Below are 288,358 nucleotides of genomic sequence, written 5' to 3'. Positions count from 1 at the left end.
TGCATCAGGTCCACAGCCTAGACTAACACACTTCCAGGGCTTTGCTGCACTCCTTCACTTACCCCATCAACTCAAGACTTGTTGCCATAATCTTGAAGTCAATCCCAAACCAGGTGACACCTTTGAAGGAAGTACCTAGCTGGGGTGGGAGAAGAGGCAGCTGACCTTGGTAATTGGCTATTTGGAGTTATACCAGGTCAGTGGTTCTCAGACTTTGGTCCCTGAACTAACATCACCTGGAAACTCTTAGAATTACCAATTCTCAGGTCCTACCCTGGACTTACTGAATTGGAAACTCCTGGAGTAGAGCCAGGCAATGGTTTAACAAGCCCTCCAGGTGATCCGAATGTGTACTAGTGTGACATTATGAACAGAACACCAAAACCCTGCAGTTTTGGCCTTTGTCAAAGGCCTGAGTTGTTTTTTTTTTTTTTAAGTGCTAGTTGAGAGGTTTGCTGGAAAGCTAAAGCATTCCTTTGGCTTCTAGATTAGTGCTTTTCAAACTTAGTATTAAGACACACTCTTGTGTGAAGACATGCCTGGTGTTGGTTGTAATGATTATTGCCAATAATTTGCAACTAATTCATTCTACAAATTGATTCAGGAACTAGTTATAGTGCACCTGTTATGTGTCAGATACTGCTCCAGGTTCCACTCATGAAGTAAACCTTCTTAAATGAACAATCATGGCCAGTAATTGGCTAATCAAAACTCTTGGTTGAAGAGAGGAATCTTAAAAAATGGTGTATACAAATATTTTTAACATAAAACATTTCAATGGATATTTGCCCGTCTTTTGACCTAGCACCCAACTTTTTTTTTGAGTTGCAGTTTTGCATCTTATCACATCAGTAACACATTGTTTATCATTTTCAGTTTGGGTTTCTTTAAATTGGAAAGAAAGTTAAAAGATACTTGGAAAGCAGTCTGAATGCAGAATCCTTCCAGATTTGTCAGACTTTTCCCCTATTTTAAAGTTATCTGGCTCACATTCCTTCAACAAGAATTTGGTTTTAATTACATTTATTCTCTTCAAGTTATATTTACCTTATTTCCTATTGAAGTGATATCTTTTAGCACTCACATTCCACCAGTTTAGGTAATATTGAATTAAATGATGTAATTTCAGTAATAAGTACAACTGGCATATACAGGTTTGGTAACCCACCCAGCCGACTATTCAAAGTATAACACCTCCCTGACTTTGGAGAACCGCCCACATATATTAGAACTTGGCCCATTAGCTGTGGAAATCTTCAAGCCAGGGGTAGCAGCCAGTACTTACTAAAGTGAGGGGAACAGTGGTTAGCTCAGTGATGAGGCTAATTAGAAGTTGTTTAACAGAGTCTCTATCACAATAGGTTTAGGAAGAGTCTGCAAATTACCTAAGATCATTTGGAGAAGACTCAGATTATTCCTATAAGAATGCTACTTACACTCACATACCAGCTTGCTTTCTCAAGTGGAGGCAGTTGAGTTAAAGCTGATCAGTCCAGCCTGTACTTAGCTCACAGAAGCTTACTAGTAACAATTACCACTCACTGAATGCTTTTGAGCTGGCCTTCTATGTCTCGGTTTTCTTGACAATGTCATCCACGGATGCTGTATCAGTCATCTATTGCCACAATAGGGCTGCATAACAAACCAGGCCCCAAACGTACTGATTTAAAAGGCCCAATTGTTATTTCTCAGAAGTCTATGGGTTGGCTGGGTAGTTCTGCTGATCTCAGCTGGGCTTCCTCGTGTGTCTGCAATTAGCTGAGGGGGCAGAAGGAGCCGACTGGTCTAGGATCACCTGAGCAAGGGCTACACAGTTCTCCACATCATCCCTCTTCTTCCAGGAGGTCATCCCCACTGGTCTCATGGCAAGGGCAGAGTCTTGTAGCAAGAGAAAGAATACAAATGTGCACAATTTCTTGAGGTCCAGGCTCAGTCCTGGCTCGACACCACTTCTGCCTCATTCTTTCGGCCAAAGCAAGCCATGAGGCTAGCCCAGATTAAAGAGGTGCGGAAGTCAATGCCACCTGTTGGTGGGAGGAACTGCAAACTCACGTTGTCAAGGGGTCTGGACAGGAGGCATAAATAATCGGGTCATTTTCTCAATTAATCAACCATAAATGCATTTCTAATTATGGAAGCAGGCAAGGATATGAAGAAAGCATGAAAAGTAAATCTAAATTCTCTGAACCTAAGCATGTAACCTTATTACTATTATCTATAGCATAGAGGTCTGGAAAAACTCAAACCATTAAAAAAAAAAAAAGTCCAGTAGTCTAGTATCTTTTGATAGAGATTAGCTATATTATCACTTCTTACAAAATTTACAATTTGAGACAGCTAAAATGACTGATTTCACTAATATGCTTATAAAAGACTTTTTACATGAACCCTACTCCATTCATTTTACTTCCCAGTAAAAGTTTAGTGCGTTCCATCAGAATCTGCACATCTGAGAGTAGATCTCAATTGAAAATAAAATGGAAATACATTGTGCTGCTGTGCTAAGTAACCACAACCACTCAAGTTATAGCCACTTGATGGGAGGGTGATGGGTCAGAAAAGTTGTGTTGGTAGAGCCTCTATTATGCCAATATTTTTTTCTCCCTCATCTTGATCTTTCATCTTTAGCTCTATATTTCCAGGTTCTCATTTATTTACCTATATTTTCCTCTTGGCTTATATGTTTTCCCTGAAAGATGTCTGAAATCTCTCTCCTCCCACACTCTGTAAGAATATGTTGGTATATAAATATTTAGATAAATAACTGAGAAATTTATGACACAGCTGGTGACAGGACGATCAAAACAGGAATTTGACTAACCAGTACTTTTACCCAATAATCCAGTATTTCAAACATTTGGGGGAAAGACCATTTGACAACAAATTCTTCCTAACTTTAGAATATTTTTGTCTTCAGTGTGGGCTAGATGGAGCCCTCTCAACCCTTAGCGTGCCAACAAAGCACCTGGGTATCTTGTTAAATTGCAGCTCCTGAGCCAGAAGTTCTGGGGTGAGAGGCCTGAGTGCTACCATTCCCAGGTGATGCCAATGGCACTGGTCCTTGGCCCTGTTGAGAATAGCAGGGTCAGAGTTCAGTGAAGAAACCATGGCAAGGAGGGCCCCTCTGCTGAGATTTGACTTAATTGCCGCCACATTTGGTAATTATGCACAATTGATCCTTGAGGAGTCCCTTTAGAAAGCAGATGGTTCCATGCAAAGTATTCAAGCCACCCTCCTACCCACACCCCCACCCCCTGCCTACACACATACCAGGCTACCTAATCCTCCATCAATGGCATCGACATCGTAATTGTCTCAAATCTGATCCTTGATTTTCTTTGGGGGTAGAGTCCTCAGTTCTCGTTCCTCTCCATTAATTTTGTAATGGCCTCACCGAGTTGGAATTTCCTACCTGGCGAGGAAAACCACCTGGTTCAACCTCCCACCCAGGGCTGGGAATCTCCCTCTTGCCCGTGCAGCTACCCAAAGGTCTAGAGCAGCCTCTGCTTAATTACCTTCCGTGGCAGGGCGCTCACTGTCTCCAAGGGAGCCTGTTACATCAAGGAGCAGCGCCTATGAAAACAAAGTCTGTCTTTCTGCTGAGTCAAGATCAACTTCCTTGTAACCTCCACCCACTGTGCCTGGTTCTGCCAATTACAGCATTTCAAGTCTGCTCCCTCTTACTCATATCAGCCATTCCAATATCTGCAGACAGTCCTATACCTTTTCCTCTCTTTTCCACGTTTGACACGTCCAAGTTCTTTAACTGCTCTGTCTTCTTACACCTTTCACCACTTTATCACCCTCTTCTACGAGTAGCCTATTTGGTCAATATTTCTCTTAAAAATGATGCCCAGAGCTGGACAGAACCTTCCAGGTGTGTTAAAGCCAGAGCATGATATGGTGGAGCTATACTTTTTCCTTGATTCTCACCCACAGTTCTAGCAAGGCAGCCTCAAACTGTAGGCTCCATTCTTCTTAATAGCCTGAGTGCACTTTTAGAGCATGTTACATTTGTGGTCTATTAAAATCTCCAGCTCCTTTTCACATGAATGACTGACAAACTATCCGGCAGTAACTGGCAGCTCTTGTTTTTCCCTTTTAAAAAATATTATCACTTCAATTAATTAACCATCTTTTGGAAATTAAACTTCCTTCTTTACAGTCATTCTGAATTTTCTATGTCTTAGTTTTATTCCAAAAAAATTTTTTTTCTTTCCTATTGCTCTGAAACCATTTCCTAATGATGCTTTGAAAATCCGCATCAGTAAACCTATGTTATGGCTGGTATCTATGGATCTGGAGATTTCTAAATAGTACTTATGCCAGCATTCTTGAGCTCTATCTAATCTGTCTTTAGCCATTCTTGAGCACTCTTTTAATGACAATAAAAACAATTTACCTTCCAAATGAAAATTTAAATAAGCATTATGATCATCTACTTTTGATGTTAATAGCTTCTAATTTAGAGAAAGCCATCAGTTAAAGAACCTATTAATTACCCTTGTAATTCACTGAGGAGCTTTAGCCCAAACACGAAATACTGTGATTCGAACCCTGTTGCTTTCATGCAGATAGCAGGTGTAATCAACTTTGATTCTCATGGTTAGGTATGTTTTGAAATTTTCTCAGATAAATGAATATATTTAGCTCTCCTTTTCTCGAGTTCCAACAACTACTTTGTTGTTTTTTTTTTCTTTTTTTTAAATCTAGAGGCAGATTTGGGTTTGCATTTGTTTGGAAAACCCAAGTGCAAGAGAGATGAATAGCTCAGAGTGAATTGTTTTGTGGTCATTTCCAAACGCTACCTGCTTCCGGAAGTGTAATTTCCAGGGCCTTTTAGTTGATGAAAAAGCCTTGGAAGAGCTCAGTCACACTTTACAATTACAGAAAATAGTTGCATTTAGATCAGTCCATTGTACAAACGGACAAATTAAAAAAAAAATGCTATTCCAGGATATCTGGTAAGTCATTCAGGTGCCATTCACAGAACAGACAGTTCCCAGCACCACAGAAAGCAGGGTCAGTGACTCATCTGTATCTTTTTGAGAATGCCAGTTTATTAGCAACTTACACGCAGGATTTTTTTTTTCAAAGAAGACTCTCAATTCTAAGAGTGCATTTTTTAAATGGGATTTTTTTTTCCAGTTCCAATAAAACAATAACATTGAGAAGGCTGGGTTTCAATTTGAGGAGTAAAATGTGTTCCTGGAGTTTGCATCTTGGGTTTTTGGTGATACCTTCTGTGATGTGGACATGCAAATCTGTGGTCTGGTAGGTTTCCACGTAAGGACTGTGAAACAGGATTGGGGCAGGGTGGGAAAAATCAGAAATAATTGAGCTCAAAGAAAACTGAAATATTACTTGAAACTAGTAATAAAATTACTGTTGATAATGCAAGAAATTCATAGTTCCGTTTTCCAAAGAAAATGAATTGGGATCTCTTGTGTGTGTAAATTGAAGCTTTGAAAAAAAAAAAAAAAAAAAAGGCCGGATCCACTAAATTTAAGCTTGAATATATAAATGTGAGGCCTGGTTCTGGTTGCTATGGGAGCTATAACCTCCTCCTGATGTTTTAACGTCTAATCTTCTGCTCATAGTTTGGTTTTGCAGTTTTCTTCCCTCATGCGAGTTTCTTGTGCTAAGGCAGGACCGAAACAGTACCCAGGGGCTCACTGTGTGCATCCGGTGCTTGGGAAGTGACGTGGGCAGGCTTTCCAGGTGGCTCAGCCAAGTAGATGGTGGAACAAGGGAAGAGCTTGTAGGGCATGTAAGCAGCCTGTGGTTCCACTGGAAAAGGACAGAAAATATCACATCCACCTTTCTGTGAAACATTTATTGTCATGGGCTTGTGCACTGGTGGTAACTTCTCCACAATGTTTAAAAAAAAAGGGTGGGGGGCGCCGTTAAAGGGTTTTTTACAGGTCCTTCTCAAGAAGTTAAACTGTTCTAAGTTACTGGAATGAAGAAAGGAATTAGGAAAGGAATGGGGGAGAGGCACTACCTTCCTTTTGTTCACGATTACCACCTAGACTGTCATCAACCATCAGAAATGCACATCCCACTCTAGAGCACTTCCCTTCAATATTTTGGCATTTTCCATCTTATTCTTGGCACCCTGCACAAAACCCAGCACACACAGGACCTACTTCAATAACTGTTTTCCCCAATATTTTCTAATGAAAAAAAATTCAAATATACAGAAATTGGTAAACTCACCACCTAGGCTCCTTCGTTCACCCTTCACTATTCTTGCTTTAGCCCATCCCTCCGTTTTCTGCATTTGAAAGTTGCAGATATGATTTCACTTCCCCCTAAATATTTCAGCACCCAGATAATGAACTCAAGTTGAATAGGTATTTAAAGTTGTTTTTCTCTTTTGGACATATAAAGAAATACACCCAGCTGAAGTATACTGCTCAATACACTTCGCCTAATGCCTACCCGCGTCAGCCAAACCTGTCGAGAGGGAACACCATTCTCCCTCTGAAGAAATCACGACCCTCCTTCCAGACTTCGTCACCTCCCTGTCTAAGCAACCACTCTTCCAAGTGTTTCTCCCCGGGGTTTTAGACTGTTCTAGAACTTCGTATACATGGATTCATACAGGATGCAGTATGTTGTGTGTGACTTTCATGCTATATTTTTTAGATCATCCACATTGTTAACAGTGGTTCTCAATAAGTACTGATCAGCTGCTTTTTACCAGTGTCATACTAACAGGGATTCCAGTTAACCAAGCATTTAAACACAGCTAATGCTGCTTGAGTGTCTCTTAGTAAGCTTTTTGGGGGTTCAGGGCTGCTGTTTGTTGATGACTCAGAACAGGTAGGGCAAGTTTTGTGGAAAAAAAAAGAAAAACGAGGCTTTCTCCTTTTAAAATTAAAGGCAAAACCTATCCAAGGAAGGTTAGGATTTGAGCCCAGGGGACAGGCCAGGCGGGAGCTAAGCTCAAGCCTGGCTGCTTTTCCTCAGGTGTGAAGGCTAAATGCAGCATTTTTCACAGGAACTTTCCTGGGCCTTCATTTACCCTTGTAGTCAAGGCCCTGAAGAGAAAACAGCAGGGCCCACGGGTGCTTTGAGTTCTTTCAGCTGTAGGTCCCCATTCTTGAGAGAGGGAGGCTCGAGCGTCCCCTCACAGCTGAGGTAAACACGACTGGCTTTTGAGGAGACTACCAGTTCACCTTCCGGAAGAGCCTGCACTGACAATTTTCAAAAAATCCCCTCTAGCCCACAACTGTTCTCTATGAGAGTGGGCCCCCAAGTTCAGGAAGGGGTGAGGGTCACCTGGCTATTTGGCACGAGAGTTTTGTGGTGTTTATTAGCCATTTCTTGGGCATTCCTGCTAGTGTTGATCAAGAAGTTGAAACCCCTCAGAAATCTGTGGTGTTTCTTACTAGTCAGAGGCCAGGTTCACCCAGGGCCTGGAAACATGCCCCGCGTCCCTGCAGTCCACCCCTACCTGGAGGCAGCTGCAAGCCCAGGTATCTTTCTGCAGTGAAGCCAGGGAGCAGGATCCTCAACTGAAGAACCAGAGTCTCCTTCCGGAGGGGGTGTGGGGACCAGGACTGAAACAGGCTGGGGCAGGGGGAGCCCAAGGAATGTGCACTTCAAGACCACACCAAGCATCGTGAATTGTGCTTTATTTCAGCACCAGCGCCTTGCTTTTCAACCATTGCTTGGCACCACAATTTAGGGAGATTTGAGGGTGGAGGCAGGGAGGGGGGGGGTGCAAAGAGGGATACTGGTTTGTATGGAAACTGGTGAGGAAAGCCTGGGTGGGATTTCAGTGGACAAGTGGATGCACCGCAATCAGGAGCACTGCGGGGAGGGGTACGGGGCTCCTTAAGAGGAACTACTGCCTGCACCAGCTGCCAAGGGGACCCATTGTAAACTTGTTCTGCTCCTGGAAGTGTCCCTCCCAACGTGCGCAGGCTTAATTCACCCCCCAGTGATCATCCCAATAGCACAAATGACCACGAAGAAGGCGCCTTTCCTCGAGCATTTCTTGGGCTGTGCAAGTGCCCAAATTCCTAAATCATCCCTGGTGGCTCTGAACGCATTTAAAGAACTGCCTCGTTTGATCCCCCAGCACGATGGGAGCTAGCACTGGAAATATGGTTCCTACTGAGCCCTCCTCCAAAGTGGGTAATAACCACAAACACCCACCCTTTTTCGCGCTCATAACTCAACCCACTGGAAACTTTTTTCTGACCCACTGCTGCCCATCATGCCTCCCAGCCGATCCCTCGGCAGTCGTGCTCTTCCACAGGACGTGTCCCATGGAAGCACCGAGAAGGTCCGCCCTTCCATGGAAGCTCATGGCTCCCTAAAGGTGTCCCCTCAACTAGCGCAAGCGGGCCCCCGGGAGAGGAGCTGGGAAAGGCTTCGCAGGTTTCCTGCGGCCCGGGTTAGGAGTAGGGGCGTCGCTGGTCGTCGCGAGGCTGGCCGAGCCTCGGTTTCCCCCGCCACCCCAGAGAGGCGGCGGCTAGACGACCCGTGGCAGGCGCTGCCTCCTGCCACCCAGCTCGCTGCTCGGAGGCCGCCTACAGGTGCCAGCCCGGCACTGCGCCCCCCGGCGAGCACGGCGGAGGGTACGCGCCCGAGCTCCCCCGCCGCGCGGCCCGCGCCCGGAGCCCGCGTGGGGCGCCCCGCCGCCGCGCCCCCGCCGCCCTGCCCTCGCGCGGTCTGGAAAGGAAGCTGGGGGCCCTCGGAGACGCCGCAGACTCGGGCTGGGGGGGGGGGCGGGGAGCGCGGCCAAGGCTTCCCCTCGCCTCTGCGGCCAGCCTGGCTCCGGGAAAGTTCTGCAGAGTTCCCAGCAGTGCCCGCCGGGTCGCCTCCGCCGGGCGAGCCGCCGCGGCCCGCGCGCCAGCCCCGACACCCCCGCCGCGCGCGTTCGGGGCGCGCGGGGAACGGGCCGTCCCCCCGGGGCGCCGGGCGCGGGCGGGAGCGGCCCCGCTCCGGCGCTCCAGCCGCCCCGCGCCGCCTGCACCCGGGACCCCGGCGGGCCGGCAGAAGCCCCGGGCGCCCACGTGGCCCCCGCGAGCCACCGGCTGCTCCCCAGCTCCTCCCCCGGCTCCCCCTCCCCGGCCGCGACCCCCCAGTCGCGTCGGGCTCGGGGGCCCCCAGCCATCTGCCCCGCCCCGCGCGTCCCTCCGCACCCAGCCCGAGCCAAGTTCCTCCCCCGCGCCCGGCCCCCCCTCCCCCCGGCACCCCCTCCCCCCGGCACCCCAGGGAGGGGAAGGGGCGAGCCCCGGGCCGGACCGCCCCTCATGAATATTAATAGACGCGCATGCGCCCTGTCCGGCGCGCTGGGTAGAGGTGGCCAGCCCGGGCTGCGGCTCCCAGACGGGCTCTCCGGGTCCCTCTCCGAGAGCCGGGTGGGAGCGCGTCATTGTGTTACCTGCGCTCGGCCCGCCAGCCGCGCTCGGGGGGGGGTACTTTGGTTTTTTTTCCTCCCTTCCCTCCCCCCCTTTCCATGCAGCCGCTCTGAAAGGGAATAAAAGGCTGCGCGTAATCATAATAATAAAAGGGGAGCGCGAGCGAGGGGGAGAAAGCCGGGAGGTGGACGAGGAGGGGGACGCCCCGCAGCCGCGATCGGAATAATAAAAGGAGGCCCCGCCGCCCGCGAAAGGGCTTTCGAGAAGTGGCGTGGCGCGCCGGTCGTGCATGCTCCAGGCGGCGGAGGGGAGCAGAGCCGGGACGCGGCGGCAGCACCAGCGCGAGCAGCAGCGGCGGCGGCGGCCCGAGTGCCCGCGGCGCGGCGATGCGGTCCCCACGGGCGCGCGGCCGGCCCGGGCGCCCCCTGAGCCTCCTGCTTGCCCTGCTCTGCGCCCTGCGAGCCAAGGTAGGAGCCCGCCGGGCCTCCCTCCCCCTCCCCTCGCGGCGCCGGGGACGCCAAGCCGGTTAAGCGCCGGGGGCTCCGGGCGTGCTCGGGGACCCTCGGGTGCCCGGCTGCCCGCCCCCGCGCGCCCGCACCTGGGTCGAGCTCGGCCGCCTTCCCCCTGGGGAGCCCCGGGCCGCCCCAGCGTGGCCGTTGAGACCGGGCAGGGGGTGCCGCGTCCGCGCCGCCCTTGCACCCCCCGGAACCAGGCGGACTTTCTCCCGCACTCGTGCCTCCCGTGCGTTGAAATCCCGCAGAGCCCTCGCACCGGTTCTGCCCAATCACGCTCGCTCGGCGCTGGGGTCCGCCGGGGCGGGCGGGCGGGGAGGGAGGCGCCCCGTCCACCCGCGGAGCCGCCACCCGGGCCGGCGCTGACCCGCCTCCCTCTCGCCGTCGCCGGCAGGTGTGCGGGGCCTCGGGGCAGTTCGAGTTGGAGATCCTGTCCATGCAGAACGTGAACGGGGAGCTGCAGAACGGCAACTGCTGCGGCGGTGGCCGCAACCCGGGGGACCGCAAGTGCGCCCGCGACGAGTGTGACACGTACTTCAAAGTCTGCCTCAAGGAGTACCAGTCCCGCGTCACGGCCGGGGGGCCCTGCAGCTTCGGCTCCGGGTCCACGCCTGTCATAGGGGGCAATACTTTCAACCTCAAGTCCGGCCGCGGCAACGACCGCAACCGCATCGTGCTGCCTTTCAGCTTCGCCTGGCCGGTGAGTGACGCGTGCGGGCCCAGGGTTGCTCTCCCGCGGGGCCGAGTTCGGCCGGCCCCTGCGGGGCCGATCTGAAGGGTCTGGACTGGCGTGGCGATGCCAACCGGGGCGGGGGGCTTAGAGCCGAGGCGCTCTGCGGGCCCTCCCCCCCACCCCGCTTGTTAGGAGCGCAAAAGTAGGGACCCCAGAGGGCGTTGCGAGTCAACGAGCGTCCCAGAGAGGTGGATTTAAACTTGGGGCTTGAAGGCCCCGCAGTAGGCGCCCGAGCCGGAGGTCGTTAGAGGTGGCCCCTTGGCCTGACCGATTAAACCTGGGGCGCCGGGGAGGGCGACGCCGCGCGGCCCAGGCCTGCGAACGCCGGCCCAATTGGCACCCTCCCCTTCCCCGCCAGCGGCCGGGAGGGCGGGTGTGTCCTTCCTGAAGCTGGGGGAGCCGCTTCCCGCTTCTCCCTGGGAGTTTTTTGGTGCGTGCGTGGGCGCGCGCTGGGCCCGGCGCTCCCGCCCCGGAGAGGCCAAGGTGGGCTGGGGGGTCCCCGGGTCCTGGCCGCGGCGGTCGGGCCGCGAGCCCCCGCCCCCTGCCGGCCCCCGCCTGGTGCAGCCCTTTGGGCCTACCCCTTACAGCGGTCCCCGGGCTCTGGAACAGCTGCGTTTGCGAACCGCCCTGGGAAGGGCCGGGCATGCGGGGGTGCGGACGGCACGCGGTCCCGCAGGCCTCCAGGGGCGTGCCGAGGGGCCGCAAGGGGGCGGCGGGCGGGAAGCGGCACCCGCGACTGCGCGGCCCCTCGCCCCCTTCTCCGCCCGCGTCCTGGGCACAGCTGGCAGGCCCCGTGGGCGACGCCGTTGCAACATCCAAAATGGGTGGAAGGAAGATGGGTGCGATTGCAGAACGGGAGGAAAGGGAAATGTTGGCGCCCTCGGCCTGGCTCCTGCTCTCCAGGAGGCGTGACTCACTGCCAGGCCCGGGGCTTGGGCTGGGGGGTGGGGGGGCGCTCGGTGCCCCAGAGGAATGTTTGCCGCCACGTGCTCTGGTGGGACGCGCTCTGCTGCCTCCTGCCGTGGATTCGGCTGTGATCCTGAGCCTCGGGAGGGGAGGGGGCAGGGCGAGCGTGCCAGGAGGGGGCGGCGAGCTTCGGGGGCTCTTGGCGCCCTGTTACGGCAGCTGGCCCTGGGAATGACCTCTGCAGTGCCAGATAAGGCCGCTATCAAAATTATGCCATTAAAGGGGAAAGGGCTTATAAAAGCCTGTGGTGTGTGGACTTCTCTGAGGTTGGAGGGGCAGCTTCTGTGGCAGGACTGAACTTTTCCGGGGCGTACTTATCTTGTTTGCTAATCCCTATTAGGGAGAATTTTTAAGCTAGAGAGGTGGCAGCTTTTGAGTCAGGCTGGGCCCGGGTTGGACTGCGCACCGCCTGCGCTCGGGGTGTGCTTTGGAGTTTAGGGGAAGGGGCTGCAGGGAGTTCCGCCCGCCCGGCTCAGCCGAGCCCCTTGCTTTTCACAAGACCATAAAAGGAGTCTTATTAGTGATGTGGACAAGCAGCAGGCCTGGCCGAGGCCCATTGTGGAGGGTAGGGTCAGGGGCGGGCCTGGATGAAAACTGGGAGCTTTGCTTCCTTGGCTTGCTCCGGGAAAGTGACCGAGAAGGTGTGTCTGTCTGCTTTTGACACTTGGCAGGGACGGAACGGAAGCAGCGTGCAGGGGCAGCGGAAACGTTGCATCTGCTGGTGCCCTTCTGTGGTTCCAGGCCCCAGCCACCGGCCATGAAATGGACTGTCAGCTTTTCTAGGATGGGGGAACTACGGGGGAGGCACTGAGTGTGGCTCTTCTGAACTTGGGTCAAATGCGTGTATCGCTCATCAACAAGTCTCTTCCCTGCTTCTCCAAAAAGGTCTCCTTTCTCTTCTTGTGTTTTCCTAAAGCTTCCCAGGAGAAACTGGAGTTTAGGTGTATTGCTTTAGTTTATTTTCCTGAGCATGGGTAGAACACCACCACAGTACGTGACTTCGGGGTGAATGTATACTTCAGTGACAGCAGCACTGAGTAGACAGTACAGCTTCATTCCATGTGTCAGCGATAGATGACCAAGTTTGTCTTTTAAAAAGTGATGACTTTGAATAGGCAACAAGTACCAAACTTGGTACCCGCGCTCAAGAGATGACCAAAGGGGGCTCTGGGGTGAAAAAATCCCTGAGCCCCCTTGGACTGCAGCCACCTGAAGCCCAGGGGGCAAATCACCCTCTGCCCGTGGCCTCCCAGATTGGCCCCCCAGCGGGAGGGTTTGTGGTCCAGGTCGGGAGATGAGCTTCGGAGCCAGAGCCACCGTGTCTCATGTGGAGCTCTGACTCTGGTCTAGCTGCTCCATGCCCTGGAGGATGAGGCCAGGCCACGCTCCGGTGTCCCGTGAAGCTCCGTAGAGGTGGGCTGCCCGCCGGGTCCCCCCTTGGCGCCCGCCGCCCCAGCCCCGTGGCGGTTGGCTTCCCATCACCATTCCAGCGCTGCTCCGGGGGCCTGGCCAGAGGCGGCCAGGCTGATCCTGGACCTTAGATGGGGATCAAGTGGAAGGACACTGTCGTGAGGGGTAATTGGACTCCACGGGAAGTGCCTGGGGAATAACCGTTTATAAATCACCTCCCCAAACCAGTGCTCCATCTCAGTGGTGCCTGCTTATTAAAAACGCACTAGTGTAATTACCGCCACCCAGCCCCAGCGCCTTTAGGAAGCTCGGCTGGCTGTGCCGACACGCTGCCCGCCCTGCGAGGGATGCGCACAAGGGAAGCCTTGGCGGAAGGGATAGAGATGGCTGGTCTCTGGCCTTTTTGGTAGTCTGGACCCTGTTAAAATGTTTGCTGATATCAACTTAATTTTTGAAGGAAAATGCAATGAAATGCGACTCTTACATACCAGAGATGGACCGGGTTTGACCCCCGCCCCTTCTCACCTAAGTGCTGGATGAGCCAGCGGGCAGGGGCTTGGCTAAATCGGTGGCCATGATGTTCATCAGAACGAGTGTGTCCTTGACAGGTCCTTGCCTTTCGGCGTCTGCTGTCTTTCCCTGACCCTGAGCCTCCATCAGTGCGTGGTGGACACTGGGAGGGCAGAGGGCCGGGTCCTCCCTTGAGCTGGCAGTTTTCTGCAGCCGTTGGCATGTGTGCAAGCAGCAGTGCATGTGCCCAGGACAAGAGAGTGTCTGTGGCTCGAGAAAACCCCCTTTGCCCTAAGAAACCTACCCAGAGCCAAGCAGTGAATGACTCCTGCCTTGCACAGCTGGCCTTGGGGGAGCCTGGCGCTGTGTTTGTCTGGAAAGGGCTGCACCGGTGTCCACGGGATGGCTCTTCCCAGAAGAGAACCCCTGTTCGAGGTGCTTGCTTTCCGCTCTGTTCTTCTCTTGCAGGTATAACCTCCTGTGTTTTCTTCCTTCTTGTTGTCTTGTTTCTTAGCAACTCCTTCAAGCCTCCAGTACTGACATGCGTTTGCAACCCACCCCCTCCACTCCCATAATTCTAATGGACTCCCAGCGTTTTTAGGAAGCTGAGAAGACCTTGCGGGGGGCGGGGGGGGGCAGTTGGGATAGTTGGGTGGGTAAGGAGGAGAGGCGGCAGCTGGTGACAGTGACTTGCAGGAACTCCCAGGAAAGCAGCAGCCTGAGGGCTGCCTGAAGTTTTAAACTCATGAGGTCTTAAGGGACCTTCAGGACAGAAAGCATGTGGTAGGTTTAGCACGGAGAAAAAGGTTCACGGAAACACAGAACCGAGGCGACAAGGAGCCTTCGTGCTCCAGGTGCGAATCGGGAATGCAGAGGCCTGGGCTGGATTCAGAGACTGCCACTGCCATTCTGCAGAACTCAGTTCCGGTATGGGGCTTTCGAGTTTAGTTATAATACAAGAATGCATAAGCTGTCGATGTGCAAACAGTGAGCATACTGGTCCACAGAGGCAAACAAATATTCCAGAAAGTCCCCGTTGGTAAACTTCTAGAGGTGTGTCCCTCCCTCGCTCCCCTACCAACACACACATACACACACACACACACACACACACACACGCACACGTTAGGTCTTGAGTTTGGAGCTGCTGCCAGAGGTGGCACTTGGCTCTAGCTTTTAAGAAAACAAAAGTGCAAACAAACTGATGCCCACCCCAAATCCAGGAAGATGCATCAGGGCGCGTGGGAGGTGATGATGCCTGGCTTTTTCTGAAGTGGTGCTGAGGGCTCTGGGTTCAGAAGCGGCCAGCCTTGTTTTGGCACCGCGGCCGTGTCGTGGCCCCCTCGCTGGCTCCCCATCCCTGCGTGGACCACAGCTGCCGTGTGGCCTCTGCTTTTGTGGCGGGGATGACAGTCCTCCCAAGTGCCGTGTGCACACAGGGAGGAAGTTTCCCCCTGTGGCTCCCGGTGGCAAAAAGTGGCGTGCTTGTAGTCAACCATTCAGAGTCCCCTTCCAGCTCAGCCCAGTTTTTATGCGCTTTGGTAAATCAGTAGAAAGGCCTCTTGTTTGGGCTTGCTCTGTGTGAACCGTCCGCTGTGCTTGGCCGGCTCCTTGGTATTCTATTAACTCGCCACCCTTTTGTAACTGGCGCATTTAATTATCAGGGGGATGCTTTTCAAGCAGGTAAGGGTAATGATGGGAATGGGGTGGGGGCAGCTCATGGGGGCCTCAAATTTGGATTTGAGCTTTGGGGCCGCTGGGCTGCTCTTTGAGGTAGGCTTTCATGAGAAAATCGCCCTTTGTAACCAGATCGGACTCTATTGAAATGTCACCAATGCAGACTGAAGCGCTTTCTGCAGCTAAGGTCGTCTTAGCTGGGGAGTTCGTTCTCCTGGCCTTACCTTGCCCAGACCCTCCGAAACGCGGCTCTGGTGTGCTTGCGGGTGGCTACGTGCCCGCGTGTGAAATCGGAGTTTTTTTTTTTTTTTTTTTAAACGTTTTGTGGCTGGAAACACATTCTGCTCTGGCCACCCAGACACAGGCAGGACAATAGTGTGGCTGGACTGCCTGAAAGGAGGATTAGCAAAGAATGGGGCCTCTCCAAAAATAATGCTAATACGGGACAAGCAACAGGAAGCAGCAGTTGAGTCAGCAGAGCGGGGGCCCCGGACACACGCGGCGCCAACTGAGGGCGCCCAGGGGCGGCGGGCACGCGGGCCTTCCCAGGAGGCGCCCCTGCAAGGCCTGTCCCCACGCGGGCGCGGCCGGGGCTCTCTGGGTGCTGGGCGCGGGCGGCCGCTTGGCTGGCGGGGTGCTTGGTGTCCCTCCGCTTGGCAGGAGGGGAGGCGGCTGCCACGGTTGCCAGGAAAAGGAAGCGCCCAGCTGCCAACACAATTACCTTTGTTTCTCACATCCCCTCTTCTTAATGTGGCAATTAAGCGCCTACCCCTCCGCCTGGTGCCAGGGTAACCACCGTCAAGTGGAACGGGGCACAGCCCGGGTGCCGGTGGGGTACCAGCTGCCTCGGGGGTGCCCCTGCTGGCTGCGGAGAAGGGGACCCAGCGGCGGCGTGGCCGGGGTGCCGGGGCAGGGTGGGGGGCAGCCTTGGCTCCGCACACCCGGCCCCGAGGCCCTGCCAGCCAGCCCGCCCCTGCTCTGCGCCCGGCTGCGGTACCCACCACCCCCGGGCTCTGGCCGTGGGTTTGGCTTTTGTAGTTTACACCCAGCAGGGCAGCTGGGCATCGGCTGGGGTTTGGCTTCGGGGACGAACTTGCCAAGCCCAAAGCCTCGCCCGTCGTCCTTTCCCGAGCTTTCTCGAGCCCTCAGGACGGGCCCGCGCGGGCAGGGGCTGCACGGGGCGACTCGGTCCCAGCGGCCTGCGGCGCGCTCCGAGGTGTGCGTGACCTGGGACTTCGGCCCCTGGACAGGGATGTACAGAGGTCAGGCGTGGGCCTGGGAAAAATTAGAGTTCCCTAGCAACCGGGACTCGTTGCTGAATTATCTCGATTGTTGATCTCGGGTGTGGGGACGGGGGTGGGAGGGGTAGAGAATCCTTTTCTCCCAGGACTCGGCTAATCCTGCCCCAGGAGGCGTGTCCCAGAACCATCATTCATTCTCTGAGCCACGGGGGAGAGGCGACACGGGGGCTTTGCGGCTGCCCCCTGCCCGCCCCCAGCTCTACCCCTGAAACAGTGTGACAACAGCCGAACCGGCCCGTGCCCCTTCCCTGCAGTGGGGTGGTGGTGGCAGCAGCTTCCCAGGTCTCCCGGGCTGGCGGGGGCCGGGGAGACAGCTGGGGCATCCAAGTTCTTGTGCAAGGCCCATGGCTGCCCTCCTCCTCGGCCTTCCACCGCAGGGAATGCCAGCCTTCCCGGCCGGGTTCGTGGGTATTAGGTGCTCAGTGCTTGTGCAAGTCTGTCAAAAGGCTCACTATCGATGTATTTAATCGGAGGATTAATTACAACAATATTGTTGAAGCGAGGGACGTGGGACCCGGTGTTGCCAGCCAACGACGGGCTTAATTATATACAATCGGCCCCACATCTGGCCTCGTTTGGACTTGGCTCTTGCCTCAGATCAGTGGAGAAATATTATTTCTTACTGCTCTTGGGGAAGAGTCCTGTAATTTGCAGGAAGTCCTAGGAAACTGAAAGAGGCTGTAAGTAAGGTGTCACTTTCACTAATAAAATATTAACGACGATAACAGTGGCTTTAGACCGGTGGCCCTACCAGCAGCGGGCAGGGCATGTGCCCCGGCTTGCCCGGTTTTGCTTGCTCTTCTGAGCATTTTCCACAGTTATCAGTGAACGAAATGGAATCCTCGTCCTGCCCGAGCATGAGACATATTTGGGCTGAATTCCAAGGCAGGGTCTATTGCAAGATATTTTTATATTTGGAGTCGACCTGCTGTGTCACAGCACAGCCGGCTTGCTCCGAGTTATGAATGAAGTTCCTTTCACTTGTGTATTTATTTAGCCTTCCCCTGTAGGTGCCTTCTCTTCTCTTGGTGGCAGTGTCTTTCTGGTGGTACGTTTCCCATGCATTCCTGTCTGACAATGGCAAAGCAAGGATGCATAACAGAGATCCAAGTCCTTTTCTCTGCTGTCCCCTCTCCCCAGTATATATATATTTCTCAGGTGGTCAAGATAGCAGAAGGTTTATTTAAACCCTGTCTCTTCTGGGGCTGACCTCGTTCTGAATTACCATGAAGATTTGAGTAAAGTCTGGAATTTGTTAATGGCTTGGATTTTTTTTCTTTTTCCTTTCTGGTTGTTGGGGGGGGGGGGGCGGAATGGAATTCTGCTGTAAAGCTGGAAGATAAAAGGTGCCTTCGATAGAGTGGTTGGGAAGGGCCCAGATCCAGGGCATCTGTGTAGTCATGGATTTGTGTAGATCTCATTGACAGATACGGTCATCAATAAGTACCACCCGTGGGTGTGCAGGTATCCCCCCCCCTTTGTCCTCCCCCTCCTCTTCCACATCGGCTGCCTCTTTGTTTCGCAGCCCTTTGCACCTACCCCCTCCTGCTTCCTAGGGTCACCTGATACTTGTGGGAGCTGGGATGGTCTCACACAGACAGGGCTTTCAAAGGGGTTTTGGAGAGGAAAAGGGGGCCTCCCTGGGGACAGCCCCACCAGGGGCCAAAATGTAACCTTAGCAGTGCCCGGCCCTCCTCGGGACGGGGATCCCCCTGCCCCCCTCCCCGCTCCCGTACAGAATACCTAGCCAGCTTAGAAGCCATTATTTGTGTTAGACTCTGGAAAGTTCTGGAAAACTATATGCTTAGTGCCCACGTATAGGGAGGTGGCATTTCCTGATGAAGCCTGGGAGCTGCCCGAATGATGCCATTTGGGGGGGGGGGCGTGCCAGGGGAAAGGGGTCACTTAGCCTGGGGAGGGCGCTTTAGAGGTGAGGGAGCTGGTCTGGTTTCAAACCCACCTCGCGTCGATGGCAGGCAGGACTTTGGGGTTGGCGCTGTGCGTTCGCGTGGGCGGTCCGGGGGGGGCCTGGAAAGCGTGGGTGTGAAGGGGGAACCCCCCGTTTTGGAGGTGCTAACCTGTGGCTTCTCTGTCTCGCAGAGGTCCTACACTTTGCTCGTGGAGGCGTGGGACTCCAGTAACGACACTGTCCGTAAGTATCGCGACAGTGGTGGTCTGTCCCCCGGGCGCGCGTGGAACTGCGTGACTGCTGCACCTGTCGAAGACTCCCGGGGCCCCGGGAACTTCTCCCGGCCCCTCTGCCGGCCCCGCTCCCCCAGGGCAGGCCTCCTGGGGGCTTCTTTCTTAACGTCCCCCCAGAAGCGTAGCTGGGAATATTAAGTGGCCAGGACAGCGCTCCTGCTCGCTGGGGGTCTGCGGGGCCTAGATTAGCTCCAGGATAGGGATCTTAATGGTTTTTACAACTTTAAAACCTTGTAGGCTGCTAAAGGATCAAAGTAGTGACTTTTTAAAAGTCCTTTTAAACTTTGAGTGTTTAATCTCTCATCAGAGATAAAGCCCATATAGCTCTGGGCTCTAAAGACGGACCTTAAATTTCACTTGGGGGGTGGGGGGCGCCCGCAGGCCCTCCTGGGGTTCCCACACGGCGCTCCACAGACCTGCCATTGAAGCGGAATTCCAAAGCTCGGCCATTGCCCGCCTCGTCCCTTTCTGAAAGGTGGCTCCATTTTCAGGGCAGGTTGCTTTTCAGAACCACCCGGGGAGTCAGTTTTGGTGGGCACGCAGGGAGAGCGCGGATTGGAATGGCAGCCCCTGGCTTATAACTTGTAGTTTAAACATACGTCCTTTCCCCCATGAGCTGCACCGGCCAGCGCGCTCTTCTCAGGACAGGCCTGGGGTATTGTCCTTGGAAAACCTGGTTCAAGGTGAAACTCCTGGGCGTGGCGTGAGGGGGGCTGGCCCAGCACCTCTCTTTGTCCCTCATCTTCCGTGTACCCTGCCCTTCCTTTCTCCTCCACCTTGCTGACTCTTTCTTTGCCGTTTTACCATTGCTGACCCTGTTTCCCGCTTTCGCCGCTTGCCCTCTGATGTGAGTCTAGCGTGGCCAGTGCCCTGAGTGGGCACAGAGAGGACCTGCCACAGGCCACGTGGACGTCCGGGCTCACGGCCGGCTGCTTGGCCCCTGTACCCCAAGCCACCGGGCCCCTCCTCTTGCTTTGGTGCCTTAAGTCCAGGTCCTTTGGGGTCATCTGCATCTGGCTGTGCCCGGGACGGGACTCGTGAGGGCCCAGGGGCCACCCTGCCGTCCCCCGAGGGCACCCTGCCCCGCTGTGTGTGTGGTCGTGGCGATGCCGGCCAGCTCCCAGGTGCCTGTTGGTGTCCCCTTCCCCCTCCTCTGCCACAGACGTTGGGCCAGTGTGAGCCTCATGTCACCACGCCCTGCGTGCACAGTAACCAAGCGTCGGGCAGGGGAGGGTGCAGGCTCTGCAAGCCCTCGCGGCTTCCCCCCCCCCGCGGACTGCTAAGGCCACCCGTCACCCGCCCACCTGGCAGAGGGGACCTGGCTGAGCCTGTCTCCATCGCTCCGTGTGGCGCCCGTCGGGAAAGTGCTGGGGACCCCTTGCCCCCGTGCGGCATTTCCTGGGCCTTCCGCAGGTGCAGATGGCCCGTCACTGGGCGGGGACAGGGAGGAGGTGCCTTCGGGCCCCCCGAAAGGACTTGCCCACCATGTGGGACTGAACCAGGTGACAAGGGACGGCGGTTTGAGCCACGTGCCCGTTCCAGCCTCTTGTGGTACTTCCGAGGCATGGTGGACTCCCATCCCAGGGCTGAGTATGGGGCCTCCCTGCCCCCAGAGCAGCCCTGCCGCGGGCCCTTGCTGAAGACGGGCCCTGGCACTCCGGCCGGGCACCACCCGTGGTGATCGGGACGGCTGTCCTACCCTCCGTCCCTCGCAGCGTCCTCATCCACCCACCCCCAGCGCTCAAGGCGGTGTCCCCAGCACTTCGCTCAGCTCTGGTCTGCCCGGGTCTCCCCACATCCGCCGCCAACGCTGCCTCCAGTCTGCTGCCACTGTAGCCTTTTCCGAGCTATGCTCGCGTGTCACCTCTTCTACTTAAAACCGACCACGCCGTGGCTTGCTTGTGTTCTTGGGGTGGGTCTTCTGGTGGCCTGCGAGGCCCTGCATGGCCCGGCCTTGTCCCCTGCCAGCTTTATCTTACGTGCCATACCCCAACAGTCCCTTCCTGTCCTCAGATGCATGACATCCTGCCCTGGGGCCTTTGCACCTGCCGTCTGCGCTGCCTGGACTGCTCCTCTCCCTCCCTCCACCTGCTGACCCTCCCAAAGGACCGCACTCCACGAGGGCAGACTTAGGGATGCAGAGGAGCCCAGGTGGAATTAACTGCTGCCGCCCGGAGCCCAGAGCAAGCAGCAGACGTCCTGCTGTTTGGGGCCAAGGTCTCCCTCCAACAGGGGCTCCGGGATGAACTCTCATATGAGTTTAGGAGGGTTCAACACATCCTGGCTTAAACAAATCCAGGTGCTGTTCACGTGCAGAAAGTATTTCCTAAGCCTGTCCCCTCCTGTCATCAGTCCTCCAGGGTCATGTCTGTCACACTGCAGGACAGCTGGCTGGGAAGGGCCATATCACCCACTTCCCCAGGAAAGGTTCCTCTTTATCCTGATGCCTCGTCCACAGGTGGGCGTCGGCATCCTATGACCAGGTCCTCGTCACCTAGGCTTCTGGGCTCGGGCCCCCGCCAGTTTGTGGGGTCCTGGGATTACACTGGGGCTCGCCTCCAGTTACCTCCTCCTCGCGCTGCGGGGCCGCGGGGGGGGGGGGGGGGGTTGGTGACTGGGCTTCATGCACTTGCAGGGAGGCACGGTGAGGCTGGTGACAGGGAATTGAGCCGGATGTTTCTGGAAGGTCCCAAGCTGGGCCAGGAACCGTGACTTAGGTGGTTGCTGGAAGCAGGCACCAAACTTGGTCTCAGTCGCCGGGATACCAGAGAGCGCGTCAGAGCCACAGAACTCCCTGCCTTGGCTCCATTAGGAAAAATGCATCACGTGGGTGTGAAGTTATTTATACAGACCCGTTAGCCCCGTTGAGGATTCTGGAGCGATCCTCACAGCATTTCCTGGAAATAAGCAGAAAGTGCTGTGAGCCTGCTGCAAGTCCAGCCTCGGTCTACATGATCAGGATGGCCCTGGACCCTCCTGGGCGCAGTTTGTTGTTGACACCTGCCTGAGAGAAGCTGCGAGCCTTTGAGGCATGGCTCTTGTGTTTAAATAACTCCTTTATTACCATCTCAAGAGGCCTGATGCCTTTCTCATAACCACGGGGCAGCAGCCACTGCACTTAATTGAACTAGCAGAGCAAACACACGTTTAATGGAGGGACATTTTTGTCATTCCCTGGCCCCTGTTTGTTTGCAAAACTTAGGGTAGTGCTGTGTTATCTGCAAGTGGCTCTGGTGCAGGGCTGCAGGTACGCGGGCTAGTTACTCCTTGCCCACGGGGCAGTTAAAGAAGCCCAGAAGGGAATACTAGAGTGTGGAGGCGGCCACGGGAAGCTTCTCTTCCCCTGGCCACCTTCAGGGCGTGCTGAGCCAGGGAAGCGGGCCCAGGGCCTAGAAAGACAGGGGCGTGGGGTGAGTAAGAATCACAAAGGCAATGAAAGCATGTCCTAACTCTGTGTCTCCAAGGTGGCCTTGAATTTGACAAGGTGCTTAAGAAAACAAACACGGCCAGGCTGGGGTGCTTTCACAGAGGCGTGTGGGCTTTGCGTGGCCCTCCGTCAGCTCCTGGCACCTGGCCTTTAGAGCTATTTTTGTACCTGCCTCTTCCCCCAGACTCGGTTGTACACTGACCTTGGTCACGGACCCCCTTCTCCTTGCTCTCGAGAGCTGCTTGTGCGCCAGGCATTTCTTTTCCCTGGTGGGCGCTTTCAAAGGGCACGCCTCGGCTCCCAGATGCTCGAGCTACCTGTTTCTAAACGGGGTGCATTCTTCTCCCCTCTGCCTTCTGGGCAAAGGGAGAGGGCAAAACACACTCGGCCCATGGTGGGTGCTGTTCATGTCAGCTGAAAAGCAGCGATGTTTACAATTTTTATAAAACCGATGTTGAAGGAACTCGGTCTATTATGTTGGCTTCCACTAGAGAGAATAACCTTGAAGTAGACAAAGCTTTTCTAAGCAAGACCCAGAACTCTAAAACCGAGGGAGAAAAGCTTGCTAACCTTTACACGGAATCACACAATTTCTTCAAGAGCAATGTTCAATAAAGGGCTATCTTCTACGATATGTAAAGAGCATTTGCAAATCAGTAGGCCTCACGGCAAAGTAGAAAAGTTGGCAAAGGGGAGAGAGAGGTTGCAGTTCAGAGGAACAACTAGAAATGGTTTTATAAACACATGAAAGAATATCCAGCTTCACTCAATTAAATGCTAATTAAAACAAGACCTACCTCTTACCTATCAGGCAAAGATCAGAAAGTTTGATAACATACAGCATTTGGCACTGCTTTCGGGAAGCGCAGTTTCCTGTGTTGGTGGGTGCTTTGGGAAGCTCTCTGGGCAGAAGTGGAAGGTTTTGCTCTGACTTGGCACTTCTTTGGGAGATTTTCTTCCGGTTGGAGCCGTGCGAGGGCCAGTCGGCTCGATGTTCACAGGGCGTTGCTGTATAAATAGCAAACGGCCAAAACTGAGTGAAGCGCGCCGAGGTGGGAACCGGGAGAGTTCGTTAATGCTTTTCCCAGACAAGGACAGAGCAGGTGCCTGTTAAAGAGTCCATAAGCAGTAACTTACTGCCTCATGGGAGGGGGCACGTTTTCCTTCTCTGCTCTTTTGTATTGCTTGAATCTTACACTGCGGGCCCCCGTCTTTGTTTTTAAAAATTGCAGCGTGGTCAGGGAAGGAGGGCGTGACTGTTCATGCGGTTCATAGGTACATGTGTTTTGCTTCTAGAACCCGACAGCATTATCGAAAAGGCGTCCCACTCGGGCATGATCAACCCCAGCCGCCAGTGGCAGACGCTGAAGCAGAACACGGGGCTGGCTCACTTTGAGTACCAGATCCGTGTTACCTGCGACGACCACTACTACGGCTTTGGCTGCAACAAGTTCTGCCGACCCCGAGATGACTTCTTTGGCCATTATGCCTGCGACCAGAACGGCAACAAGACTTGCATGGAAGGCTGGATGGGCCCCGAATGTAACAAAGGTACAGCCCAGGGGGCTGCCCCTCGCTCCGCCAGCGGCCAGGGGGCCCGGTGGCGCGGTCGAGGCCCGCAGCGTGAAGGTGCAGAAGGCAGAGGCTGCCTGTGGTGCCCTGTCAGGAGCCCCTCTTCCTGGCAGGTGCACCTGCCCCGGCTGCTGGGCGTGGTGGCTGCGAGTTGTCCTTGGCCAAGCAGGAGCTCACTCCATGGGCCCGTCTCTCCCGCTCAGTGAATAGCTGACGTCAGGGCCGCAGAGGCCAGCACCCCCTGCTCTTGACGCTGATACAGCTCCCAGTGCAGAGCCTCCGTGGGTCCAGCAGACCCACTGGCTTGCTCGGCTCCTCGCTCTTCCCCCACCAGAGTGACGTCCCGCCATCCTTTCCTCCTGTCCCCGAATGCCTCTCTCAGGCTCTGCTTCCAAGGAACCCGACCCGGAGCACATGCCAGGTGGCACTGGCTTAGCCCAGTCCAGCCTGCACAGCCTGTAGGGACGGCAGCGCCTGAGATCGGGGCCACCTGGTGGCAAGCTTTCGCTGAGCCTCTTTGGGGGCCTGGTATGGGGGATGTGGCATGGGCGGCAGGCCTGGGCTGTCCACGCGTGCCGGCTAGAGTGCATCCAGCGCGGTAGAAGTTTCCAGATGCTCTGTCCACTCTCCCAGCCCCCTCGGCTGGAACTGGGTGATTCCGTTTCCTAGTGACTTCCTGGGTAACTAGTTAACCCTGTGATAGCCTCTCACGAACATCCTCTGTCAAGTTCACGTCGTTAGGCAAGTCCTTTCAAGATAAACGTGAAATCAAACACAGATTTGTTCTGAAACATGACTGAGGGTGGGAGGAGGGAGGAGCTTGCAAGTCTCCTGGGCAGTCCTGCTCTTAAGTACCTGGAAACAAAAGTTTAAAAACCATGGCTTTTTTGGAATGCAGAGGAAAGAAGGAATTGCTGTGTTAAATGTTTTAAGTTGGCATTTCTGAAATCAGTAATAATTACTTAAACTCTCTGCGTAGAATTCTTATTCTCGCTCTCTCTTCAATGAAAGTGGAATCACTTTGCGAGGAAAGCTCTGCAGATGGGCCCCGGGTCTCCCACTGCCCCCACCCCATTAGCTGCCCCAGGCAGCGGCCTGACTGGCTCTGGAGCTCCTGTGGGTTTAGAAGCCCAGGGCTCTTCTGAATGAGCCTGGATGGGGCAGTGAGGATGGAGAAGGACTGGCCAGACCTTTCTTTTGGCGAGATGGGCAGGGTGGGAATTGACGGGGCAGCAAAGCCTCTATTGTTTCAGTGTCGGGGTGAGGCCCCCCCCCCACAACTTGCCTGCATCCTATCCCCAAACAATATCATGTTTTGAGGGTTTGCTAATGTAGCCCTGAAGTCCAAAGCGGCATTTGTCATTTGGGCAGCTCCCATCTTCCTCTCTCTGTGGTGGACCTGAGATGAGGTCTCTCAAAATCGTGAATTTTGTCAGCTTAAGGTACTAGACCGTTCTAGCAGTGGTGACTGTACAAGAAACAGGTCATGGGCTGACAAGTCTACTCTCTCTTTTTTACAGCTATTTGCCGACAGGGCTGCAGTCTCAATCATGGGTCCTGCAAACTCCCAGGTGACTGCAGGTAAACAGCGATGTTTTGTTTTTTTTTTTTTCTTTTAATGTTTTCCTTTAATGCAAGTGGGAAAATGACTTTACTCTGGATTTTTTTTTTTGAGGACAAAGTTTTTTTTAAAAAAAATTCAAATAGCAACATCCGAAGCTTATTAAATTATACCAGCTGTTTGGTGGAATGCACACACTTCTCTCTTGGAAAAACGGGAGGGGGAAAAAACCTCTTATGGGCATAGTCGGTGACTTCATGTATTATTAACCGCTCTGTAAATTGATAACACGTTTGTAAAGTCTTCAGCTTAAAGTGCTAATGGAGCAGATGGCGGCTGTGGGTGAGGCGCTCTGGCTCTCTGCTCCCCTGCCCTCCCTGCCTTTTCCCATCAGCCGGGAAAGTGGGGCGTTTTTTAGGATGGGATTAGGAGGCTCTCCGCTCTCGGGCCCTTGGCAGTGGGGGCCGGCCCGGCGAGAGGCTAGTGGCTGCGCTGGAGTCTCTGTGGGTGAGCCTGACGAATGGAGACTTCAGCTGCTGGCCTTTGAAGTCTGCTCTTTATGGTCCAGGAACAATGCAGAAGCCAAGCCGAGGCTCCGCCTGCCCGACCCCTTCTTGATGAGTTTTGGGAACTTACTGAGATACACCTGACGCCAACCTGGGAAAGGCTCGTTTCCTGAGACGTTGCCGGTGTCTGCAGCATTTTGACTCAGTCTCACACTTTCTGCTCCCTCCTCCCAAATTGTTAGGCTTAACAGATTTACTCAGACCCCCGCTTGGGTCCCCTGGGCCTGCTGCTTTTGCCCCCAGAGTGACTCTAGTTTGGGCCGTGGGAAATTTAGGAAATGGAGTCTAGACCAGTGCGACTTAAGCTGGGGTGCTAGTTAAACCAGTGCAACTTAACCTGGGGTGCTAGTTAAACCAGTGCAACTTAACCTGGGGTGCTAGTTAAACCAGTACAACTTAACCTGGGGTGCTAGTTAAACCAGTGCGACTTAACCTGGGGTGCTAGTTAAACCAGTACGACTTAACCTGGGGTACTAGTTAAACCAGTGTGACTTAACCTGGGGTGCTAGTTCAAATGCACGTGCGGGTTCCACAGGTCCCAGGTGGGCTCGAGAGTGCATTCTTCCACGTGCCTGAGTGACCCTGAACGTTGCTGGTGGTCCACACCTTGGGAAAGGTGCCCCCAAATCTCGGTGCTCCAGGTGTGATTCCCAGAGCTAGCCAGGGAGCTGGGGACATGCAGATTCCTCAGCTCCAGCCCAAACCGGGGGAATCTCCGTTTCTTGGGCCCAGACATCTGCATTGGGACCAGCTCACCTAGTAATTTTGCTGCTCAATGAGTTTTGAGGGCCACTGCTTGGGAGAGAATTACCTGTGGCTTCTCCCTGTAAGACTCCGCCTCCCTCTCTCCATCTCCCTTGCCATGGGGCACGTGGAACCTGAGGCTGCCGTGGGATTCAGGGCGGGTGGAGGTAGAGTAGAAACAGGTTGTCCTGAAGTCGCCCCTTCTGCACTTGGAGTGTGTGTGTAGTTAACACTTACCCCACGGGCAGCAGCTGAACAGCACTTACCAGCATGGCTGGGGAGGGGTGAGCGGGCGTCCACCCACCTTAACTCTTCCTAATTAAGGGTGTTTGGAGAAAGTCAGATCTGAAGAGCTGCTAATGATCCTGAGCCTGCTCGGAGCCCAGATGAGTATCAGCCAGAGGCAGCCGAGCGCAATTTGTGCTGCTGTCATCAGAACAAGCCCAGGGCTGAGGTGGGGGGGTCCTCCCAGCCAGAACAACAGGCTTTGTTTCCCGAGTTGAGCCCTTTCTCTTTCCACGTCTCACCTCCCACTCCTGCCCAGGCACGCACCGGTGCCCTTATTTACTTAAGGTGCGACTTTCCCACACGTCATTTGCATAGCCTTCCAGCCTGCCCTGCTCTCCTTCCCTTGAAAGAAAGGTAAAACAGAACCTTCTGGCTCGGGAAGTTTACGTGGCGCTCTGCTCCCAAAATAGTTGAATGGCAAGTTACCTTTTAAGTCGTCTTCTGGATTAGGTGTTGCCTGCGTGTATGTTTTTTTTCCTGCACACGAGTGAACTTCATTCCCAGGTAGGCTTGGCCTCCCTCCCCGGGCGCGCGTGCTGGCTGCACTGCGAGCCTTTCGACTGTGAATCGTGCTAGGAGGAAAGTCGCTTCGATTTCTCATGAGAACCTTAGTCGTGTATTATTAAACCAGGGTAACCCTGTGGCTGTCTCTTCTAGGGTCAGTCTTTGTATTTGTTTTCTTTTGAAGTCACCCATGGCCTCTTGTGGCTCCTCTTTTATGCTTGGGGACTGAGCTCTTGTTAATTAGGTGAGGCTGGGTCCTCAGCTGCCTCTTCCTGCTTTTATTTGGCAAAATGAAGAGGAGCAGTGATCCTTCATTTGGAAGGGAATAAGGGAAGACGACAAGAATATTGCTATTTCCACATGAGTTCCAGCTTGTTCTCTTTCGAGCTGAGAATATCTGTATGGCATGGGCCCCTCCCTCCCCCACCTCCACTCACTTGGGTGCCCTCTTTATTTCTACCAGACGACCCATTTTGTTCTTTCTGGACTCGTTTACGTAGCCACTCATCCTTCAGACTGACGGTCCCTTCTCCAATCACCAGGATGAGCCTGTGTTTCGTCTTAGGCCGCCCGTTCTGCGGTTCTTTGCTTTGGGTGTGGACGGCTTGGTTTTAGAAGTTAGGAAGTGGTTAGTCCGCATCCTCAGGGGTTAAGTCTGTTCTCTGCTGTGGGTGATTAGCCTTTAGTGAGATGCCTAGAATTTTCCCATGACGAGGATTTACTAGCCTGACCCAGCGTGCTGGAAACGGAAAGCTGTCCCTTCTCCGGGGGGGGCTGCTTTTCCAGCTTGGGGGATCCTTGCTTCTGACCGTGGTTTTCCCAGATCTTTTTATGGAGCTATTTGGCCCATCCCCGTTTTCCACCGCTCACCTCACCTCCATCCCTGCGAGGCCATTTGGGGTCCCCCCCGAACCCCCTTTCTTAGTCAAAGCTTGGTTTTTGAGAAGGCAGTTAAGCTTGAAGTTTGAGGGGCGAGTGGTTTTGAGACCCTGCCCTCTCTCCCACCCAGGTGAAGGCTTGTGTTTTGGAGATCAGAGGCACCCTTTGGCCTGTGCAGAGTTCCCATGAACAGGGGGCTTATAAAGGCAACTCGATTCCTTCCCCAGTACTAGATAAACTCAGCTGACCTCTTGGCGATTGAGACATAACTATAAAATAAATGAGTATAAATCTCAAGTTGGGTAATGGGTCATCAATTATCTGTTGAATTGGTTCCAAGAGCCGCCCCGGCCCTCCAGCTCCTGCAGAAGGGGGTTTAGCAGCTGGGCCTCGCCCCGGCAGCAGGCGGGGCTCCCCTTCCCGCGACGCTGGTTTGATTGGAATGGAGCAGAGGGAGTTTCCTGCCACACTTGGGGTCTCTCTGCATTTGTGTGTGCCGGGGTCGTGACTTGCTGTTGGGACGAAGAGGCAAGGCGAGCTGCCATATAGAAATGGCCGCTGGCAAAGACGCTCGCACGGCCCCCGTTGTCACCAGGGAGTCTTGTCCTTCTCCCGCTGGCGTCCGTCCCGACAAAGTCCTGGGGTTGATTTATGCGCCGCCCCCACCTTTGTGCGGCCTGAGAAGAGAGTGGCGTTGTGATGGCCACGTCCCATGGGCTCGCCCCCGATGAGCCTCCTTTTGTCGGGGTCTGCCCGGAGGGGCCCTTGGCCCAACCGTGAGAATGTTTGCTTATCAGACAAAACCTTGGAAACTCACCATTCTGTCACCAAAAAAACAAAACCCGCCAAGGCCTGAGCTGGGCAGGCTTTTGTTTCCCGGAGCAGAGCATCCCCAACCCCGGGCGGGAGGACTGACACGCTGTGCCTCCTGCAGGTGCCAGTACGGCTGGCAGGGGCCGTACTGTGACAAGTGCATCCCGCACCCCGGCTGCGTCCACGGCACCTGCAACGAGCCGTGGCAGTGCCTCTGCGAGACCAACTGGGGCGGCCAGCTCTGCGACAAAGGTACGTGCCCGGGGGTGGAGCCAAGGGGGGGGGTGCAGTGGGGACCTCGAAGGCGCACGAGGTCCCAGATGGGGACCGGAGGTAACTTGTGTTTTAGGCTTCCCCCTCCCCCCCGTTTTATTTTTAAAAGAGGGGTGGGCTAGAAACAGCCGTCTTCTGGTGCTAACTCGGGCTTGGGGTCTTGCTGGCAGATCTCAACTACTGCGGGACCCGCCAGCCGTGCCTCAATGGGGGAACCTGCAGCAACACGGGGCCTGACAAGTACCAGTGCTCCTGCCCGGAGGGCTACTCGGGGCCCAACTGTGAGATTGGTAAGTGGTCCAGGCTGGCGAGACCCTCTCTAATCCTGTCTATGCGCAGCTGGAAAAGTCAGTCTTGGTGAAAAGACCGAAATATCCCCCGAGGTGAGCCTCGCCATCCCGCGGCTCCTCGGGTCTCTGGAACTTCCTTTGGAGTCCCTGACATTTTGGGGTGACGCCAGTTAGCATGCGGCCCGGGGATGCTCCAAAATGCCCTGGAATGGGGCTGGAGACAGCTCGGTGGGACAGGGGCCCCTTCGTCCCTGGACGCAGCGGGGTCCTCGTGCGTGCGTGCTTTTAAGTTGTGGAAGCACGCCGGAGCTGGTGGCCCAAGAGTTTGGGATGGGCGGGCGTCGGTGGCTAAAGGCAGGCGTCTCTCGCTGACTGCACCCCTGGCCTTTGCAGCAGAGCACGCCTGCCTCTCTGATCCCTGCCACAACGGAGGGGGCTGCAAGGAGACCTCCCTGGGCTTTGAGTGCAAGTGTGCTCCCGGCTGGACCGGCCCCACGTGCTCCACAAGTAAGGAGGGTTCTGGCCCGTGTCCTTCCAGGAGATGGTTGTGTCTGGACGCAGGGTGGGGGCCAGCGTCCACATCCCGGTGACGTGTGTGTCCCTGGGAGGGGCTGGTTACGGCCAGCATCCTGGCAGAGCCCCCAGGGGCTTGCGTTTCCACCTGAGCATTTGGGCCTCCCAGCGGCGCCCTCCTGCCCGCTAAGCTGGTGTCTCCTTGGAAGAAACTTTTTCCTGGAATAGCTCCTTCCGTTGCACGTGCTTCATGGAGCGATGCCCTGTTGGAATTGTGCTGCTCCTTGTGGACAGGCCGCCCGCAGGGGACGCTGGCACCACTGACTTCTGTCTTGGGGATGGGTGGCACCAAAAGAGGAATCTGGCAAACGTGCCTACTGCCTGCGGAGCCACATGGCGTGACGCTGGGCTGCCCCACGGGGCACACCTGCCCCTAGAACTGGGAAGCCCGTGTTCTTTCACCGGCTCCTGGAATTCCGAGGTGCAGCCAGGCCCACGCCCCGCTGCCGCACAGCAGCCTGGGAACAGCCTGCGCTGCAGATAAGGGCATGAGTTCTGGGGTCAGGCCGCCAGGCTGCCTACTGCTCGTGGGACCCTGGGCAGTGTTTTTTCCTTCCCTCTTAGCTACCCCCGGGGTCATGGTGAGGATTTTCTTTAGAGACATCTGACAAGGCAGGTGCTGGATGGCCAAGCTTGGTGGGCGATCCAGCCTTCCTCTCCCCCGGGGCTTAGGGTGGCGATTAAATGAACTGGGGCAGTGGGGGATTTGCAGCCAGGATAGAGGCTTCCAGCCCGCCTGCCTGTTGCTGCCGCCGTCCTCCTTGTCCTCCTCGTCCTCCGTGGCTCTGCCTGTAGCAGCTGCCGGGCTCCTTGGCGAAGCGGCCTCGTGTGCGGGGCGGCGTTAAAGCTAATGTCCAAACGGACTGCGATTTAATTACCTGCCTCTCCCCGCTTCTTTGAACAGACGTTGACGACTGTACTCCGAATAACTGTTCCCACGGCGGGACCTGCCAGGACTTGGTTAACGGGTTCAAGTGCATCTGCCCCCCCCAGTGGGCTGGCAAGACGTGCCAGCTGGGTAAGAGCTGCCCCCGACCGCCGTTTCTCGGCAGAGGTGGGCATGGTGCGTCGGGGCCGTGAGCGGGAGCGTGCGGCCGGCGGAGGAGGCATTTATGACCCAGAGGCTCACAGGCCTGGGAGAAAGAGCTGGAAGGCAAATGGGTCCTTGCCCCCCGCCGGGGAGGAGGGTTCAGCTGGCTTCCCAGCGAGGGTCGCCCCACACTGGCTGCGTCCTTCCCGCCACGTTGAAGTCCTGGCAGCAAGGCTGCCCGGAGGTGCCCGGCGGCTTGCTGCTGGGATTGCTGATGTGGAGCTGGGAGGTTATCGACCCATGTTACAGGCTGGGTCCTGGCTGGGGCAGCGTGCCAAACGGAGCGAACCCCACGTCTCCTAGCCATACTCTGGGGGCTTCCTGGGGGCTTGGGGGGACACCCCTGCCTTCCTCACTGCTCTCGCTTTTCTTTCAGACACCAACGAGTGCGAGGCCAAGCCTTGCGTCAATGCCAAGTCCTCCTGCAAGAACCTGATCGGGAGCTACTTCTGTGAATGCCTGCCGGGCTGGACGGGCCAGAACTGTGACATAAGTGAGTGACTCGCCGTCGATTTCGGTTTTCACGAGCCTGGGGTCCCTCCCTGGTCTGACTCGGGTGCTGGAAGGAAAGCGGTTGTAGGAGCTTTGCTCTGGGGAGAGCGCGGTGAGCACAGCTCCTCGGCTGGTACTGGCCCGCCCTGATAAGATGGCTGGGGGGCTGCCTGCACCCCTTCCCCTGGGGGAGCCTCGCCTCAGGGGCAGCACAGCTGTCCTGAGCCGAGAAGAGTTTTCCCTGAAACCCAGTGTCCGTCCAGCTGGCCTCTAACCGGCCTGTTTACGTTGCAGACATTGACGATTGCCTTGGCCAGTGTCAGAACGAGGCTTCCTGTCAGGTAGGCGGGCCCCTGCTGAAACCAGAACCTTGACGGCTGACGGCCCCATAGGGCATCTGGGACTGGGGGGCAGAGGTACCACCCCGCCTTGTGGGGGCGACTTTGAGGGCGTGCAGTCGGCAGTTCCTCAGACGCATTTCTAGGGGGTTGGTGTCTGCGCTGTGTCGGTGAATCGGCCGAGCTGCAGCAGCCACTCTGAGCCGCCGCGGCACTGTAGGATCCACGGGGCAGAGGGGACACTCACCACCAACAAACACCCCCCCCCCCACCTGCAGGATTTGGTCAATGGTTATCGTTGCATCTGCCCCCCTGGCTACGCCGGCGAGCACTGTGAGCAGGACGTGGACGAATGCGCCAGCAACCCCTGTCTGAACGGGGGTCACTGCCAGGACGAGGTCAACCGATTCCAGTGCCTGTGTCCCACTGGCTTCTCCGGAAACCTCTGCCAGGTGAGTGAAGCCGCAGGTGGCCCACTTTTTGCAGGAGAGCTGCCCCTTCTTGTTCCCTGCTCGTCTCCCTCCTGACTCGGGTCTCTGAAATCTGTCCCCTTCCTGTTGACCACCGTTAGTGGAGAGAGCAGTGGATGGCAACTCTGTCCCCACGGACCCAGCACTCCCCTCCTTTGCCCGTTTTCTTTCAACGCTGATCTGGCATGTGGCTGTCCCTGGGGTGTCACCATCCACAGCATGTGCCCCTAAGAGAAACCGACGAAGGGGTGGTTGCCTGGCTGCTGCCTCCCAACAGGGACGTCACCAGCGCACCTTGGTCTTACTTTGGCTCTCCCGCTCCCTCGTTCCTCCTCCTTGCAGCTGGACATAGACTACTGTGAGCCCAATCCCTGCCAGAACGGCGCCCAGTGCTACAACCGGGCCAGTGACTACTTTTGCAAGTGCCCCGAGGACTACGAGGGCAAGAACTGCTCGCACCTGAAAGACCACTGCCGCACGAGCCCCTGCGAAGGTGCCCCCCCCACCCCGCAACCTCGCGCCTCAGTTTTCCCACTTGCCGCTACCCTCCCCACACTCGGAAGCAGTCAGGCGTGGGGCGCCTCTGCTGAAAGCCCCTTCCTGGACCGCCCCGGACAGCCAGGACACCAGGCAGCGGTCCCGGCAGGCGCTGGGGGAGACCCGGGCCCTTGGGAAGGCTGGGGAGGAAACGTGCAGGGCGCTGTTGTTGCCGGGCTGCAGGGTGGTGCTGCTCTCAGTGGAGATGGGTCTCCCGGCGGCACGGCCTGCGGCCCCCCGAGCTCTGAGGGCGCAGCTGGGAGGCTGGCGCTGCGACTTTAGCTGCTGTGTGGCCCTTGGCGGTCCTCTGAGCTTGTCCTTGGAGCCTCACCCGGGATTCAAGCTGGGGACTTTTCCTTAGCAAGCTTCAGCCCAGCGGGGAAATGGCTGAGGTGACCGGGGGCCTCCTGGCTACGTGTGGAGGATGTCCACCTGCAGCCTCGGCTCCAGGGCAGCCCCCGGGCTTCCTAAGCGCAGGGGCACGGCGTGGGCCCCTGGCTGGGGACGTGGGCGCTGGGACGCTGCCTCTGACCCCCGCCCTGTCGTGCAGTGATCGACAGCTGCACGGTGGCCATGGCCTCCAACGACACGCCCGAGGGAGTGCGGTACATTTCCTCGAACGTCTGCGGCCCCCACGGGAAGTGCAAGAGCCAGTCGGGAGGCAAATTCACCTGCGACTGTAACAAGGGCTTCACGGGAACGTACTGCCATGAGAGTAAGACCCCCGGGGGCCGGGCGCCTGCGTCCCACCCTGTCGCGCCACCTCGCGCTCCCCCGAGTTTAGCCGTTAAGAAGGCGGGAGGCAAGAAAAGGCTCGTTGTTACCCGGGGTTTAAGACAGAGGCCGCGTTGACTCTAGAATGTTCCGAAGCCTTCCTGGGGTGGGTGGGCCCTCTTTCTGCGTGAGTCTCTTCCCCACTCACCTAGTAGCTTGGTGGGGAGGGCGTTGGGTAAGATGAGGCGGCTCTGGAGCCACCCAGCTGACTTGAGAACCAGCCTTACGATGAGGTCACATGAGGTGCCAGGTGCGTTCTCTCGGGTGGCGGCCGTGCACAGCGTGGAGCACGGAACTGGGCTCTGCGTGGCTCGTCCTTCAACGCCACCCCCTGCTTTTCCTTTCCTTCTTCTCAGACATTAACGACTGTGAGAGCAACCCCTGTAGCAACGGCGGCACTTGCATCGACGGGGTCAATTCCTACAAGTGCATCTGCGGCGACGGCTGGGAGGGGACCTACTGTGAAACCAGTGAGTCTGCTGGTTTGGGGTAGCTCCAGCGTGGGGCGGGTGCGGGCGGGACCCCAGCTGGTCCGGGAGGCCCCTTTCTACCGGAAGTTGGAGCTCAGTAGAGCAGCCTTGCTGCATCCTGTGTGCGTTTTTACCCTGCTGGTGGCCGGGGACCTTCTGTGAGGAGCTGTGGGATTAGGCTGATACGTGTGCCCCCTGCACCCGTCTGTCCGTGTCGATTTCCATTTCCATGGGAGTTCCCGAGGTCTGCCCCCTGCCTGGCCCAACGTGGGGCCTTAAAAGTAACCCAGCACGGGCTTCCTTTACGCCTGGTGGTCCCGGTTAGGTCAGGGGCTGTGTGTCTGTCCTTGGACCTCGGGGCTGATGAGCAGGGGCTGCCGTGCGGTGGGCTTGGGCCGCTCAACGCGTGCCCTGTGTCCCCCCAGACATCAACGACTGCAGCCAGGGCCCCTGCCACAATGGAGGCGCCTGCCGCGACCTGGTCAACGACTTCTTCTGTGACTGCAAAAACGGCTGGAAGGGCAAGACCTGCCACTCGCGTAAGTGGGAGCCACTGGGGCTCGTACGCGCCGCTGCGTCCTGCACTGCCGCTCACCTCGGGGTGTTCCTGCTGCAGGTGACAGCCAGTGCGACGAAGCCACGTGCAACAACGGTGGCACCTGCTACGACGAGGGCGACGCTTTCAAGTGCATGTGTCCTGGAGGTTGGGAGGGGACCACCTGTAACATAGGTAACCGCTGCCCCTGCCTGCCACCCACAACTGCGGATGGCTTTCTGGGTCTAGCCCTCCCCCCCTCCCCCAGGCCCCCTTCCCTGGGCCACCCACCCTCCCCAGGGCCCCCAGGCCCCTCCCCCAGGCCCCTTTCTCCAACCCGCCCTCCCCAGCCCCCCTCCCCCAGGTCCCCCTCCCCAGGCCACCTCCCTCCCCGGATACTCTCCCCCACCCCCCTTCCCCGCCAGTCTTGGTGCTTAGCCTCGTGCTCTCGTCTGCTCTGCCTTATAGCCCGGAACAGTAGCTGCCTGCCCAGCCCCTGCCACAACGGGGGCACCTGTGTGGTCAACGGCGAGTCCTTCACGTGTGTCTGCAAAGAAGGCTGGGAAGGGCCCGTCTGCACACAGAGTAAGTGCCGCCCTTGACCTCCTGAGGCCCTGGGGAGCCCCTGACGTCCTGGCCTCACCAGGATCTCCCCTGAGGGGCGATGGGCTGCAGCCCTGGCCTGGCACGGGGAAGGCGCAGAGTGCAGTGGACACAGAAGGGGGTCTCCCTCCCTGCCCAGTGCCCAGCAGCCCATCCCTTCCCTCCTCATCCCCCTCTGTGGACACACGTCCAGGGCAGGAGGGGTTCCGATTTAGGGGGACTTCATGCATTGTGCTGGTGCTCGGGGCTCATGGGGCCGGGTGCTGGGGCAGCAGGAGGTGCCCTCCCGTAGGCCGAGGCGCCTCCCGGGCCGGCCTCCTGTTGAACCGTCTTTCTTTGCAGATACCAACGACTGCAGTCCGCATCCCTGGTAAGCCTGCCCACCTCGCAAACCCGCGCTTTTCTCAGGCTGCGTGCCCGTGACTCCCCGGGGCCCGGTTTAAGTGCAGGCTCTGATCCAGCAGGTCTGGGGGACCCCCGAGACCCTGCCTTTCCATCACGCTCCCAGGTGGCACTGGTCCTGCCTGCACAGACCCCATTTAATGAGCAAGGTCACGGCTGTGTTTCGAGCAGCGCCCCTCTACCTTGGCGGTGCTCGAAGCGCACGGGGAGCTTGCCGGAGCGCCAGAATCGGGGGTGGGTGGGACCCAGGTGTTGGCATGGGAGATGCTGACGGTGCCTTTGCTTGCCTCTTAGCTACAACAGCGGGACGTGCGTGGACGGAGACAACTGGTACCGCTGCGAGTGCGCGCCCGGCTTCGCGGGGCCCGACTGCAGGATAAGTAAGGACGGCCGCCCGCCGGCCCGCCCCACCCCATGCCCGGGACCGTGCCGCTTCCAAGGGCGAAGGCCGGCTGTCCCCTTTACGAGGCGCTGACGGAGCGTCCTCGCCCGCCCCTAGTGAGACAAAGGTGCCCCTCTATGCGGGATCCTCCCAGCTGGAAGCCACTGGGTGGCGCGGCCCTGGCTCCAGGGGAGAGGGCGCCGGCCACAGGGTCTGAGGGAGGCATGTGGCCCTGCCCAGGACTCGCGTCACCTTACGGGCAAGCGGCCGGTGGCCCGTCACGGGATCTGCCAGGTGGGGCAGAGCTAGTGCACAGGCTGCGGGTTATCACAGGCCCTGGGAAGAGCATTAAAACAGAAAAGCTTTTTAAAAATTTTTTATTTTTCGAGGCTTCCCCCACATGCCCCTTGTTTTATAGAAAAAGACAGCAAAGTAGTTGTATTGGTTTTTCTCTGGGTCCTTGCCCCAAGTCATTTGAAATCCCCAAGCCTGGCGTTGACCTGGACGGAGGCGCCACGTGGGGCTGGTTGTGCGTGTCTTGCTCCTAAATCGCTTGGCAAACTGCAGCCTGGCGGCACCTCTCGCCCGTGGTCTCATCAGCCACGTCACGTCGGAGCACGGTCACGCTCGCTTGATGCCGTCACAGCTGCTTTCGAGTTCCGACAGTGCTGGGTAGATGTGACAGATGCCATGTGGCCTGAGAGCCCAGAGTATCCCCTCCAGCCCTTGCTGGGGAAGCATGTGGCCCCTTGTTCAAAACCATACTGCAAAAGAGAAGAACTTAAAAGCTGTGATTCTTGAAGCTTTTGGGGGCCCGATGATCTCTGCTGGGTTCTGTGGGTGCACATTCAGCGCTCTTCTATCGTAATTGTTGGCTTTTCTCTCCGCCTTGTGTCAAAAACTTCAACGCTGCTGCCTCTCCTTGAGCCTGAACGTGTTCCTTTCTCCTAGACATCAACGAGTGCCAGTCCTCTCCTTGTGTCCTCGGGGCCACCTGTGTGGATGAGATCAATGGCTACCAGTGTGTGTGCCCCCCTGGGCACAGCGGGGCCCAGTGCCAGGAAGGTATGTGACCCGGCGCCCTGCATGCCTTCGGGGGTCACTTCAGGAGTTGGGTGTTCTCAGGGAGGGAACGACCTGGGGCGGGCAGCGGGAAAAGGGAGAGATGGCGGGGTCCTGACAACAGGGTTAGCTGGGCTACTGGTTTAGTCAGCAACTGCTGCTACAGGCTGTGTGACAAACATCCCCAACCTCAGTCACTGGCAACCAGCATTTGTTAATCGGGTATGCGGGGTGGGCAGGGAGTTGTGCCGGGATCGTGGGTGGGTGCGGTCTGTTCTGTGTGCTTCCCACGTCTTGCCTGGGCCAGCATTATCTCTGGGCTGCATTCTTTTCCTGGTACATGGCAGGCGTGCAGGATGCCAAGCTCAAGTGTGAAAGCCCAGCAGTGACTCTGCTCACGTCCCATCTGCTGACATGGTCGGGCACAAAGTTAGCTGGGGAGGGACCCCCACTAGCCTCTGGTGACAGCCAGGGTGATCATTTCGCCCCGGCGAGGGGGTGCAGACCTGGCACCAGGGCTCTTGCCTCTGGAAGAGTGAACTTTCCCTCTCCACGTCTCCACCTTAGTTTCGGGGAGACCTTGCATCACCATGGGGAGCGTGATACCAGACGGGGCCAAGTGGGACGACGACTGCAATGCTTGCCAGTGCCTGAACGGCAGGATCGCCTGCTCGAAGGTATGGCGGGAGGGCCGCCCAGCTCCCGTGGGTGCTGGCGGCATGGCCGGATGCCCCCCTCAGCGGCCGGCTCTGGTGCTCTCCCCCCAGGTGTGGTGCGGTCCTCGGCCTTGCCTGCTGCACAGAGGGCACAGCGAGTGCCCCGGCGGGCAGAGCTGCCTGCCCATCCTGGACGACCAGTGCTTCGTCCGCCCCTGCACGGGCGTGGGCGAGTGCAGGTCTTCCAGCCTGCAGCCCGTGAAGACCAAGTGCGTCTCGGACTCCTACTACCAGGATAACTGCGCGAACATCACCTTCACCTTCAACAAAGAGATGATGTCACCGGTACGTGCTGACTTCTCTCGCGATTTGTGGAGCGACGCGTCTGCGCGTTTTAAAGCAGGAGTGTCACGAGCTGGGGGTCTGGTTTTCCTTGGCTCCGGTTCCTGTCGTGTATGTCAGAGCAAGGCTTACATTTAGCCTCATTTCAAAGAGAGTATCTGGTTTTTTTTTGGCGTTGCTATCCTTACATGTGTGTGAATTCTTAAAAAATCGTTTCAGGGTCTCACCACCGAGCACATCTGCAGCGAGCTGAGGAATCTGAACATTCTGAAGAATGTTTCTGCGGAATATTCCATCTACATAGCTTGTGAGCCTTCTGCCTCGGCGAACAACGAAATCCACGTGGCCATCGTAAGTGCATGACCCGCCCCCCCTGGCTGCTGCACGTGAGGCAGTCACCTGCTTTAAGTCAGCCGGGATGGGGACAGGTGGTGGTGGGCGACGTGGGGCAGGAGAGCTCCAGCTGCCGTGTCAGGTGATGGTGACAAAAAGCTGCTGTCGAGGGTTCTGGCCGGAAGTCTGACGCCTCTCCTTTTTCCAGTCTGCCGAGGACACCCGGGATGACGGGAATCCAATCAAGGAGATCACCGACAAGCTTGTTGACCTCGTCAGTAGGCGGGAGGGCAACAGCTCGCTTATTGCTGCTGTGGCAGAAGTACGAGTTCAGAGGCGTCCTATGAAGAACAAAACAGGTAGGTGTCCGCGTGGATCCCGTCCCTTTCTTTCAAACCCATTTATTTCCTCACATTGTTGGATGAAACTTTCCCCCCAGAAGCCCCTGGTTTATGGGTGAGAAAACTGGGTGGTCAGAAGGCTCACAAGCTAGGTAGATGGACTATTCCACAGAAACATTCTTCAAACAGTGGGGGTGGAAGTCGTCCGTCTTTTTCTCCTGGCCAGCGAGCTTTGTCCTCGTGCACCCAGGCCCCTTTGTAGAAAGTGAGTTGTTTCTGGACCCACGGCAGAGCCCGCGGGCTCAGCACCGCTGTGCCTGGAGCCGGAGGTCCTACAGGTGCCTGCCTTGGCGTCTGGGGACAGCCCAGCAGGAGCCGCTGGCTTAGCAGACACCTTGACGGCCCTGTGGGCCCGCCAGCCTCCTCCACTGGCCATCCCGATCGTTGTTCCCGCTCGGTGAGAAATCCGAGGGAGCACAGGGTGTGCGCGCTGTGCCCGCTTGGATCCGGTTTCTGGCCGTTCTCAAAACCTGATCCCGTAATGAGCCGCCTAAGGAGCCTGGCTCGGCTCCCCGTGCCGAGAGCCTGCGGAGCGGCTGCTCTACCTGGTGTCTCCAGGGACAGGTGTCTCGGTCTCCGAGGACCCTGGCCCCAGCACTTGCTTACCGAGCTGTGAATTGATGACAGGGTTATGGAAAGAGACTTGTCCCCAGGCATCCCTTTGAGAGCCTGAGGACCAGAGAGAGCTATGGGTGTTCTTTGGGCCCTCGGTCTTCTTGATGATGGGTGGCTGGGTGTCTTGGGAGTTCACTGGGTCTGTGCCTGCCTTGCAGACTTCCTGGTTCCCCTGCTGAGCTCCGTCTTAACTGTGGCTTGGATCTGTTGCCTGGTGACGGCCTTCTACTGGTGCGTGCGGAGGCGGCGGAAGCCGAGCAGCCACGCGCCCTCGGCCTCTGAGGACGGCACCACCAACAACGTGCGTGAGCAGCTCAACCAGATCAAGAACCCCATCGAGAAGCTGGGGGCCGGCGCTGTCCCCGTCAAGGATTACGAGAGCAAAAACTCCAAGATGTCCAAAATAAGGACCCACAACTCGGAGGTGGAGGAGGACGACATGGCCAAGCACCAGAAGGGCCGGTTCGCCAAGCAGCCGGCGTACACGCTGGTCGCCAGAGAGGAGAAGCCCCCCAACGGCACGCCGCCCAGACCCCCGAACTGGACAGACAAGCAGGACAACAGGGACCTGGAGAGCGCGCAGAGCTTAAACCGCATGGAGTACATCGTATAGCAGCCAGCGGGCGCCGTCCCCGTGGCTTGTCGTCCTTGAAACAGTCGTGTCGCGGGAGGCCGAGGCGGCCGTCGGCCTGGCGTCCCCGTGTTAATTTAAGTTTTGACAAGCTGGCTTACACTGGCAATGGTAGTTTTCTGTGGTTGGCTGGAGAACCAAGCGCTGCGTGTCCCATCTCTGCAAAACGAGTCGAAGGGGCCCCCCGCGGCCCTCGCCTGGTGGACCAGGCTCGCCGGGAGACTGTCTCGCCCTCGGTCCTCGAGTGTCCGCCTTGGCCAGATGTCCTGGTGGTGATGCAGTCCCAGAATAATAGGTTTATTTATATTTATTGACTCTTGAGTTGTTTTTGTATATTGGTTTTATGACGACGTACAAGTAGTTCTGTCTTTGAAAGTGCCTTTGCAGCTCAGAACCACAGCAACTATCACAAATGAGTTTATTATTTATTTTTTTTATTGTATTTTTTTTTTGTCATTGGGGGAGGGGGGACTATGTCAGCGGTTGCTGGTAAAATGAAGAATTTAAAGAGGAAAAAAGTGTCAAAAGTAGATTTTTTGTATAGTTCTGTAAATAATTCTTTTTTTATTAATCACTGTGTATATTTGATTTATTAACTTAATAATCAAGAGCCTTAAAACAGCATTCCTTTTTATTTATGTGTTATGTGTTTAGAGTTGAACGTTTCTGATAGCATTGTAAGTGTATGGCTTTTTTTTTTTTTTTGAACTTATTTTCTTATTACGTGTTGCCTATAAGCCAAAATTAAGGTGTTTGAAAATAGTTTATTTTATAAACAATAGAATGGGCTTCTGTGCCTGGAATACTGATGGATTTTTTTTGTATGACATCAGATGTTGAAAACACCTTCTATAGCATCACTTTAAAACACATTTTAAAGACTGACTGGGGCAGTTTGAGTGTTAGTCTAGAACAGGTTTGTTTTTTTTTTTTTCTTTTCCCCTACTTTAGACTTGAAAAAGACAGGCAGGTGATCTGCTACAAAGCAGTTTAAGGGAACAAGTTGAGCTATGACTTAACGTAGCCAAAATGAGTGGTTGCATAAAAATACCAAATTAACTGTGTGAAGTTGGAAGCACACCAATCTTACTTTGTAAATTCTGATTTCTTTTCACCATTCGTATGTAATACTGAACCACCTGTAGATTTGACTTTTTTTGTTATCTACTGCATTTAGGGAGTATTCTAATAAGCTAGTTAAAAACTTGAACCATAAAATGTCCAGTAAGATCACTGTTTAGGTTTACCATAGATTACACTGCCCGCCTTAAGTGAGGAAATCAAAGTGCTATTATGAGGTATAAGATCAAAAAGGCTTATAAAACAGAGTAATCTCGTTGGTTCACCATTGAGACCGTGAAGATACTTTGTCCTATTAGTGTTACACGAACATAAAAATGCATCTTTGATGTGTTGTTCCTGGCAATAAATTTTGAAAAGTAATATTTATTAAATTTTTTGTATGAAAACATGGAACAGTGTGGACTCTTCTGAGCTTCAGCAGAGGACTGCCCGGTTCTACTGTGTGACTTTGGCACCCCACGGAGTCTTTGGATAATCTGTGAATAATAGGCTGGGGCTTGACAGGGAGACTGAGAAGTAGGTGAAAGGGAAAGCCCTTTACGTCACGAAATTCATCTGAAGTTCTCCAACTGGGGGGCTGCCAGGGCCCTCGATTCCCTTGTGTGGCCATTTGTTGTACAGCTCGAAGGAGTGGTCTAACAGCAGGTGTGCATGCCTCTTGAATAACCCCCACTGGCTCAGCGGCTTATAGCACGGAGGGAGATGGTTTGCAGGCACCCACGAGAAATGCCCACTGCACTCAGTTTTAAAGAGTTAGGGACCGTCGTTGGGGAGGCAGAGGGCATTTCATCTTTTCTTCCCGTCCTTGGCCACTTGGATTAACAGGAGCATCTGCCCCTCGCGGCTTTTGTGCGCACCTACCCCAGCAGGGCCACCTCGCAGGGCGGGAGGGAGTCTTGCCAGCCCCTGGAGTTAGGGCCCAGCTATTCCTCGCTTTATTCCCAGGGAGTGATGCTCAGGCGCTCTTCCCTTGCGGACTTCAGGAAGTCCTCGAGTTGGACTGTCCCCACTGTAGAAGGCAGGAGAGCTGGGGTTCATTCCTTGGGGCTGCCGGGCACCAGAGGCCCACGTGGCACCAGGCGGGTGTGCCGAGCCTGGCCCATCTGTGGGCAGCTTGCAGCGGTTGCAAGGGCAGGCGCCGGGGGCTGGCTCGCTGGTCAGCAAGGTCAAGTTTGCTCCTCCGAGCTGTTGTCCAGCACGGCACATCCAGGCCCGGCCGCACACCCAGTCTTCATAGCCTGGCTCCAATTGGCTCTGTCGACGCTTGGGGTGGAGGAAGAATGGACAGGGCTACGGCCCTGCTTCTGTTCTTGGAAAGACATTCTTCCCACCGGGCTGGGAGCCGTGTTCTGACATTCTGTTTAAGACAGGAGGGTGGCTTCCAGGGTCCCCGGCTCCTATGGCCTAAGCCGAGGCCAGCTGGGAGTGGATTTGGTCAGTGGTGGCCTGAAGAGTGACCACAGAGGAGGTGTGGCTCGTAGGGGAGGCGGCCCAGCGAGGCTGTACTCCTACGACCTCTCTCTGCTAGAGTGGAGTAGTCCTGGCATCACCAGAGTCCACAAGTAGACGGGTGGTTTCTTCCAGGTGGTTTCCAGGAAGGAGGCTGTTCTACTGGGACAGACCCAAGAGCAGCCCGGTTTAGCACTGTTGGTTTCCAAAGCCATCCTGCAAGCAACACCTTATCCAGAGGTCTGTAAACTTGGATTCTGCAGGACCCCGGAATTCCTTGGGTAGCTGCCAAATGTTTTTGTGCCAAAAAAGTTTTTTGTTGTTGCCTCTGCAATTCATTCCAGGAGGGAGGTGATCTTGAGATTCACACGTGCTGACCTAACGGGCCTTAAGGCCGGGAAACTTGGCTCATCTGGGCACAGCTCAAAGCTGGGACCTGGAGCATACAGTTGTCTCCTCTCTCCAAAGAGAAACAAACAGGCAACAGAGCCCGGGGACCCTGGGGTTGGGGGCGTGCTAAGGAAGGGACTCAATGCCATTCCTGTTTCCCTTGAATCAGGTGGTCTGGGCCACGGTAAAAGGGTCTTGGATGATAATTTTCAGTCTAGAAAGTTGGCCAACTAGAAATCTAGCATTAAAATGTACCATGAGAGCAGATGTAGCTTAAGTGGTTGAGTGCCTCCTTCTCATGCATGAGGTCCTGGGTTCAATCTCTGATACCTCCTAAAAATACAACACACACCAGGAAGCTCCAGGAAAGGGTTAACTGGAAGCTGGTGGTTTCAGGATGGGAAACTGCCCTGAGATTCTGGACTTGTACATTGTAGAAGTGTAACAGGAAAGGGGAGAATCTCAGCTAAAAGCCACATACGTGGCTGTGGGCAGCCGAGATGTCACCTGGGATGGGGCGGTGGGCAGAAGCATAACGTGCATGTGGCTTTCAAATGCAGATTCCCAGGCCCAGCCCACGACCTGCTGGACCAAACTCGCCAGGGGTGGGGCCCGGGGAGCTGCAGTGCTCCTCCTGCTACATTCAGTGACGCTTGAGACTAACTCCACACAAGTGCAAGTACTTCCCTAATGACCGTGTTTCTCCTTGTAAAGCTGAACTCAGCAGTCTGGAAGCCAGGTCGTTGCTAACCTGCCACCCGACATCATTTTTAAGTAAAATAATTACTCTGCCCCTTGAGCAAGATGTGTTGTAGATGCTTTGTGTTTACTGGCTGATGTGGGGCGGGGGAGTCGAGGCTAGCTTATTTAGCATTCCTCAGGTAGCCGGGAACCACTGGGCCAAGGCGGGTCTTTAAGCAATCACACCTGTCTGTCCAAGAGTGGGCAAGTTTGTGGCGGAAAACCAGTTGCCTTTAAAGAAAACAAGGTCCTCCAGGCGTCCATCCAAACGGAGTTTTGAAACTCGGGCCGAGGCATGCTCCGTCATTTCCGTCTCGACTGCGGGTCTCCTCCCGGCCCCTACTGGGACTGGGAAGCAGGAGCTCGGAGGTTCCTGGTTTGGGAAGACACACAAGCACATGGGTTATGGGAAGCCTCCTCCTGCTAATGTGTATTTACACTTCGTGAGCGCTGATTCATCTATCACTGGAACAGAAATCTGCTTCCTGAGGTTCTGTTTTTAAATAGATAGTTTGCAAAAACAACAATTATTTTTCCTAACCTTGTTTTTCCACCCCACAAGCAGCTAACCATCCCGGCTCAGGCTGTGTCAGCCTCCAACAATGCCAGCGAACAGCGTGGGTGTCGGAGCAGGAAGGGGGGCCCTGCGGCTCCTGACGGTCCTGGCCCCAGACAGCTTCGCAGCAAAGTTGAGGCCCCATTAGGCATTCTTCGTGCATCACTTGAAATCCATGAGATACTTCCAGGTCTCTTAAACACAACGAGCTTCCCTTTGTGGACCACTGCCTTCCCGTGGTCACTAAAAGAGAGCGAGGAGTGGGTGACGCTCGCAGGGGAGCAGTGGCCTGGCAGCGAGGGGTCTAAGCACCTGCTGGGCACTCTCTGAAATCCTGTCCTAAGGGCGTGTCCCCTGGCTCTGGACTGGCATTGCAGCTGTGTCACGTGCTCCTGCATGCCGGGCATGACCCTCCTGGGATGGTAGTGTTTTTCAGGTCCAAGGCAGCCTGACAAGTCTCAATCATGTATCATTACACGGGGGTCCAGTATTCGCCTCTGCTACCAGCCAGGAAAAGTCACTTGCAGAGGAGAGGTGCTCAATCCAACGAGCACCTTGAATGGGGAGGTGTGCCCACTGGCCCCCCACAAATACCCACAAGGGGCACTGAGTGGAATTACCCAGAGAGCAAACGCAGAGGCCAGCAACGTGGAGGTAGCAGCCTTGTTTTAAAGGTCCCTCTAGGGCAGGGCCTGTGGGTTCTGTGGTGATGCCCAGGAGAAGGAAGAGTGTGGGCAGCCTGGGACAACTGCTCAGGCGAGCCCGGGGCTGGCCCTGCCTGCGTCACTCCTGAAGAGGGACAAGCCGCTTTCCTTCCCCTGGCCGAGGACTGTGAGGTTGAAAAGCCTTCACCTTAGGCTCAGTGGGAGTTAACACTATCAGGGCCTTGAGGGGCATTCTTTACCCAGGAGGGGAAACCGAGGCCCGGTGAGGTTCCAGGCCTGGCCCAAGGTTCACACGGATGGTTAGCAAGGGCCAGGGCCGCTTGCAGGACCCCTGCTTCCCGGCTGGCTTCCTCCTCGGGGAATTGCTGCTGGCAGCCTGGATCCTGCCCTTGGGGTGCTTTGCAGCGGTGCCGCGGGGGGCCAGCACCGCACAGGGGGCTGCAGAGGCCCAGGCCGGGTCCCGGGGAGGGCGGCCCTCGCCTGGCTCGGCCCTCCCCAGGTCTACAGCCCGCAGGAGGCGGTGTGCACACCGAGGCCGGGAACCTGCCCTGGGCAGCGGCCCGGTTCTCGGGCAGGCGCAGCTTTCCTTCTCGGTTTGCGCCGCCGAGAACTGGAACATGAATCGCAGGAAGAGAAGTTCAGGAAGGAAAGGGACAGGCCCGCCTGCCACTCCTCGCGGCGCCCACGCGCCCGGGGCTCCCGGCGAGGCCGGGGCTGGGAGCAGCCTCCTCCCACGGCCCTCCCAGTCCCCGTCCCCTCCTGGCACCCGCGGACAGCCCCCGTGTTCTTAAACCTACTATGTGCCCGTTGCTCAGGGTGATGGCGCGCTCCCCTTCCTCAGGTGCTGGGACGGCACAGGCCTATCTGGAACTTTCTGCAACTGCCTATAAGTAGCTTGGCTGCCTCCACCCAGCGCCGATGGACTGGAAAGGGCCCCCACGAGCCATCGCTGACCTGCTCACCGCCTCAGGGTAGCCAGACCTAACTTGGGCAAAGCCTTCCTATGTGCTGAGGCACCACGCGTGCTGAACTACTTGGGTCCCAGAAACCTACACTTTCGGGGCTCAAGCCACCCCCAGGGGCATCTCTGGCTTCGCAAGATGTGTTGTGGATGTTTGAAAGAATTTAAGGCACAAAACAGAAAGGAATCATGCGAATGTGAAACAGCAAGCAGGTTTGCACAAAACCGAGGTACAAGTGGAGGGGGCGGTCGGGGAGGAGGGAAGGCCCCTCCACACCCCCCACCTGTCAGCCAACTTCCTGAGTGTTCTCAGCCCCACCGGTGCTGGCCACCGCACAGTTAGCACAAGAGGCCCTGGCCGTTTCCTCCGGAGCTGCCCCTGCAGCCCACCGGCTGCTTGGCTGTTACTTTCACCTATTTTGCGTGCAAAGTGGGGTCGCAGGCAAAGCCGTCAGGGCATGCACTGTGGAGCCAGACTTCCTTGATTCCAATCACAGCTCTTCCTTCCAGTTCCTGGCATGGAACTTTCTGCCTGAGCAGTGCTGGGCTCACAGGAGTGCAGCACAGCAGAACTGCTGGGCTCGGGGGTTGGACAAACCTGGATTCCAAGCTCAGCTCTCCAATACAAACGTGGGGACATTTCTGAACTTATGTGTGCCTCCGTTTCCTCATTTGTTAAACGAGGATAATAAATGTGTGCCACTATCAGTCTTCATGAAAAGGGCTGTGGGAAGAAGAAAGAATGCTGCTCTCAGAATTTCTCTAAGCATCCTGTGACGCGATGTAGGGTCCCTTAAAAGATCAAGAAATCCAGCTAGTTCCAGTGACAGTCTCTGTTATCACCATAAAACTGGGGCCTTGCAGAGAAGAGCTAGGAGCTGTACCAGGGAGAATTCTAAGATGACCTCCAAGGATTCTCAGGCACTGGTTATTCAATCAAACGCTATTCTATGTGCAGGCACAACTTGGAGATGTTGCAGGTTTGGTTCCAGACTACTACAACACAGCGAATATTGCAATAAAGCGAGTCACGTGAGTTTAGTTTCCCAGTGCATATAAAAGCTATATTTACACTATACTGTAGTCTATTAAGTGTGCAATAGCAGTATGTCTAAAAAATGTTCATACCTTAATTAAATTCATTAAATTCTTGATAAAAATGCTAACCATCATTTCAGCCTTCAGCCAATTGCTATCTTTTTGTTGGTGGAGGGTCTTGTCTCGATACTGATGAGGATGGTGGTTGCTGAAGATTAAGGTGACCGTGACAATTTCTAAAATAAGATGACATTTGCTGCATCGATTGACTCTTCCTCTCACCAAAGATCTCTTTATAGCATGTAATGCCATTTGATAGCATTTCACCCACAGTAGAATTTCTTTCAAAATTGGAGTCAATCTTTTCAAACCCTGCTGCTGCTTAATCAACTAAGTTGATGTCATATTCTAAACCCTTTGTTGTTCTTTCGGTGTTCACAGCATCTTCACCTTCGAAGTACATTTCATCTTGAGCAACTACTTTCTCTGCACGTCCATAAGAAGCATCTCATCTGTTCGAGTTTTATCCTGAGATGGCAGCCATTCAGTCCCATCTTCAGGCTCTGCTTCTAGTTCTAGTTCTTTTGCTATTTCCATCACATCTGCAGTTACTTCCTCCACCAGAGTCTTGAACCCTTCAAAGGCATCCATGAGGGGTAGAATCAAGTTCCAAACTCCTGTGAATGTTGATATTTTGACTTTCTCCAATGAATCACAAGTGCTCTTAATGGTATCTAGAAGAGTGAATCTTTTCCAGAAGGTTAATTTATTTTTCCCAGATCCATCAGAGGAATCACTATCTATGGCAGCTATAGCCTTACAAAATGGATTTGTTAAATAATAAGACCTAAAAGTCAAAATAGCTCCTTGATCCATGGGCAGCAGAATGGATATTGTGCCAGGAGGCATGAAAATATTCCTCCTGTTGTGCAGCTCCGTCAACACTCTTGGGTGGCCAGAATACATTGTCAATGAGCACTAATATTTTAAAAGGAATCTTGTTTTGAGCAGGTATCAACAGTGGGCTTAAAAATTTAATAAACCATGCCGTTAGCAGGTGTGCTGCCATCGAGACTCTGTTATTCCATTTATAGAGCAGAGGCAGAGGAGATTTAATATCATTCTAAAGGGCCCTAGGATTTTCAGGAATGGTAAATGGGTCATTGGCTTCAAAGTCAAGTCACCAGCTGCATTAGCCCTGAACAAGTCAGTATGTACTTCGAAGCTCTGAAGCCAAGCATTGCCTTCTTTTCTCCAGCTATGAAAAGTCCTGGATGTATCTTCTTCCAGTAGAAGACTATTTCATCTACATTGAAAATCTTTTGTTTAGGGCAGCTACCTTCATTAATTATCTTGGCTATGTCTTCTGGAAACCCTTCTACATTAGCACTTGCTGCTTCACCTTGCACATTTATATTATGGAAATGGCTTCTTCCCTTAAATCTCATTAGCCAATCTCTCCTAGCTTCAAACTTTTCTTCTGCAGCTTTCTCACTTCTCTCAGCCTTCATAGAACTAGGGAGAGTTAGGGACTAGGCTTTGTCTCCTTATAAGGGAATGTTGTGGCTTGTGTGATCTTCTCCCTGACCAATAAAACTTTCTCCATTATCGGCAATAAGGCTACTTCCCTCTTTTATCATTTTATGTTCACTGGAGTAGCACTTATAATTTCCTTCAAAATCTTTTCTTTTACATTCACAACTTTTGGCACACCTTGGTGCAAGAGGCCTAGCTTTTGACCTGTCTCCACCTTCGACATGCCTTCCTTGCTAAACTTAACCACTTCTAGCTTTTGATATTGAGAGATGTATGACTCTTCTTTTCACTTGAACTCTTAAGAGGCCATTGTAGGGAATTAATTGGCCTAATTTCAATATTGTTGTGTCTCAGGTAATAGGGGGGCCTGAGGAGAGGGAGTGACAGGGGACCAGCCAGTTGGAGCAGTCAGAACATTTCTCAGTTAAGTTCACCATCTTATATGATTGTGGTTTATGGCATCCCAAAACAATTACAATAGTAACATCAAAGGTTACTATAAGAGATATAATAAGAAAAAGCCGGAAATATTGCAAGAATTATCAAAATATGACAGAGACATGAAGTGAGCACATGCTGCTGGAAAAATGGTACCAACAGACTTTCTCCATGGAGAATGGCCACAAAATGTCAATTTGTAAAAAATGCAATAGCAGCAAAAAACAACAAAGTAAGCCTGCACTGTTCTGAAAGATGCCCCAAATGTAATTAAAGACCCAAATCCATTAAACTTAGGATGCAGATAATCCAGGTGGGCTTGACCCAATCATAGCAGCCCTTTAAAAGCAGTGAGTTTTCTCTGGCTGGTTACAGAAGCAGAAGTCAGAGAGATTCAAAACTTGAAGGAGCTGCAAGGAAGGGTCTCCATGAATGAGATGGAGGGGACATGTGGCAAGGACCCGAGAATGGTCCCCAGCCAGCAAGACAACGAGGAGCTCAGTCCTGCAACCACAAGGAACTGACTGCTGTCACACCAGAGGGGGCCTGGAAGCAGATCTTTGCCTAGTCAAGCCTCCAGCTGGGGATGCAGCTGGTCAACAAAATGTTGCCTTAGGGCATCCTGAGCAGAGGACCTGGCTAAAAGGTGTCAGAAACTGAGAGGACACATTTGTGCTATTTTAAGCCTCTAAGTTTGTGGTCATTTGTTATGCAGCAAGAGAAAACATACAGGCCTCTACGTTTTGAAGGAGGTCAGACCAGGCTATGCCGTGTGCAGGTGCCGTACTTGGTGACTACAAGTCAGCTCCTTTCCTCATCAACTCAGTGCCTGCTACGAGTATAGCAGGAAGGAAAGCTCACTCAAGGCAAGAGTGACCCACCAGACAGCAAAAACCCAGTGCTCCGTTAATTCTGCGACAGTGTGTGGCTTGAGTCTGGAGATGGCTGTCTATGGCCTGCCCTTGACAAAAACAGAACACAGTTCCTTCCTCTATGCACCCCCAGTTTTAGAAAAAAAGGGCCAAATGAAGTAAGCTCAGGTGCCTGGTCTTGAAGGACGCCAGGACACATGGTCTTGGGTCAGTCTTCTCTCTTTAGGGAACAGGGTAAAACGTTTGACTGATTTCTTGGCAAGGCTGGCTTGTGCAGAGTGGGCATTTCAGAAATACTCTGAACTGGTCCTCCCCCCTGCCCACCCAATAAAACAGCCTTTCCCTAAAAGGAAGTGCCCTTAGGTAGCTGAGGTGGCATAAGAGAATGATCGCCTCTCCCCCACTCCAAAAGTTCCCAGGATCAGTTCCTGGAGCTGCCTAGTGAGAATTCAGGCAGACACAGAAGAACAAAACAGTGAATGGACACAGTAAGCAGACGGGGTCAGAGAGAAATAAATAAATCTTTAATAAATAAATAAAAGGAAGCATCCCCTGGGCTATCCCCATGGCACAAGGGCTGTTTCCTCTGATCACCCGAGAAGTGGAAAGATGTCCCACCCAACTCTCTCTCCCCCAGTCTCCTTTCTCCTAAGTTCTCCCTCATAGATGGGCAGCTGGCCCATGCAGGCCATGCATAGCTGGGGGCAGAAAGTTAGGGTTTCTCAGGTGTGGAAGCTTTCCTAAAATATTATCAGGACCTGGAATTAGACCTGACAAACATGCAAAGCAAGAGCCCAAATCATTCCTAAAACCAGGGTCCTAAGGAACACACGGTTTGAGAAGCAGTACTGAGAAACATTGTCTTCAGGGCCAGTTTGCTGTGGACAACTCAAAGAGGGAGAGTCTGAGTCTATCTAGAGCTTCCAGGTAAGATCTGGAAGGTTCTTCCAGCTGGAGATTTCCTATTAGCATCAAAACAAGAGCCCAAGCAGCAACCCAGATCCCCGGCGTCCCCCCCACAGTGCGTCCAGATGGGCTCTTCCCTTGACGGCCTCCTGCGAGTGTTTCTCGGGATGCCCAGTCCTCTGCTCCTGCCCGAGTACTCTGTCCTGGGTGGTCACCGTGCCGAGCAGAATGGCAGCGGGAGGAGGCTCACAGGGAAGAACTTGAAGAACACACAGATCCAGCCGGCGACGCAGCTTCACACGCTCCCCATCGCTCCCGCGTCCTCAGGAGTAGGTCCTCCCAGTCTCCTCCCACTGGGATGGATCCCAAAGGCTGCAACCCAGTTTCCCACATCCTGGCTGGAGGTTGCCCTAATTTACAATTCCACCTTCTCTCTCTGACAACAGGAAAGAATGGTCTTGTATTCAGCCTCCCAGGCACCCACAGTGGGTCTGGGAAAGCGCCTTCTGCAGTCCTCTCAGCCGTCGAGCCTTTTGAGGAGGAACTGTGAAGGCCTTGCAAGCCACTGGGCCTAGAATTCCCAGTCAATCCATCACCTGCGTCCTCTGGAGAGGGTCTGCCATCCACTCCCAGGTCCAGGGGCAGGGAGAACCACAGGGACGAGGCAGAGATGGGCGAAGAGCTGCGGTATGCGCCTGTGTGCTGAGTGTGCCCTTGTGTGTGTGTGTCTCCGTGCAGATAATACCAGTCAGAGAAGAGCCAGCGAGAGGGCGTGGGAGTCTGCAGACTCGGTTTATAAATCCTTGTCTGCCCTACGGCAAGTCTGACTCCCTGCTGAGGAGGGGCTTTTCTTCCTCGCTTTGGAGGCCTGCACGCTGAGCTGACCTCTCCCGGCAGAGGTCAGCACTCTGCTCACCCTGCACACTCTCAGCCTTCTGGGGGTCGATGGTCTCAGAAGCCTCAAGAGGAGAGATTTCTTCACCTCGAATTTCCGAGTGAAAAGCTGCAGTAAATCTCACAAAGTAGCTGGTCGTCGTCGTCTTTTTTTTTTTAAGAATACATACAGATTATGTTAAAAAAATCTTTGGGGACTGTGCAGAAAACTAAAAGCAAACATAAAAACTGTATATCATTCCAGAACCCCCTCACAGGGCATACTTCACCCCCTAAAATAAATCAGGCTGGGTAATGAATGGGGTTTTAAGAACGGGAACTGAACTTAAGAATTCAAGGTCAGTGTCTCATCCTAGGTAAGCCTTTGCAGGATGAGAAATTCTCCCCATTTTCCCACAGGGATGTTTCAGATGCACTTTCTGAGCCAAAATATTTTAAAAGCGTTCATTTTTCCACTGCCCTGCCAAATACTAAGCTTGAAATTCACACACGCTTTTAGAGAGCCTATTAATGATATTAATGATCATGGATCAAAGGCAAACCCCAGAGGTTTATATAAAAATCAGACCATCATTTAAGTGGTTTAAAAAGTCATCTTCTGTGTGAGCATAACAACTTCTCAGTGTTGGCAAAGATGGGATTCTGAGGCACAGGGCCTAAAGCAGCAGAATGAAAGTAGATGGGCCTTAGGAAAACAAAACATCTGCGTGATTAAAATGCATGCCCAAATAAAAATAAATAAAATGAAATAAAATGTATGTCATGGACACCTTGTCCCCAAAGCCTTTCCTTCTCATTTCAGTTCGAAAGTTGGTACACTTTTGATTTCTACAGGCTACTTGGCTCTTAGAAGACCCTGCCTCGTTTACTATCCAGTATATAATCATGCACACATTTTAAAGCAGTTGTTCTCAACAATGGCATCTCATGAGAGTCATTTGAGGAGTTTTAAAAAATGCCAATGCCCAGGTCCCAAATCTCAAGGATTCTGATTTAACTAGAAGCTACCCGGGTGACTCCCAGGTGTAAAACCCGTTTTAAACGGATGGAGGAATTAGCAGATGGAAGTGGTAGGTCTACCTCAGGATGCTGCATTATTACAACCACATATTGAAATGCTTCTAGAAACAATGTATGAGACTCAAGGAGAAACATTTATAAGCAGAGAGAGAAGCCTGAGACACTAATAAAAGGCAGAGTGGAGAAACAGTCAGCCCAGGGCTCATCAGGGTAAGGACTGGGTCCACTTTGGAAATGAAAATGAATCCACGTGGGAAATGTCAAGATTCTCTGGGAAGGAGTCACAAGAGGTCTGTTAGTTCACAATTGTGAGTAGGAGGAGGAACACATCCACATTTTAAGAAGCACCCCAGAATCCTAAGGGGGCAACTAAGCATATGCTATCCACTGGTTTTCCATACCTTTATTTTTTGATTCAATGGTTCAAATGCAAAGCTCTTTTGATTATTTTAGCAAAGAATTCAAAACCTCAGAATTCCTTAAGGAGGAAAGCATTTCTAATTACATAATTTTAAACAGCAAAGGGCTTTTGGGATGATGTTCCTTGGGGTTAGTTCACTTGTTTTGAAGAACAAAAGTGATACACATTAATTTTTTAAAACAAGTTTGGTTTTATCCATAAAACAGGATCATTTCCATTACATAATAGTTTCATACCCTAGGCATGTGGGACTAAAGTATTTAGAGTTAAAAAGAAAAAAAGAAACAAAAAAACACACAACAACAGTAAGGTAAGGCCAATGGGGGACACAAAAGAGCTCTTCTGGGGATTACCGCAATATTTGACTTCTAACTTCATTGAACAAAGTTATTCGGGGGATCTGTCAAATTCACATGTGATGTTGCCTGACCAGATGCTTTTAGGTCAGATGTATGGTTTTATTGATTTTTGTTTATGAATCAAGACTTCTAATAAGAACTGTAACAGCAATTATAAAGTAGTACACGGTAACAGTATGCTGCCTAATGAAACTTATTTGAATGTGATTAAATTCAGCCCAGTGCTTAGTAGTTGCAAAGATAATTTCATCCATTCTATTCAGCTACATATTGACATGTATTTGCTCCTTGCTTTGTTAAATAAATATAGAAACCAAATTAAAGGGAGTTTTGCAGATTTCTGAAAATTCTACCCTTAAATAATAATATCCAATGATATATATTGTTAGGCTTCTGTATTTAGTAATTACCTGAATTAACTTCATTTTACATTGCTTAATTTATTTTACACTAAGGAAGACTATTTGAAAGAAACCAGCTTAATTTTGAGTTTTTACTTGCTCCAACGTGTTTCAATTCATTAGTGTTTCAACAAGGAATGAACTCTCTTGTCTTGACAAACCAAGCATGAAAATTTCCTCATAAGAGAAAAGAAATCAAAATGATTTCCATATTCAAGTCAAAGCATGTTGGAGAGAGACTTTTTTTGCTCCCAGGAAAGCCACGTTTTACCTCAAAGGGAAATGTCATGGAAACATTTTTGTGGGCCCTGCCAAGAAGGAATTCGAAGGAATTGGGAATCGTGACACTGGGATCCCAGGCCCTTCTCTTGGGCATGGAGGTTTCCTTCCCTTTATATGCTCTGCCCTCACCAAGTTCTTTCTGAAATCAAACGCCATCAATCTATAGAACAACCCATACTATTAAGAAAATCCAAATCTGACACCAAAAGCAAACGATTCAAATGTGATCCCATTGTTGTCCAAGATATACCTTGAGATATTTCATTCATAGAGAAGTTATATTCTTTAGAAAACAAAATACAAAAGGTTTTTATGACTCTTGCCTTTTATGAAAGTTTCTGTATTTCTTTAGCATTAAAATAAATGAATAAGAATCTGTACACTCATCCCAATTTCTCCGACCAAATTTTGCTCTTTTGCAGTGAACAATTCATAGACATATCTAAATGACAGTTAACCTCCAGTGGCAAAGAAAAGAAAATGCTTAAGAAAAATCACACAGATATTCTCAGACATTTTTCATTTGTGGATTTAAAAAAAAAATCATCATTAATCTATTTAAAAGTCAGTTGAAAGCCCATGCAGGTGGCTTGGAAACCATGACACTGAGAAAGTTAGAGAGTCCGACATTCCATCGGTGGAATCAGCTCAACATGTCCTCCGGGCTTGATAATTAAATTTGGGGTAATAAGTGGCTGGAGAACTTGCTCTATTTGCCCAAGAATACCAACACAGTCTCAGATTTTCAGATGCCAAATTATTAAGTTTATTAAGAGCATCAAATCACATACCTTTCTCAAAAGCATAGAGCCCTTCGTTTCCCAACTAATAAGTAACAACAACAACAAAAACAACTGGCATTCATTTCCCCCTTCCGAATATCCAAAAAATCACACAACCACTCTAGAAACATGGGATCCAGGGGTGCTTCTGACAGGCATAAGGAAAATGCTTGAAGGTGAAATTCTTCAAATGCGTTCCACCAAGGGGAAACTGAAAGCTGGTGCCCAACGTTCACCTTGTTTAAAATCACACACACATCATCTGTGCAAAAGAACGCATCTCTCTCACAGCCAAAGCAATAACAGGAGTTGCTATTTCCCCAAATAAACCAAAATTCTAAAGCCAAGACTTCCTTGAAAGAAAATCATTAAAAGCACTGGTATTGGCCCAGGCAAACTAATGAACGGGAAAGATGTGCTGATTACTCCTCTCCTTTTCTCTTTTCCTTCTCAACGAAAACTTTCTCCGGGGCTTCCCCTTCAAACACCTCCACCGAGTTCTGGGGCAGGCAGCAGCTAGCATTCTGGTATGGAAGTCTTTCTGATTCTAGAGTCTTCCAGGGAACTTAAGTGTTTCTTGGCCTATCCCCAGGGTTACTATCCGTGCCCTCCCTATTGAAACTGCTCTAAGAGCTGTTTCTGTTTAAGGAGTTCTGCCGACACACGTGGTCCTGTCTTTGGTGATTAGCACACCTAATGAGGGGCCCACAATGGGCCTTGGAGATGAGTGTTCTACGGCTCTTTCAGGAGGTTTCCCACCCCTACCGCAGGAAGGAGATGGGTTTTCAGGTAGGGCTTGGAACATGAAAGTAATAGCACCTTCAGCCTTGGCCAGGCTGGGTGAGCACAAGTGAATTTCATAATCCAAAATGGTACCATGAAAGGTGGTTTCTCCTGAGTCTTACCCTATAGCACAAGTGGGGAATGGAGACATGAGGGAGGCTGCACAGAAGCAGGGAGAGAAACCCTAATTAGTCTTAAGCATGAACCTATGCTGCAGCACCTGTTTCTATACTCTTTTATTTTGTTGGGCTTTTGGGGGGATTATTTTTCTGCACACTCCAACACTTTTAGAAATATATCTGAGTTCCCTTTTTACTAGGAGAGGTGCTACTCAAAAGACCACCCACTGTTGAGCAGGAAAAAAAAAAGATACAGTTGATGGGTGGCCTTTGAAAATAGTTTCCTATTTTAGGATGAAATTAGGTTAAGAAAGTCTTAAGTAGTTGTCCACCCAAAATAAGTCATTGCTATGATTCACTATATGGCATTTTAGCAAGCCCACTGGAGACATGAGCGGGTGACAATGCAAATGGAAATCTCCTGTTTTGAAATTTAAACTGCCTGTGAAATCTTCCAAATAAGAAACTTGAGCTCTGGACAATTCTGAATCTTACCAAAACCTTGGAGGTGGGGACAAGGGCAGGGACACAGATATGCCTGATCTACAAGCAAGAGTAGGGACCCAGCCCTTCCCTTGTCTTCCCCTAATGCTGGGCCCGATTATCCACCAACTTTCACAGTCCTTGGGTTAAGTAACAGCCCCCTGGGTGCTGGGGCTTCCTCGCTGTAGAAACTGGGGACAGAGTGGCTCTCATGCTGAACCCCAGGTGTTTTAGAAATCTGAGGGAGTCTGAGGGTGCACACAGCTATACATAGGCCCCGCTAATGAGCTGGAGGCAGTAAACTCGAGAGTCTCCAGCTAGCCCAGGGCTTCTTAAACTTGAGTATGCACGAGAATCGCTCAGTTCTCCCCTTTGGTAGGTCTAGGGTGGAGCCTGAGGATCTTTATTTCCAAGTTCCCAGATGACGACACTGGTCCCAGAACCACCTGCCTGTTCCTTCGCTGCTCCCCTCCAGAGGTGAACTGAAGCCCCAGAACTGAACTGCAGCACTGTGGCCCTGTCCTTCCTGTGGACCACCTGTGGTCCTGTGGACCACCACAGGGTCTGGGCAGAGAAGTGCCGAGGAGACACCCACTGGCTTCTTCATACAAGTGGACAGAACCACCAACGGGGTCAACGGCTCTTTACTATTAAGACAATTTTCTGAAGACAGTGATGAAGCAGGACGAGAAAGTAGCAGGAAGCACACAGCCACCACAGGGGACCACTTTGAGAGCTAACCCTAATACAGATATACCTTTCTCTTTTTAAAATAATTATGCTAATTCCCTTTCAACCGCATCACCTATACAGGCTGCTCTCCGGTCACAGGTCAGGCCCCTGTGTCCTTCGCCATGACTTTCCACTTCTCTTCAGTGTTAGTGGCCTCTTTTGTGTTTCTTTTCTTGGTTGGGCTGCCCTGAAGTCTGCAGTTCCCTTCCGAGTGAGTGGGTAGAGGAATTGCAGATAAGCTTTTACTGTTTGTGGCTGAGCTGCTTTGCCATGCCTGCCCTGAGTTATTTTCTTTCATAAGTTGTCTGGAGGAGAGATTTTCCAAAACATGCAACTCTTCATTAGGCGTGGTTTTTATTGCCAAATCTTGTTTCAAAAGTAACCCCGGATCTGACAGCTCTAAGGCTGGCCAAACCCTGGCAGCTCTGCTTTTTTCCCCCACTATTACTTCTCTTGGGACTAATTGATTACTTCCAAGAGAAACTCTCTTGTGGTGGTCGGAGTCTTCTGCAGAGTCGCAGTTCCTGGGTTTCTGTTGTGCTTTGGCCACTCGCGGACTTTGTTTTGGACCTGGTGATGCTGACTCACAGCCACAGACAGGGCTCCCGCTTAGAAGCTCTGTCTTGAACTGCTCCCCGGGATGAGGTTTTTGCTGGCTGCTGGTATCTTCTGGCTGGGCCTGATGAACATTTTCCAGCTTTTGAACAGGAAGCCAGCCCCTGGTGGCTCTCGGCTGCCTTTATGTAACCCTTTGCTTGTCCCGTGGATTCCAATGAGGGACAGGATGAAACTTCGTCACCATCCCTCCTCCTTGCTAGCTCTGCAGTCAGTAAATCACCAGATGTTCCCACAATGTCCCTGCTGGTCTGTGATTTGCTCACAACGCTGCTTTTCTGTTTCTGTTCTTTTCACTCTAAAACAAAAAGGATTTTACAATCTGTAAAGTTGTAATGGAATGATTTCCTCCAAATGCCACTCAATTCATTTTCTATACCTGAAAAAAAGGGCTTACCCTCTCCCTACCCCAGCACCCTCCAAATCTGGAACAATCCCCCAATGTTTGTTTAAATGCAGACAGGATAACCAATAGGTCTCACATTCTCCAATATGCTAGGATATAGCTTATTGATCAATCACTGGGTTATCAATGGAGTTAAGATGGAGTTCACATTTTAACTAAGACAGAGAAGTATTCATTTGAGATGCTAAGGGTCAATACCACCTACATGTGATTTATTGATTTTTTTTCCCCAGGATTAGATGCTTAAATACATACAAAGGACATACATGTACAATTTCTATTTGTGAGTAAAGAATAATCCTCTGGAACTTCTCTCAGACCATTTCAGGGGATTACTCAATTGTAATCACCATTTAGCTGGTGATTACAAGCACATATATAAACACCTTTTCTACAGTACACGTAACAAACAATGCAAACCTCACTTTGATGGTAAAATCAACTTCGAGGGACAGAATGGAAGCTACATCTAGAGAATTTAGAGACTAAAGACCAAGGCCTTGACTTCAGTAAGCTTGTGAATGGCAAGAAATTTTTTAAATCACCAAACTCAAAATATTGAGGTTGAAATATTTATTTTGGCTAAGCTTCTGTCTGGAAACAAATGTATATTCCTTTTCTTATTGTTGCTATCAGGGATATGGGAATTATAATTACATTACGATCAGAATAAGCTTCTTTGGAAAGGACTGTATTATTATTATTGTTAATATTATTTTTATTATTTTAGATCCTCTGCAGTCACTTGGAAAGTTAAATGAAAATATACTACCAAAAGGTGTTTTTCATCTTCAGAAAGCTTATAATTAATTGCCCCTTGCAACACACCTGTGAAGCAAGGACTCTATCCCATTGTACAGAGAGCGAGGGAGAGAGTCAGAAAGATGGAAAAGAGCAAGTACGTGACTTAGGGTAGAGGTAGGGTCAGTGCCAGGTGGTGGATTTGGTGATTACATTCTGGGGACTCTCATTTAATTCTAGACTTCATATGATCCATCCGTTAACGTACAAAGTCAAAAATGGGACAGAAAACGTGTTAAACTTACATTTCTTTCAGAGCATTTCTTTTGCGCTTTGCACTGGGAGGAAGAGGACTCTCTGCACACTCAGCAAAGTAATCAGATATTCCGTGGAAAGGCCTTTCTGTCTACTCCAAAAGATAACAAAGGTGCAGTTAGCAATCTGTGAGCTGAACAGGAGAAGCAGTTAGCCTTTGAATGTCCCAACAAACAGATCCATTTTTTTAAAGACTGAATGAAATGGCTTAGTGTTAGGCTATTACATATATTTTTTAATATACAGAGCTTTTTGGTAACTTGTTGCTTCGCTTAGACTCCCAGCCCACACTTTTCATACATTAACATGTACCACAAACAAGACTATAATGTAAAGGATGCTGATTCCAAACCATGTGGGACTCTCTTGGCCAATATTTGACATCTCTGTGCCAGATGGCAGCCTGTTTGTAAGCTTTTTGCTTCCACAGAGGCTTGGTGGCACAGTGGTCCCAACCCTTATTATCCAAAGAATTCCCAAAATTTTCTCTACTGACAAAAATACACAATATGGCCTTTGTGATACTTAAGACTACATCAAAAGTAAAGCCGTTTAATACTGATATTCTCAAAACTGGAATTTGTGATCCTTGGCTGTTAAAGAACTAGGAGATTTTTCCTTAAACTAACAGTACTACCATGGTTTTCCAGAAGTCTTAGATAATCTATCTATCTTTGCACGTTCCCATGCAAGCTTCATAAGGAAGTAATGGAAAAATGTAGAAATCTCCCAACCATTACCAACATTGACCCTTTCACGCTTTAGGACTCTTTTCCTTCTTGTTAGCAAGCAGACAATCCAGGCAAGGAGTTAACATTTCTTATTTTCTGTAGCACTAAGTACCCCTTCACATCAACTTTTGGTAAAATGTTGCAACAGTTGGGTCAATTTATCAGTAAATCCTTGGTTTAGAATTACAGTGGAACTACCGAGGACGGCCTCAGAGAGCCCGGTAGAGGACAGTGGTCAGCAGGAGGCGGCGTCCTGCAGGCTGACGCCAGGAGCTTTACCCCATCACTGCGCTACACCCCTGAGCACCGGCCCTCAGCGCACTCCACCCCGCCTTTGGTCTCAGGCCCAGACCAATGTCACTCAAAATCATGCCCAGTTATAACCCAAGCCAGTTTTAAGAGTTAGTGCACAGGATATTATAGGTTTTATTGGATAACACTGTATCATGGTGCCTCTCCCTTTTGTTTTCTAAAACTTACGAGTTGACCAAAAAGAGCTCCATCTTAAAAATTAGAGAAGGGGGGTGGGCAGAGAAAGGGGGGGCATTGAGATTTATGTGTGAAACACTTCTAAACATGCCCTATAAGTACAGTAGATTTTCCCCTCACAACCACACCCTGTAAGTGCTGCATTTTCAGAGCTGAACAATTAACATAAGGACATGAGTCAGGCTTTGAACAACTCTGTGGGAACCAGAAAGCCTTTTGCTATTAGGAATGATGTAAATTCCCTAAGGCTGGAAGAAGTCCACAATGGAAGGCAGACAGGGTCATAAATAATGACAGTGGATGCTGCGACAGTGACACTGGCTTCAATCTCAGACTGGAGCCAATCACTGCCTTTACTAACTTATTTAAAATCTTTTAAATTCAATTTAAAGAGCACTATGTATTTCCTATGGGATATTAAAAAACTTCTTTAAGAAACAGGGCAATTGGCTCTCCTTTCAAATTCTTCTGACAACAAAACAAAGGAGAATAATGTCCTTGGAAGGAAAAGGACAACAGAAAAAGTGACAGCCATATGGCAGAAGGAAATGAACCTTCAAAGAGTGTGAAACCTGTGACTTTGTTTTTAAAAAAAATAAGAAAAAGAAAAAAAAAAAGAAAATGAAAGGAAAAAAGAAAGAGGCAAGGCAGGGTCTCCTGCTTACAAATTAAAACCACATTTGGCAATTTGTCTGAGGGGGCATATTTACATTTGTATGAAGACTGGGTGGGCAGGGGAAAAAAAAAAGATTAGGCTCCTAGAGCCCTTGAACTATCAGGTCTCATTAGAAATCTTTTCTTCCTACACTTCTCAGGTCAATTCACTCCCTTTGTCACTGAAGCCACGTCTCCCCGTGCACCCCAAGCAAGTATTCCAGCAGAAGCAGCTATCACCTAGGGACAGACTTCCCAAAGGGAGCAGCCCTGATTACTAAGGTTTCTTGCATCTGGCACCTTTGTAGAGGCCAAACTGAGGGGCAGACATGGGCCAAGGAGGCCGCCGGCGCCTCACCGGCTCCTTGCACGCTCCTCGCGGGCTCCCCGGGTGACACCGCTCCTTTCCAGATCCTACCATGAGCATGGACCTCAGCAACCTCTGCGAAGAACAGGGACAAAGCAAACTGTTCAAGGGGCTACCAGCTGGCACCCAAGGCCCAGAGCCCTGAGCAGGTGCCTCTGAATAGGTTCACCCAGAGGCTCTCTGGGTCCCCCTCAGTGACCCTACCCAACCTGGAGGCTCTGGTCCCCGCTACACTCCATTCCTCCTTCTCTCCTTCCTCTGGGAAGACTGATAGTTCTGCATTTTTAGTTTTCAAACTTGCTGCCTGTAACACGTGTCAATATATATAGTTCCAGGACAGAAAGGAACAAAAGCAGGGCAAGGTCACTGGTCCCAGGACGGGTCCAATTCTCCCCTTGGCAAGTAGAACAGGCCCTGGGAAAGGACTCAGGCCTTTGTCTGCATCTGGGGGATGCTCTGGAGACCAGTGAGTGCACCCCAAGGTCAAGGACAGTCAAAGCACATGTGCCCCAGCATAAACCAAGAGGAAAGTCGAGTAAGGAAATTTCAGCACCAGGTAGGTGCCACTGCTCCAGTGCTATGTGCTGGACCAGGAGAGGTATTTTAAGTTGCTGGACAAAAAGGATGCAAAGATAGCCCCCTCCAGGGTATGAGCTGGGCACCTAAGATAGGATTTTGCCTCTAATCAGAGAAGAGGCTACTTTGAAAACGTAGGTAGAAATACTGGCTGATGCTTAAGTCACGAAGGCAGTTTGAAATCTGGGTAAAGCAAGTTCACCCTACAATGGCTAAGTGAACGTCAGTGTCCTTTTGAACAGAGCACTATTGAATCAATGGTGGAGGAGGAGAGAAGTTGGCCTGAAAAGACAGGGAAACACCTGCTCTTGAATTTCTAACCTCCTCATAGAGTCTGTACAAGACAACTACCAGGACTCCCAAGGCCCGTGGGAAGACATGCACCACCAGAGGCACCTCGTAAAAACTAGAGATTCCCAGGACCATCCCAGGAAGTTCTGATTCACCAGGTCTAGGGCAGGGCTAGAAGGTCTATATTTAGATTCCCAGGTGACTCAAGAACTGTTGATACACATAAAACAACAACAAAGCAGAGCAACAGATGAACAGCTACGAAACAGTTCACGAGACAATGTTTTGCCAGGTTTGCTACTCCAGGCACCAACATCACCTGTAGAACTTGTTAAGATGTTCCAACCCTACGCCAGATTCTACTGCATTTGGATCTCAAGGGGTGGTGGGGCATGTGCATTACAGGCAAGCAAGCTTCCTTAGTTCTGAGGCCAGGCAGAGCTAAGGAGCTTCTGCCCTAAAGAGGCAGAGAACTGATAAATGAGCAGGGCTGGGCAGACTTGTCTACTCAGGCACCAGCGAAGGAATTTTGTTTCAGACATTTGTTTGAGGGCCTTGGGGAAAAGGTCGTGGACCCCCAGACAAAGTCCTTGCTCTCATGGAGCTTCCATCTCCCCGGAGAGACAACAAGCAACAAACAATGACGTGTCAAGAGGTGCTGAACTTATGAGGGGAAATAAACATCCAAAGGGTCACAGGGTGACATTTCAGATGTGGTGGTCAGGGAGGGCGGTGGTAGGTAACAAGGTGCGTTTTCCCAGAAACCTTGGTGAAGAACTGAGCCATATGAGCATCTGTACAAGAGCAGGGTCTAAATGGCGATGTTGAGGGAAGATGTGGCTCAAGCAGTTGGGCACCTGCTATCATACAGAAGGTCCCATGTTCAGTTCCTGGTACCTCTGAAAGAAGATGAGCAAGACGGCGAGCTGAAGCAATGGGCTGGCATGGAGAGATGACAAAACAAGACATAACAAGGAGACACAATGAGAGACACAACAAGCAGGGAGTGGAGGGGGCTCAAGCAACTGGGCACCTCCCTCCCACATGGAAGGTCCTGGGTTTGGTTCCCCATGCCTCCTAAAAAGAAAGACAAGCAGACACAGAGAGCAGTGAGTGAATGCAAACAATGGTGGGGATGGTGAGAAATAAATAAATCATAAATAAATAAATAACTGGCAATGTTGAGCAGGCACACGAGGTCTGGGAAGAGACACAAGGTCTGGGAAGAGAGACAGCTGGGCTGTAAGCACCAAGACAGTATTTAAAGCCTTCAGCTGGGATGAGCTCCTCTAGGGAGTAAGTTTGGATGGAAAACAGAAGATGACGAAGATTCAAAGAAAGGAAACTAGGAGGGAACTACTCATGAGGAAAGAGAAATCAAGAGAACTTGATGTCCCTGGAGCCAAGCGAAGAAAAATGCTTCAAGGAGAGGGACCTCAGGTCCCTCTGCTGCTGGCCAGTTACCAGCGGGAAGTGACCAGCAGAGTGGGTGACCCTGACAAAGCTGCATTAGGTGGAGTCCTGGGCTCCTACCTGGGAGGGACTCTAGAGAGAAGTGAAGACAATACAGACCAGAAATCCCCAGGAGGAATATAATGTGAGCCATGTATGTAATGACACATTTAACAAGGAAAAGGAAACAGGCGAAATTAAACTTGAAAAATATGGATTATTTTATATCAGTACAATATATAATCAATACAAACATATTGGGGTAGTCTGTAATCTGTTATACTAAGTCTTTGAAACCCGGTGTGTATTTTCCACTTATACAGCACATCCTTTTGGACTCACTCTATTTCAAATGCTCGATACCGAGTATGGCCAGAGGCTATGGCAGTGGCCAGCCTCGGCCTAGCCAACACCTTTGAAGAGTCCCACAGTAAAGGGCAGCAGAGAAGTGGGGTGGCAGCTGGCTGGGCAGCAGGGGAGGACAAGTCAGCAACGGCTCAGGAAGAGGCGTCCTGGGAGAGGCGCCATCGGCTGCTGTGTGGAGTGTCCACTGGGTGCCAGGCCCCATTCCAGGAGCGCTGGGTGTTCTCACCGACATCACATCGAGAGGGTGGGATGAAGCAGGCACTGCTGCTATCACCACGCCCCAGGGTTGGCTGCCACTGCTAGGCCCTGACTCAACGCGGGCAAGCAGCACAGGATGGCGACGCCACTGCACATCTGACCTGACCAGTGAGACCACTGCTGGAAAATCTGCTGACTCTCAAGCACCTGGCTGCTGCCCTTGGGACATCGCTATCCATCTAGGCTACTATTGAGGGCAGGTCCTTGGGGCCACAAAATCAGGCTGCTGGCAACCTCAAGAGCCCTGGGGTGCCCTGGCCAATCCTGCTCCCATCTGCCACCCTGCCTGCCCCCAATGTGGTCTTCCTGGCATCTTTCAGAGTCAAGGCTCATAGGGGCATGGCAGGTGCCGTCCCACCAGATGCTTGTTTTCAAAGACTTAGAACTTCATGATGGCAATAAAGGGGAACAGCTCTTCAGTGCTGTGGAGACTTTTCTCAAGGGGTATCTTAAGTAATAAGGTGGGACTCTCTTTTTTTGGGGGGGAGGATTTATTTATTTCTCCCCACCCCCTTGTTGTTTTGCACTTGCTGTGTCTGTTCATCTTTCTTTAGGAGGCACTGGGAGCCGAACCTAGAACCTCTGATGTGGGAGGAAGGCACCTAATTGCTTAAGCCACCTCGGCTTTCTTGTGTCTCTCCTCAAGTTTTTTCCTCCCGCATCTTGTTGCATCAGGTCACTGCACTGCCCGTCGCACCAGCTCACCATCTTTTTTAGGAGACACGGGGATCTAAACCAGCGACCTCCCATATGGTAGGTGAGAGCCCAGTTGCCTGAGCCACATCCACTTCCCGACTATCAGTCTTTATCTTTGGAAAGCTGGATTTCTTTTCTCATGGTAATGTACAATGAGTTTCTTCCAATTATGCAATAAAAATAATTAATAACCCAATCAGAAAATTTTAAAAGTTGGCAATTCATAGCAAAATATTGAAACACAGTCTTAGGTCACATTCAAAATGCTTCTGTTTCTCAACCTCCTGATCACATCTGTTGAGAAGCACATACTCAGAGGTGATCAAATTAGATGAACACTTATGGGAAGAGAGATGGGAGCACAGAGGAAGGAGGGAGTGGAATCTGAGGTCTTCCCTCATTAGTTGCTTGTCCCAGGACCAGTTTATCAACTCACCCCTACCCCCTGCGTCCATTTCTCATCTGTCTTTCCAGAATGTTTGGGATATTTTTGGGATGTTTAAATAGAGCAAAGCCTATGATACACACTTTGTAAACTGGAATGCAGTGAACAAATTCTCTTGACATTACTGTAAAAGAAAACCTGATGCCTACCCAAACCACATGAGGTTCTTGGAAAGGCGAGGACACCTTGCATTTGTAGAGAATTCAGGGGACACTGCATGTCCTTTTCCTAACACTTTCATCTGAGCCTCACCAACAATCAGCAGGGCAAGTTTATCTCATTTGATAGGTGAGGAGGAGGAGACCTGGAGAAACTAAGTGTCTGAGACCACACCTAGAGCTGGGGCCACAAGAGTGCCAAGGCTGGGGCCCTGGCGAGGTGCTCCCTCTGCTGTGCCCAGGGGCCACACTGTCACTTGCCCTCATGGCCAGAGGTGCTGCAAGAGAAGTCCTAAGTCCTTGGGTCCAGTACCCTCTTGATCACTCTCTGGCTGTGAGTTTTGGACAATCTACTTAACTTCCCTGAACATCAGTTTCCTCATTTATTTTTTTTTAAAAAAAAGGTTGATAGCATCTCTACAGTGAACACTCATTTATTTCCTGGAAATGAAACTCAGATTTTCTTCTGGGGAATCACATCCACACCCACCCATCCAATGTCTATGCGTTTCAGAAGACCTTGTCTCCATGCCTGACTCCAAAAATGGGCTGGTGACTCAGTCCAGGCCAAATCCAGTAGTAGATTTGTGAGTTCAAAGAGCTGCATGAGTCACAAGTATCCTGGGAAGAGGCCTGTTCTCCTTTTCCCTGAAAAGACACAGGCTTGGGGACCACCATATAGAGGCTGAGAATGAAGCCAACAAGGGAAGGCAGAGCCAAAAGATGGTGAGAAACTGAGTCCTAATGATACTCTTTGTGCCTTTGATCAAGCCATACCTGAAGTCTAGGCTCTTCAAGCACACGAGCCAAAAATGTTCCTTTTTTGGTAAGCCAATTTGAGTTGGCCTTCCTGTCCCTTGAAAACTAAAAGGTTCAGGGCTGATACAATCTCTTCTCAGGTTTGTTGCACTGAATAAGTTATTGTATGTGAAAGCCTACTACAAACAATAAAAGCCTTTTGCAAACACTAAATGCAGAGTAAGAGTAGAATGTGTTATCAGCTTATTTGGAGGAGCAAACTGGAACTACCATCAATTCTTTATGACTTTATAAGGCAAAAAGAAAACTCACTTCTCTGAAACACCTAAAGATTTTCAGAAGCATCAGCCTTCTGAAATGTGACATGATACAACAGGTGGGGTAAGTTATACAAAAGTAGCCCAAAGAAGGCATGAAATATGACAATGGCCACTGGCTCAGACCATGATGCCTCCTAGCCACGCATGTCTGAAAAAGGAGGAAGAAGTCTCGTTTTCCCAAATTTCACCTCTAATCTTTTCTCAAATTATGAATAATAAGTTAGGAAGTGAAAAGGGTGGGAGAGATTTGTAATGAACAATTAAAAGAGAGTAGAGAAACACACAAGTTTGTGGGCACTGACTTGAAGGAACAGCAGTCAGGAGGTAACATGAAAGGGAAAGCGGCATCCTGGTAATTCCACTGTGGACAGAAGCCCTGCCTCCTGTGTTGAAGATGGTGCCCCAGGCGTGGCTGAGACGCCTCAGGGAACAGGGTACAGGAACCAGCCCTGGCTGGGAGTCCCGACAGGATGCCCGTGCCACAGATAAGACCTTCCCCATTTCAGAGATGAGGAAACTGATGCTGTGAGGCCCGGCCGCCCGCCCAGTTCCCACAGTGAGGGCCAAGCCTCCCTCCACGCGGCTCTGACCTCACACCCCGCCTCTGTGCACTGCACTGGGCCTTTTCGTGAAAGGACAGGTCCCTAAGGAGCAGGCTGGCTGATGACACTGCTACTTGGGTCAGCAATGAATATTCCAGGTTCTTCTTTAAAATAAATTTCTTAAAGGTTTTTCTTTTTCTTCTGAGGTGATGGCTATGAAACTATCTTTTGCAGATCTAGGGAAGTACCAATAAGTAGCCACAAAGAATGTTAACCTAAAAATGAAATCAGTAAAAAAAAAAATCAAGGAAGTTATTTTGCAGGAAGTATACATTTCATAGGGATTTTCCAGTTTGCATTCACCTACCCTCAAGAACCTAAAAATAAACCTGACCAACGTTAGTCCCTATTGTTGAGTCCCTCGTGCCACACGAGTGTGACAAAGTCTGGACACTTTAAAGAATGTGTAGCTTCTTAACCTTGGGAGGCTCACCGGCCATTCTGAGAGTCAGATGGAAATAGTTTAACTTGGAAAAGAAAAACACAAAAAATTTCAGGGACTTCACAAATCCTAAGTTAACAGCCCCAGTTTACATGTAGAAGATGGGAGCCATCTTCTAAAAAATAGAAACTGAAGGGGCTTTGCCCCAGGCAGAGTTGGCCCCTTTTGGGGGTCTCCGTGGCCAGAAGATGCCACTCCCTACAGGGAAGCTGACGGCCTTTCTGTGATGGGCTGCGTGTGGGCCTGGGCGGGATGGGGGGCAGAGGGGCGCTGACTGTGGAGCAGCCACCAGGCAGTGGGGCCGGCAGGAGGATGCCCTGCAGAAGCCCCGGAGGCGGGAACCGAAGTCCAAGAGCCAGAGAAGACGCCACAGGCAGCTCTGTCTCATTTCACGATTGGCTCAGAGCTGGCCCTTTGCCCAGAGACGTTGAAGGAACCGCGCTGGCCATTTCCCTCAACGCAGACAGCAGGGTCCCCCTTTCCAACTCTCAGATCTCATGACAGTGACAGCTCTTGCAGACTAGGCTGGGACCTCACCCCTAAAGGACGTTTCAACTTTGAGTACCAAATTTGAAATCATCTTTTTGCCCTGGAACTTGCCAAACAGAATCTTCTCGCACGTGGCGTTGCATGTGTGCTCTTACTTGGGAGCTCTGAGGACCATGTGCCTTTAGGAATCAGGCCTGAGAGGCCCACTGCCTCCCACTCCTGTGTGGCTCCAAGAAGTGACGGGTCCTTGCTCCCAGAAATGAAAGGTGGTTAGCTGGGTGGTCTCCATTCTTTCCTTCTTCCTTCTTCAGGTGTTGGTTAACAGAGCTCCCACTGAAGGTTGCCAGTTTAGACTCTTAGTGTCCCCCCTTTCCTACTGCTAACTAGTAGCTACATGGGGGTTAATCACTGAGCTTTTTGCACTTCAGGTTTGTACAGCTGCGAAAGAGAGCTGAGCTGGCAAGTGGGTACAAACCAAATAAATCTGGGCTCTGAGCTTCTTGGGAAAATAATCACCTGTGCAGACAAACCTTACTGGTATTTTCCTCATTTCAGCAGTGAGGGTAGATGTATAGCAATTGGCTCATCTGGTGTTAATGATATTTTAATTAACTCTTGCCCAGGAAGAATGGAGATGATGACGTTGATACTTAACACTGTGTAGGTGCTTTAGTGCTTCTAGGGCATTTTTATATTAATTATCTCACTTGATTTTAAGGAAAACTTGCTAAAGCTCGTACGGCAGACAGTGCTGTTACAGGTAAGGGGACAGCGTTCCATGAAGCCGAATGACTTGTCCAAGGTCGCCCAGTACGTGAGGGGGAGGCAGTGGAAGAGCCAAGGCCCCTCATTTCACACCTGATCCCTCTGCTGCTTGATTCTACCCCCCCACCACGTTTTCCCTAATGAAAGCTGCCATCTAAGTGGTTGGCAGAGGGGGATTGCAGGTCTGCCCACAGAAATGGCATCACAGGAAAAACAAAGGTTGGAAGGCTTAGAGACAACTTGTCCTAAGGGCCGCCTCCTGGGTGGGTGGGCGCGTGTGCGGGTGTGTTTGCCACCTCGTTCATGCATACTACTGGCTAAACATGTGAGAGAAAGGCTTTATTAGAAAAGCAGAACGAAACTGCAGGGCACATACAAGCAAAGGATAGCTAATCTCTCATAACATGATTTCACCTGAGAAATATTTTTCCTTATCTCTGTCAAAGTCTAGAAAAAAGATTCTAGACAGATGGAACGAACCGAGACCATCTTCCCACCCACCACGAGCATTCTCCTTAGGTGCAGCCACCTCTAAGGCTGGGGGGGCAACAGTGCCTGCTGAATTCCCGCTTCTATCCCAGGAAATCTGACCATCCATGGGCCTGGCTGGGGTGGCCCTCGCCTGCCCCTTAACTCTCCGCTGGTCACATTCTGACCCTAAGCCCCTGGCCACGCTACTGAGAAAGAAGCAGGCACCTTGCCTAGGGAGGCAGCCGGCGCTGAGCAGTCCTGCTGCTAAGGCCCAAGGAGAGCCTGGTGCTGGAGACCCCTCACAGAGGTATGGGACAGCAAGGGCCCTTCGCAGAGGGCCACTAGGCATGTCTGTCCTTTGTCCTCAAGACCACCGTGAGTTGGATTCCGCTCAATGCACAAACTAAACTAAACTACACGCAAATATCAGAAGAAAAAGTGAGTGGATAGCTCTTTAATTCTGAGGATACTTTTGAGGAATGTAACACCAAGATCATCAAAAGCAGGAATCATTATGGAAAACATAACCTTGAGCACATCATCACCTACTATACAATGACACATGAATGAAGGTCAATGATAAACGCACAAAGAGTTGACTTCTTTATGCTATAAGGCATTCTTATATAGTAAAACACAAAGATATCAACAGAAAAATGGACTGAAATAATTTAAAAAATGGTGTCGTATTTAAAAGAAATACACATAGGCTTCAGTTGTCAAGTATGAAATATGTGGGGGACACAGAGCAAATGGTAAGCAGAGGTTAAGTTTGGGTAAGGAGTTACAGCTAATTTTCATTTTCTTGGTATATATGTGGTTTCTAAAGGTTTTTCCACAATGAACATGTACAATTTTGGTAATAAGAAAAAAAGATCAGTTATGAAGTAAAAAACAAGTCCCAAACCCTGGGAAAAATGAAATATGGAAACAGCCTCTCTCCACTCAAGGACCTTTCCCTAAGTGCTAAAAGAGTCTCCTTCAATGCCTCCACATAATTCACCACTAGCATTGTTTAAGAAATACAATAAGAAATGAGAAGAATGGGTTTTTGAAGTCTCTGATACATCATGAGAAACCTGAAAAGTCATCCATTACTTAATTTTTTTAACACCCACACACACAAAAGAACTGTTTTCTTGAATCTCTGCTTTATACATACACAGAAGTTTCCTTATAAAAGTTGAATAATTCTGTCATCAGAGTACAAAAATTGTTAGTTTTTTTTTTCTGTTCTAAAAACCTAAGGCCTAAAATGCTCCTTTATAATTTCTATTTAACTTTCCTCAGATAAAATATAACCCTATCCAAAATTTTTTTTTTCACAATTTTTAAATCTAGTCATCTTTTTTTGCAAGAGTACTTTATGGCTTTTATTGAGCTGCATTTTCATCTGCTTCCTGATAGAAGGTCAGTATGAGAAAGGACTTCTGAGCTAAACCGGTCCCTTCCCTGGACTGAGAAGAGGCTGGGAAGCTCACAGGGTCCTCACGCACAGCTGAGGAGCCCAACAGCCACACCCCAAATGGCAATGCCAGGGTGGTCAGGCTTCTTTGGCTCATGTTCATTTCAATTTTACAGTTTTTATAAACTAGAAGTAGGACTCAACACTAACCAGAGTTCTGTCTTAGGGAAAGAGTTCAATTTTGTGCTTAGACAGTATTTCTTGTCAGATGCCCCTGCAATCCTTGTCCTGAGCAGCTGCTCCAGTGAGGGCCTGGCTGTGCAGCTGAGGCCCGTCGGCACACTGGACAGCACCTTTCCCACCTCAGCCGCAACACAGCTGAGGCCCGGACCCCTGAGCGCATGCGCCCACGCTGACGCTGCATGGGCACAAAGTGCCCTTCTCCACTTTCCAAAGTCTTCATCAGCTTAGGTTTATACAACTAAGAAAGAAGGCCTGGAATCTCGGAATTCCTTCTGAACAGGCAGAGAAGATACAGGTGCAGACTGGGTACCCCTTCACGAATAAAGGAGGTGCCACTTGAATTACACCCATAGGTTGCTAGGGCACCCCCCAATCCCCTCAGTCATCTGCATACTATAAGCTCCTCAAGTGAAAGGGCACGTGCTCAGTTTTCCCTGTTTGGCACGAATCAGCACTCCCCTTAGGACGTGATGGGAGGGGTGGAAAGAGTCTCCAGAGACTAGAGCCAGCTCACTGCGAGAAGCAGCTTGGTGTGGAGCCTGAAATGGCCCAGAGACATACGGAGTCCTGTGGCTATTCACACAACTTCAATAAGGAATAATAGAAATAATAAATAAGTATAAATTTCCTCAAGGCTCCAGGCTTCACATCTGAGAAAGAAGGGCCTCTATACAGGGCCTAGGGTTTGTAAATATGAAAAGTTATTGTTGGAGCTTAACTGAGTATAAGAAAAACTTACTTTAATTTTTTCATATTTCTGCAGTGGGGAAAGAGGTGAGAAAAAAAGAATAGTAAAAAGAAAGTCTCAACAAGACTCCCAGCTCCATTTCTAGCAGGAGGTGAAAGAAAGACAACAAGGGCTTTGAGATTTCTTATGAGAAACTCTAGTAAGAAAAACAGCAATGACTCATTTCATAATAATGCCCTTTCTTCCCTAAAGTGCACATCACAATTCCCACATCCACAGCACATGGGCATGTGGCGCAGCACTATTGCAACACGGAACATCTCCCCACACCACTGTCCCCGAGTGGACGCGGGAAATGCCGACCAGTGGCGCAGCCCTGGGGCCTGGAGGGGCAGCGTGGCCGCACTCCGTCTGCCCCAGAGAGGGGCACTGTACCCACTTTGTGCTCCCTTCTCAGGAAGAGCAGTTATCTCGTGCCACCACCATTGGGATCAGGGCACTAGGTGCAGCTGGCTTCTCTATCTACGGGATGAAAGGGTGTTTTACAGAGGAGAGCTAAGTTAGCACGCCCCAATTTCCTAACAAATGTCAGACACTGAGGATCCAAAATGAGAAAAAAAAAGGCAAAGGAACCTAAGTCCCTCGAGGCCATCACACCTGTAGGCGCCCAAGGGGTGCCTCGGAATGCACCCCTGCCCCCAGCACTTCTGTACTTCTGTGGCCGTGGAAGAGTAAGTTAAGGGTTACAGAAAACACTGAAGTTCGTTGCGGACATTGCTACTCAGGGAGCCAAATTTCCCAGGTCTGGTCCCACTGACATTCCCTGAGAATCACTCCTGGGGAAATGAAATGGCTTCTGCCCTGTGATTAATATCAACCTAAACAGATAGACGAATTCAAAGCTTTAGGGAAGTTCACGGAATACGTGCGAGAGCCCGGCATGACTGGCTCTGAACATGTCAAGTATGTAACCAGGAGTGAGAACTCTTCACCCAGGCAGAGAGCGGAAGGGAGTATTTATTGATCCTTAAAAAAGCTGTGACCAGCAGGCTCTCCAGAGGTCAAAAATCAATGAAGAGAAAGCTTTGAGGCCCTTCTGGTGGAAGGACTGTGTGGTTGGCTTGATGGGCAATTAGCAGGCGAGGGCCCCTTCCTTGACCTGGGTATTTTATTGCTTCTAGGGACGACAAGTGTAAGGAAGGGTGGGCAGCAGAGCGGTGACAAGGGGAGGTGCATCGGGGGCTTGCTAAGCAGAAGGGCACATGCAGCTTGTGCCTCAGGGATGGTGGGTTTCGTCTGACTCATGGCCGTCTGGCTGGGCAGTGTGTATGGAGGGGGGTGCGGATGGACGTGGGGACAAGAGCGACTGAAGAGACAGGTGCTGCACTCAACTAAAGAGAGAAGCTCAAAACACTGAGACCCTCAGGACACAAATGGGATCGATGGAGTGTTATCACTAGACATCAGTAAACTTAAGGAAACAACTTTCTCTGGAAAAGGCTGACTGGTCGACTTTTCAGAATGAAAATTCTTGACTCTTAGGAATCCTCTAGATTATAGGATTTCTATCACAGCAGCTATAGAAAACTTCCATCTGTATAAATATCAATGCCCCTAAAGGGAATTATATTTCATCTATATTGTGCTAATGCTTTAATTCTCCCTTAATAATTCAAGATATTAAATATTAATATTTCATTATCAGATACAAAATCTCAGTTCCCCTGCATTCCATCTGAAAGCCATGATACTTTCTGGTACAGTTAATTATTGTTCTTTTAAAGTATACATGCATTTTATCCTGGCTTTGAAAATCAGCTGAGCCATATTATATCTATAGTTGCATGCCAATAGCATTATTACTCTAGTATTCATTAATTTACCAAGATAACTCAACATCCTGGTAATGTTTCTGGACAATTAAGCTTCAACTACTTTTCGCCAAATGTGCTATATTCATTTCACTTAATGGGTATCCTTCAGCGCTTTACGGCTGGAGGAGGAGGAGGAAGAAACATAAGGGCCATGCCGGCATGTCTGAAGAGCTACTCTATTCCAAACAAAGGTGTCTGAATTTAAACACAAGCTCTCTGCTCTTTACTTTTCCTGGGTCTCTATTTACCCTTACAGCCTCTGAAATACACTTCCTACATATTTATTTAAGATGAGATAAGAAGTTAGTTTTCAACTGTGTGGGTCAAATTTCACATTTCATAAGGATTAAAAAATAATAAACATCAGGGGTAATTTAATATTCTCACAAATTATTTCAGAAGGGTAATAATCATGCTACACTCATGGCCAGGTTCATGTCTGCTAGATTTTGTTTGACATTCAGATTATATGTCCAAAAACATGAAGAAAAAAATAGTTTATGCAAAGGTAAGCAGAGGTAAGTGCAGGTGGATTGTACTATGACTGCAAAGAGACCCTTCATGGGGGGAAGCAGACTTGGCCCAATGGATAGGGCATCTGCCTATGACATGGGAGGTCCATGGTTCAAACCCTGGGCCTCCTTGATCCATGTGGAGCTGGCCCACAGGCAGTGCTGATGTGCGCAAGGAGTGCCCTGCCACGCAGGGGTGTCCCTCACATAGGGGAGCCCCAAGTGCACCCTGTAAGGAGAGCCACCCAGTGTGAAAGTGCAGCCTACCCAAGAACGGCGCTGCACACATGGAGAGCTGACACAACAAGATGATGCAACGAAAAGAGACACAGATTCCCGGTGCCACTGATATCGCTGATAAGGATAGAAGCGGTCATAGAAGAACACACAGTGAATGGACACAGAGAGCAGACAACTGGGGGGGGGGGAAGGGGAGAGAAATAAACAAATCTTTAAAAAAAAAAAAAGAGAGACCTTTCATGGGCTTAAGTAACAGCCGTGTGCACATGCACACACACACATACACACAAGGACACACACTCATGTAAGGATGCTCTCTCAAGTTGTAGCTGTTAAGTTTAAAAGACAAAGTTTTAAGCTGCAACATTACAAGTGAGTTTTCTGTATTAGTCTGAATAAAGAGCTCTGATGGAGCTCAAGGCTTATCATGAGAAGAGAGACAGTGGTGGAGAGAGAATGAGAGAGAGAGAGAGCCCTATCAGCTATGAAATCATACACCAGGGAAAAGTACTGGTTCTCATGAACTTGCCAGTGATTCACCATGGAATAAAATTCAAAAGCCACTGACCCCAATGAAAGCTTCCAGTGGAAACGTGGATTTTGCTTCATTTTGTTTAAAGAATTCACTTTATTTCATTTAAATACTATTATGGGCACCATCATTATTTTTTTAATGTGTTGCTTTTTCATTTAAAATTGATATGGCAAAGATACTGCTGATCAAACTAAATATTTAAGGGAAAAAACAATTAATCAATCAGTATTACCATGCAAAATAAGTAGGACATTTTTGGTTCCTTAAAAAATATGTTGAATGCTCAATCACTGGATGACAATATAAGCCAATAATTTTTTCTATTTTTTTTTTACAATAACTCAGAATTTAAAGAGATTTGTTTATAGAAATTTTTCATACATACCAATTCTTTATTCTGGCTGGCCAAAAGATCCCGATTAAATGCAAGCTGGCTTACACAGACCACAAATCTGTCGGGGAATAGCCGGAGTTCTGTACAAAATGAAGAAAAAAAAAGTAACTAAAGGCATTAAAACTCTGTGCATCTCTACCCAGAGATTCTTGGTCCCAGATTTTCTGTTTTTTTATTTTGTCATAGCAGCACGCATGTGCATAAGACATATGTCTCTTCGCTGCCCCCTTCTCCCCGCCAGTGCTGGCCATCAACATGGCAGGTTAAGTGCAGAGCTCCGGGGGGCTGAGGTGGCTGCAGATAGGTCCCCTGGTCCTGACCAAGACACCGCATGAAACCCTGAGACAGGGCCTCTGAAGCCCTCCCTCTGTGTCAGTTTGCTGCACTCTGTTTAGAACTCACATTTGGGAAATAGGACCAAAGTTTTCTAATGAGTGTGCAGACTTCCATAGGAGGGGAAAGAACAGTAGGTGAAATCAAACGTGACTTCTTAGCGTTCTTACTCGTTCTTACTAGATCTCATGTCCTTGGTCACCTGCTCTAAGAAAGACCCTCCCACCTGGGGGACAGACTCCAAATCTGTGTCAGCCCACAAAAACAGCAGTTTCCGATAGGAATTAGTGATTACCCTCTTAAAGAAATGGTTAATTATGCCATAAAAAGATGATCTACTACACCATAATTACATTAATCCGTTCATTAATACACTCCTTAAAGCAAAACCACTGACCTCCAAGTGGGGAAGGCTGAATGAATCATGGAGCTGGACTCGCCAGTCCTCAGTGAAAGGGACACAAAATGGAAAATGCCATGTGTATCTCCTGTCTTGTCCACCCAGCCTCCACCCAGCCCTTGAATGACGCTGAGCTGATGCTCACAGAGTATATTCTGGGGGAGTGGATGGGAGGGAGGGTCTTCTCTCCTCTTCATACTTGGTTTTATTGCTTAAATTTTTAATAATGCACATGTATCATATCCATGATAGAAATAAAGTCATGTTTCTAACAAACTTCCCTCTTAGATCTGATTAGTTTTTTAAAGGTGTTATGAATAGAACAGATGAAGCCTTTTACATAAATTACACACTTTCAACAATGCATGACAATGTGAGGGTACTGACTGTGATAATCTATTTCAATCTGATGTACTCAGAAGCAAGCATGAAGGTGTTGATTATGCACACAAAGTTACGGTCAGTTAACACTGTCCTCTCCTTGGGCCTGACCTGTAGGCTAGTCCTCCTCATGTAGAAAGCCTCCATTTCAGGCAGGGGCCTGGGGATGTTTAAAACTCAACTACATATGGATATTAATCTAGATAGGTAACTAGACATGGACTTTGAGAAGCTAGAAAACAATCCAATTATCTTCATATTTATTCATTAATTCTTAAAATATGTAATTGAGATTAGTGCTAAATAATCTGCTTCCCACTTAAAGGACAGGGAAATTGAGGCACAGAATTCATTATCTGTCCAAAAATAAAAGCACAAAAATGAAATAGTATAGTTCAATAGTGCATCAAAATTAGAATTCAAAATTATCAGATCTGTTAGATAAACTCTTCTATTTGTACCATTTTTCTTCCACTCAGAAATAAGAATAATAGTGGATTTTTAAACATTTGGTTGCCAAGTTCTGCATATATAGAAAGCACGGGCTATACCCCTTCACTATGACTAAGTCAAAATTAAGAGTTGTACTAATAGTTAAATAAAACAAAGATGTAGGCAACAGAAGTCTCTACACAAAGCTGTATTTTAACATATGAAATGATGACCGACTTTTTACTAAGAGAACTGAGAGAACTGGAAGGCCCCATTAAGAGACTATCTATTGAGAATTTCCGGGGAAGATGGTGCATAGGGAACTCCAGGACTCACTCCTTCCACCAAAAAAGCCATTAAACAAGCAGGAACTGTCAGAAACAACGACTTTGAAACTTCAGAGGTCAGAAGAACATTGGATAGCATCAGGGAAGAGCAGGAGGAAGATGCTAAACTGTTGAATGGCAATGACAGAGAGAAATTCTTAAAGCTGCAAGAAAAGCAATGTGTTACATACACAGGGCCCCCAATAAGATTATGTGACAACTTCTCATCAGAAGTCATGGAGGCAAGAAGGCACTGGACTGAAACACTTAAAGTTCTGAAAGAAAACAACTGCTAGCCAAGAATTTTATATCTGCTGAGACTTTTTTTCAAAAATGAGGGTGAGATTAAGACATTCTAAGATAAACAAAAGCCGAGGGAGTTCATCACTGGATCTGCCCTACAAACAATGCTAAAAGGAGTTCTTCAGACTGAAAGTTAAGGACACTAAACAGTGGTTCAAAGCAGATAAAGAAATAAAGGCCCATGGTAAAGGTTTCCATTTGGGTATTGGAAATGCCAGTATTATTGCAGTGTAACGTTTGGTATGTAACTCCACTTCTTACTTCCTACAGCTACTAAAATGCAAATGCATAAAAGCAATAATAAATCTAGGTTTTTGGACATACAATGTACAAAGACATAAGTGATAACAAGTACCAAAAAAATGATGGGGGGACAGAGGGGTATAGAAAAAGTATATGTCCATGATATTGAAATTAAGTTGGTATCAAACCAAATATAATTGTTATATATTTAGGGTGTTAAATTTTATTCCTATGGTAAGTACAAGGAAAACAGATGAGAAACATATCCAAATAGAAATGAGTATCATTATTTGTATCCTCTGTATGAGTGATATACACATTATGGGAGCCCCAAAAAGAGAAGATCACTCAATATGATAAAACACAAAAAAAGAAAATAAATATTAAAGTAGGTTATAACATAAGCATGGGGGAAAAAAGATGTAAGAATTACCAAGGCTAAATAGCAAAACGGCAGAAGAAAGACCTATATTATTAGTAGTGACTTTAAATGTAAGTGGATTAAACTCTCCACACAAAAGGCAGATATTGGAACAATGGATATAAAAGTATGACCCAGTTACATGCTATCTTTAAGAGACCACCTTAAGGCCAAAGATACAAGTAGGTTGATGGTGAAATGATGGAAAAAAATATACCATGCAAGAAGTAATCACAAGAGAGCTGGGGTGGCTATACTAACATTGGATAAAATAGAGCTTAAGTGAAAAACAGTCCTGAGGGACAAAGATGGTCATTAGAAACTGATAAATGGGGCAATTCAGTAGGAAGATGTAACAAACATAAATATATATGCACCTAACAGCAGAGCCCCAAAATATATGAAGTAAATACTGACATATTTGAAGAGAGAAATTGGATAGAACATCTAGTCAGAAGATCGATAAGGAAGTACAGAATCTAAATGATACACTAAACCAACTAGACCTGACAGACATATATAGAACACTGCACCAAGTGAAAACAGAATACACATTCTTCTTGCATGCATATGGATCATTCCCCAGGATAGACCATATGTTGGATCACAAAACAAGTCTCAAAAAATTTAAAAATACTGAAATTATACAATGCATATTCTCCATCCACAACAAAATGAAGTTAGAAAACAATAACAGAGTGAGAAAGGGAAAATTCACAAATGTGGAAATTACCTAACATATTTATAAACTACCAATGAGTTAAAGAGGAAATCAAAATTAGGAATTAGGAAATATCTTGAAGTGAATAAAAACAAACATACAACATAACAAAACTTATGGGATGTAGTGAAGGCAGTACTGAGAGGGAAATTTATAGCTCTAAATGCTTACATTAAAAAAAGAAGAGAGACTTCAAATCAGAGACCTAACCTCAAAACTTGGAGACTGAAAAAAAAGAACTAAACCCAAAGTGAGCAGAAGGAACGAAACAACGAAGATTACAACAGAGATAAATGAAATAGAAAACAAACAAAAATGAAAGATATCAACAAAAGCAAGTTTGTTTTTTGAAAGGATTAATATAAAATTGACAAACCTTAGCCTGACTGACAAAGAAAAAAAGAGAGAAGATACAAATAATGAAAATTAGAAATGAAAAGGGGGACATTACTACTGACCCCACCAAAATATATAGGACAGTAAGTGGATACTATGAACTGTATGCCAAAATAAATTAGATAACCGAGATGAAACAGACAAATTCTTAGAAACAGAAACTACCTACATTGACCCAAGAAGAAAGAGAAGGGAAGTGGATTTGTCTCAATGGATAGAGCATCCATCCGCCTACCACATGGGAGGTCCAGGGTTCAAACCCAGGGCTTCCTGCCTCGTATGATGAGCTGGCCCATGCGCAGTGCTGATGTGCACACAGAGTGCAGTGCTATGAAGGAGTGTCCCCACAAAGGGGAGCCCCATGCGCAAGGAGTGCACCCCGTAAGGAGAGCCACCCAGCACAAAAAAGCGCAGCCCGCCCAGGAGTGGCGCTGCACACAGAGAGAGCTAACGGCAGCAAGAGGACGCAACAAAAAGAGACACAGATTCCTGGTGCCACTGACAAGAATACAAGCGGACACAGAAGAACACACAGCAAATGGACACAGAGAGCAGACAACTGGGGGGGGGAGGCGGGAGGGTGGGGAAGGGGAGAGAAATAAATAAAACATAAATCTTTAAAAAAAAAAAAAGAAGAGAGGATCTCAATAAACCTATTACTAGTACAGAAATCTAATCATACCAAACATTCCAAAAAGACAACTCCACTTTTGCTCAAACTCTTCTAAAAAACTGAAGAGGCGCTAATACTCTCTAACTCATTTTACAGGGCCAATATCACCCTCATACCAAAGCCAGATAAAGATAACACAAGAAAAGAAAACTATACACCAATATCTCCTATGAATATAAATGCAAAAATCCTCAACAAAATATTAGCAAAATGAACCCAAGAGCATATTAAAAGAATTACACATAAATGCACCATGATCAAGTGGGATTTATCCATGGCATGTAAGGTCAATTAAGTAATACTCCACATTAAGAAAGTCAATTAAAGTAATACTCCACATTGACAAAATAAGAAAAAAAATCACAGGATCATCTCAATTGCTGAAGAAAAGGCATTTGACAAAATCCAGCACCACTTGTTGATAAAAATATCTATTAGAACACTAGGAATAGAAAGAAACTTCCTCAATATGATAAAGGGCATATATGAAAAGCCCACAGCTAACATCCTACATAATAGTGAAAAAATGAAAGTTTTCCCTCCAGGATCAGGAACAAGACAAGAATGCCCACTGTCACCACTGTTATTCAATATTGCACTGAAGTTTTTGCCAGAGGAATTAGGCAAGTAAAAGAAATAAGACATCCAAATTGGAATGGGAGAAGTAAAACTTTCTATATTTGCAGACAGTATGATTCTATTGTTTTAGTTTGCTAAAGGCTGCCAAGGCAATATACCAGAAATGGGTTGGCTTTTACAACGGGAATTTATTAACATATGAGCCTGCGGTTCTGAGGCCCTCAAAGTGTCTGAATCAAGGCATCATTAGGAGATGCTTTCTCCCTGAGCTGCAGCTTTGGGTGATCAGGCACAGGGCAGTGTCTGGCTTATCTCTCCCCTTTCCTCCTGACCTTGTTACTTTCAGCCTTCTGCCTCAACGGTTTCCTTTCACTTTCTGTATTCCATTGATTTCAGCTTTTGGCTCCCGGGCCCTCACTTTCAGCTTCTAGGAATTTCTCTCTGTGTCTGCAGCCACAATTCCAGTTCATAAAGGACTCCAGTAAGAGGATTAAGACCAATCCTGAGTCATGCAATCTAATTAAAGGCCCTTACCTGAAGTAATCAGAAGGTCTTATCATCCAATAGTTTTACATGCACAGCAATGCATTAGCTCTAAGGACATGATCTTCTGGGGTCCCTCAGCTTCAAACTGTTACACCTATTTAAAGAAAATACTGAAAAATCCACAACAAAGCTCCTAGAGCTAATAAATAAATTCAGCAAAGTGTCAGGGTATAAGATCAACACACAAAAATCGGCAGTGTTTCTATACGCAAACAATGAAGGAAATCAAGAAAAAATTTCATTCACAATAGCAACTACAAGAATCAAATACCTAGAATAAATCTAAACATGACATAAAGGACTTGTGTGCAGACAACTACAAAACATTGCTAAAAGAAATTAAAGAAGGCCTAAATAAATGGAAGGATAGTCCATGTTCACAGATCGGAAGACTAAATATCCTTTAGATGTCAAATCTACCCAAAGCAATTTATAGATTCAAGGCAATTCTAATCAAAATTCCAACAACCTTCTTTGCAGAAATGGAAAGGTCAATTATCAAATTAATATGCAAATGTAAGGGGCCCCAAATAGCCAAAGCCATTGTGAAGAAGAAGAATGAAGTTGGAGGACTCACACTTCCCAATCCTAAAACTTATTACAAAGCAACAATAATCAAAACAGGATGATATTGGCACAAGATCAGACTATGAGAGCTCAGAAACCAACCCTCACGTTTATAGTCAACTGATTTTTGACAAGGTGGCAAAGGCTCCTCAATTGGGAAAGAATACTTTCCTCAACAAATGGTGCTCGAAACACTGGATCTCCATTTGCAAAAAAGAGGAGTGTCCTCCCTCACACCATATACAAAAATCGACTCAAAATGGATCAAAGACCTAAATATCAAAGCTAGAATTATCATTCTCTCAGAAGAAAACACAGGGAAGCAACTTTAGGACCTCGTCTTAGGCAATGGTTTCTTAGACTTTATACCCAAAGTTCAAGGAACAGAAGAAAAAATAAAAAATAAATGGGACATATAAAAAAAAACCACCAAAAACAAAACACCAAACTTCTGTTCCTCAAACAACTTTATCATGGAAGTAAAAAAACAACATATACAATGGGAGAAAATATTTGGAAACCACACATACAAGAAAGATTATCCAGTAAATATAAAGAAATCCTTCAACTTAACAAAAAAAGACAAACAACCCAATTTAAAAATGGGCAAAAGACTTGAAAAGACATCTCTCCAAAGAAGATATATAAATGGCCAGAAAACACATGAAAAGGTGTTCAACATTATTAGCCAATAGGGAAATACAAATCAAAACCACAGAGATACCATTTCACACCCATTAGAATAGCTGGTATTTAAGGAAAAAATAACAAGTGTTGGAGAGGATATGGAGAAACATGAAGACTCATTCATCACTGTGGCAATGTAAAATGCTGCAGCCACTGTGGAATGGTTTGGCTGTTCCACAGGAAACTAAGTACAGAACTACCATATGACCAGGCAATCCCACTACTAGGTATATACCCAAAAGAATTGAAAGCACAGGCTCAAAAGATATTTGAACACTGATGTTCAGAACAGCATTATTTAGAATTGCCAAAAGATGGAAACAACCCAACTGCCCATCAACCAATTAATGAATAAATCAAATGTGATATATACATAAAATGGAACATTATTCAGCTGTAAAAAGGAATGAAGTACTGATACATGTGACAACATGGATGAACCTTGAGGATATCATGTTGAGTGAAATAAGCCAGACACAAAAAGGACAGATCTTGTATGATCTCACTGATATGAAACAATTAGAATAAGCAAATTTACAGAGTGAGGATCTAGAATATAGGTTACTAAGAGACAGGATGTGGATAGGGAATGGAAAGTTAAGACTTTAAATGTACAGGGTTCCAGTCTACCATATGGTAGACTGGGCTCCCGTCTACCATATGGGAGGCCCTGCGTTCGCGTCCCAGGGCCTCCTTGTGAAGGCAGGTTGGCCCACGCCTGCAGAAAGCTGACGCCTGCACCCGCGGAGAGCTGGTGCAGCAAGGTTATGCAACAAAGGGAGACAAGCAGACACAGAAGAGTGAGCAGTGAATGGACACAGAGAGCAGACAGACAGCAAAAACGGCAAAGGGGGGTGATAAATAAAAAATAAAATAAACCTTAAAAAAAAATGTACAGGGTTCTTATTTGGAATAATGGAAATACTTTGGCAGTGGATGGTGGTGATTATAGCACACACCAACATTGTGAATGCAATTAACAGCAATGAAATATATATCTGAATATGATTAAAAGAGAAAACGTCAGAAAAAATTTTTTTTAAATCCTTGGAAATACACTATACAAATAGTGAACTTTAAGTTAAACCAGGGACTTTAACTAATAGTCCAAATATAAAAATGTGCTATCATCAATTGTAACCAATGTTCCATACCAATGCCAGGTGCTGGTGGTGGGTTGGTGTATGGGAATTGTGCATTTTATGCATGATCGTTCTGTAAACACGTAACTTCTCAAAGAAATAAAAGAGAAGGATCTAGTAAAGCAACACTTAAAATTAAGAAGACATAGATAATCATAAATTTTCTAAAAGCAAACAAGTTTCTAAAAATGTGCATTTCTTATCATAGAAAATGCTCATCTAAGGAAGTTGAGCTGAACTTTATTTCCAGAAAATTCTCTCTCTCAGATCTACTTGGAGAATGGTCATTAGCATTTGGCTTTATGGATGTTGGCTGGACAAGTTTCTTCAGTGAACATCTTGACTTGGGGAAATGAGGTGGGGGGAGCTGGCCTTGTCACACACGTAGGGCAGGCTGTGACAGCTCTGGGCTGGAAATGCATTTTCTCGTGCACACACCTGCCCATACATATCACAGTGCCTGGGTGCACACAGACACCAGCGACATGACTCACCATTCAAGCATATGTTGAGTCACTCTGGAGACTCAATGAAAGTGCTAAGACCCACCAGGAAAGTAAAGTGTAGTGTGGCTCAGTTCACTGTACTCAGGCAGGAAACAGGGAAAATGGAAAAACACAAATGTTGGGAAATATTCTTAATTAGCCCTTGAGTTACATGAAAGCAATGAAGCAAGTAGGAATCTCCATTCCTTTATGTTCATTACTTTTCTAGAATAATAAACACTTGATAGTCCAAGAAATGAGTTCTTACCTCCATGCTGCGAGCCCCTGATGCAGCGAAGGCGTATGCCTCTCTTGAGGAAATAGGCTGTGATTTGAAAGCCATAACCTGGAAAGGAAAGTGGACATCATCAGATTATGAGCTTGTTTGCCACCCAGTGTGCATTCTATAATTACTCAGCAGAGAAAAGAATGAGAAAGTCAACAGAGGACCTCACTGGAGAGGAAGGGGCAAACATGACAATCAAGGCTCTTGCATGAGACCAGTCCATAACCTTTGGATGCTCCCGAGTCCCTTGAGTGGCTCAGTCACTGCATCTGTGCAATGGAATAAATGAGGCATAATTAACATGCCTGAAAATCAGGCCTTTCAAAAGAAGTAGGAAATTCAATCTGAGCTGGTGCACAGACCTTGGCTATTAGTAAGCTTATGGAAAGACCTGTTTGATACCTATTTGAAGATGGGTGTATTTTGCCTGCAAACAAGTTATTCTAGTTCAAGTACAGCAAAGCCTTAACATAGAGTGAGATGACAAGAAATATGACATAAATTTTTTAAAAATTCTCCAACTCATCAGAATGGCCTAGAAAGAAGAGAGAGAGCACCAAGTGCTGGGAAGAATATGGAGTAACTGAAATTCTCACACAGTGCTGGTGGGAGTTTAAGTTGAACAGCCACTTTGGAAAAATGCTTGAGTATTTACTAAAGCTGCACAAAAGCATGAGCAGATGGAGCTTATAATGGGACAAGAGTCCCAAACAGCACAATGACAAAAATCATGGCACAGGTACACAATGGCATACTACACTGTTTCTGAAAACAAATGAGCTACAAATTACAGGCAACAACAGAATAAATCTCACAAACTACATTAAGCCAAAAAAGCCTTGTCCAAGAAGTACCTCTCATCTGTGAAAATGGGGATATTCTCATTCATCTTACAGAGGGGAGTGGTAGAATTCCCAATGATTCATGGAGTTACCAGCAAACTTCCTTCTTCCCACCCTCTTTCCACCCCTCTCAGGCATAAAGCACTCTGGATATGACCTTCCCAAAAAGATCAGGAAAAATATTCATAGTTAACAGAGTCAAGTACTTGGTGGAAGAATCAGAAATGAAAAGCCCACCAGAAAGGTGTGAGGGTCTCCAGGTTCTGAAACAGGCTCAGAAAACTGCTGACCCTCTGAGCCACTGTTTTATCCATGAAGTGAAGGGAGCTGCAAGACGTAGTCTGCAGGACCATCGGGCTCTCGAAAGTCAAGGATCATAAGCGTTCTGGATCCGGGACACTGATGACCACAGTCTTGACATTCTGTCTGACCAAGCTAAGGTTCTGACAGCACAGTCGCTGCAGCCACTGTGATTGCGAAACAACGGTGACATCTATGAAAACATCTCCAGATTTAGGGAGACAAAGCAGTTTCTTCCTAGCCACTTGAAAATGGATTGTATGTCAGCCAGGCAGCTTTCTTCTGCTTAAAATGTCAAAGGCAACGTGCATACTATTGGCACTACTCTGCTTTAAAACAGAGATGGTCACAGGGAGAGTGGAACTGACCTCCACATCTGTTTATTGGGCCTATTCCTGGGGAGGAGGGTTGTAAGAGAGGTGTCCTTAACAGCTGGGAACTCACAAACAGAGCAAAACTGAAAACTTATTTTTAACGTAATAATTTATAAGATGAGTCTTCCAAAAGACTGAAGGAGGAAATGTAATGTCGAAGCCACCGTGCCTCTGCTGGTGTATCACACTTAGGGTTGGCTCTACAGGATTAAGATTCAGGCGGTACGTTCAAAATGTCAAGGTTTTTCCCTGTACAAAATCTTCAGCAGTAAAACTTTATTATCAGGAAGGGGCTAAATCTGCAGCTTACCATGAAAGCTACAGATCTGAGTTCAGGCAGCGTGGTATCTTGAGAATAACACTTGCATGATATCTAAATCTGATTCAATCTGCTAAACAATAAAATCTTGGTACAACACCTTCCTCTAGAGAAAAGTGAAGCCGTATAAGGCAGAGTTTAGCTACGTGATTTATTGATGAAATTACTAGGGGACCTGAGTTTCTTGGAACCAGGTCCCCTCCACTCTCTACCACCGGCTTAGGTTATGTTCAAGTGGTTTCAACGGAGAAACCCTACAAGAGAAATGGCAAGTTTAATGTGTAAAAAAAGATTTGCACCTGCTTAGTCCAAATTTCACCGGTTACGTGAAACCTGAAGAGAGATTAAATACAAAAGGTCCTTGTGTCAGTACTGATGGCAAACTAATTTTGATACATAAACAGAGACAATTACTGCTTCCTGAAACAGACTGACCCGAAACACTGAGGGAGATGCATTTCATTTCTCTACAAGCAGTGTGGTAAGGACTACATTTTTATCTTTGCTCTTCATGAAATCACTTCAAAGACCACTGGGACTTTTACTTATTCAGGACTTAAGCAAAGCTCCGCTATGATCTATAGCTAAAGTACATTTGGGCAAAGAATCCAGGAGGCCCTTGCTCTCTCTACTCTGGCTGCAGCTCCCCAGCTTGCTACACAGGTCTTCTAAACACAGAGGGCAAAATAGGGCAAAATGGAAATGGTGACATGATAAGCTTCACGTGTGACAACTCCCTGACAAAGGCGCGCTGAGAACACAAGGCACGGGCCCATCACACTGAAGCACAGCTGTCTTCTGGCTAGCGAGCATGGCTATCCTCAATCTGAGAAGACTGCCTTTAGATGTACTAAAACTGGGATGAAAGGGGGGTTAGCTTTGCCATGGAAGCATCTTTCCACTAGGAGTCTTCAGGTAGGTGTATTCTAGAAATAAGTTCTATTTCTGAATGGTTTAATATCATACAACTGTCCAGCAGCAACAAGAGTTCATCTTCTCCCCTGGCCTCCCCGCACTGTGCTGCCTCTGGTGTTCCTGGTTCTGCACAAAGCTGCTGCACTTTCCTCTACCCTATTATCCCTTGCAATCCCTCAATCCCAGAGAATTAACTTTCTTCTGGCTCACCTGGTTGTTCACCAAACAGTTTCCAGGAAAACACAAACAAACAAAAAGGGTGGGGGTGGGATTGTGAGTAAAGCCTATGAGAGGAAAAGAAAGGGTGCTCCATGTTTTAGGAGCAAATCAGAATTCTGCTATTTATTTTATATTCCGTCTAAAAAAAAGTGCTCAAAAATGGCTTTATTATTAATAGAAACTCAGGGAATTCACGAATAGAAAGGCCACAACAACAAAAATCAAATATGAGTTGAACAAATGCCGTCCTGCCTCAGCAAGGCTGTAGATCCATTTGAGTCTTACTGTGCTCCCCTGAGGAATGAGTTGTAAGGGAGTAGTCTTTATTTGGGCTGTCCTACTTCATAGCCCCAGGACAACAAAAGCAATTATCCAACATGGAGCTTTCACAGCCTCAACTTATCTTCCAGGCCAAGGTGACTTGAGCTTCCCCAAGGCTTCCAGGGGAGTCCATGGTACACATGAGAGTGGAAAGTCCCCTCCTTCGGCTCTTGGGACACTGTTCAAGGGGACGCCCGGGGAAGGGGCTCCATGAGGCCCGCGGAGCTGCTGAGGAAGGTCTGGCAGGAAAGCACGGCGGAGGGGCTTCTGCCCCCACCTGCGCACCCTCCTCCAGCAAAGCCTTCTCCCAGACCACAGGCGGCCAGGAAGACCTACTGGGCCCCAAAATACTCCACTCTCTGAGAAGGCCTCTTCATGAGGATCAGGACTCATACAATTATGAAAAACGTCAAACACGCAGAAAAGTAGAAAAATTGTGTCACAAACACCACAAAACTTATGTCTGAATTCAACATCTAACATATTGTCATAGCTCATATACATATTTGCTAAAACGTTTCCAATAAATCAGACATGACACTTCACCCTAAATATGTCGGCATCCACTCCCAAACAGTAAGGACATTCTCCTACATCGCCAAAATACTATTACAACGAATGAAACTGACATCATTGCTCAAATAACCAGCCCATCTTCAAATTTCTTCAACTGATCCCAAAATGAACATTTTCCCCCTGAACAAGGATCCAACCAATGATCACATGTTGGATTTTGTGATATTTCCTTTACTCTACAACAACCTCCCCTCTCTTTTTTATAACCTAACCTTTTAAAAAGACCAGGCCAATTATTTGCTAGAATAACCTCCATTCTGGATTTAAACATCTTTTTTTTTTTTAACCTTAATTGCCTAAATACAAATTTTCAACCTGCATACTTAGAATCCCAGCATTTTATTAATTTTGACCTCTTTGTTAACTGCTACAGAAAACTGCAGATTCAAACTAAAGCTGTAATTATAATTAAAAATCTGGAACACGGATGACTTGAAGATTTAGTCCTGAAGAAAATTTCAAATAAATTACATTTATTAAAACCTAAAATTTTAGCAAAGCTAAGCTTACCAAAGCAGGTTGGAGAGGGGAGACTATGTATGCACTAAGCCAGAGGCAGCTCTATGACTACCTATTAGTTGCAGTATATAACTGAGGTCATGAACCAGTTTTCTTTCTCTGTCTTAAGATTTAGGTGCAATTTAATGAGAGGGTAGGAAGGAAGGGGTTGACACGGATTGAGCACTGATAATGTCTGTGGCTAGGCTAGACCAGGAATATTTCATGCATTATAAAGTTATTTCATTCAGGAAAAATGAACTTTTAACTCCTTACTTCAGAGAGGGCAGAAAAATCCTAAGTTTGAGGTCATTTAAAACATAAGGAGAAGCTAACTGTGCAGTAGGGCCTTTGGGAAAGCCTTGACTGGGCTTCTGAAACATGCTGTGAGGCCTAAGGGTAACCTTCACCTCTACTGGTGACGGGTGGGGTTGAAAAAAGGGGTTGGGCTGTGGGAATTAAAAAAAATAAAAGAGTCCTCTCATGAGTGTAAGATTACACATTCAAGACCCTAGTCTAAGACCACAAGAAGGAAACAGTTTGGGTGGAGAAGTGGAATAATCGGTCCTGGGGCTAAAATTTTCACTAGACTCCAAAAAGGTTCCCTTGAGATAACATTTCATGTCCTTAAACAAGGACAATACTGGACTCTGAGTCACAATAAAACTATGTCTATTTGATGCCAAAACAAATGGGACAAACTGGCTAGTTTCATGAAAAAAAAAAAACTGTGAAGAAAATAATTTGAGGCCAAATTTATGTTAAAAAAACTGAATTTTGGGGAGCGGATGTGGCTCAGGTGGCTGAGTGCTTGCTTCCCATGTACGAGGTCCTGGATTCGATCCCTAATACCTCCTAAAAACAAATGGAAAAACCAACTCTCACTGGGGAGTGGATGTAGCTAAGTGGCTGAATGTCTGCTTCCCATGTACAAAGTCCTGGGTTTAACCTCCGATACCTCCTTAAAAAAACAAAAAACAAAAAAAAACACTTAAATTTCCTTCCTGTTACTTCATTGAGGTTCTATATAAAACCACAGGCTGCATGTGGAATTAATTTTTATCTACGGGGTTCATCAGTGATTGTAAAAATGGATGAAAAAGACAACCAGCAAGATGGCGGCAGAGTCAAGAGCTCCTACAGTCAGCTCCTCCTATAGGGGAGTTAGCAATCACCCAGAGCTATCTAAAGCACCTGTTTGGGAGCTCCAGGAGACCAGAAAAGCATACTGCAACATTCCTGAAGGAGTGGAAGAAGGAGACTGCCCATCTGCAGAGAAGATAAGTAGAGCACTCCTTGCCCTGGAGGCCGGTGCCCATCCTTCACTGGAGGCACAAGCCACCTCAGGAACTGTTCTGTGGCTGGAAGTGGAAGCTCTACTTCCCAAAAAAGGGGGAGGAAGAGATGGTTGGGCACCAACTTCAGCTACTGATGAGGAAATTCAATGGGCTACAGTACAATCCTGAAAACAGCTGAAGTTTGAACCTGTCCAAACCAGAAAGAGGCCGGTAGCTGTCATCTAAACTCTGCACCTGGCACAAGGGGAAGTGGGGCGGACTGAAAATCCCAGTGCTGGTGGGGACTGGCTTCTTTCCATCCAGATCAGACTTTAGCTCTAGCATAAACACTAGGCCTGCCTCAGGCAGGGAGAAAGCTGGGGGGACCTGAGCCAGCCTCTCCAGGAAAACATAGGTCACACCGTGGAGGCAGGTGATCATCCTACTCTGGTGGCACAAGCTACCTCGGGAGCTATTCTGTGGATGGAAGTGGGAGCTCCATTTCCCAAAAACAGGAGAGAGAGAGAGAAGAGACGGTTGGCCACCATTTCCAGCTGATTAGTAAATTTGGCTGGATCAATTAGAACCCTAAGAACAGCTCAAGTCTGAACATGCCCAAGTCAGAAAAAGGCCAGTAGCTGCCATTTGCCTCCACCCCCAGCATGAGGGGAAGCCAGGTTGATGGAAAATCACAGTGATGGTAGGGACAGGTTTTGTTCACCCAGATTGGCCTGTAGCCTTAGCCTAGGCTTCAGTCCCACCTCTAGCAGGGAGGAAGCTGGCAGGTCCTGCACCAGCATCTCCAGCTAACTGCAGGTATATTTGGCTGGCACAGACTGAATAGTCAGAAGTCTGCTGGGGCAACTGCCATCATTTTGGACCTGCATGACATAGACTGCTGCCCACACCTACAGCTCCATCCCTGTTCTAGGCAGGGGAGAAAGAGGCTTGAAGCTTCATCAGTCTCTCTGGGCAACTACAGTCTAGGTCTGCAGGACTTGTATTATTCCACACAGCTGTGACTCTGTCCCTACCACTGGCAAAGGAGAAAGTTGGGAGAAGCTTCATCGGGCCTTAGGGAAATGAGGGCATCTTGAGCCTCCATAGCTTATAGCACCAACTATATCCTTGGTTCTACTGCACAAACAGCAAGGGAGAAAGGGCAAGAAAGCCCTAAACTAAAGAGAGAAACTGCACCCAGAATAAATATATCTAGTAAGCCAGATGCCAAGATGCCAACAAAAAATTACAATCCACACCAAAAAACAGGAATATATGGCCCAGTTAAAGGAACAAGATAAGCCTCCAGATGACATAAAGGAATTGAGACAACTAATTATAGATGTTCAAACAAATCTCCTTAATAAATTCACTGAGATGACTAAAGAGATTAAGGATATTTAAGAAGACAGTGGATGAGCACAAAGAATTTGAAAGTCTACATAGAAAAATAGCAGATCTTATGGGAATGAAAGATGCAATAAATGAAATTAAAAATACACTGGAATCGTAGCAGATTGAGTAGGCAGAAGAAAGGATTGGTGAACTTGAAGAAATGGCCTCTGAAAGCAAACACAGAAAAGAATGGAAAAATTTGAACAAGGTCTCAGCGAAATAAACAACAGCAAGAGATGTGCAAACACACGTGTCATGGGTGTTCCAGAAGAAGAGAAGGGAAAAGAGGAAGAAGGAATATGTGAAGAAATAATGGTAGAAAATTTCCCAAATCTACTGAAGTATATGGATATCCATGTCTAAGAAGCACAACATACTCCCATCTGAATAAATCCAAATAGACCAACTCCAAGACACATACTAATCAGAATGTCAAATGCCAAAGACATAGAATTCTGAGAGCTGCAAGAGAAAAACAATGCATAACATAAAAGGGATACGCAATAAGATTAAGTGCCAATTTCTCATCAGAAACCATGGAGGCAAGAAGACAGTGACATGACATATTTAAGATACTGCAAGAGAAAAACTTCCAGCCAAGAATCTTATATCTGGCAAGACTGTCTTTCAAAAATGAAGGCAAGTTTAGAATATTCATAGATAAACAAAAACTGAGAGAGTTTGTAACCAAGAGACAGGATTTGCAGGAAATACTAAAGGGTGTGCTACAGCCTGAAAAGAAAAGACAGGAGAGAGGGGCATAGAAGAGAGTCTAGAAATGACAGTAAAAGTAAATGAAAGTCAAAACAGTGGTGAAAATAAAATATCACAGATAAAATCTAAATATTTGGGAATAAACTTAACCAATTATGTAAAGCACTTGTATTCAGAAAACTACAACTCATTATTAAAAGAAATCAAAAAAGACCAAAAAATTGGAAGAACATTCCAAGCTCACAGATTGGAAGACTAAATAACATTAAGATGTCAATTCCGGGAAACGGACTTGGCCCACATGGGAGGTCCGCGGTTCAAACCCTGGGCCTCCTTCACCCATGTGCAGCTGGCCCATGCTCAGTGCTGATGCGCGCAAGGAGTGCCCTGCCACGCAGGGGTGTCCCCCGCATAGGGGAGCCCCACGCGCAAGGAGTGCGCCCTGTAAGGAGAGCCGCGCAGTGCAAAAGAAAGTGCAGCCTGCCTAAGAATGGAGCCACCCACACGGAGAGCTGACACAAGATGATGCAACAAAAAGAGACACAGATTCCCATGCTGCTGACAACAACAGAAGCGGACAAAGAAACAATAAGCAGCAAATAGACACAGAGAACAGACAACTGGGGTTGGGAGGGGAGGGGAGAGAAATAAATAAATAAATAAATCTTAAAAAAAAAAAGATGTTAATTCCACTCAAATGGGTATACAAATTCAATGCAATCCCAATAAAAAATTCCACCAGCATTTTTAAAATAAATGGAAAGCATAATTATCAAATTTATTTGGAAGTATAAGGTGTCCTGAAGAGCCAGAAACATCTTAAAAAGGAAAAATGAAGTTGGAGGACTCTCACTTCCAGACTTTAAATAATATTACCTAGCTACAGTGGTAAAATGAGCATAGCAGTGGCATAAAGACAGACCCATAGACCAATGGAATTGAATTGATGGTTCAGAAACAGACCCTCACATCTATGGTCAAGTGATTTTTTGACAAGTCTGTCAAACCTACTCAGCTTGGGCAGAATAATCCATTCAACAAATTGTGCTGGGAGAACTGGATACCCATAGGCAAAAGAAGGAAAGAGGACCGCATATCTCACACCTTATATAAAAATTAACTCAAAATGGAACAAAAACCTAAATATAGAAGTGAGAGCCATAAAGCTTCTAGAAGAAAATGTAGGAAAATATCTTCAAAACCTGGTAGTAGGTGGTGAATTCTTAAAGGAGATAAGAGGAGGATTGAGATGGACTACTGATATTTAATGTATGTAGAAGTTTTAATTAGCTTTACTGTAAAAGTTTAGAAACGTATGGAGCTGATGGTAACATAGTGAATAACAACTAGTTTATACATGGGAATGTGGCTGAAAAGGGTAGTCTAGGGATGTAAATGCCAACTGATAGAAAGCTACAGGATAATCTAGGGATGGAATAACCCAGAGGTGGATGAGAGCTGTGGTTAAAAATGGTACAGATGCAAGAGTGTCCTTTGTGAGCTAGAGCAGAAGTACATCACTATTGCAAGGTAGTAGGAATGTGGAGAAGCATGGGAAAAATACAACTGGAATGGCCTATGGACTGTGGTTAAGAAAAAATGTCAAAACTTTTATTTTTTGTTATTTAATTTTTTTTTATTAATTTTTAAAAAAATATTACGTTCAAAAAATATGAAGTCCCAATTCAACCCCACCACCCCACCCCCCACTCCCCCCACAGCAACACTCTCTCCCATCATCATGACACAACCATTGCATTTGCACTTACCAAAGTACATAAGTACTTACCAAAGTGCATAAGTACTTACTTATTTGCATAAGTACTTACCAAATGCAATGGATGTGTCATGATGATGGGAGAGAGTGTTGCTGTGGGGGGAGTGGGGGGTGGGGCGGTGGGGTTGAATGGGACTTCATATTTTTTTAATGTAATTTTTTTAAAAAATTAATTAAAAAATTAAATAACAAAAAATAAAAATTTTGACATTTTTTCTTTCAAAAAAAATAATAATGTAATATTCATGCATTTATTACAAAGATGTACTGTGTTGATAATGGGGGAGAATGAAAAAAATGTGCCAAATGTACCCTATGGACCTGGTAATTATCTGATACTATCTCATATTCTTTTTTTTTTTTTTAAAGATTTATTTATTTATTTATTTAATTTCCCCCCCCTCCCCTGGTTGTCTGTTCTTGGTGTCTATTTGCTGCGTCTTGTTTCTTGGTCCGCTTCTGTTGTCGTCAGTGGCACGGGAAGTGTGGGTGGCGCCATTCCTGGGCAGGCTGCTCTTTCTTTTCACGCTGGGCAGCTTTCCTCATGGGTGCACTCCTTGCGCATGGGGCTCCCCCACGCGGGGGACACCCTTGCGTGGCACGGCACTCCTTGCGCGCATGAGCGCTGCGCATGGCCAGCTCCACACGGGTCAAGGAGGCCCGGGGTTTGAACCGCGGACCTCCCATGTGGTAGACGGACGCCCTAACCACTGGGCCAAAGTCCGTTTCCCTATCTCATATTCTGTAACAAAAATTCCACCATGGTGCAGTACGTTGATAGAGGGGTGATGAATGGGAATTCTGCACATGTGCATGATTGTTTTTTAAGTTTACAACTTCTGTCATAAAAACATATTTTAAAAATAATAATAGGGTAGATGGGAGGAAAATACACCAAATGTAAGATATGGACTATAGTTAGTAGTAAGATTTTGATGATATTCTTTCATTATTTGTAACAAATGTCTCACAACAATGCAAGGTGTTTGTAGTGGGTTGATATATGGGACCCCTGTATGATGTTATGCATATTTGCTTTGTAAGTTCACAACTTTTACTATATACTTGTTGTTTATGTTCAAATATAAATAATAAATAATAATAATAATAATAGGGCGGGTTAGGGGTAAAATAAAACAAATGTAAGATACTTTGGTTAGTAGTAATATTTTGAGGATGCTTTTTAATCATTAGTTAAAAATGTTTCACAACAATGCAAGGTATTGGTGGTAGGGTGAGGTATGAGAGTCCTGTATGATGTTATATATATTTGTTTTGTAAGTGCACAACTATTACTATATACTTATTATTTATGTATGTGTATGTATGGGTGATATACTTCAATAAACGAAAAAAAATGAAGAAAAAAATGGATTTTGGTTTTTAGGGCAGACAAAAATTAGAAAAAAACAAATTGAGAAATTATCACTTCAGATTTCTTTCCCATACATTTTTCCTACTTTTTGGGGTATAAAAATATGCCTTTAACATTAAATACAAAAACCATGTTTAAGTAATATGCAAGCACAAATGAAATTATTTTTAAAACTATGATTCCTGTAAGCCTAACTCTTCCAGACAATAAGTGCATAATAACTGTGCACTTAGAAAAGCCAGAGTTTTCTACCAAATCAGCCATCTTTAAACAATTAGGCATTAAAGAAACAAATTTGTTAATAAATTTCCTAAATGAGGTACCTGTTGTTTGAACCCCAGGCAGGACCTTTAGCAAGAGCTGTCAAATTTCCTGTGCCTGGGAGCAGATGTGGGTCAAGCAGTTGAGCACCTGTCTGCTACAAGGGAGGTCCCAGGTTTGGTTCCCAGTGCCTTCTAAAGAAGGCAAACAACAAGTAGACATGGAGTAAAACAACAACAACAAAAAAAAAAAAAAACAAAAAAAAAAACCAAGCAGACAATGAGCAAAAACAAACAAGCAGAGAGTGGATGTGACTCAAGCAGTTGAGTGCCTGCCTTGTACATGGGAGGTCCCGGGTTCAGTTCTCAGTTCCTCCTAAAGAAAAAACAGACAATGAACAGACAATGAGAAAGAAAAGAAAAGTTTCCTGTGCCTAAGACATGAACTGCTGGATGAAGTCTATCCTTTGTGGTTGCCTTGTCAAGGAGGAAAAAGCTCTCACACCACTGAACTCTTCTAACAGGCTCATGGAAGCACAGGAAAGAAACATCAAGGCCCCTTCCCTCTCAGCCAGAGCACTATTTAGACCATGTCTGACAAACAACACCAACTTGCCAAATGAGAAGATGCCACACCTACCCATGTGTCTCTCCTTCTTCTTCTACCATCTGAATCCAGGGTGCAAAGTGAGATGCCTAAGGGACAAGGTAGGTGACAAGAGGGCTGGGTTCCAACTCCAGAACACTGGAGAGGGCACCCACCTTGTTTTAAAGAGACAGCAGCTCCTGACCTCCAGCATCAGCTGTCACTGGAAAGTAGGGCACCAGGGAACAATCCTTTAGGCCTTTCTGGAAAAGCTGGGAATCCAGATTTTTAGGTGAAATCTCCCAAATTTTAAGTAAGCAAAGAACTCAAAGCTTTAAATATACTGTGCAGTCCAAATAAGATGTTTCTGAGGCAGATTCAGCTTCCCATTGCCAGTTCAACCTCTTATCTAAAGTCCTCACCTTCAGCTCAAGTTCATTTTCTTATGCTCTGGTTTGGCAGAGCTGAAGGAAGCCTGGCTATTACCAAATGCTTGAAGCTGTAAATTCAGTCTCTTTAGTCATTCATGCTAAGCTAAGGAAACCTGGGTCCTTAGCATCACAAAAAAGGGCATGTTTTTCTACATCTACACCATCCTTCTGACTCCTCTAAGAACTGGCATTAAAGATACTGTGTTAAAAGGGTTTGACTCGATGTAGGGGATAAAGGAAAGACAATTTTAGAAATTATTAACTATATGAATGTGTGAAATTAAATTTTGAATAAAGTATGACAAAACTTACATTAATAAAAAAAAGGACTAGAAAAGATTGAGCTTTCTTGGCTAGAAAAGCTATTACAAATATATGAATCGTTTCCATATTTATTTATTTAACAAATATGTACCAAGTGCCTATTAAGTACCAAGAAATTACAATCAAAATCACTATGAAATTGTTGATTTTATTTTTTTGTAAGGGAAGAAGGCATTGTGGAGGTTGCCACAATCAGTTATCACTTCACAAGGATGGCTACCATTAAAGAAACACAAGAGTTGGATACAGAGGAATTAGAACTCCAGGACACTGCTGGTAGGAATGCAAAATGGCACAGTCATATGGAAAGCAGTACAGTGATTCCACAGAAAGTTAATATAGAATTACCTCATGACCAGGCAATTCCACTTCTAGATAGATAGCCAAAGATAGTGAAAATAAAAAGGTCCCCAACAGACACCTGTATACCATAGTTTATAGCAGCATTAGTCACGATAGCCAAAAGGTGGACATGACTCAAGGGTCCATCAGCAAATGAATGGATAAACAATATGTGGCATATACAGATAATGGAATATTATATTACTCAGCTGTAAGAAGAAATTGTGTTCTGAAACATGCTGCAACATGGAAGAACCTTGGAAACATGATACTCAGTGAAAAAAGAAAGACACATAGGGACAAATATTGTATGATGTCACTTATAAGAGATGTCTAGAAATAGCAAATCCTGACAGAAGGTAGGTTACTAGAAAATAGAGGAAGGGGGAAAGCAGATGTATATGTTTGGTTATATGGAGTGTGTGTAAATAAATTTAATTTTAAAATAATATATACTTGATGCAGTTAAAAAAAAAAACAACTAGACAAAAACAGAAAAGTATAGAGAAAGTTAAATCATCAACCAACTACTCATACAGTCACTTTTATCACCTTGGGTTTTCATATCCTCTAGACCTTTCCTCAGCTTATAGAATCACACATATGTTCTTATTTCTTTCTACAAAAATGGAATCATTTATAACTTGATTTATTAAAAAAACTCAATGTTACGGACATGGGCTTTGTGTATGGCATGATTTGGGAGTATTAAATGAAAGATGCCAGGATCTTTTCTCCACTGATAAGCAAAGCAGCTCTGTCATATAAAGACCTCTCCTACTAGCGATTTGCTTGCATTTACTTAACAGTCTTACACATTGTGTTAATTACTTGAGCTTTATCTATAATAAATCTTAATATTTCAGGACTCTGAAGAAATATTCCACTGTTCCTCGGTTTCCTTTTTTTTTTTTTTAAGATGATCTCTATTTTTCTTTTTGCTTATTTTATGATCTAAGTCTTTGGTGTTTTGAAGTTTACTACTATGTATCAAGGGCTTTTTAAAAAAAAATAACTTACTACAATCTATTAGGCCTTCTTGAATCAAAGAATATGTCCTTCACTGATTTTGCAATTTTTCAGTGTTCTCACTTTAATTCCTGCTTCCATGCTTTATTTCACTGTTCTTTCTTCCTGGAACTTTGACTTTTAAAAAAATGCTGACTGTGTTTTTCTCTTATCTTAATTAATTTGCTACTAAAACCCTGACTAATACAAAGTTGCCACATTCTACTTTGGAAAAAAAAAATCACAATTAATATTCCCACCAACAGTATGAAGAGCATGTCCCTTTCCCCACACTCCCCAAAGTGGACAGTATCAATGTTTGTCTACCTAATAGGTTAACAGAGCGCACTGCTTTTGATCTCCATTTGATTGCAAGTAAGGGTGAACTTTACTTTGGATGTTAATATAATTCATTTGTACTACTATGTGTCCTTGCTCATTTTCTACTAGGCTGTGTAGCTTTTTAAAATTTTTCCATTGTCCTGTAAGTATGATTTTACAAAATGGCATTAACTGTTTACCTGAAAACATTTGTCCTGGCTTATCATTTATATTTTAACTTTATTTTGGAACTTTTGTGACAGAGTATTTTCCACTTTTATTTATATACATGTTTTGTTTTTTTACTTTCTGATATAAAGCCTTTTCCTATCCTCCCCACAATCACCTTATCATTTTCTTATAATACTTTTATCTAATGTTTAAATCAAAGATAACAAATTTGTGGTCTACGAAGGTACAAAGAAAGAGCAGAGTAAAATTTTCTAAATTAGTTGCTAACATTTAAGGGTTGGGAACATTGATATAAAAATATGGATTTCCAGCTTCTCTAGAACAATCAGGCTACGTAGCACTTGGGCCTGCATTTTCATATGGCAGAGCGGCTGAAATTGGTAGAAACCACTGTGAGCCAAGTGAGGGGGCGGTTATCAGTGGCTGTGGGGCCAACAAGAGAGGGACACATTCCAGAGCATCGTCAGAGACGAAATCAGGCAGGGACAGTCTTGGTGACTGGCTGAATCTGTGTGGAGAGCAACGGTTATGATGTGGGTGTTTCTAGCCTTGCTGAGTGGGTAAACCATGGCTTGCCAGGGAACAAAGTGGATGGGGAGAGCTGGTAAGGTTGTGAATCGAGTTTAGAAGAGGACCTACAAGGTATCTGGTTGAAGACGTCTGGAAAGCAAATGGAAATCAAATGTGAAGTGTCAAAGAAGTCAAGACTAGAGATATTTATTCAGACAACTCTGGCTAAAGGTCAGGTCAGAAAAGGACCACGACTAAGCATGGCAAGTGAGAGCTGAAGAGGACTCAGGCAGAACAGCACTGAAGGGTAGGCAGAGAAAAAGGAGCTAGCAAGGAGTAGGCAGACAGGAAGAAGGATAAAACCAAGAGCGGGAAGTCTTGAAAATTAAGGGAAAAGAGAGTGTAAAGATCAAATGTCAAAGGGCAGTTAGTAACAGGAGAAGTAGATCAAAACACTAAGATTTGGCAATTAAGAGGTGACTGGTAGCATATTTGAGTTTAGCTTCAGGGTGAAAGAATGAAAGCGGGAAGAAAGAGAGCACAAGCATAGAAATATCTCTTTCATGAACTCGGCAAAGATGAGAAGCAGAACCCAGCACGGGAGCTTCCGGGGGAAGCTATCAGATTAAAAGAAGATCATCACGTGTTTCTTCCATGCCACGCTCCTCTCTCCATTTCCCAGGACCATGCTTGCTCCTCTCACAGGCACTACGCTGCAGATTTGTGTCTGCTACCTTGTAATGCTCTACCCTGAGTGGCACGCAGTCACTGCCTTCTCCCTTTTGATGTTTATGTAGTCTGTTTTGTATTTTCTACTCAGCATCTGCCTCTACCAAACATTCCTCTTAGTTGTGCCAGTCATTTGGAATCTGTATGTCATTTTACAAAGTGCTAGGTCTTTTCCCATTTTTTATTTATTTGCTCAAGTCACGGAGGAAAACACTAAAATATTCCCCAAATTTTATCATCTCTCCTACTGCCTCTTTTGTTATTAAATAAACCACCCATGACGTTCAAGTAACCATCTACTAGTTGCTAGTCTAATTTCCAATCATGATCCACTGCCCATATCTAAATCATTTGGGGAATTTGCATCTCCAGGGCTGGGGCCTTTTCTCACTATACAGGTTCCTGGATCCCCCACCCCAAAGAATTTGATGAAGATCTGGGGTGGGTGCCAGCAAACTGCATTCTTTTTAAAGCACTCCAGGGGATTCTGAGGCATACTCAGGTTTGGAAATCTTATTTTGTTGATTTACTGGTATATTATAGTGAAATAGTAGCAAAAGTCTTGCTACAGTAATAGTAGTGCTTTACAGAGCTCTCGGAAGACAAGAAAAAAATTGCAAGTTCTGTAAGTAAATATGAGAGAGAATTCACTCTAGTTCCTCAAACACAAACAAACAAGCCTTTAGCAGGAGTACTATAGCAACAGTGAAGAAGCATGGGGAGAAAACTAATTTCTAAGGCACTCAAGGCCCAAACTACCAAGGCAATTTGTGAGAAGCCAATGCATATTAGCTCAATTATTATCATACCTCTAGAGGTTTTCAAAGAACAGGTTTCATGCCTTCTTTGTTTTCCTTATTTCTTTTTTAAAAACTGCCTGTTGATCTACCTTTTCAAAGAAAAAAAAACATCACATATTTTTTCATTTATCTTTTCACAAGTCCTTAGAGACCACATAAAATTTATTTCATTTTGATATGTAAAATTTAAAGTGAGAGGTATGCAGTGACTTATGATCTTAATTAAGATGCTAAATCAGACTTCACATAGATACAGTTTAAAAAGGCAACCAAGTATGTAGATCATGACTCAGGTTTTATAATATATGGGGAATGCTGCCTTGATAGTCTAATCTTAATTGCCTAAATAAGGCATAATTTAGAAGAATAGAAAAAGGGGTCTTTTTATTTTGTCTTGCTTAAAGAGTATTTATTGGCAATATAAATACCAAATGAATAAATCTAAAATAATGATTAATAAAAAAATCATAAATCAGAAACTCACTTTTACTGTATATATACTTTAAGGGTAAAATTTAAAGATACAGTCAGACCTCATGTTTCTCCCTATGTGATGCAACAGGAAATACACCCCACCTTCCACAAAGTATTCTTGCACAAGAGAAAAAAACAAGCGACCTGATCCTCACCAAGCCTGTGGGTCTAGCTATGAGTTTACAGGACAGAGAGGGGCTGGAAGAACATATTACCACCACCATGCAGATGCAGATAGCCAAACTCAAAATGTGGGATATCCTAGAGGACACTTGATCCAGATTCTTCATGGGAGGGAGGTCTTCAGGCCAAAGGAAATGTTCATTTATAGTAAGAAGTAATCAATCAAATGCAATGAAAGTGTGGACACACCTTGTTTGGGTCCTGATTTGAACAATCCAACTGTGGAAGAACTGAAGAGACATGCAGAGAAATGAGAAGGCTAACTAGATATTCCATGACTTTAAGAATCTGTTTTTCCTTTATGGCATGGTGGCCATTAAAAAAGACAATGTCTGCAGAAGGACCTGCTTGCCTCAGCCTAGGTTGAGTGTCCACCATGTCCGATCAACTATGGTCAGAGAGAGGAGTCATGTGATACAAAAATGGCTAGCAGGAATCAGTCCTTGCAAAGCAAGAGGCTGTTTCTTAAAAAGTTGTCATTTACTGGCTCGAAGATTTGATGAACACCATGCTCAGTGGTCACTACATCCTCACCAACACAACCAAGGAACAGACTTCTTATCTTTTAGAGTTTATATATACTGAATTATTTCTGTGTAAAACAACATGATGCCTAGGAGTTACCTTAAAAATCATCTGGAGGTGGAGCAGGGAAAGTATGTGAGAGTATAGATGTTCTCAACTTTAGCCATATGTTAGAAATATGACCCTGGATGAGGGATACGTGCAGCTTCATTATAGGATTCTCTCTCCCTTTATATATATATTTGAAGTTGCTAATAATAATAAGGCTAAAAAAAGGAAAGTGCAGATTCTTTTAAAGAAGGCTTATTTTTTTAAAAAGGGACACAGCCATTTTATGAACATATTGAAGAACCTTAGAGATGGTGCATTTTGTACTTTTAAACATTTGGTGTTACTATAGTATAGTCCCTCTTCCAAAGTTTCAGGCTTGAAATGATTAAAGCTTGTTTTTATAGTTAATTTACTAACTTTGAAAATAACAATTTATAAGGAATACAAAAGTATCCTTTAGGAAGCAGACGTGGTTCAAGTAGACGCGTGCCTACCTCCCACATGGGAGGTCCCAGGTTCAGTTTCTGGTGCCTCCTGAAAAAAACAAAAACAAAAAAGCAAAAGAAACCAACTCAGGGAGCTATTGTGGCTCAGTGGTTGAGCCATGCTGGCTTCCCACAAATGAGGTCCCGGGTTCCATCCCTGACCCCCCTGGTACCTTGAAAAAAAAAAAGTATCCTTTATTATGTTATAAATTATAATCATAATCTTGATATCAATTTTTCTAAAGTGGCAAGAACAATTAAAAGGAACAAACAAAAACGATCTAATAGGTGATAGGAAAACTCAGTCCTCCTTAAGCCTCAAGTAAACATACTACTGTATTTAGAATATGATAGTAACTTTACCTTGAGATTCTTTTACCAAGGTAAAATGTTGAAAATATAACCAATTAGAAAGATACGTGTAAGTGTAAATATATAGATGCACATTGCAGACTCAAGCCACATTATTGACTAGTATGGAGTAAAAGGTGCAACATTATTTAACAATAGAGCCATGTCGTATAAAGGGCTAAAACTTGCATCTGGAAATCTGGCAGACCCAGAAAAAGAAGGCCCTCCTGCTAAAAACATACAGAATCTGGGAAAAGAAAAAAAAAAGTTTAAATAAATTCAAAAGAAATGAAATATCAAGGAAATATCAGGACCGGAAAAGGAATTTAAAGTAAGAGCAGGAAAACACGGGCTGACACTCTAACAGCCCACGGGGAAAGCCTGGCTCAGATGCTGGGTGAGGATGGAAGCTATGCAGCCTGTGGCCCAGCCACCCCTCCAGGACCGGGCCCAGCCACCCCTCGGTAGACTACCACCTGAAGTAGAATGGAAGCTCACACTCACTCGATTTGCAGATTTCCCGTGTTGCAATCTGAGAATTCTCACCCCGTGAGCCCACGGCTTCATCAACATTTCATTATCCCACATCTCCCAGCTTCCTGGAGGTCCACAGAACCACTTCTCTTCATGGCTCCTATTACCACCTCCCAAATGCAAATATTTTCAAGGCACCCCTCAGGTCTCAGTCCCCCTGCTCGAGCTGAAGATGGTTCCAGTCACGCTTCCCCCTTCTTCCCAAACTGGCTTCCTCAGTGCCCCCAACCTGTTATACTGGAAAGTCCACAGGATAGAGGGCTTTCCACTGGGCATGTGAACATACTTGACACTCTGCAGTGCTGTGGGGTCCTGAAGATGGTGGCACTCAGCAGAGGAGTTATGGTAGCCTGTGTGAACAGGAAATGATTACATTTTCCTCACTCTGTCAAAAACTGGGTGTGTCCGTAGTAGCAATAATCAAACCAGAGTCACACACCTCACGCCATCTGTGTACCTGCCTATGCACAGTACCACATGGCACCCTACTTTGCTCCTGAGGGGGCTCGTGTGAGGTCAGAGGGAGAGGCGAGGAGTTCAAGGGCGATGAGCCCGGTGTGAGTGCTGCCACAAAGGCATGCACAGGAACCCGTGGAGGCCGAGAGAGAGGCATGTCTCGTTACACAAGGGAGCAGAACAAGCTAAACTGGAGGGGGATCCCCAAGGACAGGCACAGCCACGCAGAGCCTGAAGCATCAAGAGGATTCTGCTGGGAGAGCTGCGTGCAAGGAGCTACACGTGCAAAACCCCAGGCAGCTCCTGCTGGCTCCAGGGAGCCACCGGTGGGTAGAGGCCTAGAGATCAAGAATGCACAAAAGGATGTGGGGAGATGGAGAGAGGCTGGAGGGATAAGTCAAGATCCGCTTGTGAGCAGTGCTTTCTACACTACTAAGGAAGTCCGATTTTAGCTTGCGGTCAACTTTAAAAGCTAAAGTAAAGGATTTTAAGTGGGACACCCCTGGTCATTCCTTAGGGATACTGAGGCCTCACTGTGGCTAAATCTGAAGGTCTGGACTATGATGAGGACCCCTTTTCTCTTCATTGAGTTCACTACAATGGAATAATTAGAGTTGAACGATTTGTCAAAGGGCTTAATTTAATCCAAAACTATAGAGAGTGCTTTTGGCAAAATCAACAGTATTCTATTAATTCATTAAAAACTAAGTATCTGTAAGAATTTAAAATGACAGTTGCACTTACTAGGTTAAAAGAGACTCTTGATTCTGAACTGTAAATACCTTCTTTGACCATGCTGGGAGGAAAAATAAAAGACCTCCATACTACGGTAATCAAGGTAATGCAGTATTGGCAAAAGAATAGACATACAGGAACAGAATTGAGAATCCAGAAATATACTTTCATGTTTATGGCCGATTGACTTTTGACAAGGGCCCCAAACAAATCAGTGGGTAAAGAAGAGTCTTCAACAAATGGTGCCAGAACAATTGGATAGCCATACAAAAGAATGAAGCTGGACCCCTACCTCACACTAGTAACAAAAATTAATTCAAAATAGATCAAAAACCTAAATTTAAGAGTTAAAAATATACAACTCTTAAAAGAAAATATAGGCATAAATTATGACCTTGGATTAGGCAATAGTTTAATAGATATGACACCTAAAGCACAAGAGAAAAAATAGATAAATTGCACTTCATCAAAATTAAAAACTTTGTGCTTCAAAGGACTCCACAAAAAAAGGGAATGGACAACCCACAAAAGAAAATTCTGCAAATCATATAACCTGAAGAGGGAGTTATATCTGGAACATACAAAGAAATCAATAATTATATCTCAATAATTAAAAGGCAAACAACCCAATTAAAAAACTGGGGAAAGAATCTGGCTTGACATTTCTCTAAGGAAGATATACAAATGACCAATAAGCACACAAATAGATGCTCAACATCATTCTATCTAGAAAAGACAAATCAAAATTGCAGTAAAACACCACTTTTACACATACTAGGATGGCTATAAATAAAAAAGAAGGATAATAGCAAGTGTTGGCAAGGGTGTGGAAAAATTGGAGCCCTCATACATGGCTGATGGGAATTTAAAATGGCACAGCCACTTTGGAAAACACTCTGGAAGTTCCTCAAAATACCAAGCATGGAGTTATATAATGACCTAGCAAATCCATTTCTAAGTATCTACCCAAGAGAAATGAAAAAAATACACTCAAAAACTTGTACATGAATGTTTATACTAGAGTTATTAAAAATGGCCCAAAAGTGGAAATAACACAAATGTTCATCAACTGATAATTAAATAAACAAAATGGTATATCTGCACAGTGAAATATTTTTATTTGGCCATAAAAAGGAATGAAGTACTGATAAATGATAAAACATGGATGAAACTCGAAAACATTCTACTAAATGAAAGAAGCCATATATAAAATGCAGCCTATCATATGATTCCATGTATATGCTATGTCCTGAACGGGCACATCCATGGAGAGAGAAAGTAGATCAGTAGTTGCCTAGTGATTGGAGGACAGGTAAAGGGGGTAGGAGATTGGGCTGAAATGGAAAGTGGCTATGGGGTTTTTGGGTTGGTGAAAAATGTTCTAAAATTGGTTGTGATAACAGTTGCACAACTCTGTGAACAAAAGCATTAGTGGTTCTAACTCACTATTTGAAGACAAATCTAAAAAGAAAATGTATCCTCTGAACATGTGAAATGGGTCAGAATTTTATGTGAAAGTCTTCAACTTCATTTCTGATTAACTGAAAAGCTATTGATCCAAGTCATACTTATAATGTAAATTAGTTTTAAAAATCTTGCTGTATAAAACTATCACTTAACTTTAATATTATTCTTATTCTTGGCATGTAGCAAATTATGGCTTTTAAAATGAAATATCTGTGTTCCTACAAAGTAAAATCTAAACTTTATCATTCCACTAATATCATTAAAATTTAACGCATTTTTTCTTCAAATTACAAAACACATTAAAAACCCTAATCTTAAAAAAACCCACTGAATTATACACTGTAAATCGGTGAACTGTATGATATGTTGAATTATTAATACAAATAAATATCAATAAAGAATGGGAAAAAACATGAAATATATAGAAAATGTTCTTCAGCTAAATGAATGGGAATCAACAGTGTTCTCATTCTTAAATCCCAAATCAAATAGTTAGGAAGTTTGATCCTTTCCTCCAACTGAAAATGTCAGAGACTTTAAAAATGGGATATATGATCAATCAATCACATGTACAAACTACAAGAATGATGCTCCCCATCATTTTACTAGATTCAGCAAATGTGCTAAGAGCATCTGATGTGAGAATTCTTTAATTTTCTAGCAATTGGCTTCCTTGCCCTATAGTTATCCTAATTAAATTTCACTGTGTGCTTTTTAGCCCATTAGAATACCATATATTCCCCTATAGCTACCTGAAGTTTATTCAGTCTATTTTTTACTTTTCTATTATGCTAAAGAAAAGAAGACTTAATAAGCTTGAACTTGGGGGTGGAGTGGGGATGATTATAAAAAGCCTCCTTATTAAAAAAAAAAAAGTCTGCAACTGCAAGCAAGCTAAATAGTCCCATCCATCTGCCCCATGGCATCTAAGCCCTCTCTCAATTAGAAGCGGAGTGGGCATCACCATCCCAGAATCCTTAGGACTGGGGAATGAATGATGGACTAGAGTAGACTTATTGTTATTCTACTATAGACTTATTGTTATTCTAGAAATAGAAGAACTTTTATCATTGATGTGGAGGCGGTGGCCACAAGAGATTCTGAAGGAAGAGAGAGGGCTAAACAGGTATAGCATGGGGTCATTTTTGAGATATTGGATTTGTCCTGCATGACTTTGCAGTGACAGATGAAGATCATTGTATATTTTGTCATAACTTACAAAATTGTGCAGGACAAAGTGTAAACTATAAAATAAACTGTAGTCCACGGTTAGTAGCAATGCTTTCATGCGTGTTCATCAATTGTAATGAATGTACCACACAAACGAAGGATGTTGTTAATGTGGGAAAGTGTTGGAGGGGGAGGGGGGGGCATATGGGAATCCCCTACATTTTTTATGTAACATTTATGTAATCTAAAGTATTCCTTTTAAAAAAGTGTTTTAAAAAAAACCTCCTCATGAAAAGACTATAACCTCTGTACCCTTTCATTATTAAAAAGTTAACATTTCACTAAAACAAGGAAAAACTTACACAGTGCAAAAATATTACAGTATTCCAAAAACCTGCACTACCTTGAAGGGAAGCCCAGAAGCTGCTTCCTTTTCAAGATGTCTTATGAAGAAAGATTTCAAAAAATGTTTCTATTTAAGAGAAACCTTTACAAGTCAGTCTTGTAAATAATGAGAGTTTCTTTCCCCTCCAGGGAATAATTTCTACTGCAGTGTTTCTAAGAATACACAGGGTTAAAGCCATGTAAAATAGATTTTCTCACAGTTGGGGGAGAGTAAAACACTGCAACTAGGAAACAAGACAGCTCAGGGGTCAAAACACTACACTTCCAGGTCAGACTTCTGGTTGCAATTAAGTACAATTCCTGCAAATATGTGTAAGGAAATCATATTTTTGGTGCCCTCCTTCAGGCTTTGTAACTCTTTATTTTCTTTAGTAGCAGCTTCTATTTGTAGGTACATACGTAGATGTATATCCATTAAATACACACAGAAACATGCATGTGCATATGCACACACACTGACATGGGCCATACAAGCCTATCTATGAAGCCAGAACTGTGATTTGATCTTGACTTAAAACTAGCCCATCTAACATAAAAATGTAACATTTTTTTATGATATATGTAGAGCTAGTTTTGTTTTTGCTTAAAATATTGACATGGATCATTTTCTCAAGATGTTTCACAAAACAGATTAAGGCAAGTTTACTATTAGGTAATGTTTTTCATGATCAAATAGTTAAATCTGAATCTGATCAGAGTTTAGGCTCTAAGCAATGATAGAGCTGTAGCAGAACCACAAATATAAACAAGCTGCGCAATTAAGTGTACCTCAGCAGATATGAAATACCTCTACTTGACTCCCTGGGAATAGCACAGGGGTTCCCAATGCTTCACAAATATCCACCTCACCCAAATCTCTGCAGAGAATTCATCTCAAGAGGATATAAATGCCTATTGTACCAGAGATACCCTCTCCCAAGTTTAGACAAGTTATCACAGTGAATACATAAAATTGTTTTGGATATAAGTAATTGCACTGGTAAACTGAAAATATTTAGTAATGACAGAAAATACAATTTTAGATTCTCTACATTTATTCTAAATAACTGGAATAATTGGGTGCTGTGTTAAAAGAAATTTGAATGTGAAAGCTCTCTGGTTTTAATCATCATTTGGACTGTAGTCTCCCAAATTCCCCAGACATTCAGTTACCAAGTCTCAGTTCCAAAGCTTTAAACCTTTAAACCACAGTGCATTATTCTGCATTAGGGCCTCTTCGCTTGTCCTTTATACCCTCCAAAATCAAAGGATTCTTACTGATAATTTAATCTGCCTCAGGTAACTACTATTCATTTTCTCTCTCAAGCTTCCCAATGGTTAGTAATACTAGTGATAGGAAACGCAATTACTAGGACTTTAAAAATCTTGGCATTATGATTGGAGGCCCTGGCCAAAAGGAGAAAATTAAAAGGGAACAGACAAGCTGGTAAACACTACAGGTATCTCCTATCTTGAGGCCAGTGTTATCGTGTAGCGGAGAGAAAACTCCTGGGAAAAGCAGTACATGCCAGGATAAATAGTTCCCATTGCATCTTGCCATCTTACATGTTAAAACAACAGACTTGGCCCAGTGGTTAGGGCGTCTCCGCCTACCACATGGGAGGTCCGCGGTTCAAACCCCGGGCCTCCTTGACTTGTGTGGAGCTGGCCCATGCGCAGTGCTGATGCGCGCAAGGAGTGCCGTGCCACACAGGGGTGTCCCCGCATAGGGGAGCCCCACACGCAAGGAGTGCGCCCCGTAAGGAGAGCCGCCCAGTGCAAAAGAAAATGCAGCCTGCCCAGGAATGGCACCGCACACACGGAGAGCTGACACAACAAGGTGACGCAACAGAAACAGATTCCCATGCCGCTGACAACAACAGAAGTGGACAAAAGAACACGCAGCAAATAGACACAGAGAACAGACAACTGGGGCAGGGCAGGGCAGGGGAAGGGAAAGAAACAAATAAAAATAAATCTTTAAAACAACAACAACAACAACATATAGAGGCAACATGCATGAGTAAAGGCCGCTGCTTTTTGTGTGGACTAACAGACCTAACAGCTCTCCTCATTCACTGGGATCCCTTAGCACAGGGGAGCTCACCACCTTCTAGGCCTCCGTCAGGGTTGTGCCAAAGGCAAGTTCAGCCCCTGTAGTAGAGGTCACATTATCTCTCCAACTCTTGACACACACACGTGCATACACAGACACACACTCACACCATCCCACACCATGTGAAGGCTGAAAACATTTGACCAGCACCCCAGGCTACACATTCCCAACATGTGGGGAGAAACCACAATTTTCAGTGGGTAAGTACTGTTTCCCTCTACTGGTTCAAACAGAATGACCCGCCTCCCACTTGGCTGTCACCATTAGAAAATGGCATAACAAATCATCAAAAGAAAGGTCTTTATCTCGTGTCTATATTAACTTCTCCTCCTACTCCTGCTGGTGCAGGAGTGCCACCAACCAGTTCTACCTGACCCCAAGCAGGGTCTGTAGGAATATCTAATCCTAAATCATCTTCATACAGCTAATAAAAGGGCAAGGCACTCAGCCAAGTGGGGCAACTCAAGAGAGAAGTCTTGAAAGTCAGCATTTGATGACAAGATCTTCCAGAACCCAAGAGTACCAGGGGATTCGAGTTGTTTTGAACTTTCCAGTTCCAAAATATGCAAAAATTTAGGAGTGGAAAGCCTGCATGTAAATGCAAACAAGCCCAAGCAGACTCAAAGGTACTGATACTGGAGCTGCATCACTATAAATGCTCCAACAGAATTGGCACTGTAATTTGAAACCAAGCAATGGGAATATAAACTTTGTTTTATGAGAGAAAAATCACCGTCCTTCTGGTGTGCAGGAAGGGGTGTAAAGGGGAGGGGGGGAGAGAAAGAAGCAGTTTGCTTGCAGCTCAACAGGATCATTCCAATAAGGTTTACATTAACATTGAAAACATCTTGCCGGTTCAGATTGCATCTTGTCAACTGCTTTGTATAGTGAAAAGAATCCTTGTCTTGTCTTTCCTTTTGTTGAACTGCCGTTGCTTGAGAATCTGCGCCCTATGGAAGGGGCTGGTGGCATTGGCCTTTGCACTAGCCCACACAGCCTTTTCTCCTGCATGGCAACATCTGACACATGAAAGAATCACCCATCATTTTATGTATTTAATCATGGTGGTCAAGTATTGTTCTGGCCTTCAGATTCAACAAATGCCTCAAACCCAGATGCAATGTTTTCTCACACATCGCTGAAGTTATAAAAACTTGAATCACTGCATCATTAGATTTTTACAGATTATAGTAACAGGACAGGTTACTATAATCTGGAATATTATAACCTGGAATAATATAATCTGGAATCACAGAGCTGGAATATTGGAGTCTGGGTTTTTAGGATCCCTTTGGAAATACTGTGACTATTGCTGCGTGAATTATGTTAAAATGGTTCTTAACAAATGAGCTTAGTGAAAGAGACTAAAATGGTGACTCATCAGTTTCTCTTATGCCCCCTAAAAAGTGGCTCTGCTTCAGCAGGTACCTGGCCAGTTTTTAATTTATCCACGACTTTTCACCTTACCTTGCTCCCATATATAGTCAATCATCAGCTGTCTTGTTTCATCACCTCTCTGAGGTTCTATGTGGGCAGTGAGCAATTTTTGGGTCACAAATTCTTTGTTATAACAATTTAATGAGCAATTTTTGTGTCACAAATTCTTTGTTATAACAATTTAATGAGTGCAACTTGCTGTAAAGTTACTTGTATTTGCTTTATCTGTAAAATTTTGCCCTGACCGATTATATAGTGTAAGGTTAGATGAAGATGGACCAAATGACCACTCATGATTCAGTTATACTGCCCTTGTAGAAGAATAGTAATCTCCAAGGAAAACTGATTACTTGTCATTAGCTAGTTTAACTTATTCAAAAACGCTTATTAGTTTGTTGCACACTAACCTAATGAAATAGTGAAATAAAGGAGGGGTCTCACCTGAAGGCAGATTTCATAGAAATTGGGCCAAATAAGTTCTAAATATTTGGAACTAATAGCTACTTTTTTCCCCCCTAAAGTTAAGGTCATTTAAGAAATTGTTTCCTAGCTTCTAATTTATACCAGGCTAAGAGTTGCTAAAGGTAGGGATCAGGATACAGAGTCGAACATTTTTTTTTCTTTTAGAAATATTTAGTGATTTTACTTTTAGGAGAACTTTGGTTAGCACTTCTATCTTCAGAAAGCTCAGCGTTTCTTTCTGGACACGCTGCTTTTGCTGAGTTGCACAGGCATAGGTGTAATGGGAATAACTGGAAGCAGGGTTGAAAGGAAACCTGTTTGATGAAAGAATAGTATGATAGAAACCCTGACACTTGACATTTTCTCCACTGAAAATGAACCTCAGCTCTTCTTTTCTGCCTGGAAACACACAGCTCTAAAGCATGAGATTGTTTTGTCATTGGGCTTTTGTTGTTGTTTTTTTACCATCCCAGTCTGTCTGTGGAACACTGGCTCTGCTCTCTAATGAGAACAAAGTTAGAAATCTGCTGATAACCTGAAATAATGTAGAAATGAGTTAAAAAATGTGAGGTCAGGGGCTAAAATGATTATTAAATCAACACAAGTTCCTTATATCAGGCTTGTTTACCATTTTCTTCAAATGTGACTTGATTTAGGAGAGCCTTTTATTTTCTTTTGGGGCTATCTTCCTTTCCTAATATATTTTGTAACAGCTTTGTTGAGATACAATTCACCCATTTAAGGTGTACAATTCAGTGGTTTATAATATATTCACAGAGTTGTACAACCACAACCCTAAAAAGCCCCAAACCCTTTAGCAGTCACCTTCCATTTCCCCCCAAGGTCCCCCTGCCCTAGGCAATCACTAATTAACTTTCTGTCACTATAGATTTGCCTATTCTGGGCATTTCATATAAATGGAATTGTACAATATGTGGTCTTTTGTGTCTGGCTTCCCAAATATGGTTTTATTCCATGTGGAGTGAGAGAATTTTCTCATCTTGAGAACTGTTATTGCTGTGAAAGGAAGTAGTTGGCAAAACCAGTAGATTTGAGGAGGGAGGATCAGACGCCTACCTAATCGGTTTCTAGCCAAATCTTATGCTGAATACTTTTTCCTCACGGTCAATCTCCATGAGATACTACCACTTAGAATATTGGCGCTAGTCTCTGGAATGGGCATTTAAATCTTTGCCTGCCCAGTCCAGAAGGCCTTGCTAAAAATAATGCTTAATAATTTGAGGGATAATTGGTATGCAGTTTTCACAGTGTATCTAACTTTGCTAGCAGCTGGTATACCTTGGGCCTGGTGAGCTTCCAATTAAAAATTTTTTTTTTCCTCCATTGAATTTCTGTTCTCTTTTTCAAGTATGTACTATAGGATTGAAGGTGACATGGGTGCATTGTACAACTGCTAAATGGAGTACAGAATTTTATTTATAGTACTACGAATTCAGTACTGTGAATACCATTACTACCATTACTAGGGAAGTCCAAAAATCCAGACATGAATTAGTTAAGCCTGCAGTTAACTATGATTTCAGTAACATTGAGAAGTGCGTACTATTCAAAGTTTTCTGTAACAGAAAAAATATCCAGGGAAACAGCACAATACTATGGGCTAGTGGTCCAACCAACAAGAATGCAGAGTGGGTCACTGGAGGCTATTATGATTTGCAACTTCCTAACAACTGTTTCCTAAGCCATGTGGCTGATTTTTTTGGGGGGTGGGGTGAGGGGTGGGCATGACAGCATCTTCCTGGTTGTATGTGGCCTGTATCCATGATGTTCTGAAGTCTTGAGTATCACAGGTTTATGGTTGCACTTTCATTTCTTAAGCAGACAGAAAAACAGTCCCTGCAATTCTGGCAATGTCCACAGCAGGTGACAGTAACAAATGGAAACACTACCTTTCAAAGCTTAGGGATTTTGTTTTCTTTCCATTTATTGCAATAAGTGGCTAGAGAAGTCACTCCAGTTTTTGAGAAAGCAAAGTGTCATTGCTGTTTTATCACACTTTTGGTAAAAAGTATAAAACTTGACATTTCACAAATTCCCAGTCCTGGAAAAATAATTTCTGTTGAAATCACGGCACATACACTGGAGGGCTTCTACGCATTTGCTTTCATTAATGTCCTTTCAAGTTTTTTGTGTGTGGATGAAAGGCTAGAAAATGTCTCAAACAAGTATATTATGGGAAGAAATGTAAATAACAAACAAAGCTATTTAAACACGTGTAAAAAGAAAACACATGCTCCACTATGCTCTCTAACAAAGCTAGGGGAACGCACTTCTGTCTGTAAAGGGCTGTGAAGAGAAAAAATGATGTCTGAAAGGGAAGAGCACCTAACAGAATGGCAGGTAAATGAAAGTGTGTGGGGCTGTTTCATTCCTTATAAGACCGCATGGTGACAGCTTCTTCCTCTTTTGTCCTCTAGGGTTAACTGTGAAAGTCAGAAAACCATCCACATCACTGTTTGTGGCCTCGGTGCAGTCCCACGCCTAAGTTTTGGTGTGTACAGCAGCGATGTGGGAGAGCCGACTCACAGATAGAGTGGTCACTAAGGTGGCATTATTTACCAAGGGCCCATGCTTTTGCAGTGGTTGCAGCCATGGGATGTACTGTGTGTGAGTGTGTTTGCTAACATGTAAGAAAGGCCTGTCTTAAAGGGAACTATAAGAATGGTGTTTTAAGAACCAGATTTCATTGTCCTCTAAAAATGCCTGAACATTTATATGAAGGAAGGGCTGGGCTCAAAGGGAAAAGTGTTTCACTTCCAAAATTTATTTTAAATAGGAAAAGGCCCTGAATTCAATGGGCTGGGAAAATAAATACAAACCAAAACAAACACTGCAGATACAAATTTGCACTTGGGGAGACACCAGGGAGAAGGGCTCACAATCAAGCTTGTGTCTGGAGAGCAAAGAGAAAAGCTTTCTTTGGCAGGTACCACTCATCGGGTGTTGGGGAAAGGAAGGGAGCATTTCTCAGACAGAAGGAAGAATAGGAAGAGCTTGCTTATTTTGGCGATTCTCTCCTTTTTCTTTCTCTCCTCTTGTTGTGCGAACACCCACTGATTTCCTAACATGGTGGTGATGTGCCCACCAGAGAATGTGGCGTGGGTGTCAAGAGAAGACGCCTGGTAATTCAGTCTTCAGCATTCACACGAGATCCCTCGGATGCAGCCAAAGAGCAAGCAGACAGCTACATGCTTTAGCCAGAGATTTAAGCTAAGATTTTGGAGGGGTGTTCAGCCTACAAGAAAAGCCAAAGAAGAAAGCCACTGCAGACAGAAACCACAGTGCCCAGGAAAACTGAACTTATTTTATGGCAGTTTCCAAAGGCCTGGGTTTCATAGATGTTAATGGCAAGAAAAGCTTACACAGAATTGAATAAAAGGCAGTAAAAGAATTTACTATTACTCATCACAAACAGAAGCGCAGTGACCTCTATTCAGACAATGCAGAGGGAAAGGTTTGGAGCTGGAAGCCAAACTCTGTCGCTTTCCATCTCGTCATCAGAGTAGGGGACAGAAAAGCTAAGATAAAGGTAGCCACATGGTTGAAGCAGAACACTGCTCCTAGATTCCAAACAGTTTATGTATTTTTAAGATGTATTTATTTTTTATTTCTCTCCCCTTCACCTCCCCTCCCCATTGTCTGCTCAGTGTCCATTCGCTGTGTGTTCCTTTGTGTCTGCCTGTATTCTTGGTAGCACTGGGAATCTGTGTCTCTTTTTGCTGCATCATCCTGCTGCATCAGCTCTCCACGTGTGCAGCACCTCTCCTGGGCAGGCTGCACTTCTTTTACACATGGCGGCTCTCCTTGTGGGGTGCACTCCTTGCACGTGGAGCTTCCCTATGTGGGGGACACACCTGCGTGGCACAGCACTCACTGTGCGCGGGAGCACTGCACATGGGTCAGGAAGCCCTCGGTTTGAACCCTGGACCTCCCATATGGTAGGCGGATGCTCCATCAGTTGAGCCACATCCACTTCCCCAGGCAGTTAATTTAAAGACAGCTTTGCCTTCATGATTAGAGGGGAATTTTATTAAAAGAGTAAAGTTAAAGTGAAAGCACATGCACCCGTGCACACACACACACATGACATCCTCTGGATTGGGAACGGAAGCAGTGGAGACCAGCTGCATATTCACACTGCCTCTGACGCTCACTGGGACCTTGGGCAAGTTACGTGAATCCGAGCCTGGGTCTCATCTTCAGAGCAAGGGCTGGGAATGCCGGCAAGCAAGGGCTGCCCCCAGGCCTTACCACCGGGCTGGCACCCAACAGGTTGAGAAAATACTGCAGCTCACTCTTACATGGGGCAGGACATGGTTCTGGCTTTCTGAAAACCAAACAAGAAAGCCTGCTCATTAATTGATAACTCACAGACCGCTTGTGCCCCTGCCCTCTGTTGAGGAGGCAGGCGGTGCTGCAATGAAAGCATGCTGCTGCAAAGCCGTGGCCAACACACACAGGGCTGGTGAGTCATAAATACAATTCGCTCCTTTAGTTCCTCCAGCACTTGTCCTCTTCCTGAGCAAAGGCCCAGAGGCGAAGAGCGTGGTGTTCTGCAGGCTGCAAGCTGATCGGGGTGGAGTGCCAGGCTGCTCAGTAACCATGAGGTCTCTCCCAGAGGTGTCAGGCCAGAGTCATCCAGAACCAAGGATCCCCTCCCCCTTGGGATCTTCCAAATCTCAACTTCCCACAGGTCTAGCTGGACTGCAGCCAAAGTCTCTGCATACCAACCAGGTGCCTTGCCCAGCATGCTCCCCAACAGCCAGACTGCTTGCTGCCTAAAACCCCACAAAGTGCTTTCATGCATACCCCCCAAAAAGGGTGATGAGTGGGGGAAACAGGGTCCTTCAGCTGGGACTCAGCTACACAGTACATCTAGCCACACCACGGTCAAGCAGGCCTTGCTACAGGATGCTGGGTGGGTAGAGGATCTGGATGTGTGCTGATATATGTAGGAATGCCAGTCTGTGCCAAGTGGTTCCCTTGTGCTCCCTGGGACCCTTTGCACAATGGCATGGAGCCCAGTGTGGGAAGCACACCATGACCAAGGCTGTTCCTGAGTTGGCAAGCCCCTTGGGGGTGAGGGACAACCCTCAGGGAGTGAGTGATTCAGGGAGGGCTAATGAGCAGGAATGGCGCCCAAGAGTGGGTGGGGCGGCTGATGCCTGGGTGGCCTAAAGTCTGCAGTCAGCCCAAGCTTTGGCCCACTGGGGAGTCATAACCCAATGGCAACCTTGATGGGAACCCTATCAGACTAGTTCAACTCGGAAGTATCTGGCCGTGGTTAACTGATTATGACCTTAACTCGATAAGAGGAAAAGCATACTTAGGCCCTTATTAAACTGTACAATAGAAAAAAAAATCTACACCTGGTGAACAAGGGCCTAATTAGGGCACCTGGCAGGGGAGACACAGCTGGCAGCCAGTTTCCAGACTGGAATCAGAACACAGACCCTACAGTGCCTTGAGAACACCAGGCCCCTCGAATAACAAGCACGATATACAGCTCTTCCCTTGGGACTTGCAGCTGTTTACTAGGGTACCTGCACACTGAGCAAATGGACACACCCAGAACATATGAGGATTACTGGACATCGGCTCTGAGATAAAGCTAACCTTTGGGTTCTTGGGTACCATGGTGACTGATCATGAGGGTGATAAATAGAAATTTGACCTAAATTTTATCTTATGAAGGCCCAGAAGGTCTGTAAAAATCTCCTCTAGGTGCCTTCTCAGTTGCTGAGTATATAACTGAGATAGATTTACTCTGCAAATGACAGAATCTACACTTGAACCCTACGTCTCATGACATGAGTTCTATTGCCATAAGGTAGGGCCAGATGGAAGTCTCCACATTCTCTCTCCCCATTAAAATTGTAAGCCAAAAGCAGCATTCAACCCTACAGAATTAAAGAGACTATGCCACCACCAAAAACCTGAAATAGCCAAGAGTAATTATTCATATAGACTTTTTACTTAACTGGCCTGTTTGGCCTAATTAGAAGATAGATGGTCTTAGAAAACGATGGTAGATTAATGTAAGTTTAACTAGGCAGATTCCTGCCAGAGGTGGTCTCTCAACTGGAGCTCTACAGCACCTGGCATCAGCTCTTCAGAGCCAGGAAAGTTGTTTTATTCTATCTCAATGAGGAGAGACTTAGAAGCAGGGTTCTATTCACTGGTGGGATAGCTATCATTGTTTTTCTGTCACTGCTCTGTTGGCACTCTGTTTCAGAGGCACTTGCAGCCCACAGCAACTGAATGTTTCTCAGAAATTTGGGTTTCTCGAACCGATATAATATAAATGACCTGAAAGTGTGATCACTTCAGTGAACAGTTGACCACCAGATAAAAATGTGTGCCTGGTGGTGCAGTTCCTATGGAAACCAGTAAGCAGTTCCTCAAATAGTTAAACATAGAATTATCACAGGACCGAGCAATGCCCTGCCCAGGTATATACCCCAAAGAACTGAAAGCTGGGATTCAAACAGATCACTGTACACCAGCATTCACAGCAGCATTATTCAGAGTAGCCAAAAGATGGCAATGACTCCAGTATCCATTGACAGATGAATGGATAGAAGAAAAAAAAAAAGGAATGAAATTCTGATACACACTACGACATGGATGAACCTTGAAACATTACGCTAAAGGAAATAAGCCAGATACATAAGGATAAATATCATAGGATTCTGTTTACATGGAATACCTAGAACAGGCAAATACACAGACATAGAAAATAGATTAGATGTTACTGGAGGGCTGGGAGAAAGGGATAGTGAGGAGGTAGATACTGCTTCATGGGTAAAGAGTTTTTATTTAGGATAAAAAAAGTTTTGTTAACAGATGGTGGTGATGGTTGCACAACATTGTGAATGTAATGCCACTGAATTGTACATTTAAAATGGTTAAAATGGCTAATTTTCTGTTACAGATATTTTACATTTTTAAAAAATTTGTTCCTTGTTTACAGACGGCTCTGCCCAACAGGGTGGTCCGAAGTGAGTGATTGCAAAGTCATAACCTCATGCCAGATGGAGACAGAAAATCTATCTGGTGGGCAGAATGTCCGGTGGGCATATTTTGGGACCTCTTGGTGTGTAAGGGGAGAGAACCTGTGATGTAAATATATATTGATTCACCAGCAGTGACTAACGGTTTAAAGAAATAGAGACGCAGAAGGCCTGGGGAGAAGGACTTCTGAGGAAAAGTTATGTGAAGTGAGAGAATACATGGAACTTACATGAATGTTCTCTGAAAGGCCCCATTATGGAGAAGTTCTTGTACTGGGGCAGACAAGATGGACACTGGCCAGCCTCTGTCCCCAGCTGCCAAAGCACCCGCCCGAAGGGCTCAAGACAAAGTAGCCATGGTGGCAAGGATGAACAATACACTTAATGCTTCATGTATATATGTGTATAGTAACTCATTTGTTTGGCTTTCTGATTCCATTATTTTATTTAGGGAATGTTGGTATAGGTTAACTTCCAAATTAGTTGCTAAGTTACCCGTTACAAATACAGGCTGTGAATGAACTAGAAATCCTGGACTTGGCGCTAGGATTTGATGAGACTTGGGTTATTATTTTTTGAGGAGATGGTAAGCATACTTCCTCTGTAGTGGAGAGCATTATGCTGTTAGGCTATAGTAGCATGCTACTATTATTTGGAAGTTCATGGAAGAAGGAAGCCAAGGGGATATGGCTAGTGGATTATTTGTAACTTGCACACAACCACTGAAATTTTCTAAACATCCTCCCTACATTTTGTTAAGTTCCCACATTTTTTAAGTCCCACCTTCCCTAAAAGTCAAAGATGTTGCAGCTCTGACATACTTGCCACTTGGGTAGAGGCATGAGGTCAAGTTTTCTCATGTGGAGGATTCAGACAGAACAGCACAGGCTGTGGTCTTGAGACAGGGAGTCCATTTTCTGCAGCTGGCGGCAGAGGCTGAGCCTGGGCACAGCTTCTGACACCAGCCCTGGCTCTGTTGGTCCCAGGTGGCAGGGGAGATCACCCTTGTACCCAAACCATCCCCCTGGTGAGGTGGAGCCACCCTGTCTGTGAGAGCCTGTAAGCTACCTGATATCCTTAGTCAACTTCTCTCTCTAGAAAGCCAGACCCATTCTGGCTCATCTCAATGAAGGATATTAAGCAACTAAGGTTCTTGGCCAATGGAGGGCACTAAACTGGGGACTATCAAATTTTTGCTTTCAAAAGGCCACCCTGAAAAAGTAAAAATTATTTTTTAAAAAAAGGTCATTTTGGCAAGAAGAAGTATGAATGCATAAAAAGGAAAATCAGGAGGCGGTGGCAGTAACTCAAGATCTGATTAAGGGCCTGGCGGTGGACTTGGCCCAGTGGTTAGGGCGTCCGTCTCCCACATGGGAGGTACGCGGTTCAAACCCCGGGCCTCCCTGACCCGTGTGGAGCTGGCCCATGTGCACTGCTGATGCGCGCAAGGAGTCCCCTGCCACGCAGGGGTGTCCCCCACGGAGGGCAGCCCCACGTGCAAGGAGTGCACCCCATAAGGAGAGCTGCCCAGAGCAAAAGAAAGTGCAGCCTGCCCCAGAATGGTGCCACACACACGGAGAGCTGACACAACAAGATGATGCAACAAAAAGAAACACAGATTCCTGTGCCGCTGACAACAACAGACGCGGACAAAGACGCAGCAAATAGACACAGAGAACAGACAACTGGGGTCGGGGGGGAGTGGAGAGAAATAAATAAATAAATCTTTAAAAAAAAAAAGGGAAGGGCCTCAATCAAGGGAGTGACAACAGGAAAAAGAGAAAAAAAATTAAGGAAAAAGAGAAAAATTAAGAAGCACTCCAATACAAAGGTGAACAATGGTTGTTAGTGGAGGAGTATAAAACAATAAACACAAAAGCAGAAAAACTAATGAAATTCAAGCATAAAGAATATTTTTTTGGTTTCTGGGCCTGTCAGACCAACAAAAATTAAAATCACCAGGAATACCCAATATTGGCAAGCAAAGGGAGAAAATATTAATGAGGTAGAATTGACAGGAAGTGATGGGTGAGCCTTTAAAAAAACTTTCTTACATCGCCTCATCGTTAGTTTTCCTGAATCTACAGAAATAACATTGCAGGTGACTCTAAAAGAATGAGGTTATGAACAAACATCTGTGCTAAATGGTCACTGTTTGAGCCTGTGGATATTCTTTGTTCCTTTATGCCACATGATTAAGGAACTGGCCTCAAAGTCATTTTTGTCATTTTTTAATAAAGAAGAAACAGAGCCTAAAGAATATTACTACTTGAGAGCAGGCAGCTGTAACAGCCACAGTCTAGATGGCAGCCCAGCCAGGATCACTGAGGAAGCCTGCACGTCCTGCAGACCTGGATGAGCAAGAGACACAGCAAGCTAGAGAAGATACCCCATTTACACAGGAGCGCAAACAGTCCAGTTCGCTCATATGAAACCACCAGGGTGGGAGCAGTTCTCCCTGCTTTGGGGAAACATGAGACATGGGGCCAAGTTCTAACAGGAAACAGCCAAGGCCTCATGGCCAGTGGCTTTGAAATTGCTTTTGAAAAAGGCATTTTGGTAAGACTGTGGGAGCAGTATACAACAGGCAGTTAGATAAGGAAAAAGTAAACGTGTGTGCTGGGTCTCCACGGTTAGTGATGCTATTAATAAATTTACGATGACGGTACATCGTTCCATGTGTCTGTCTTGTCCCTTAGCATTAGCATGGCCTAGAGTATGACGAGCCTCGGTCACCTGTGAACAGCAATCTTGTGGTAGAGCTAAAGGAATCAGGCTCTTACCTCTAGGAAATGGACAGGTCAGGCTGAGGTTAAGCATGCAGAACCAGAAGCATAGTTACCTGCTTGTACTCTACAGTTAGGCAACAAGGTAATTTGGAGAAGAAGAGAGTCTCTGGGGGTACAGGGTCAATCTTTTCCACCAAAGGTGAGAGAGAAAGGCAGATAAACTGATAATAAGATAATTATAATAAATGTGACAAATGTTATAAAATGTTAAGTGCTAAACAATGCAGGAGAATAGAGGAGAGGAAACCGAGGAAGACTTCACAGAAGTAACACTTGAGTTGATCTTGAAAGTTAAGTAGGCATTTGCCAGATAGAGGAGAAACCTGTAACCATAAAGGCACAGAGGTATAGAGAATGTAAGTTTGTGGGAATCAGGAAAGCGAGTACTAGGAGGAGACAAGGTAGGACAGGTAAATTATGGCAGGCTTTGACCTTACAAAGAAAGGAACACGTAACCATTTGTGTAATTAACCACCCACACAAATAAGTATTAAGTACCTACAGGATGCCTGGAATGGTGCTACAAGCAAGAGATACAAGAGAGAACAAAAGAGGGAGAACTTCTCCTAGGGTGGCTTACTTACAGATTTGTGGAAAGTCAGATATGAATCAAACAGTATAAGTGAAAATTCAGGAGGCTCCTGGGCCTGCACAAAGGAATGAGCCAAGTGGATAAGCTTCCCTGAGGAAGCTGAAGGAAGCACAGGCAAGGACTAGTATTCCAACATGGGCAAGGCCCCAAGATGAGCCAAAGAATGGAGCTTGGGTGAAAATAAATTTAGAGCTGTGGCTGGAACAAGAAAAAAGGAAAATGCAATACAAGATGAGGCTGGAGACACAGCTACACCAAGAGTCTTGGCCTTCATCCTGGGGACCTTGGGGAGACCCTGAAGGACTTTAAGCAGAGACAGACAAGATTGGACCTGTGACGTTAAAGGATCGCACTAACTGAAGTATGGAAAGGAGGTCAGGCATTGGCCAGAGTAGAGGCAAGGAAGTCAGTGAAGGGGCTGTTGCAGTTGACCTGACGTCCAGGTGAAGTGGGAGCATGGCTTGGCTGGTGGCTGGAGGATGGGCTTCAGTGTGAATATTAAACAACATGCTTGGTTTCAAGGCCAAGTGCTTTCAACAGAAAGAATGAGGAATGAAAAGGAAGAAGGTGAGGGGAAATGGTGTTCTCACACCATGCATACGCTCAAAGAGGGCTATTTCGCACAAAGTTTTTTCCAAAGAGTGAACAGCACAACGTTGAATTAGCATCGTCGGGTTCCTCTGGCAATCAACCCCACTACCACATTACTTAACTTTCTACAAGGAACATAGTCCCACCAGTGGTCACAGGAGGCACCGTGGATGATGTGCTCCTTGTTTACAGCCATACAGTTAAATAAAACAAGTAAAAAGCAAATGGCAAATTGGGGAAAAAAAGCATTTGCAGCCTACTGACCACACAAAGCATCAATACCCTTAAGAAGCTCTTGCAAAAACCAATAAAAATACTAACACTCAGGGGAGCGGGTGTGGTGCAGTGGTTTAAGTGCCTGGTTCCCATGTATGAGGTCCCAGTTCGATCCCTGATACCTCCAAAAAATAACAAAACACATTCAAACAAATACTATAAAGAAATTGAAGTGTACAAATAAAGTAAAGTATCAGGATGTTCACTGTACCATTGTTCATAACGGTGAAAATATTAGATGCACTCAAAATGTCCCCCTAGAGTATGGACATTTAGTAGAATACTATGCAGTTTACTCAAAACAGTGAGTCATGTGTATAGACAGATTTGTATAATATATTAGGCATGTGTAGATGGATTTGTATAATATAATATATAGTGGAAAAATAGGTTATTACATATCTATGCATATCACGGTACTTTTTCTGTTTAAAAATAAACCTCCTCCACACATGAGCCCAAGAAAAGCTTTGATTTCCATCTCTGAGCTAGAACTGTGTTCTCTAGCTGTGAAAGAAGCTGGGGACATTGAGTATTTTGCTTTCTTCACTGAGTAGTGAAGGAAAGCAAGAGAAGGGGTAGTTGAGAATCAGGACTAACTAAGCCAATCTATTGTAGCCACACCACAGAGGGAGGTCTTGGAACCTTGCTCTGTCCCTTTTACTAGCCAAGTGTGCCGAGGTACAAGGGATACAAGGCTCTATAGCTTTTCTCAAGATTTATAACTCTATTGAGCTAAAAACCAGAAGGCATCATCTTCCACAATATTGTCTGTACTGAAATTTTTATTTGCTCATGGCTTTCAGGTTGCGTAAAATCAATCTGCTGCCTCCTTATCAGCTGGCCCAGGTGACTGCTTCGGATCAAATATGCTTTCAAAGGAGGGCACTTATACTCTTTTTTCCCCCCAAGAGGTGAACAACCCCATGGTGCATTAGCATAATCTGGCGCCCACTGTCATTTGAGGGTAACACAGGGTTGGCTGTAGGTGTACCACAAAGAATGCTATGAATGCTGACTCAAAGTGAACTTAAAAGAATTAAAAGCATAACAATGACAAAGTGGAGAAAAGACCGGGCCAGGAGTCAGGAGAGCTACTGGACCACGTTCCGCTATTGCCCCCAAGAACCCTTTCATTTGGCCTATGACCGATCGCATACATTAGCACTGGGCTACGTACGGGGGGAGAGGGGAATGAGAGGGAAAGAAGCCAAATAAACAATAATCTCTGTCCTCAAGATGACTATTTTTTTGGGGGGGCAAGCCACTTAACCTTGCTGACCCTCAGTTTCTTTACCTATAAATCTAAGATGTGACCATTTTCAAAGCATTATTAGGAAATAGAGCAGGATTTTCAATCTTGGTATCCTGGACATTTGGGCTGGATAATTTGGGGGGAGGGAAAAAAGCAGGGAGCGGGGGGCTGTCCTGGACATTGTTGGATGCTCAGCAGCATCCCTGGCTTCTACCCCCCTAAGTGCCAGTAGCATGCCCCCCAACTATGAAAACCAAATCTGTCTCCAGATATTGCTAAATGTCCCTTGGAGGGCAAAACTGGATCCAGTTAGAACCACTGAAATAAGGTGGCATATGGGAAAGCATTTTAAAAGTATAAACCCCACATCACTTTAAGTCAGAATTAACACAAATCCATTTGTAAAACTGTAGGGAGAAATCCTTTAAAGAACTTATGGTTTTCTTAGGAATGTTTAACTTCATATTTTCCTATGATTTGCCTACCATTAAAAGCCCTTCAGGGCTTTTTAATTAATTTTCTTTACCCAAATAAAGTAGCTTCATTAAACCAAATTTTTTAAATGTATCACTATACTAACACAACAGCCAGAGTCAAACATAATTACCATTTCTAACAAAGCAGAAATTTTACTTTCTTTGTCAAAATCAAAAATGCTCTGTGCCTACCTTTTAAGGACAAGGGACTGGATCTTGTGAACTCTGTATTTGACTGCCTGCGGTGTTTACAAACTTCCAAGTGCTCCTTAACTCTTGAATCAATGGTTTCTTTTAGCAGTAAACAGACTTCCTAAAGTAAATAAAAAATTGGATATAACATCTTAATTTAATGCAATGCCAAAAAATCAACATAGTACATATTAAAAAGTCAACACTGGACATTTACTTTTGTTTGCTTTTTAATTTAGCTATGAGTGTGGAAAGGAATGTCATATATGCTCATGGATATCACTGCAGATTTACTGAGGTTTCTTCGAAGCCATGATGTTGGCTCACTGTGATCTAAGAAATTTATTTCACTTCTCTCTGCCTCAGTTTCATAGTTCTAAAAGGAAGACAAAAACAAATTACTTACTTCAACATAAAAATGAGCATGGCCAGGTGATCAAATCAGCGAGGTAGAGAAATGTGTTTATATAAATACCAGGTAACTGTTGCACTGTGACAAAAGTGAGAAGTCAAATGTAGCCAGCATGGCTTGGTAGCAGGGCCCCAATGAAAGCCCACTGTGGCCAGCCAGGGACCGTGGGCGAGGGGAGGGCCAGGTATGCCTGAGCACAGACTCAAACTCAGGTGCGGGCAGCCCCCACCCCAGCCCAGCCAGGGAGGGGGCGGTGCCCTGTGTTTCAGCAGACAATGTCCCCAGATCTTCCAATTTTAAGAGAGTAAACAGAAACAATGGTTTTCACATAGAAACCTCCAATCCATTTTTCAAACATGGTTCAAGAAACTTCTTCAACTGAAACACCATTATTCATTATTTTCTGGCCTCAGGTTTACAAATCTACTCCAGAAGGAATGGCACTGAACACTGGGATAAACAGAGAACCCGAAATCAGTCATCTGATTTCCTTGCACACGTTTGTTCATGATTCTGTATATGCCCATTTGCTTTTGTTAAAACTGTGCTAGATTTGCCCACAGATGGTGAAAAGAAGTGAACTTCCATATTTCTCTAGAGTAAATTAATATTAGGCAACAGAAAATGTGGTTTTAATTCAATTTCAACATACCATATCACTAGCAAATTTCTGGATCTACAGTTTTCTATTTGTGCTATTTACAAAAAGAAAAACAAAACTTTAAAAGCCCAACCACACAATGGAAAGACATCCTGTCCATTTTGGCTACACTACCGGAAAAAGGTAACATAATGTAAGAAGATGGGGCAAAATGCACAGAAATCTAAACTTTTTCATTTAGATTAATACCTGATGCCTAAGAACTGATAATTCTGGTTTAATTCCCAAGATTCTGTAGAAGGCTCAGTGTTGCCAAGGTCACCCCAAACCTGTTTCACTGGTTTCTTAAAATGCCATCTCAAGTTGATCTCTTAGAATCTTCATAAATTAAATGGGAACAAAGTTTTAAGCTGCTTCTAAGGGCATTACAGTCAAACTTCTCTTTTGCTGTAAACGCTCAGACTCATCAAACAGTATAGATGCCTGTTGATTTACTTCATTAATATGAATTTCTAGATAAATGCCAACACTGGTCTCCTCTCACCTACTTCTCATTTTGAACCCAAAGACGCAGGCCCTGTGGACTGCAGAGCTCTCCATTTACAGCCGAGGGTTTTGGCATTGCTCACCCGACAGAAAAGCAGCCATGCCTCATACTGTTGTTTTAACAATTAAAGAAATTTGCCTCACATGCAGGGTTCAACTATGACTGAGCTAGAAAATATGTGAAAGACATCCATGGCAACAAGGATTGTTAAAAATTGTCCATAAAAGCCCTAAAAGGCTAGAACTAAAAACAGCATGACAGAAACAAAGCCAAGGCCCATGCATATACATTTTCTCCCTACAGTTGTGGGGATTTTCTTCGATTACTTGAGTCTGACCAATGAAAGGTAGACCACGTACAACATGGTCCAGAGAGCACAGCAACTGGCTGCACTGCCTACTGCAGCATTAGCCTCAGAATCAATACAAGAGAAGGAAAAACAAAAGACAACAACAAAAAACTCCCAACCAAATTTGAGGTGCAGAGGAGAACAAGAAGTTAAAATCAATTATTAATGAGAAACGTGAGAAAGAGAAACACACAGCATCTCTTGGATAACAAGGGCTCGCTTATGTATGCTTCTTCCCATTTACAAACTTGAGTTCAACTGTTTGGTACAAAGACTACTTGTGCCAGGCTCAAAGTAAACATATATTTAATGCATGTAATTAGTTCGTTTTTCTCAAAGGAACTCGATATTCTCAGACTTTCACTACGTAAAGTGATTGTTAAAATGCAATCAAATTGGCAGCTCAAGAGATTCCAACCATGCACTGAGATGCTGAATGTAAGCCAGTGACATCCATTAGCTCCTCTCCTTTCTTACTTGTGCACTGCAGAAATTCTCCCAGAGCAACTGCAGTATCAGTGAACACATTTCAAGGAATAGCTTAAAATAGAAACAGCAAACACTGTTTTGCTTTAAGAGGCAAGCCTGGCTTGCTGGCCTGACGTGCATCTCTGCCAGCAGCTGCTGCAGCTGAGCCCAGCAGGTTCCATCCTGCATTTCATCTTTATCTTTGCTAAGTCAGATCCTGCTGCCCCGAGGCAGGTACTAGGTAGAGAAGTGCAGCTGTGTGTCCCTGGAAAAACCTAGCCTCACACCTGGGCTAAGGGGTGATTCACAAACACAACTTTATTCTAAAGCCTTCCAAGTCAACTGTCTCTTGGGCAAAACTAACTAAATGTCAACAAGAAAACTGTAAGGCTGAGGTGGTAAAGCTGGAGAGAATGGGTCTAGAGTAGGAGACTCAAGAACACTGTTAATATGAGTCAAGTGACAGGGTTTTTGGGTGACCTCCCCTCAATATATATTCGTCACTTTGGGGAAGTGAAGGAAGTGTTTTGAATCACGGCACACACGATTGGAACGGAATAACAAAGAGGTACATAGGAATTGGCGATGCTGGCCTGCTAAACGTTAAGCCCTGGAGGTGACAGTCCACAGTCACTTATCTGAATGAGAAACCCCGTCAAAATGAATCTGTGTCTTCCTCTCCCAGCTTCAATCCCATGGTATCTTTTGCAAAATTCTGATAGCAAAGTCATAATTTCAACTGAAAATATATTACCTTGAATACTTTCTTTTGGGGGGGAGGGTTGTTTTCCTTATGACTCTAAAAGATGACTGAAATAAAACTATCACAGGACAGTTGTTTTGTTTTTTGCTACTCTTACCAGTTGCTTCTCCATATGATACCTTTTAATAAAATGTTCCATTTGTAGCTCTAGAAAAAGGACCATGGCAAATGAATATCATAGATGAAAAGTTACAGGACAATTCAGTAGAAGCCACTGTCTCCCCAGCCCTGTACTTTAGTAAGCAGGGATCTGCAGAAGGAAGCCAGGGACATGCTGGCCTGGGTGTCCCTGGAGCAGCTGCCACAGCAGCACCTGGACGGGATCCCATGGAGCCAGAGCAGATGCAGGTGGCCTCTGGTCTAAGCCTCCTCTGGCCTGCAGGGAGGCTGAGGCCCAGAGGGCAGATCTCACACTCTGTCACTCTGCCCTAGAGTTTCTAACTGGTGTAGAAAGAAGGGATATGGGCAAGCACACGTCTCTTCTCGAACGTGTTGTCAAAGGCTCCTAATAATAAAAGGATAGTGGGGAAGATGAAAGTGCAGAGGGGAGGACTTAAGGCAGGTGGAGAGCTCAGCCTTGTGTTAACCTGCACACCTGCCCCAGGTGCTTACCCCTCCCTTCATGACCAGTCAGGTCAAATCCCTGCTTACCTAGAAGAGCTGCTTTAAAGTTGTCTTTTTTTTTTTTTTTTTAATATAGAACACCCCTCCCTCAGAAACAAAGGAGTAGGAAATTTCTGATTTAAGTAGCACATGAAATTTCTGGAGGAGGCCATTTCTGAGGGGAAAAATGGGTGTCAGTCTAAGGGAAGGGCTACCATTGGGAATACAAATGCTTGTTTTTCAAGGGTAAATACCACTCATAGTACTTTTTCCCACCCATAATAAAAACAAAAGCTGTACAGAGCTAGTATTTCTTCCAGCAGTGGCTACTTGCAATGAAATGGTGAAACAGTTTGGTTTACCTCTTTCTTCTGTTCAGAAAACCAGCTGGTATCTTTGTTCAAACCTTGAGGTAATACGTGAAGATCCACCAGGACAGCAAAATTCCCACACTGAAAGACATGAGTGGCAGAGTTGGTGCCCGAGCGGCTCACGCCCAGCAAACAGAAGAGAGACCCTCACAAATCCCTGTGTGGCTGCTAATGACAGAACAGCAACGAAGTTCATTACTAAACAGAAATATGAAAATGGGACGGGGCTATGGTTGTAACTACTACTCCTTTTCACAAGTTTAACTTGATAGTCGGCACCCTAAGGAGAAATACAACTTTAATCAGGATGTAAAAGGCAAAATACCTCTGGGGCACACCTCAAAGGGGGAAGCCCGGCAGCCAGAGGCAACTGGAAGACTTGCAAACACTGAGAGAAGTTAAGGAGCTCAGGCCAGGGTGGGCTCCAGAAAAGAATTAGTACTTGGTCAGCCAGGGGAATTCTTTCTTCTAGGTAGGAAAAAACAGATATAAGCTATTGCAAATGTAGACAGACGAAATAATGGAAAGTGAAGCAAGAAAGAATGACAAAGAACCAAGGAGGAGAAGGTAGAAGCTGGATGAGGATGCTCAAGACTAAGGAAGTTTCATTAAAATATGCTACAACATGTACAGAGCCCACCTTTTTTCTCACTCCATAGGCCACTGCTTTCCAGCACTTCTCTATAGACAGGCTGTTCAGCAGGCAAGCTAACAGCCAAATGTGGCTACTGAGCACCTGCAATGTGGCCAGTGCCTGGGAAAATAAATTTCTAATTTTATTTAACTTAAATTTATTTTAATATAATGTAATTTTAATTATTTTTATATGATTTAAATATCCATGTGGTTAGTGGCTACAGAGGACAGCTATGGACCCTATAAAAAGGTGCAGCTTTGCAAATCCTCACACCTTATAAAGTAATTTCTGAGCATCTCAAAATAACTCTAGACAAATTAATCTCGAAAGGAATAGACTAAGCCTGAAGGCCATGGATGGTCTCAGGGGCCCAGGGGGGTAGTTCACAGACGACAGGGAAAAGTAAATTCTGCACCTCTTTGGCTGAACAGACCTTTTTGTTTTAAATTCTATGTTATCATTCACTGGAGAAAAGGAAGTATTTTCAACAAATAGTGCCAGAACACTGGATATCCACATGGGGGAAAAAAAAAGAAACTTGACCCCTACCTGACACCATACTCAAATTAATTTGAGATGAATCCTACACCTAAATATAAAAGTCAAAACTATCTTCCCTATCCCTTAGACAGGACCCAGAAAATACTAACGATAGAAGAAAGAGTTATTAAATTGGACTTTGTTAAATCTAAAACTTCTGCTCATCAAAAAATACCACTAATAAAATGAATATGTATGCCACAGATGGGGAGAAAATATGCATAATATATATATCTGACATAAAGGTCTGCATCTAAAATATGTAAAGAACTCCTACAAGTCACTATAAAAAACAATACCCTAAACATAAAAAGACCCTTCACAATTAAGATACACAAAGAGCTAACAGCTAATGTGTTCGACATCATTAGTTAGGGGGCAAATGCAAATTAAAAGCACTAGGAGGGGAGCGGGTGTACACAGTGGTTGAGCACCTGCTTCCCATGCATGAGAACCTGGGTTCAATCCCTGGTATCTCCTAATAAAACCCCACCAGCAAAACACTAAGAGCTATACCTACCACCCACCAGGATAACTGAAATGAAAGGGACTACACCAAATGTTGGCAATGATGTGGAGAAACCGAACTCTTGCACATTGTTACTGGAAAAGTAAAATGGCTCAACCATTTTGGCAAACAATTTGGCAGTTTCCAATAAACATAATTTACCCACTGACCCAGCAATTCCACCTCCAGGTATTTACCCAAGAAAGAAGAAAGCATACATGCACACAAAGACTTGTATGCAAAAGTTCACAGCAGCTCTAGTCATAAAAGCCCAAAATAAAATCAACCCCAGGACCATCAAGAGAAGAGTAAAGGCCTTGTCAGGCTGAGCACTTTGACCCACTATTCTGCCGTTTAGGGTGTTATAACCAGTATTTTATTTTAATGAAAGAGAACCAAAAAGAATACTGGAATGGACTAGAAAATATCGTGCCTCACAGTAAGGCCAAGGATTGTTCTGTGAAACTTATGTATAAATGTCCTGAATCATGATGCAAAACCTAGTTCTTACTGTGGGTTGTGGTCAAAAACGTTTGAAAACCAAAATCAAGTATATTGTTATTTTTAAAGTTTCTTCACAACTGTTGATTATATATTTAACCTTCAAGGAGTATGCTGCCACCAGGTGGAGGTCACATGCCACAACTACATGATCTTAGCCAGGAGTTATTAACCTTTTGTGTGCCATGGACCTCTAGCCAGCTGTGAAAAGCTGATGAAACCTACCCAGAATACATATATTCTCCCTCTTTTGTTTGCTCATTGTTTTTACTCACCATTTGCGCTCCCGCTTGTTTTCTCTTTAGGAGGTACCTGGAACTAAACTGGGAGTGGAAGGCGGGTTTGTTGTTGTTGTTTTAAGATTTATTTCTCCCCACCCCCTTGTTGTTTGCACTTGCTGTGTTAGGAGGTACTGGAAACCAAACCCGGGACCTCCGTTGTGGGAAAGAGGTACTTAATCACTTGAGCCACCTCCAGTTCTCTCCTTTGTTCTGTCTTTCATGATGTTTTTCTTCTTGTGTCTCTTGTTGTGCCTGCTTGCTGCACCTGCTTATCATGCCAGCTCTCTGTCTTCTTTAGGAGGCACTAGGAACTGAACCAGGGACCTCCCATGTGGTAGGTGGGAGCTCAATTGCTCGAGCCACATCTGCTTCCCTTGCTTGGTGTTTTTGCTTAGTTTGTCTCTCTTTTTTAGGAGGTACCAGAAAAAGAACCCAGGACCTCCCATGTGGAAAGTAGGCACCCAACTGCTTGAGCCACATCCACACCATATATATGTATGTATGTATTTTTTTTAAAGATTTATTTATTTCTCCCCACTCCATTATTGTTTTTCACTTGCTATGTCTGTTCATCTTCCTTGTTTTTAGGAGGCACTGGGAGTCAAACCCAGGACCTCCGATGTGGGAGAGAAGAACTTAATCATTTGAGACACCTCCGCTCCCTGCTTTGTTGTGTCTCTCATTATGTTCCTCCCCACATCTCTTGTTGCATCAGCTCACTGCTCCTGCTTGTCACATCTACTTGCTGTCTTTTTTAGGCGGCAGTGGGAACCTTTGCTCCCTGCTTTGTTGTGTCTCTTCTTATGTTTTTTCTTCTTGTATCTCTTGTTGTGTCAGCTTGCCATGCCTGCCCATTGCACCAACTCGCTATCTTCTTTAGGAGGCTCCGGGATCCAAATCACAGACCTCCCGTGTGATAGGCGGGAGCCCAGTCACCTGAGCAACATCCGCTTCCCCCTGTATTTTTTAACTGCATAAAATAAAACACATGATTGGAAAGAAAACCAATTATTTTAAAGTATAGTAATCAAAATAGTTTTAAAAGAAAGTCATGATATGGTTGTATATACTTGTTTATTAAGGCACTGGATCTCGTTAAATAGAGGGAGATCTAATAATCACTGTAAATCTAAAACAGTGATGGCATTTTCAGATCTCTAAAACAACTATAATATGAAAAGATCTGTGATTTCTAATATTGACAAATATTACTGTTATGGTTGTATCCTACATTCATAAGATAAGGAAAATTAAATTTGTTAGAACTTGGTCAAAATAAAGATGCAGCTTCTTCCCCCAAGTCCTGGGCAGCCCCTGGAAGGCCGAGAGCCTTCCGAGCAGGCAGGTGTTCACGTGCCTCTTCCTGGGGATTCCTGGCTCTTCAGGCTGAACCACCTTCCCTGTTATCTCTTTTTCAGTAAGAGAAATCATTTTGAAGAATAATAGTGATGCTTGAATAACTTGAACTGAGACTATGCAATGGTAACTCTCCAAAAAGTAAATAGGAAGGTTCCATTTGGTATTTCCTCACCATTTTGTTACTTTGAACACTCTTACTTAGTCTAATTTTGTTTATAAACAGATGGATTATCATCTTTTTATAATAAACAAATCAAAGAATCTTCCTCTGGCAATCAAACTTTCCCGGGGTTTCTGGCCCCCATGCGGCCCTCCCCCACAGGGGCTCTCCCTGGCTGTGCTCAGGAGTCCAGCGTGGGTTCTCTCAAACTCCCCATCTAGCAGAGGGAGGCTGCCTTTCCAAAGTTCCCTGCTCTCAGAGCTGTGCTTCTTTTCTCATGAGTAAACAGAAGTGAAAAAAAAAACACAAAACCTTACCACTGAAAGCAGCACACCCTTCACGCTCCTCCTCCTTAATTAGGAGGAGGTTATTTCCACTCTCAGAAGATAAGACTTTCCAGCTCTCTCCAGAGAGGAGCAACACAGTAACTCCCACTTCTTTCTTAGGCCAGAGCTGGTCATTTTACCCAGGTCAAGTTCTCTCTCTCACAGCCCAAATGCAACTAGAAAAAGCTTCCCAGGCAATGCTCTGGCTGTGAGTCAACAGTCCAGGGTTCCGGGTCCAGCTTCAACCCCCTCCACCCAGGGGTTTCGGCCAAAAACCTGGGAGTCACCCTAACTCCTCCCTTTCTCTAACCCTCCGCAACCCATTAGTCACCACATCATGTACATCTTACTTCTTAAGGCGCTCTCAAGTAAGCCCACCCCTGCCCCACTGCACACGCCATCTCCCATGTGGACAACTGCAGGCACTCGCAGCAGTCTCTCGGGAGAACCCGTGTCGCCACTACCAGAGCCATCTCTGCGGTACAAACCGGATCCCTCCACTCCTGCCTTAGGCGGGCAGGCAGGCACAGCTCCCAGGAGAACACACAGGCCTCGGATCAGCCCTGCCTGGCCCTGCGTCACCCACTGCAGTCTGCAATGCTGTTTTCACCCTTTGCTTAGGATACACCCTTGCTGCTCTCATGCTTGGTGAACTCCTCTGCATACTCAAAACCTAGCAGGCATAAGACTGACTCTGGGAAGCATTTCTGAACAGCTTGTCATTCCCTCCTCTAAACGAGGCAACTTCTTCACAGGCTGCATTCATTGTTGCATTTATTTGAGAATTTAACGATGGGTGCACAAAAAGGCCTCCCATGCTAGACAGCTCCTTGTGGAGAGAGGCTGTGTACCTCAGTCAATTTGCATTGCCGGCGGTGACCACAGTGCCAGCTCAGTCAATACCTCCCTTTAATGAAAGAACGAGTGAAGTAACAAATGAGCTCTGAGATGTAGGCTAACCGGTACCCGTCAGTTCCCTGAACTGGGGCAAGGAAGCTCCCATGCAGCCAGGGCACTGCACAAAATGACTTCCCTTATTCCTTATTCCAGGGTGGCAAGAACTCTCTCCTCACTAGTCACAGCCAGTCATTTTTTATACTATGAAAAGGGGGAGTCAAGGATCCTAGGTTACCTCCCTGCAAACTGATGTGCTGATCACTTCCTGCCCACTAAGCATGTGGGTTATTTCTCCTCTCTTTCCTAGGAGTTCCAAAACCTGCAAACTACCTGAAGGTATTTCTCAAATCTACAGAGGTGGAGCCCTTGTCTTCTAGTTTTACACAATGGTAAAATAAAGGTGAAAATGGTACATTCCTCATACACATATTCATCTCAAGATCAGGTTCAGAAGGCTGAGAACTTCGCAAACACAAAAGACTAAGCACAGAGTCCATACGATGCAAATGAATCCTTGCTGAGGATAACTCAACCACTCCTGATACTAAATCCAGAAGGATATTTCTCCCAAAGAGCTTCATGAAAGACATTGCCTTTTAAGTCTTTCATCTGCCTGGAGTATTCATTTTACTAAAATGTTTTAGGAAAAATATTTACTATTTTCATGTTAAGACAAACTGCAAATGGTATGGCCTGAAACAAAAATATGTGAGTTTTAAAGAAAAACTGGAGATTAAAAAAATTCAGTGCCATTCTCAGAGTGCCTAGGGTTCAGGCATTAATCTCCACCAATAACCTGGGAGGAAGCACAACTATTATTCGTATGTCACAGGTAGGGAGGTAGAACTGGAGATTACATAGGTACTTAGTGACAGACCTGGCAACCCAATCCAAGTCTGGAGGACTCCAAAGCCCACTGCCACCAATTTCTTTAAAGAAATCTACCCTGTGGGAGGCCTCTCAGAACCTCACTTCCAGGCCCATGTGGTGACACATTTAGGCTGCCTAGCCTGGAACTCACTGCCCTTCGCTTGGGAGTGATGGCAGCTGTGTTTGCTATAAAAATTTCACCACCTTAGCTCCAGGTGACTGATGCAACGATCCTGAGCTGGGCCACTTGGATCCCTTCCCTGGGCAGGCTGATTCTGTGCTTGAACAGAGGTAACACGAGCTCAGCTATGGAAACTGCCACGGTGGGGTACCATGTTGAAACAAGGGTACAGGAAAACAGTGAAAGCCCACTGTTTCCATCTCTCCAATAAATTCCACTTTTTTGGGAAACGGATGTGGCTCAACCAGTTGGGCTCCCATCTACCATACAGGAGGTCCAGGGTTCGCAGCCCAGGGTCTCCTGGTGAGGGCAAACTGGCCCACACATTGAGCTGGCCCATGCAGGGAATGTCACCCCGTGCAGAAGAGCTGCGCTGCATGGGAATGCCATCCCACACAAGAAAGCTACCCCCCACAGGAGTGCCGGCAGACACAAAGAGCTGGTGCAGCAAGATGATGCAATGAGACACAGAGGAGAGAAAATAAGAAGATATAGCAGAACAGGGAGCTAAGGTGGCACAAGAGAGTAATTGCCTCTCTCCCACTCTGGAAGGTCCCAGGATCAGTTCCCAGAGCCACCTAATGAGAATACAAGCAGACACAGAAGAACACAAAGTGAATGGACACAGAGAAAAGACAACAGGGTAAACGGAGGGAAGAAATTTTTTAAAAATTCCATTTTTTCACATATGCTCATTTGAACATACATGCAAAGGAACCAAAGAAAATCAAGTGATACTAGTAAAGACCGAGATCAGGATTTGAACTCAGACCAAACTATTAACCACTATAACCTTAAAACAGACTTCTCACTGTGCTGGGATCGCCCACTTCTCCCACAAGACATCTCAGGGTTCAAGTTCCCTCTCTGCTTTTATTTTTATTTTTTTAAGATTATTTATTTATTTATTTATTTATTTAATCCCCCCCCTCCCCCCTCCCCCGTTGTCTGTTCTCTGTGTCTATTTTGCTGCGTCTTGTTGTCTTGTTTCTTTGTCCGCTTCTGTTGTCTTCAGCGGCACGGGAAGTGTGTGTGGCGCCATTCCTGGGCAGGCTGCTCTTTCTTTCGCGCTGGGTGGCTCTCCTTATGGGAGGCACTCCTTGCGCGTGGGGCTCTCCTACGCGGAGGACACCCCTGCGTGGCAGGGCACTCCTTGCGCGCTTCAGCACTGCACATGGGCCAGCTCCACACGGGTCAAGGAGGCCCGGGGTTTGAACGCAGACCTCCCATGTGGTAGACGGACGCCCTAACCACTGGGCCAAGTCCGTTTCCCCCCTCTCTGCTTTTAGAGGTGGAAAGAACTAAGAAGTCCTAACCTAAAAGACAGTCCTCCAAAATACTTAACTCCCCAGAAAAACCACCATTTGAAGGCAGTAAAATATATGCTGTGTTCCCCAGCAAGCACCAGAAATGCAAGTATTCCATGGTGTCAATTAAAAGGGGGACCTTAGGGCTAAGAGTTGGGCTGTGGGCAGGATTGACATCTTACGAAACCCAGGACTGTACCAAGGACATCTGCCTAAAGAGGGGCCACCCCATTTCAGCTAAAAGACTATCGAAGGCAAGGGTTCTTAATCAGGGGTCCATGGACAGATTTCAGGGGGTTCATAAGTTTGAACTGAAAAACAATCAACTTATCGTCTTTATTTCCTCTAACCTCTAACTGAAATCTAGCATTTCCATTACTTATGAATGTATGCAATAAATAAATTACAGTAGTATTCATTTCACCTGAGTGGCAAAGGGGTCCATGGAACAAAAAAGGTTAAGAACCCCTGTTCTAAGGGATTACTCTTGACCAAAGGGCAAGATTCTTCTTGGAAAGAAAAGTTAGGAAAGTAGATATGGCCCAAGTGGCTGGGCTCCTGCCTACCACATGGGAGGTCTGCAGTTTGGTTCCCAGTGCCTCCTAAAGAAGACAGTGAGCTGGCGTGAAAGGCAGGCGTGGCAAGCTGACACAAGAGACACAAGAATAAAAACATAATGAGAGACACAACAAAGCAGGGGGTAGAGGTTCCCGGTGCCTCCTGAAAGAGGATGAGCAGGACAGGGAGCTAGCATGATGGGCAGGCACAGCAAGCTGACACAACACAATGATGCAACAAGAGACACAAGAGGAAAAACATAATGACAGATACAACAAAGCAGGGAACAGAGGTAGCTTAAGCGATTAGGTACCTCCCTCCCACATCAGAGGTCCCAGGTTAGGTTCCCAGTGCCTCCTAAAGAAATAAAAGAAGATGAACAGACACAGCAATACAAACAACAAAGGGGTGGGGAGAGATAAATAAATAAAAGAAATCTTTAGAAAAAGAAAGGAAGAAAGAAGAGTTAACATAACACAAAGGTTATGACTGGGCAGATCTAGGTCCCAAAGTTACAGCCCATCTAGTGTAGCTGCAATAATTTCCATGTGGAAAATGCCAAGGTAGATAATTATAACCTATTCCAGTATAAATATATTCTCAGTAACATCCTCATAGAGTATGTAGTTTTGATTAGTGCTATTTCTTGGTGTGCCCTCCAAGTAAAAAGAACACAAAAGGGAAGCGGCTGTGGCTCAATCAGTTGGGCTCCCGTCTTCCTATGGAAGGCCCTCGGTTCACATCCCGGGGGGTCCTTGTGAAGGCAAGCTCGCCCGCACACTGCAGAGAGCTGCCCAGCCCACAAGTGCTGCAAAGTTCTGCAGAGAGCTGACTCAGCAAAAGGTGATGCAACCAAAAAGGGAGACAAGCAAAAACACAGAAGAGTGTGCAGCAAATGGACACAGAGAGCAGACAGCAAGCAAGCCACAAGGGGGGGGGGGGATTAAAAAAAAAAAAGAACATGAGAGGAGTGGGTATAATTCAGTGGTTGAATGCCTGCTTCTCACACATGAGGTCCCGGCTTCAACCCCCTGTACCTCCTTCAAAAAAAAAAAAGTACAGGACATGTATATGAAGCTAAACAAACAAAGTGGCCTGCTGTATGAGAAGGTTAATTATAAACCAGGTAATAGTTGGGGGATCATTATACACACACACACACACGCAAACTTCATCGCTCTTTCTGGTAATAAATAAACAACAAAGAGTAATTTCTTCACGGTCACTTCTAGATGAGGGTAATAAAATACCTACTGCTTTTGTCATGGAGCCCAGAGCAGGGTTTCTCAACAGTGGCACGATGACGTTAGGGGCAGCTAACTGTCATGGGCTGCCTTGTATGCTAAAGGGTGTCTGGCAGCAGCCCTAGATGCCAGTGCCTCGCCCCCACCACACACGCCGGCAACAACCAAACTGTCTCCAGACACTGCCCAACGTCACCTGGGGGGCAAAATCAGCCCCAGGTGAGAACCACTGTTCTACTGCACGAAGTATTTGACTGTTAAAAACAGACTTCTAAAGGGAAGACAGCAGGGGAGAAGGAAAACACACACCTGGTTCACCCTACTGGAAACTATTACAGGGCTCCCCACCCCGCATTCCGCCCACTGCCTTGGGCTCTTGAGGTGGTTTGGAAACCTATGCTCCAACATCCCAGAATCTCAGTTCCACCCTCACCATCCCACTAACAATCCTGAAGCAGAGAGCTAAAAGCTGAAGAGAAGTCAATGCAAATACTTTTTCAGCATAATTCCCTGATCTGCTCCTCATGTAAAATGTTGGCTCAAGAAATCCAGGTTTGGAGTTTACGTTCAGGGAGATAACCCATCCTACCTTTTGGATGGCAAGTACAACAGACCATTGGCCGGCCAGGGGATGGAAGCATGAAGAGCCATCCTACTGGTGTACCCACTTACCCAGTAACAAAAACTCAGTCGTGGCAAAAAGCTTGGCAATCTCAATAGTCACTGAACACAACTGAGTGCCAGCCACTGTGTCCAGCCCCTTCTCTCCATCACTGCATTTAACCCGTATGCCAACCAGAGGGGTAGGAACTTTACTACTCAGGGTTCTAGAAGCACTGAGGAAGTAAAAGCTTTTGTTGCCTTTTACAAGGTCCCTGGTGATCGTGGCTGTTTTTTGGTGACACTTGTCACGCCAGATACAAGAAATATCCCATAATCTTAGAAAGAGAATTAGGCCAGCCTGAGATGGAGACCACTGCATGCAGAGAAGGCTTGGAGAAAGACACCCTCTGATGAGAAATGGGAGACAGGCTGTGACTCTCTCCTGACTGCCCCACCACTTCCCCTCTAGGTGAAGAGTCTCAGTCTCCTCCAAGGTGCCTTCAGTTTTAAGAGTCCATTTACTGATGTGTGTTTTGGTTTACTTGGGCTCTATTTACTTGGGCTCTATTTGCACACATAATGGTTGCTCTCCTTTGGTTATAAAATAACCACATTGAGTCTGCCCTGGTGTTCTGCCCTCCACCAGTCCAATATGGGCTATCTAAGCATGGCAATAAAACCCACAGCTATTTTAGGACAGAGGAGAGTACCCTTCCTGCTGTGTGAACCTCGGTGGGCACATTTAGTCTTGGCAGCCACTTGACTACACACCTCCGTCTCCCACTGGGTGGCATCCTGAGAGGGGCTGCCTTCTAGTAAACCTGTGGGTAGTAACAGAAGGCACAGTGAAGATGGGACTGATGTGGGTCTGTTAAATGAATGAAAGAGAAATCATTGGTGAAAACTTAACTCTCTGCCTTGTCCTCTTTCTAGGAAACATTATCTGTCCTTCATCTGTGCCCTATCCTCAGAACAAGGCACACGGCGGAATTAAGCTCATGGTTGCCACCTAAGGTTGCCTTGTGCATGTACAGAATGCCGCCAACACAGAACGGGCGACGAGGGCCACTGGGCCATGCCAAATGTTTCTTTTCCCACCTTCACGTGGAACAAGCTGCTCACACAAAAGTCCCAGCTGATGACTTACTTAATCACCCATTAGACAGAACACCTGCAAAAGGATGTCCAGGTCTTTGAGTTCAAGTTTTCATGGTGGAAAGAGATGCAGGGAAGGATGTGACTCGCCTGAGGTGGAAGTGATTGGGAGGGGAGGCAGTTTCTCTCCTGTTTTTGTGTCTGTTGGGAATTTGACTACAGGTTAGGGAGGTCCTTTGTTTTTCTCAACAGATTTATTGCTGTGGTTGGGAAAAGATTCCACATGGCTAAAGGAATAATCACAAGGGAATGAAAAAGAAAGATGAGGGAAAGGAGAACTAATGGGTTTGATGACAGCTTCTAAAAGGAGGAAAAACAGAGTAAGAGGCTGACATTCCTTCAGTAAATTGTCTCCAGTCTCCAAGTGAGAGTTTTGTTTGCTTTTCTGAGCAGAGTTAGTGCCAGTAGAGTCCATAACAGTCTTCCCTGATAAGATTTGGGAAGGGAAGCAAAGTGCTGCTGGGAATAAAGCAGTGGCCTACCCAGAGCAGTATTATGAAGAGCTGCTTAAATTTGCCATTTGCCATGGGAACTTGTGTGTAGCATTCCAGGCTCAATCAGAAACTAAAACCTATCATTCCATGAAGCGTGCAGTTAGAAACAAGCCCTGCGTTGGTCGCTGCCTCTGAAAGGTAAGAATTGATTTTTGTTCTTTAGACACTTTCCCAGGGCCTGTACACAGCCACTGCACCAGGAGGAGCACAAACCCCTGCCCTGTCCCTCAAAGGCTCTGAGACTTTGGGCAAGCTCCAATGCAAAATGGGGACAAGAATAAAAAAGACCTTGTGGGACTGTCTGGAGGATTCCATGGAGGATGCAGGAACAACTTCAGCACTATGCCAGGCATATAAAGGGCTCAAGAAAGAACACTGGCTGCCCCTCCTTTAAAAAAAAAAAAGAAAAAAAAAGAAAAGGCAGAAAATATTCTTGCCTCAAATTTCTGGGCATTTAAAACGAAACCCATAATATTTAAGAACAGGTGAAGCACAGGTTTCCACCTATCCTTCGTAAGAGTAAATAAATGCCTCCTACATCTTTTGCAGTTTTACTCTGGCCATACAGCAGATGGCCTGTAATCAAACCAGATTACAAGGTAAACATACAAACTTTTCTTTCACGTATTTCTGCAACAGAGAGCATGAACTAAAAAGATAAGCTGGTGGAAATCATTACCTACTTGTCTTCAGGGAACTTGACCTAAGGGCCTTAAGTGGATGGAAAAGTAGCAATGTTCACATGCAACACCCCAACATTTAGACCCGGGTCAAGAGTGGGTTCAGGTCCTAATTATGGCCAACCACTTAAGAATCAAAAGATGAAGACTGTGAGACAATAGCTGGAGAGAGGTGTTAGTCCCCCCAAATTCTGTTTACAACTGTATCCACCATGTGTTATCAAGAGACTTTGCCTTATGAGTTTGAATTTAAACTCTCTTAAGTTAAAATATTAGAAAATATTCTTCATATTCCTGAAGAAATTTGACATAAAAGAAAGGGAGTTTAATTTATAAGTCAGATTTATGACTAATTAGACATGAGTTTTTCCTAAAAGAACAACTATAAATATCCTCCTAATGATCAATGTGTACTTTCATAAGTTGTCCTAAAAGAGATTTCCTAAAAGAGAAAAAATGTTGAAAGACAAGTGGCATCATTTCCCTACCTCCTTGGATAGGACCAAAACATTTTCAATAAATATTTGGGTGATTCTTGATGACTTGGGGCAATTCCACTTATTTTACTAAATGTAAAAAAGAAAATAATTTAAGGAATCCCCCACTTCAATATTTTTCCCTCTGGAATCCTCTCATTCACCTACTTTCAAACCTAATTTTCCAGATAAAGCTGGGACAGGTACTCCCTGCTCAATCACTTAATGTAATTTGAATTTCTCCTGGAATAGTAATATTGTGTAAGTACTGCTAGTAAGAGGCACCACATCTGCTCTTCTAAACTGGGTATGGACACTGCCTTCCAGCTAACTTTGGTGGGCCTCCATGTAACCTCTGCAGCAGGGCACAGAGAATCCAAGCAAACGGTGGCAAACCAAAGCACCTCCTCAGAAGGATGAGTCCCTCGGCCTGCTGCACACAGGAGCTTCCACTTCTGTGGGGCTCAAGAGGCCAGCAGAGGCAAGGGCCAGCATCAGCTCTGCCCTTGGCTGTTCTTATCCAGGTGCTGCCAGTTCAGGAAAGCTCTCTGTGTATACAACCTTAAAAATGTTTACCCCCTGGAGCCATCTCCAGGGCCTCAGGTTAGGCCATCGGTTCTCAAAATACCAGCAGCAGCAACATCTCCTACAGCTTGTTTGAAGTAGAAATTCTTGTGTCCCATGGACCCAATCAGAAATTCTCAGAGTGAGAGCCAGCCTCCTATGGCTTAAAAGTGCTCCAGGTATGGAGACACATGCTCAAGTTTGAGAACCACCAATCTAGGCCCATATGTATCACTGAGCACTACTCATAGCTTTCACTGTATAACACAGGAGGTTTTTTTTGAGGTTACAAAAGAAAGGAAGAAAAAAGTTATCTGATTTGGTTTCATCATGTATCACAATGGAAGATGATGGCTCACCAGAATATACTATAATTCTAAAATTCATAAAGCAAACCACAATTCTATCACAATTATAAGAAAATAATTCCTTTAAATTATAATTTTCTTTTAAGAGAAAAAAAAAACCCACAAAAGCCCTCCAGAGGTGAATGTGATATGCATCCGGAGTTGAGAACCACAGGTATAATGCCTCACTGAGCATCATAACCAGTCAGACCTTCAAAGTTTGCCTGGATTTAGGATGATGAAGAAGGTGATAGAAATCCAAAGGGAAAAAGAGATCTACCTACTGATCTAAGTATAGCCTCTAGAAGAAATGGAAAGGAAGGGGTAAAAATTCAAAACAGATAAGGAAATTATATAACTATCCTGAGTCTTTTAAATGAGTTCAGATTACTGGTCTCAGAGAAATCTATGCCGGGGCATGGAGATAACAGACATTGCAGCATGGTTCCACCCCTACAACGGTGAGCAGGACAGGAATTCACTGACAGGCTAGAGAGGGACAAATGGTATTGTACTTTGCAAAAAGGAAATAAAGATGGGTTTTGCAACTATAAATCATTTAATCCACTGACCACCTCATTGGAGGGTGTAGCAGTTTGATATTATTGATGAATTCCAAAAAGAAATATTGGATTATGTTTGCAAAGTGCTCTTTTCCTCTGGGTATATGAGATTATATTGGATTCAGAGGTTTAATGGGTTACTTAATCAAGTAAACCTTTGTGTCAGTAGGGAGTTGAGTACCCACCCTTGGTGAGTGGGGACTCACAGATAAAAGGCACGGCAAAGGACAGAGTTGAGTTTTTTTTTTTTGTTTTTTTTTTTTGTTTTTTTTTTATTGACTTTGTAATAATATTACATTAAAAATATATATGTGAGGTCCCATTCAACCCCACCCCTCCACCCCCTCTCTCCCCCCCCCAACAACACTCGTTCCCATCATCATGACACATCCATTGGATTTGGTAAGTACATCTTCGGGCACCTCTGCACCTCATAGCCAATGGTTCACATCATGGCCCATACTCTCCTCCATTCCATCCAGTGGGCCCTGTGAGGATTTACAATGTCCGGTGATTACCTCTGAAGCACCATCCAGGGCAGCTCCATGTCCCAAAGACGCCTCCACCTCAGAGTTGAGGGTTTTTGATGTTGGAGTTTGATGCTGAAGCCTTAAGCTAGAGCCCTGGGAGGAGAGGAACCCTAAGCCTGGAAAGAAGCAAGACCTGGGAAGAGAGGAACCCAGGAAGGCTGAACCCTCGCAGATGTCAGCAACCATCTTGCTCCAACAGGTGAAAAGAGACTTTGGTGAGGGAAGTAATTTAGGCTTTATAGCCTGTTATCTGTAAACTCCTACCCCAAATAAATATCCTTTATAAAAACCAACCAATTTCTGGTATTTTGCATCAGCACCCCTTTCGCTGACTAATACAGATGGTATCCAGAAGAAAATTCAAATGATGAAAAACTAACCTCATTTTCTTCTTTGGCAGGTTCCTACACTGCCACGATTGATGAAATGTGGTAGACAAAGCATACACGTGTGTCAGCCAGAAATCTGGCAAAGTTCCCCATGACATCCTTTTATCCACACCCCTTCACCACAGCAGCTTTGTCAAGGTTGCCAACACCCTTTGTGTGGCAAACCCAACAGTCTGTTCTCAATCTTCATGTTACTCTACCTTTCTACTGAGAAGCAGCAGGAGAGGAGCAGGCAGAGAGTAAGAGAAGATGGGGTTGGAGAGGTAGCCAAGGTCCAGGTGGCCCCATTCAAAGCCTTTGGCCGCTTTCCTGAATGCAATAGGAAGTGCTGAAGAATTTGGACCCAAGGATATCTCACAAAGCAGTTGGTTCATGCCCTCCTTGAAACCTTCACTTCTCACAGGCTTTCCAGAATTATCTTCCTCCTCACAGGCCACTTCCCAGCCTCCTTTGCTGGCTCCTGACCCCACTGCATAGACCTCTATATGCTAAAGAGCCCAGACAGGGCTCAGTCCTCAGACACCGCCTGGTTGCCATCTACATGCCCATTAGTCTCAGAGCTCACATGATGATGGTGCCTAACATTTTTTTCTACAGCCTATACCACCCCCTCAACTCCAAGTGCATCTATTCAACTGCCTACTATACATATCCACTAGTATGTATGTACATTAGGCATTTACAGTTTAACAAGTCCAAAACCAAACTACTCATATTTTACCCTCAAACTGTAACTACCAGGATTAGCTTAGTTGGCTTAGTAAATATCAACTCCATTTCTTGCAGCTGTTCAGCCCCAAAACCACGGGGTCATCACTGGTACCTCACCTTCTCGCATGTTCCACATCCATCCATCAGCACACCTAACCATTCTACCTTCAAAGCATACTCAGAATTCAATAATTCCTTAACACCTTCCTTGCTACCATGCTGCTCATCAGTGCCTGGATAACCTCAACTGCCTCCCATCTCCTCTTCCTATTCTTGGCCACTAATAGTCTGTTTCCTATATAGCAGCTAGAGTTATTCTTCACGTCATCCTTGTGCCCAAATTCAGGATAAACACCAAAGACCATACACCATGGCCCATGTGACCCCTGGCTACCTTTCCACCCCTATCAATGGCTACTTTCTCCACGCTGGTCTCCTTCCTGTTTCTCAAATGTGCCAAGCACAATCCTCACTCAGGGCATTTATACCTGTTCGCCCCTCTACCTGTAGTATTCTTTCCCCAGGTATCCACAGACCTCCTTCCTCACTTTTCTAAAGACCTCTCAATTGTTTCTTTATCAGAAAAAACATGCTCTAACTACCTTATCAAAGTTTGCACTAACATTCCCCCTATCACCTGGCATGTTGTATATTTATTTCTTGATTTATCTATTGTCTATCTTGCCAACTAGAATATAAGGTCTCTTTCTAGGCACTGAACCTCTTTTTCTAGGCACTGAATCTCTATTTCTAGGCACTGGAGAAGGGGCTGGCACACAGCAGGAGTGCAATAAATATAAACTGAACAAATAGAAGAATGAGCAAATGAGTCTACTGAATAAAAAAAAAAAAAGCACAGAAAACAGAGGTGGATGAAACAATAATTAGTTGGAATCTTAGCCAGCCAAACAACCATAATTACAGGGGCCATTAACAGCCAAACAACATATGGAGATGGGCGTCTCCTCGACCCGGTCTTGTTCTGCATTTTCAGCAGCGACATGGGTGAAGATGCAGTGGACATGCTCACCAAACAGGTGGACAATGCTGCACAGGAGGGAGAGTGATGCCAACATCTGTGACTCCGAGAGATGAGACCAATCTAACTAGATGGAATTTGACAAGGATATAGTGTAAGGGCCAACATTTGGCTCCAAAGTAACTACTGGCTCAAGCACTGAAATGGTCTGTAGTCAAGAGTGAGCGTGACAAGCAGACAACATGATGCTGTGGCCATCGGTGATGTTAGTTCCACCTTAGGCTACCTGAACAGAAGCAGCCAGAAGAAGTGAGATGTTGGCTATGCTTTACGCATTTAGTGCTCATTAGTCCCAATATACAAACTGAGACAGACTGTGTCATATATTAGAATGAGTGACCAGGAGAGTAGAGACACTTAAAATCCTGTCGTGAGAATCAGATGAGGAAAGTAGAGTGATTAACCCAAAAAAAAAAAGAAAACAATCAGGATAAAACAGTAACAGGACTTTTAAAGGTGGAAGAACTAGCCTTTTTAGTGCTTTAGAGCCTTAAGGGAAAGAGAACCCGGCAAAAGCAGGGAAACTGTAAGGAGACAGGTTTTGGCTTGACCGGAGGAAGACTTCTGATGGGCAGGGCTTTCCAAAAAGGAAATGATCTACCACAGGAGGTGATTTGTTCACCACCCAACCCAGGAGATCAAACTCTATTGACATAAAGCTCAAGAAAGTAGACAACTGAGTAAATATTATGACAGACACTGTTCTGGCAGGGAGGAGTAAGGAAATCCACACAGGAAAGGATCTGCTTCTGGCATGCTGCATTCTATTCATTAGCCACCTCTACCACGTAACTCAGTGACAGTTACTGGGCTTTGGTTATTTAGCATAGAAGATGCAGACCTAGACTTAGAGAACTTGTCTTCTAAGAGACACTATAAGATACAAAGGCCAGGCTTCAAATCAGGCCGATAGGTGTACAAACACTAGATGTAATATTTACCAGCCACATGGCCTGGGGTAAGTTTCTTGGCATCTCTGGAACCCAGTTCCCTCTTCTGTAAAACGGGGACAATAATGCCTGCAGAGAAGCTGTTAGGAGTAAATTCAAGGAAGACAAACAGAGCACAGTAGTAGTTAACAAATAGTAGTTATGTACAAATAGGGTAGTTAACGAATGGTGAAATTCTCAATCTCAAATGGTGTTCTCAGTCCCAGTATCCCAACTAATCAGGCTCTGAACTTAAGTTTCTTGCCTGAAATACGCATGACAGTGACAAATTTGACCAGCAAGGTCTACAGAAATTTCTATGTTGATGGGAATGTCCTAGATCTGGGCTGTCAAATACCTTGGCCAGGAGCCACATATGTTCAATGAATACTTGAACTGTGGCCAGTGTAAATTTTTTACTTTATTAATTCGTTTAATTAATTTAAATCACTCATGTAGTAGTGGCTACCGTACTAGACAGCATAGCTATACTTCCCTAAAGCGAACTCTGGTTCAGAAATCCGTGTTCAATTACTTTAGTGAGAGCCTAAAACCATAAGAGCAAACAACATTGGGAACCTCATAACAGGAAGTGCCCAGTGATATGAGGGGATTCCCATCACACAGGGAATTCCAGAAGCCTCTGCGGGACAGCACGTGAGGGGAGCGATAGGGAATAACCTGGGAAATTTCTATGAACTTTACGAAGGAAGGTGCTGATCCAATGGAATTGACTTAATTAAAGGTGTTTTCCTTGTAAATAGAAAATGAAGCAATAAAAACTGTTACTGCCAATTACAGAATTCAGAGGTTTAAATTTCCCTTCACCTTTCACCCTGATCCTGCTGTATCAAATCAGAAAAAATTCAAGTAGAATTCTTAAAATCCTCACAGCCACCATAATCACTCCTAAACCCTTGGCTTTCACCAAGAATGAACCTCCAAGTATGGCACTGAATTTCCCTTCCTGCTCCACTGTGATTCACAGAGCTCAGGAAACAATCCTATAACTACTTTCATTACTGGGGAAGTTTCTACAAAATGAACAAGAGTTCAAAGGGAATTTTCAACCAAAGCACGCCTAAGGCAGGAAAGTGCAATACCAAATGGGGCAGAAGAACATTAGACAAACACAGGTGGGGTCTGCTGAGAAGGGTGGAGTTTTTCTTCCTCTGACCCATTTTTAGAGAACTGTAAAGAGGAATAAAGGGAGGTGGTTAATTGGTCACAGGACTTGTTTAGTAGCGCCACCTCTACTTTCCTTTTCTAATTGACTGCTGAGAATAACATCCCCTGCAAGGAATGCTCAAAAGGGAAACGTGCTGGGACAGGAGGCACCTGATGAAATGGCTTCAGAACCTGAGGATCATTAATTAAGAATATTGAGAGCGAGGTTGAAAGCTGAGCTGAAAAGAGTGGGAGGGACAATTTAGTATCAGCCGCTACCTACGCATTAGCAATTAAGCCTTATAAAGGCTCTCAGTGGAAAGTTACATCTCCCAGGCATTCCTCTGCTCCAACGACGTTGAACTCCCAGGACCATATCATTGACTTCAGAGTAGTATTTCCAGCATCAAACATTACATAGTCTTGAGTCTCAGGATTCAAGGTCACCTAAGCACCACCAACTGAGGTTCTCAAACTTGAGCCTATCACATTCACCAGGAGGGCTTGTTAAACTATAAATTGCTAGGACCTACCCTCAGAGATTATTTTGTTGACCTGGGGTGGGGCCAAGAATTTGCATTTCTAACAAGGTCCCAGGTGATGATACTGCTGGTTCTGAGACCACACTTTGAGACTCACTGGCCTAGAAGAATGGTTTGCAACCTTGGAGGCAGGTTAGAATCACGTTCTTTTTGTTTTGTTTTTTAAATCTACGTTCAAATTCTATCCCGGACCAATTAAATTATACCCTCTAGGGATGGGTTTTGGGCAACAGTATATTTTAGAGCTCCCTATGTGTTTCTACATTGCTGGCAAGGTTAAGAATCACTGTTGAAATCACCTTCCAATTATATAAATTTAGAAAGTACATACACTTTGAACAATTTAATAATTATTCCTTGTTTTAAGTAAGGGCCATGTCTTTCAAACTTGCACAATGTGCACAATGAAAAAGAAGAGTAGGAAACCATCTTTTTTTCCTTACAAATCAGAGATAGGGAGCAGATCATGGCACCTGCTTGATCTCATGTATCCTTGGTGATAATTCACAGGTCATTTTTTTTTTATAAACCCAAATATATGTACTACTTCCCATACCCCTGACAAGGCTATTTAAGACAGGATTCTCTGGGAAGCAGACATGGCTCAACTGATAGAGCATCCGTCTACCAAATGGAGGGTACAGGGTTCAAATTCCAGGGCCTTCCGACCCGTGTGGAGCTGGCGCACGTGCAGTGAGGCTGCGTGCAAGGAGTGCCGTGCCATATAGGAGTGCCCCATGCGCAAGGAGTGCACCCCGTAAGAAGAGCTGCTCTGCATGAAAAAAGTGCAGCCTGCCCAGGAATGGCACCACACACATGGAGAGCTGACACAGCAAGATGACACAACAAAAAAGAGTTTCCCAGTGCCACCTGATAACGCAAACAAACGCAGAACACACAGCGAATAGACACAGAGAGCAAACAACCGGGGAAAGGAGAAAGAAAGAAAGAAATCTTTAAAAAAAAAAGGATTCTCTGAAGATTTACAAATAGGAGAAACTAAAGATCCATGGACACCGATACATCTGTTAATGCCTTTAAAACCTGGTAGGTATTAAGTGACCAATTTTGAAATGAGAACCCTACAACTCGTTAAGCAGCAGGTAGTGATTTCTAAGACATTCAAGATCTAAAGTCCTTCCTTCCTTCAGTCTCTCATCTATTCCCCTCAAATTCCTTTTCCTTCTTTCCAAATCAGATTTGACTCATCCTCGTCTCTACTCACCTATAATTCTGCTTCTATCTTTCCCTTACCTACCTCCTCTGGCTCCTCCAAGCCTCAAAAGGACAAGTGTAAAGGTACAGTTAATTATACCTATGAAATAAAAGTTCATGATGCCTGTTTTTAGTTTAACAAAGAGTAGCACTAAATATTTTTTCTTTGGTGAAAAAAAAGAAGTCAAATTAATTTATTTTCAGTATATGCTTCCTGATGAACTCTGCCTTGGGCCTTAGGCCTCAATAGGATATCTATTCTCCACTTTTACTTCCTTAAATTAAGGAATCTTCAGGCTAAAATACTGTGTGCCATAAATAAGCACTTATCAAGTGTGACTGTGCCATTTACCCCTAAATATTCAGGGCTAAGGAAGAAGAAATACATAATTCAGAATCTAGAATTGTGGTTCTTAATCAATGGCAATTCTGTGGCCGTGTCCAGAGACATTTTGCGTTGTCACGATAGGGCTGAGGGTGCTACTGGCACCTAGAGGACAGAGATCAGGAGTGGTGCCAACCATGCTTCCATGCTCAAGACAGCCCCACACCAAGTGGGAATCTGGTCCAAACCATCAAGTGTCAAGGTGGAAAAGCCCTGCTCCATAATCACTACATGAAGCTGGCAGAATTCCCAGGCATTAGAGAATTCCCAGGGATCTAAGGCAAGGAGGAAGGGGAGAAAGAGGAGCAAACAGTTCAGAATCTTAAGTACTGCAAAACCTCCTGGCCAGAGAGCCCCTGAGTAGTTCTGGTCCTCCCAACAGCCGAGAATGACCTATAAAGTGTCCCCTTAGTCTTTCTTTACCAGAAGTTGTCACTGAGGGTTTTTCCATGGCACTAGGGTTTAATTTGGTAATAAAAACAATTCTATTACATGATTCATCACCTGGCCAACCAATGGCTACCTCCATCCTACACAGCATTCTTATATTACATTAACACTTAACAAGGCCCAAATGAACACATGAATGAATAGAGAATATTGTATAAAATCTACATGACAGCTCTGCCCATTTTCGAGAAACTCTTTGTTATCTAACCATTTTCATTTCAGGCTATTTGCATAGGGGTCTTTGCAAAGGGATAGTTGGGAAGATACTTAAGGATTTTTAGGCATCACTAATGTCTTAATGAGATTACCATGTTTGATGTTTTTTCTGTGACTATTAAATTTCTGGGAAAATTACCCTGAACTGTAAATATCAAATTGATCTGACTAAAAAACATTATGGGGAGCAGATGTGGCTCAAGTGGTTAAGCTCCCACCTCCCAAACAGGAGGTCTCTGGTTGGGTTCTGGTTCCCACTAAAGAAAAAACCAAAACCAAACAACACAAACAACAAGCAAAACGAAACAAACAAACAAAAAAAAACTAACTCAGGAAAGCCGATGTGGCTCAATGGTTGAGCACTGGCTTCCCACATACAAGGTCCTGGGTTCAATCCCCTGCCCCTGGTACCTCAAAAACAAAACAGAACAAAACAAACAAACAAACAAAAAAAAACAAAGAAAGAAACATTGTCTTCTTTTTTTCATTATTTAGAGAATACTTTTTTAGTTTCTATAATCAAACCCATGTAGATAAGACATTACATATTTAATTCTGTGCATTACCCCTGTACAAAGGGGGGAAAAATTAAGTTTAACATTTCTAGACCAATATGGCAGTTAATTTCTGTACAATGCTAACTCAACATAGTATAACCCATTATACCTTAAGATCTCTAATAGTCAAAACAAGTACAGTAGCTAGTGTTTATCTGTCATACTCTTCAGGTTTTAAAGGCCAAACAACTATTTATTTGGTCATTTTTAAGTCTAAATTTTAAAAAGTTGTATTGAGGAAGTGATTGAATCCCTCACAAAATAGTATCTCCCTTCTAAGTATTCACTACAGGATTCCTTTAAAGAGCAAAACCCACTTAGTTCACCTGAGTGCTTGCTTCTCTTTTGGGCAGGGAAGGAGAGGTCACAGCTAAAGACAGATCAGAAAAGAATAAGCACTAGGCCAGCCAACAGGAACTGTTAAAACCACCAAAGTAACCCCATATTCTCAGTCCCTTCCCAATGGAATAAGTTATTTGAACATATTCTCAAACGCAACCAAGTAACAGAAACTTATCTTTAAATTATGAATTGTGTAAATATGTCACCAAGAAATGCTAACATGCCCCCACTGAATATGAATTGTTTATCCCAGCCCTATAATGTTCTCTGCCCTAATACTTCAGAGATATTAGATACTAAAATTTGATTAAAACCATATTCCTCGGGTTTGCTGCCATTATCGATGATGCAAATTCACACATGTGTTAGTTAATGAAACAGCCAGACAGGGTTTCATAGGCACAGAAAGGGCTGAAAGAACTATTTTTTGCCAAGCAGAACATGGCCCAACTGTGGAAAGTGATATGGGTATCCAAGGTAGTCCCTGCAGCCAAAACTGTAAATAAGGCTAGACCCTAACATGGATCCACGCTCTGAGTATACATTACAACCAACAGAGGACCCAGCATTTTAAACCAAACATTCATTTCACTATAGGGATTTAGGCCAGCTGGCACAGCACAGCACGGTTGCCCCAAAACGAAGACCGAGCTTGAGTTTGCCTCCTTATAAAACTCAGAGTATCTGTAGCATTAGCCCCTTACCAGAAGAGGGCAACAGTGGCCCGACCGGCATTGCTCACCAAGCCCAGTTACCTGCAGTCAAGGTAACTCCTACCAAGAGAGTCAGGCTTCATCAAATAGCCCACAGTACTGCTGGCTTCTAAGTGTCCCACATGACCCAAGACTCTTTGCTTTTCCTTTCTCTTGGATGAATTAATAGGTGGCTGAAAGACCAAGCCATATCAACATTTCCAACTGGTGACATAGAAGCATCGCTCTTTGCAATTACCCAACACATTTCAAAGTTACCACCCACCCTGGCCATACTAGCTCACATACTCCAAAACCATGAGGGGTGCTTTACAGATATCTGAAAGCAGAGGCATTATTTGCCCAACAGTATAGTAAAAGTTTACATGTTACATGTATCATAAGGGCTGCTATAAATTCAGACAGAGGTTCACCAAAGAACCCTGGCTTTTCAGACAGCTCTGGGGGCATCTCCAGACCCCAATTCTGCTTTCTCTCCTTCACTAGTGTTTCCAAGTTTATCCTCCCAAACAGCACTTTTCCAGCTTGCTTTTAAGCACATTTATCTTTAACGGAGGAACAATTTCGTTTCAGTTAGTGAAATTTCAGGTTTAAGGGAAGGGCAGGTAGAAGAACTGAGGAGTGGAGCAAGAAGTTGCATGTGAACTCAGTGAAATTATATTATTCTCTCCTAATTTCAGAATTCATAAATCATCGGATGAAGCACTTTAAATTCATGCCTGGACATCTCAACTCGGCCCAAACTGCACACCCTTCCAGGACCTGCTCCCTCCCCATTCCCTCTGAGCCAGCCACACCTTCCTGCCCAGGTCTGAGGCCTTCACACTGCCCTTTCCTCAGGAGCCACAGCAACCCTGCACCTTGTCCTGCCATTCTTACGGCACACATCTCTCTCCAAACCATTCTGTTCCTCCTTGCCACTGCTTCTTTCTATGCTCCCACCTCTGCCGCCAGTCCAAGCCATGTCTTCTGCTGTCTGGCCCACTGCAATTGTCTACTCACCTTCAATCTGTTACCAACCTGCTCCCAATGTGCCCAAGCCATGCCCCACCCCCTCCATCCAAACAGAAAACCTTTTGAGGGGCCTTCCACTGCTCTCAGATACAAACTAAAATCCTTAGGGAGGCCTATGAGGTGACCAGACAGCTCAGTTTGCCAGGATCAGCCCATTTTACATCCTACTGTCCAGGAATAATTATTAACAGCGTTTTGTTTTCAGTGTCTTTACCTACCAAGCCCCTGAGAAGCCTGGCCCACCAGCATCTCTAGCCCACTATTAATCTACATTCCTCTGTGCAATCTGCTCTGGCCCCACTGGCCTTCTATTCGCTTGCTCAATTTTTATTTACTGAGCACACACCAGAGGTCAGCCCTGTGCCTGGAGCTCCACACACAGCAGTTCATGAAATGCACAGGCTCCTAGCTCCACTGAAAGGCGCCCCCTTCCCTGCCTCTACCCCACCTCCACCCTGGCTCCCACTGGGGCCTCCTTCAGTCTCAGCTCAATGCTCCTTCCTCCTGGGAACCTCCAGAGGGCTCCAGACCAGGGCAACCCACCCTCACCTGGCCAGTAGCACCATGTGCCTCTTTTGGAGGCACTGGTTCAAGACTCAATTTTCCCTGCTTCTGTGTGACTGATTTGATGGCCAGGGTCATCCATGATATGACAAAGTCTGCATCCATCTTTGCTAGCTGTTGAATCCCTGATGCTCAGCACAGTACCTGGCCCATGGAGGATGCTCAACAAGTGTGTTCCAGGGAGAAAGGACGGAGGCCGAGAGTCTTGGTGGTGCCCAGAGTCTCATAAAACCTCTCATGTGCTCCACTCAGCCCCTGCTCACCCCACCCCGCAATGCACTCACACTGGTCCAAGGGGTCTGGCAGGCAGCAGAAGCCACCCTCCCCCATCACCCCCGACCCTCCTGAGCTGAGACACATGCCCAGTGCACAGAGGCATAGCTCCGAGCTCTGCACAAAGGTTCTCCCTCCCAGCTAAGAGCTGGAGGAAAATGGATCTCCTCGGCAAACAGGAACCAAAGGAAAAAGGGAGGGCAGTATGAAGACTGGACAAAATAGAATTAAGGTGAAGATCATTCAGAGAGACTGAGGGATGGCTCACTAAGAAGGAAACACACCACCCAGAAGACATGAGTCGCAAAGCCTCACGTACCTAGCAGCCTTCTCCCCACCACAGTGGCCGGGTCTCAAACTTCTCTCCATTTCAAAATCCCTGTTTTATTTGCACAAACACAAGGCTCATTGGAGCAGTTTTCCTGGAGAGGTTTGAATATTGAAGATTCTCCCTCTTGAGAAAAATATTTCTTGTGGCTTATGAAAGTCTTTTTCTCAGCTTCTCCCCATTGAGGATCTAAAATTTCTTAGTCTGAATTTCAGCTCGGGGGTGGGGGAGGGTACTAAAAGGGCATGAACTTCCATTCCAGGCTTGGGACGTTTTCATCCTGCTATGCCACCACCTATGTGGGTGAAGTAGGGACAAAAGACAGCTTGTGCTTTTACGAACTGAACACCCTGCAGCAGGTGGGCTGTGCCATGGCCCAGCATCATGAAGTGACCCTACAGGTGAGGCCACCCCAGTCACACCGTCCACAGAGGGACCCTTTTCCTCCCTCACGCACCTTCCCAGAGGACCCCTGGGAAGCAGTCACCCCGTGAAGGCACGGACATCAACCTTTAAATTTTTAAAAATGAACTAAATATAGATAAAGTTCTAATTTTAAGTGGATCATTTAACAACACCCCCACACACACACAAACACACAACCAGCTTGGTGCATACACATCACTTTGGAGGCCACCGCTATCAACCACAGAAACATCTGGATGGCCCAGAAAGGCTGAGAGTAAAAGTAAAGGCAAATGGGAACAAAACAATGTAAGGAATGCAATGGCAGAAACTGTTAACTCTGCAGCAACGAGAATTAAATGAGACAAAGCAAGGCATTTCTAATGATACAGGATAAACGCTATAAAGAAATTTATAGCTATCTGGAGGATACGATATAACAAAGAGCGTACAAAGGCAGACAAAAAAAATCACAAAATCCGCTCCTCCCCAGTTCCCGGTTCGTTTCGATCTCGAAGTCTTGCGGCCGCAGCTTCCTCTGGCAGGACTCGCGTCTTCCAGCTCCCCGCAGAGCTGCCCCCTCTGCTGACACAGAACCCGCCTCGGACGCGACTCCCTCCTAGAGGCCTGCTGACTGTCCTAACAAAACCAGAGCCACCTCTCGCCACTACACAGCCCCGACCATCCTTTATTGTCTCAGAGCATGAAGTTATCTGGTGGATTTCCCCCTCCTTGGGCACTGTCCTCCTCCCCCGACTACAATGTCAGCTCCATGAGAGCCGGGACCTTGTTAGTCTTGGTCAAAGATGTATTCCTGGCATGTGGGGAGCAGGCAACGAGTATTTATTGAATATACAGATGTTTAAAAACAAGAGAATGAACAGAAACGAGCAGCGGAAGACTTGCTCTCACTTCTTTCAGTCCACGCCAGATCAAGGAGGCAAAACTGATAGAAAAGACCACAGAGAACAGGTAACACGTAAGGTACTGATGTGAATCAAATCCTATATGATGAAAGCAGAGAAAACGCCATCTTTTCGAGCATTCACAAAACAGTCTCTGTATCTCTGCCTAAATTTCCAGTTTCCCGAGAGAGAATCTGAACTTCCTCGGGGCAGGCGGGGCAGGCAAGGCAGGAGAGAGGGCGCGCTCCCAGGGCCAGAGGTGGGGAGCTGATCCCAGAAAGGGGTCAGCACCGCCAGCCGGGCACCCACCGTCCATCTCCTGGGGCCCTCTGCTCAGGCCATCCTTGTGCAGGCTAAACAGGGAGCTAGCGCCTGGCCTAGTTAGCAGCGGGTTCTAAGTTGAGGACTCCCAAACTGCACCAGCTCCTTAGCCACCATTGTGCTCACCTTGAGAAACAGCTCATCGTGTATCTAACATGACAAACTTTTTCAGGGCTCTGTAATTAGCACTCTTGGGTAGAATTCGACTGCAAAGCGGATTATTTTGTAAAGAATTATTAATTTGTCTTTATCTTCTACCTTATAGTCACTTTAGGAACTAACCCCACCTCCCTTCAAAAAGAATTTTTTTTCACTATCAAAATAAATTTCCTCTTTATAACCAAACCAGTTTTTGAAACAACATAGAAAGAGGCTTATGGCCTCTATACCAAACCCTTATGCTCATGCCATAAATAATTTATAGCAAGATGGTTGCTTCTAAGCAGCAGGCTCAAATTCCCATTTTAATCAAAACTGATTTTAAAATCTATTTCTCAATTTACATGTGATTGGGGGAGCTTCTCACCATGTGAGCCTCCAGACTCTTCCATGGAATTGGGCATTCTTCCCACACTCCTAAAACATCAGGACGTTATTAACCGCTGGTGACTGTTTTCTCCCACCCTCTGATGCCCTTAACTCCATCAAAGGTTAACATCATAGCAGAAGCTTCAGAGGGAGCACAAAGCTAAAAGCCACAAAACACCAAGGGCACTATAGATCTCACAAAGAAAAAAGCTCAGAGATTCACTAAGTTATCTGAACACACTAACTCATACCACAAACATAAAAGTAAATAACAAACAAAACTACCAACCAGTGTATCACTATACTTCACATCTTCAAAGGCTACAGCTGAGACAGATGTGCCTTACTATGGGGCAGGTAACACAGGAAACCTCTTGCACTGGTTTTGTTTCCACGGCAGTCTGTATTCATCCCCTGCAAAGCTTTTTAGCTTTTGTTTTTCATCTTACAGAGGGGCTGCTTCCCAAATATTAAATGTGAAGTAGACAGAGTGCTAGCCTGTTCCTAACTGGCTCCCCTTATGGGTGCCCAAAGCTTTTGATAGTATCATGTATCTACGTCCGAGGACTAGCTGGGTAGATGAAATTGCAAAAGAACTGGACCCTGCCTGCTGCCAACTGAGCTGGCTGACCCCACTCCCAACTCTCACTTTGTAGGTAGAACTTCTGCAAACTGCATATGGGCTTGGGCTTCTCCATGAGTGGAGAAATTAAACAACTGCCAAACTGACTTGCTTCTGAGGGCAGATGCTCAAAAGTGACTCAAACTCACCAAATTCTCCTGGCACTGATAATACTGCTAATTGTGGTTTTAGTCTGTTTATATCCAGATGGACTAGAATTGAAAAGAATATTTTATATGATGGCAATTACAGAGAGTTCTTGAATTTTCAATGATTTTGGTGTTCCTCCTTTCTTATTGATATATAACCCTTAAAACTAGAATTTAAAAAAAAACATTCTCTGAGTGATAAGGATTACTTTTCAGAAGGCCATTTATTTTCTTTATCTTGTACAAGACTGAAAATAAATATAAGATTAAATTATTTAAAAATTAAATATCTCTTATTAGCATGACAAGAAAATTACATCTACCTACTTTTCTAAAAACAGGACTGTTAATAATGAAGTTAAAGCAGCATGCAACATATGAATCAATTTTCTAGTCTTTAGACACCATTCTAATTTTAAACATACAAAAAATCAGAGACAACAGAAAGCAAACAGACTCAGAGGGAAGCAGATGTAGCTCAGTGGTTGGGTGCCTGCTACCTGTGAATGAAGTCTTAGGTTCAATCCCTAGAGATTCCTAAAAAAAAAAAAGACTCAGAAATCCATCTGAACAAATCACTGAGGTATACCCACATTTCTTTCCTTGAACATATCAAAAGGAAATAATAAATGTTGCTATATTTAAGTCCTATACATAAAGGAAAGCTCCAAGAGTCTCTAACAGCTTCAACTTGGAGCTGGGTTGTTTTTGGGTACACAGTTTGAGAGTATCTAAGATATTTGCATCCAGGTTTAGAAGGAAAATCCCAAATTGCAAAAGCATCTAGCATGACCAAACATACCCAGCCCAGGGCAATGTGACTAGAGGGTAAATGGGGGTCAGCCACTCCAGGGGAGCAGGGGTTCCCACTGAGACAGTAAGGGTCTCTCATCTGAGTCTTCAGGCTGATGCGGATGAGTCTAGGTTTCCTTCCCTTGTCCTGGTGGTTAAGGAGATAGGTCCAGGGCTTACCCAAAGGCCTAGTCAGGTACAATAAATATAAGTTAAAAAGAAAGGAGGACAAACAGAAGGCAGGCAGACAGACAGAGAGGAGGAAGAGAAGAAGAAATTAAAAAGAAAACTGTGAACACAGCAATGCCAATGAAGCTTGACTTCTACAAGCTCTCCCTCAGCCCCAGGACACTTAACATAAAATTACTTTCTACTCCATAAATGTTAGTTGTTGCTATTGTAATTATTCATTAGTATTAGGTGAGGGTGAGGAAAAGACAGGAGCAGGAGGGACTGTGAAAGGTACAAATTCCACTTGAATGATTCAATCTTACTGTGAAAATTAACTATATTTCAAAAGTGATGTCTAGCAAACTAATGTCATGTTCCCAAGAAGGGTTTAATTCTTCAAATAAGCATGGAGTTTTCTCTGATGCTCTTCTATAGATGTAATTTCAAACTTCAGAAATGTTATGAGAATAGTACAGTTGGGAAGATTTTTTTTCCTAAAAATAAAGGTTATTCATTTCTTAGCATAACGGATTGACCATCAACATTTTATACATGGAAATCCTCCCTATAAGTGATTAACTTCTTTTTTCTTTTAATGTTTACACTGTGGTTATATAGATATATTACAAAACATCCCATTTTAGCCATTTTTAAATGTACAATTCAGTGGTATTAATTACAGTCGCAATGTTGGGCTACAACTCATGACCACAACTTTTTAATCAAACCAAACAGAAACTCTGTACCCATTAAGCATTAGCACCCCATTGCCTCCTCCCCTGGTCCTTGATAACCTCTCATCTTTCTGTCTTGATGGATTTGCCTATTCTAGATAGTTCATGTAAGTGTATTTATACAATATTTTTCCTTTTGTGTTATTTTACTCAATATAATGTTTTCAAGGTTCATCCATGTTGCAACATGGATCAGAACATCATTCCTTTTTGAGGGCGAATTATATTCCACTGTATGTGTATGCTGTGTTTGCGTCTCCATTCGTCTGTCAATGGATATCTGGGTAGTATGGCCTTCTGGCTATTGTGAATAATGCTGCTATGAACACTAGTGTACAAGGATCTGCTTGAATTCCTGTTTTCAGTTCTTTTGGGTATATATACCTAGAAGTGGAATTACCAAGTCATTCTATGTTTAACTGGGATACTTTTTTAACAAGATATTCTAAATTATCTCCTACAAACATAAAACAATTGTCTAATTAATTTTAATAAAAATAAAATCAATTCTACTCTTACGGGCTTCACAACACCTATCACTGAGAAAAGCAGAACCACCAGGTTTGTCAACTTTTATTTTTAAACTGAAGCACAAAATATAGAAGATGACATTTGTGACCCACTGCCAGGAGTATGCAAAGCAGCCTGGAGGTTTTATGAACTACAGGGGTACCAGCTGTCCCTGCATCCCTTTCTTTCTCAAATGAAATAGCAGGATGGAAAGCAAATGAAAAGGAGTAATTATATTAATGGATAATCTTAAATGTGTGTCAATCTTTATTTCTTAAGTAATCACTCAAAAACTTAGATACTTTATTTGTGATAACTTACCCTAATAAACATACCACAGCATAAAGAAATTCTGGATGAGTACCTTTAAAAGAAAGGATAGTAATTGAGGATTTGTAAGTTGTTCTACCTTATTACTTGAGTCCAAGAGAGCCTTATAAGAACACCCTAGAGAAATGATTTTGAGTGCAGTCAAGTACCCTGAAATAAATGAAAGCAATAAAATATTTCCAAAGCTTGAAGGAGCTTCCACTTGCCTTTTTGTACCTTATAACAAACATCTTCCTCTGGGATAGCACAAAGTACATTTTTAGAGCAAGAAGTAAATGTGATTATATTGAATAAACTGAGAGGATTCTGCAGAGAGTTTAATGCCTGATTTTATCAAAGAGTTAGTGTTTGTATCATAAATCCACTTGACATACCAAAAATCTGCTCAAAACATCTCTGGTAAAGCAGTCTTGTACCTTCCACAAGTCTAATATTCCTGCCAGAGTTCCTCTGTGTATTTTTAATTCCTTATTTATCTGATTATTCATGAATGTGCTCAAATAACAGGTTTGGATCTCCTGGGGAAGCTGGTTCAGCACTATGGGCTCCTTGAGGGGCAAGAGTTTGTCTTTATTGGATTTTGTAAGGCCAGAAGCTAGTAAAGAGCCTGGTTCATGTATGTTTATCTGTTAAGTGAATGAATAAATAAGCAAAATGCTAACTGATACATGACACCATGACTGGAGAGCAATGTATCTTTTGATTATCAACAGAGACCATATATCTCAACAAGCACCTTACTTTGGAGGTTATAGTGGGTCGACTGTAGCTCCCAAAAAGATATGCCCACACCTAATTCCTGGGATCTGTGAACATTATCCAATTTGGGAAAAGGGTTTTTGAAGATAATATAATTAAGGATCTTGAGATGAAAAGATGACTCTGGATTACCCACGTGGGCACTAAATCTCAAGGCAAGTGTCTTTCTAAGAGACCCTAGTGGAGGGCTGTGGCTGCATACCTAGGAAGCCACCATGTGCCAGAAGCAGGAAGAGGCAAAGACCAGACTCTCCTGAGCCCCTGGAGGGAACGCCGCCCTCCCGACACCTTGAGCTTGGACTTCTGGTCTCCAGAACCATAAGCGAAGACACTTCTGTTGTTTTAAGCTGCCCAGTTGGTGGTAATTTGTTACACCAGTCCTAGGAAACCAATACAGAGACCTACTACAGACATTTGACAGATCATGGCAGTTGAGAAACTCAAACCCAACAATTCCCCTATACCTGTTTGAAACTATCTTCTGAAGCTTTGCTAAACCAAAGTGGAAAGCATGCTCTTTCTCAACTATAATTTGTTCGCCCCAATAGACATCTGGCTGGATGTCTCGACTTTTACCAGGTAGGAAAACTGGGAAAGTGCTCTCCAGCCTGAGGAAACAGCACTAACATATCCAGAGGTATGATAGTGCATGGCGATGCTGAAGTGGGCAGGATGGACTAGTGGGGAGGATGACGCTGGAAACAGAGGCTAGAACAAAAAGGACCCAGGAGGCAAACCCAGCAAGGGGTAGGGGAGAGGCTCAAGGAACAGCGAGTGGGACCCTTCTGAGGTTCAGCTCCAGCCATACTGGCAGCCAGGCACTGGGCATGCGACCTCCAAGACTTATGCTCCACCTTCACATCCCTTCCCAGGAATTTACTAGAAATGTGTTTCCCCCAAACAAAACAATCAATCAGGAAAGTAAGAGATGTACTGTAGTAAATGGAGGATCTAGTACAGGTGATGGGAAGTTAAGGATGAGGCCTATGTACTGAGCCTCAAACACAGCCAGTCCAGAAAGTAGCAGGATGGCATCTCCAGGAAGAAGAGTGAAACATATTGGTACCTTGCCTGATGGGTATGATCACGGAAAAATACCCTTTGGAAGGATTTTATAAAAGTTCGTTTGGATTATTTTGGAGTAAAATAATGGCAGCAACAAAGAAAACTATGCCAAAAAAAAAAAAAGAGGCAACTCTAAATTCCAGAGAAAAGAAAACAGCTTAACAATAAGAAAATATAACTATGGTATACTATTTGGCTCAGCAATGGAAATGCTTATATAGTTACAAGGATATGAACGTTAAACACAGATTCAGCTATACATTATGATACAACTATGGAAGACAGAGAATTTCTGAGTAGGTAGGAAGCAAGAATATACTACCACTAAATTCCCATCAATGAAGTCAAAGATAATGTCAAAATTTGGCAAATCAAGGAACTGCAACTGGAAGTGATAAAAAAAGAGGTGCCCTCTGGAAAACAGGATTTCAGATAGGGAGAAGCAGGGTCAAAGTCCTACTATTTTTTTCATTAAAATACTTGCAGGACTGCTATTTGATTTTTTTTTTTTTTTTTTGCTATTTGAGATTTTAAATGATATAAAGTAATAATAAAGAAACCACATTTGAAAGAAAAGAAAAGGGTGGTCTGGGCCAGATTATAGAGGTTTTATTTTGTTTTCATTCTATCTTTTTTTTCTTTTAATCATGTGCTAAAGACTTTTCTCTTTATCATCTAGGACACACACACACACACACACACACACACATACACACACACACAATAAAGATCAACCTGGCTCCAAGAAGGAGGATGGGTACAGAGGGGAGAAGCTGAAGGCAGTGACACCAGTTAAGTGGCTGCTACAGGAGATGACATGACAGCAGCAGAAATGAAGAGGGGAGACCAATCCCAGCAACATTTCCAAAAGTGGAAGGTGAAAAGGATGGGAGAATTGAAGACAATTTCCCTTCTAACTTGAAACGCTAAATAAATCGCAGTTTCCTTAAGCGATTCATGATGAAGAAAAGTAAATGTGACAGCAGGCTGTCCCCTGGGGATTTAGGCTAGATTTATGTATTGGGAGCCATCAGTATACAGGTAATGGTAAAAACTAGCTGAATAAGACTCAGGGACAATACACAGAATAAGAGTTGATGGGGCCTTTAGGCAAAATGTTACCTGATTTTCAAAGGGATAAAATGTGGGCAAGCATGTATCATGATCCCCATTGCTGAGATCTATAAACAGAGGCTCCAAAATGATAAGATCACCTAGGGAGTAACTGCTGGAGCCCCAGCTCTCCTTGAATCGGTCTTGTCCTCTGCCCTCACACAGCTAATACTTTGGTAGTTTCATCGCCATCTGTACCCCCACAGGTCAAATAAAAATTTGAAAACTCAAAATTAATACTTTAAAGACATTTCACACATAGTGAAACCTGAATTCCCAATGATTGCCATCATCACCACTGAGTGTCCCTGGGCGCCCCGGCACTGCTGGCCCCATCCCCCAGGCCTGGCCATAGCTTATGGGACGGACAATCACCTACACATTTCAGCAACACAGCACTTGGGCAGGCAGGTGCTGAGGAACAGCCTCGCCTCTAATGTGGAAACCTGGGAACTGCGAAGACGGGACAGCTTGGGACGGGACACATGATGCCCAAAGATGAGTGGAGTGAGAAATGCTGCAGGGGTCCTCTCCCCTGCCGCTCTGCCAGCCATCCCTGTACCCATGCACTAACTTCCAAATGAGAGCTGCAGCCCTCGCTCCTCAAGCAGCTGGGCCCAGCCCAGGCCAGGTCCTGCCCTGCCGCAGCCCCCACCTCTCTGATGCCACCACACCTCCCAACCCAGAGCCTTGGGGGTGCTATAGACCCCCAGCCCCCAGTCCGCCCAGGCCTGAGTCAGGCAGAAACAAAAGACCACCAAAACACCACAGCCTCCTCCCACCAATTCAATCTTTTAAAAAGGATACTTCATCTACTATTTACATACTTTTAAAACTGGATTCAATAGATTCAACTAAGCATTCTGCTGGAGCTTGATGAGACTTTTTGTCTATACAATGAGGTAACTCCTAAGAAGATTTCTTAATCTGCTCGTGATTTTAAAGCTTAACATGAGCTTCTCACACAATACACCACCCCACCCCCCAGAAGACAGTGCCAACCCGGCATCTCCCACAGCACATTATTCATTCACTGGATGACCACGCACTGGGTGCCTGGGTAGCAGGCACTGTGCCAGGCGCTAGGAAGGACAATGTGAACAAGCAGTTTCACAGTCCCTGTCTTCCATGGTGCTTACTCATTTTAGAAAGAGTTATTAGAATTTAGTGTAACTTTTTAAAGAATGAAGAAGTTACTACTTTATTTATCCTGTAATTAATCTCTATGTAATCATACTTCTAAAGATATGGAGAAATGCATTCAAAAGCATTTGACTAAGTCTACATTCAGAGATCAGTTGAAGGGGGGGGGCAAATTTAGCCAGTCTAACTATTATCATGAAACCTAGCTAACTGTGATATGAATACATTTCATTTTCCCCTCTCCAACTGGTCTAAGTGCAACTTCTTCATTCGACACTAATTTAATACAAACTTCTACCAGGAGAAACCTATCAACTCTTCTGATCTCTCAGTGACCATTCACAGTATCTTATGGCAGAGTGTCTCTTCCAGGCAGAACTGACCTTGAGCTCTACCTCTTTCATTTGCTTGTACCCACTGATACATCCAGTGTCAAGAGGTCTAGTGATTTGCTTCCATTTGCACTTGGAATTCAGACGCCCACACAAGTATGTCTAGTAAAAGCAGGGAAGGGCATGGAGACAGGAGACTTAGAGGCTGAATGCAAGGAGAAACTACAGGGTGACTGGGCTAGGTGACAGCTTAGAGCCGTAGGGAGGGGCTGTGCACCCAGTACATGGCTGGGACCTGCTGTCCTCCCAAACTCTGTACTCACAAAGCCTAGCAACCTAGTAGTGGGAGCCCTCCCTATCAGTGGGCCATGCCATGGGGCAGAGAAGATGTTCTCTTTATTGTTTTGCAGCTCGACTACTGTGGCAGGGGGTAGATTAAGAACTTCAGGGAAGCGGACTTGGCCCAGAGGATAGGGCATCCGTCTACCACATGGGAGGTCCACGGCTCAAACCCCGGGCCTCCTTGACCCGTGTGGAGCTGGCCCACGCACAGTGCTGATGCGCGCAAGGAGTGCCCTGCCACGCAGGGGTGTCCCCCGTGTAGGGGAGCCTCCCGCGCAAGGAGTGCGCCCCGTAAGGAGAGCCGCCCAGCGCAAAAGAAAGTGCAGTCTGCCCAAGAATGGCACCACACACATGGAGAGCTGACACAGCAAGATGATGCAACAAAAAGAGACACAGATTCCCGTGCCGCTGACAACAGAAGCAGATAAAGAAGACAAACAGCAAATGGACACAGAGAACAGACACCTGGGCGGGGGGGGGGGGGGGGGGCAGGAGGAAGGGGAAAGAAAGAAATAAAATAAGTCTTTGAAAGGAAAAAAAAGAACTTCCACTCTGGGGAGAAGAAAGACACCCTCCACCCCCCTCGCCCCAAACACCTAGACCTGGGTGGGCAAAGGGCATTTAATAGGAGCTGAGGTCCTTACTGACATGTGTGTGAGGACTACTAGGTCAACAAAATCTAGATTTTTGTTCCCTACACTCTCACTGGTAGCCACAGGCCCTGGAGGCTAGCAGCCATGCAGTGTTCTTCCTTCATACTTCCCTTGCTCTGTTGGTGCCCTGGGGTAGGGGACAGGTCCACAGCACAGGTCTGCTACTACTACCACTGAAGCACCTCCACCCTATGGATTTGCATAATCTGTCTCCACATATATTTTTTTTAAGTCCCACAGCTTTTTTTAAAAAGGGGGAAGAATGAGGGGGGAGGGCGTAGGTCAGTGGTTGAGTACTTGCTTCCCATGTACGAGGTCCTGGGTTCAATCCCCCATACCTCCTAAAAAGAACCACCGATATATGTCATACTGAGATAGAAGCTGGCCTTTAATAAGGCTTTACAAAGAAATAGACGATGAAGAAAAGGGATCAATAATAATCTTATATTAACTGCAGTACAAGCAACATTTTCTATTGACAGCTGAAGATCAAAACAGACATTTTCCAGTTTTATCTTCCTAATAATTATCTCTAATGCTTGCATGCCACAATACATCCAATCAAACTCCTCTTCACGTTCTCTGAACTGTTCTGCCCACTTCTTCCTCTAGCTGCCAGTCAGTTTATCACACATGCCATAGTTGCCTCTTCATGCCCCATAACTGTAGGTAATGGAAGTTTCAAATAGCTCCATTTACTGTGCTATGACTTGGTCAGCCCAAAGAATGAAGCTGTCCCTTCTTGATGTCAGAGGAAGGTGGAACACTAAAAAATCTCAACCTCAAAGGTGAAAACAACACAAGGGTCCATCAACTGATGAAGTAGGGAATATTATCCAGCCATAAAAAGGAATAAGGTTCTGATGCACGTTACAACATTGATGAACCTTGAAAACATTGTACTAAGTGAAATATGCCAGACACAAAAGGAAAAATATTGTATAATTCCACTCAAGTGAAATACCTATAATAGGCAAATTCATAGAGATCAAAGTAGATTAGAGGTTACGAGAAGCTGAGGGTGGGTGCTGAACAGGTACAGAATTTCTGTTTGAAGTGACAAAAAGGCTGTGGGAATAGACAGTGGTGATGGTTGCACAACAGTGGCAATGTAATTAGTCACTACATTGTACATTTTAAAATGGTTAAAAATGTCTCTCTAGGCTGAAGTCAGCATATAAATGCAATAACTTCCCCCAAGCATGGGTCATGACTCTCAGGGATGAGCCTCCCTGCCACTGAGGGATTACTACCAAGCATCAACTAGCAATGGTCAGGGCAGCTAGCTAATAAGTTTGGTGCCTTGCCAGTGGACTCTACTTTGGGGTTTGTGCTTCCCAGTGTGACAGAATTGAACTCAGTTGTGGTTTCTCTACACATGGCTCTTTGGTCCCTTCTATTTGAACCTATAGTTGGTGCTAGAGTTGGTAGGTATATGCCCAAGAGAGTCCCATCCACCAGCTGTATGGGATCGAAGCCCCCTCTCAATTAGATGTGGGGTGGGCATCACCATCCCAGAATCCTCAGGACTGGGGAATGAACTACTGACTAGAGTAGACTTACTGGTATTCTACTATAGACTTATTGTGATTCTAGCAATGGAAGAACTCATGTCATTGATGTGAAGGCAATGGCTACTGGAGGTTCTGAGGTCAGGGAGAGGGAAAACAGCTGTAATAAGGGGGCTTTTTCAGGACTTGGGAATTGTCCTGAATGACACTGCAACAACAGATACAGGTCATTATATCTCTTGTCATAACCTACAGAATTATGTGGAAGTATAAACTACAATGTAAACCATAATCCATGCTTAGTGGTAATGCTTCAAAATGTGTTTAGCAATGAATGTATTAATACCACACTAATGAAGGATGTTGTTAATGGGGGTAAACATTGGTGGTGTGGGGAACAGAGTTATGGGAAACCCCTGGATGTTTTATGTCACATTTATGTAATCTAAATATATATTTTTTTAATTAAAAAATAATTTAAAAATGGTTAAAATGGTAAACTTCTAAGTTATATATCTTTTTCTACTCCAAATAATTTTTTAAACAATATCTCAACCTCAAAGTCCTCCTCTGCAAAATCTAAAGGCTAAGACTACTTCCAGATTTTCTGCCTTGAGGAAATTGTAGGAGTTAAAGATAACACCCCAACAGACTCATCCAGTATATTTTTATTTCAACATGTTATACAAATTCACTTTTTATAGAATCTTGATGTGCTCTAATTATACATTTCCAGTTGACTAAAGCAGTGTTACAATAGTAAGACATAATGAAAAAAAGATCAGATTTTAAAAGATATCCCTGATACACTGATACACACACACATAAATATGTATGTATATACATACATACACACACTTTTTTGGACATAGTTTTAGTGATAAAAATGCCATATATAATTACAATCCTTAAGATGTTTTAAAAGCAGATAAGGAGGCTAAGTTATTAAGCACAGACCCAGCAGGCATTCTAGTCCCTTAAAGATGTAAGTTCTTTTATTTATCTGACAATGGATTTCTCACATAAAATTATTTTGCAGATAATTAAAATGTACTCCTTCAAGCAATTTATGTTCATAAAGAGAAGCAGGCATAGAGCCTTGCACAAAAGAGCTGTTTAATATCTCTTGAAGGCAAGAAAGAATTTAGAGAAGGAAGGGAAGAAGAGAGGAAATATTTGCAAAGCAAATTTGTGAGCATAATATAGAAAGAAATCTTACAACTCAAAAAGAAGATTAAAAGTTCAATTTAAAACATGGGCAAAGGAGATGAATAGACATTTCTTCAAAGAAGATAAACAAACGGCCAATAAGCATAAAATGATGGTCAGTAGCATTAGCCATGACGGAAATGCAAATCAAAACCACTATTAGATACCACTCCATGCCCACTAAGATGGCTATAATCAAAAAGACACACAATAACAAGTGTTGGCAAGGATGTGGGGAAACTGGAACGCTCATACAGTACTGGTGGGAATGTAAAATGGTACAACCCCTTAGGTTAAACACAGAGTTACTATATGACCCAGCAATTCCACTCATAAGTATACACCCAAGAGAAATGAAAACACAGATCTATACAAAACTTGTGCACATGTTTATAACAGCATTATTTATAAGGGTCAAAAGTAGAAACAGGGAAGTAGCTGTGGTTCAATTGGTTGGGCTCCAGTCTACCATATGGGAGGCCCTGAGTTCGCATCCCAGGGCCTCCTTGTGAAGGCAAGCTGGCCAGCGCCCACGGAGAGCTGATGGCCCATGCCCGCACCCGCAGAGAGCTGGCACAGCAAGATAACACAACAAAAGGAGACAGGCAGACAGACAGAGAAGTATGCGCAGCGAATGGACAGAGAGCAGACAGCAAGCAAGCTGCAAGGGGGGAGGAGTAAATTTTTTAAGTAGAAACAAATGAAACTGATAAACGGAAAAATAAAAGATGGCATATCCATACAATGAAATAGTCAGTCATATAAAGAAATGAAACTGACATAAGTGGGTAATCAAGATGATGGATTGAGCTGCTCCAGGGATCCATTCAACAAACAAGAGCTGGCAAACCATCTTTCCCAAAGCTCTAGAAAGCAGTTAAAGAGTTGCGGTAACAAGGCAAGCACCGAAACAAGGTAAAGGCAACTTAAAACAGCAGGATCTCCTGGCACCCGAGCTGGTCCCCGCCCCCCCATTCCCCCACTGGGTCACACTGGAGCCAGCCCCCACTCCCAGAGCTGGCCCCTGATCCTGGTTCCAAAGGGAGGAGAATAACTCCATGCACAAACTGAGAGCACGTATGTCTGTACCAATCTGTCTGGACTAACCCAGGGTACTCGTTGCAAGTTAGCTGCCCCAGAATTTACCGAGTGTAGAAAGAAAACTCAAAAAGCTCTTATAAAGAATGCTATAGGAGAACAATCAAAGTTCAGCTGCCTGGGGCAAATATTTTCTGGCATACAAGGCATTGTCCAAGACTGTGAGGAAATGCCATTTCTTAGGGAAGAAGGGACATTCAGATTCTTGTATACAGGGAAATTCCTAGTACCAGATGTACCTGCCCACGACATGGTAAGGAACCTACCCACTTGCCTCAGACTATTCTCTTAAAACTTACCGTTAGGACAGATAAGTTCTAAAGAAAAGCACTCACAAAGGCCAATCTTCAAGACTGAGAAAGGCAGTTTATTTTTCTTTTTTCTTTTGTTAGCTTCTGGCATTCAGGAAAATCTCTGTCATAACACTAGCTGGAAACAAGCCTAAGGAACATATATCTCATCTAAATTTCAGAGATAATGCATGAAAATATCAAAGTGTCTAGGTTGCAACAGACGATAAAACATACAAAGAAACAGGAAACGATGGCTTATGCAAAGGAGCAGGATAAAGAATACCATAGGTAAGCAAAACCAGACCTGGGACCTACCAGACAAGGACTTTACCAAAACAAAAAAAAGTCCTAAATATGCTCACTGAGCTAAAGGAAAACATGGACAAAGAATTAAAAGGAAATAAAGAATTCAACAAAGGAACCCAAAGACCATAGTAACAAGAAATTAAAAATTCCCTTGAGGCGTTCAATAGCAGATTGAAGCTGGCAGAAGACTCAGTGAACCTGAAGATAAGAAAACTCAAATTGTTAGACCTGAGGAGCAGAAAGAAACAATGAAAAAAAAGTGAAGAGCCTAAGATATCTGTGGGACACCATCAAACATACCAATACATGCAACACAGGAATTCCAGGAGGAGAAGAGAGAAAGGGGCAGAAAAAATATTTCAAGGAATTATGGCTGAAACTTCCCAAATTTAATGATATACATGAATATACATATCCAAGAAGCTCAACGAACTCCAAAATAGACCCACACTAAGATATATGATAATCAAACTGTCAAATGCCAAAGATAAAGGGAGAATTCTGAAAGCCACAGGAGAGAAACAATATAGCAAATGGACAAGGGAGTCTCAATAAGACTGTCAGTTTCTCATGGGAAATGTTGGAAGCAAGAAGATAGAGGGATGACATATTTAAAGTGCTGATAGCAAAAAAAACTGCCAAGGAATTACAAATCAGGCAAGACCATCTTTTAAAAAATAAGCAAATAACACATTTCCATATAAATAAAAGCTATGGGAGTTTTTCACCACTAGACTGGCCCTACAAGAAATGCTAAAGGAAATTCTGCAGGTTGAAAGGAAAGGACATTAGACAATAGATTGAAATCACTTGAAAGCATAAAGATCTCCAGTAAAGGTAATGACTTGGTTAAATATAAATGCCAATATTATTGTATTTTTGGTTTGTAACCTGATTTTTTACTTACTAAGGGATCTAAAATACAAAAGCACAAAAAGTAAAAATAAATCAATGGTTTTAGACTTATAATGCAAAACTAGAACTACACAAAGGTGGGAGGGCATAGGGGTTTAGGAACATAGAGTCTGCATGCTATTAAAGTTAAGTTGGTATCAAACCAAACAAGAGTGTTATAGTCTTAGGATATTAAATCTAAACCTCATGGTAACCATAAGAAAATACTAGAATAATGTGCACAGAAGGAAACGAGAAGGGATTTTAAAGGGCCCACTATAAAACTGGGAAAAGGACTTAAATAGACATTTTCCCAAAGAAGATATATAAATGGCCAATAAGCATTTGAAAAGATGCTCAATATTATTAGTCATTAGAGAAATGCAAATACTATAATGAGCCACCACACATCTATGAAGATAGTTACTGAAAAAACAACAACAAAATAGCAAATGCTGGTGAGGATCAGGAGACAGAGGAACCTTAGTATACTGTTGGCAGGAATGTGAAATGGTGCAGCAGTTGGGGAAAACAATTTGGTAGTTCCTCAACAAGTTTAACATAGAACTACCATATCACCCAGCAATCCCACTTCTAGTATATACTATTCTAAGTATATACCCAAAAGAACTGAAATTGTACACTAATGTACATTAATGTACATAATTGTATACTGATGTCCATAGGAGCATTATTCACAACTGCAAAAAAGTGGAAGCAATCCAAAAGTCCATCAACAGATGAATGGATAAACAAAATGTGATATATACATGCAACGGAATATTATTCAGCCCTAAATACTACTACATAGGTGAACCTTAAAGACATCATGGTGAATGAAATAAGTCAGACACAAAGGGAGAGATACTGTATGATTCCACTTACATGAAATAGAATATGCAAATTCATAGAGAAAATAGAGAAGAGGTTACCAGGGGAGGAAGGAAAAGAGGGAGTTAATGCATAATGGGTACAGGGTTTCTATCTGCAGTGCAGGGGAAGTACTGGTAATGAGTGGTGATGAGGGTAGCACAACATTGTGAGTGAGACTAATCGCACCAAATGGTAAGCTTGTGAGTGGCTGAGGTGGGAAAGTTCATGTTGTATTTATTTTTCCACAATTAAAAAAAGAGTGAGCCATTAAATAGATAACACTAAAAGCAGCACATGATCTGGAACTGGATCTAATAATAGAGGAGTAAATACTCAAAAGGACATTACTGGGACATATGAAGAAAAAGTGAAACATAGCTGTAAGCTTTATATCTATGTTAAATTTCTTGAACTTGGTAAATGTACTTAATGTGGTTACATAAGCAAATACTCTTGTTCTTAGGAAATGTTCATGAAAGTGTTAAGTGTTCAAGGAGCATGATGTTCAACCTACTCGCAAATATTTAGAAAATAAATAGAAAGATCTTTGGATAGCTAGAGTAATATGGGAAATTGAGATAAAGTATTAAAAGATGGTGATTGTGGATATGGGGAGAGTATTGCGGGGTAAGGGAGGGAAGTATACTTGACTTCTCTGTATTGGGTTTGTATTATTTTTGCAACTGCCCTGTCCATTTAAATTATTTCAAAATAAAGGTTTTTTTTTAATAAATAAAATGAAATATTGATACATGTCATAACATGGATGAACCTGGAAAACCTTATGCTAAGTAAAAGAAGCCATGCACAAGACAACCACATACTGTATGATTCCATTTATATGAAAAGTCCAGAATCAGTAAACTTATAGAGGCAGAAAGTCGATGAGTGGTTCCCTTGGGCTGAGACTGAGAGGTGGGAAGAATGGGGAGTAACTGCTAATGGATATAGGGTTTCTCTTTGGGGTGATGAAAATGCTCTTAAATTAGACTGTGGCGATGGTTGCACAACTCTGTGAAAATACTAAAAACCACTGAATTACACGTTACATAGGGGACTTTTTATATGAATTATGTATCAACTTACTTTTTTAAGTCTATAAGATGGTGGTTGTTACAAGATGTAAACATTTGTCAAAACTCATCAAACTGTACACTTAATGGGTACATTTTATTGCATGTAAATTATACTTCAATAAAGTAGAATTTTTTAAACATCACTAATGCAATAATTCCATTACAGCAAATTTATATAAATGTCATTTTCAGAATACCAAGTAAGAAAGACTATCAAACTTATTGCTACCTTTCCAAGGTCAATGTGAATCATCTGTTGTAGGCAGCTCTCGTGCCTTCATCAGAAAGGCCTCTAGAGCTGGTGGAGAATGGCTCTCTGTTAGTCACCAGACTCTTGAGAGACCAGAGGGAAAACAACAACTTTGTCATTTGAATCAACTGTTTCCTGAGGTTAGCAAGCATGCCTTCCTACCAGCACATTTATTTCTCTAAATATAACTCGTCATTTTTAAAGCACTAATTATTCTCAGTTTGGTTTTTCAGAGAAACACAGTTTCATCTTAAAAACATAAAACTTTCATTTTGGAAGGACATTCTGAAAGGATCTTGGGTATCAAATTCCTTATTTTACAGGTGTAGAAATTGACTGAGACTTCACAGGATCACGCTGATGACAAGCTGACAAAGCTGCATGCAGGAGCCCTGCCACTGACCAGCGGCCCAGATCACCTGGCAGCACCCCAGCACCTGCCATACCTTCACAGCGCACACCAGGGACTCCTGCAATGCCCGGGGCCTCCCGCAGGGCCCAGGGAGCACAAAGCACGTGTAAGGTCCGCCTCACTTGTGCCCCACAGCAGTCCTGTGAAGCAGGGGCTAGATCCCCCTTCCAGCATCCTCATGGGAAAGGGGCCCAGAGTCCAACGCTGGCCGTCTATCCCCAGAACCTGATTCTAACCAAAGAGATATCTCCATTTCCCCAAGGCAAATACTTTACATTTTCATGGCTTTAATAAATGTTGGCATTTTACATTTCTGAAACTGCGTTTCTGTTAGAAAACCATATGTTTCCACCTCACATAAAGTTCTCTGTGCCTGCCTACCTTCTGTCTTGAATACTGTTCTTCCTCTCCTCACCTCTCTCAGTTTCTCCCTGTCCTGTCCCCACTGGCCTCTGGCCATGCCCCCGGCCTCTGGCAGTGCCCCCAGCCTCTGGCCGTGCCCCCCGGCCTCTGGGAGTGCTATAAAACACAAGCCGGGCATCGGCCATCTGAGGGCAGGTGCTACCTAAGCGCAGCCTTTACTGTGTGGTACCTGTACAGAAACAAAGAACCCACGAGAGACGATGGTGTGGAACTGGGAGAAAAGATTGGTTTAAAACAAGTTCATAAATTCTTCCAAGTGTTTTTTCACATACAAAGGCTTGGCAATTTAAAACAATCAGAATGGGCATAGTTCCCTCATGCTTATTCTTAGCACTTATTTTATTAAACACAATAGTCTACCAGGTTTTAATTTGCAGGTTGACCTAAAAGATAATCCTGACCTCAAAATAAATATATTAAATATTGTATAGATTGAAGGGAAAGAAAAGGAGACCTTTCTGAGAAGCAATACCATATTTGGTCTTAGGAATCCACTGGGATGTGAAACACAGGCAAAATTATGGGCCACTTTAGAACAAAGCTCTAACTGCCCAGACATTTTTCATTCTGTAAAGGGAAAGACAACAGAGACAACCTAAACCACTTTGGGATTTTCTTTGCTAAAGCCAGCAAATTCTTTCTAAAAACACAAGGGAGCAAATTTATAATTACTTAATGTTTGTGTCACTGGTTGTCTTCAATGGAGTAAATTTTTGAGCTGCTCCTTGTTAGACCCATCTTAATGAAGAAGAGCCATAAAACAATGAACATGATTTGTTGTAAAATCAGAATTGACACATGCAAACACCCGTACATCTTAGAAGGCACAGTGCTCATGCCTCCATGCTGCCAAGGCACAGAGCTGTCTCTTCTGGAACAGCCTCCAGAGCTAGGACTGAAGCTTCACTGAGAAACCACCCTCCTTATTTTAGAGTCATGTTCAGCTCTGCGCAAGAACATCAGCCGCCTCATTTATCTCCCACAATCAACAGCCTGATATTGCCTCTGTATCTAAAAACTAAATCTCCCCTCAAAAGATGAAATACTTAAAAGCATTTACATTTGTTAGAGTGTGTGCACCTAACTAGGCAAAAGAAGGCACCAGGTCAGACACTACGGAGCAGATAAAAGCAACCTCAAGAAGCATAGTGGATGTGGCTCAAGCGGTTGAGTGCCTGCTTCATACATGGAATGTCCCAGGTTCAGTTCCCAGTACCTCCTAAAAACAACAAACAACAAAGAACAAGCAAACAAATGAAAAAATCAACTCAGGGGAGCTGATATGGCTCAGTGGTTGAGTGCCAGCTTCCCACATATGAGGTCTCAGGTTCAAATCCCCAAGGCCCAATATCTAAAAAAAAAAAAAAAATCAGAAAAAAAAAGAAGCATGAGAGAGAGGGGTTCTCAGGTAACTACAGGTGACTACATAGCAAAATCAGGGTATAAAGACTTTATCATCCTTAAAATACCAGCTTCAAAGAACTAAGTGATACTAACGTCTGATACCAACCATACAAACAAACTTAAAATGATAATATAGGAAAAATCTTACGTTTTCAATTAAACCACAAAGTTAAGGCTATAAAAAAATGATTGTTCAGAAATAGTTTTCTGGCTAGTGATGAGTTATGCTTATGTTAGGAATTGTATTCAGAAGACATTTCCTGCCAAATACTGGTGAAACATCTGCACATCCATCTTCAATCCCCCCCCCCGAAAGGTGGTATATTTTTAAAAACACTTCAAGAAGGATCATATTCAAACAGTCCACATTTCCAGCCAAAGAGCAAGATTTTGGGTTGAGACATGCATTTCAAAGCTGGTTTTGCCAGAAACCCAACACATAATCACTTAACCCAGTACCCAGGAGGTGCACTTTTCCCAACCTAACGAAGAATTAAACGTAATGAAATGCACGAAACACTAGGTTAATACTTACCCTATTTCTATTGTCTCTTGCTACATAAAAATTACTTTCAGAATATGCTACTTGTTTCTTGGTTTATAAACCTCCAACCTCTCAAAAGCTGTTTCACAGAATTTCTCTCAATTTGAAACAAGTAAACTTGACAGTAAAAGAAATGCATATTTTCAAACCACATTAAGGCTCCCGTGTGGCCCATTAAAAAAGTTTGAGATTATTACTATAGTTATTAAATGTTGAAAGCATTATACAGAGGGTGATCTTTCCGTGCTGAGAACTTCAACTTCTGCATGCTCTGACCAGAATCCTCAAACATGAAAGCTAACTATTTGCAGATTTTTGCACTTGGTGCCCTAACATCAGCTAAAATGTGGAATACAAGAGGAAAGAACTTAGCCAAGAGCTTAACAGAACGGAGAAAGAAGTTGGGGCGAGAACCAGGCAAACAGGAAACATCCCCTCATTTGTCCTGATGCCAAAATGAACTTAGACAATTGTCCTGGGGCAACACTGAAAGTCTGGGAAAACACCTCGAAGGATCTGTGTTAAAAAGCTGGGACCAGGAGGCATGACCACCAGCCCCCACCCCACTTTCCAGCCAGAGGAATTTGGTGGCCAAACCTACAGGCACCCTTCTTGGCACTTTCCTCTGAGTGAGCAGTTTACAAAAGCACCAAATGACTGTCCTCACTGTGGTAGGGTCACCGCTTTGGACACGGTACAAAAAAATACCACCCAGAAATAATAAGAGCTGATGGGAATTGTGTTTAAAGATTTCCTTTTGGCACAGATTTATCTAAAAAAGGCAACTCCCTTTCAAATTTATATACAACTTGGTGTTCTCCCTAAACCACTGAGTGAGAAATATGGAGGCCTAAACTGTAAGGGCCCAGAAACCACTGGGGGCCACTGTCCCCTGCTGTCCTAGTGACATGGCCACCTTAGCCCCAGGCAGGAACTGCACTGAACACTGACTTCTTTACCTTCCTGCAGGATGGCCGTGGGCAAAAAGAAGCCAAGCTGGGCTCTCCTGTGCGCTGTGCCCCTTGGCCTGGCCAGCCAAAGCCCTGAGCACACAAAAGCGGGCTCTTATGCAAAAGTAACCCCAAGCCCTCCTCAAGTCCACCTGGCATCCTCTGGCCTCAAGTCCCTCCAGGGCCTGGAGACCCATTTCAACCAGAAAGGTCCTTTCTTCCATTTATTCAGAAGGCCCAAAATTTTGTAATTCTTGACTCCCACTGAGAGGTTCTACCCAATACTCCCCAGAGGGGATGTTCGTCACCTCCTCTACCTCGGAAAAGATCACGCACCCACCTTGTCCTCATCTTGTCCTGCTTACATATGACTGACTTAGTATATTTAATTACTTCATCTTTGTTTAGTCTCAGAGTTTGAGTTCTGGAGTTACATGAACCAGGCTTGAATCCAAGTTCAGCCACTAACACTGTGTCCTTGGCAAATTTCTTGATCTTCTGTGCCTCGACTTCCTCATCAGTGAAATGGGGATAATAACTATACTTCACTCACAGAGTCAGCATATAGTACATGATCAGGTGCCCTCAGCACAAGGCCCAGCACGCGGGTGGAGCCCCACAAACATGCGCTCTGGATGGCCCTCTGGAGGTCCCTGCATTCCCTCCCTCCCTTCCTCCCCGTGCTTTCCCGCCACAGCCAGGCCTCTTCCTGGATTGGGATGGAAATCTATGAAAAGGTCACCTGGATCAGATTTTGTAGGACAAAATAACTGACTTAAGTAAGTTCGGAAACCAGCGTTTCTGTTTCACCTTAAACTCATTAATAACCATAAAGTGGCATTAATAGTAGGATGACAATATTTTAACTTATTGACTAAGGCATGTTTGAAGTGGAAAGGGGATGCTATCAATAATTATGCCAAAACAACTAGGACCCTTAATACCCACTTGTAAACACTTTCTAATTGTCAGGAAAAACCCCATTAAGTGCAAACTATGACCCTGGGTCCAAACCCAGCCATGCCTCTTTCTGTATACAAAGAGTTACTATATCCCAAGCACGCTCACCTGTTTACATAGTGCCCACATGTCTGCCTTCACGAGTAGTAGCACGAGAGACAGGATGGCCCATAGGCCTCCATACATACTTGCCTGGCCTTTTGCAGAAAGAGCACTGGCCCTGCTCTCGACTGGGGTAATTTAGAGATGCGGCCTTCCAGCCCCACAGCATACACTGGAGTGCTATTCTCTGACAAGAAAATGGTAGCAAATAACTTCTCTTCTCTACAGATAAGAATGAATTTATATTATGTATTTCACATTTAAAATGAAACTAAAATATGGCTTCCACATGGCACAACATTTTCAGAGGATCCTGGCTAACCAAAAAGGATCCAAAGAAATATGAATAGCTGATGTGATGTCTGAAAACACTGCTGTCTGTGGAACTGTCTAAGGAATGCAACTAAGATGGATGGAAAGGCAAAGATCTGGGGGTGGGGTGCACACACTGGAGGGGCCATCACGTGAAGCACACAAATCAGCACGGTGTGGGGCTGCAGCTTGGCTCTTGAGTCCTGCTACCTAACTGCGGGTGCTTCCTGTCTCCAAGCCTCATCTGGGAAACTGGAGTAGTGACAGCACTGCCCTCCCAGGGAGGTGGAAAGCGCCCCACTGTTGTTGCTGCCTTTACCTATTAGTCGTTGGTATTATCATCACAGAAGAGCGGGTAGACACTCATTTGACCAACTGAAACAACTGGAGGGAGGTTTCTTCCCGGAGGCAGATTTTAGCCCAGTTTTAGCCCAGCGTGAGGACAAGCCTTATCACCTACTGCTTGCCTGGCGGTCAGATGAGCAGGCATTCTCATGCAGGAGAAAGTTCAAGATCCTGGCAATGTCCCCAGAGGCCATGGCCCCAAGGCAGCGGGAATGCAGAAGACACTGTGGAAGGGTGAGAATTTATGCTGAATGAGTTCCAAGGGTTCTTCCTCTGAGACTATGAGTAAGAAAGTTTCAATGTGCTGGAAAGTTGAGGACCCAACGTCAGCCCCATCTCACTGACAGGGGGAGAAAGGAGAACGTCTTGCACAATACCACGCACCAGACCTGAAGCAGATGTCAGCTGATCACAGGACAATGCACTGCACAATTTCTGAGTTTTAAAGGCCACTGGCACCTGAAAACAGAGTAAGAAAATAGGCTGGCTCCATTTGTCCAGAAAGGTGAATGGAGAAGAACATGGCGGCAACACCGCAGAGCCGGAACGAATAAACCCTGGAAGGGGCTCAGCTTAAGCAAGGCACCAGTGGTTTTGGCCAGCGGGATCCTGCTAGGGCTGCCTGTGCCCAGGTCAGGCTGGGGCTCCACCCCGGGCCCATTAGCAGTTTGCCAGGAGCCTGAAGCTAGGCTGGGCCCCCACAGAACCTCCCTGCAACTGCCTTATCTTTGGTGGGGCTGGGCAAGCTCCAACAGGAGGGCTCCCAGGGGTCAGGGCACCAGGACAGAGCCTTGTATACTGGGTCTGCACTCCCAGCAGCCTGTTATCTAGGATAAAATGTCCGCAGCCACAAGCAATATAACCACCCCCGCAAGTGCTCCTTAACACCTTAAGGGTATGGGGGGTCATTGGTTCAAAATCTTAATATAAATCAAGAGTTTAAAAAAAGGGGGTGGTAGCAAGGGTGTCCCCCCAGGTAGGGGAACCCCACTTGCAAAGAATGTGCACCGTAAGGAGAGCTGCCCTGCGCGAAAAAAAGAGCAGCCTGCCAAGGAATGGTGCCGCACACACGGAGAGCTGACACAGCAAGATGACGCAACAATGAGACATAGACTCCCGTTGTCTCTCACAAGAATGCGAGCGGACACAACAGAACACACAGCAAAGGCACAAGGAGATCTGAAGGGGGAGGCGGGAAGCAGAGAGAAATAAACAAAAAATAAATCTTCTTAAAAAATGCAATGAATATCACTCTAATGAAAGAAGTTGTCAATGTGGGAGGAGGGGGGTATATGGGAACTTCATATTTTTTATTGTAACATTTTGTTATTTATGTATCTTTTTAAAATGTTAAAAATTTAAAAATATACAAAGAAAAAGCAAAAAAAAAGGCGGTGGTAGAGAAGGAGAAAACATGGACATGCTTTAGAAAATCAGAGCTGACATACTCTGAGAATAAGGCCGTTGAGGCTGGGAATGGGTAAATGGACAAATGGATGTTAGATAATGTCTCTGTACTACTAGAACATGCACAGTCCATGTTTCTTCTTCTTGAACTATCAGCATGAAATGTCTTTTCATGAGGTTACTGAATCTTCAGTGCTATCCATTCTGAGTCCTTACCCCCAGTCAGGAAGGTAAGGGATTGCATAACAACTGCTACTCCTTAGCCTGGTACTTCACAGTTTATAAAACACACCCACATTCAGAGACAAGTATGGTGGGCAGCTCTATTCCCACTGCTGCAGATAAACAAACCAAGTCTGAAAAAGGAGTGATCAGGTCAATGCCCCAGTGCTAAAGAACAAAAAAGGAAACCATGGCCTGCCAATCTGACATCCCTTCTATCACATTATTAGACTGCTTTGGGTGCTGGAATTCTTGGACAGGGTGGGAGGAAAAAGAAGTGGGGGGAAAGAGAGAAAGGAAGGAAGTCTGTACAGTATGCTGGGCCCTTTCACAGACATTGCTTCATGCCATCCTCACGCTAACCCTGCTGGGGGCATATGATTATCCTCAGAGGGGCAAAGGGAAGTCCCAAGGGGTCAAGTCCAAGATTATACAAGGACTGCTAATGGCTGTTTCCACCTGACCAAGGTTGCTTAGAGAGCAGGTTTGCAGGCACCAAGTGAGGGGAAACCCCAGAGGCAGTTCTGTGCCAGGCTGGAAGTCTACCAACATCCCAACACGAGAGTGGCAGGAGAAGGAAAGGACATGGTGAGAAGTGAGCAGGGAATTGAGAGGCCACGAGGCAGAAGGAAAGAAGGTGAGCCTTGGGGCCAGAGGAGAGCAAAGGGTCAGGAGACCTAGCACCATGTCTCTGAGCAGGTGCTCTCTGATGCGTGCTCATCCAGGCAGCTCTAGAAAGCCAGTCTGAAAGGAGTCCTGGGAAGAAAACCAGGAGTTGGCATTCAGTCTATGAACTGATGGAAAAAGGAAGAAGTTGAGCCCTAATAAAGCATCTTAAACACTCCTGGGGCAGCCCCATTGCCTCCTTCATGCCCCCGCTGTCATTCAGTACAGCTTGCTCCTCATGCTTCTCAGCAGTTTCTACGTGGCAGGAGGAGGAAACCAAGGTTCCAAACCTCTGATGGAGCTTTCCAGGACCTAGTTCTGCTTATGCCTTCCCAGCCAGGCAATGTGAGTAGAGGGCCGGCAGGATGGGGCTACTGCCAACACACAGCTCCCCTATGGTCTCCCCGAGCCCCGCCTTGCAGCCTGGCAACAGATGGCCACTCGGCCACAGGGCTCTGCCAGGCGCTTTGCTTTCTCCCTGATTTCTCCAGAGGCAGAGGAATGACCTGGCTTCAATGTACACAGGCATGGAAAGGAACTCCAATCTACCAAGTGCTAGCTGAGTTTCAGTTACCTTGACTGAAAAATGTGATAATGATTCTTACTCAAAAGACTGCAGGAAAGATTCAATGAGGCTCCATCTGCTAGAACCTAATACTTTCTGCTTGGCATATAGTAGTCAGTCAAGAAATATCAGTTCTGCACATTTTCTCCCTTTGTACCCAAAAGTGGAGAGGTGGGCTGACATGGCATGACTTGGGGCATACATGGTAATCCTTTGCCTGCCCCATTTTCCCACCTTCATTCTGTTCTTGTCGTCACTTTAAGGGCAAAGATTAAGATCCAAGGCCTCACAGGCTTCCTAGGCACACCAGAGTGAAATGAGGGCTTACATAATGACAGAGTTCCAAGTTCAGTAAGAAACAACTCTATTAAAAATGACCCCTGAAAATATCTTAAGCACCTAATGAAACACAGTTTAGTGCTGTCTACTTAGAACTCAACCCAGCATGGTCGCTCTTTCCCCCAGAGTCGGACAGGCCGCTGTTTCTTTGGTTGAGCACCAAGGTGACGTAGCTGGCTTGCCTCTGGGAGTCACGTTGAAGAACAGTACCCTGTCCACCCATACACCTTGGGTAAATTACCCATTATATGAGACTGTGACATTCTCCCCGTGAGGATCAACAGAGGGATAACAAGCAGACAGCAATGCCAAGGGCATCAGATAGCAGCATCGAGCACACGGTGTCGCCAGCCTCTTCCCCTTCATCCCACAGGAAGAGCAGCAGCACAGTCTTTGGTCCTTTTCTTCTTTTGAAAAAGAAACTTTAAAAACTTCTTTTTCTTTTTTAATAATTTTAAAAGAATATTTTTTGATTTATAAAATACAAGAATATACGGACATTCAAGAAGTTCTGTAAAGTAGAAAAAGGAAGTAATAAAAAGAAAGCCTACCACAAAAAAGGCAGTCTCATTGAAATGCTGCTCCTCCAATTTTTTTTCTTTTGAAACTGCTGGCATGGTTAAGATCATACTGTATACACAATTTTATATACTCTTTTCCTTAATTCTGCTTTTTGGACTTATTATAACATGAGAATCTTCCCTTGTTATTAACAACTCTGTAAATATAGTTCGAATGGCTACATAATATTCTATCACGTAGACTATCACATACTCAAAATTTATTTATTCGTCACCCCAATGCTGGGCCAGCTATAGCCAAGTTTTCAGTGTTGTAAATAAGGTTGCAATGAACATGTCTGTGGATAAACCCTTATCCACACAGTGAATAGAATTCAAATCCATCTTTTTTTAAACTGTAGAAAACCTGGCCTGCATGGAGGCACCATCCCATCAAGCCTGGGAAAGGATACACAGAAGAGAGACCACCTGCTTTAATTCTCAGGCTGCTCTACTTCCAGCCACCATGCTCAGACATATCACAGCCAAGAATCTGAAGCGCTTTTGGCCGTGATGGCTAGACTATTCCCAGTGTGTCTTGGTGCACCACATGATCCTGACGAAGCTGTAAAAGCTCAAAGGCGATTATCTCAATGTTCCCCACCACTTTTATAACCGAATGACTACTTTAGGTAAAAAGAATAAGCTTTATACACCCAAAATGACTTTCTTCAACGATTTTACAGGCAGATTTCTCTAATGCTGAATGAGCACCTGACTCTCCACCCTGAGCTCTAGAGCAGATAAGGGGGAAGAATCGGATGGAAAGGGCAGTGAAGCCCTGACTTGGTATGGAAGGGGGAAAAATGAATCTGTGGCACAGAGCAAGTCAAGAATGCTTACAGAGTCTCAATCAGCAACATGGGGATGCTGCTTTTAGCCTCACTTACCTGGAAGGGAGCGGGTATTCAAGTGTGCTTGTAGCCAGTACTGTGACGTCAGGCTGGGAAGCCTAGCAGACATCCCAGGAGAACCCTCAGTGGAGAGCCACTCACTCAGTCTTGCTTGCCTCACACAGAATTTACTTAATTTGATTATTTGCTTTCCCATGCTGAAGAAGATGGGAACTCATAAATTAGGAGAGCGAAATGTGAGGAAGCAGAGTTAGAGGCAGGCTCACAGACAAGAGCAAGAAGGGAGAGCCTGAGGGTGGGGGAGGACTAGAGGTGAGCAAAAGCAGGCAGGAGAGCTTTAAAAACAAAGCAATCTAGGGTCAACCACCAGGAGAGCATAAATGGATAGTGCTACTGCTGTTCCTCAGAACAATCCCAATTATTTCACCCCAAAGGTAGAATTCTGATTAAGAGAACTCATTTAAGAAGACATGGAGGGAAGCAGATATGGCTCAACTAGAGTGTCCACGTACCATAGAGGAGGTACAGGGTTCAAACCCAGGGCCTCCTGGCCTATGGTGAGCTGGCTCATGCACAGCACTGCTGTGTGCAAGGAGTGCCATGCCACGTAGGGGTGTCCCCCATGTAGGGGAGCCCCATGCACAAGGAGTGTGCCCTGCAAGGAGAGCTGCCCAGTGCAAAAAAAGCACAGCCCACCCATGAGTGGCACCGCACACATGGAGAGCTGACACAGCAAGATGACACAACAAAAAGAGACACAGATTCCCGGTGCTGCTGAGAATACAAGTGGACACAGAAGAACACATAGCAAATGGACACAAGAGAGCAGACAATGGGGTGGGGAATAGGGGGAGAGAAATAAATAAAAATAAATCTTAAAAAAAAAAAAAAGATAGGGAAATCTAAGTTGGCCCTTAAGGATAATTCCATCAAAAGCATTTCATTAAAAGTGATAAGCTTTAGTTACCTGGAAGCATCACCCAGGTTGATCATCTCACATGCTTACGACAGCTGCGGAGCAAAGGCAGACTGGCCCAGGACAAATCATGCTAAGGGATGTCAGGAAAAGGGAGGGACTTCAGGGCTAGGCTCCCTGGCTCCCCATGTCAGCATGGTGCCTACCACTGTGTTAAGCCTATGGGAGGTGCTGGCTGAGCCTGGCTGATGCCACAGGGTCAGGGTCAGTGTCAGGGTCAGCTGGCATGATGCCAACCAGGTGAGGGCTGGGCCACAGTGCCTGCTACAGGCCTCTGAGAAAGCACCTACCCCTTCTCCCAGCTGCAAACTAGAAACAGAGGATCTGCTAAAAGATCAGGAGGCAGGCTGATGCTATGCTTGCCTCTAGGGTAGAGAAAGCAAATGAAGACATTAAGTGAAAGGAACTTCAATGATTTCTATCTTAAAAAAAAAAAAGCCGAAATGTTAATAGCTATACGTTCTGGGTGATTGGTATAAAAGTAAATTATTCTTCGGATTTTTTGTGTATTTTCCAAATATCCCAAAAGATTAAAAAAAAAAATAAGTTTCTGTGCCCCAGGAGGTATGTCACTATACTATCCCTCTTTATACCCATCCTTTCGAATACTCACTGGTTTCCTGGACCTCACATCTGCTGGGCCTGTCCTGGCTGCTACCATGCAGCAGTGGACCAACCAGGTCCAAGAGGCCCTCACAAAGTTTTCAGTCCTCCAGTTTTGTTTATGCCACACTCTTTCATTCTCTGGACTCTGAAGAGAGGGGCAAGGAAAAGAGCACACCAGCTCATCCTACAGCTGGTTTCACACAGAACAGATCACAGCCTGGACCTCACAACCCACCCTGAGCTGTCCCCACCTCGTCATCGCGTCCCCTCCCCTCTTTCCTCTCCTGCCTCAGGCCCTCTGTCCTAGCTGCTCCTCTGCCTGGAAAGGCTCCTCCAACCTTGCAACTGCATCACAAGGCCTTCTCGTGCCCACCGCCTGAAGGAGCCCCTTCACTCATCCCCCTAAAGGGCTGATTCCTCTGCTCTGCTCCCTCCATTCCAGCCACGTTTGCCTCCTTGCTATTCCTCCAACACACGAGACTCCCATCGGGCAGGAACACACTGCCCCCAGACTCCACTGAGCCAAGCCCCTCAGTTCCCAGAGTCTTCTCAACAAGGCTACCCATGAGCGGACTTAAAATTGCAACCTGTCCCCACTTCCTCCCTGATACCGTTCACCTTGGTCTCATTTTCCTTCTTTTCATAGTACTTACCACCTGCTAACACACTGTAATTTATGCATTTACTTTGGCTATGGCTTACTGTGGGGCTCCCATACCTTAAGGACAGACCCACAAGAGAAGAGATTTTTGTCTTTGCCCTTGGTAGACACCTCACGTTGGACAATCACAAACACTTCTTGCTGCTTTACCTGGTTACCTACACACCACATCCCCAAGAGTGAGAAATGTGAGGTAGCTGCCTCACCTGCCCTGTTTGGTCCATATGGCCTGCACGTTAGAAAGGAATCTGACACATTTGAAACAAAAGACGACACTCTCAGGCTGGGCTCAGGATGGGCTTCTCTATAAAGAGGTTTCATGATAATCCAGCTATCCGTTTTCCTCAGATTCCCTGAAGAATCTTAGCCCTCCGAAAAAGAATCATTATTCTAACTAGCATAATCATGATGCAAAAGTAATTATTTCACCTATTATATATCCCAAGTTTGGAAGTCAATGTCAGACTGTAATTGCTGCTGAAACCCCGGTAGTAAACAAACCAGCTTCGCATTTTATATGTTGCCATGAGGCTCTCCAGGTCTGCTCTTAGAGCCAAAGAAATGTTGACACAGTTGCACACCAAGTTTCAACATGCTGATCATGTTAAAATAGTGCACAAGAAATATTTTTCCACTTTATAAAAAGCCAGACTGTTTACATGCTTAAGTGGCCAGAGACTTTGCTATCTGTGTGTGGTCCTGAAGTTTCAAAATCATAACCATGAATCCAAAGTGGAGCAGCATGCAACAAACTGGTTTATGAAGTTTCAGGGCCAAATTGGGAATCAAGATGTTACCATGTAAGAACTCATAAATGGGCAGGTTAGAAGGGGCGGGGAGGGTTTTTTAAAAACGCCTAATTCTAATACATTTTTGAAGAAAAACAACAACTTGTCTAACTGGGTTGTGTGTGTGCATGTGTAGTGTATATAATATAGAAAAACACATACATTATACAGAGATAAACAGAGAGAAAGGGATGGCAGAAACAGCTAGCACAGCCTTTGGCCTACCGATTTCCAGTCAAGATCACCTACAAATACGCTGAGCACAGCATTAACCACAGGCCCCGAGTCAGGTGACAGAAAAGAGCAGTGACATGGTTAGCAAGCACAGGGCCGTCGGGACGGATGTGGGCAGCAGGACTTGGGCTCAGCCCAGCAGCTCTGCACCGGCGTGGACACTCCTCCCAGGGGCCCCACCAGGGGAGGGGCCCAAGTCCATGCCCTGATCAGAGGGGTGACCGGGCCCGTCACTGCTGTTTCTTTCCCATTCCCCAAGTAGCACTGGTTTTGCTCTACAATAATTGAGGCTTTCTCCAAGCTAGGAATAGAATCTAAGCAGGGGTTCCGCCCTGTCCAGACAAGATATAAGTGAAAAAGACCTCACAGAAAGAAAAATTATCTGCTTCTGACTAACTGAAGACGTGCATATGTTCCCAGAGTCTAGAGTTTAAAAGCTCAAGACACAATTCTGGATTCTGGGCTGCTTGCATTTATCATTCCTCTAAGTCCCAAATGCTTCAAGTTAGTGAGGACGGCCGGTTCTCACATTTTTAATAGCTCTCTACTTGAAGGAAGTTCTCAGTATAATGTGTCTAAACAAAAAAATAAATCACTTAATGTAAGCAGGTTCATGTTGCAACGTGAAATGTCATTTCCCATTGGATTGCCAAATGCACAGTGTTATCCTCAGGTGACTGAAGAAGTCGAGGAATGGTATTTTATTAAAATATTTTTTTCCTGGCATTATTTTCTTTTCGTCCTACAGTTTCTTTTACAGAGACTTCCATGGCTATAGGTCAGAATAGTTTTCTTGTTACTATGACAACAGTATAAATAAGCCAACTTTCAATTTCACCTTGGGTATACGGAGCTGACCCATTTCCAGCCACCTCTTCCCTGCAGGCAGTGGATCGCAGCCATGTCACGTGGTCAGGAAAATCCCACAAGCATCATAGAAGGCCCTCTCTAACTGCCAAGACTCCCACACACAGCTCCATGATGGTCTCCTGTGCTGTAAGGAGAGGAACGCAAGTCCCTGCAGAAATGTGATAGAGGAGCACGGTGGACACGTTCCTAACTCTGCCAAGTGCCTGCAGTGCCTCCTGCTTCCTAGAGACACCACCACAGAGCGATGGCTACCATTAGAGGGCCTCGGGGAAGGGACTATTTCATGGAGGGGGCTCTACCTGCCTTTCCATGCACTCCCACTGTCCTCTGCAGCCTTCCAGGTCTACCCCACCAGACTGTCAAGAGCTCCCACAAGGGCCTAGCACCCCATCTGCAGGAGGATGACCTTTCCTATATTTTCAGGTACAGCTCATCTATCCATTCTTCCAGGGCTCTTGGACTTCAGAGCAGGCAGGAGGGTTCACCTGACTCACTTTACTGAACCACATTCCAAGGTTTGAAAGGCCAAAGCTCCCAGGTCTACAGGTCAGTCAAGAAAGACAACAGTGTTTAAGGAATCAAGACTGTCAAGAAGAGGCCAACTCTGCTGTCTACTTTTACAAAATATCTAAGCTTTCTTCCTGGTTGCTGCTTCCTCCTCATAAAGAGCAATTCCTCACTTGAGACGCCAAAAAAAAAAAAAAAAAAAAAAAGTGACATTTGTGAAAGGACCTGCCCTTCAGATGAAAGGAAAGCTCTTGGGAAAGTATGGGGCATGCTCACCAAATCCTCCTCTGGCACAAGAGCAGAAGCTGTTTTTATAGAAAAAAGCATGTGTGTCTACTTCTCAGGGGAGCAGTTCAAGAGCTGGCAATGTTTGGCTCCAAACTTGCTAAGCTGCTTCAATGGTCCATCCAAACCCAGCTTCCCCTCTAGGTTCCCTAAAAAAACTAAAATCCAGCCACTTAGTCACCTGCTAGCTATTAAGAAGACTCAGTAGCTACTTTAATCCCATAAAGCACTGGAGGACAGCAGGCTTGGGGACCCAGGAGCTCCCGGGAGGACTGTACCCTAGACAGCCTTGGGTTCCACCTAATGCTTGACACATAGAAGGGTACCACTGACACCCAGAGGGACCCACTGATGTAAGTGCATACGGGGAAGGGAGGAGCAAAAAGCAGGAGACCATAAACAAGTAGCAAAGCTAGAGGGGCATGAATCCAAGGCAGTCCAAGATAGTATAACTGGACGAAGAAAAAGACTTATAGTCACCAAAGCCAAGGTCAAACAGCAAGAAAGGCAGTATAAACCATCAAGTTTAAAGGGCTAGATGCACATATTTATAGGCCACTGGTACATACTGCAAACTCACCAAATATTAATTAAGCACTTACTATTAATATATGCACAGCATTATGTTAGGCACTGGGGATACAACAGTAAATAAACCAGGTAAAAGTTTATTTTCATGAGGTTTGCATTGTAATGTAAAAAAATCAAAACAAAAGTAAACGATATATAATGTTAGATGATGATGCAAGTAGTGGAAAAGAATAAAGCTGAGAAGGGGAAAGGAAATGTTAGGGATAAGAAAGACATCAGATTAAATGGGATGATCAAGAAAGGGCTCAGGGAAGGTGACAGCCGAGGTGAGGGAGCATGCTCAGTGAATATCCAGGGAAGGTATTCTAGAAGGAGAGTATTCTAGAAGGAGTAGCAAAAGCAAAGGTCATGAGATGGGAGCTGGAACCTTCAGACGGCAAGAGGCCATGTGCTGAAGCAGAGGGGGGCAAGTGGTGTGAGCACACACATGCACACAGAGAAGTCAGATCCCAGAGGGCCTCAAGCACGCGGGCTGTGACTGCACAAGATGGCCGGGACGTACCCCTCCAGCATGGAGCAGGGAGTGACGTGATCTGATTGGTGCTGAGCAGGAGCACTCTGGCTGCCACGTCCAGGGCAGCGTGAAGGGGCCAAGGGCACAGGCAGGGCAACCAGGGGGAAAGCTACTACAGGAGCTGCCGCACCTTTGCCACACTGAGGATTATAAATCTTTGCCAATGTGGTACAGTTAGTGAAGCTCCTTCCAGGTACCTAACCTAAAGAAAAAAATAATAAACTACCGTGTGCAGGGCTTTCAGCTTCATCCAGTGACAAATCTACCCATTCTCTGCTCAGAGAAACTACATGCTAATAAGACCACGTCTGATTCTCCCTCAGGAGACATGGCTTCCCTGTTTCCCAGCCCACCACAACACTGTGCCCACTCCCTTTTTATGCAGTCATTCAAAACCTGTCTGTAAAAGCAGGAAGACATTTTCTAAAAGATCTTAGGACCTTGTGTGTCAGGGGAAAAAACGAGAGAGAAACAACTCTCATTTCACCACCAGACCTTTTGAAGCTCACTTGCCTGAGTGAGAACAAGCAAGGAACATTTGCCACCTGGCACAATCGCCATCTCCTCTGTGGTCATACAATAAGTCTTGAGCTCTTGGTTAGGACAGAATTGCTGGCAGCCTGCCAGCCTCAAGAACCAAGCAGAGTGGTGACAGCTGAAAAGAGGTGCAACAAGGAGCCTTCTGTGGAGAGCTGCATTCATCATCAGCACCACAGCCCTGCCAGCGGGACAAGTGGCCCCTGAGGGAAGGGCAGTTGCCCTGGCAGAGAAGCACTGCGCCACTAGCTCACAGAGAGGGTCTTCCAGCTCATGGGCAACTGGGAACAGTCAGCCTCCAGCTCTTCAGTGAAGGCAGATTCAGTGTCAAATTCTGTGACTCCTTTTGTAGTTCTAGTGCCTTTATTGCTTACTAGCTTCTTTCTGAGAGAACAGGCAATGAGGAAACAGAGATAAATAAAATTTTTATTTAAATTTAAGTACTAGATCTGCTTTTGAGTACAGCTGAAAATTTTCTGTATGGGTTAAGAGCACAGGTTCTGGGGTTGAAAAACTTGGGTTGGCAGGGAACTGTCTCAGTTTCCTCATCAGACACACAGGTGAAAAGTCACAGGAGAGCTGTGGTTATGCCTCTCATACGAGAAATTCTGAGTAAAATGCTTCTTAGCACACTGCCAAACTTATGGAGGGGCTCAGTTGATGCTGGCCACAATTATCACTTTAAATGCTGCCCCAACTACCATCATCAGTGCTTCCACTATACAGGAACTGCAGCGTTTTCACCTAGTACTTTATCATGACTTATTTTTAGGCATAACTCAGATAAACAAAGCCACCAACAGATTTTATCAAAACCATCAGGCTAGTGGAGAAGGACGCAAAGGCCCAATGAGCCCGTGAAAAGTTGACTGGGGCATACGCTGTGCTGCTGCTATGTCCGGGCTGACTCGGCCTCAGCCTGTGCCATACACTGTGCATTTGACAGCTGCCAAGAACACTGTCCCAGAAAATGTAAAGGTCACTACAAAACAGAATACCCAAATGGGCAAACTGCAGGATGGGGTGGGGTGAAGACTCCCTCTTTTCCCAAATAAAATCGTGACACCCAACACCACAAAAGCAAGATCTTCTCCTATTCCCAGGGCTCAGAAAAACGTCTCAAGGAGTAGGTTTCTGAATGATCTTCTGGTCTCCTGACAAAGGGATGTTTCTTAAGTAAGTCACCTAAGCATTGTACAATAAGTAGGCTTTGACTACAGCTTTGCTTTTTTTATATTTGGCAGGTGACATTTTCTTGTTAAAAGTCATTTGGGGAGATATATGGGAACTCTCTGTCCTATATGCTCCAATTTTTTATACTTCTAAAAATGTTCTGAAAAATAAAGTCTATTAATAAATATAAAATAATAAATATAAAATTAATTAATATAAATTTATAAATTAATAAATATAAAAATAGTCTATTAATAAATCATTGCAGTTAGTGATATTCACTCTTTTAGATCAAGTTAAACACAGGTTAACAGGTTAACTTGTTTATGATGGAAGTAATGGAAATCAATTTGATTTGAAATCATATTAAATAGATTAAATGCTGTCCTCTGTGAGAAGGGATAAACAATGACTTTTTCTCTGTCATGTATAATCAATCACACCCTCTACCATTTTCAGAAACACAAGAAAATTTGTCTGTAGTTAATACTGTTAATCATATAGCTAATTCACAGCATGTATAAACATTTCCTGTGCCCCTTAGGAATATAAGTGGAAAGATGAGGAACATTAATAAGTTAATTAACTTTCATAGAAATGATCAAATATACAACAGACACTTTATCAAACAGTAACCCATTAATGGTTCCTAAAATCCATTTCTAGGTTTATGACCAATATATTTTTTTTATCCCCCCACTTGCGGCTTTTTGCATGCTGCCTGTTCTCTGCAGCCATTCACTGTACGTTCTTCTGTGTCTGTATTTATTTACTTTATTTCCCTTCCCCCCCTTGCGGCTTGCTTGCTGTCTGCTCTATGTGTCCATTCGCTGCGGGCTCTTCTGTGTTCTCGCTTGTCTCCCTTCTCTTTATTGCATCACCCTACTGAGTCGGCTCTCCAAGGCATCTGTGGCGGTGCGGCGCTCCATGGCGCTTGTGGGCCGGGCGGCACTCTGTAGCATGTGGGAGAGCATGCCTTCACAAGGAAGCCCCCGGATGCAAACCCAGGGCCTCGCCATATGGTAGACAGGAGCTCATCTGATTGAGCCACAGCTACTTCCCTATGACCAGTATTTTTTTAAATTAAAATAATGAAGTTTATAACTGAATGAAGAATGTATTTACATGTTGCAAAACTAAATACTGTTTTGTGACTCTTGTTTTGATATTAATGCATGTGCACATGGGCAGTGTGTGTGCATGCATGTTGTGTATATAAGCACTTGGGTATCTGAAACCATTTAAAATGTATTTATTACTGTGGATAGAGGCAAAAAAGGTTTGAGGTAGACAAGTGTCTCTTATTTAATGAAAGCATTTGAGAGTAAATCTTTAAGCACATTAAACCACACATGATATAAAAAATCGAGGCAGAAAATTTATATCACAGCCACATTGTCTGTCACAAAAGAAATTAATAAGATCATTTAATACAAAATAATCTGTTCACGCAGATGATTATTACAAAGACACAAATTAGTAAATGAAGGTGTCTTAACATCTAAAACATATATTTCATCTTTTGCTATAATCATCCTCAAAGAGAAGCTATCATCCAATTGCTTTATGCTCTCTTTCGTGCTTAAAAGAAACCAATAATAACCACTGTTATAAGCTAGAAAGGGTAATATAATATGATCACAAAATAAATTTGTCTAAAGCAGGAAATGGAAAGAATTAGACAATTTTTTAAAAGACAGATAAACTGATTTCTGAAAATAAGAGACAACAGGTTCAATCACAACAGGGGCAAAGACAAACACCAATTGTGAACTCTGCCACTCACAATAAACACACTTAAGTAACAAAAAAACCTCCCACCAATATGGTACAAGTTCACATTTTGAAGCATCCCTGTGGCAAGAGATCTTTTTCAAACTATCCATAAACTATAACAATAATATATAAGGCCATGTTCAAACTTCAGATCAATATCAGGGAGCAGATGGAGCTCAGTGGTTGAGCTCCTGCTTCCCATGTATAAGGTCCCTGATTCAATCCCTGGCACCTCTAAAAAAGAAGAAGAAAATTCAGATAAACATCTCATTATCCAGAAATGGACTGAAAATAAATTGAGTGGTAGGGGAGAAACCATGGACATGCAATGGGATCAGTGGCAAGTTTCATTCCTGCAGCGTAAAAGGAGAGCTCTGTTCTGAAGCTGGTGGGGTGAGATGGGGATGGACTCCCCAGAAAACAAATGAGGGATGACCTAACAGATGCTCTAGGGCACTAGCACGACAGGAGTCTATTATAAGGAGGCAGGAGACACAGATACAGCCTCAGAGGAGAAAACAGCAAATAGGTTAACAACATTTCCTATTTCACTGCCAGGCAGAATGACCTGAAATTATATTACCTATTTCATCAAAGTTAAGATGCCAGCCATCGTAAGGCATAATATTTTCATATGTACAGCTAAGAAAAACTACTGTCAATTAGCCCATGGGAGATCATGAATTATAGATGCATCCTAGTCAAAAGATCTTAAAACATGAACATGAGTTTGGGAAATGATGACCTATACCTAGGACTTGGTTCTAAATCCTATGCTGGAAAAGCAGGGAGAAGAGAAAGCTGTTGCTCAGTGAGAAGAGGAAATTATTTTAAAATACAAGAGTGGGTGGGGGATAGGGTGGAGTAGTGTACACAGAGGACAATAGAGGAAAAGTAAACCCAAAAAAGCCTACACAAAGTGAGTTTACAAACCAAAATTGCAAAATATACAAAGAATTCTAATGTTAAGAAAGGTGAGCAAAAAAATTCAATAATCAGAAAAATAATTTGCTGGAACATTCTAGTAGAATTGGACAATTCCACTTCTGGACACATTCCCTGCAGCAACCAGGGCACAACCCAACTCACTCAACACCCTGCCCTCACCCCCCACAAGAATATTCATGGTAAACTGTTGGAAATAGCATAAAATTAGGAAAAACTTAAACATTCATCAGGGAAATGGATAAATAAATGGTATACAGTTACAAAAGAGCAAGCCACACAACAGATGCATCACTGGAGCTACATCTATCAACGGGGCTAATCGACATAGCCATATGCCAACTAAACAGTGGAAAAAGCAAATTGCAGAATACTATGCATAGAAAAATCCAGTCATCAGGGGGGAAATCTGAGAGGGCATTAATGCTCCATCACATGGGTTAATGGCAGAAAATAAGGGCACAAAGTCTAAGAAGCTCTGACGTAAAGGAAGTTAGACCCAAGACCCTTATACTCATCCAAGTAGCTGCTCTAGAAGAGCCACAGCACACAGGCATAGGTCAAGATGCAGACAATAAAAACAACAGGGAAGGCAGTTATCTAGGAGCCCTTCTTCAAGATTCCCTGGATGAATATATCTGGCCCACTGAGAATAGGGTTAAGGTGAAGGACTATGTTGAAACCCATTTACAGACCATTTTCAGAAAGAACCAAAACCAAAGAGCATCATAAATATGATGACAGGTGAGAAATGTTCATCTTGACCGCATAAAACAATAATAAGAAAAATATTGACAATGAGGGAGAAACAGGACAAAGCATAAATCCATTAATTTCTTCATTTTCTTAAAAAGGAATTGACAGACTGTGTTTGGCAAAATGTTATGAAATCTTTAAATTGGGTAATAAGTACACAGGTGTCCCTTATATCACTGTCTGCCTCACAAAATATCCCAAAGATAAAAAAATTAAGGATTCGATTAAATTAACAAATGACTTAAAGCAAGACAATAATCGAGTACCAAAGTTTGTAGTGATTGGCTTTTTTGAAAAGTGGACTGACTGATGGCAATGGGACCAAACCACTCTCTTTCATTGCTTTCTGCTTAACAATCCTGAATTGAGAAAGGAAGGCATGGAATTACAAGTAGCCTGCTTGGCCTCCTGCATCACCCAGGATACATGCCTGTGAGTGTGTGAAGCATGTGAAAGACATCTGTGCTGTAGCAGAAAACAAGATGAGAGCCAATGAATCAGAGCATTCAAATCAAAATGAATGCAAACCAGACTCGATGCAAACTGTGTTCACAGGGAGAAGGAAAACTGGCAGAGACATTCTAAAATAAACAACCAAACAAAGGGGGAAAGATCTAAGTCATAATTTGACTAATAATTTCAAACCCACCAAAATTTTTTCACTTCTACTAACAAATAGCAGTACCAATGGGTTAAGTGTCAAGTCCTTCCATTTTCTTTCTGGATCTTCTGGAAAAGACAAAAAGGGAGAAATAAAATGCCAAAACACGAGCTCACCAGAAAAAGGCATTGGAACTCATAAACTGAGTGACCAGTCCCAACAAAATGATGGAAGAAGAATCTACAAAGCTGTGAATCTTAATCTAAAGAGGGTCTTTTTATTTATTTTTAATCCACAGTTGACACCATAAGAAGAAAACTGTACATGAAAACACACGGCCAAATCAGCCCACCCTCTCCCTTGTTGCCATTACTCTGCTTATGACGGCAGAGAAGGCTCAAACCAACACAAAAAAAGGTCCGGGACAAAAATCTAGAACTAGAATATTTTATTATACTTCATTCAGGAACCAAATGAAATGAAAAATCATTCACAATTTTTATGTTTTAAGTCTTAAGGGAGAGAGAGATTTCCACTACTTTTAAAAGACAAATAATTCCTTTAAAACACGTTTTTAGAGTCATGGGATAGCAATCTTTTACCAAGGCTTCTCAGGATGACCATGGTTTTCCAAGGTGTGTCCTTTATAATCCATGCAGGTGATTCACCTGAGCCTCTGCAGAATTAGATGTTAACACTAAGGACATTTTTAGGTCCTTCCCTGTATTTTAACCTATGAAAGATCTATGGGTGGGGTAGAATTATGTGAAGAAGAAAATTTAAAGCAGAGACTGGATTTCCAGGAGTGAAACATCCCTTATGAAACACCTTCAGAAGATAGCAGGGTAATTCTTGAAGAGCCAGATAAGCTTCATTAAACAACTGAATAAAAGCATTGCCTCTAACTTGGCTGAGGAGGGTGAGGCTGCCCTCCGGTTAGCCATTTCCCTCTCTCTCCCAAGGAGTACAAAGAGGGCAGAAGGAGTCGCCCAGTCCCTTCCAGCCACCCCCACCCACCCCCCATGGCTCAGCCCATTCCCCTTTTAACTTCTCTCCCTAGGCCTAACCTGGCCCCTAGGTCCTTTTGCTCTAGCAAAGTGGGGAGAAGGAAGGAATATTCTAGCACCAAATGAAGTAGAAAGGTCTCTGAGGAAAACAGGAAGAACATGAGAGCACCCCAGGTAGGAAACCAAATAAGAACAAACATTTCATGAATTTTTTTCTAGAGATTTCCCTTCTGTACTCTGAATCAAATATATAATAGTTTTTATTTGGGTAACTTAACTTTCCTTAAAGCAGGGAGTCTTAACCAGGGTTCCCTGAGCTTGAATTGAAATTCAAAAAAACATCATTCTTGTGGAGCCGTCCGTGTTGGTGCGGGTGTGAAATACTAAATAATTCACAGGTAGTGTGGCCTTGGTAAGGGGTCTGTGGTTTTCATGTGACTGGCAAAGGAGTCCATGGAACAGAAAAGGTTAAGAACCCCTGTCCTAAATTTTTAAGGCTTTAAAATTTTTTTTAATTATCCACTGTGATTTAGGAATGGAGGGAAAAGAGAGGAATGAAAAAATCTGGCGAGACAATCCACAGGTAGCATTATTTCAAACTTCACCTTCTAGGGTTCAGCTGCTGCTTTGGTGACAAAAGATGCTAGTGAAGATATATCATCATACAACATAGATCCCATATGCAACATCTTGATTCTGCTACATCAGGTGGCTGAGAAGCAACCTCCGCCAGTCACAGAGGGAGGCCCACGTGGGCGGAGCTCCTGGGCTCCCGGGCAGTGCACCAGGGTGCTACCCGCACTGAGCTGACCCAGTGAGGCATCTACTGGATACCTCAGTGGCCTGCATCTATGGGGCAGGTTCCCCTGGGAAAGCAAGAATGAGCCTATGGATGTCTAAAAGAAATCATCCTAACAAAATTAGGGAAGAAAAGTTCGTGAAATGACTAATAGAATATGCCACCCTCAAACCAGCACAACCCAGCCACATGTTGTTAAGTGGTATTTCCCTTGACTATATATTATTATTCTTACACACACAGACTAGACAAACTGTCATTGTTTAATGTGTCAGCTGGGAAGGGACAGACTTGCCCAATATTTTAGCTAAAGGAAGTATCATCAATGACTCCTGAATGAAAAGAACAAAATTAGGAACTGGGGAAAACGTAATCTTTGCGTACTTTAGCTATATTAGGAAATATAACAACAATTACTCTGCTGGAAACTGGATGCACTTTCTAAAGGATTAATCACCCAATGTCAGACATTATCTACTCTAGTACCCTTATTTTACAAATAAGGAAGCAGAAGTGCAGGAGGCTGAGAGGCTTTGCTCAGTTTTATGGTTTTTGGGAGATGAGACCGATGAGCTGAATTCATGCCAGGACCTTCCTTATTCACAGGATTCTCTCTGCTACTAGCAAACATGTTCTGGGGTCCACAAGGACAGGGCCTACTTACAAAGTCAGATGGACTTCCACACAGAGTAAGGTTGTATCTTGCAAAAGACAATGAAACATTCAAAACCCAGTGAAGAGAAAATATTACCTCATTTCGCTATTAGTGCTCACCAACAGATTTTAACTTCCTCCCTCACAAAAACGCCTGCCCTATTTCCACAATAGGCTTGTGCTCATCTCTAAAATGAACACTGAAACATGACTGAGGAGGAAGGACAAATATCTACTCCTCATGCTGCCCAAGACCTGCCCTTCTCCTGCATCTTGGACTGCCTGTATCACCCATGTATGGAGCTCCCGTTGTGGAGAAGAACCCCCATGGCCTATCGAGTCCTCACAGGCCTCAGTTTCTTTCTGCTGCCCACGTTATCCAGCAAATGGCGGGCTAATCAAGCAGGGCAGTGGCGTTTTGCAGCAGCCTCTATTCAAACTGGTCAATCGTAACTCACACTGGCCTGAGTATTCTTGACTCTGAAGATAATTTTTATATTGTCTCACTATTTTCCATTATAAATTAATGACATTTGCAACACTGAGTCATAAAACTTCTATTCAAAGAACTGCATCAGAAATTACATGGAACTGATTTCTCTAAGTGGCCTCTTGACAAATACAAACCCACCCTTTTCCATTAGGGCCTTTAGAATCCTCATCTACAGCTGTCCTTGGAAAACTGGGAATTACGTTGTACTGTACAAGATCTAACAAGATATTACAGCTCCCAAAAGTGTCTGAGCAAATAAGAGCTGAGCAGGATTAGACAGATGCTAGCTTTTTTCTTGTTTTGTTGTTCACCTTCAAAGAGCTACTGCCTTGGAAAATCGTTTCCTACCGTAAAGGACAGATTCAGAGCTCGAGGGGACTGGGGGTTGCCCTAACGCAAACCCAGTTACTAAGTAGACAAGACACGAAGGCCCAAAGAACTGAAGTGGGTCAGAATCCAGAGCTCAAGTGCACTGACAACACCTAATAGACCCTTCATATGAATATTCAAAAGAAACAAAATGAGTTTGAAAGCAGAGATTCAGGCAATACTTTGTTCCAAATGGAGAAATTCCTTTCAGACTAGGGCAATTTTTACACATTCCAAGAAATGTCAGGGTTGAATGTTTAGTGTACCAAATTTGATTTCGAGCAATATTTAAGAGACGATTAATTACCTCAGAGTTAAACACTGTGCACATGGGGACATTGACCTGCCCTGGTTATACCCCATGCCAGATCATTTGTCCCAGGGACAATAGATAACAATAAAATAACAATACTGAGTTTTTTTTTAATAAGAACTGATTGCCTTTTCTATCTATATTCTCTCTATTGGCAAAATCACCCAAACCTGTAACTTAAATGCCCACGTCCATATACATTAACCCCTAAACCTCAATTCTCCTTTGTGTATAGGGATAAAATTCTTAGAGGGACACTAAAAGGATTGAAAAAAAAGAAACCAAAAAAAAAAGTATACACACACACACGCACACATATATATATATACACACACAGGAAAGAACTGGCACATAGGGATCACTTGTCTTGCAGTTCCTGACTCCCAAGCAGAAAACAGCCCCTTCTCTTCTCCGAACTCCAGCAGCATTTCATGGCCACCAATAGCTTAACTACCCTGTGCAAGGAATCTCTTCATCTCTAAGCTCCTCCATCCATAGTACCTGGGGTCCTGCATACAATGTATCCTCACTGAATTTCTGCCTGAATGCTTCAAGAAAAACATTCTTGTTCTTATATGCAAGTCTGTATTAGAATCCCCACCTAGACAAATAAAACAAGAAAAGTGAAGAGTTGATAATTACTGTTTAGTGGAATAGCAAAAAAGAAACACAATAACCAAACATACAAACCCTCTTGATATACATCTTGCACATAAGAGATGGGGGGAGAAGCCAAATTATCCACATAGTCAACCAATAACTTAACGATGCGTTTGTACATTTTAAACTAATCATTCTCAGCTCAAGAATCCACTAATGTCCAACAAAACAAGCCTAATATCATTTCAGGGGCCAGTAAAGCCCTTTGACAACTGCATCCACTCTTTCTATCCAATTCTATTTCCCAGTCCTCCCCCTCTGCTTCTACAGGTCTTGTCTCTTCAAAGTCTTCAAACAAGTCATCCTCGTTCCTGGCCCTGGAGTCTGCCCGTGCAGCATCCCTGGGCACAGTCTCTTTTCTTAGGCAGGGATTCTGCAGACCCACCTGGGTACCCTCAGCTCCACAGGCTTCCATGAGCACTGCAAGCCACCCTCATCCTTTCCACGGGCACCAATTTAATGCACAGGATTACTGTGGGGTGTGGGGTCATTAGTGATCTTTTTCATACGTGTCTTTGTCTCCCAACTAGAATATATTTTTCTTGAGGGTAAGTACTACATCTAGCTTATTCTTTCATTCATATACACATTAAATATTTCCAGCACACCTGTAATATAAAGTGTTGGAGATATGACACTGTTCCTGAAGGGCCTGCCAATTTTGGTAGCTCCACAGTGTCTCACACAGTGACAAGCACACACAAGTCTCCCTGTTGTTTAATGGAAGGCTGACTGATGGGAAGCATGCCACACTTCTCGTTGTACCCTCCTAATCAACCACTAGGCTAATGAGCCCCAGTAAATACTTTTTGGATAAATTAACAAAACTCTTACCTAAAAGGAGAAGTGGAGGCTATTTCTATATCTAAAACTGTCAAGATTTAAACTCCACTATATTTTATGTTTTGGTATTAGAAAGAAATAAAAGGCATCTCATTGTAGAATATTTTCTGAAAGCATTATTTCATATTTTTTCCCTTCCTACTACTGATTTCTTTTATAGTTTGGAAATAATTAAATTTAATTTGCATTTTACAACACTCTGGTAGGACTTTTTCATTTGCATATCACCTAGTCAATTCTATATAACCTTGGCAATAACAGCTGCTTGCTAGTAACAATGAGTTAAGAGAACTCACTCCACACTAATTATAAAACTATCCTTCAGGGAAGTGGACTTGGCCCAGTGGTTAGGGCATCCGCCTACAACATGGGAGGTCCGTGGTTCAAACCCCGGGCCTCCTTGAGCCGTGTGGAGCTGGCCCATGAGCAGTGCTGATGCGTGCAAAGAGTGCCGTGCCATGCAGGGGTGTCCCGCATAGGGGAGCCCCACGCACAAGGAGTGCTCCCTGTAAGGAGAGCCGCCCAGGGCAAAACAAAGTGCAGCCTGCTCGGGAATGGCGCTGCACACATGGAGAGCTGACACAACGAGATGACGCAACAAAAAGAAACACAGATTCCCATGCCACTGACAACAACAGAAGCCGACAAAGACGACGCAAATAGACACAGAAAACAGACAACTGGGGCGGGGGTGGGAGGGGAGAAGGGGAGAGAAATAATAAATAAATAAGTAAATAAATAAGTAAGTAATAAATAAAAAACTATCCTTTGGTTTTTCTGATCCATAACAACACATGTCCACTAGAACTAATAAACATGAACAGAAATGGTTGGGACTGGTGACTTACCATAATTCTAAAAACTCTTACCAATACCTCTCATTCTGGAAAAATGCATACAGAACAAACATGCTTTTTTTGTTTAACGGTATTATTAAGGTACAATTTGCATACCATAAAATTTACCTACTTAAAAGTTTCCAGGTTGATGAGATTTAGTGAATTTACACCGTTGTGCAACTGTCACCCCAATCTGGCTGTAGGGCCCGTCCATCACCCCAAAGAGTTCCCTGAGCTCACTTCCCTACTTCTGAAAATAAGCCTTTCTTTCCTTCAATGGAGTCTGGGAAATGGACATTGAAAAGGCAGTTAACAGGGTGGGTACCCCAGCCTTGCCCCGACCTTCGCCAACCGGGAGTAAACTCTGATACAGGACCTCTCCACAGTCTGTGAAGAGAGCAGAGTTCAGGTACTTTATTTCTTTTTAGGAGGTACCAGGGATTGAAACCAGGACCTCATACATGGGAAGCAGGAGCTCAATCACTGAGCTACATCTGCTCCCCATGAATTCAGGGACTTTAACATATAACTGCCTCACCTCAACTGAGCATTCTCCCCTCAAAAACCACACTTTGCATAGCTACAAAAACAAGTGGGCTGGCCAAAAATACCCAGTTCTAAACTGTAGTTGAAGAAAACTCAGATATGAAGGTAAGAATATAAAAAAGTTACTCACACTATATCAAATCAAATAGACTGTTTGAATAGAGCCATAAGAGACCAACATTAAAATAAACTAATATGGGAAAAATAAGGAAATAAATTTGGAACCAAAATCAGCATCACTAGGAACTAAGAAATAAACGAAAATAAGACAGACAGGAAATAGACAACCTTGATGACTGATTTACTGACAGCAGAAAAGGGATGGATAGTCAGTGAATTCAGATTAAAAGCAAAAAAGAAGAAAACAGGAGAAAATAAGGAGATTAAAGCAATTAGAGAAAAGTTAATAAATATGGAAGACAAAAATAATTTGCTAGGATAATATCCTAAGAAATGAAATAGGCAGTAGATTCCAAGATGTGAAAAGGTATAAGAATCTCTCTAGAATGAAGAATGAACAGAATGAGGGAAAATGTGGGAGGTAGAGGGAGCAGGGCATATGGGAATCCACTTTATTTTTTATGTAACATCTATATAATCTAAGTATCTTTTGATACATATATATTAAAAAAAAAAAAGAACAGAATCTGCAAACCCAGAGCACAAATTCCAGGGGGCGGGGAAGGGGGTGGAGGGGGAAGCGGAATACCAAGAGAAATTCTAATTAAGATTTTATACATCAAGGATAAATACAGGGAAACGGACTTTTGCCCAATGGTTAGGGCGTCCCCTACCACATGGGAGGTCCGCGGTTCACACCCTGGGCCTCCTTGACCCGTGTGGAGCTGGCCCATGCGCAGTGCTGATGCGCGCAAGGAGTGCCGGGCCACGCAGGGGTGTCCCCCGCGTAGGGGAGCCCCACGTGCAAGGAGTGCACCCATAAGGAGAGCCGCCCAGCGCGAAGGAGGGAGCAGCCTGCCGAGGAATGGTGCCGCCCACACTTCCCGTGCTGCTGACGACAACAGAAGCGGACAAAGAAACAAGACGCAGCAAAAAGACACAGAAAACAGACAACCGGGGGAGGGGAGGGGAATTAAATTAAAAAAAAAAAAAAAAAAAAGGATAAATACAAAATCTTTTAGGTATCCAAGAAAAAAGCAAATCACCTATAAAATGGGGGAAATACCTTCAGAGCAGTATTTGATGCCAGAACACTGTGGCAAAATTTTTTTCCCCAAGGGAAAGAAAATATGAGCCAAGGCTATTACACCAACCAGCGTATCACTCAAATAAAAAGGAAAAAAGACAGAAAAGGGTTCAGGAAATGCAATACTTATAACCTCTTCTTGAAAAAACCGCTAGACAATGAAATCTAGCCAATTAGGAGAAGAATCACAATAAATAATTAGGAATAATTTTGTGACAACACAAAAAGAAGCATTTAATCCATGTAAGTACAGAAACACCACTTAACCATGGGGATTAGTTATAGGCTAGAACAGTACTATGCCACGTGTGGTTATTGGGCACTTACAATCTGGCTAGTAGCTGAAGAGCTAAATTTTTTATTTTACTTCAATATAAATTTAAAATTAAACAGCCACATGTGGCTGGTGGCTACCATGTTGTAAGCACATGAAAGAATGTAAATATTATAAACTTGGAACATGTGAAAATAACTCCCTCTTTTATAACAAGGGGTTAATCGATATTGTCTAAAACTAAAATTTAATATTTAAAAAAAGGAATTTTAACTCTTATTTACTTTATAAGCAATTTTAAAACATAGTGGGATCTGTCGGGAAATAAAACCTATATGAGGAAAAGAAATTTGAGGTTCAACAACTGCTTACATTTCAACTAAGCTTCTTTTCTACTATTAAAGTAAAACTACATTTAATGTTTCTAATTAGAATATCAACTTCAGTATGCCATGGTTAATGAAAGTATTTCCATCTTTCCAGCAATCATTCTATCTGTATATGTGATGATATACATCTAGAATGATGATCATCTAACACAAGAGTTTTTTTCCAGTGAAAGACTTGGCGTGATTTTTTTTTTTCCCTTTGAATTCTTCGCAGTGAAAGTGGGTCATTTTTCTTAACTTTTTATTTTGAAATAATTTCAAATTTATAAGAAAGTTACAAAATAATAAATACTAGAGAACCTCATATATTCAGATACTCAGACTTATTACATTTGTTATTTCATTCATTCTACTTATCTTCTAAACATTTCAAAGTAAATTGCATATATAATGCTCCTTTAATACTTATTACTTCCATATATATTTCCTAAGAATAAGGATATTCACTTATGTAACCATGTTATATACAGTTATCAAGTTCCAGAAATTTAACACTGATATAAAGCATTCAGTCTATATTCCCAATTTTTTCAATTGTCCCAATAATGTCTTTTTGCATTTTTTCCTCCATTATTAGATCCAGACCAGAATCGTGGGTTACACTTAACTGTCATTGTTTCTTTAGTCTCTCTCTCTGTTAATTGTGATAACATATTCGTGACACAAAATTCCCATTTCAACCACTCACAAGCATATCATTCAGGGGCATTAATGACATATACAATGTTGTGCTACCATCACCACCAGCCATTACCAAAACTTTTCCATCACCCAGACAGAAGCCCTGCACCAACTAAGAATTATCTCCCCCCATCCCTTCTCTCCCATCCATGGAAATCTGGTCGTCACTACTTTCTGTCTCTATGAACTGACATATTCTAGTTTCTTCATAAAAATGGAATCATAAAACATCTGTCCTTTCATGTCTGACTTATTTCCTTCAACATGATATCTTCAAGGTTTATCCATTTTGTAGCATGTATTAGAACTTCCTGTTTAGGGCTGAATAATATTCCACTGTATGTATATATGCATATACGCATTTTGTTTATCCATCATCTCTTGTTGGACACTTGGGATGTTCTCACCTTTTGGCTAGTGCAAATAATGATACTAGCTGTGAACTTCAGTGTCCAAAAGTGTCTGAGTTCCTGCTTTCAATTCTTTGGAGTACAGAAGTGGAAATGTGGGTGTTTTTTGTTTGTTTTTTTTTGTTTTTTTTGCTTGCTTGTTTTTAAATAAGAGTCTAGAAGCTAATACTGCAAGATACTAACAATTATAGGAATATGAAATTTGAGTGGTGAGAATATGGAATATTTTTTTTTCATTAGGTGTTTCAGAATTTTTTAAAAATTTTCCCAAAGGGGAAGAAGAAGTATACGGAGAATCTAGAAGTCATATGCCACTGATTTTCGTTTTGTATCCACAAGTGATTAGCAGTCCACCCAATTGTCCTCAACTTACCCTGCAGTGGTTACTGACCTCTAGGTGGATTTCAAGGTTCCGACCTACTTTTATCTCCCTAACTTCTTCCCTAAGACTAGGTCAGGAGCTGGGCCAAGGCCTAAGCAGCCTTGTCCATTCCTGGAACTCTAGCTCCTAGGAGTTTCCCCGTGCTTCCACTAAACTGCAGAGGCAGCCTGCCTTGTTACTCTAGTTACCTAACTGCAGAGGTAGCCTACCTTATTTCTCTAGGAGTGACCCCTTCCTCCTCACACGTCCCCTCTTTGCACACTCTATCTCCCCATCCCACTTGGAAAGCCAAAACAGATCGAGACACCCCTCTCCCCCCCCCCCCCCCCCACAAAAAAGCACTTGAAAGAAGGAGCCTTAGTCATCAGGATTCTACAAAGGAGTCTGGACCCCAAAGCTGACCTCTGACCAGCCAGTCTTCAGTGCACCTATTTCTCTAAAAGACAAAATCTCTTTTTTTTTTTTTTGGGGGGGGGGGCAGGTAGGGTAAGGAAGGGGACAGTTAAGAACAAGAATAGGGGTTTCCAGGGTCCTCTCTTCAACAGTTATACCTGCCATACTCACTACTTCCTAAGATAATGTGTTTTAGTATGGTAGGTAAAAGTTAGTAATGTAGTTAGCAAAACTTTTAAAATTGTAAACCACTATAAGTACTTGTATTATGACTGGAAAAGGACAATTCTAAGCCAGTCTCCTCATAACCAAGACAGTAACGAGCAGTTTCGACCTTCTTCACAGCACACAACTGAGCCAGAGACCCCAGGCTTGAAGCCTGGCTTTAAAACGTCCCAGCTCCAACCTGGGCAAATTGCCAACTTCGCTGCCCCTCACATCCGCAACTGTCACCAAGGAAGGTTCAGTGTTGGAAGAATTAAATGGGATACGCGAAAGACACCTAACCAGTGTTGGTTCCCTTCTTTTGCTGTTACAAAAGAATTTAAGAGAGGGGTTGTAATTGAAAACACCCTAATGGACCTGACCTTCCCATATTAAGTAGATTAAATGAAATGCTGGAAGAGGATGAGAAGGAGCCTATGCAATCGTAAAATCAGTCTGTTTCCTTTAACTTGAATACTATTACCTGAGGTTTATTTAGTAAGTGTTTACTGATTACCAGGCTTGCCGTCAAACACTTTTTCTGTAACAACCCTATGAAGGGTGACACTTAATAGCCCCACACTGTGGAGAAGGAACCAAGATTCCACAGGTAGGAAAAGTAGTGGGTCCATCTGACTATTGCTGATTACTGTACAATACCCCAGTAAAAATTCCTTTCAGGGTACAATCAAAAATCTAAGGAATGCTACTATCTTTTTTTCAGTATCTAACATGCTCAAAATCAATCATTTCAGTGGCTGCTCTTGTCCTGGGAAGACCCACCTTAAAACCCTGATAATATTTCTCACAATACTTCTAATAATGTCTCTTTGAATTTAAGCTGAAAACTAAAGGGAAGATCTAAGGCTCTTTTGGTTTTGCAAGGGAGAATTATTAAAAGTGCCAAATTTTAGAAAAACCTGCTTAAACACATGAGTTCATGTCATATGGCATAATTCACTTCTTTTTTTTCATGGGAGGTACTGGGGGTCCAATCTGGGACCTCATACATGGAAAGGAGTTACTTAACCACTTGAGCTACACCCACTCTCCTCACTCACTTTTTTTTATTCTCCTGCTGGTCCCACCTCATTGTTTGTGCTCGCTGCCTGCCATGTCCATTTGCTGTGCACTCATCTTCTCTTTAGGAAACACCGGGAATTGAACCTAGGACCTTCCATGTGGGAGAGAGGTGCTCAATCTCTTGACCCACCTAAGCTCCCTGCTTTATCGTATCACTCATTGTCTTTCCTCTTTATGTCTCCTTGTTGCATCATCTTGTTGCGTCAGCTCACCGCACCTGCTCATCATACCAGCTCACTGTCTTGCTCATCTTCTCCAGGAGGCACCAGGAACCAAACCCGGGACCTCCCATGTGGTAGGTAGGAGCCCAATCACTTGAGCCACATCCACTTCCCTCCCCTCACTCACTTTTATTAGCAGCATTCAGCTTGAATATTACTTAACTCACAGTGTCCACAGTGCTGAAGATGGGTGATGAGTACCATGGTGGCTTGGCGCCACCAATGTTCTGGTAAGAACACTGTACCCAGAAATACATGTTCTTAAACTTCATCCATTCCTGTGGGTGTCAACTCTTGTAATAGGGCCTTTGGATGAGGTTACTTCAGTTAGGGCGTGACCACCTGAATCAGGAAGGGCTTTCTCCTATTACTGAAGGCCTTCAAGGGGAGGTTACAGTAAGTAGCCAGAAGCTGGAAGTCAGCAGAATCTAGAAGAGAAAGGGGAAGCTAGGAGAGGCTGCCATGTGCATTGCCATGTGACAGAAAAGCCAAGGACCAAGGATCACCAGCAGCCAGCCCCGCAACACCACAGTCTTCTGGGGAAAAACATCGCCCTGATGATGCCCAGATTTGGGACTTCCCCTAGCCTCAAAACTGTGAGCCAGTAAACTCCCATTATTTAAGTCACCCCACTGCATGGTATTCGATTTAGCAGCCAGGGAACTAAAACAGGTACTCACGGGAGCGTTATATTTCTACCCTTTAACAGAGTTTAAATTTCCTATAAAAGGTTTTTTTAAATCCACACACACATGCACAACACACACACAACACACACATACCCTTCTCCCAGGATTCCTGCAGTGAGAGGTTGATTCATCAACTGTACAGAAGACAGCCTTCTCTGGATAATTTTAACTTTTCCTAAAAATAAACATTCCAGTCACCAACCCAGTGAGCGGGCAGCCCAGGAATGCACTGTCATGGCAGATGGAGCATCAGTCATTGTGGGAAGTGAAACAGAGACCAGGCAGCATCGGAACTGATACAGCGATATCTGATTCCACCGCACAATCTTCAAAAAAGCAAGCATTTCATCAGCTGCTGGAGGACTTTGCACAATGGCTAGCAGCACTAATTGGTGACATTTAAAAATAATAAAGCTGCATGCATTTTTGTTGCTGTTGTTTCACACACTGGGGGAAGTACAAGTGGAATGCTGAGTCAAAACCAAAAATGCAGACTCACAGCTGACTAGGGACTCTTCGGAATGCACTCAGTGTTCAGAACTTAAGATTTAACACCAGATTCATGGGACTGAAGGGTGGATCTCCCTGACTCAGTGCCTTGTATACAGAAGACACTCAGCAGTTTTAGTAGAATGCAATCCTCTGTGATACTTTCCTTGGTTTCTGCAATATTTTGGTTTAACTATTGTAACATATACACACTGTGGGATGTTAATAACCTTAAAATGCCTCAACATGCACACCAATAATAGAGCCAGCTGCAAACGGTAAGGAAAGCATGACTATGATCATCCTTACCCCTAGCAACCAAGAGAACCTTCTCAAGGGTCAGATTATTCCAACTACCTCTCAGATGCCCCTGAGGCCTCTCCACAAACTTTAAGTACTCATTATTATGTTCCACAAGAAAGCCTGTCTGTGGGCCTGCCAAGAGAAAATTTACAGTAAAGTCTCTTAAGTAGTATTTAAAAGTGGGGGAATCTGCCCCCACTTTTCTGGGGGGACATGCACATGGCAACCCCGTACATGCTGCCCCTGTGACAACAGTCATTGGAGCCAAGAGGGACACCCAGGCAAAAGCACCTCATTTTCACTTCCCAGCTGCTAAGCAAAGACAACCTGTTGGCTACCAATGGGAATCTGAAGCTAGAAGAAGTCCAAAACTGAGGCGTCAGCAAGGCGACGCTTTCCCCCAGAAAGCTGTGGCATTCTGGGGCTGGCTGTTGCTGATTCTTGGTCCTTCGCTTTTCTGTCACGTGGCAGCATCTTCACCTTTCTCTTCCCGGTTTCTCTGACATCCAGCTCCTGGCTTCCCTCTCCACCTAACTTTCTGCTTATGAAGGACTCTGGAACCCAGGTTAAAGCCTGCCCTGGGGCACTTGGGCCACACCTTAACAGAAGTCACATCAGGAAGAGATATTCCTTCCAATGGGTCCACAGCCACCAGAATGCGGACCAAGACCCAGAGCATGTCCAAACTGGAGTATATAAATCAATCCACCACACTCCTCCAGAATTTCCTTTCAGGGCAGAAAGCTCCACAGTCTTGGAGGACATGTAGCTTGAAAAGTGAGCAGCCACCCAATTCTACCACATGTCTGAAGGAGCAGAAATAGATGAGCAGAGGGAGAGTAACAAAGAAGACTCAGAGACCAAGGCGTGGTTCCTCAGGAAGAAGCCACAGTGGGAGTCGCCCAGGAGCAGGCCAGGGGCAGCTCAGTTATCCCTTGGCCCTGGTGAAGCTCAGAGGCACACGTCTACCAGGGTCCTACCAGACACTCCTGTCCCTTTATCATAAAGTATTCTTTTTTTAGGTGTGGTAATTGGCTCAGGTTTGTTGTCACTTCCTTCCAAAGAGTCTTGGCTAGCAGTTACAGCAGCCCAGTATTGTTTCTATACCTCCAAATAAGACACTAAGTTCTCTGGGCCACCTCTGAGATCCTCACCATCTACTCCACAGGGATCCAGATTCCTTGTGTGATCCACATCAGTGCTTCTCAATGTAGTGTACGTTTTATTTTTATCATTGAAACTAAATTCTATGCAAGACCTCAACACACCAAACTGATGGCAGCTAAGTCACTCTGGTGGGAGCAGAACAGGAATTTAGCTTAGCCCTCTTAGCCCCCACTCCACAGAATGCAGTGCTTCCAGAAAACACTGAAAATCCCTGATGCTCTCTAGGGCCCCTGGCTCTGCCTGGGAATACAATCCTCTGGTGACTAGCAGCTTTATGTGAGCCAAGCCACCCACTGGCCCAAAGAAGGTTAGAGAAGGTGAGAAGCGATGAGGAGAGGGGGAGAGAAGGCTCAGGGAAGACAGCTGTCTCTCAGTAACCACAGGTCCAAACCCACAGCTCCCTCGGAAAAGAAAACGCCCCCAGTCCTGGAGAGAAGCGCAAGAGGGAGGCTGAGGCAAGTTAGGCTCTCCAGCTTAGCGGTCAGACAGCGCCATCGCAGAGCACCCCGCCTCCCAATCAGCAGGTCCCAAAGACTGAATAAACAGCTTTTCCTTTTAGGAGCTCAGCTTAAACATGGTGGTAAGGGAGAGAAAAGAGGAAGTGGGCAAAGCAGCCAGGCAAGGCGCTGAGCTGGCCAGAAGACCCCACCCTCGCCCCAAGCCCCGTGCCCAGGCCCCCACGGCCCAGCTGGCCTTCCTTTTGGGGTTAACCAAGATCCTTATTTGACCACAAATGAAAAAGCACAACACATAGAGACTTAAACAAGGGACATGATGTCTAAAATACAGAAAGGGAATGAGAGGGAGAAGGTTCTTAAGAGCATTCTCCGGAGCTAGGACTAGGCCACTTAGGAAATGGCACTGATGTCTGTCTACCAGGCATGTTAAGGCTCTGAATATATTTGCATAACTATGTCCAGTGATCTCTCCACTTCACTATAGATGGAAGAATATCTTCATCAAAATTACGGGCTTTTGTAAGAAGCACCTTCAGTAAGACATTTGATTAAGTGAGTCTTCATTTACTTGACAACTTGAAACATTTTTAGACCAACAAACTATTGGCAAGATTTTGAAAATGCCTCGCCAGAACTCTCTGGTAGCTTTAAAAAGGATTGCCAAATACGCTGCTTCATTAAAACTCCTGGCAAAAAAAAAATATTCATCAGAACGATTACTATTGATTACACTGATGGCAATGATTGATAATGCTTATTAACCACTTATTAAATGGTTACCTGGTATAATGTGAAGCAGTTCATGCTCTATTTCACTTAACCCTCAAAACTCTAAGACAAAAATACTACACTCTAGCCCAGAAAGCGCTACTGCTGCTGGCCCAGGGTCCACACTGGGAGCCTCTACTGCCCTTAGCCTCTGAGCTTTCGGGTGCCTGCCCCTGTCTCACTGACCTGGCCCTCAGGGCAAGTGCTACCAGGGCCTGAAATAGCCCGCCTAGGACTCCAGTCACCCATATGGCTTCTTTCTTCCAGGCAAAAGTTACTGGAAATTCCAGAGTCGGCAATTCACAAACCAGAATGCATTTCAAACTAGTCATTTTTAGGCCTGCTTTCTGAAGAGCAACAATGTTCTAGGTATAATTTACACCACCAAATGAGACAAACAAACAAGTATTGCTTGAACTCCTGGTCTTAGAAAAATGTCCTAGCACCCACAAAACACAATACCTGTACAATTCATATTAGAATTAAACAAAAAGAATTGCCATATCTTTGACTTCTGATGACTTTCCAAAGGCCTATGTTCAGGTCATAAGGAAGGGAAAAGGGAAGGACACTGACACTGTTGAGTGATGACTGTGCTAAGATGGACAATTATTCTAGATGTGAGTAAATAGTAACCCTATCTAACAGACTGGATCAAAAGCTTAGAAAGACTCAAGTTACTTTGCAAGATGCTAGTCAAAGTTAAGGCTCTGATTCAAATCCAGAATTCTTGCCATGATATTATCGAATTATAGAAATATGATGCTAGACAAGCCTTAGAGACTCCCTAAGTCAATACCTCACTAAATAGATAAGGAAACTATGGTAAACAGTCTCCAAAGATGGGCACAAACAAAACCTCCCTTCTGTGTATAGGGTCGCTATTTTCTCTCCTGGTAAGTTGCTGTGAGCAACAGAAAGGGGTGGAAGGGCGAGTACACCGTTTTCTGACCTAGCCTCTTCCCTGCTCTCTGGGGAAGCCCCCTGCCTTGCTGGGAGGGCACTGAAGGACCAGACACCCCGCAAAAATACAGATGCCATGGAGAAGCACTAGACCTGGGACAGGGGCTTCTTGACTTTGATAGCCCAGCCGGTAACCACATGTCTCCACAGGAGTGAACTCAGCCAATGCCATGTGGAGCAGAAAACTGCCCGGCTAGATTACTGACCTAGGCGATAGTGAGAAGTAAGTTTGGGGGTGATTTGTTACACAGCTGTAGATAACAGAAACAAAAGAGGTAAAGTGGTCTGCTCTAGCCAGGAGTCCATAGTAAGGACTAAAATCCAAGTCCATGACCTCCAGCCCACGGCAGCTGCCACGGTAGCCCACAGCATGAGCTGACAAACAGGGTGCATGACAGACAAGCCAGCCTAAGGCCCAGTCACAGCATCCATTCAGAAACAGACCTGAACAAAACCAGGGTATTCAGCTGTTCAGGGTGCTCCCGTATCTCTGCGGTTCAATGTCCTACTGCTAGTTAAACTTGACCATTGTTTCTCATTGCTTCAACTTTATTGCACCACTTCCTGAGCACAGAGATAGATGATCTCCCACTGTGTCTGTGTTTCCAGTGCCTAAACAAGGCCTTGCATGCATCAGTAGATGAAGATTTGCTAATTGACACCACTCATATGAAAAGAATTAGACTAGTCCTTACTCCATTACCAGGAAGCCAAGGTCAAGTCCCTCTAATACTAAGCAGAACATCACTGTAAAATAATTGTTGAGGGCCATGACATGCATAAAATGTTATTTTTCCAAACACTTCCATAGCATTCTCTCTTTTATTATTAGTCTGATACCCATAAGGAACTATGTGAAACATAGTGTTATTATTCCTATCTTACAGCTAAGGAAACAGATAGTAGGAAGGGTAAAACAATTCACCAAAAATCACCTTTTCACAAATGAAACCACAATGTGAATTCAAGATTTCTAATTAAGAGTATGATGCTAATTTCATCATCTAGGGTCCTTTCCTCAAAAAGCTGATGATCTAATTTTCAAGAACTACTCTAAAGGAACCCAGAGTAACATGAGTAGAAAATAGAGAACAGAAATTCAGAACTAGGCATGATCTCAATCCTAATTTATAAAAGACAGTGATTTTCCAGGTAAGGAGAACTGGGATGCTAGACCTGGCACATTTTGTCTTGCCAGAAGCTGCACGATGCTACTAATTAGGCATGCTGCACAAAACAGCATACATGCTTTCCTACTTCTTGATAAGACTTGCAAAATATAGCTTGGGGGGGGGCATTATTAAAAATTCATTACCTGATGCTTCCAGGAATCTTAAAATCAGAACCTTTTTGCCACATGCTACTCACATAACCCAAAGCATACAGAGACTTAGTCTCCAGTATCATTCAATCAGGGACATTGCAAGAGGTTACTACCAGAGAAACATCGACATTCTAAACGCACAGTAGGCAGACACCACAGCTCCACATTAGCTGGCTAATGACTGGACCGCTACCACTTACGCTGTTTCAGTGGGCCACTGTTTCCACAGAATTCCCAGGCGTTGCAGATTGTAAGGCACTCTGCCACCTCCCACCCCCGCCTGTTTCTCATCTAAGCATCCCTCAAACTAACAGTGATGATAACAAGGAAAGGGGGAAAGGAGAGGCAGTGGTTGGGGTAAAAACACTACCTTCTAGGCTTCTACCCAGACCCAATCTACACCCCCAGCCCCACCCCAGCCTTTACTGCCAGGACCAGGATCTGGCTGGGGGCCCAAAGCTTTCCAAGGACAACAGGGAGCCTCCCTCTCAGTCCATCATTTCCAGGTCCTACTGAAACACACTAGTAAGATAAGGAATCAGATGGATCTGGAACCTGACAAGAAGTTCACGTGTGATTCGGTACCCCCAAGATGGCTGCTAGAAGACCCCGCCCCCACAAGATTCTGCTATTCAGAATGAGATTTCCTCTGGAAGCCAGGAGAAGCCTGCAATATTCTCCAGGGGCCTTATCATTGGGCCCTCCTGGGGGATGGATGGGTGGGGTAATCAATCAAAACAGCAAACAGCTGGGACTCCTCCCCTGCCATTAGTGAAGGGCAGAATAATTAATGGTTTAAAAAGTAAGCACAAAGGCTGAACTCTCTCTCTTGCCCTCTCTTGCTTTCACTCTGTCCCAGTGCCTGTTCTTGCCTTCTGTGCCCTGCTCTCGCCGTTTTTCCCCTGCCATGATGGCCATGCAAGTAAAACCTGGGCATTTATAATCTATAAAGAGAAACTGTAGTCTATAAATCAGCCTGCTTTATCACTCTTCAGTCTCTTCCTCTCTACCTGGGACCCATGATCTGTTATTTTCTCCCACTTCTCTTCCCTACCTGAATAAATTACAGGCCTAACTAACCCACCATGCTCTTAAAATTCATTTCTGCAGCATAGTCAACAACCTAGACAAAATCCGGTTACACTACACCTGGAAAAGAAGCCCAGGAGGCATTCCAGGGTCCCGCTGAGAGGGCCTTCCCTGAGGCCACTCTGACAGTGTTGGCTGTCCTTCCTGTTTTCCAGTGAGACAGCTGGAGGCGTTGTTTCCTAGTGAGGACAACTATTAAGCAGCAGCAGTAGAAATAAACACACGCCTAACAGGTTTGGATCAAGTGTGCACACAACTCCCAGGCAAACAAACACAGGCATTTAGGATTTCATGATAACTTGGGGATGAGGCAGCTATTTTAAAAGCACTTTAATTGCTGTGCTTTCTTGGATCACACACTACAGGCAGTGAATTTCACAAAACGTAGAACGATGATGCCCTCTACAGTCCTCAGAGAGAATCTAAGGAGTTGGGATATTTGGTGAGAGATCCTGAATCTACTTTTTTAATAGGAATTATTTTTTACATTAGAATAAGTAATAAAAGCACATGCTTTGTATGTCTGTTGGAAAAAATTTTAAGTATCAAGGTCTAATGCTAAATATAATAATATAAAATATAATAATCTCCAAATAATTAAAACTATTATACTGAATAATTTTCTTTCCTGAATGACAAATAGAACAAATTTTATGCATCACTGTTTTGATTCTCAGCAGAGGTAGTTTTCAAAAGAATTATTACAAATACTTTCAAGTGGAACTGTGGGCTCCTAAAGGGAGAAATAGACTGAGATTTAAAAAAAAAAAAAATACCACAAATTGAAGATTACAACATTCCCTGAGTAGAACTGGAAAAAGACCAGTAAGAAGTAAAAGAAGTAACTCTATATTTGTAGAATAAGAGTACTTTGTTAAGGAAAATCTAATATATTAAATTCTGTATATATATGAAAACATTAAAAAAAAAAAAAAAAAAGAAGTAACTCTAAGCTGGAGTAACTTCCTTGTTCTCCATGGGCCATGAGGAAAGAAATGTCTCATCTTTGAATCAGGTAAAAGCCAGGGCTCCTGGGCACCTCAGAAATGCTGGGGATTCCTCAGACCTGTGTGGATATGAAAGGCACAGAAGGGAGGTCCCTCATCCTGGGGAATGTGGTTAGCACTCAAACGTGTATTTAAGAGTGGGTAGGGAAGCGGACTTGGCCCAGTGGTTAAGGCATCCGCCTACCACCTGGCAGGTCCACAGTTCAAACCCCGGGCCTCCTTGACCTGTGTGCAGCTGGTCCATGCACAGTGCTAATGCGCGCAAGGAGTGCCGTGCCAGGGGTGTCCCCGCATAGGGGAGCCCCACGCGCAAGGACTGTGCCCTGTAAGGAGAGCCGTCCAGCGCGAAAGAAAGTGCAGCCTGCCCAGGAATGGCGTCACACACACGGAAAGCTGACAAAACAAGATGATGCAACAAAAAGAAACACAGATTCCCCATGCCACTGATAAGGTGTCACTGATAAGGATAGAAGCAGTCACAGAAGAGCACTTAGGGAATGGATACAGAGAGCAGACAACTGGGGAGAGGGGGGATGGGGAGGGGGAGAGAAATAAATAAATAAATAATACAAATAAAAATACATTAAAAAAAAAGAGTGGGTACATGTACGTATAAAACAATTAGGGAAGGGATGTAAAACGTGATAATATAGCTATACCCAACGGAAGAAGGAACATAATCGCATGGTATAAATTTAGAAGAGGTGCCAAAGAAGGGAGTTATGGGTCAAGTCTGAAGAAAGCTCATGGGCAAGAACTAAGGAAGACAATCCTGAGTACCTCCTGAAAAAAGAAAAAAGTGAGATCCATAGAACAGGTGGGCCATGAGCCCAAATTCCAAGATAAGAAAATAGGTCAAAGGTAAAGAGGAAAGGGAGAATGGCTACCAGAGGGCCTTAAATCTAGCTGGAGGGTACTCTGAGCACTTTAGCAAGGAAGTAACATGATGAAAACAATGTTAAGAAAACATTATCCTGGTACTTGTCTAAATGAACTGGAATAGAAGGACAAGGAAGGCACAGAGATGGTCCAGAGAAAAGTTCAGAAATGCAAACAACAAGAATGATAAAGGCTTGATTTGCAAGAAATGGAATGAGAAGGCACAAATCCAAGATACTGAACAGGAAGAACAGGTGAGTCTATGAAAGACAAGGAGACAAGCCCAGGGTGTGTAACAGCTGCCCCAGGGACTCTCAAAACAAAAGAAAAACTGTAAAAAGCAAAAGGAAAACCAGGTTAAGCTCAATTCTTAGTCTGAGGTTTTAAGAATAGATACAGGCAGAAATATCTTGGAGGCTGAAGGAAAGTTGAGACTGAAAAGAGAATGAGAACTCAGGACTGTATATAAACATTTGTTAACCATCCAAAAAAGAATATAGGAGCATTTTAAACACATGGACATTAGAGAGGGGAAGAAAGGTCAGAAAAGTGGATATCTGGCCAGAAAGGCAGAGAGAGAACAAACAGAAAAGGATGCTTCATTCCAAGTCTGAAAAAAACTTTGTTTCAAAGTCACCAACAGGCAAAGTCAATGCCTACTGTGTGAGAAGGTCCCTAAAAGCTTTAAGACTCAGGCAGAATTCATCAGATGACTCTCAGTGAACTTCAATGAATTTTATTTATAGTCTATCAAGTAACCATCATCCACAGGTGAATACAGTTTCCAGCATGTGCAAGTTAATAGAACAGATAATATAAATGGGGCGGGGAGGTAACAATCTAGTTTGATCATGTCATCAACTACTAGGCAAATTCTCATTGGTCTTATATGCCTTTAAAGTTTAAAACTCTCCCAAGGAAAAGGAAGAGTTAATAAGAAACTGGAAGATGAAGGTTTAAGCATTAGAAGAAATACAGGGGTACTTCTTTCACCTGGAAAAGTTTTACAAAGTCTTTGTAATAAAATTCTCAGCGATAAAGGTTACACGTCGTTCAAATTCACTGCTGGTTAAAAAAAGAAAAAAACTTGTAACCACTTAAAAATTTGTATGATTTATCCTGTTAAGGCCCATCAGTTTCATTCTTTTCTAAAATTTACTAGAAAATCAGTATCTAGATCCCAACAGATAGGAAAATTACTGCATAAATCTTTTTTTTAATGTAATACATAAAAACGATGCATCGATTTTCAACAAGTCCTGAAGACCAAGTCTTCCGCCTTAGCTAGACCGAATACTCTTAGACACAAAATTTAAGTTTTTCACTGAGGAAAACTACCAAGACAAAGCCTAATGATTATCCATTTGCTATTCAACTCTCTCTAGAAGTTTAAATCCTTACAATTCACTTTCACTATAAAGATTCTTGGGTATATTTCTCTCTTTTTTGTGGTTGTTCTAAGGAATGCAAAGACGAAGGTTAAACTGAAATTCAAAGCAGAACATGAAACGATAATTGCTACAAAAAAGTGGAAAGAAAAACAGATAAAGATGCAAGGATATTAAAAAAATAAAGGAAAATCTCTCCTCTCTTCCTAAACACTAATCACATTTTAAAAATGACTCAGTCTTTCTATTCCAAAATTCCAACCCTTCCCAGACCCCTCCTCCAGAATAAAAAGTAGACAACCATCAACAGCAAAAGTAAAAGCTTTAGCTGGAGGGGGTGGGAAGGAGGAGGAGAGGGTCATTACACATTCCCTGTGGAAGAAGACAAAGCCAGAGCCACATTCCAGGGCAATCTGGCTGGTCCCAGTTTTTCCTTAAATACAGATCAGCCTGTCACCAAGCCAGGTTCTGTAATCTTCCCAGGCTGCCACGCCAGGGAAGCCAGGAATCCCTTCTAATTAATCAAGCCTCCCAACAAGAAGTTTCCCAGCCACAATAAAGTGGACTGGGGGGAGGTAAAGCAGCAGAGCAAGATTTGTAGCCAAGAGAATTCTAGACTTTGGTGTAATATACCTAACTAATCCAAGAAAACAGATGCAGGAAGGAGAGGAAATGATCTACAAAGAGAAACAGACAATGAGGTAGGAAATTTTCACAGTCCTGCTTCTCTGAAACCCCAGTTGAATACTTAAAACCACAAGATGTAATTATTACTGGGAGTAAGGCCTGGCAACACTGTTATTTTAAACACCTCTAAAACACAGTATGGACACAAACTTTTTGGAGGCAGACACCATGCGTATTGATTTGACATTTTTAACCATAATTTATTATTCAAAGTCCTTTTCTTTTGATTCTCTGTTTCAATAAACATCCATGATTAATACATTATGTGTTCCTGTCTTTTTTTCATGCTTCCACTTGCAAAGGAAACAGCCCTGCCTTGGCTTTGCTAATTTACCCTGCCCTTGTAGCCAATTTAACTCAAAGCAAGCCTACTACTTACTTACTCTGGCAAGGTGCAAGGAGACAGGATTACAGATTGATGCAGCAATTTTAGACTTGTGCTGTCTGTCCAAAACAGCAGCTATTAGCCACAAATGGCTACTGAGCCCTTGAAATGTGGCCCATGGGAATTGAGATATGCTTTAAGTGTAAAATGCACACCAGATTTCAAAGTCTTTGTACAGAAAGAATGTGTAAACTCTCATAATTTTTATATTAATTATATGTTAAAATGATGTTTTGAATATATTAGGTTAAAAAGGTATATATTAATATCACCTCACTCTCTCTCTGCCTAAAGGAGCCTGCATCAAATCTTGGTACGTATTTCTGTCCTTCTCTCCCACTTCTCAGTAAGTTCTGTTCTTTCCCCATTTCCCAATAAGTTATTTTTACTGGCCTAATAAAATAAATAAATACTTTTTAAAATATTACCTGTTTCTTTTTACTTAATGTGGTGGCTACTAGACAATATTAAGTTACCTATTGTATTTCCATTGGACAGTGGTGCTCTAGACCAGGGATCAGAGAAGTTTTTCTTAACCTGCCAGATAGTAAATATTTCAGGTTTTGCAGACAATAAGGTCTTTGTCACAACTACTCACTCTGCCACTGTAGCATGAAAGCAGCCGTAGACAATAAGCAAACAGTTGAAAGTGGCTGTGTTCCAATAAAACTTTATTTTTCAAAACCAAGCAGCTGGCCTGTGTGCTTTCCTACATGTGGAAGAGCTTATCATTTTGGAAATTCCAAAATACTGGGGTGGTTGCAGGGCTTAGGCTTAAGGTCACCATGGAGCCTAGGGGAGATATCTGCCTGCTACCTCCGCTACTTTGAACGCAGAAAGGAGTCCCTGCCGCAAAGGACCTATGTCTCTGCCATGAGCAGCAGTGGCCCTGTGAAGCTGCGGTTCCAAGGACTCCAGCCTCCACAGCTGGCACTTCTTGGAGCTCTGGCCTAGGAGGCAATTGGAAGCAAGAGTCCCAGGCCAGGACCACAGCAGATAAAAAGAGAAGAAAGCCCTATCGTGCAGGAGGTCAGAAGACCTTTCTTTATTTGGAAATGGTAAGTTACTTAAATGCATAATAAATACCATTCCAGGAGAAGTCAGAATAAATAACCATGATGCAAGCAGCGAACTGAGGTGGTATTCATCAGTTTTTCTGTTACTTTGGAAATCCTGCTCTATCCAAGTATTTTTCAACTCAGATAGTTGAACATAGATGCATCTGCATGAATTTGCATAAGTTAATTTTACATTTCCTTTATTTCATTTTTATCACAGTAGTGCATATGCACAGATTAAAATGACCTATCAAAAACAAGCCTCTTCTAGAAAATAAAAACAAAAAAAAAAAACAAGCCTCTTCTGCTGCTGCCTGCCCCCCCCCCCATGACTCTCACTCACCGGGGGCACCCATACCCAACACTCTGAACTCATTATCTGACATTTCCCATAATATTTCTAAATACTATGTTCATAGTATAATTTCTTATTACTTCAGTTTTGTATACCTCGAGGGCTTAATGCTTGCATTTACCCTCCCATACACGTCTTTTCCCAGTATTCCAATATTTGGAGCTCACAATGAAATGTAGGCTTGGTTCAAGGCTGAGCCAGGTAGTGAACTATGGTTACTCTCCTGTCCGAGTTAAAAGTTACATCATTTTCTCCTGTTTAGTTTCCCATATTCCCATAATTAGATCATTCCCAACCTCTCTGAGAGAACTAAGGATGTCCTCTCAATATATTCAAATACATGAGGTATTTTATCCATTTCATTTTTTGTTGGAGATGTCATTCTTGGAAACCCGTGTCCTGCTTGGACCAGACTGGGTACATTTTAGGACCAGACCATAAGTGATCATCTTGGGTCCTGTCTTAGGCTATCTCTTGCTGCATTCCCTATTTCCTGGATCCCATGATCTCATTCTTTTCTGTTTATTCCCTTCTTTTGGAAGACCGCATCTTTTCTGAAATCGGGTACATCAGAAGCAAGTTTTTCTTAGACTCTGCGTTTCTGAAAATGTCCTTATTCCATCTTAACACATGATAGAGGGTTGGGGGGGGATGGAATTTGGGGTTGGAAACCATTTTTCTTAGAATATTGAAGGAACCGTTTCACTGTCTCCTAGCTCCCGAATGTTGCTGTTGAAAAGGCCAAGGCCATTTTGATTCTTAATCCTCTGTATTTTATCTGTTTTTCTTTTATATTCCAAGTGTTTTGAAATTTTAGGATGATGCCTTGGTACAATTCTTTGTTCAATGAATTTGTTGTGTATCCACTATCAGCTCCTTTCAAACAGAACTTGTGTCCTTCATTTCTAGTAACTTTTCTTTTACTGTTTCTCTTACAATTTTCCTATACACCATTTTGTTTACTCTTTCTAAAACCCCAGCTTTTCATATCAAGAGTAGAATCTCTAATTTCTTGTGTTTTCTGCTCTATTTTTCATCTTTTTGTTCTACTTTCTGGGGGATTTCTTGACCATCTTCCAATAATTTATTGAAATTTTTTCCTATATTTTTAATTTATAAGAGCTCTTTCCTAGCTACAGAAATTCCCCTTTTTTAATAACACCCTGGTGTTGTTTCATGATTATAATAGCTTCCTTCACTGCTCTGAAGATTCTAATTAGAGTGCTTCTGAAGTTTTCTCTTGCTCCTCAGAACATCTCTAACCTCCCTGAGTTTGTTCATTCACTTTGGTCTCTGTTTCTCATATTCCCAAGTTTTTCTTAAATCTCTGGTGAGCCTCTTTCATCCATTCATAATTAAGAATAGACAATCAAATGCTGACTAAAAACTCTGTGCACATGAGTGGGCATTTTTCCTGGCTTAAGAATCAAGTGAGAGCCCAGATGTTTGCTTGAGGAATCCCAAATACAGATATCAGACAATTTGTTTTTATCTACCAACATAACCTCAAAATACATAAACCAAAAATTTTAAAAAACTGAAAGGAAAAATATACAAATCTAAAATAATTAGAGATTTTAATACACCTCTCTCAACCAATTAAACAGCTGGAAAAAAATGTTAGTGAATATACAGTTTTTACAAAGACTTAACCCAGCTGATATATATATAGTTCTCTGCATCTGACAACCATAAGCATTTTTCATGTGCTTCTGGAACATTTACCAAACTAGATTAATAAGTTACACACCAATAATAAAATGATTATTAGAAAATCCAAGATATTTGGAAATTAAATATATATTTTAAATAACCCATGAATCAAAAACAAACCACATGAAAATCAGAAACTATTCTGACCTGAGTAACAACATCCCTGCTTTCATTGTACCCCTATCAAAACACGAGAGGTACAATTAAAGCAGGGATACTTTGAGGGAAATTTATAGCTTTAAGTGCATGTATGACAAAAGACAAAAGGCTGGAAATCAACTATTTAAACTTCCATCTTAATAAGCTGGAAAAGACGAGAAAATTAACCAAATAAAATAGAAGAAGGAATAATGAAGATAAGAAATCATTACCATAGAAAACAATTATACTACAAGAAAAAAAAAAAAAGCTAAGGTTGGTTCTCTAAAAAGACTAATGAAATTAATAAGATCCTAACAGGACTAATCAGTAATCACGGATTTGGAAGGGTCAAGCCAGGATACAGGTGCCAGGAAGACTGAGAGCTGGTGTCCCAAAGCCCAAGGGAAGTGTTAGGGAAAGGGGAGCTGGGAATGAGTTCATTTCAGTTAAACCCAGAGTTGTGAAGGACTTCAGCTTTCAGTTCTTTGTATCATTTTAGCATACAATACAATGCTTGACTCATGAGTAAGTGTTCAATTTGTAAACAGTCTCATGTACTACTCCCTGGTTCTTATGTGTAAGTCTGTCCATAAACAAAACTATGAATTTCTTGAGGCAATAGCTGTCCAACTGAGCTTTTTCCTTCATCTCTTTGAGGAATCGCAGCCTTCATGAAAAGGCAGCTAGAAAATCTCTGCTCACTGACCAAGGAAAGCAATATAGAAGCTTGGCACCCACCCAGAGTCTTGGCAATGGGGAGGAGGGGGGGGAAACGGCAAAGAAAAAGGAGAGTTGGGAGGGGAGGGTGCTATATGCAAAGTACTAAAAACACCAAGCTTATGTCTGACTCTGCTGTGGATTCTAAAATTATACTACCAGCAAGGTGGTGGAATCCTAAGCCATGAAATTAACAGAGAATCTGGTCCAAAACCATTGAAATGCCAATGGCTCCAGCATAAGTAAACTTGAAACTGCTCAGTTGCTCTGTAGCACTTATATATAGGTCTTCTACAAATGTTTGTGTGGTGGAGGGAGACGGACTTTGGCCCAGTGGTTAGGGCGTCCGTCTACCATATGGGAGGTCCGTGGTTCAAACCCCGGGCCTCCTCGACCCGTGTGGAGCTGGCCATGCGCAGTGCTGATGCGCGCAAGGAGTGCCTTGCCACGCAAGGGTGTCCCCCGCGTGGGGGAGCCCCCACGCGCAAGGAGTGCGCCCGTGAGGAAAGCCGCCCAGCGTGAAAAGAAAGTGCAGCCTGCCCAGGAATGGTGCCGCCCACACTTCCTGTGCCGCTGACGACAACAGAAGCGGACAAAGAAACAAAAGCAGACAAAGAAACAAGACGCAACAAATAGACACCAAGAACAGACAACCGGGGAGGGGGGGGGAATAAATAAATAAATAAATCTTTTAAAAAAAAAAAATGTTTGTGTGGTGGTGGTGGTGGCGGGTGGGGGACGGGAGGAAGAGGGTGCAAGGGAGTGACTGAAAATGAGCACACTATTAAAATTACAAACACATAAAGAAACTATCCAGCAATTTCAATGACCAATTTACACTCCAGGTAGTAAATAACTGGAAATAATATATTAATCTAAAAGAAGCTAGAAAATAAATTACTTGAAAATTATTAAGATGCTAAAAGGGGAAGCGGATGTGGCTCCATGCCTACCATATTGGAGGACCCGGGTTCAATCCCTGGGGTCTCCTGGTAAGGCATGCCCATGCAGTGCGCCAGTGCCCACACAAGTGAGTCATGCAGCAAGCTGATGACACAATGAAAGAGAGACAAAGGGGAGAGTCAAGGCAAGGCAAGGTCCAACAGAAACCAGGAACTGAGGTGGCACAAGTGACAGGAAACCTCTCTCTACATCAGAGGTCTCCAGGATCGAATCCCAGTGAATCCTAGAAAAGAAGGACAAGAGAAGACAGAGAAATAGACACAAAAGATCACACGGCAAATGGATACAGACAGCAAAAACAGTGGGGGGTGGGGGGGGAAGGGTTGGAATTTTAAAAAGGGGGTTTAGAAAAAAAATGTGATCTGATCTTCAAACTTGACTCAAAGCTCAAGGTCTTCTTGACGTCATTTATCTCTTTAACTATATTGTCTTTCAATTCATTAATTTGATTTTGGAAATTTGTGTGCATCTCAACTGATTAGTTCACTCAAATTCTGCATCTCTTCTAGGGCTTTGATATATTCCTTTTCTTGGCCCATGTCTTTTATTTTCTTAGTATGGCTCATATTTTTTCTAATGTCTAGGCATCTGATTAGGATGTAGTTTATTCAGTTCCTCAATTTCTTTCTCTTTTGTAGGGATTTAGTGATAGGAGGCTGTGTATTACCTCTGCTTTTTGATTCTTGACTTAACCTAGATTGTTAGGATTGTCCCTGGTGGTTGCTCAAAACTGGGCACTGGACCCAGTAACACTGTAGACTCGCTTCCAAGGGCCTGGGGGAGGGAGGCTATAGAGACTGGAAAAAGCCTCTCCTACTTAATTTTACTTTTTTCGCATCCACTTCTTTGGTCTGCCAGCAGATGGCGCTCTTTGGCAGCTCTCAGTTCAATGTCCTGTCAGAGAGTATTTCCTGCAAAACGGAGGGGATCAATGCCGTAGAGCTTCCTGTCTGGAAACTAGGAGGCGTGTAAATTCAAACTTTCTCTGAGACAGTTCTCCAGCCTTCTCTGGCAGTGCCCTCCTTTTCCTGGCTAGGAAGTATTTCCACTCCCCTCTGGGTCCTCAACAATCAGTCCTGGTAGTAGAGGAGGAGATTGGAAGGGTGGCATATCTTTAGCCCCTTGCCAGCTGCCAGGGCAAACAATGGTGCAGCCCCACATGGCCCGGAAGGGCTGCTAGGACACAGCAGGCCAAATTTGTGGCTCAGAAGCTGAGCCAGCCTTAGGCTGTTTCCCTCTCTCTCCCCTTTCCTGGGGTGGTAGCTCCCTGGAGGCCCTTCTGTCTGTAGTCACAGGCCCAGAGGTCTGAGAATTCCAAAGTGTCTTTAGTGTGAGGAGGGTGCCAGCAGCAGTAGCTGCTGGTTTCAACCCACAGTTCTGTTATCATGATTTCCCTCCTTTGCCCCTCTCTCCTCTGGGTGGTACCTAGCCTTCACCTGGTGTTCTAAACCCTAGATCTTTTTTCAGTCTCTTTCAGCCTGTCCTCTAGTTATTTTTCTGGAGAAGAGAGTAGCATGTCTTTCAGTCTACTACCTTCCCAGAAGTTGTCTCCCAGCCTGCTGGACACTTGTGGTTGGGGTAAGACCCTGGGTTCCAAACCTTGCCAGTACAGCCGTCAGACAGGGCAGCATGGTAGTAGAATTTGCCACATCAGTGTTTATGGCTTAGAAATCAACAGACCCTTCCCTAGTATGGGGTCCAAGTTTTGTAGCCACCAGTACTGCCTGCTCTACTGAGCCAAAACTAGTTTCAACAGTGCTTTGCAAGAGGCCCAGCCCTTTCTGAGTAGACTGCCTGCAGGGAATCAGTCTTCTACAAATTAATCCTCAACCAATTTTTGTATAGGAGTTCCATAATAAGAGAACAGAAAGAATGAAAAACATTGCCTAAAAAGAAAATGGTTGAGAATTTTCCAAAATTGATGAAAGACTTGAGTCTTCAAATTGAAGATATACCTTACGTCCCAAGCCAGAAAAATAAAAACAAGCCTAGACCTAGAGATTTCATAGTGAAACTGTAGAACAAACACCTAAGACAAAGACAAATCTTAAAATGCAACTAGGGACAGGACAGAAAACCATGAAAGGAACTGCAATGAGACCAGCGCAGATTTCTGTGGTGACTAGTCTCCAAAGATCCACACCAACCACCTCCGGTTCCCTATAGATATGTGCTGCTCCTCACATCAAAAGCTATAGTTTCCCTCAAAAGTGGTCTGGACCTATGACTGCACTGACCAACAGAACACTGCAGAAGTGGCATCCAAGACTCCTGAGTCCAAGCTTTAAGAGGACTGGCAACTTCCACTTCTTTCTGTTTGGAACCCTTGCTCTGGGCCACTACCTCTAAAACTCAGCCACCATGACGTGTGAAACCCAAGCTCACAGAGAAGCCACAGAGATGAGAAATGAAGGGCAATAATTAACAGCCCCAGGTGAAATTCCAACCACAGCCAGTGAAACTGCCAGCTTTCTAAGTAGTCCATCTCGGATGCTTCAGCTGACTTGAGTCCCCAGATAACTCCAGCTCCAGCCAATGTCAAAAGGAGATTTATCCAATGGATCCCAGGAAACTCACAAAATGGTGAGAGAATAAAATCATGTTTGAAGCCAATAGGTCTTAGAGTGGTTTTTAAGCAGCAACAGTTAACTAAAATGTGTCTCATTAGCAAAAAAAAAATTACAGGAAAAAAAGGAAAATATCTTTAAAGTGCTGAGGAAAAGTAATGCTCAAATTACATTTCTAAATTAATCTAAATATCTTTCTAGATAAAGACCAAAAGAAATACAATTTTAAGTACATATTAAATAGTATCTGATCTGGTCAACTAATTAACTACTGTAATTTGTCTATTTGGTTGTTTTGAACATTCAGAAAATGTCCAGAAGAATAACCAATACATATGACAGCATTTCCAAGAGCATACACTACTGATAAATTCTTCCCCTCTCATTTCCCATCATTCCTGACACATAATTCTCCTCTCTCCACACTGAGGTCTCAGCCCCAGCCAACGGGGGATAGAGAGGAGACACTTATCAGAAGAAAACTAGAAAGGGCAGCCGGCCAAGTGGGCTTTCTCCTGATATCCACCTAGGTGAGACATTTGCTAGCTATTTCTTTACTTTGACCTTTTATCTGCTTTATCATAATCAGAACTCATGTATGGACATGACTGCAAGAGAAAATTTTTAATATTAAGGACCAAATTATAACCAAAAGACTATGCAAGGAATTCCCATAACCCAATGAACTATTAATCTTTCCTTCCATTTCCTTCTTAGGGTACAAAATTTTCAATGTGTCCTCAGTAGCTCTCAAATTATAAACTGTAGAAGGAAAGTTCAGAGTTTCAATTTTCAACTAACATAGAACTCAGTTATATTAGAGGGTGATTAACCAATTTAAAGAAGGCTGTAAGTATTACTTACTTTAACAGCAAATTTATTAGATGCCATCACTTAGTGATTCTGGAGTAATCACAAACCTTTAACAAAAAGAAAAAAGGTTATAAGTAAGTTTATAAAAATCTCTTTCTATTTGGATATTACAGAGGAGAAAGATTGTTTGAATAATCAAATATCAGTAGGTATTTGTGAGATAAATGTTCATTTTAGTTGTCACTGAAAAACTACTGTATTGAATTAGTAACTTAACTTTCCACAAAGAACAGCCAAAACCCAGTTGAATGGCTCCACTGCACTGATAAATTACACCAATTGTTCAAAGAAAAATATCAATCCTTCAACAAACTATAAGAGAGAAAACATCCCAAATCATTCTGTGAAGCCATTTTATCCTATCAAAACCAAAACTATCACAAGAAAACTACACATCAATATTCCTAATGAATACAGACATAAAAGTCTAGTGCATTTCTATATACTAGCAATTAGCAATCTTAAAATGATATTGGGAAAATAATTCCATTTACAATAGCATCAAAAAGAATAAAATACTATGGCATTCATTTAACCAAAGACTTGTAAAATAAAAAATAAAAAACATGGTTGAAAGAAATTGAAGACCTAAATTAAGGAATGACAACTTAGGTTTATGTATTGGAAGATCTAATATTCAAAGCAATCCTTACCAAAACCAAGCTGACTTTTTAGCATAAATTAAAAGGCTGATCCTGAAATTAATATGAAAAAAATGTAAGGGAACTGTAGGAACCAAAGTAATCTTGAAAACAGAGAATAATGTTGGAGGCCTCGCACTTGCCCATTTCAAACTTACTATGAAGATACAGAAATTAAGTCAGTGTTGTACAGCATAAAGGTGGAAACATAGATCAAGGAGAGAAAATTGAGAGTCCAGAAATAAAACCTCACATTTATGGTGAAATGCTTTTCAACAAGGGTACCAAGACAAATCAATGGGGTAAGAATAGTCTCTTCAACAAAAGGTGCTGGGACAAGTGGATAGCCCCATGGAAAAGAATGAAGTTGGACCCCTATCTCACACCATATACAAAACCTGACTCAAAATGATTCAAAGGCCTAAATATAAGAGCTAAAACTTTAAAACCCTTAAAAGAACAGAAGTATAAATCTTTGTAGCCTTATATTAAGAAATGTTTTCTTAGATATGATACCAAAAGCATAAAGGACAAGACAAAAAAAATAGTTAAGCTGGGTTTCATCAAAACTAAATCTCTTGCTCAAAGGACACTATCAAGAAGGTGAAACAACAGAATGGGAGAAAATATTTACAAATGATACATCTAGTAAAGGAGATATTCCTATAACAAGAAATAAAAAAGATTAAAAAAACCCAATGTAAAAATGAGCAAAGGATTTGAAAAGCCATTTCTCCAAAGAATGGCTAATAAGCACAACATCATGAGCCATTATGAAAACGAAGATCAAAACCACAAGGTACCACTTCACATCCACCAGCATCACTAAAATATAAAGGACTAACTGTTGGCAATAAAGTGAAGAAACTAGAACTCTAATATGTTCATTTCTGGTAGGAATGTAAAATGGAGCAGGCACTCTAGAAACAACTTAACAGATCCTCAAAAGGATAAACATAGCATTATCATATAACCCACCATTTCCACTCTAAGGCATATACCCTTGAGAAGTAACACTTGTAAGTGAATGTTCATAGCAGCACTAGTAACAATAGCCAAAAGGAGAAACAACCCAAATATCTATCAACTGACAAAAGGATAGACAGAAAAGTGGCATATCCTTGCAATGCAATATTACTTGGCAATAAAGGAAAGCATATACCTTCCTTCACTCTGCTCACCCAGGCAACTGTCCTCTTTCAAGCTTGCAGAAGCTTAAAGAATTATTCTCTGAAGCTGATATGGGCTATGTGTGGGGGCTGTGTGCTTCTTCATGAATAACCTGGGTTGTGTGTGTAAACTTTCTAAAACTTACTATTCCAGCATAAGCCACGTGTGCACGTAAACAATAAGAACTGCAGCTCACCTTTCATAACCATGCCAACCACTCCAGTCTGCCTAGTTCCCGGAGAGCCAATTAAGTGATATAGGCTCCACAGGCTTTGGATATTCAGGGAGGATGCAGACTAAATATGTTAATTCAAGCTTACCTGGAATGTAGGGGATAAGTGTTAATTCAAACTTATCTGGTACTCAAACAAAGCACCATTTGACTCCCCACTCCTACATTCTCTGTATAAAAGGAACCCAAAAATCCTATTTGGGGCTCGGGTTTTGGACAGGAGTCCTCAAGCCTGGCCGGCCATAATAAATCTTTTTCCTTCTCAAAAATATTCCTGAGTCCTGGCCTTCCATACATGATCACTGAATCTGCTTTCACAAAAAGCTAGTAAAACAGAGGGTCTCTGGTCTGGAAAATCCAGGCACAGTCTAGAGAGTAGGGCTACCTACCGTATTGGAAAAAGTGGATTCAGAGAATAATTTACAAACTGACAACTGAGACCCTACCCAGCTTTCCTCCCTCTTCCCTGCCTAAACTCTTATGACAGGACACAGAAAACTCCCCAGCCAGGGAACTGGACTAACCTAAGAGGCAAGGTCTAAAAACACTTAAAACAAAATAACATAAATTAATTAAATAAAAATAAAATTTAAAAAACCTTTGACATCAAAGGTTCCCTAAGGAGAGAGAGAGCTTTAAACAGAGAGCTCTAAAGTGCTCCAAACTTGTGTATGGAGCTTTGAGTCATGTTTTCAGCATCCAACTCTCAGACAAGGAAACATCTAGGCATCACCTACCATCGAAGGAAACACTATCATGACAGAGAGAAAACGAAACAAACAAAAGAACACCTATTTGGCAAAAACATAGACTATACAGGAAGAAATATTTTTTTAAAAATTATATATCAGGAAGATAAGATATACTGCAATCCAAGAATCAAGAAATAACTTGAAAAAATAAAGGAACTTTCAGAGAAACAACAGAAGAGTTGGAAGATCAAGTTAAGGAAGTCTCCTAAAAACTTCAGCAAAAATCTAAAAGATGAAAAATAAAAGACAATAAATTTTAAAAATTAAAGGAGCAATGTAGGAGGTCCAACACATGAAAATGGAAACAGACACATTCCAAGGGATATCAGAGTAAATCTGCAGACATTGGGGCAGGGGGAAGATTCTACAAAGTGGGAAGTAGAGGGTGGAAAGAGAATACAAAGGATCAGGAGTCAGAATTGGTTCTGTTTGCCCAAAGCAATCCTAGAAGCTAAAAGGAAATGGAGAAATATCTTCAAAATTCTGAAGAAAATTGTTTCCAACCCCTAAATGTAATTAAACATGAGAGAGATATTTTTCAGGTATGCAAAGTTCTAAAAAATGTGCCTCCTTGTATTCTTTCTCAGGAAGCCACTCAAGACGTGCTACACTAAATGAGGGAATTAACCCAGAAAGAGGAAGACACAAGAAGGCCAAGATATGAGAAATGCAGGAAAAATCGCAGGATCAGGTGGTAGGAGATTTCAGCATGAAAGCCACGGACATGACAAGGAGGAGACTGGCGGGGCAGACTGAGCAGGTGCCTGGCCTCCAAGACAGGCAGCTGCAGGAAGGGTATGCAGGCACACAGATGAATTGTGAACAACTGGTGGGGAAAAAGAGATTCAAGTAGGAGGGGCACATGGAAAGCCAAGTAGACAAATAACAGAAAGACAATTCTTAATCACAGGATAAACAAAAAGTAAAGTACACCTAATCCATGACTCAGTTAGGACTAGCATTTAGAGTCACAGCGACAGGCACTGAATCTTGAGCTAAACAATATGTTTATAACAGTATAGCAGGTATGCGAGTACATACTTGCTTAGGGCACAAAGGCTAAAGGGAGCCAAATTGATGTCATTGGAATGTTTCGGAGGAAAAGCCTAAAATCAATAATAACAACATCTATCACAGTAACAGTAATAAAGCAGAAATACAGCAAGTAGTTTAGTAACACCAACTATTAAGTGCTAGTCTGTGCCCCAACCTGAAGAACAATGTAAAGACAACTGACATGGAAGAGAGAACTGGGGTGAGAACTGACATGGAAGAGAGAACTGGGTGAGGAAAGAAGCCACCTGCCACAAGCCTGAGGGTGGAACTGGCTCTTTCAGTCAGGCCCAGGAAGAACTTTTACGGCAGCCCTAACCAAGAGAAATACAATGTAAGCCACAAATGCAGTTTTGAACTTCTAGTAGCTGCATTTAATAAAAAGGTTAAAAAACAGATGGGTTTAATCTTAACAATATATTTTACTTAAACCAATATAGCCAAATCATCATTTCAACATGTAATCGTTACCAAAAAAAAAAAAGTGTTTACATTCTTGCTGTTGTTTTATTTTAACAAAGTCTTTGAAACCAGGTGTGTTCTTTATAATTCCAGCACATCTCAATTTGGACTGGCCAGATGTCAAGTGCTTAAGAGCCACCTGTGGTTGATAGCTATAGTAATCAACAGTACAGTTTGAGAGTATTTGGTTTTATTATATGAAAAACACTTATTTCCATGTCCTAGATTTCTTATTTATAAAATAGGGATACTAATACCTAACTTAGAATTACTGCAGACTAAATGACAGATAAAACCTGCAATATAATGCTTTATAAATGCTAGGCCCTCAATAAGTTTTAATAATTACTATTATTTGGTCAATGGGTGCCTTTTAAAAAAAATAAATCTGGTAAACTTTGACTCAAATTTTTAAAAAGCTCTGCCTAAACACTAATATGAATATTAATTATTCAATCCTAGTCTCTGAATAACTTAATGCATATGATTTAGAAAAAAAAATTAATGACATTCATCTTAGCAAGTCCATTAGGCAGTTTTAAGTGGAAAAAAATAAGTTCCTGGGAAATCAGGAACATGTGCTTAAAACCAACATTTATCAAGGTTGTTCTGAACACTTTAGATAAAACATTAAAGTTATATTATTTGAGTTTGAGAAAAATCAGTCTTTCTCAATCTATTATATCAGTCTAGAATACTGTTGCTAAGAATTTAAGGAGTCCCTCACTGGGGGGTACTTTAAAAGAGTATACCCTAGACCAGAAGGAAGGGGAGAAAGGTCTGTAGCAACTACCCAGCCAAAGCTGCAGCAGGTGCAATCTGTTTTCAACAACGTACTGTTTTCCCCATATGTCCTTCCTTCCCGGAAGGACAGGAGGACCACATGGAAGGCCACAGCAAGGCTGTCAGGCCATATCTGCCTTTGGATAGATTATGAGTCATATTATACTGAAGGTTATGTTTTCAACTTGCAATAATGTTCCAGGATCCCTTTTTTTTTTTTTAAATAAAGACTCATCTTTCTTTCTTTTTACTTTTATCACTAAAGCAAGAGCAGCTGTACTTTGTAAGGACTGGGTTCTTCAAAAAGTATCTTCAAAGCCCACTCTCAAAGTTATAATCTGTAGAAATCTAGAACTGAAAAGCATATATCTGTATATAACATCATGTAGCTTGCTACTGTAGAATAGACTCCACAGGAAAAAGGAACTGCACAATAAAATTTTTGTATTTTGAATCCATCTTCTAAAATCGTGTGGCAGTCTGCCTCAATGTATATAACTTTTTCATTTGTACACACATTTGAAGACTCAAAAAATAAGTTTTAGGGCTAAGAGAGATCTCACAGGTTATCTATGCACAGCTGTGCCATCTCTTCCCTAAAGAGCACCTAGGGGACCTGCCCAGGGTCTCCATTGATGGCCCAGTCAAGGCTAGATAAAGACTTGCTGGCCCACTAAGGGCAAGAGAGCATATGTCACCTGCAGAATCACCAAGGTGGCTGCTAACCAGGTCAGGGTGGGTGTCCGCTTCCTCCCTGAACCTGCCCGCACCTATTTTTAAGGCACAAGTTCCAATCAGAGTATGGCTTCAAATAAAGTACCGTGAGTCATGGTTCTCCTGGTTAATAATAAAAAACTATAGCTAAAGAAAATGTGGTGTAAGTGAATATTATGTGGCATGGCACTCTTCTTTGTATTCCAAAAAAACAAAGAAATTCTACCAAGATGAAGTTCATAGCACACCTGGACAGCCAGTTGCAGAGACCTTGAGCGTGCATATTTGCTAACGCCGTTTCCAATAAGGAAGGCAGCCTTCCTCTGACTCAGAACAGCATTGGGCACCGGTGCTAGAAATGAACTAGCTGGTCCCTTGAAATCTGAAAGGAGCTGAACCCCAATTAGAGTAAAATCATACTTAACCAGTATGGAAGGAGGCGGTCCTCAGGGGGAGCAGCCCCCAGGGCAGTGCCTCACACTAAATGATAAATATTCCAGATACCTGGAGCAGTTCCAGCAGTGGGGCTGGGGTGGTGGCCCCTTCTACTAAGCACCGTGTAACATCCCATCAGGAATCTCTTACCTCCTCTGGGGAGCTGTGGGGTGAGCCCACTGCTCTTTCATAAACCCTAACAAGATGAGGCCTAACCTAGAAGGAACACTTGACCGGGAACCTGTGAGCAGCCCGCATCTTCACTTACCTTGGGCACAGGGCAGATGACAGATGTAGATGGTTCTACCTGCCTCACCAAAAAAAGGAAAAATCACACATGGTCATGACATGGGATCCCAGATATCCCTAAGCTTCCTAAACACAACCACAGCTCCTAAAGTACCTCCTGGCTCCACCTCTGCACTTCTTCCATCCCCTACACTCCCCCAGCACCCCTATTCAAAACTCTTGGCTGGCATTTAGCACAGCCCAGGCAACCTCACGTCTCCAAGGCCTCCACAACAACCCACTTCCCACAGGTGTCCTTCAACAGGTAGCTGCCACTCTCCCTGCCTGCCCCTGCCATGCTAAGGCATGCCCTCTCACTCCTAAGGCACCTGTATCCTCTGGACCCTTCTATGAGTCTCCAGAGGGACTCTTCCCTTCTCTGGGCCACGTCAGTCAGTACCTTAGGCCGACTTGGGCTCACCAAGTTACACCTGGCTCACTGAGTTACACCTAACTTCTGTCCACAGCCTCTCCCTGACTGTAAGTTTCCTGAGGCCAGGGTCCACCCCTATTCTCTTTAATTCAGCAGCATGGCACAGGTAGGCATGAAAAGTCTGCCGACACAAGCCTGCGGACATTACTAACCCAGTGGTTAGTCAACCATTTACCAAATACATCTTTCCTGGTCCAAATTCCAGATTCCACATTAAGCCTTCTTAAAAGGAGGTCAAAGCACTATTAAAAAGCAAATGTGCATCTTAAAATATTACTTTCCTAAGCCCTCAAAATTGCTTTCACAAGGGAGCAGCAAGCTCTGTGTCTGGGGTTTAAAGCATAAATGTTAAAAAGCCTTCCTATCAGAGCTGCCAGTTCAGTCTAAATTCCACGGAATTTTCATTTTATATCTGTTTTTAAGAAGTTCGGGACAATTTCCAGAAAGATCAGTCTTCCAAATATCTGAAAATATAAAATTTACATAAGCATACTGAGAAGTTAAAGTAAATCTTACAAGTAATAATTCATCCTCTATTTTGCATTTTTAAGTCTACTTTCTCTAGCCTGAAAACAGACATACTTTCACAAAGAGCTGCCTTTGATAGGATATGACCCTACCAAAAATATGCGTGCATTTGAGTCTTTAGTGAGGAGGTTAAAGATCCTAATTCCTTAAGAAATTAATTTTGGGAGGGAATGAAAACAGATTAAATGATATCACACGATTGTCCTGTCATTTAAATAAAAACCAGAGATAAACTCTAATAAAGAAAGCCAGTGACCTTCTAGATTATTCTGTGGGAAAATTTAAGGCACTCTGAAATTCACATTAGTCTTCCCTTTAGTCATTGGCCTGTGTCACAACTCAAAGCAACCACTCCAGACTAGAAAGACCAGAAATTAATTTCAGGCTTCTAATATCCAGATTTCAAATTTTATTTAGAAAATTATTCTACTTCCTTCTATCACCTTAAAAAACTTTCATTAGTTACAGGAACAGAAATAGAGGGGAGAAAAGGCCCCAGAGTATCTGAAGGAACAATTATAACTCAAGAAGGAGAAATCAGTCCATTTTTCTTCCCTCTTCCCCACCTCGCTAATTTTATCACAAAGAAACCATTACCAAGGAAGAAATCACAAACTTCAACAAAAAACCAAGGGAAAATGACAAAAAGGCAAAGGTCTTGCTGGTGACAACTTAGACAAAGTGTGAAAAGGCATGGTAAACAAGTCAGCTTTTCCTCGTACTTACATGGTAAACTTGGATGCCAAAGTTTGTGGGTTTTATTTTTTTTTAAGGCAAAACAGGGAAGCTTCAACAATGGAAGGATTATTCAACAAACAGAAATTTTAGGACACTGTTTTGTCTTTTATCTTTAAGTGTATAAGAAATATTGGAATTCTTGGGCAAAATTAACTCCATTGAGGAGTTCCTTCTTTGACTTCCTTTATACCCTTTGCCAGTCAGTTGAAATGACCTTTGATCTAGGTTTCCCCTTCCTGCTGTGCCCACAGAAAACTCCGCCAAATCCTGCTTGGGATACTTCACTAACAGAAAACACCTAATTTTTATTTAACTGCTTTTGTAAATAGACATATCAACACATGGTGTAGTCAAGATCTCCTGTTCTAGTAAGATAGATGGGTTCAAATTCTGCTTCTTCGTGTGGCTTAAGATAGGCTTAGTTAACCTTTCTAAGCCCCTGGTCTTCTCATCTGTGAAACGGCACAAATGTTCCCAGTCCTGGGAAGAATGCATGAGATTAGATACACAGTTCCTCGGCCCAGAACCTGGTCCACAGTGAGCGCTCAATGTTAACCAAAACCAGTACTGTAAACACCGAGGACACAAGCAGACAGTACATAATCAACACACTTGGGACCCCTCCAGTGACCACTGAGCTCCAGTCACCTTAACCATAGAAAAAGTTATAGTGATGGAAGATACTAAATGTGAAGGGATGGGTGTGTTATACAAAGGGGAGGCAGGAGGGAATTGAAAGTGGGGTGATGGAACACCAACAGCCACGGTGGTCACACTATGCAAACGTGCTGGTCAAAACTCATGCCAAAAGGTTATTTCACTACATGTAAATAAGTATTTTTTAAGTAGCCAAAAAAAAAAAAATTCAGTCTTTTCAAACTGGAGAATAAATCAAGAGTGACATTAAAAAAAAGTGAACTTTTAAATGCCCGATATAATAGCCATACTCCATATATTGTTTTTTTGATTGAAAATTAAAATCTTTTTTTTTGTCTTTATTTTTTTAATGTTACATTCAAAAAATATGAGGTCCCCATACACCCTCCACCCCCCTCATCCCACTCCCCCCTCCATAACAACAACCTCCTCCATCATCATGAGACATTCATTGCATTTGGTGAATACATCTCTGAGCACCGCTGTACCTCATGGTCAATGGTCCACACCATAGCCCACACTCTCCCACAGTCCACCCAGTGGGCCATGGGAGGACACACAATGTCCGGTAACTGTCCCTGCAGCACCACTCAGAACAACTCCAAGTCCCAAAAATGCTCCCACATCACATCTTCTCCTCCCATTCCCTACACCAAGCAGCCACCATGGCCACTTTCTCCACACCAATGCCATATTTTCTCTGATTACTAATCAAAAGAGTTCATGAATAGAATATCAGTAAGTCCACTCCAATCCATACTCCATTCCTCCATCCTGTGGACCCTAGAATGGTTGTGTCCACTCCACATCTGTATCAAGAGGGGGCTTAGATTCCACATGGATGCTGGATGCAACTCTCCTGCTTCCAACTTCCATATATTATTCTGTACCATAAGTCAAATCCAGTTTTAGTTATCAGCTCCTATTTATTCAAGCACAAAATGTCAATATCATAATAACGACCAGTCACTGTTTTTCTAACAGAAGAAAAAGATCTTAGAAAAGTACTTATATTTACACAAAATATAAGAGGCACCCTCCATCTACTGACAAAAATTGTTATATGACATTTAAGACTTGGTTTTATAGAAATTTACTTTACTACCTAATAGGTAGGCTTCCTAATGTACATGAATTACGGTTCTCAATCTCAAATGAATAATAGATTTTAATGATTTAAGGCAGCTCAAAATGATTAGGCAGGTACCTGTCAAGAGATACAACCCACTAAAAAGTCAAAGTATGCATTTTGCATTTAAAAGTCATGTTTTAATTATAAAACATTAATCCATAAGCTATTCAATGGCAAAGGTGAAGTTTCAATGCAAACATGTTTCACCACTGTCACCCTCTGGTTTCACTGAATGTAGGAGGCTCCACCAACAAATAATTAGACTTTTAAATATTTTAAATAAGCTGAGGAAGAACAAAGCAAAGTGAAAATTTAAAAAAAAAAAAAAAAAACCCATCTAAATGCTCATCAGCTCTTGAGTGTGTAAACAAACCATGGTATATCCATACCCAGGAAATACTCTCAGCAATTAAAAAGGAAAGAAGTATTTCCTGATATTTGCAACAAGGATGACTCTCTAAATAATTACTGTGACCAAAGTCAAACTGAAAAACAAAGAGTACATACTGTAAAATTCCATCTGGACAAAAACCCAGGAAGTGCAAACAAATCTTTAGACACAGATCAATGATTGCCTAGACAGGCAAGAGGGAGAGAGTACCACCAAGGCAAGAGAAAACCTTTGGGGGTGAAGGACATGTCATTATTTTGATTGCAGAAACAGTATCGCTGGTGTTTATATGCTAAAACAACTTTAAATACAAGTACTTCACTGTATGACAATTATACCTCAATAAAGCTGTTTACGGAAAGAAAAAAAAAAAGATTTTTAACTTTTCTTCCTAGTCTGCTATATTACATTTAGACCTCCTTTTCCAAATGGGTGCATGTTCTAAAAAGTTACAGAACCCAATGCTTTCCTGCTCGTCATGTGCATTCATTAAAAAATAATAATCATCATCATCCAAAGACAATTACAATAAAAAATAACAAGTCCCTTAGCATTTACCTATGACTATGTGCCAGGTTGTAAGCACTCTTCTTATATTAGTTTATCTAACCCTCACATCTGGAATCTTTTTTAAAGATGAGGAAACAGGCACAGCAGGATGAGGATCACACAGCAGCTATAGAGAAGAGCTAGGACATGACCCAGAGTCTGGTTCTAGAGTTCATTTCCTTACCCACCATGCTCTCCTGCCTCTCAGAAAAGAACAGTACATGAAAATAAGAAAGAATGAATATTGTACGGATAAAATACTCTGCTTCCTCACATTCATGGAATATAAGTATTTAGTAAAATTCCCAACACTCACATAAGTAAAAATTAAAAGTGACCTTCATTCTTCCTGTCCCAATTAACAAACCTAAGGACGTAAAAACAAAACAAAAAAAAAGTTGGACAACTTCTATTGACAAAAGGGAGTTGTTGCATGACATGTAAGACTTGGCTTTATATAGTTATTTTGCTGCCTAATAGGCAGGCTTCCTATTGTACATGAATTATTGTTCTCCATCTTTAATAAATAATAAATAGGACACAGAACAAAAAATGGCAAGTTCATCAGTTCTCTTTGCTGCCTTCAAATTCCTAATTATTTTAAGTAAAACCAAAAGGAGGGAGAAAATGTTACGTATAGCAAGGTAGAAAATGCAAAAGCCATTTCCCTTTCTCTTAAGTAAATTCCACCCACAGGGTCACAACCCCTGGTGAACTGAGTCTAGAATCTTTTTTAAAAGCACCCCTGGGTGGCGGACTTGGCCCAGTGGTTAGCGCATCCGTCTACCACATGGGAGGTCTGCGGTTCAAACCCCGGGCCTCCCTCCCTCACCGGTGTGCAGCTGGCCCACGCGCAGTGCTGATGTGCGCAAGGAGTGCCCTGCCACGCAGGGGTGTCCCCCGCGTAGGGGAGCCCCACACGCAAGGAGTGTGCCCCCTAAGGAGAGCCGCCCAGCAAGAAAGTGCAGCCTGCCCAGGAATGGTGCGGCACACATGGAGAGCTGACGCAGCAAGATGATGCCACAAAAAGAAACACAGATTCCCGTGCCGCCGACAACAGAAGCGGACAAAGAGCAAGCAGCAAAGAGATACAGAGAACAGACGACCAGGGTGGGGGAGAAGGGGGAGAGAAATAAATAAATAAATCTTTAAAAAAAAAAAAAAAAGCTCCTCTGGTGATATTCATGTACAGGCAAAGTTTGAGAACCCCTGACTAATATTTAGATTTCTCTTTGAAGGAAGACATAGAAGAAAGCAAGTTTTCATAAAAAGTTTTAAGAAATCGTGGACCAAGGTTATCAGTATTGACCTGTGTTGTTCATGTGCAGGCTAACGAGTTCACCATTTGATAAAGCAAAACTAAGACTATGAACACAGGATGTGAGAGAAAAGGCAAGAGGCACAGTAAAATTATCTACTTGTTTTACAATGCAAACCAGTGGCAAATCGGATGATGGAACTTTAAAAAAAAATTTATATTTTGAATGTAATCAATATCAGAAGCTACAGAAAAATATCCTGGACTGACAAATTATTTTCAAATGCTAAATTGGCATCTTAACGTCACTTTCATGAAAGAAAAGCACAGAAAGACATGCCAAATATGCACTGTATTGAATACATGTACTAAACTGGCAGTACATTGTGCATCGGGTTAAGTAGCACAGGTTGAAAAGAGGCAGAGGTCATGCCCTGAACTTTTTTTTTACTTTATTTTGTACAGTTAATAATTGACAATATGTACAATAATTTAAGAAGAAAATATAGGCGAATAAAAACATACATTTCTTAATTAAATGTCATGCCCTGAACTTTAAGGTGCAGAGGAATCACCTGGGCAGATTCCGATTCTCGAGCCTGGGGTGGGGACTGAGACTGCATTTCTAACAAGCTCCAGGTGAAGCTGATGCTACTAGTCTGTGGCCCTGTGAGCAGCCAGGCCTCAAGTAACTCGAGTATTGGTTGTAAAATTAGCCGACTGACCTACTCATTTGGTTAGGTTTAGGATCCGGGGAAAAAAGTGTCAACACAAATCATTGCCAGTCCTAGAAAAAAAGGGGGGAAGGAGAGAGAGCAGCTTATTTGTTTGTAGAGCGTAGCAGTGCTAAGAACCACAGAATACCATGTTCCTTGGCCCAGCCTAGTATTGTCAAGGTAATCTAATAAAAGCTTCAGGGGAGAAAGGGCTTGTTCTTGTTAGTTCGCCACTGAATCCTTAATACTTGGCTCAAAGTAGGTACTCAAAAAAAAATTGCACTGCATAAATGAATAAATGGGGAGTACAAACACAAACTGTATTTATGTAATATTCCAAAAATGTCTGGAAAAGGGATTACATTTGTACACATCGATGGGACAACCACAGTTTGATACAAACACATGACCCATCTACTGGTACTTCGTTTTGTCCCAAAAAACAGTAATTTTCCAGAGCAATGCCCAGGCTTCCCGCAGCCTTACATCGAACAACTTTCTTGTTCTCTGAAAACAACGAAGAGATGGCAGCCCAAGGAGATGCGATCGGGAAAGGCTCAAAAACCAAGACAAGCAAACACAGCGGGAGGGGAGGTGGGCAAACAGTTCAGCTCAAACGAAGCTCAATCTTAGGTTGTGAGGAGCCCGGTGTTCTTACCTACGACGATGGCGGGATTTGGGTTCGGGCTTTTATTTGTTTTGTTACTCTCCGGGGTCACTGGTGGAGGAGTACCTGGCTGTGAAAACACAGCCTACCCAGGCAGCAGGCATCCCAAGCCAGCTTCAAAAGCTTTCAGGTATTCGCGCTTCACGTTTACTTCCCCTTCCCAGGGTCTCCCCGCGCGCTTTAGAAAGCACTTGCCGCTGCCAACATACAAAATGGTCTTAGCAGCTTCACTTCCGGCTTGAAGCCACAACCAGGATTTAAGATGGCGGCGAAACACTCGGTGATGGGCGGGGATTTCGTGGCCATCTGCCCAAAAGAAAGATGGCCCCTGTGCCTGATCTCCTGGCTCTCAAGACGAACCCCAAACAAAAATGGCGATAAAGGCTGGTGGTTTAGAGTCTGGGAACTCAATGAACGTGATTGGCAGTCTACGAATCTCGGTTACCCAGGATAGTACAAATCTGAGGTATCCGAGAGAGAGAAAGATAAAACTTAACATTTCCGTGGTGTAAAATGTTTATTAGCTTGGGAAAATAACTAACACAAGGTGGGAGAATATTTTTAATGCGGAGGATGATACGAATGACACGTTGGGAAGTAAAGGTGGCTTTCACAATGCCGGGTAACTTGAATTAAAATAGCATGTTTAAACCTAACTTACTCCATAATTATTTTAGAGTGGGACAAGAGAATAAATGTTTTTCCTCGAACTATAAAGCAGGATGGGGAGATAAGGAGGAAATTGTTTATTAATAATTTGTGAAGGGCACTGAGTTAGAGTGCTTCTGACCTCCGCAAGCCCCAGTAGGACGAACTGAGGGCAGAAACTTATTAAGGAGACGAGCTAGCACTGCGCATGTCCGGTTTCCAACCCGATCCCGACAGTTACCGTCGTTAAGGCCTTTGCTCCTGGGTTTGCAGGCAGCCAAGGAGGAAGGCGGGGAATTTGCGCGGATCGACAGTCAGAGGCTCTGTGATTGGTCAAGTCAGGGCAGCCAGAGAGCCCGACCGCCAATGGTTGGCCAACCTGTCATTCATTCAATAAGCCGTCTTTGAGCGTTCACCGTGAGGCCGGCGTTGTGCCCTAACAAACCCGTTTGCTATATTAAAGTTTTCAGTTTCCAGTTTCAACAATCAGCCGAGATGGACCCTGAGTAAGCTCCGCCCCTGCAGGCCCTCCGGGTCTTTCTGGTCGCTGACCCCTAACTCCCCGCTTTCCTTTGCTGAGAGCTTCGCCTAAAACCCGGAGCGGCGAAATCAGAGCGGATTCGGCGCCAGCCGCAAAGCTGCGCATGCTCCGTCTCCAAGCGCGGACGCGCGTTACGGGACTTGGCGGCGACCGTGGGGCTCGGCCTCTCGGGCCTGCAGCTGGAGGCGGCGGCTTCGGCAAGTGCAGCGGCTAGTGGACAGGTGAGCTCGCTGGAACCTCGGTGGAAAAGCCGAAGAGCTGGGCGGGGAGCTTGAAGGTGCCCCCCCCCCCTTAGAAGTGTCGCCGGTGTCCTCACGGAAGGCTGTTTGGGTTTGGGGACGGGGCAGGAGGAAGCCCGCGGCCCACCTTTGAGCAGCTCCAGGCAGTGAGCAGTCGCCGGTGGCGTGCCTGTGGCTGGCGAGGTGTCCCGGGGTCGGGCATAGAGTTGGACGGGCGGGCTTCTCATGCCCGTCTACAGAGCTACGCCGGGAAGTGGAGGGAAAGGTTCGTTCCAAACCCCGAGTGCACCTGCGCTGCCACCTTCCCCTGGAACCCGTAACTCGCCAGCCAGTCACTCCCTTCTCCACTGGAGGTGGGGGCCACCCTCTGACGTGGATCAACCGTGTGCGAGCAGAAACAGGACTCCCAGGGCTTTCGACCTTATGGGCTCAAAGTCCTTTTGAGGTGGAGCAACCCTCCAGAAGTCATCTCCATCTTCCTCCCGGATGGGACCATGCCCACATCCTCTCGCTCTTGGGTGGCCTTTTATTTCAGAGGTTCGCAATACCACTGATTGCATTCATTCTTTGATATTGTGAGTTTATTCACTAACAGACAGTAATGAGTTTGTGACACTGGGCTGAGTTGGCTATAGCAGGGAACAGGGCAGACATGGTCCCTGACTTCATGGAGCTTACCTTCATTCAAGTCATGGAGGAAGAAACAATAAACAGCCACAGTCAACAAGCAAGAGATTTCCATATTGTCCCAGGGTGGCGGGCTTCGAGGAGGAGATCTGTGTGCAGGACGTTTATTAGGGAGGACTTTTTGGATCATTGCCTTTGGAAGAGAGGATGGAGGCAGGATTGGGTAGACAGAAAAGCCGAGCTACATTGTAGTCCCAAGCACCAGTCCTCTGCTAACTGCAGGGGAACCCTGGAGCTGGGATGGCCCCTCACAATTTATCCGGTTAAGAGTGAGGAACCAGGCATTTATACCCCTGCCGTGATTGGGTGGGTGTCTGTTTCCTAGAAAGAGGTCTTAAGTTGAACTTACTTAGCCAAGGCAGTCCTCAAAGGGGACTGAGCTGAGGTTTGTCTCAGCACTCCCAGCAGCTGTGGAAATAACGGCATTCTGGAGGGGGGTCAGGGTGGCACATCACATCACTCCCCACAAAGGTAGTTAGGGCTTTAAAGGAAGCACATCAGGGCTTTGACAGAAGCACATAGATGTGCTAGAGAATAATGGGGTGGAAGAGGGAAAATCCTTTAGATTGAGCACTCAGAGAAAGGTTCCCTGTGTAGGTCACATCCAAAGGACGAGCATACCCTATGTATAACAAAATGGAGCAAGTCTCCACTCTCTGCCATGCACTGGGAATACAACTATTAAACAACACAAAAGCTCCTGCATTCTGTTGTAGTAGGAAGCAGTTATGCCTTTTTATAGATTCTGACTCCCCTCTGTAACTGAAGATGGAGTAAAATAAAAATGAACTGAAGCTAGTTCAAAGAAAGGTAAAAATGAAAAGTATGATTTTGGAAATGCCAACTTGGTAAAGAGTTACAATCTCTACAGTGTTTCCTTTTTTGCCCCTCTACAGCATTTTAAGCAAGTTTTCTTAGGATCATGCCTTTCTCTTCTGAAGCCTGTATTTTTTTTTTTTTTTTTAAGAATTATCTATTTATTTTTCCCCTTCTCCTCCTCCCGCCCTGCTGTTTTTGCTGTCTGTGTTTGTCTTCTCTTCTCATTTTCTCTCTAGGATTCACCAGGATTCAATCCTGGAGACCTCTGGTGGGGAGAGAGGTTCCCCGTCAATTGCGCCACCTCAGTTCCTGGTTTCTGCTACTCTTCATCTTGAATCTCCCCTTGTCTCTCTTTTGATGCATCATCTTACTTCTTGACTCACTTGCACAGGCACTGGCTCACCACACAGGCACTCATGCAGGCAGTGGCTCACCATGCCAGCACGCTTTCTCTTCTTTTTTCACTAGGAGGCCCCAGGGATCGAACCTTGGTCCTCCCATGTGGTAGGCAGAAGCTCTATCACTTGAGCCACATCCTCATCCCCTGAAGCCTGTATTCTTAAGGAGAGGAACCATGCCTTATCTCCATAGCCCCCCTCAGAGCCTAATGTCCTGTTAGCACCAATAGACACTCAGGATACATTTGAATAAAATGCAGTCTAATTCCACAGCTCATCTGCTTAATAACAGCATGACAATACATTCATACTAAAATGAACTGTCCTTTACTTTCTGAAAACTGGTAGTTAGGGACTACATCTTGGTGATCTTTTTGTGCTATACTAAGAATGTTAGATATTACCTTCTAGTAAAAAACATAACTGAAGACTAAATATATATCACTAAACAAAGGCCAGGTTTATGTTTTTTAATTGACAGCATAGAGAAGAGATTAGTTTAGAATTCCTTAAACCACTCAGGGGAGTGTCAGCTAGGACAGTGGTTCTCAAACTTCAGCATCAGAATCAACTACAGAGCTTGTTCAAGCTCAGACTTCTGGACCCTACCTGAGAGTTTCTGATTTGGTCAGTCTAGGGCAGCCCAAGAGTTTACATTTTCAAGAAGTCCCCAAATGATGGTAATGCTCCTGATCAGGAGAGCACACTTTGAGAACCACTAGCCTGAAAATAAGGGGGTGATATGAGTGAGGGTCTGAGCTGTGACCGTGGGAGGGGTTATATAAAGAAGATGCTCAAATCAAGTGGCAGCAGTGTTTGATGACTTGAGTTGAGAAGTGTGAGGGGAAGGGTAAAGTCTATATTCAGATCTCTAAATTGAGTGGCTTGGTCAATAGTGCTTTTATTAGTTCAAACAGGAGATACAGGAGGAACAGCAGTTTGGAGGAAAAGACAATTCATTATCATATGTGATGAATTTACCTATTTGTGGGTAAAGTTGACAGTGGCATTTGGGTGTTTCATTCTGAGCTGGAGAGAAGATTGTGAATCTTCAGTAATTTAATTATAAAGGAAACCTTGGATTCAGATGAGACCAGCCAGGAAACAAGTACAGGGGGAGAAGAGGACCAAGGAGAGGCCTTGGGTGAGGATAAATAAGTGGGTGGAAACCAAGGGGCCAGTAAAGGACACAGAGTAGGAACAGAAAAGTCCCAAAGCCAGGTTCGTAAAGAGTCTTGAGAACACTTCATAATGCTTCAGTGAGATCAAGGGGAGGCATCAGTGACCTTTATATTTAGTCAGAACAGTTTCCATGGAAAATGAAGTGAAGGCAGATAGATTCCTTGGGCTTTAAGATGAAATGCAAAGGGACTCTTTGTGGATGCATCCTCCGAAAGGAATGAGACCTTGTCAGAGCTGGAAAGGCAGCTGCTATAGGTGATTTGTTTTTGCTTATGCTGAGGAGGAAGACCCACTTAGAGAGAGGTTGGAGGTAAGAGGAGAGAGAAGATGATGGAATTAGAACCCTGAGGAAGCAGCGGAAGATGGCACTGGGGACTTAAAGCTGGTGGAAGCCGTGGCACTGAGACCCAGCCTGCTGAAGTGAGAGACCGCACGCTTAATCTGGAACAGTCTGGCTGTCTGCATGATACCTCCACCAACCCCAGCATTGCACGGCAGCCGGGCTGGTGTAAAACCAGTGAAAGGGCATGGAAGAATTCTCTAAACCACTACCTTTCTCATAAGCCACACAGCCTGCCTGTTAGCTGCCCTTCCAGTCCACCTCTCATTGTTCATATTTTGGCCTGCCTAACAGTTAGTGAAGCTCATATAAAACTTGTAATGCTTTCAGTGTGTATTTTTTTGTAAGTACATTGAATTCACAGTTAAGGTGGAAGGGAAAGGCAGACATCATAAAATCTTTCTATGTAACCATACTCTGCAGCTCGCCCTGGTCCACTCCTGATTTGGCTGTGCCCCAGCAGCCCATACCAGGTATAGGTCAAGCTGCCTCAAATGGTGGGATGGGGAGGCGGTAGGATTTTGCCGAATGGAAACATTAGAACTCAGGGATGATCCATTCATTTCATCAAAAGTTAGACAGTAATGGTTTTGGTGTTTGTGTTTGCAAGACCAGAAAAGTTTTGCAAAACATGTTATTTTAGGCAATGCAGCTGGAAAAGAAAAAAAACTGTTGTTTCCCTTAGCATACCAGTTGAATAGGTATGAAGATGATGTGTAGTCTTTTTTAAAAGGTACACAAAAAAATGCCAACATTTGAACTGCTGTATTAAAAATTGAGGATATATAGAACTATTTTTACATCAATGATTTGAATCCAAAAATGCAGAATTTACCTTTTCTTAAAGCCAACATTGTCTTTGTAAAAGAAAAGGCATACAGTTATAATAAACTTCATCAGATATCACCATCACAAGAGCTGGGTTAATTGTTTAACATTCTTCCTAATGTTCTCCTCACGATTAAATTACATCTGGTGAAAGTTTAAAGCAATCATTTCCTGGGAGCAGATTAGCTCGGTGTTTGAGCGACTGATTCCCGTGTATAAGGACCCAGATTCAATCCCCAGTAACTCCTTTAAAAAAAAATAACAATTTTCAAATACTTGAAGCAGGCCCCATAATGAAGCTATATGAAAAAGAATCTACCTTACACTGTGTCCACAAGACCAGCAGATGGCGCCCAACAAGCCCAATTGGCAAAGACCCTTTTTACAGAAGATTCCCTGCTTCCCGGTTATAGCCCTAAGAGCAGAATTCTTCGTGATTTTAAATAACACAGTTGTAAATAAAAGAAAAAGTAATCTAATAGCTAGAGAAACCAGCAGTGTGGGATTTTCTAGGAAGATTGTCTTTTTGCCCTTCACTTTATTGTCCAGATTTGTCACCAAGAAACCTTTATTTGACTTGAAATAAAACAAATTTCAGTTAGTCTGTCAGAGGCCTTAATGGTAGGAATTGAAAAGATAGTTATCTCCGTAATACAAATGGTGGTGGTGCATGGGAGAAGGAGGGGCAGCTGCTTGCTGCCCTAGTCAGAGCAGTGTCTTAAATTTAAAGAATATTTGTTGCTGAGTTATGTATCTCAGTGTTTTCCTTTCTTGGCCTTTATATTTATATGAATCCAAAAAGAATGATTATTTGTAATGAAGTAGAGCTATAGCAAGCTTCTCTCTTTTCTGTTCATTAGTCTCTCTGTTCATTCTGTACTGAGAACTGGGCTAAAGAAAATTGAGCTAAAATTAGCCCAGCTAATCTCAGCTATTAGTAGGTCACACATGTGGTTTTAGAGGATACAGACTCTTCTAATTTTGGACAAAACAGCATGAGACCACTGCTAACCTCTTACATACCTAACTAACAAGCAACAGAATAATATGCTAGACACAATATGCCAGGATAGTTGACTTCAGTGATTTTCATGGGTACACCCCATGTACTCCACATACTCTCCTTAACCATCATCACACACTGAAAATTCTGATTGACTTGCTTGCTAAAGCTGGGATGCAAGTTCTTGACATTTGAAAGTTCTGTCTTTTAAAGAACATAATACCAGCTAAGACTTTCAGATCTCGAAATTTAAGTGGAGTGCCACAATTAACTGACCATCTTGGAATGGGTCATTTAGTGTTTGCTCATTTGTAAAGTGGTCGTATAAAATTGCTGTGAAAACAAAACATAAAAAATATGAAGCCTTTTGAATAATGCAAGGTGTGCCTATTTTTAAATGAAGAGTATCAGAGAGTATAATCATTTTTTCCATAATTTTCAGGTTTGCATATTAGAAAAGTGAGAGACTGAGTTGAAAAATTTCAAACACAGTTATATTTTGGCTCCATCATTTTATGCCATCATGCATGAAACCTGAGGGAATTAACAGTAATAAAGTCACAGGAACTTGAAACTTGTGTTGTGATGATAGAATATCAAACAAAGCTTGTCAGACTTCAGAAAGGAAAAAAAAAGTATAATCAGGTATTTAAGATTGACTGTAAGCATTTTCTAAATCTAACAAAAGGCATTTCAGTGAATAAAACCATATATCTTTACTCTTTATTTCCATTGACCTAAAATTTACTGATCTCATTTCTCTTCATTTGTCTTATCTTACTAAAAGAGTGTCACACTATTTGATTTTCATTACTACAAATGTGTTTAAGAAAAATTCAGGAAAGAAAAGGGTAGCAGAAGGTCCACTAAGGGAAGGGGAAAAAAATCTTCCTGCCGTTGTTTTTGTTGTTGCTTAACTCCAAAGTAAAAAAGTTCAATGGGTGAACAGCACTAATTTACTTTAGTAGTAAATAGGGACCAGCTGTTTGTTGCTCATCAAAGTTAATCATTTTGTGCCCATTCTTTAGAAATGTTTGTATCAGATTCAGCAGTGTCTGGTGTCCACAAGACAGTCCTATACCACTTGTTTGACATAAGGGAATGATTGGCCAACTGTTTTGAAGGAAGATCCATCTCAAGATAAGCTAGCTGTGTTTAGCGCAATTTCCCATTTCTCAAATTGGATCTCCCGGTTCTATTGCCATTTCTCAGCACTATGAACCTTTGTAAAAGTCAGTTTTAAATACCTTCTTGTAAGTTCATTTGAAAAATAAGTTGTGTTAAACCTGTTCATTCTTTTTATTATTCTGAGAAGCAGTAGATAGAGCCTGTAAGCATGAATTCTGGAGAATTTACAAGACTTTATTGCCATCACATATTTAGCAATAAAGCATTGAAAATATCCCAATTTCTATCAATAAGGGATTGGTTAATTAAAACATCTCCATATAATCAAATACTATAGAGCTATTAAAAATGGTAATGAAGATTTACATTCATGAGGGGAAGATTACAAAACAGTATCTTTGTTACCACATTTTTGTTAAAACCAAAAAGATTACAAGTTTTTAACTTTTTTTTCTGTTTGAGAAATTCTAAAAAAATAAGCCTGTATTTATTAGAAAAGGGCAGTAGAGCTAATTTTCCTTTTGGGGGAAAATCTCTATAGGGCAATTGGGGGTGGGGTATTAAATCAAACTTTTATCCCTAAAATGTTTATTAAAAAGTTCCACAAGAGGGTCTGAACAGAATAACACATTACCTTACTACCATCAAAAATCAAATTTCACAGTAATGTTGCCCTTTTTTTTTAATTAGCAGGGAGCCTTATTTAGTAAAGTCTAAGGGATCTGGCCCTGGGAAGTTGGTTATTCAGGCAATAAAATACATGTAATATCCTGGAAATCCATTAGGTGAAAGAAACTAACTGGATTAAAGTTAAACCATTTTTTAAATGTACTTGTTCCATCTTGCTGTATACCATGTGATACATAGTTTTTTTAATGTGGATTAAATGAGAAGACTAAAAGTATTTTGTAAAGAGCTCTATCATCCTGATCATTTTCCAAACCTCTCAAAGAACAACAGAATAATCTGCCCGAAAGTAGCTACCTGCTCTGTCACCACCATCAGCCCAGTCGAAATATGAGATATGGAGAATTTGAGGAAGTAGGGCATGTCAGTTAAGTAAACATTACTGCAATTAATCATTAAATCGGTCCACATTATTTACTAAGCAGGAAGTGTGTTACTGGGCCTCAGTTGATGTTTGGCAAATAATGAGTTTTCAGCCTCCTAATTCCTGGGTTTAATTAAACCTAAATCTAGCAAAAGATTTATAAATTCTTAGATTATTTTAGTAGAAGAGAATAATAGACTCTCAAACACTATATACACAAAATTGAGTGCCTCCTTTGTCCTTAACCCTCAATGACCCAAAGATTCATTAAGTAGGGAGTTGATTGATCCAAACCTGAGGCCCCATTTTAACTCTTCTCAAGGAAGGTTCACAGAATATCACATTACACAGTGATTTGCAGGGGGAAAAACAGTACAAAGCTTTCCTGAATGTTGCTATTATAGTTTGCAATTTAGTTTGTTGTGAATTTTACTTATTCATACCAAGTTTATTATTATAATTATAAATAATTACTATTATCCTAACAATTCTCTTTTCTATAAACTAAGCAGAGCTTTTAAGTGGCTTCATGAGTGGCAGGATTACTCAGAGAACAGGAGGAAAGATGAGATTTAATTTAATTAGCAAATGGAAGAAAGGTAATCCCATATGGTGCAGGAGCAAATGGAGCAAGTCAAAAGAGGGGCCTGACACACAGGGGACCCTTATCCACCCATGTAAGAGAGGGTGCCACTGGCCCTGGAAAGCTACCATTTTTGACAGACTTTAGTAGTCGTGGTTTCTCTTGAGGACATCAACTTCATGACCTTGAACCAACTTTGGTGTCAGCAAAACCATGTTCTCTTGTAAGGGGTGTTTCTGCCACTGGCTGCCCCAGCTCCGGGAAGCCACTTTGACTCAGATTCACTAACATTATATCTGTGTGGTTCTAATTTTGAGTTTGACCCAAGGGATCAAAAGTATTTGCCTAATAACTACAAAAAGCCTTATTTTCTTTCTTCATAGAAAGAGTGGTTAAGGGAAAAGCTGCCATATGTTGAGTTAGGTTAGTGATCATGGGGAAAAAAACAGTGAATAGCAGAGATGCCACAGTTAAAGTAGTGTGAATTGATAACTTCATGTTGAGAGTGACCGAGTCAGAGGTACTAAAGTTACCTTAAAAATTGAGAAGACTGGGTATGAACAGTGATATCTTTTAGACCTTAAGTCAAGATATTTGGAGGGCAAAAATGCCATGTGTCCATCAACATAAGCCAGTTGGCTTTAGCACAGACCCTCTTACCGTCTACCTCTAAGAAGCAACCATTAGAAGAGCTCTTTCTCTTTTACTCCAGATCACCCAGTACCTCCTCCAGATGTGTCCAAATCCACATTTTTTCTTGTACCCTCAAATGCACTAAAGGCTTTTCACATTGGGCTTCACAATGAAATTTAATCATGATATAGTTACCTGTGAGTGATTTGCCCTAAAAGTTAGAACATAAGCATGTCACATACACAGAGCACAGACATAGTTCAGGCTCTTTAGCTCATTAGTATTTTAATATTGACTTAGGAGGGGAATAAGTAGAAACTCTGTTCTGATATTTTTCTAATGGACATTATATAAAATTAATTTAGGAGATTTCAGGAAACTGAAACTCATATAGATTCAATTGAATAGGAATCTTACATGTCCCAGAGATGACTAAGCAGTTCTTAATTTCTGGTGCTCAAAAAAGAACTTGGAGGGGAACAGATGTAGTTCAGTGGCTGAACACCTGCTTCCCACATTACAAGGTCCTGGGTTCAACCCCTAGTACCTCTTTTTAAAAAAAGAACTTGAAAAGTAAAGCTGTCGTATCATCATATATCTATAAGGAGTCCAGACTCTAGTTCCCAAACCCAAGAGATCATCAGAACATAGATTTCCTGGGCCCCACAAAAGGTTTTCCAAATCAAAGGGGAAAAAAAAGACCTCATTACAGACTGACTGGCTTTGTAACTCGACAAGTTACTCCCCTTAATTTCTTAATGTAAAGTATGTTGACAGGAACTACCATGGAGCAGGGTTATTAGTGGTACTCTAGAGTACAAGTGGTTCAGGACATAAACGTGGAAATGGCATTAACTCATCCTTATTCATCAAGTCCAATCCAAAACTTCTTTACTACAATTGGAATACATGCTTGACTGTGCCAGTCTCAGGTAAAACACTGTCATTTATATTGTCAGAATTCAGAATTTAAATTCTTACTGTATATTTGAGGATTACCATTTTATTCTTCTATTGCAGTTGTTACTAAATGTGATTTTTTTGCAAAAAGATCTAACTCTGTTGAGGTTCAAAGGGTATATTATATATATGTATACTTTTTTTTTGAGGTACCGGGGACCAGGGATTGAACCCAGAACCTCGTATGTGGGAGGCCAGTGCTCAACCACTGAGCCACTTTGGCTCCACCGAGTTGGTTGTTTTGTTTGTTTTGCTTGTTATGTGTTCTTGTTTTTTTTCAGGAGGCATCAGGACCCGAACCCTGGACCTCCCATAATAATATATTTTTAAAATGATATCTGTAAATAAGTTTCCAAATGTTCATATAGCTTTCTCAGGAGGTAATGTTGCTTCTTCACCTTCGTTGACTAGTTCAGTATTGATTGACAGCTTTCCCAAACCTGACTTCCTGCTATCCCCTTGGGCCTATAGCATACTTCTTTCCGTGAATTAACATTGCAGTAGACTGTAAAAGTGGTTAACAGTCATCTTTTATTAGAATGTGCAACTTGTGGTTTGCAAATGTAATCAGGGGGTTTGTTCTTTTAACTGTTAACCTTTTTTTAGGTAAACTGATACTGAAGTATGAGCTTTCAGAACTTCTGGAGAGACTACAAAGTACTTGTTGTTATGGTACCTTTAGTGGGGCTCATACATTTGGGGTGGCACAGAATCAAAAGCAGCCCTGTTTTCCAAATACCTACTAAGGACAACATTCCTGAGCCAGATAATCTGGCACTTGCAAGTCCTCAGAAGAGCCAAATCCAAGGGAAATAGCCAGCCTGCCATCTTCAGGTCAGTTCCATTTTATCTTGTCAATCAATGGCTTATTCCAACAATAGGCAACTTGGTCTTTAAAGAAGTCTAGAGCTCAGGCAAGAAAAAACCTTATTTGGAGGGTTACTGTTGTTTTTATAATGACCTACTGGCAAAATATTGCTCTGTAATTGTTTCTCGAAAAATTTTGTTGCCCAGAAACCTTTGATACTTGCGTGGCAGGGTCATTTGGATAAGAAAGGAAAGGGCAGTTGATCCATTATTCTTCCTGTGCTTTTCACCAGTTATGTCACCAGGATCAATGAATGTGTACCAAGGAGCAGCTGACTCCATGCCATAAATCCATTACTCAGCCTCAAACCTGTAACTGGCAAAAGGTTCTTTTCTTTTATTATTCTTTGTTTTTTTCCTATACAAATAAAACTAATTGTTTTTGTTCCTTAGCATCTGATATATTAGCTTCAAAATAATTTGTTATTTTTTAAGAGTCACTGAAACAGGATGTAGTTATATCACTTAGGTCTATAGTCCCTTATCCATAATTCCAAAATTCAAAAAGTTCTGAAATCCAAAAGATTTTGTCATAACTTTTGGCAGCAAAACTTCATCTTAACTGACTTGAGACAATTAGCAGTCTTTATCCTAATTAATATGAATATTTTGTTTCATTGAAGGAATATTGTTATGTTTGATTATGGGTGTTGCAATGTTGACTAATTTATCTTGATTGTTGATATTATAATTACTCTAGATTATTTTTCTAAAAATCCTGATTTATAAAACTCATCTAGCCCCAAGGGTTTCAGGTAAAAAAAACTGTGACACTGTACCTAGAGACATTTTCTATTCTAATATACCTTTTTTGACCTTCAGGTGAGTAATTACATGCTTTAAATTTCAGCATAAGTTAGGTCAATTCAAGGTTCTGCTTCTTTAAAAACAAGGCCCTCAGTAAGACTTTTCTTAGTTATAGAGGTCTGTGATTTTGACTTGACTTGAGATAAGACCATGTTACTATCTACAACTTACTTTAAATCAAGGTTTTATTTTTAAACGTTCATAAGGAGAAAGCAGGGAGCATGGTTGACAATATTTGACAGTCATTTAATATAAAAAGCCAGATAGTAAAATTCAAACTTACCTTGAAAGAGTAACCTTAAAACATTGTATAAAATGTGTACTTATAGAGGGAGCTTTAGTGGACATGAGCAGGAAGCTTAAAAGTTTAATTAGAAGAAAAAAAATGTTGATTAGAAACTTGATTTTACCTGTGTTGTTTCCCAGACATATGAGATCATTATAGAGTATTTATATTATACCTATGACATATTTTTCCTTTAATTCTTGTCATAAGAGTTTGGGGGCCTTTGAGGAAAAGATAGTGGTTTCGCTGGGGCAAAAAGAAATATAAGGTAAATTATTAATCAGGGACTTCTTTAGAGGAGAAGTGAAGCAGTGAAAAGCAATAATAAATATAGTTAAAAGTTTTAGAGACCAACACTGCCTATCAAGCAAGCAAGAGCAGATATTTTAACGAATTTTGGGTAAGAAAAGGTTAAATCAGATTTAGAGTCAGTTAAACACTGATTCCTTACAATTGGAATACATTAAAAGAATGTGCTATATTTGTCCCTTACTACTTTTTTTTTTACTTTTATTACAGAAATGAGAATATTTTGAACCCTGAAGTTCAAATTTTCACATCAACTTTTCACTTCAAATTTTGCCAGTCTTCTTTTTTAGCATCTTTTTTTTTTCACTAGACTATTTTAAAGCAAATCCAAGCTACAGTAGGTATCCCTTCAGTATGTATCTTTAATATTTAATAGCAAGGAAACACATACACAACCACAATTGCACTGTCACACTGAAAAAATTAACTTCTTAATGCCGTAAGACCAGATTCATATTTCTGATTTTATCACCTTGTAAGGGGCTATATTAGAATCAGGGTCTAAACAAGGTCCACACACTGTGTTTGATAAACAGGTCTCTTTTCATGTATTATATTGACCCTGCCCATCTGCCTATTTTAAATTTCCCACATTTGGTATTTGGCTGATTACATCCTTATGTTGTCACTTAACAAGTTCCTCTCCCTCCCATATTTCCTATAATCTGATAATTAGATTAGAGGTTTGCTTCGATTGGGTTTCTTTTTTTTTTTAAAGAAAGATTACTTCATGGATGGTGCATTTATCCTAGTGAATCATATTGTTTCACATATGATGTCTGGTTGTTATACTTTCGGTATTCCTAAGATAATAAGTGGGCTATCAGGCTAACCTCTCTATTATAATGGAAAGTTCCCCATCAGTCTTTTAGTATTAAATTGTTAGTGTTTATTCAGCTTAAATGTATTTCACATATTTCATTGAATCTGAAGTAACCATTGAAATAATATGTAAGTAACATGCATGAGATGAACAGAGTTTATTCCTCCTCATGCCATAAAAGAAGGTGATTACAGCTTCATCACTGCAAGGAGAAAGCTGGCCAACATTGCTTCACTTTATTTGGGACCAGTTGCCATGGTCACAGCCCTTTAACTAAATTGGGAGTAGCAACCAAACTAGCACTTCGCCTAACATTCTTTCATTCTTCTCACTTCTTTATATGTTTTCAAATCACTTTTCTGGTACTTTAGGCTAAGAGTAGATTATTTTGTTTATGCTAAATACAGTCCAAGTAGCTATCACAGCATGTTCCTGAAAATTAGTAATAATTGGCTGAAACTTCACTGTCAAAGGACCAGTTGTCAACAAAGTTCATGGCCTAAGATTTTTATTCTTCTCACACATTAGTAATGCCAGGATTTTATGCCTTAAGGCACACTATTTCCTACCTTGTTAAGGAAACTAGTACTGTATTTTTACCATTCTATTTGGTATATGAGAGCATTTTATGTTATTTAGAATCTTTGAGATCAAAGAGGAAAACAGATCCTATTTTTCTATTCTTCATTCAGCACATTCCTTCTTATTTTAATATTGTCATCAACCAAAGGTTTGAACAGGATTATTTCCTTAGAACTTCAAAATTGAAAATCACTGATTAATTAAAACTACAGAGAATTAACTCTGACTTTAGCCAAGTAATTAAGGCATGATCTGTTCTTTGCTAATGTATAGCACAGGTTTATACAGTTAGATATAGCCTGTATAATGTATTTCTGCATTAAAAGTGCTAACAGCTATCCTGTTTTCATAATTATTTTCAAGAGGGATTTGTTATAAATGCACTTTTGTTCAGACCTAAGGTATCCAAGCAAATTAAGGTTATAGATTTGAAGGGGGAAAAAAGTTAAATCTTGATGTTAAGAGAATAAAAACATTTGGAACTTTTTTTATGACCCAGAAACCAAATCCTATGAGTTTTATAATATGGAGATTAAAATGTAGCACATCTCTTCCAGAGCCAGTTGTATTCTAAACTGTACTTTAAGCTTTCTTGATGTGTTGTGCATTCCAAAATCTTTGAAATGTAAGCACTTTTCTCCTTATATAGAGATTCCTTAAAGAATAAAGGAATGTTAAGTCTAAGTTGATTTATATTTCTCATTTTCTGGAGACTGAGTAGCTATCTGGTATAAATTATTCCTTTTTCTAAAGAAAGGGCAGAACATCAGAATAAATTAACTGAAGTCTATAAAATGTTTCAGGATTGTTTCTCTAACATGTTTTATTTTTATTTCTTATAGAAAGAAACCACTTTGAATCTGATTTTGATACTGAAAAGATGAAAATCAGTTGGATTAAAAAGAACTGGCTGCTTGTAGCTGGAATATCTTTCCTAGGTGTCCATCTTGGGACATACATTATACAGAGGACTGCAAAGCAGTCTGTAAAATCTCAGTCCGGAGTCAAACCAAAGCATATTGAAGAATGAAGAAAAATAAATATTTTTAATTATTAATACGTTATTAAATCATTACAGGCTAATTGGCTTCATGAATATGAAGCTCTTTAATTTTATACCCACAATGCTACATGTTCAGACTTTCATTCTTAGAGTAATTTTTTTAAATGTTAGAACCCATGACAATGTAATATATGCAAAGTGTGTTTAACAGAATAAAAGCTGTCTTCACGAGTTACCACCTGAAATAAGATGTCACGATTAGAAGCTAAAAAGCCATCATTGTGTAAAAGTGAACCACTGACAAGTGAGAGTGTTGGGGCCACGCTTTCTCTCTTCAAAGGCATTGTAACATCCTGCTATGGCCCTTCGGGCAGGCTGAAGCAGCTGCACAACGGCATTGGCGGTTCTGTGTGCACAACCTCACAGTCGTCGGCCCTGCTCAGCTGCCTTTCGGTCACTCACCCCATATTAAAGATCCTCACAGCTTCCGTCCAGAATCACGTGTCAAGCTTCAGTGATTGTGGCTTATTCACAGCCATTCTTTGCTGCAACCTGATTGAAAATGTTCAGAAAATAGATTTGTCACTCACCACTGTCATTAGATTAAATAAGCATATTTTGAGCCTCTGCACCGATTACCTTAAGTCTGAGACATGTGGCTGTCGTGTCCCAGTTGACTTCAGTAGCACTCACATCCTCCTTTGTTTGGTGTGCAGTATACTAACCAGTAAACCTGCCTGTATGCTCACCAGAAAGGAAGTAGGACATATCAGTGCTTTGGTTCTAAGAGCCTTTTTGCTTACAATTCCAGAAAAGGCAGAAGAGCATATCATTTTAGGAAAGAGTATAATTGTACCTCTAAAAGGTCAGAGAGTTGTAGATTCCACTCTTTTACCTGGAATACTCATTGAAATATCAGAGATTCAGTTGAGAAGGGTGTTACCTATCAAAAAATCAAGTGCCCTCAAGGTGGCACTCTTCTGTGCATCTTTATCTGGAGACCTTTCTGACACTGGAGAAGGAACTGTGGTGGTCAGTTACGGGGTGACTCTTGAAAATGCAGTTCTGGACCAGTTGCTTAACTTAGGAAGGCAGCTAGTTGATGACCACATTGATCTTGTCATGTGCCAAAAAGTCATCCACCCATCTTTGAAACAGTTCCTCAGCGCACGTCATGTTCTTGCCATAGACAGAATAGGGGCGGCCCTGATGGAGCCCCTGAAGAAAATGACAGGTAAACCTCACATTTCATCCCCTGCAGCTAATCACAGCTTTTGAGAAGAGATACTCTTGGTGTATGTTAACTGTTAACACCTTGAAAAATTTTAGAACACCAACCTCACATGTGTGAATACCATACAACAAAGGTTTCTGAACAAGATCCTATATTCGCTTGTTTAAAATTATTGAATGAGTATGGCCATTTTCTCTTTATTTCCCATTCCCAAAATGTACTACAGAGTTTCTCAGAATCTAAGACTTTACCCCCACCTGTTTTACAAATTATTGAGAAGTTTTAACATCCTAAGTATTCACAAAATACTTCTATTTGAGTTTTATGAAACTCTTAAGTCATATTCAGAAGATAGTTTTTCAGCCAGAATACCCCTTTTTCTTCAGTTTTATTATAAACCCAGCAAACTAGTATATTTTTACTGCCTGTGGTGGCTACTAATTGGTTGTGTTTTCTATCTAAGTAACCCAGATACTTCCAGCTGATTTTTTTTTTTTTTTAAGATTCTGTTTCTCCCCACTCCCTTATTTGTGCTTGCTGTCTGTTCGTTTTGTGCTCACCTTCCTTTTAGGAGGCACTGGAAACCAAACCCGGGGCCTCCTATGTGGGAGGGAGGTGCCTAATTGCTTGAGCCACCTCTGCTCCCTCCAGCTGATCTTGAGAACAGGGACTGTCCTTTTATTTTCAGCACTTAGAACAGGACCTAACCCGCAGTAGGTACACAAATGTTTATTGAAGCAGCTATGATTTAGTAACGGAATTATAATGGGAAGGAAATCACTTTCACAAACTTAAAAAAAAATTCAAAGCATATATAAGGCTGATATTATTTACCTGTTGGACCCAGAAAAATGACAAGCTGCAGAATTCCTGACTTGAACCACTTTTTGTATCTTTCACTACATTGACAGCCTAAATGATCATTTAGTTCTCCACTAAATACAATTTTGTTACTAGATTTAAATATTAAATCATGGCTTACTACTTTCAGTCTTATAAATCATCAAAAAAGGAACAGTATTTATGCCAAGTGTTCAATACAGAAATAGTCTTGGTTCTTACCCTACATTTATAAGACTGTCAAGTAGAAGTTGTTCAGAAGTAGAAATAATCCTTTGGAACTCATTGTTGATGCTAAAGACCATACCCATATCCTTAAATATTTACTGTTTTTTAATGAAATCAGGCAATTTCTTCTTGTGAATACTGGGTATTATAAAGTAGTCAGGTTTTAAAATATGAAACAATATTGTAAATCAGGACGGAGTTTCCACACCAGTTCACAATTGTTATTTATCCCATACATAGCCAAAGCTTTAGTCCTGGATGTTGGGGGCAGAGACCTTTGAGATAAGAGGGAAATGGGGTTGGGGAAGGGTCTTTGGTAAATTTGTAGGAAAAGCGAAGTATGTGGTAGGCCTAAAACATCTTCCCTGGTATGTCTAGGTTCACAGTATAGCCTTTCTCCCCCTTCAAACAAAGCTCCTATTTATTAATGGTCTAGGTTATGGGGTGGCATTCATTGTTCATGGACAGGCAACCTGTGTGAAGCCCATCGTGCTTTACGAGTGTTCTAAACATAATTTATTTGTGAAGGAGGCATTATCTCCGTTTTATTCTCATGGGGAAGGAAGCCCACTCAGAAAAAATGACATGAATAGCCTGCTCAGCATCCAGTGACTAAAGCCATAAAGCCAGGATCTTCTCCAGATCCTCTGTCATTCCCACCATGTGAAACTATATGATGAGACATTAGGCACTTTTTTGTGTCTTAAATTTAAGATAACTAAAATATTCCTTCTGGAGTCTTCAGAAGTAAAAAAAAGGAAGGATAGTCAATGAAATAATTCAGGTTATTTTCTGAGTTCTTTACGAACTTTTTTAGAGTCTGAAATGTTTTTAGATGTTACTGCGTTTTGGGTTTTTTTTTTTACTTACTTTGAAAAAACTTTTTTTTTTTAAACTACTTTTAGGGATTTTGGAAACATTGAAGTCATCCTAATTTCTCATATTCTGTGATTTGTGAAATTTAACTATCTGTATGAGGCAAGTGGGAGGATGAAATACTTAATATATCAAAGAATAACAAAGGAACACAAGTATGTCACATACTTTATTTTGGCATAGTTTAGGTAGCTATTTATATACAAACAATTGCCAGGCAAAATTTTCTGTTCACTAAATAGAGCCGTAAAAGGAATTCAACTACACAGCTATTTGAATTGTTTTAATTTGCTTAAAAGGAAAAGAATTCCTTTTAGAAAATTAGCCTGTACCCTTTTCTCTCCTTTATTCCAGATTAGTGGGGTTCATAATTTGAGGTCTCTGATCCTCTGAATGGGCTTCCAGAGTTCCTGGACTCCCTAAATATGTATACACAGTTGTGTGCATTTTTCGGGAATGAAATGTCTTCCAAAAGATTTTCAAAGCGGTCTATAAATCAAAAGAAGAACTGCCTTGCTTTATTTGTATATTATTTTAATAGAATATTTCAAAGTTTTAAAAAGATGTGTCTTGTTACTCCTTTATCCTGTATTTCATATTTTAAGTGATATGTTTGTGTGACTTTCATATTGGCTAGGAGTATATTTAATTTTAAATGGTTATATGCTATGCCTTTGCTTATGCATTTTGTGTTTTCTAAACTTTAAAATACAGGAGCACAGCCTATTGGTTGTCTGACCTCAGTCTCTCCTAGTAGTTACGGAAGCGTGAAAGATTTGTGCTTTGCTAAGTTTGGCTCCAAACATTTTTTTCATCTTGTTCCTAATGAAGTGACTGTCTGCAGTTTGCTTCTCTGCAACAGAAATGATACTGCCTGGGATGAGTTGAAGGTGGGTAATGAATTTGGAATTCCATATCTAGGCACCATGGCAGGGATTAATCAGTCATTCAGACAGGTACTATGAGTTTTTTCACCTCAGTGAAACATGCTTTTTTTTCCTTCCTAATTCCTGTAGGTGGTATAGAACACAAAAACGATAAAAATAAGAAAAAAAAAGTCACAAGTAAGCTAATTTAATTGCCTATGGCATCACAGTAGCCTTTTTGGCAGATGTGACTATATTTCTAGTATTTATAAATGACTGAAAGGTGTCCTCGACATGTAGCAGATTTTCATAGGAAACTAAGCATGCAGTTTATCAGGGAAGGGATGACCCATGGTTCTATACAGACTTGAAGCTTCGTGATGCTCAAGGGTGTGTTTTCTTGGGGAATATTAAAGGTCTGTGAGCTTTTCTGTTTATTACTGCTAGCTTCTAGCTCTAGCATTTCCAAAGCACTTGGAAACAAATTCTAAAGCAGTTGTACAACTTATTTATTTAACCTGAAATATTCTAATAGAAGTATCAGCAAACCTTGCTGACCCAGCTATTTTGAGGCCATCCGTTTATGAATTTCAATTTGAAAAGCTGAGTGTATGGAAAGGAAATGCTAATCTGGTTTCATAAAGACAAACATCTGGCTAAAAGCTTTCTTTAGTCTCTATTCTTTATTATTCCAAAATGTATTCATCACATTTGGACCTTGGCAGCATTTGGTATGGTTCTTTTGCAATTAAAATCAACACTTTGAATCCACTATCTATGTTTCTCTGAAAGCATAAGTATATGTATATCTGATGTGAATGTCTGGTGCTGATGATCTGTTTCATTTCTTTTCTAGCTCGCATGTCAAACAGCACTGCATGTCTTGCAGTTAACAATCAAACAGCCATCAGTTTTGTTGGGAGGTGGCTGTACTGAAACTCATTTGGCCGCATACATCAGACACAAGGTAGGTTAGATAGACCTTTTCAGATTATCTGAATTCTCAGCAATTTTCATTTTATGAGATATAATAAGCCAAACTGTAATACCCTGGAACCTTTTACACTTATTTGTCTGTAGTCTAAATCAGTATTGTATTCAAACACCCCAGACAAATAAAACACCTGCAAATATAAGGATAATATCATTACTATAATTATTATTAATCTAATCTATTAGCAAGTGATCACATTATTCAAGTATTGTTTACATATACTACATGGTGAAACTAGCATTCTGTTCATTGGAGTACTCTTATAAGAGATCTTAACTGCTATAATACGATAACTGATTCACAGTGAAAGTGCATACATTGTGCAAGATAATTTGGTACCTTCTGAATCAAGAAAAGATTTAGTTAATTTCATTTATTAAAGCATTCTAAGTACTAGATTCCATTAAAATTTTTAATTGGTGTCCATTTATGATATATATTAATTCTATTAGTCTAGGAAACGCCATCAATTGTCAGATAAGTTTAGTACATTATAGTTCTAATGAATTATTTCATAAAGACTTACCTACTTTAGTTGGAAATAGATATAATAAGGTATAGGTGTTTTAAATATTTGCAGTTGATTCTTTGGTTAGACAGGGGTGTTGCCAAGGGACTGTAGCGCTTTCCAGTGGATGACTGGAATTGGAGAGGGTCTAAACCCAACCCTGCTTCCCCAAATAATTTAAAATCTTTTTGACAATAAAGCCTCATTCATGAGAAGTATTAGAATAAATATCATGGAAAACAAAATCAATGCTAGTAAATCTGTTGATAATGAATGGAAAGTAATGTAAACTGCAAATGGTTTTTAAGTAAACTAGAGAAGGTTTTCTGGAGGAGGGAGGAGCCTTGAGTAGGATTTTAAAGAAACAATACAGCATTGAAGATATGGGGGGAAATTATGCAATAGAGATTATCTTCTCACTTGTTCCAAGCCTCCTGTCAAAAAAAAAAAGTGATAATTCTTTTTAAGTAGTAAGCATATGGCTTTTTAGATTACCATTCAGTTATTAGTTGGCTAATACATTAATTTTTCTATCATGAAATTTCTAGGATAAACCTTTTAAGAATGGTAAAACTGTAAAACAATTTCATTAGCTTTTCATTAAAAAGATGAATATTCTTTTTTTTTTAAAGATTTTATTTATTTATCCCCGCTCCCCCCCCCGCCTTGCTGCTTGCTTGCTGTTTGCCTTCTGCATCCACCCGCTGCACCCTCCTCCACATCTGCTTGTTTCCCTTTGTTGCATCATTTCGCTGCACCAGCCCTCCATGGGCTTGGGCCAGCAGCTCTCTGTGGGCACAGGCAAGCCTGCCTTCACAAGGAGGCCCCAGGAAGCCAACCCAGGGCCTCCCACATGGTAGATGGGAGCCCGGTCACCCAAGCCACACCAGCCACCCTGAATATTCATTTTTATTTTTAAAACATTAATGTGAAAATTGTTGTCCATAATTTTTTTGTGTGTAAAAGTTCATTTGGGACATTAGTCTCCAGGATCAACCTCCTATATATATAAAAACCTGTAATACATGCACTCTTTCTTGTCCTTTGTGTATTAAATGGGACTACTGCACATTCATTCAGAGTTAAATGATAATGGGATTTTTTCTGATTCACTTATTCTGATAACAGTACTGGTAGCACACTTATACTATAAGCCAACTGTAGCCTGGCCACCAGCTGCCCTTCTCGTGCCCATTAGTATGGTCCAAACCCTAAGTAAACAAAGTAAGAAGTAACTTTATAATTAAGGTTTTAATCAGATATTCTATTTTACAGAAAGTTTTTTTTTTATTATTATTAAATGCTATATATGTGTTTCAATGGTCTTTTTACTCTTTAGATTTTTAGGGAGCCAGAAAACTTTCTCAAAGATGGCGAATGTACTCAAACAGAACTTCAACTCATTGCAGAAGCATTTTGTAATGCTCTAGAATCTCTCGCTGGCACTTTAGAACATGATGGAGGTGAAATTCTCACTGACATGAAGTATGGACATTTATGGTCAGTTCAGTCAAATTCTCCCTCTGCTCTTAACTGGCCAGATTTGCTTTCAAGATGTGGCTGTGGATTATACAGCAGCCAGGAAGAACTAAGCTGGTCGTACTTAAGAAACACTCATCACCCATTTGCCCCCCAACACTGCCTTCCACATGAAGCCGCTGACTCAGCCGTCAGCCTGACTTTGGACTGTTTTACTGCTAAGCTTAGTGGCCTACAAGCAGCCGTGGAGACAGCCAATTTGATTTTGGATCTTGCATATGTCATTGAAGATGAAAACTAACATAATAAAATAGCATGTTTCTAGTGTCAAAGAAGCTAGTTCAGCTGTCAATCCAGAAAAATACTGAATGTATTCGTAATCTTAACAGTATTCATTTTCTGCATATTTGGACATATGATTCATAAAATTATAGATTTACTTTTATAAAGAAGGTATAATTTTGGGGTAAAAATGTCATAGAATAATAAAATATGGAACACTGTCATTAATAGTAAAGATATAATCTTAGGGACTCCACAGGTAACAATATATATTCTGAATTTTTGTTCATGGTGGTGGTGTTATTTTGACATTCTAAGAACATGCAGAAATAAAATTCCTAAACCATGCTCTAGTTTGGGTATACTTACTACAGTTTAGTAATAATTAAGTTTATTTAAAGTATAAAATTCTACTCCAGAGTATCACAAAGCACCTAGGACATATTGCTCAAAGAAAGTATTCAAACTGCACATTCAGTAAAATTTCAGTATCCTCAGTCTCCTTTAGCTGAAGCTATATTTTTCCATGGTAAAGTAATTGATGTAGAGCCTGGTTTGTCTGCATTACTAATTTATATCACCATTTTTCATTCTTGTTATTTTGAGGAAATGTGTGGTTAGAGGAAAAAAGATTTTTATAGTAACTAAGGGTGGAACAACTTTTTAATATCTTCACATTTAATTGGGGGGAACAACTGGTTTTAGACCTTGGCACTATCAACATTTTGGACCAAATAATAATTCTTTGTAATAGGGGATTGCCATTGGCACTGTATGGTATATAGCAGCAACCAGTAGCACTCCTCTAGTTGTGACAACCAAAAATAGTTCCAGACATTGCCAAGTGTCCCCAGGGGGACAAAAATGCCCCAAGTTGAGAGCCACTGATTTAGACTGATGGAGTATAAGGAGTATTCTAACAGGACTCCAGAAGCCAGCATATAGAAAAGAATTGGGAAAATGATTAGTATAGCCAGTAGTGAAGGAAAAAAACTATAGAGGAGCTCCTTACTGAAAGTGAAAACACTGATGATTCACCAAGGAGTATCATTTGAATTTTATAGAAAATGCAAGATGTGTTGATAAATGGAAGAAGAAATATGGATGCAGGTAGAGAAATAAGTATAGAGTTATAACATGTTATATGAAACTTCAGGAAAAACATTTAAAATTTGGGGAGAAATTAGAGTCAATTGGCTGTGATAAAAGGAGGTTGCAATTTTAAATGATTCCCTACAAATCTTGTAATCCAAAAGAATTTTTACTCCCAGCCAAAGAAAAAAATTGCAATATAAATTCAGCAATGCCATTATACTGAAAACTCAGCTATACGTCAAGTTTCATAGAATATTTCTCTCATTTTACTTTTATTATTAGAAGGGCATTGTGGTAGGCAGCCTCCAAAATGGCCCCGGCAAATCTAGCTTCCTGCTTTCCAAGCCCTTGCATAATCCCCTTCCCTTAAGTGAGGGCAGGACCTACTGACCCCTTTGTGCCTCCCATTTCCCTCCTTTGTGAACGGGAATGTCCATGGCGGTCATCTGGTTATCCAGTGCCTGTCCCATCACTGGATGTTGGGGCAGGTAACTTGTCACTAGCTTTGCAGGTCTACAGGTGGAGGGGAACTGTGCTAACAAATTAGTTACACTTAAAGAACCACAACCAGCGTGCCTCATCCGTACTTGGACCTGGTTTCAATGATGAGATCTTGGACTCCGCTCATGTTGTACTGGAGTGGGACTTTGGGGGACCTGGGAAGGAGGTGAGTGTATTTTACATGTGGTAGGAAGCCTCTAAGATGCTCCCAGTGGTCCCACCTCCTGGTTTTCCACTCCTTGAGTGTGGGTGGGACCTAGTGACTTTGTTAGGAAAAGAACACGGCAGAAGTGATGAGATGTCAGGTCCCATATTCGGTTATTGATGAACTCTCTTCACCTCACTGGGCACTTAAGAACAGCTGCCATTTTGTGAGCTGCCCAGTGGAGAGGCCCACAAAGCAGGAGGGTGAAGGAGGCTTCTGGTCCACAGTCTCCCCAGTGAACTGAATCCTGCAACAACCATGAGCATGAACTTGGAGATGACTGGAGCCCCTGCCACTAGAGGCTCGTGAAAGATCCTGAAGCTAAGCTACTCCTGGATAAATGTGATAATAAATGTTATAAGTCAAGTTTTGGTTATAATTTGTTACCCAGCAATAGATATCTAATAAAGGTAGAGAAATTTTGATTTAGAATTACCGAAAACTTGCTCAAACAAGTGGGAAAAAAAAGTTCTCTGCTTTTCCATCATCACCCCAAACAGAAGCATCACACTGGATGGTTGTGATGAGGTTGTTCACAGGCACTTAAGAGAATATCACATGGGAATACAAACATTTCCCAGGGTCTTCCTGGCCCTACCCTGCATTTCCAGGTTGCTCCTAAAAGGGATGAAGCAGTGAATTTCTGCAGTTGACCTTATAGGTTAAGGTCTCCACTTCTCATGACAGGCATTTTGAGCTCTGTCATTTTCAGCTTTGCCATAAAATTCAGTTACATCAAAATTTGGTCAAACATCAGTGCTTTCACTTTGAACATGTTGTTTGTTGTTTTTTCTTTTACAAATTCACTTTTGTTTCCTGAAGTTATTTGCAATCCTTGTTAGAAGATACTGCAAGTTAAAAAAGCAATACCTTAATAATTCAAGAAAGTCATCATTCAAATTCATGAAATGAATTACCAACAAAAATTCTTGATGAAAATAATTTTAGAGGCATTCATTGTCAGAAATAAATGACAAGAAAAGTAGCAACATAGTAAGGCTCTGGCACTGTTTTGTGACTTAGAGTAATATTGGGAGCTGAATGTTCCCATATGAATTACCTTGGGAGACAGGCCAGGAAACCCTGAGAGCTACAAAGAAGTAAAAGGAGAATAATGTAGGAGAGAAGGAAGCTTGCAACAGCTGCTCAATACTTTTGTGGGACTCACAGACCAAGTAACATTAACGTTTATTGAGGGGAGCAGATGTGGCTTGAGCGGTTGAATACCTCCATCCTATATGGATGGCCCTGGGTTTGGTCCCTGGTGCCTCCCCAAAACAAAACCACAAGCAGGAAGCAGACGTGGCTCAACTGATAGAGCATCTGCCTACCATGTGGAGAGTCCAGGGTTCTATAGCCAGGGCCTCCTGACCCGTGTGGTGAGCTGGCCCATACACAGTGCTGCCGTGCACAAGAAGTGCTGTGACATGCAAGGGCACCCCCATGCAGGGGAGCCCCGTGTGCAAGGAGTGCGCCCTGCAAAGAGAGCTGCCCCACATGAAAAAAGCACAGCCTGCGTGGTACCTGCACACACCGAGAGCTGACGCAGCAAGATGATGCAACAAAAGAAGAGGCACAGTTTTCCAGTGCCACCTGATAATACAAGCGATGAAGAGGAACGCATAGCAAATGGTCACAGATAGTAGACAATAGGGGGCAAAGGGAGAGAATAAAAATTAAGATCTTTTTTAAAAATTAACACAACAAGCAAACAAACGAAAAAACCAACTCAGTGAAGCCGATGTGGCTCAGTGGCTGAAAGCCAGCTTCCTACCAACACACCAGGTACCAGGTTCAATCACTGGCCCCAGTACCTCAAAAAGAAAAACAGTTTATTGAACCATTGGAGTCCAATGGGATTAGCATCTTATTAATCAAAAGAAGGATTTTGGAGCAAGGGGGAAAATGGAAAGCTAAGGCAAATTAAAAGAACCTTTAAATTTAAAACACTTATTTGATTTTATATATAATCACTCCTAAATTCTTCCATTGGTACTACATTAAAGAATCGTTATGTTAGACATTTTAAATCAGTCCTGAGAAAAGTATTTTCCACAAATTATCTAAATTATATTTAATAAAATTTATATTACAGTTATCCTCGAACCCATTTAGTCTATGATTGAAGCTATTTAGGCATTCACATGATAGAATAGATATTTTAGGTACCTGTATCATATTCTGTATTCTTATATTTTTGAGCAGTTCTTCAAATAACTTTAAAATTAAATAATACTGTTTGCAGCACACAAATCCTGCAGATTATTTTTTTAAGATTATCATGTACAACAATCACTCTCATAATTAAGGCAGGCCTTGTCAAAACATCTAATTAGTTAGGTTATTCTTTTCTGATAGTCTTTGGGGAATAGTCAAGGAGACTAAACATCTCCTACAGGGTCCTGTTCCAGCTGTCAAAATAAATCTATCTCTTATCTGAAGAAAAAGGATATTTTGAACATCTGATATCTTTATAAGTGTTTTCATGTAATTCAGTGTTTCCAATTAGTGAGTATGGTATCCCATAATACTTGGGATACTTTTGAATATTACAGAATTCAAACTTAGATGTATCTAAACTTGATGTCAGCCTGTATTAGATTACAACTCAATTTATATGATTTTTTTAAATTATAATAATACTCATAAAAGGGAATGCAAAACTTCAAAACCATTTCTATTAAGTAAATTAAGCTTTTTATTGGTGAGATAATTAACAAGGTACTCTAAAAGCAATGACATAGCATTGCTTGTCATACATTGTGAATTTAAGGGAAAGTAAAATAACTTGATAATTTCCGGGTATATTCACCTTGAGGAAATATTTATGATGAACGTCCTATATTTTTAGCCATTGCCTTTTTTTTTTTAATGTGACTTCATTTTGGGAAGTGTTGACCTCTTGCTGTTTGCCAGTCACAATAGACAATAGTTTTAGAGATTAAAAAATAAATTTGTTCACAGTCCCTAAACTCAGGACTGATCATCCAACATTGGACACATATTTTTTTACATATTCTTTTTCTCTTTTTAAAACTAATTTCATGCAATTATTATAAACATTATGATACAATAGTAGAAAATTTGGAAAATGCCAATCAGCCAAAAATATATATATATGAAAATAAAGTTAAATGTGGTCCTAGCTGCCCAGACATGATCTCCATTTATATTTCATCTGCATTCTTTCAGTTTTTTCCTGTCTTTATTTTTCCAAAAATGTGATCATACAGTACATTATGTTTGTAATCTATTTATTTCACCTACTATGTCATAAACATCAGGGAAATACATCATTTTTAATGCCTGAAGAAATTGCAGTTGTAGAGATGATACCATAATTCAGTTAATGAGCTTGATATTAGTAAACCTTTAAGCTGTTTCTAATTTTTGTATTACTATAAACAACAATATAGTAAACTTCCTTGTATATGGCTTACTAATTCTTAAGTGGTTCATTGTTCTGTTGCTATTTGGAGTAGAAAGATTTCCCTTTCTAAATGTTTAATGTATTATAGTTCTGTTTTTTTGGTAGACCGTAAATACGGTCATTGCTAATGAGCCATAGATAATTTATGATTCAGGAGGAGTTTTTTCCCCCTACTTTTTTCACATTTAAACTTTCTAACTTTGGAATGTATCTTAAAATCAAGGTGTACATTATTGGGGTGTTCTTTTCCCCATGTTAAAAAAAAACAGTTATTAAATTGACAAATTTACAGATTTTTTTTACAGAATTGAGAAAATAGTGTGCATTTATGCAATCTATACAGATGGAAGGTGGCATGGTATAGGTATTTGACATATTTTACAATTCTGGTGTTTTGAAGACGGAGTTTAAATACTTAAGTAAACTCTTTAATTTCTGTGAGCTTTTTAACCTCATGCAGTTACTATGAAGAGTAAATGAAATAATGAATTAAAAGCACCTAGCACAGAGCCTGACACGTAAGCACTCAATAAATGAGAGCTATGATTAGTATTTTGCAGTCAGCAAAATCTTCTAAGATTCCACCATGCTGATGGTTCTGAATATTTTAGAAGTTCTGAAAAAAATAGGATTTTTTAAGAATTATAGCTGAAATAAGGCAAAATTACAAATTTATCAAGTTGGGTGAGTGGTGACAGTATATTCAATCATTGCTTAATTTTGAAGTCTCTTGTAGATTTAGTAACTTAAGTGGGCCTTAGGCTAGTTTAGAAACTATTTACAATGGGCATATTTATGAAATCTCCCTGACCATCTTGGTCCACCAGAAGCATAGATTAATGTGTATAGTTCACTTTTTATCAGTGCATCAGATATATTTATGAACATTGAGTAGGTAATTTTGTTGCAAAGGAATTTAATATTCCCTAGATTTAAGAAAAATGAAATACTTTGTCAACAAATTATTACCATTTGTTCTCAATGATGCTTAAAATACTATTTTTCATCCATTTACTCTTATCTACATAATTGGGACTGTAAGAGAAAAATAAATATACATGAAATACATTCGAATCTATTTTATAATTTATGAAAACAACTTAAAAATTCTTAGGTCACTTATCAACATGAAAATTAAAGGACTTTTTTTAATAATAAAACAAATTCATGTTAATTTCTCAAGAGAAAGCAATAACCTTTCTTATTTATTTTACTTATTAATTTACTATAGATGAACTTTTTATTAAATTAGGCTACATTTACTTGATAAAAAATAATGGAAAATTTTATCTTTATAACATATTAAATAACATTTAAAACACAGATGAATTCAAATTCTTGTTTAAATATTCTTTTTTTGCTCTTTACTGAGCATTATCAGAAATATTTTTTGTCATTCTCTACTCTAAATTGAATCCTGACTACCTGCATGAATTAATATCTCCTCATATTTGAATCTTTTTCTGATTTTGTTTTCTTTGTAATGAATGCATTAAGGTATAATGACTCTGCTTTGGAAACTACTTCAAAATGTGAAACTAAATACATAGTATTTGCAGTTGGTTTTTGACCTAGGTTCTTAGTTTCTTAGAACCAGATTAAGTTTCTCCTCATTCACGCAAGGAAACCTATTGATTGCCCTGATTGAGCTTAAAGTCTAAAAATCACCCACTTAACATCAATTTACACCCCGCTTATGAAAAAAAGGTATGTGGTGGCTACCAGAGAAGAAAATATAAATCAGGGAGAGCTTCCCTAAGGAAAACATGCTCAAGATGAGCTCTTAAGGTCAGCTAACAGGGAGGTGAAGATGGTCAACCACCACACCAGGGAACCGAGAGTGCCTACAACTCCAAGCAGTAGAATCGCATCCATCAACCATGTGGGCCAAGCCCCCTCTCGATATAGAGGTGGAGTGGACATCACCATCTCAGGGTCCACACGATGGAGGAATAAAATATGGATTAGAGTGGACTTACTGGTATTTTACTATAGAACTATTGTAACTAGTAATGGAGGAAACTGTAGCATTAATCTGGAGAAAGTGGCCACAGTGGTTGCTGAGGGCAGGGAGAGGGAAGAAGAGATGTGATGTGGGGGCATTTTTGGGACTTGGAGTTATCTTAAATGATATTTCAGGGACAGATGCTGGACATTATATATCCTGCCATAATGTACTGCCACTGAATGTACTGGGGGAGAGTGTGAACTACAATGTAAGCTATTATCCATGTGGTGCAGCAGTGCTCCAAAATGTATTCACCAAATGCAATAAATGTGCCACACCAAAGAAAGAGGTTGTTGATGGGGGGGGGGGGGAACCTTTTATATTTTTTAATGTAACATTTTTCGTGATCTATGTATCTTCAAAAAAGTAGAAATATAAATACATGAACATCTGCATATGGGTGGTTATTGAAGCGGTTCGTTTCCTGATTCATTCAGTCAACACATTTATTACCAAAAGGCACAGCTCTAGGCACTGGAGATTCATATTTAGAATTCACTTTTTAAGTTCCATGTAAAGTCCTTTGGACCACTACAGATCTATTAAAAATGGCTAAAATCCAAAATACCAACACCACCAAATGCTGGCGAGGATGTGGAGCAATGGGAAATTTCATTGCTATTGGGAATGAAAACTGGTACAGCCACACTAGAAGACAGTCTAGTGTGTTTCTTACAAAGCTACCCAGAGGCTGATCCAGCAATTGTGCTCCTATGTATTTACCCACAAGAGGTGAAAATTTATGGGCACACTAAAACCTGCCTATGTATGTTTAAAGCAGCTTTATTCATGATTGCCCAAAACTGGAAGCAACCAAAATGTTAAACAAATATTAAATCCATACAATAGAGTATTATTCAACAATAAAAACAAGTGAACTATCAAGCTACAAGAAGTCATGGAGGAACCTTAAATGCATATTGGTAAGTGAAAGAAGCAAGACTGAAAATGCTCCTTACTATGATTCCAACTGTATGACATTCTGGAAAAGGCAAAACTATAGAGAAAAGGAAAAGATCAGTGGTTTCCAGGGGCTCAAGAGTGGAAAGGGGATGAACAGGTGGAGCACGGGGCAATTTTAGGGCAGGGAAGCTATTCTGTATGAAACTTAATGCATTAGTGACATTATGCATCTGTCAAAACCCATGCAACTGTATTAACTCTAGTTAATAATGATGTATCAACAGTGGCTTGGCGATTATAAAAATTGTATCACACTAATACAAGATATTAATAATAGGAGAAAATGTGGTGGGAGGAGGGTATAGGGGAACTCCGCATTTTCTGCACAATTTTTACAGAAACCTAAAACTGCTCTAAAAAAAAAGGCTTAAAAATTTTTTTAAATTGGTATTTTAATTGGGATTACAGTATTTGTAGATATTTAACACCTTTGTTACTGATGTATAGAAAGGGCATTATAATTTATTTTATTTTTTATTTCCTTTATTTTCGGAGGCAGCATTGATTTTTGTATGTTGAAATTTTATTCAGGTTCCTTTCTAAATTCCTCCACTAGTTCTAATGAATCGTCTATTGAATCTCTTGGACTTTGGAGATAAACATTCATATCATCTGCAGATAATGAGTTTTGTCCCATCCTTTCCTGACCTCATTGCATTGGCTAGGACCAACCATACCATCTGAATAGTAAGAGAGAGAGTTGGAACTTCTTTTTTTTTTCTTTGGTAATGTTCCAGTTTTTACAGATTCATCCCCCTTCCCTAATTCCTAAGAAACATCTTTTGAGATCTAGAACCAAGGAATGTAGTCAATAATGTCCCCAAGGGAAGCAGATGTGGCTCAACTTACGGGGCGTCTGCTTACCATAAGGGAGGACCTGCAGGCAGCAAGCCAGCACCCGCGTGGTGAGCCAAGTGCCTGCGCAGCAAGCCGAGTGCCTGCACAGCGAATCAAGTGCCCACACGGTGAGCCAAGGGCCTGTGCAAGTGCCTATGTGGTGAGCTGAGTGCCCCCGTGTGTACCTGTTTGGGGAGCCGAGTGCCCATATGCCGAGCCAGTGCCCGTGCAGTGAGCCAAGTGCCCACACAGTGAGCCAGTGCCTGCACAAGTGAGTCACACAGCAAGATGATGACGCAACAAAAGAGAGATGAAGGGGAGAGTCAAGGTGAAGCGCAGGAGAAACCAGGAACTGAGGTGACGCAGTTGACAGGGAACCTCTCTCCACATCAGAGGTCCCCAGGATAGAGTCCTGGTGAATCCTAGAGGAGAAAAAATGAGAAATAGATACAGAAAATCACATAGGGAATGGACACAGACAGCAAAAACAGCAGGGCAGGGGAGGGGAAGGGGATGGGAAGGGGGGGAAATAAATCTTTAAAAATAATAATAATAGGGAAGTGGCTGTGGCTTAATCGATTGGGCTCCCGTCTACTATATGGGAGATCCTGGGTTCGCGTCCCAGGGCCTCCTTGTGAAGGCAGGCTGGCCTGTGCCCATGGAGAGCTGACAGCCCACGCGCTGTGGAGAGCTGGCACACAGCATGACGACACAACAAAAGGAGACAAGCAGACACATAAGAATGCACAGTGAATGGACACAGAGAGCAAACGGCAAGCAAACTGCAAGGGGGGGATAAATGAAATAAAAATAAATCTGAAAAATAATAATATTACTCCAAAGGCTTGACAGTACACACAAAATAAGTAACATATAAAATAATTTAATTTAAAGGCTTTTCTTGGTTATGATAGATTTCTAAGCAAGTTTTACTGTTCAAATGAAATCTCTGAGAAAAACAAAACACTTCTGATCTAACATGGACTTGGAAATTCCCATCAAGAAAGACCCTTTTGGTTCTCCTGCTTGAAGTCTACGTCCTAAAATATATCAAGCAAGCTGAGAAAATAGCAGGAATAACCAAGCCAAATTGGGATATGTGTTTGAAAGGCCACGAAAATGCTAGTCTTGCAGTTAATGATGACCCTGAACATGTGCTGTGAATAGCATTTTGCTTCCTGTTAATAACAGCTTGCCATCCAAATAAAGTTTAATGAGTACAACTCTTAAAATAAATATTGCTTTTATTTTCAGTGAAGTGGAAACCACTGCCTTTGTCTTTCTTTTATATTTCCAATTGCTGCAAAAATAAATCTGCCTAAAGGTGTATTAAACTGCCTTTGTACAACTCTGAATTCAAGAGATAGCCAAACAGGTACACTACATTAATCTTCAAAACACTTAGTTGTCCTAGGTTTGCCATTTCTGCCCACCGAATTGCAGGACTTTTATCAGAGTTCATGTCAAAATGAATAAAATTATGATGACTTTGCTGTGCCCACTCTGTAGATAAGAACAAATGATTTTTTAACATGATATCACAATCTATTTACTTCAAGAAATTTAGCAGTCCTCCATAACACAGGACAATCCCTTAGCACTTCAGGTGCTTTAAACCTATATATATGACTGAAACGTTGCCGTGTGGATTGCAAGTTAAATCGTAGAGTTTGACTTCAAACCGCAAAGGATAAAATAGCATCAGAAATATTCACCATGATTTTCTCTGGGTAATAGAACGATGAGTGACTTTTACCTGTCCCCTCTTCTGTATTTTTAAAACTGTTTACAGTGAGCACACATTACTCTCAAAACTTAAAAAAGGCTTCGTATTTTTTAGAAGTTGAGTCGCGACGGTATGAAATATGCCTGCCAGGGGAATGCTTCTCAGGGACAGACATTTTGCATACATTACTGAGCTAGAAAGAAGCCTCGTGCTCTTCACAACAGCCGGCTGTCCCAGCTGTCGCCCCCGTCCCTGCCCCCTCCGGTCTCTCTGCAGGTCTTGGAGAAGACCTAATTGCAGGGTGGGGACTGGGGGTGAGGGGCGCTAAGCCCTGGGAAGCAGGTGACAGGAGACTGACGGGCAGATTGGTTGCACCGCCAGAGTCGTTACCTCCTGCTGCCAAAAGGGGCCCCCCGAGTTATGCGCCCAGCAGCCAGCGTGTTCCCGTCCCCGTCGCAGGCCTCGGTGGCTGTCGCTTCTCAGAGGGCGCCGCGCGCAGGGTCCTGGGCGGCTCGTTTCCCTCGCAGCGCCCCCTCCCGCTGCCCACCCATCGGTTGCAGAGCTTGGGCCCATTTCGTGAATGCTGAAGAGAAGGCCCGCTACATTCTTTCAGAACCCAGTGGGTGCACACTGGGTGCTCGACCTGGGTGGGGTGGGGCGTGGGGCCCTTGAATCTTGGGCGCAACACCCCGGGCTAAGCGCTTTGCCCTCGGCGTGGGTGTGTTCGAGGCCCCGGGGGGGAGGAAACGTGGTGGTAACTGCTTCTGTTCGGGAAAAGGGAGCGGCCAGGCTGGGAAACGCCATTCCACAAACCCCAGCAGGCTCCGGCCTCACCTCGGGGCCGGAGTTCTAAACTCGGGGGCAGGAGTTCTAAACTCGCAGGAGCTGCGCAGTGTCCAGGAGTGGGGGTGGAAAAGGAAGAAGATGGAGAAATACAGGAAAAAATTGATGGAGGAGAAGAAAAGGAGAAGAAGCCCGGGAAAGAGAGAAAGAGAAGCACCGAGTTACTTTCCTTCCTTCTAGTTATAAAACCCAAAGACACGACCCAGAGATGCAAACGCCTTCATATCTCTAAACTGGCCTCAGAGTAGGAGATAGAAGAATGGAGGAACGCCTCACCAGCCTGGCTCAGTCTGAAGCAGGGGTTCTTAAAATTTAGCTAGCCTAAGAATCACCTGGAGAACTAGCATACATTCCTGGGGCTGCCTACCCCAAAAACCTAACCCAGAAAGTCAGGGGTCTGCAATTCTGCATTCTGCTCCTGAGCCACAGGCCACACTCAAGCAACCAAGGTAAAAAGAAATGTTCCTGGAAAAACATGCAAATCAGGTCTGAATGGGTAGCATTTTCTTATACCTTCTTACTGGAGGTATTTTCTAAAAGCGTAAACTCGTAGAACAGTATGTCATTAAGACCATGGATTTGGTATTAAATAAATGTGACTTCAGTCCTACTTCTCTAAATTCCTAGTTAGTGACATTGGGCAGATTGACTTCTCTGTGCCTCTGTTTCCTCATTTGTAAAATGAGGATTGTAATAGCTACTTCATAGGGTGCTGAGGAGATGGAATGAAATTTGCATGTAGTAAGCATAGCACAGTGCTGACTCAGAGTAAGTACTCAATACTTGCTGATAGAGCAATAGTTATCATAGTAAGCACGCAATAAATAAATATTTGCTGATAAAGCAATATTAATGGGACAGACAATGTAATTCCATTTCCAAATGGACTTCTGGTGGGACATAAAATTTAATAGAAATATTGGTTTCCCACTGTAGCAGTTTGATATAGTTATGAATTGCCAAAATAGATATTAGATTATGTTTGTAATCTGATCTGTACCTGGGCGTGATTGAGTTATGATTAGGACTTTGAATCCCCACCCGTTGGTGGGTGGGGACTCACAGATAAAAGGCATGGCATAGAACAGAGTTGAGGGTTTCTGATGTTGGAGTTTGATGCTGAAGACTTAAACTGAAGACCTGGGAAGCAAGTACAGAGGAAGGAGAAGCCAGCCCCAGGACGAAAGGAACCTTGAACCCAGAGAAAGCAAGTCCCAGGAACATAGGAACCCAGGAAGCCTGAACCCTCCCAGACATCGGCAGCCATCTTGCTCCAAATAGACTTTGGTGAGGGAAGTAACTTACACTTTATGGCCTGGTATCTGTAATACCCAAATAAATACCTTTCATAAAAACCAACCAATTTCTGGTATTTTGCATCAGCACCCCTTTGGCTGACTAATACACCCACTTCTACAAATTTTATTTGGATTCAATAACTGTGAATCCAAATAGAATTATGGCACTAAAGTCAACTTGTTATATTTGATGTTACAACCTTTTCTTCAACAAATAAAGACAGGGGAAGAAGGTAAAAGGAGATGAGGAATCTGTGGATTAAGAGCTCTGACAATCAAGTGCAGTGATGGACACTTGTTAGACCTTGAATCAAACAAACTAATGGAAAACAAGACATGAGTCAATGAGGCAAATTATAGTACTGACTCACTAATTGATATTAAAAAATTGTTGTCAATTTATTTTAGCAATGATAATGGCAGTATGGTTATGTGAAAATACAGTCATTGTTTAAAAGCTCTATGTTTAATCTATATATAGATCCATACACACATATAGATCTACTTATACTGAAATCTTTACAGGTGAACTATGATATCTGGGAGTTTCTTTAAATCAGACTAGTGAGGTGAGGGAGGAAGTAGATGGGGTATAGACGAAGCAGGACTGACCATGGATAAATGGTGAAACTGTGTGAGGAGTCCATTAAATTCATTACACTATATCCTACTGATTCAATATTGGAAAGCTTTTTACATTTTAAATTATCTAGTATCATGTTTAATTCCCTCAAATTTCTGATAATATCTTTGAGATGAAAATATTTATAAGGTGTGCATTCAAACTCCTGCCTCTAAGTGCTATTATAATTTTTGAAGTTGAAAATAATATTTGGGGACACCCTGACTCACTGCAGGTGGAAAAAGCATTGAAAAATGAAGTCATGACTGAGAAATCTTCAGAAGGTCTCAAAATTATTAGGTATTCAGGTAAACAGAATTTAATTCTAGTTTCATTTTGCGGCTATTGATTAAAGAGGCAAAGTATGAAAAGGGGTTTTATAAAAGGCTTACTGTGAGACTATCTGAACACTGAAATGTTATCAGCAATAATTATTCTCTTTATCAGAGGATTGGCTTTAGCCTTCCTGACAATAACTGCTTCTACTTGAGCTCTTCGAGCAACCCAACTTGGGTTAACTCTATCATTCTTAAGAACACCTGTCAGAATTTTAGAATTCAATTTTTAAGAACACCTATAACTATGATGCACTAGACTCTTCCAAAAGATTAGTATTTTTGTTTGGTTTGGTTTTGCTTTTTATTAAACTATAAACAGAATCAAATATTAAGTACACTGTGTCTAGCTTCTTTCACTCATCATCATGTTTATGAGATGCATCCATGGTATTTTTGTATGGTTGTAGATGTCTCCTTTCTTCTTGCTATTTTGTATTGCATTGTCTGAATAGACCACTATCTGTTTATCTATCCAGTCTTCCATTGATGGGCATTTGAGTTGTTTCCAATTTCTGGCTATTATGAATAGTGCTGCTAACAGCATTCTTGTACATGTAATTGGTGAGCATATGTATGTATTTCTGCTGGGGATATATCTAGAAGTGGAAGTATTGGGGCATGTAGACTTATATTAACAGATATGGCCAAGTGATGCATTGGATAGTTCCTGCCTTTTGCATTTTAGTCATTCTAGGGGACCTATAGTTTAATTTGCATTTCACTGATGACTAAGTAAGTAGAGAACATTTTCAAATGTTTATTGACCATTTAGGTGTACTCTTTTGTGAGGTGTTCAAGTCCTTTGCCTATTTCTTTCATAGTGCATTATCATTTCCTGTTGTTGTTCATTTGTAGGGGTTCTTTATATATTCTGGATAAAAATTTTTTGTTGGGTATATACATATTGAAAATAACTGTTCCTTTCTGCAGATTGTGGTTTTACTCTTTATGGCTCCTTTTGATGAATGGAAGCCCTTAATTTTAATATAATCCAGTTTAATCAATTCTGTTATGGTGTGTGGTTTTGTATTGTTTTTAAAATGCATGTGTCTACCCAAGGTCATGAAGATGGTCACCTATATTTTTTAAAGTTTTGTTATTTTTACCTTTCTTATTTAGATTTACAATCCATTTGGATTTGATTTTTGTATAATGTGTGTAAGGGTCAAATTACGTTTTTTCCGTATGGATAGCCATTTGACCATGCACCATTCATTAAAAGGACTATTCTTTCCCTGCCGCCCTGCAAAGCCACCACTGTCATAGATCAGGTAAACACATGTATGTGGATAAGACTGAATTATTTTGAAAGAATTAATGTGGCATGTGTTCGAGAGGAGAGCAGGGATAGGCATATACACTCACACACTTAGAAAAGTTTTAAAATGCCTATTTCTGACCTGCACCCCCTCGGCACTCCCAATTCCCATCTCTGTGTTCCTCAACAAGATGATGGATTCAAGAATTTTCATCTATCCCCCAGGGTAAAATCTGCCTTTTCTTTTAGATGGAAAAATTGTAGACATCATCCTGCCATAGAAATACAGTATATCTATAACTTGAAATAAGCTTGGGTTAAACACACACACACAATATCAAGCAAAGTTAAGCAAAAGCAATAAAATACCTATCATGAGGAGAGAAGAGTCCATGTTCATAATAACCAACATAAATCACTTTTTCCTATAATAAACAAAAATTCTTCCGCCTTCACCTGTCTTCACTTGTCATTTTCTCTTGCCTTCCACTCTCCCAGAGGAAGGGCAGGTATGAGGGGCGAGAGGGGAGTCAGCTGCCATCAGCGCCAGGAAAGGATTAGCCGAGGGAGGAGGAGAAGCCTCGGGAGCTAAAGTGAGGGAGCTCACTGAGCTTCTTAACTTTGAAAGCCTCGGCTTAGAAATTGCAGGCTTGATTTAAATCACCCTCAACCTCAGAAAGATAGAGTGGAAATCACCAGTGACAGGTAATTGTCCACAGCAGACATTTTTAAAACGCTTGAGAACATTTTCTGAGTGAAAGGTGCTTCCTGATGAGTTTAGAGTTATTTCAAACCAATTTGCTCTTATCTTAGCCTGGGGTTTAATTGCTGCCAATTTTACTCTTTCTTCACCGAAACGTATAATGAAGATTTATCTCCCTGTGGACTGAGACTTTTTTAAAACCTGAAGTATAAAATGCCAAAATGAACAAATCTGAGGAGTACTGACTGTGGAAGTTTAATAAATTAGAAAGGAGAAGCCAAGAAACTTAGTTGGACAGAACCCTCCCACCATCCAGATCAGCTCTATCCTTTTTTAATGCTTTCTTTTTTTTAAGATTTATTTTATTTATTTCTCCCCATTTCCCCCATTGTCTGCGCTCCTTGTCCATTCACTACGTGTTCTTCTTGTCTGCTTGTCTTCTCATTAGGCAGCTCCGGGAACCAATTCTGGGGCCTTCCGGAGTGGGAGAGAGGCGATTACTCTCTTGTACCTCCTCAACTCCCTGTTCTGCTATGTTTTCTTATTTTCTCTCCTCTGTGTCTCTTTTTGAGTCATCTTGCTGTGCCAGCTCTCCATGTCAACCAGCACTCCTGCACGGGGCAGCTTTCCCGTGATGGGCAGCATTCCCACACAGTGGGGCACTCCTGTGCGGGACGGCATTCCAGTGTGGGCTGGCATTCCACATGGGCCAGCTTACTGTGTGGGCCAGCTTGTCCCCACCAGGAGCCCTGGGCATAAACCCTGGACCTTTTATATGATAGATGGGAGCCCAATTGGTTGAGCAACATCCTTTTCCCAATGCTTTTTTTAAAAGATAAATGTCTTCCCCCCACCCTCACCCTGCTGTTTGTGTTCATTCCCGGTGCGATCTTCTGTATCTATTTCTCTTTTTGTCTTCTCTTCTCTTCTTTCTCCTCTAGGATTCACCGGGATTCGATCCTGGGGACCTCTGATGTGGAGAGAGGTTCCCTGTCAATTGTACCACCTACGTTCCTGGTCTCTGCTGTGCTTCACCTTGACTCTCCCCTTCATCTTTCTTTCATTACATCGTCATCTTGCTGTGTGACACACTTGCATGAGTACTGGTTTGCTATCTGGGCACTCAGCTCGCCATGTGGGCACTCGTGGGGGCACTCAGCTCACCCTGTGGGCACTGGCTCACTCAGCAGGCACTGGCTCACCATGCGGGCACTCGGCTCACCACACGGGCACCCACATGGGCACTCGGCTCACTGCATGGGCACTGGCTCACCACGTGGGCACTCAGCTCGCCACACAGGCACTGGCTCGCCACACAGGCACTGGCTCGCCACACAGGCACTGGCTCACCACGTGGGCACTCAGCTCGCCACACAGGCACTGGCTCGCCACACAGGCATGCTTTCTCTTCTTCTTTTTCACCAGGAGGCCCCAGGTAGGCGGACGCCTTACCACTTGAGTCACATCCACTTCCCAGCTATATCGTTTAACAGATGAGAAACCTGAGACCAAAAAATGCCAGAGCTTATTAGGGAACCTGTGGGGAGCTAATTCCAGGCCTGCAATGCTCCAACACATTCACTTTGCTGGATGCATTCACCCAGTTTCTATGTCCATGAAAAGAAGAATCGCACATTGCTGGCAAAATTCCAGTCATGGGAGATCCCTGCGTACTGATTATCTGTTTGCTCCAAAACAAACTATCCCATACTTAGTAGTGTAAACCATCAAAAAACATTTATACTGCTGTCATCGCTCAAGGTCTGGGGGCTCATTGGGCCAGCGAGGCAGTTCCCACTCAGCGACCTCGCAGGCAGCTGCAGGCAGGTGCCAGAGGGGGCACACTTTCCCGGGAGTCTTCCTCACGCATGGTAGAGAGAAAGCTGCACCTGAAAGGGAAGGAAGGCTCACCCGATTGTGGAGGAGAAAAGAATTTTATTAACTATCTTGCAAGAACAGGCGCACCACCTGGTTAAAATGGCCAGCGCCAAACAAGGAACAGTGATATTTATATCCTAAACCTAACACTCAGGTCCCTCCCCTGTTCCCCACTGATTGGGTACTTCAGGGGTTACAGCCTATCTGAGAGGTGTAACTAAGCAACAGGTTCTGTTCGGCTCTTAATTGCCGCTCCTGGGCTCTCTACACTCCTGCGCGCTAGCGGCTATGAGTGGCTTTCACTTATGGTGTGCTTTTCAAATTGGGCACCGCTTTCACTGTTGACCCCGCCCCCACCTCTCACCATTGGCCCTTCTTGCTTTGACCCCACCCTCACATCTCACCATTGGCCCTTCTTGCTTTGACCCCGCCCTCATGTCTCACCATTGGCCCTTCTCACTTTGACCCCACTCCCACTTCTCACCATTGGCCCTTCTCACTTTGACCCCACCCTCACATCTCACCATTGGCCCTTCTTGCTTTGACCCCGCCCTAATGTCTCACCATTGGCCCTTCTCACTTTGACCCCACTCCCACTTCTCACCATTGGCCCTTCTCGCTTTGACCCCGCCCTCACATCTCACCATTGGCCCTTCTTGCTTTGATCCCGCCCTCATGTCTCACCATTGGCCCTTCTCACTTTGGTCCCGCCCCCACTCCTCACCATTGGCCCGTCTCACTTTGACCCCGCCCTCACATCTCACCATTGGCCCTTCTTGTTTTGATCCCGCCCTCATGTCTCACCATTGGCCCTTCTCACTTTGGTCCCGCCCCCACTCCTCACCATTGGCCCTTCTCACTTTGACCCCGCCCTCACATCTCACCATTGGCCCTTCTTGCTTTGACCCAGCTCTCATGTCTCACCATTGGCCCTCCTCACTTTGACCCCACCCCCCACTTCTCACCATTGGCCCTTCTCTCTTTGACCCCGCCCTCATGTCTCACCATTGGCCTCCCTCTCTTTGGCACCACTTTTCAAATTCTTGGCACACCAAAGCCACTAGAACCCCTTTCCCTCCCTCCTCCAACAGCAGAGAGGCTCTGGCTTCCCTTTTGTGAACATTAAACTTAACCCTTTCCTCCACTCCTATGTCTGGTGGTTGATGCTGTGGCCCTCTGGGACACGGGGGCTTGTCACTCAGGGCACCTTCATATGGCCCTTCTGTGTGGCCGGGGCTTCCTCAAGGCGGGGCAACTGGTTTCCAGAGCAAGCCTCCCAAGAGAAACCAGGTGGAGCTGCATCATGCATCATTGTTTTTGTTTTGTTTTTTGAAGTGCCGGGCCTGGGGATTGAACCCAGGACCTCATATGTGGTAGGCCGGTGCTCAACCACTAGCCATATCAGCTCCCCTGAGTTGTTTTTTTCGTTTGTTTGCTTGTTGTTTTTAGGAGGCACCAGGGACCAAACCTGGCACCTCCCATGTGGGAAGTGGGTGCTCAACCTCTTGAACCACATCCTCGCACTGCGTCATCTTGCATGACTAACTTCAGCAGTCACTCAGCCTCGCCATTGCTGTGCTCACAGGCAAACCCAGACTCAAGGCTGGGTAGGCAGACCCCACCTCCCCATGGGAGGAGTGTAAGAGGAGACACTCCTGAAGGCATTGGGGAAAATACAATCTGCCACACCCTGTGGCATTGGTTCTTCTTCAGTGGCCAAGTTTCCTCTTTATATTCTTGTTGTTCTCACTTGTCTTAGAGGGGACTTTTAAATAGGTGGTGCCCATTCCACCTGCAAGAGACATTTGCAGGTATCACAAAATGCTTCAAAAGCTCTTTTTTTTTTTTTTAATCTCCAAAGTGCTCTCCTTATCCTTTTCTCCCTAAGGCCAAAGATACCTAGTGAACATTCGTACTTTCAACTACAGATGGATTTCTTGTCCTGCCTTAAGTTTTCAGGATCCTGAAGGCCGGGCAGCGCTTAGTTCTGGCTGGTTGCAGTGTTCTGCTCTGATGGAGATCATTACAGCCACATCTCCTGGGCTCAGGTGTTGGATCTTTTCTCTTTTCTTCCCCCAACGTCCGATTCCTCCTGGTACCATGGCTTTAGATACCATCCATAGGCTGCAGACTGGCTGTGTCCTCTTAACCTGAGACTCTCACGTGCAGTCCCCCAGGGGTCATCTCCGCTTAAGGTCTTACACTCAACACGTCTAAAACCAGGCTCATACCATTCGCCCCTAAGGCGGTTGTTCCCACTGTCTTCCTCAATAGCAGCGTCATCCTTCCCACTGCCAGGTGTCATCCCCGACTCTGTCCCTGTATCCCATGACCATCAGCAAATCCTAACGACTCTATTTCTAAATATATCCCAAAGGCTACCACTTCTCTCCAGCTGCACTGGCACCACTGGGTCCAAGTCATCATTATTCCTTAATGAAATGATCACACTAGCCTCCTAATGGGTCTCCCATCATTCCCCATTCCCCCTGCCCCTGCCCCCCATCCACCATGCACTGTGCTAGATGCTGTAGATGATACAGAAATATGAGCTAGCCTTTGATATTAAAAAAAAAAATTTAGTATAAACCGTGAAAATAATCTAAAGCACACAAAACAACAAGAGATGACAATAACTCGATAAGGAGCCAAATTAAATATTTTAAGCAGCTTGGGAGTTCAGAAAAAGGGGGAGTCAGAATAGCCAGGAAAGGCTCCAGCAGGTAGGAGCTGAGTTGACTTTTAAAGAATGGGTGGGGTTTGAATAGTCAAGAGAAAGGAGAGCATACCAGGTGAAAGAACTCATGAATTATATCCCAGAAATTTGCAAATGCAAGAAGTCTAATCTCTTAATAAGTAGGGCATTGCAGCACTTTTTTGGGCCTCTCCTTGAAGTCAAGGACTTTCTGTTCTCTGTATTTTCAAAGTGTAGCCTGGTGTGTGACAACTTCTGTTGAATAAGTGTTGGATGGATTCTCAGATGACAAGTGTATGAATAGACAGATGGGTGGACAGATAAATGGATGGGTGAGGGCTAGATGGTGCAAACTCATAGATAAAGCTTCTTTCCATTTGAGCAACACTGGGCTTTGATGCATCATCATTATAAAGTTGTATCTTCAGCCAGTAGATCAAAAGACAGACAGTTTGTATCCACAATGGAAAGAGTCTTTGTAAAAACATTCTAAGAAATGTTAACCTCCCTTTATGCCGCTTTGACAGGAGCAGTCACCGGAAAACATTCTACTTTGGAGGCTAACGTGTTGTGTTGTACAACTCAAAACTAGATTGGGAAATATGAGCTGATTATTAATTTCCTGGGTTCTGATCTTTATGTGTATCCAGGAAAGAAAATGATAATTATTCTCATTATATAATGAGGCAAGTCAAAATACCGAATTTTATCACTTCTAAGGCACTCAATTTACCACATTTTAATATCTCTGAAATAAAGATGTCTTATAATTAGTGGTGTTTCAGCATTTTTTCTTTCCTGGTGGCATTTTTAAACCATGTGTCTTATGTGCATTGGCTCCCTAGAGCTATAATTGATTAGCTCAAAATCCCAAACCCAGTCTATGACAGAACTGGGCTGGAACTAAGGGGGCCTCAGTTTTAAACTAGGGTTTTAACAACGAGGTAGCATTTCCCATTAAAGAAATAGAGCCCTCCCCAAAGTGCTTTTATGCCATCCTTATGAATTGAAAGGGGATGCCGTTTCCTCTACGTGTCTCCTGTTTGAAGCTAGAAAAGAAGAAATACTGAGTTTCAGAGACATTATCTTAAGAGAAACTTCCCGCATCTGGGCCCTCACCTGGTGTTGCCAGAGACAGCAAACGGAAATACAGGAATGTCAAAAGGAGTGCATAGGACAGCCTTATACTAAAAATGACTTGTCGTTTCCCTGAAATTAAAATGTTATTGGGTTCCCTGTCCTTAATCTGACCAGCCTGACCTCACCCACTCCTCAGAATGTTGATGGAAATACTGGTTTCAAGTTCCCACTAGATTCTCTGAAACCCCTGTCACCCATCAAGGAGGGCCAGGCTAGGGGAGCCAGACGGGGGTTGCCAGGGGGCGCATGAGTAGCTCCAGTTCATGAAGAGGAGAAGCCTCTGGACATTTTGTGACCCAGAACTTGAAAACTCCCTGATTCAGCAATTCAGACCCGTGTAGGAAGTGCATGGAATACTCATTTTGGCTCAGTGCCAACTGGCCTGATGTTAAAATAAATATTGGGCTGAAGCCAAGTATCACCAACTTAGAATGACCCTCTGGGGTAGGTTTTTATTTAAAAAAAAACTCACGGCATGAATGGAATTAAATAACAAAATAAAAATAAATACAGTCCTTAAAGGTTATTTTGTTTAATGTCATAAAAGATAATAGCCTAGTAATTCTGCTATTGATTATGTAATGATTAAAAATACGTTTTATGTATAATCTCAATTTTTTTTGCCTTCTCTTATGGTTTAAAATTGTGTATATATTTGTTGGCTCAAAAAGGATAGAGTTCCTCCTAAAGTTATCTAGCACTGGCATTCTCTCTTAATATTCTTCTCAGTTGCTGATCTAGCACCTTACCGCTTTAACTAGTTGAAAGTTTTCAGTCATCGATTTTGTATATAGAACGAATAGCTTTCACAATCACTAAGCAGAGAAGCTTTTTTCTTTTGTGGCAATAAATACAGCGTTATATTTCAGCTGACAGAATTTCAACACACAAAAGTTACAAGAAATTTTCACTCCAGCTTATATCTAGATGCTTGCCCATATTTGAAAGTGCATAGCCAGGTGTTAACAATAACTCCGATAAAATGATATGCCTTTTCAATTTAACTCCCTGCACCCCCCACCGCCGCCCCCCAACAGCGCCACTTATTCAGAGCGTGCTCCTGAGACCAGCAGCCTCACCTGGCAGGCGCGTGGAAGGATGGAGAATCCGAGGCCCCGAGGTGGGGTGCCGTGCACGGTGGAGCTTGAAGAGCCCACCCTGCAAAGAGTGTCCTGGCAGCCTGTTAGCACCCAGGCCCAGCCCAGAACTGTGGGATCAGAGTGGACAAAGGCACAGGATCCCCAGGTTGTCTGTGTGCTTTGTTGAGGTCAGAGAAGTGCTGTCCTGGAAGATAGCTGACCTGAATGTGGCGCTTCGTCACAGCTGTCTCCAGCCAGTTGAGGCTCATAATGGAACAGGGCCTTCGAGGGACCCCTGGGCCCCAAATTGGTGACGGGACCTAACTCGAGACTCTCCGGATCAAAGAAACATGGAAATTGTTTAGCCAGTGGTGACCTGGCCTAAATCGCATTCCACTGTCCGAAGTGCTCCTGTTCAGTCTTTTCTTTTTTTGAAGGAGGCACCGGGGATTGAACCCGGGCCCTCCTACGTGGGAAGCCTGTGCTCAACCAGCTGAGCTACATCGGTGCCTCGTCCTTTTCAGTCCTTAGCAAGCATTGCCACCACCAACGCCCTGCCTCCTGTCTACCGTTTACCCCTTGTATTAGTCAAGGTTTTCCGGAGAAACCGAATGAACAAGATACACACACGTGTAAATGTTTACCGTAGGAACTGGATTATACAACCCTGGGCATTGGCAGGTCCAAATCCTGTAGGGCAGGCCGCAAGCTGGAAACTCACTGAAGGTGAGGCTGAATTCCCCAGAGAAGCCGACTGGCTGCTGACATCCTCAGTCTGGCTCTAAGGCCTCCAATTGATTGGAGGAGAAGATCCCCGTTGTTGGTGAAGGCAATCTGCTTGGTTGATTGTAGATGTCAGCGGCCATCAGTGCAGTCAGCTGACTCACGATTTAAACACATCTAGGAAATACCCTCCCAGTAACCATCAGGCCAGTGCTTGTTTGAGCAAACAACTGGACACTCTAACTTAGCCAAGTTGACACGTAAATTAACGGTTAACCACCCCCCCCCCCGCCCCCCGATTTCTCCTACTGTAGAACTCCTCATTGAACTTTTTCGTTGGTATATGTTCCCAAGCTTGGCAGGTTACTAACTTTAGCTTTTAAAAAACTGAAATAAAATAAAAAGTGCTGGTGATCATTCTTTTACCTTTTTTAAAAAAAAGATTTATTTATTTCTCCCCCCCACCCCTGTTGTTTTTTTGTGCTCGCTGTCTGCTTTCTCTGTCCATTTGCTGTGTGTTCTTCTATATCAGCTTGTCTTCTCTTTAAGAGGCACCGGGAACCATTCTGGGACCTTCCAGAGTGGGAGAGTGGCACTCAATCTCTTGCACCACCTCATCTCCCTGGTCTGTTATGTCTCTTTATTGTCTCTCCCGTGTATCTCTTTTTGTTGTGTCATCTTGCTGCACCAGCATCCACTCAGGCCAGCACTCCGCAGGGGCCAGCTCTCAGCTCAGCCTGACTCGCCACACGGGCCACCTTGCCTTCACCAGGAGGCCCCAGAAATTGAACCCTGGGCCTCCTACATGGTAGATGGGAGCCCAATCGCTTGAGCCACATCTGCTCCCCTGTTTTACTTTTTTGACAAAGATCAAGTGAAGACTTTTATGAGGAGGGTAAATTAGAGAACTATGTCAACCCCTCTCCTCTAGGAATCCATAGAACAAGGACAACATTTAGAGTGGGGAGGGAGGGCTGCCTGATGCTGCTCTGTACAAGTCTCTCCAGGAGATGGTGCTCAAAGTTTTCCTTCATTCTTGTCATTTCATGGGAGAAAATGTGAAAGTTACACTGTCTGAGAGCAGTTGACGTAGCTGTGGATCTCGCAATTTTTGTAGCTCATTTCACATGTCATCTTGTTCTTTGTTTTATCACCCTTTTGAACCAATTACAAAATTACAAAATTTGGGATGGTCTGTTACACAGCCATAGCTAACTGATATAGTGTCCCCCAGGATAGCTTCACCAAAGCCATTATAAAGACTTACTCAAAAAGTACCTGGGGAGATGATACATAAAGTTCTTCCAATCTGATAAGAGGCTTCTTTTAAAGCAGAATTCGTGACTCTGTATATTAGAATCACAGAACTTAAAAAAGTTCTGATAACCAAAGAACCCTCCAGACAATTAAATCTGAGGTGCTGAGGGTGGGACTCAGGCATCGATCCTTTTTTAAAACCTTCCAATGGGATGATTCCAATATGCATCCTAGGAGGGGTACCAGTGTTCTAAAGTTTGGTTCAATTATTGTCCTCCTTTATGCAATATGGCTACGCAGCCAAGATTGAGCAAAGCGTAACTCTCATGGTCTTCAAAGTTCAAGAACATGAAACACGGAAGGCTTCTTACTTTGGAAAATCTCAAAATCTCCTTACTTCACACAAAGGGGCCATCAAGAGGGAGGCAGATGAACTCTATCAAGATCATCGCTCTCAAAAATACAATCAAATTGTGAAATCCATACCCAATGTACTCCTGGAA

The 288,358-nt window shown here is 44.0% G+C and overlaps 3 protein-coding genes and 1 long non-coding RNA gene across 4 annotated transcripts; 3 read left to right on the top strand and 1 right to left on the bottom strand.

Moving 5' to 3' along the window:
• Positions 1–9,308: 9,308 nt before the first annotated feature.
• On the top strand, positions 9,309–41,790 carry JAG1 (jagged canonical Notch ligand 1). Its single transcript, XM_004461826.5, has 26 exons — positions 9,309–9,847; positions 10,287–10,592; positions 18,590–18,641; positions 23,415–23,669; positions 25,211–25,271; positions 29,167–29,297; positions 29,489–29,608; positions 30,002–30,115; positions 31,086–31,199; positions 31,648–31,764; positions 32,058–32,104; positions 32,380–32,553; positions 32,914–33,064; positions 33,659–33,823; positions 34,239–34,352; positions 34,778–34,891; positions 34,969–35,082; positions 35,356–35,472; positions 35,833–35,860; positions 36,187–36,272; positions 37,226–37,339; positions 37,904–38,013; positions 38,104–38,337; positions 38,554–38,685; positions 38,876–39,026; positions 39,842–41,790. The coding sequence occupies exons 1-26, from the start codon at positions 9,767–9,769 to the stop codon at positions 40,294–40,296; spliced, it is 3,657 nt and encodes a 1,218-aa protein (XP_004461883.1). The 5' UTR covers positions 9,309–9,766; the 3' UTR covers positions 40,297–41,790.
• Positions 41,791–53,450: 11,660 nt separating this feature from the next.
• Positions 53,451–240,437, bottom strand: SLX4IP (SLX4 interacting protein). Its single transcript, XM_004461828.5, is given in 10 exon segments — positions 53,451–57,940; positions 57,942–58,118; positions 58,120–58,138; positions 59,293–59,393; positions 75,516–75,604; positions 84,428–84,505; positions 124,886–125,006; positions 128,991–129,080; positions 226,625–226,680; positions 240,224–240,437. Coding segments are annotated over 9 exon segments (1,317 nt in total). The 5' UTR covers positions 226,652–226,680; positions 240,224–240,437; the 3' UTR covers positions 53,451–57,325.
• Positions 240,438–241,143: 706 nt separating this feature from the next.
• LOC139437488 (uncharacterized) lies at positions 241,144–248,947 on the top strand. The gene is made up of 2 exons (XR_011647283.1): positions 241,144–241,642; positions 245,027–248,947. It is a non-coding gene; the product is annotated as an uncharacterized lncRNA (long non-coding RNA).
• Positions 248,948–255,788: 6,841 nt separating this feature from the next.
• Positions 255,789–263,604, top strand: MKKS (MKKS centrosomal shuttling protein). Its single transcript, XM_004461829.5, has 4 exons — positions 255,789–257,183; positions 259,842–260,017; positions 260,850–260,960; positions 262,835–263,604. The coding sequence occupies exons 1-4, from the start codon at positions 256,199–256,201 to the stop codon at positions 263,273–263,275; spliced, it is 1,713 nt and encodes a 570-aa protein (XP_004461886.1). The 5' UTR covers positions 255,789–256,198; the 3' UTR covers positions 263,276–263,604.
• Positions 263,605–288,358: the final 24,754 nt, after the last annotated feature.

The sequence above is a fragment of the Dasypus novemcinctus genome, chromosome 24 (genome assembly GCF_030445035.2).
Source record: "Dasypus novemcinctus isolate mDasNov1 chromosome 24, mDasNov1.1.hap2, whole genome shotgun sequence".
Classification (NCBI taxonomy): Eukaryota; Metazoa; Chordata; class Mammalia; order Cingulata; family Dasypodidae; genus Dasypus; species Dasypus novemcinctus.
The sequence above is the reverse complement of the archived record's forward strand: the minus strand, read 5'-3'. Positions and strand labels throughout refer to the sequence as shown.

Bases quoted from the DNA above. Each gene is read 5' to 3' on its own strand.
- JAG1 (XM_004461826.5), top strand. From the start codon at position 9,767: ATGCGGTCCCCACGGGCGCGCGGCCGGCCCGGGCGCCCCCTGAGCCTC. The intron at 10,593-18,589 runs GTGAGTGACGCG...TCTGTCTCGCAG, and splicing joins CTTTCAGCTTCGCCTGGCCG to AGGTCCTACACTTTGCTCGT. The intron at 33,824-34,238 runs GTAAGACCCCCG...CCTTCTTCTCAG, and splicing joins GGGAACGTACTGCCATGAGA to ACATTAACGACTGTGAGAGC.
- MKKS (XM_004461829.5), top strand. From the start codon at position 256,199: ATGTCACGATTAGAAGCTAAAAAGCCATCATTGTGTAAAAGTGAACCA. The intron at 257,184-259,841 runs GTAAACCTCACA...TTTAAAATACAG, and splicing joins GCCCCTGAAGAAAATGACAG to GAGCACAGCCTATTGGTTGT. The intron at 260,961-262,834 runs GTAGGTTAGATA...TTTACTCTTTAG, and splicing joins CCGCATACATCAGACACAAG to ATTTTTAGGGAGCCAGAAAA.